We start from the raw sequence: 288,358 nt of genomic DNA, 5'->3' as shown, positions 1-288,358 counted from the left end.
AGGAAACTAGTTATGTTTTTGAAGATTCTTTTGCTGGTCTCTTGTTGACTGCAAAAGAAGACTTTTGTTATCCCATGACCAATATGTTGCAGGAGTTATGGGAGCTTGTACTCTTTATCGATGTTGGTTCTCAGGATCAGTTGAGTTTTGGGTTCCCCCTCTTTCTCTCCTTCTGCCTACTCATGGGAATTGTGAGCGAAATTCAGTCAAGTAGCCATTTGCTTGAATGATTACATTGGAGAGAAGAGATCACATAATGTATATACTTTCAGCAACAACATACAACTATCATCATGGTTTGAAACCTGATGAGAAGGCCCTAAGAGTTTGGTGATGTGTTGTTAAATTTATTATTTCTTTTAAAGTTTTCAGTTAAATAAGTTATTTAGTTGTTAGTCGATTTTTTATGTTGACTCCATTGCCTAATGGTTAGGCTACTAGTATGCTTTTTGTTCTTGGCACCTCACTGGGAGGCTGTCATTCCCATTGGAGCTAATGTTAGAATCCTATAATAGGAATCAATATTGTTGGCCTCTCACTATTCATTTTGGTCAGTTTAGCCTATGAATCACTAGGTGTCATAGTCTAAAAGGCTTTCATGTTCAAAGGGTCATTTATCAAACCAGTCTAATGTTGGGAAGGATTTTTGCCTATCAAGCTTATGTATAATGATATTGCACGTGTTTTCATGATAAAGTGCTATGAAGTAGCTTTCCAATGGTATATTTAGTCCTGCAAACTGACTTCTGGGTCAAAATTTAGAGCAAATTCATGTTTTCTCTTCAAAACCCACAAAACAAAGGAAAATGCCTAAGTACAAGCCCCAGATCCCACATATCGTAGGTTTGGAGAGGAAAATAGCGCAGGTCAGAGAAAATCGTCGATTAGCGATCATCGATATCACAAATTGGTGATAGACAGTTCCAAATCCCGCATCCCGCAGTTCAGAGGTCCAGAGCTCATCGTATATCACATATCGAAGCATAAAGCGATGTCGGCAATCGACATATCGATGTCACAAGTCGCACGGGTGACAACCTTTAAAATTTGCGATATGCAATAAAATTTCAGGAATGTGCCTATAGTGTTAAAGTGTTGGGAGGGTTGAAAACAACTTAACAAAGGAATTGCTTGTAAAACCAAAGAATGTTTGGGCCTTTTCTCTCTCCTCCCGAAGGGATGCATGTCAGCAAGAGATTAGATCTGATAAAGGACATGTGGAAGACAAAGACTCGATCTGATTAGCTACATGTGGAAATCAGTGATTGGTTCCCATAAGTTCCACGTGGAGGATGATGTCAGTAATGACGTGGCCATACCATGGACACGTGGCAAGTAGATTCAACACTTTCAGGACTAAAATAGGCCAAAATGGGTGACATGTGTCACCACTCACAGACTGACATGTGGTGGTGTTGTGGCATTGATGACGTCACATATTGGAGTTCCATAGATGTGTGTTGCTTACCAAATGAAACCACCGATTAGAGATCGTCGGGACAGGGGCTCCGATAAGGGGGCTGGAACGTGGTCGCGTGAAGAGACACAGGACCAAGGGCTTAGCACAGAAGGTGATCGACGATTGGAAATCGATGAAGTTGAAATGTTATGTGCCAAAGTTACACCTCCGATTGAGAATCGCCGATTAGAAAAGCTCCGATATAATAAGTCTTGGTCTCGCCTCTGGTCACAAAATTAAGAAACACATAAAGGAGCTAAGGGAAAGGTCTTTACTGTCGGGTGGATAAATCGTTCTTGCAGACAAGACCGATCTCCCTAGTATCTACGGATATCTAGCGACAAGCAAGACAAACAAATTCTATCTTTCTCTAAATATTGCGATTTATAAATAAAAGCCAATAGATGTTTTAGACCCTACCTCAAGTCCAATGCTAGTTTGTGGAAGCCACGCTCCGTTCATCCAAATGAGCTCCCTTTTAAAGAACCTACAAACACAAACATACACACATCAATTAACACCTGCATAGCCAATATAATAAACCATATTTATCATGATGATCAAGGAATTCATGAAATAAACCATAGAAGACAATTTATTGAGAAAAATGAATCTGATTGTATTAACTTTAAACAAAGAAGAACTTTACAACCTTGGTGCCTTGATGCTGTACCGGCTCCTCCCAGGGTCCAACAAGAATCTCCTTTATTTTGACAAGTTTCACTCTCTTCCCAAAGAGATCAAAAGGTATGTAATCTCTCCTCTCAAGCTCAAATAGGAAGTCTAAATTCCAACAGCATTTACCCTAAAAAATATTCAGCTTTAAACCTCCCTAGCAACCAGCCCAATGCCTCATTTTATAGTACAGAGGAAGGAAGTTACCAGGTCCACCTTCAAAGGGATAGAGTCCTCCTTCAAAGGGATAAGCTCCTCTCATCAAGGGGTTAGCTCCTTTAGTTATGGGATGCATGAACCACCTAGGAGCGAACTTGCCACCTCAAGATTCCTTCTAGAAGCGTCCAGAATTAATCCAAAGTGAGTTTTTAATAATAAACTTGCGCCTTTTTTACTTTTACAGGGGTCCGCACCCTTTCCTTTAGAGACAAAGCAGGCAGGTCCGCAGGGGACATGACCAAGGGGTGCGGGACCGCAGGTAATGCTAAGAGAAAGTGTGGAACCAGAGTTTTAGAGATTTTCAAGGACTTTCTCTCATTTTTAAGGCTTGACATGAAGAGTTGAGGTTTAAGACTTGCATAGGAGGACAGTATGAGTGGTGATAGACTCACACTGATTACAGAAAGTCATGGTGACAATATTTTGTGTAACAGATTGCCCCCTAAAGTGCAAAGTCTGTAATAGATAGTATTTGTCATCTAAGAAGAGTGAAGTACTTTATCATTTCGAGGATCATCTTGTGGAGAGCCTGGTTGGAACCTATAAAAACATTCAATACAAAATATATATATGAGATCATATCATCGCTGAGGTAGGCATTCCCATACTCAGATCAAAACTGACTAGAAAACTAACTAAACTGCTCTGATATAGGAATGATCTTGTAATACATCACAAGTATAGACACATGTAGACACAGTATGGGCACAGCCATCTGTTTATGAATAGTCCATTGTATAATGAATAACAAAATTCCTCGCAGCCTGGATGGTGGAAACTAGATCCAGGGTCTTGATTTCTACTTCCCGAAATAGTACGATTCTATCCATGTGAATGAATGTGTCGAAGTCGAACATGGTAGAAACCACTTGATTACCAGTCATTGATGTAAATTGTTAACAAGTGTGAGAGAAACCACCAGTAATGTCAATGGCTCTCAAAGTACCCAGTACAATCCATGAAATGTGAATAGATGTGTTGATGTCGAACATATCACAGAATCCTTTGATCGAAGGTCAATGACGCAACCTATCATCGAAGGTGAGAAACCTGCCATTGAGGCATGCAGATTCCAAGGTACTGACAATTTCTAGATCATCTTTCTAGATAATGAGCTGAAGTCGATAGAAAGCGATCCGTTGTAGGCAAGCCCACAACACGAAATCATAGATCAAGTTTGAAGAAATATAGTTGCAAGGACTGACTCAGGGATGGTCAAGATGGATGACAGATATTTTGCAGATGAATGGTTTATTTGCACTGACCTCTTGAATACATAAGAACACAGCAGATGGTTTGGTGACAATTGACCCAAAGCTAATACCCAGAAACCAGCTGAAGACTTTCAATATGGTTCAATTAATTGTTAGGCAAAGGATTTCCCAACCCAGGTGAACAAAAAGTGTCGTGTTCAAGAGTGGTTAAATGCTTTTCTGAGACATAAAGTATGACAAACAGGCTCATTTTTCTCTCTTTTCCCCCACCATTTCTGGCAAGTACCTCTTTATTTTTGACAAGCTTGAGGAGGATAACATTTGCTTGATTATAAGCTCATCCTTCGGATGAGTCCAACTTAGTTTTAAATTCGAACCCTAAGAAGGAGTGGTCCATTCCTGTTTGTAATTGAACAGGTCCCTTACTGTTAAATTTTAACGAGTCCAGTATAGGAGAAACTCGACGTTTTTCAATTTTAGGGAGTCTGAAGAAAAACTTAAGAAAACTCCATGGTTGTCCTTTTTCGTAAATTTGTGTCTCCCAAGCTCGAAAAAAGTATAAAATAATACTTGAGAGAACCGCTTGACCATTACGATCAAGGAGTACTTTTCATAATTAGTGTCTCTGATCCGAAAAAAGTAAAAAAGTTATCAATGACACGTCGTTTTATAACCAATATCGAATTTGAAACGACAAAAATCCAGCAATCTTTTCATGTTTATACGGTCAGAAAAGAGCTGTAAGTGGACCGTATTTTTAATTCCATTTTAACAAGCTTAAAAAGAAAAACTCAGCAATCTTTTCATATTTTAGGAGTCAGAAAAGAGCTTAAAGATGACTCTAATGTTTTTGTCGAAAATGATCAATTTTGCCTGAAAAATCCGATATTCTGCACAAAAACTCAAACATTACTCATACCTGTTTAAAATAAATAAAAATGCTTCAAAAGTTACCTCTTTAAAGTGAAAAATAAACAAATTAAAAATTCATTTATTCAAAAAAGCTTATAAAAAGGGATTTTGTAAATTCATTTTTACCGTTTGACTTCAGAGTGAGAAAAGAGAGCTTTTGGGTAAGAAACTTCTCGTGAAGATTGCGGAAAATCCGTCCGTTGGAATTGAACACCGTCACCTCCAGGTAATCCACATCACTTTACTCTTGCATTTCAACCGTTCGAATTATGTTTTTAGGTTCCTATTTTGATTTTTAGGGAGAATTTTCGTTTAAAAGTCCGCTCACGGGGGTCCGCAGGCGCAGCATTTGGAACCTGCGGACCCCGACTTTTTTCCACACAGGAAAAAGTCAGGGGCTCGTACTCGCTATTTAGGTAGAGTGCGGACCTACGCACTGTCTCTAACTGGAGAGTGCGGTCCGCGCAGCATAGGTTTTATAATTCCAAATTCTTCAATTTCCACCCAAAAACTTTGATTTAAAATGTTTTAGTCCACCTTTTCTTTGAATGTAGGATATACACCATGCTTAGTTGGTGAGAATGGGAGCACGAAGATGTGGACCTTGCCACAATCAATCATCAACCTTCGATAGATGCATTGAAGGCATGCGAGTTATTTAAATTCTGGGTCATACCTGGCATGAGGGCCCAAGTAGACTTTCTGCAGTGGCTGGTGGACAGGTAGAATGTACAGGACCAGTGTTTTATTATTGGTGGCCACTAGCTCGAAATGGAGCCAGAGGATATTTACTTTTTGACTGGTTTTCCCAAGAGAGGTGAACAATTGACTCTATTCGGGACTAGGCCAGGTGGCCAGTCTGTCGATAGTCTCCGGCTAGAGTTTTGTAACGACCAAACCAAGGACAAAGGGATTGATATCAAAACCATCTCCCGTCTTGAACTCAAAGTGATTGCATTTACTGTCACCAGACTCTGTGGAAGCGCAGCACTACATATGGCCACCGGATCCCAAATGCGGATGGCAGTAGACTGTTTTCGAGGCACCATCTTCAACTGGTGCGAAGCTGTGTTGGCTAATGTAAAAGGCCAACTGACTAGAGAAAAGAACGGACAACTGAAAAACTTTGGATATGGTTTCTTAGTTGTGAGCTTTGGTCTAGAGAGGGTTCCAATGTTGGTCCCACAGCATCTTTCCGTTGAAGCTGGACTTCCCCGAGAGCCCAAGTTGATGCGTTGGGTTGCAGTTATGGCCCGTCATTTTGAGGAGGGTTCAGAGGTTGTTTGATTTCCGCCTGAGTATTTTCATTGGTTGGAGAACCAAGTTTTCGCGATTCAGGATTTTCCTTATGCTGGGATGGATTATCGTGGCAACCTAGACATGGCTCTTCCACCAGGAGAGCAATGGGATGACTCAAGTAAGATCATTTTCAATATTTTCTAATTTAATTTTTTTTTTTTTTTTTAAATCGTCCCAAAATTGATAGTAAAAAGTTTCAAATGTAGATGTAGGTCCACGGCAACCAGCCACTCTCTGGCCCTATGAGAGGAAACAACCAGCTGCAGCAGCATCGGCCCCACGAGACGAATCTACAGAGACCTTGGTCGAATTCAAAAACCATCTAGAGCGTTTGACAGCAAACATTCCAGAGACTAGCATAGATGACATTCCTCTTAGGCTACAACACTATGTGATTGGGGTCCCAGGACCTTTCAGGAGGTTCCTTTATAGGGTGGCCCATACAGTGGTTTCTTATCGTGATCATCACCAGTGATAGGATGATTGCCTTTTGTAGACTCGTATGACATTTTTGCTTTTTGTACTATCATTTTGCCGATCATAAGGTGTTTTTCAACCTATGATCAAAGACGATGTATATTTGACACACTTCTACGCTATGCTATATCACTATTACTGGCTTGCTTGTAAAACATGTTATGGAATGTTTTTAAATTTACTGTTTGATTATTGCAAATGTCTACTTAACATTCGAGAAGCAATTGCATCTGCTAATGTATTTAAATATCTTGGAATATGTTGATATTCAATATAGTCAAATTCACGTTCCAAGAGACGAACTCTCAAAAATAATCTTAATAACACTGGATTTCTAATGGCATAAACTCTATTAAGTTGCAATACAACGAGTTCAGAATCTAACCTCACAATCAAACTCCGAATATTGAATGAAATGGATTCAGATAATAACTCAATCACTACACTATATTCTGCAATGTTGTTCGTTGTTTGACCGAGGCTTACCCCATGCATAGATACCAACTCATCAGAGGGTGAATAGATAACCCAAGTTGTGGAAGAAATGTTCCGTGTATTATGACAAGCACCATCAGCGAAACCAATGTATGTTTGGAGAGACATCGACATCTGCAATATCAAGAGTAAAATCAAGATAAGCAGGAATAATGACAAAAACACTCTCTAAACTAAGCACACTTTTCTATTCTAAAACACACCAGCTAGAAAGAAAACTAACCTAACTAAAATCTCCACACCCAGATTTAAGCATAATATCTCTTCAAGTAAAGACCATTTCTGGGTTTACCTAAAGAGACACCGTCAAAATCTACCAATTCATAGGCCCCTTTTGCAAGCTTTCACTTAACAACATAAGGACCATGCCACATGGGTACGAATTTTCCAGCACCTAACTTATCGTTTGCTTGATCGTATAGTAAGACTAGATCTCCTTCCAAAAAATTGCGAGGTGTAACATTTCGATCATACTGAGCTTTAATACGTTTGGCATGAGTTTCGATTGCTAGTGCAGCATCATGTCGATTCTCATCTAGCTGAGCCAAGTACAACAAATGTTTCTCCTCTTCGGAAGTGGCTGGAAGTAATTCTATGGCTATTTGCAATGACGAGATTTTGCATTCAATGGGTAGCACAGCTTCCAAACCGTAAACTAGTTGGAAAGGAGTGAAACCAGTTGATGTTTTTACTGAGGTTCGATATGCCCAAAGCGCTGAAAATAACATGTTATGCCAATTCGACCTATGAATCCCAATGATTCGTCGGATCATAATGACTAGAACTTTGTTGATGGCTTCAACCAAACCATTAGCCTGTGGGTAATATGGAGTAGAACTATCGTGACACAGGCCAAGTTGATCTATTAGTTCAGTCATCATGATGTTTCAAAAATGACGCCCATGATCAGTGATAATCGCTTGTGGAACATCGAACCTAGCAATTATATGATTGAAAATGAAAATCGCAGTAGTTTTGCCGTCTGCCGAAAATGTAGGCATCGCCTCGGCCCACTTGGTAAAATAATCTACCGCAAGGATGATATATGCATGCCCCCCGGCCGAGTGAGGGTTACATGTAATAAAATCGATACCCCATTTCGCAAAAGGACCGACGGCAATTATAGGGTGGAGAGGAGCAGGTGGAGCGCGCATCTTTCGATCAAAAATTTGGCAGTTGTGGCATTTTCGGACCGCGTCAATACAATCTTTAAACAAAGACGGCCAGAAATAGCCAGCGCGCAATATCTTTTGGGCTGTGGAAAACCCAGACATATGACCGCCACATGCTCCAGAGTGACAGTCATTTAGAACCCTTTCAGCTTCCTCATGAGTTAAACAACGTCGGAAAACAGAGTCCGCCCCACGACGATAAAGTGTATCTCCAATAATTTTGTATTGTTGGGATTGGAATCGTATTTTCCGACGCTGAGATCTTGAAATTTCAGGCCGAAAGGATTGGGTTTGGAGATAAACTATGATATCTCCATACCATGGATCAAGAGTGCTGATAAGAAACAAGGATTCGTCCGCAATGGGCTCTTCTGCCACAGTTTCAGTATCAGCACGCGGGAAGTCACACATCAACTCCGCAAAAACTAAAGATTTCTTTGACTTAGATTTTTCAAACTCCAAGTCAAATTCCTACAGGATAACAATCCATTTGGAATACTTGCCCCCTAGCAATTGTTTGGTCAAAATATAGATCATAGGGTTACAGTCGGAAATTACAGTAGTTTTGCGTAGTAGAATGTAATGACGAAATCGTTGGACAGCTTAAACAGTTGCCAAGGCCAATTTCTCCACATGTGAATATTTTAGCTCAGTCGGATTCAAGGTTCGACTAAGGTAGTAAATCACATGTTCACTACCGAATTCATCTTCTTGAACTAACACCATTCCGATGGTGGAATGAGAAGCGGCGAGATACAAGAAGTAATCCTGGTTGTAGTTGGGAGGATGCAATAATGGTGCATGGGTCAACGCATGTTTAAGTGCATCAAAAGATTTGTCAGCTATCTCATCCCAAAAGAATGGAGTATTCTATTTCAACAACCTGGTAAAACCGTTTGTTATCTCGATGTAGTTAGGAATGAATCGACGTAAAAATTTTGCTTTCCCTTGCAAACTTTGGAGTTGGCGAAGAGTCGAAGGAGGAGGCAATTTGACAATAGCTTCAACCTTCGAGGGATCGACACGAATGCCAGCTTTTGAAACAACAAATCCCAGTAAACAACCCGTTTCTATACAGAAAACACATTTGTGTGGATTCAACCTAATTCGATAATGCCTACATCTCATAAAGATTGCTCGTAAATGAATGAGATGATCAGCTCTACATAATGAATGAGCAGGTAAATCATCGAGATAAGGTTGCACAATGTGCTTGATGTCATGAAACGCGTAAGACATAGCTCTTTGAAAATTTGCTCCGGCGTTCTTGAGCCCAAAAGGTAATTTTCAATAAGCAAATGTCCCCCATGGACAAATGAAAGCCGTTTTTGGTTGATCAGCAGGTAGAATGTTGATTTGATTGTAACCGGAAAAACCATCCATAAAGGAGAATATTTCACTGCCGGCACAATCATCAATGATTTGATCGATATATGGAGTTGGGTAATTGTCTTTGGGACAGGCTCAATTAATATCCCTATAATCGATACATATTCTTATCGTCCCTTGCTTTTTATTAACAGGAACAATATTCAATACCCAATCCGTTAAGGGAATTGGATAAATGAAACCTACTTTAAGTAATTTTTCAACTTCTGCTTTAATAGCAGCAGCTTTTCACGGGTGAATCTGACGCAAACGTTGCCGGACGGGTTTAGCATCCGGATAAGTTTTGATTTCATGAACAACAATTGCTGGATCAATTCCTGGAATTTCTTCATATGACCAGGCAAACACGTCGCGGAGTTCTTGAAATAGGGCCTTATATGTTTGAAATTCATCTTCCGTACAGGAGGCACCTATATGAATGTTTTCAACAATTTCAGGTTTAACTGAAATGTCAATAGGAACTGTTCGAGAAATATTTCCCAAATTTAACTCAGAAACAGGATTTTGCAATGGATTCTGTGGTTCCTTGACATAATCAGTCGTAAAAATAGATGAAAAATCATTTTCAAAAAGATCAATCTCAGGTAAGAAAGAAGATCTATGATGAAGATCTTCCCATGGTAAATCATCAACAGACAAAATTTCTCGAATCTGCTCATCAGTGTGAACAAGTTCGGAAAAATTTGTTGAATCTGAGTTTGATATCGAAAGTGATTCTTCATGGACCACATTCATTAGGTCAATTTCGGTTGAAGAAGGGTCGGAAAACGACTGTAGAGCCTGATACGCAATTTCATAGGGACTCAAAGGCATAGAATCACCAAATGAATCCATCTCAGATTCAGAAGGTACGATCCAAGGATCATCATAAACAATAGTGTCTGATGAAAGCATATGAATGGTTGCGGTAGAAGGCGATACGTTAGGAGGAGGAAAGGAAAAAGTTCCTAGTAAACCAGAATCTTTAACTAATCCTACTCCAACATCCTTATAAGGGATAGTTGTTTTGCCGACATGCTGGATACTTTCAGAAGAGGCTGGGTCGGATGAAAAGTAAGTTAGCTGGTCTATAGTTACAATCTTTCCATTATGAGGAAACTTTATAAGCCGAAAGACCGATGAAATAACAGAAGCCATAGCGTAAGACCAACTACGACCCAAGAGAAGGTTGTAATCTAGAGGGGCATCAACCACTTCCACATCTAGATTAACAGTTTTGCCTTCAACCCCTATAGGTAAATTCTATTGAATGCCAAAAGGATGGAACCCACGGCCATCGAAAGCCTTTAAAATCGTCAGGGATTGATTGAGTGTAGGAGAACCAAGTGATCTCCAACACTGGATCGACATAATACACGTTGAAGCTCCCTCATCAATTACAGTCCTATAGCAAGTTCTGTTTTTTACTAACACTGGAATCTAGAAATACATTTGATGAGGTAAGCGAGGTGTACTATTTTCTAAATCGAAGATTATAAGGTTCGAGTCCTGAATATCAACAGCTCCTATAGCCGACAATAGCAATTTACGTTGTGCTGGACATGATTGCAGCACCTCCAAAGCCGACATTGCTGAAGGTGAAATAGCTAAATCTTCAACAATGTTATAGTTCTGAGCAGCTCTCGCATGTGGATTGAAAGCTGACTTTCGAAGTATACCCTTATGTTATAGACATTTTTGGGCACTGCAACCCCAAGCATAAATGTCCATAAACCAAGGGCTCCTAAGTCCCTAAAGGTGTTGTTCCAACCCCTAAAAGAACAAGGTCAACTGATTACAGCTTCTCCCAGAAGTTCTCCATGAAAAACTACTCAAAACTAGTCAAAACTGGACCATTTCACCTGCTCCATAGGCAAAGTGCGTTGCATCTCACCTAAATACACACAGTAGGTGCGTTGCATTTCAAAAAGCCCTTCTATGGGGTGGGATGGGCGAGAAGGGACAAATGGTAGTGTCAATCCGCGAGGTGGAGAAGCATGGAATCTTCCAGAAACTTCTCCTGTGACACTTGCCTATCTGAATTCGACCAGGGATGAGTAAGAGATCATCAATCTCCAAGTGGAATCAAGAACTATCAAAGGGGAGACACTAATCAAATCTCAAAAGCTGACTCACCTCCCTTGCAGACATCTATATATGGATCCCTCATCCCAGAGATCCAGAGGCAGGAATTTTGCATCTTGTAAGGAATTGTTGTTGGTTTCTTGAGGCAACATCATAGTGTTGGGTGATCTAAACTTTTCATGAGGTGAAGAAGGGCTTCTTGCTGAGAGGATGATGCAGGGTTAGAACAACTGGTTGTAACTCTCTTGGCTCTTTCTTGATTATCAATAAAGCTATTCAAGTTTTCCTCCATACTCGTGTGATTTATGTTTTATGCATTTGTATGGTCAATTTACATCTGATCCTAGATTGTTTATGATAATAGATCCTTGTTCTCGTATAGTGTTATGCTGCTTTGATTCTACAGGTACTCTGTGAAGCTGGGTATATAAGAAAGCAAGTAGCAAAGGACTATCAGAAGAGAGAGGAATCAAGCAAGGAACCAAGCGCAAGACAGAGGTTGGTCTCCTTTATTCTTCTCTCATCTATCTCTCATAAAGGAAAACGAAAGTAGTTTTACTTTGTTTGTTTCTAAGGTAGCTACCAGCCTTAGTGGGATTAGCAGCTCTGCATAGACACTTTTCCCTGTAACACCTTAGCAGGCGGTTTGATTACTAAGTCTGGGTTAGGTTTCTCGATCTGTAGCGGATCGGAACCGGGAGTTGAAGTTGATGGGTTCGAATTAGAAGATTCTGCTTCCTTACCACCAACAGGACTTTTACTTCCATAATCTTGCGATCGTGTCGCAATCCTAACATGGGACATCATCATTATGGGTTCTTCTGAGGCATTTGAGGAAGAACCTATCATCTTACTGTCTTGACTAGGAAAAGGATCCTTCAAGACAGCAGGCATTTGAGAACCTTTGACGATTTTCGCAACCTCAGCGCGATGAGGGCAGTCTCTTGTAAAATGCTCTTCGTCACAAATGAGACAAGGATAACGAGGTTTACGTTTCTCATCAGTAGATTCTGTTTTATCTGGTTTCTCTTTCGAATTTTTATCTGATTTATTTTTCTTCTTCCCCTTCTTCTTACCGCCAGATTTTGATTTGGCCGTAGATGACTCTACGACATGAATATCGACAGAAATTTCAGCGAAAGAGTCTCCTATCGGGGAATTTGGTAAAGTTATAATAGGAGAAGAATTCTTGGAAGATTTCTTCTTACTTTTAGTGTTAACTGAACCAATCATAACATCAGTGGCATGAGACCCTGAAGGAGCTGCAGTTATCTGATTTTGTTTAGGAAGGTCGGGGATTTTCTCGTGTAACATACCCGACTGCGTATAAACGAGGTCAAGGTACTGAGCTTGAGCAATTACTTGCTCTTCAGTAACAACTCCTACCTTAGCTACATCCTCAGTGATTTTAGGTAATAATGATTTAACAAACCATTCTGCTAAGATCTGATCCGGAATAAAAACTTTCACTAAACACCGTCGACGTCTCCATTCATGAATGTGATCTGAAATATAAGTGGACATTGATTATTTTAATGAGGTTAATAATTCTGTGCCATTGTCATATCTGACAGGCAACTGAAAATGAGTTAAAAACGAAGTAGCTAACTGACTAAAATTATAAAAAGTGGCTCGCAGTAACTCAATGTACCACTTGGCCGCAAGACCAATCAGAGTGCGTTGAAAAAGACGTAAACGAATTGAATCATTTGAAATGGAGTTAGATGCACACTAGAGGTGATAAGTCATCACATGGTTTGACAGATCCTCTCCTGATTTACCTTCAAACTTTGGGATATCACCGGGAAACTTATTCGGCATTGGCGGCCAAAACGGAAGATAATTAATCAGATTGTTCGTAAGGCGCGACAAATCAGGCAAGTCCAAAGTTGGAATGAACGGTAACTGACGATTAGGGTCTCGAAAACCCTGGGTCATGAGACCAGCCCCAGGAGGAGGATATCCATGATAACTTGGAATTGGAATTGCATTTGGGATATTATATCCTCCCGGAAAACAAGGATTAATTGGACCGTACTGAGGTTGCTGATAAGTATATCCGGGGTACGGTTGATACTGATAGACTGGGTTCTGCACAGCAGGACCGAATTGGTACTGTCCCTGGTACAGTTGATAAGTAAATTGAGGTTGACTTGTGACAACCGTACTTGGACTAGGTTGTCCTACAGGCATCTGAACTGAAGTCTGAATTGTGGGTCCAGACTGAGGTAAAGATGCTTGAGGAGTTGATACAGGAACAGTAGAAACTAGAGCTGCCGATACTCCAGAAGTAGGTGGGGTAGATTGAACAGATGTTGCAGCAGTTGCAGCAGTCGTTTGAGGCGGAGTTCGAGGCGAACTAGGCCCAGGCTGAGAAACTACACCAGGTGCAGAAGTTTGAATAGTAGGCTGGATAGGTTGCTGGGTTGAACCAGAAACCAAGGGTTGTCCAGATTGAGATGACAACTGCACATTCGGTTGCAAGATCTGTTGAGATTGAGATGGATCCCACACTATGTTCATTCCAGGGTATGGACCCATAGAAGGTTGAGCATATTGAGGACCATAACTGGGTTGAGGGTAGGGTTGATAATTCAAAGGTACATTTCCAGCTCCTTGGACAAATGATTGACCTGAAGGTGGTTGGAAACCTTGGGTTGGGTACTGACCTTGAGGTTGATAACCTTGAGGCACGTACTGAAACTGGGGTTGACCTTGAGGCATATATTGATACTGGGGTTGACCTTGAGGTACGTACTGAGTCTGGGGTTGACCTTGAGGAATGTACTGTCCCGAAGGTATGTACTTTCCTTGAGGTTGCCCCAGTAACTGGGTACCTTGAGGTTGCCCCCCAGGTGATAATTGAGGACCTTGAGGTTGCCCCCCAGGCGGTAACTGACTACCTTGAGGCTGCAGATTTGGAATGGTACCTGACATCATAAGAATATCTTCTACACTCAATGGTTTAGTTCCGTTATTACCAGTTAATAACCCTTGTTCAACAGGTTGAGGAGATGCTCCTGAAAAAGTACCAGTAAGTGACTGATACCCAGAAGGAACAGAAGGACTGCCATATAAAAATGTTTCTGGAGATTGAGAAAACATGGATGACTGTCTCGACATATTCAAAGGAGGATAATAACCTCTAGGTGTTGTATGAAAAGAATGCTAGGTGGTGAAAAACTTAGTCCCGGGTTTTCTAGAAAATTGGTCAATGAAAGATACCAAGCGTCCCTCCTAGGTGGACTGTAAAAGATCGATTCACGCTCCCTAAGTTCTATAGTTGGTTGATTTTCAGGGATAGATATACCTTCTTCCGGAGTGACAAGTTCTTCAATAGCAATAAGTCCAGAAGGAAGATTCTGGGTTATGACTCTTCCTACCCTGGGTGAACCAGGACCACTGGAAGTTGGAGAAGCAAATCCTGATGATGGAGTAGCAGCAGATTCAGTTTCAGGTTCAGAAATTTCAAGTTCCTCAGCTAACTCACTAGCAGATGAAAAACTACCAGTAACTTCGGAAAATGAAATTGGTTCAATAATATACTCTAGTGCTTGAACTTGATAATCAGGATGCACAACTAAAGAAGATTCTCCTTCTTCTGGTGACCCAACTCTACTCTCACTAGGAGTTACAAGAGCTCGTAGCCCTTCAAGCTGGCTTGGTGAAAACTCAAGAGGTTGGCCCCGAAGTCTACGGGACTGTCTCGGTAATTCAGCCACGATTAAATATTTTAATTACTTCACACGCAAACAAAGAAAAATCTCAATGAAAACCACCTAAAGTCTCTAAAGAACCAAACAATTTGAATCACATGCCTAAAGAATCTAGGAGTTCAAACCACACACAAACAGTAACTTTCTGTACCGAAAACACTAGTTGGTGATGAAATCCAACGTCGCAGAATTCAATACAGAAATGGCGGTTGGAACAGTTACCCCGACAACCTGCTTAATGAAACAGATTGGCACAAGTTTCTCCACTAAACCGTCTCGAGTGAAGAGAACCCCCAGAGAGTCCAAGTGAGTCTAGTCGACGTCTGCTCCAAGTACAGTGGGATCTTCCCTCCACCGTCACCTTAGGAAAGAATTCTATAGATTATGGTCACTATGGTTACCAACATAAACAAATATACCTAGGGGAACAGTCTGTGATCTGATACACACGCAAGGGCAGAGTAGCAAAGCTCAATCCCCTTGAAGGCTCCTTGACATAATCCAAGGTTTACCAACAAGTGACCCCAGGCTCCTCGACAATGGTTAATCTGAGGTTTACCGTTTTTAATACGTGTATATCTGTTATCGTTCCCAATGAGGAAGGATTGATTACCCCACTGGTTCGGATATGACCTCGTGCTTGACTCCTTTAAGAGGAGCTTCCCAGAGCATAGATGTAACAATTAGAATTTATCTCCTACCGCAAGATACAGCTACTTGTTTGTTTTTACTATCTTGGAGAGTTAATTACTCCCTACTCCAAGATACTAGCGTAAGCTATGTTGGTGATAAAGAGCCCTAGAAATAAAAAGATTGCTAGATAGATTTTACTTTAAGCGTTATTTTTATGGTTGTTTCTTAAGTCAAAAGGTGTGGAGATGAAACTTTATGGTGTGAAGACTCGACTCCAAAACACTAAAAATGCACCTAAGATGATAAACAATCCTTTTTCCTCAATGAATTTCTAGCTAAAGAAAGAGTTGAGAATTCAATTGCTTGAAAAACAAACCTTTCCTTAACAAACAAATGAAAAGAAAAACTTTTTTGTCTTTTTCAATAAACTCAAAAACGAGACTACTACTTATGCTCATGAAAAAATATCCCTTTCTTTTCAACACTCAAATACTACAAAAACAACTTTTCAAAAGAGATTTTTTTTTTAATTTCTAGAACACACTCAAAACTATTAAAAATCTAATCTTGAGATCTATAAATTCTAAAAGACTAATTGAAGTAAAAGCTTACAAAATTTATTTTCGAGGATGTTTTACTTAGTTATGAGCAAACTAAGGACTAATTTGTTCAGAATAACAAATTAATCAAAAAACAACCAGCTTTTGTTTTCTTTTTAAAAAATGAAATCCAAAACTTTCAAAACAAGTTCTTTCGAAGCTTCGCAAAGAGAAAAACGAGATGTATTCCTCACCAAAGGCAGATTTTACAAATCGGTCAGACTCATAAAGAAGACCAACAAAAACCAGGGTGATCTGAGGTTTCTAAGGCTTCTAAGCTCTGAGTTACTACAAAGACCAAACGAAAATCAAGCCAGGCACACAAAACTTCTAGAAATTCACCTAAAACCTAAATGCCAATGGAATTCACCTACAAAAATTTTCTGACAAGACACGTGCAGATCTGGGCAGAGGCTAAAACACATAAACAAATCCTAAGCTTAACTGAATGAAAAGATTTTAAGTTTTTCAAAATTTTGACAGGGTCCGCAGGCTCCCAGTATAACCAGGTGCGGTACCGCTCTGTGTAGTAAAGAAACAGTGCGGGGATGTCCGCACTGTGTTACAACCAGAACGTGCGGTCCTCTTTCAAAAGCGTGAAAAACAAAAACAATTCAAAATCTAAAGAACCTACCCAATCCCACACACATCAAGCAAAAACTAGAAACAAAGAAAAATATTCTCAAGTCAAAGTAAAAGCAAAGGCAAAAAGCCAAAATTCAAGTCCCCAGTGGAGTCGCCATTTTGTCGGGCGGATAAATCGTTCTTGCGGACAAGATCGATCTCCCTAGTATCTACGGATATCTAGCAACAAGCAAGACAAAAAAATTCTATCTTTCTCTAAATATTGCGATTTATAAATAAAAGCCAATAGATGTTTTAGACCCTACCTCAAGTCCAGTGCTAGTTTGTGGAAGCCACGCTCCGTTCATCCAAATGAGCTCCCTTTTAAAGAACCTGCAAACACAAACAGGCACACATCAAATAACACCTGCATAGCCAATATAATAAACCATATTTATCATGATGATCAAGGAATTCATGAAATAAACCATAGAAGACAATTTATTGAGAAAAATGAATCTAATTGTATTAACTTTAAACAAAGAAGAACTTTACAACCTTGGTGCCTTGATGTTGTACAAGCTCCTCCCAGGGTCCAGCAAGAATCTCCTCTACTTTGACAAGTTTCACTCTCTTCCCAAAGAGATCAAAAGGTATGTAATCTCTCCTCTCAAGCTCAAATAGGAAGTCTAAATTCCAACAGCATTTACCCTCAAAAATATTCAGCTTTCAACCTCCCTAGCAACCAGCCCAATGCCTCATTTTATAGTGCAGAGGAAGGAAGTTACCAGGTCCACCTTCAAAGGGATAGAGTCCTCCTTCAAAGGGATAAGCTCCTCTCATCAAGGGGTTAGCTCCTTTAGTTATGGGATGCATGAACCACCTAGGAGCGAACTTTCCACCTCAAGATTCCTTCTAGAAGCATCCAGAATTAATCCAAAGTGAGTTTTTAATAATAAACTTGCACCTTTTTGACTTTTACAGGGGTCCGCACCCTTTCCTTTAGAGACAGAGTGGGCAGGTCCGCAGGGGACATGACCAAAGGGTGCGGGACCGCAGGTAATGCTAAGAGAAAGTGCGGAACCAGAGCTTTAGAGATTTTCAAGGACTTTCTCTAATTTTTAAGGCTTGACATGAAGAGCTGAGGTTTAAGACTTGCATAGGAGGACAATATGAGTGGTGATAGACTCACACTGATTACAGAAAGTCATGGTGACAATATTTTGTGTAACATTTACATCCCTTCCATAGTCATGATTTTGTACAATGCCTTGTTTTATGGTTTCGATTGTTCAGAAGTGACCTGATAAGCTTGAAGGAGATCGATAAGGCATCAAGAGGATTTTTAGCAGGATTTTTGGCACCATGGTAGGCAGTTCGGGATTTTCCAGAGAACTATAGGCATATGAGGATGAAGATGATTTTATGAGTTAATGTTGTTCCTTTAATTAACCTGAATCTTTTTGTTTCCATTGATAAAACGCACCTTTGATGCACTTAGTTGGATTAAATGCAATGTATATGGCCTTTGGCTAAAATAGTACTTAAAGGCTAAATATTCAATGTAACACAGATGGAGAATTGTTGAGAGGAGGAGGAGACACTGTATACATTTTAATAAAAGCTCAGACCATACTTTGTTATCAGTTTCAGAGATTCTTGTGGTGTGGTCTTAAGTCTGTGTTTTCCTTATGTTAATTAATACTCATTTTTGAAGTTGTTGTCTTGAATTCATTCCTATATGCTCAAGATAACAATGGATATTATTCATGATAGAATTACTTGTTGCTTTGTTATGTTTCTTCTGAATATTTAGTTATAAGTTGTGTAGCAGAATTCATAACCTTATGCTCTGTTACATGTGACTGAATATTTATGTATCCCCTCATTCTTCGCTATAGTACAGCTGACTATTGACTTAAGATATGTGCCTACCTTGCCTTTGTTGCCTTGATGGCTCATGCATGCCCTCATGTGCTATAGTCCTATACTTCATTGGCCTTCACTTCCAACATTTTCACCAAATTTTATATTATCTACCCTTGAGCTTAATCACTAGTCTAAAATCCATATCCTATTAGTCTTTTTGATTGATGGTTGATCCAGCGAGAGAGCCCTCTCCAAGTTTAGGGGTACTGGACCTTAACATACAAGTGGTTTGTGGTTACCTCTGGGATCCCTTTCCTCAACCATAAGGGATTTACAGAGTTTTAACATTCTGACGCCATTGTCGGGGAACGAACGAAATTTTTAATCTTCCCCGGGAAAGATTATCAAGTTACAGATCTGATTGTTGACGGTGGACAATAGTGAGACACAGAAAAGGATGAATCATTCCCCTGACGACTCTAAAATTCAAAGGATCCATAAGATCAAACGTTCACAATGTATACATTGGTTAAAGGTTAGTAATTCTCAAAATTACTGGAGATTGTTTTCAAAACGGGTTCTGCAAGAACGAATGCGAGGTATGCTCCTATGGATAGATCTCGTATTCCTAGTTTTCTGAATCCGATGCCTCCTGTTAGTTGGTAAACCTATCTCCCAATATTCAGAGATGGGGAGATAAGATGCTTCTCTGCATTTATTTAAATTCCACATGCATGTATGTAGACTTGAAATTCATTTTCATGAGGATTCATTGATGAAATTTTTTTGGAAACCTTAGAGGGTATGAAGGTTTGCCAGCTACAAGTATATGTTCTCTAATGGATTTCTATTCAGCATTTTGTACAAGTTTTAAACAAACTTATCCTTATCTAGTACAGGTAGAAAGATTTTTTGGAAAATTAGATGATCTGTTTCAGCTCATGGGAATTAACATCTATGATAAGGATGTAATGCCTGATGAAATTGAAGAATCCTTGCTGGAGTTTTCTTTTCCTCAGGAAGAAAATAAGAAGTTTGTTGACTAGTTATTCATGAAGGCTCTTAACAGGTAACAACTTTCGTAGCTACTGAAACTGATCAGATGGAGGTCAATCAAGAAATTCAGCAGACTGAGTTGGATCAAGAAGAAGAGAGCAATGAAAAATAAGAGGTTGTTTTAGAGCCTCTTGCACATGAAGACCTGCCTCTAGTTACAGAATATGAAGAGTTTGTTAAAGAAGAGCAGGTTGTCCTGGATCTTATGGATGTGCACATTACTGATGTGGATTAGGTGGTTGCCTCAATTGAAGAGAACCAAACTGTTGAACATAGTGCTCAAGTGAAGGTACCCTATTATTTTTTTGAAGATTCTCTTGATGGTCTCTTGGATCCTGCAAAAGAATATTTTTGTTATCCCATGGGCAGTATGTTGCAGGAGTTATGGGACTTGTACTCTTTATCGATGTTGGTTCTCAGGATCAATTTTGTTTTGGGTTGCCCCACTTTTTCTCCTTCTGCCTGCTCATGGGAACTGTGATCAGAATTTAGTCAAGTAGCCATTTGCTTGACTAGTTACATTGGAGAGAAGAGACCACATAGTGTATATACTTTCAACAGCAGCAAACAACTATCATCGTGGTTTGAAGCCCGAGGAGAAGGTCCTAAGACTTTGGTGATGTGTTGTTAAATTTCTTATTTATTTTAAATTTTTCAGTTATGTAAGTTATTCAGTTGTTAGTCGGTTTTTATGTTGACTCCATTTCCCAATGGTTAGGCTACTAGTCTGCTTTTTCTTCTTGGAATCTCACTGAGAAGTTACCATCCCCATTGGAGCCAATGTTAGAGTCCTATAATAGAAATCAGTAGTATTGGCCACTCACTATTCATTTTGGTCAGTTTAGCCTATGAATCATTGGGTGTCATAGTCTAAAAGGCTTTCATGTTCAAAGGGTCATTTATCAAACTAGTCTAAGGTTGGGAAGGCTTTTTTCCTGTCAATCTTTTGTAAAATGATATTGCAGGTGTTTTCATGATAAAGTGCTCAGAAGCAGCTTTCCATTGGTATATTCAGTCTTGCAAACTAACTTTTGGGTCAAAAGTTAGAGCTAATTCATGTTTTCTCTTCAAAACCCACAAAAAAAGGAAAATGCCTAAGGACAGGTCTCGGATCCAACATATCGGAGGTTTGGAGAGGAAAACAATGCAAGTCAAAGAAAATCGCCGATTAGCGATCGCCGATATCACAATTCAACAATTGGCAGTTCCAAATCCCACATCCCGCAGTTTGGAGGTCCATAGCTCATCGCATATCACATATCGCATATCAGAGCATAAAGCGATGTCAGCAATCGGCATATCGGAGGGATCAGCAATTGACGTTTGCAGGTCGTAGGGGTGACAACCTTTAAAACTTATGATATGCGATAAAAGTGTTGGGAATGGGCCTATAGTGTTAAAGTGTCGGGAGGGATGAAAACAAATTAACAAAGGAATCACTTGCAAAACTAAAGAAAGTTCAGGCCTTTTCTCTCTCCTCCCAACGAGACACGTGTTAGCAAGAGATTGGATTTGATAAAGGACATGCGAGAAATAGAGACTGGATTCGATTAGCTACACGTGGCAGTCAGCGATTGGTTCCGATAAGTGCCACGTGGAGGATGACATCAACAATGATGTGGTCGTACCGTGGACATGTGGCAGGCGGATTCAACATTTTCAGGGGTCATAATAGGCCAAAATGGGTGACACATGTCACCACTCATAGGCTGACACATGGCAGTGACATCGCGGTGACGTGGCATTAATGACGTCACATATCATCGTTTGGTGGATGTTTGTTGCTTACCAAATGAAACTGTCGATTAGAGATCATCAGGAGAGGGGCTTTGATAAGGGTGTTGGAATGTGGTTACATGAAGAGACACAAGACTAGGGGCTTAGCACAAGGTGATCGGTGATCGGGAATCGACAAAGTTGAAGTTTTTTGCACCAAAGTTACAACTCCGATTAGGGATCACCAATTAGAAAAGCTCTGATATAATAAACCTTGGCCTCGCCTCTGGTCACAAAATTAAGAAACACATAAAGGAGCTGAGGCAAAGGTATTTACATCCCTTCCATAGTCATGATTTTGTACTCCGCCTTATTTTATGGTTTTGAGTGTTCGGAAGTGACCTGATAAGCTTGAAGGAGATCGATAAGGAATCAGTAGGATTTTTAACATGAATTTTGGCACCACGGTAGGATGTTCGATATTTTCCATAGAACTACAGGCAAATGAGGATGAAGATGATTTTCTAAGTTAATGTTGTTCCTGTAATTAACCTGAATCTTGTTGTTTCCATTGATAAAACGCACCTTTGATCCACTTAGCTGGATTAAATGCAATGTATCTAGCCTTTGGAAAAATAATACTTAAAGGCTAAATATTCAATGTAACAAGGATAGAGAATTGTTGAGAGGAGGAGGAGACACTGTATACATTTTAATAAAAGCTCAAAGCATACTTTGTTATCAATTTCAGATATTCATGTGGTGTGGTCTTAAGTCTGTGTTTTCCTTATGTTAATTAATACTCATTTTTGAAGTTGTTGTCTTGAATTCATTCCTACATGCTCAAGATAACGGTGGATCTTATTCATGATAGAATTATTTGTTGCTCTGTCATGTTTCTTCTGAATATTTAGTTATAAATTGTGTAACAGAATTCATAACCTTATGCTCTGTTACGTGTGACTAAATATTTATGTGTCCCCTCATTCTTCACTATACTACAAGTGACTATTGACTTAAAATATGTGCCTACCTTGCCTTTGTTGCATTGATGGATCATGCATGCCCTGTTGTGCTATAATCCTATACTTCAGTGGCCCTCACTTCCAATATTTTCACCAAAGTTTATATTATCTACCTTTGAGCTCAATAACTAGTCTAAAATCCATATCCTATTAGTATTTTTGATTGATGGTTGATCCAGCAAGAGAGCCCGCTCCAAGGTTAGGGGTAATGGACCTTAACTTACAAGTGGTTTATGGTTACCTCTAGGATCCTTTTCCTCAGCCATAAGGGATTTATAGAGTTCTAACATTCTGGCGCCGTTGTCGGGGAACAAACGAAATTGTTAATCTTCCCCAGGAAAGATTATCAAGTTGTAGATATGATTGTTGATGGTGGACAACAGTGAGACACAGAAAAGGATGAATCATTCCCCTGGCGACTCTGAAATTCAAAGGATCCAGAAGATCAAATGTTCACAATGTCTACATTGGTTAAAGGTCAGTAATTTTCAGAATTACTGGTGATTGTTTTCAAAATGGGTTCTGCAAGCACAAATGTCAGGTATGCTCCTATGGATAGATCTCGTATTCCTATTTCTATGAATCCTATGCCTCTTGTTAGTTGGTAAACCTATCTCCCAATATTCAGAGATGGGTAGGGAGAAGATGTTGCTGTACATTTAATTAGATTCCACATGCATGTACATAGACTTGAAGTTCATTTTCATGAGGATTCATTGATGGAAATGTTTTTGGAAACCTTAGAGGGTATGAAGGTTTTCCAACTACAAGTATATGTTCTCTTATGAATTTCTATTCAACATTTTGTACAAATTTTAAACAAACTTATCCTTATCTAGTATGGGTAGAAAGATTTTCTAGAAAATTAGATGATCTGTTTTAGCTTATGGGAATTGAAATCAATGATAAGGATGTAATGCCTGATGAAATTGAAGAAGCCTTGCTTGAGTTTTCATTTCCTCGGGAAGAAACAGAAGAAGTTTGTTTCATGGTTATTCATGAAGGTTCCCAACAGGTAACAACTTTCGTAGTTGTTGATGAAACTGATCAGATGGAGGTCAAAGAAGAAATTCAGCAGACCGAGTTGGATCAATAAGAAGAGTAGTGAAAAAGAAGAGGTTGTTTTAGAGCCTCTTACACATGAAGACCTGCCTCTAGTTACAAAATATGAAGAGTCTGTTGAAGAAGAGCTGGTTGTCTCGGATATTATGGATGTGCACATTACTGCTATGGATTAGGTGCTTGCCTCAGTTGAAGAGAGCCAAATTGTTTAACATAGTGCTCAAGTGAAGGTACCCAATTATGTTTTTGAAGATTCTTTTGCTGGTCTCTTGGAGCCTGCAAAAGAGGAGTTTTTTTATCCCATGGCCAGTATGTTGCAGGAGTTATGGGATCTTGTAATCTTTATCGATGTCGGGTCTCAGGATCAATTTTGTTTTGGGTTGACCCTCTTTTTCTCCTTCTGCCTGCTCATGGGAACTGTGATCAGAATTCAATCAAGTAGCCATTTGCTTGACTAGTTACATTGGAGAGAAGAGATCACATCGTGTATATACTTTCAACAATAGCAGACAACTATCATCATGGTTTGAAGCCCGAGGAGAAGGTCCTAAGACTTTGGTGATGTGTTGTTAAATTTCTTATTTCTTTTAAAGTTTTTAGTTATGTAAGTTATTCAATTATTAGGCAGTTTTTTATGTTGACTCCATTGCCAAATGGTTAGGTTACTAATCTACTTTTTATTCTTAGCACCTCACTGGGAAGTTTCCATCCCCATTGGAGCTAATGTTAGAGTCCTATAATAGAAATTAGTAGTATTGGCCTCTCACTATTCATTTTGGTCAGTTTAGCCTATGAATCATTGGGTGTCATAGTCTAAAACGATTTCATGTTCAAAGGGTCATTTATCAAACTAGTCTAAGGTTGGGAAGGCTTTTTGCTTGTCAATATTCTATAAAATGATCTTGCAGGTGTTTTCATGCTAAAGTGCTCAGAAGTATCTTTCTAGTGGTATATTCAATCTTGCAAACTGACTTCTGGGTCAAAAGTTAGAGCAAATTCATGTTTACTCTTCAAAACCCACAAAACAAAGGAAAATGCCTAAGTAGGGGTCTCGGATCCTGCATATCGGAGGTTTGGAGAGGAAAAACACAAGTCAGAGAAAATTGTTGATTAGTGATCGCCGATATAGCAAATCAACAATTGGTGGTTCCAAATCCCACATCCCGCAGTTCAGAGGTCCAAAGCTCATCACATAGAGCGATGTCAGCAATCAACATAACAGAGGGGTCGACAATCAATGTTTGCAGGTCGTAGGAGTGACAACCTTTAAAACTTGCGATATGCGATAAAAGTGTTGGGAATGGGCCTATAGTGTTAAAGTGTCGGAAGGGCTGAAAACAAATTAACAAAGGAGTCGCTTTCAAAACCAAAGAAAGTTCGGGCCTTTTATCTCTCCTCCCAACGAGACATGTGTCAACAAGAGATTGGATTTGATAAAGGACATGTGGGAAATAGAGACTGGATCCGATTAGCTACATGTGGTAGTCAACAATTGGTTCCGACAAGGGCCATGTGGAGGATGACATCAACAATGATGTGGTCGTACCGTGGACACGTGGCAAGCATATTCGGCATTTTTAGGGGTCATAATAGGCCAAAATGGGTGACACATGTCACCACTCATAAGCTGACACATGACAATGACATGGCAGTGATGTGGAATTAATGACGTCACGTATCAGCGTTCGGTGGATGTTTGTTGCTTTCCAAATGAAATTGTCGATTAGAGATCATCAGGAGAGGGGCTCAGATAAGTGTGTTGGAACATGGTTACGTGAAGAGGCACAAGACCAGGGGCTTAGCACAGAAGGTGATCGGTGATCGGGAATCGAAAAATTTGAAGTGTTTTGCACCAAAGTTATAGCTCCGATTGGGAATCACCAATTATGAAAGCTCTGATATAATAAGCCTTGGCCTCGCCTCTGGTCACAAAATTAAGAAACACATAAAGGAGCTGAGGCAAAGGTATTTACATCCATTCCACAATCATGATTTTGTACTCCGCCTTGTTTTATGGTTTAAGAAACACATAAAGGAGCCGAGGCAAAGGTATTTACATCCATTCCACAATCATGATTTTGCACTCCACCTTGTTTTATGGTTTCGACTGTTTGGAAGTGACCTGATAAGCTTGAAGGAGATCGATAAGGAATCAAGAGGATTTTTAACATGAGTTTTGGCACCATGGCAGGATGTTTGAGATTTTCCATAGAACTACAAGCAAATGAGGATGAAGATGATTTTCTAAGTTAATGTTCTTCCTGTAATTAACCCAAATCTTGTTGTTTCCATTGATAAAACACACCTTTGATCCACTTAGCTGGATGAAATTCAATGTATCTAGCCTTTAGCCGAAATAGTATTTAATGTTAATCTAGTTGTCATTGATGTCAGTATATTGAAGAAGGTAGGGACTTGGTGGCAATCAATGAAGGAACCAAAGGATGAAGAAGCTCAACACTCAAAGGCACTCTGCCCTACCTCCATTTCTGCACTAATGATATACCAATCACATTAAATAATATTTTTCTCCATCTTAGAGGAAGAATATCATCATGAGACCTCAACCATATTTTAGAGCATATTTTTAGCTTTCTAATGAGCTATCACATGCACCAAAACTCCAAATATTTTAGGAGATATGAATTTTTAAAGATAAGGGTATAATTTTGGTCAATAAGCCGAACTGAACTTGTCAAACTCTTGTCGTCTTAGCTAGGAGACACGTCCCATCGTTTTTTCATGCACAAACAAGTATATATATAGAAGGAACTCCCCACTTTTGGAGGACAAAATAATTTAGTGTGAAAAAGATAAGAATATACAATTCACATCTCGTGAACTAAGGACAGAGCTAGCCACCTAGAGAACTGATTGGTGGACTAAGATAGATTGCGGATTGATTAGATTATTGATATGACTACGGCTTAAGGATCTGTGATGTGCTAGCCACCCTATGAACTGATTTGCGGATTGTTCTGATTATGGCTTAAAAACTGAAGTGCGTATAAGGGTCTAAGTTTTAACTTCTGCTACGGTGCATCTACACTTGATAAGGGTCTGTGTTAACTCTTTGCTGCGATGAATTTATACTTAGGGTTTGCACTTATACTTGATAAGGATCTACTTGACTGTGGGTTTGTTCAACTGCGAATTAAATCAATGAACTGTGCATTGTAAAATTCCGCAAAGAAGTATTTAAGGACTGGAGACAAAGTCATCATCTTAAAACATAACTATATATAGTTTAACAGTGGACCGTCTTATTCAGGCTCGGACTGTGGTACAGAAAATATGATCTTGACTGAGTCTTAATCACAGTGGATCGAATATCATAATTGTGCCTTCATTAACACGGTGACTCCGATTTTTTTGCTCTAGTATTGCTCGGACTGTGGAAAAGTGTTTCAAATTGAGACCTGGACACTCTTCTCGGACAACAGTAATAGTGGAGGATACTCTACGATGTAGTGAAGTGCAATGACCAAATTGTATAGTGGGTTGGACCTTGTAATGTCACTGAGCTATGGTATTATGAACTGAGATTTCAACAACAGTGAAGTCTAGTGGTGGTACAGTGAAAAGTAAGTGAAGTTAATCTCAAGTATTTATGGAATAAGAACATTCAAGTAAGTACATTTTATATTCTCTATACAAAAAAAACAACAGGATTGGTGTCCTTGGAGTTGGTGCTCCTAAACTCAAGGTAGGTGCCTTGGATCAGATAGGGTCGAAGCCCTAGAGGTTGGAGCCTCATCAAAAACCAAGTTGGTGCTTGGGAACAATTATCACACATTGTATTTATTCTTTTATACTAAATAAATTTTTCTTATACGTTTCTCTGATTAAATTGTGAAGAATCTAACTGGTAATAATAACAATTGAAAGAAAATATTGATTCACCCCCCTCTCAGTATTTCCAATAGTTGGTATCAAAGCCAGCTTCTTCATAATCAGCCTAACAGTGGAAGAAGGATTCTTAGTCACAATGAAAAATCAGGAAATGTCATGAAGGCTTCCCTTATTCGATGGGACAAATTTTGGTTTTTGGAAGAAAAGAATGTCCTACTACTTGATGTCCCTTGGACCAAAAGTTTGGCATTCAATTTTGAATGGGTACACTACTCCTTCCACTCTTCCAACTGAGCAAGACGAAAGGAAAGCTTACATTGCAAATGCCAAAGCCTTAAATTCCATCACTAGTGGAATCACTGATTCTGAATTCACAAAAGTCATGAATTGTGACTCGGCCAAAGAAGTATGGGATAAGTTGGTTAGCTTATACGATGGGGACTCCAAAGTTAAAAAGGCAAAGCTTCAAACTCATAGAAGGAAATTCGAAAGTCTAAAAATGGATGATGAAGAAGATATTGCATCATACTTCCTCCAAGTAGCTGAAGTAGTCAACTCTCTTAAAGGATTGGAAGAAAAGATTGAAGAAAGCACTGTTGTTCAAAAGGTCTTAAGATCTCTCCCAGACAGATTTGACTCCAAAGTAAGTGCTATAGAAGAAATGAAGGACCTAGATACTCTCAAGATGGATGAACTTCATGGAATCCTCATTGCCTATGAGATGATAAAAGGAATCCCAAGTTCCAAAGATGCAACATTCAAGGCCTCAAAATCAAAAAAGGGGAAAGGATGGAATACCAGCAGTGATGACTCTGATGTTGAATCCGAATTGGTACAATTTGTACGAAGAATAGGTCATTATGTTGCAAAATGTCCTCATAAGTATGATAGTGATGACGAGGAGGATTCTAAAAGGATAGTATACAAAAATAAAGAGTTTAATAAGAAGAATTTCTTCTCTGAGCAAGATGAGTCTAATGAAGATGAATTTGTAGTCATAAAAAAGAAATCAATTAATCAATTCCATTATCGCAAAGGAGGAAATGATGAATCAGATGAAGAAAATGACTATGTTGGAAGCCAAGAAGTACTATTCATGGCATTCAAAAATGATGATGATCCAAGACTAGAAGAAAATTTAGATGAATTGTTAATAAGTGCCATTGAATAAAATGAGAAATTACGAAATAAAATCATTTATTCTCAAGGTAGAAAAGGAGGAAACAAAAAGAAGGGAAGACCTCTTGAAAAATATGCTAAAAGAAAAGGAAAAAATCTGTGAAAATCGCAAAGCTAAAATAATTTCTCTAAGAAAGGAATTGAAGCAAGTCAAAAAGAGTTGGGAAAGCTCTCAAACACTAGACAATATCCTTAATGCTCAAAAACCTCAAAATGACAAATCCAGGATTCGTTTTAAAGGAGAATCATCAAGTACTAAGGTTAATGCAAGAAGTTATGCCAACATACTTTCCATCAATCCAAAAGAGGAAAAATCATCTCATCAAAGGCCCATCTCAAATCCAAAGAATGAAGAAAGAGTAACTCCAAGGAAGAATGTTGATTCAAATCATGGTTAGTACAACAGGTACCAAACTATCTTTTTTGGGCATTGTTATTATTGTAAAAAATTTGGTCATCAAGCTAAACATTGCATGGATCGTAAGAATGAAGCACGAAGATTGAAGGATCAAACAAACAAACCATGTGGTCTTCAAGGGCAAGGACAAATCAAGACCTACAACTCTTTTTGATCCTTTGACCAAATTTGATCCAATTTCTCATTATATAATGATAATGGACATAGTGAACAAAATTGTCCCCTCAAAAGAAGAGAAGCAAAAGATGAAAATCTCAATACAGATAAATGTGGCTTAGCTCTATGTGCTCATAGTAATGAAAATCATTGGTTTGTGGATAGTGGGTGCTCCAGACATATGACATGTGACAAAAATAAGTTTGTATCATTGAAAAAAAGGAAGGAAATGTATCCTTTGGAAGTGAATCTGTCGAAATTGCTGGAAAAGGAAATGTTACCCTTATTAATGGAAAAGGAAAGGCTCAAAATGCTTTGTTGGTAGACGGGTTCAAACACAATCTCTTGAGTGTTAGCCAAATATGTGATCAAGCACATAACATTGTATTTAGCACTAACGATTGTGAAATAAGGAACTCTTCCTCAGGAGAACTTGTGGTGAAAGGAGTTAGAACATCAGATAACATCTACATTCTTAACAAAATTCAAGAAGATAAATGTTATCTAAGTCAAATAGATGAAAGTTGGTTGTGGCACAAGCGATTGGGGAATACAAGTTTTGATAACTTGATCAATTTTAGCAAAACTAATGCGGTAAGGGACATTCCAAAGATGTTCAAACCAAATCAAGTTGTATGTGGCCCATGTCAACATGGAAACAAAACTAGAACCAGCCACAAGACTAAGGAGTTCTCAACATCAAAACCTCTAGAGATCATTCATGGAGATTTATGTGGGACAACTAAAACTCCAACACTCCAAGGAGAAAGGTACGTTGCTTTATTTGTTGATGACTATACTAGAATGATGTGGGTTTATTTCATAAAATATAAATCTGAAGCATTTGAATGTTTTAAGAATCTCAAAGCTCTTGTAGAAAATGAAAAATATTATAAGATTAAATGTCTTAAAACAGATAGAGGGGGAGAATTCACATCAAAATAATTTGATGAATTCTGTAAAGTACATGGAATTGAAAGAGAACTCTCCATTGCTAGAACACCCAAGCAAAATGGGGTAATTGAAAGAAGAAACCGAACTGTTTAATAAATGGCAAGAACAATGTTACTAGCAGCTGCCTTGCAACCAAAATTTTGGAGGGAAGTAGAAGGGACAACAACTTATACCTTGAATCGAACTCAACTAAGACCAAATAATGAGAAAACTCCTTATGAATTATGGAAAGGAAGACATGGTTCGGTAAAATACTTCAGGATTTTTGGAAGCAAATGCTTCATGAAGATCAATGATGACTCACCAGGAAAATTTGATTCTCGAGTTGATCAAGGAATATTTCTTGGATATTCTACTAGAAGCAACACTTACAAGTGCTACAATAATCGACTATGGAAAATAATGGAAAGCATTGATGTGAAGATTAATGAAGCCCTTCCAGAAAAGGAAATTGAAGATCATGAAGTTGACCTCCTCATTGAAGAAAGCGAAGAATAACCTGAAAAATAGGAAAAATATCAAGAGAAACAAAAGGAAAAAGAACCATCTCAAACTCCTTCAAAAGTGAAATTCCTCCAAAAACATCACCCGAAAGAGAAAATTATTGGTAATGTAGATGAGCGGATACAAAGCCGAAGAAGGATGACAAGTACACCAAGGAAAAATGATGTTGCTCTCTTATCTGTGATAAAACCAGAAACTGTTACTCAAGCAAGTAAGGATCCTCATTGGGTAGAAGCCATGGAAGAAGAAATGTCTCAAATCAAGAAGAATGAGACATGGAAGTTGGTACCTCGTCCAAAGGATAAAAATATAATTGGAACCAAGTGGGTGTTCAAAAACAAAATGAATGAAGATGGACAAATCATCATAAATAAGGCAAGGCTTGTCTGTAAAGGTTATTCACAAATTGAAGGAATTGACTTCAAAGAAACATTTGCACCGGTAGCTCGTATGGAAGCTATAAGGATGTTCTTGGCATTTGCTTGCTCAAAAGGATTCAAAGTCCATGAAATGGATGTAAAATCAACATTTTTGAATGGGGAACTCAAGGAAGAAGTCTACATGGAGGAACCAGAAGGATTTGGTCTAACAGAAGGAAAAGACTTTGTATGTCAGTTGAAAAAGGCATTATATGGGTTGAAGCAAGCTCCTAGAGCATGGTACGCAAGATTGGATCAATATCTACAACAACAAAGCTTCAAAAAGGGGGTGGCAGGAAGTAATCTCTACATGAAGATGGATGAGGATAAGTTACTAATCACTCTTGTCTATGTTGACGATGTTGAAAATGGCAACAAGAAATGCTAAAAATAGAAGTGCTAAAAATAGCACTGCTATAAATAGTAGTTTGGGTACCAGTGCTGGATTGAGCAACAGGGAATGAAAAATGGAAGTGCTAAAAATAGCATTCTATTTTTAGCAGTTCGGGATGGATTCCAATTTTAGTCAGTCCCTAGACTAAAATAGGAAGTAAAATTTGAATTTGAACTTAATAGTTGTTTGAAAATAAATAAATTAATTCACCATGAGTTAATTAGTTGTGAAAAATCAAACATGAAGTGTATGCGAGGACATGCAACAGTTTCTCCATTAATTGAGGAATTTATCCATCAGTTAAAGAGATAAGGATGAGTTCTAATTTGAGTTGTAATTAGTTGGCTCAGTTAACTGAGTCAAGTCCAGTTAGATTGATTTAAACAGTTTGTTTAAATTAATGTGAGTTCAATTGCTTGCATATAACTGCTGCACTTCAGATAACTGAATATTCTCTCATGAATAACTCATGTATGTCAGTTTAGACAAAGACCCAATTGAGATCAGAGGAGGGACAATGTACTATCAGTTGGATGGATTTTTCCTATAAAGGAAACTCATCCATGGAGAAGGATTTATCTCCTTCAGGATTGCGTAGTTGGATCAGAGGTTAGTGAGTGTGTGAAGAGGCCAATTCACACAAGTGGATGCACTGGACCCTAAGGAAAATTGCGCAAATAAATAGGAGCCTTCGAGGGCAGAGGAGAAGGTTTGAGAGAGGCCTTTAATTGTCTATGAGCAGCAGAGGGATTGCAGAGAGAGAAGAATAGCTTGTTAGCTGATTCTTTTTGTAATCCAGACTATATTTCCACTTGTATGATAATACAGAGTTGGGGTTTTAGGCTGAGGCTTTCCCCGGATTATATCTTCTGTGTTATGTGTGATTGCTTCTAATTCTCAGTTATATGTGTTCTCATTGATCGTGCTCAAATTGATTAAGCTTCCGCAAAGTGTTGTAGAAGTAGATCTTGTATTGTGTTTTAGTATAGTGCATAATATGTTGATCTACAGTGGGAATTTCTACATGGTATCAGAGCAAAGGTGATCAAGGCGAAGAACAGTATACAAGAAGGAGAAGTTCAAAGTTTGGTTCCTGAATATAGAAATCGAGTTCTTATCACATCTCTATTTCAGCTATGGCGTTCAGTGTTTTAAGACTCGAGTATGCCCTTGATGGCAACTCGAATTATATAGCCTGGAAGGACCGCATGGAGGTAGTATTAGAGGATAACGATCTAAAGGACTTCAATGATCAAGAAGTCCCCAAGCCGACTGATGCTACTCAATTGGCAGAATGGAAGAAATGTGTGGCTAGAGCAAGGAGAATCCTCCTAGAGGGAGTTCGAGACCACATTGTCTCGAGCCTCCATGGGAAGGAGACATCGTTTTCAATGTGGAAAACATTGAAAGATCTATATCAAAATAGCAGTAATCAGAGGAAGTTGGCGTTGAAGGACAAGCTTCGGAAGATCAAGTGTGAAAAGGACGACATGATCTCTACGTATCTGAACAAGCTCACCACATGCAGGATGAGCTTGGAAGTGTAGGGATCACGACAGCTGATGATGACATGGTGAGTCTTGCACTCCTCGGACTTCCTAAGAGCTGGCATAGCTACCAAGACTCGGTTAATGGAAGAGAGAAACTACCAGATTAGGAACGACTTTGGTCGGATCTGATGCAGGAGGAGATAAGAAGAAGCACCAAAGATGGTTCTTCATCCATGGAGGATGAAGAAAAATGCGCCTTAGCGAGTAAGGCGAAGAAGGGGAAGGAGAAGGATTCTCTTTCCCAATCCACTTCTTCCCAAGGTGGGAAGAAGTTTGACAAATCAAAAGTGTGATGCTTTCGTTGTCATGAGGTGGGCCATTTTGCTACAAATTGTCCAATGAGGAAATCCAAGAAGGGATTCGTAGAAGGATCAGAAGGTGAGGCACTGGCCTCACAGTTCGAGTTGGATTTCACACTATTCACATGCATGGTTTCATCCATGGTGGGAAGTGGTTGGTTTCTTGACAGTGGAGATTCTTTCCACATGATCGGCGACAAGAGTTTGTTCAGTACTTTGGAGGAGAAATATCTCTAGATACTCATAGTGATGGGTAATGATGAAAAGTATAGTGTCTCAGGTGTAGGCACGGTTGTTTTTCAAAGGGAGCATGGAGTTCACATTACCTTGACCAATGTCAAGTATGTACCGGGACTAAAGAGAAATTTGGTGTCGATCGCGATGCTGGAAGATAGAGGCTATGAAGTAGTCTTCAGTAAGGGAAAGGTTTTCCTTAGACACATCATCACTAGACAGGTGAAGCAGATCGGTTCACGAGTCAAGAACCTGTATGCTCTTGAGATTCAAGATGCATGCAAAGCCTTGAGGAGCAAGGCAACTAATGGAGACTTGGTGGTTGAGAGGGAGAGTACATTACCTCTCAACATGCAGTGCCATAAGAAGTCTTAGACGATTGTGGAGGAGCCACGATTGGTGAAGCAGCTTCAGGAGGTTGTGGAGCAGCCACAACTAGAGAAGTTGAGTAGATATCAAGTATAGACATCTACTCATGCAGAGACCTCCAGTAGGGGGGAATTTTGATCCAGGTGGGCAGAGGGATCACATGCATCCATACCTCTAGGTCGGAGGTGGGGCGATGTGGAGTGACAGTCCCAAGAAGGCTGGAATAGGGGCAGGATACTTGAGGTACCCAACCTCTTTGATTTGACTTTGCTACAGGAGCCCCGATGAGGAGTAGCAGGACTGGCTGAGTGGGTAGAGACAGATGTGGATGGAGCAACAGAGAGAGCTACAATGCAGGAGTCCCAGGACTGTGTAGAGCTAGCAGGCTGCAACAATGCGAGAGGCATAGGAGTGTTGCACCAGTGCAGGATGGCACAGAGAGGTGTGCAACGGTGCGAGATGCATGGAGTGTTGCAGCAGCTCAGAGGTTAGAGAGGGAGCACTTGTCAGCAGCAAGTAGAGCTTCAGCATCAGAGTATGTTTCTAGCCCAAAAGAGAGGTCAGTGGGGAGTTTTTTTTTTTGTTTCTAGAGTTGTTGGAGCAACCACACTTGGTAGAAGCGTTGCATGCAGAACATTCCAAAGGTACAGGATCAGGTTCAAGTTGAAGCCTTTCTTGTTGAGAGGGAGTGTTGAAAATGGCAACAAGAAATGCTAAAAATAGCACTACTATAAATAGCAGTTTGGGTACTAGTGCTGAATTGAGCAACAAGGAATGAAAAATGGAAGTGCTAAAAATAACATTCTATTTTTAGCAGTTTGGGATGGATTCCAATTTTAGTCAGTCCCTGGACTAAAATAGGAAGTAAAATTCGAATTTGAACTTAACAGCTGTTTGAAAATAAATTAATTAATTCACCATGAGTTAATTAGTTGTGAAAAATCAAACATGAAGTCTATGTGAGGACATGCAACAGTTTCTCCATTAATTGAGGAATTTATCTATCAGTTAAAGAGATAAGGATGAGTTCTAATTTGAGTTGTAATTAGTTGGCTCAGTTAACTAAGTCAAGTCCAGTTAGATTGATTTAAACAGTTTGTTTAAATTAATGTGAGTTCAGTTAGTTAATGCATGCTTGCATATAACTGTTGCACTTCAGATAACTGAATATTCTCTCATGAATAACTCATGCATGTTAGTTTAGATAAAGACCCAGTTGAGATCAGAGGAGGGATAGTGTACTATCAGTTGGATGGATTTTTCCTATAAAGGAAACTCATCCATGGAGAAGGATTTATCTCCTTCAGGATTACGTAGTTGGATCAGAGGTTAGTGAGTGTGTGAAGAGGCCAATTCACACAAGTGGCTGCACTGGACCCCAAAGAAATTTGCGCAAAGAAATAGAAGGCTTGGAGGGCAGAGGAGAAGGTTTGAGAGAGGCCTTTGACTGTCTATGAGTAGTAGAGGGATTGCAGAGAGAGCAGGATAGCTTGTGAGCTGATTCTTTTTGTAATCCAAACTATATTTCCACTTGTATGATAATACAGAATTGGAGTTTTTGGCTGAGGCTTTCCCCGGATTATATCTTCTGTGTTATGTGTGATTGCTTCTGATTCTCAGTTATATGTGTTCTCATTGATCGTGCTCAAATTGATTAAGCTTCTGCAAAGTGTTGTAGAAGTAGATCTTGTATTGTGTTTTAGTATATTGCATAATCTGTTGATCTACATTGGGAATTTCTACAGACGATCTGATTTTTGCTAGCAATAATGATGAGATGAGCCATGAGTTTGCTAAAAATATGTCAAAAGAGTTTGAAATGTCAATGATTGGCGAGTTATCTTACTTCCTTGGACTACAAGTATCTCAAACCACAACAGGGATGTTCATATCTCAAGCAAAATATCTTAAATACATGCTTAAAAGATATGGGATGGAAGACTGTGCACCCATGAGCACACCTATGACCACAGATTGCAAATTAAGCAAAGATGATGACTCTCCTCCAGTGGATGCTACTCATTACAGGTCAATAATTGGTGCCCTTCTATACTTAACCGCTACTAGGCCAGATATTATGCATGCAGTAGGAATGGTGGCAAGATTTCAGTCAGCTCCTAAACAATCCCATCTTGCAGCTGTGAAGAGAATTCTAAGATACTTACAAGGAACCCCTGATTTTGGTCTTTGGTACCCTAAGAGCTCAACTCTTACTATGACTGCATACACCGATGCTGATTGGGCCAGAAGTATCGATGATCGAAAAAGTACTAGTGGAAATGCATTCTTCATGGGAGATTGTCTAGTATCTTGGCTCAACAAAAAACAATCATCCATATCACTCTCTACAACTGAAGCCGAGTATATAGTTGTTGTAGATTGTTGTACTCAAATATTATGGATGAAGGAAGCTCTGAAGGATGTCAACATAGATACTGACCAACCAATCACCATCTATTGTGATAACACAAGTGCTATCAGTCTCAGTAAAAATCCAGTGATGCACTCAAAGACCAAACATATACCAATCAAATATCATTTTCTCTGTGAACAAGTGGCTGAACAAAACATCAGGTTGGAATATATCAATACAAAGGAGAAAATTGCAGACATTTTCACCAAACCCCTTCCTCAAGAAGCATTTGAACATCTTCACCAAAAGATGGGGGTTATTGCTCTAGCATCACACTGAGATGATTCCTAAGATGCTGCATGACAGTGGGAGTCCTTGTGCACTCCTTTGTCATTTATGTCAAAGGGGGAGAGAAGAAAAATATTGCCATCCAATGACAAAGGGGGAGATTGTTAATCTAGTTGTCATTGATGTCAATATATTGAAGAAGGCAGGTTCTTGGCAATCAATGAAGGAACCAAATGATGAAGAAGCCCAACACTCAAAGACACTCTGCCTTACCTCCATTTCTGCACTAATGATGATCAATCACATTAAATAATATTTTTCTCCATATTAGAGGAAGAATATCATCATGAGACCTAGACCATATTTTAGAGCATATTTTTAGCTTTCTAATGAGCTATCACATGCCCCGAAACTCCAAATATTTTAGGAGATATGAATTTTTAAAGATAAGGGTATAATTCTGGTCAGTAAGCCGACCTGAACTTGTCAAACTCATGTCAACTTAGCTAGGAGACATGTCCCTTTGTTTTTCATGCACAAACAAGTATATATAGAAGGAACTCCACACTTTTGGAGGACATAATAATTCAGTGTGAAAAAGATAAGAATATATAGTTCACGTCTCGTGAACTAAGGACAGAGCTAGCCACCTTAAGAACTGATTGGTGGATTGAGATAGATTGCAGATTGATTGGATTATGGATATGACTACAGCTTAAGGATCTGTGCTGTGCTAGCCACCCTATGAACAGATTTGTGGATTGCTGTGATTATGGCTTAAAAACTGAAGTGCGGACAAGGGTCTAAGTTTAAACCTCTACTACAGTGCATCTACACTTGATAAGGGTTTGCATTAACTCTCTGTTGCGGCGACTTTCAGGGTTTGCACTTATACTTGATAAGGGTCTACTTGAATGTGGGTCTGTCCAACTGTGGATTAAATCAATGGATTGTGCACTGTAAAAGGCTGCGGAGAAGTATTTAATGACTACAAACAGAGTAATCATCTTAAAGCAAAACTATATACAATTTAACAGTGGACCATCTTATTCAGGCTTGAACTGTTGTGCAGAAACTCTGATCTTCACTGAGTCTCAATCATAGTGGATCGAATATCATAATTGTGCCTTCATTAACACAGTGACTCCGAGTTTTTGGCTCTAGTATCGCTCGGACTGTGGAAAAGTGTTTCAAATTGAGACCTAGACACTCTTCTTGGACAACAGTAATAATGGAGGATTCTCTATGTTGCAGTGAAGTGCAATGACCAATTTATACAGTGGCTTGGAGCTTGTAATGTAGTTGAGCTATGGTATTATGAACTGAGATTGCAACAACAGTGAAGTCTAGTGGTGGACAAGATACAATGAAAAGTAATTGAAGTTAATCTCAAGTATTTATGGAATAAGAACATTCAAGTAAGTACATTTTATATTTTCTATACAAAAAAAACAACAGGATTGGTGCCCTTGGAGTTGGTGCTCCTAAACTCAAGGTAGGTGCCATGGATCAGATAAGGTCAAAGCCCTAGAGGTCGGAGCCTCGTCAAAAACCAAGTTGGTGCTTGGGAACAATTATGATACATTGTATTTATTCTTTTATACTAAATAATTTTTTCTTATACATTTCACTAATTAAATTGTGAAGAATCTAACTAGTCATAATAACAACTGAAAGAAAACATTGATTCACCCCCCTCTCAGTATTTCCAACATTCAAAGGCTAAATATTCAAAGTGACAGGGATGCAGAATTTTTGAGAGGAGTAGGAGACACTGTATACATTTTAATAGAAGCTCAAAGCATACTTTTTTATCAGTTTCAGAGATTCCTTTGGTGTGTTGTCTTAAGTCTGTGTTTTCTTTATGTTAATTAATACTCATTTCTGAAGTTGTTATCTTGAATTCATTCCTATATGCTCAAGATAACGGTGGATCTTATTCATGATAGAATCCTTTGTTGCTCTGTCATGTTTCTTCTAAATATTTAGTTATAAGTTGTGTAGCATAATTCATAACCTTATGCTCTATTACATGTGGATGAATATTTATGCGTTCCCTCATTCTTCGCTATTCTACAACTGACTATTGACTTAAGATATGTGCCTACCTTACCTCTGTTGTCTTGATGGCTCATGCATGCCCTAATGTGCTATAATCCTATACTTTCGTGGCATTCACTTCCAACATTTTCATCAAATTTTATATTATCTACCTTTGAGCTTAATAACCAGTATAAAATCCATATCCTATCAGTGTTTTCAATTGATAGTTGATCCAGCGAAAGAGCCCTCTAAAAGGTTAAGCGACTGGACCTTAACCTACAAGTGGTTTGTGGTTACCTCTAGGATCCCTTTCTTCAACCTTAAGGGATTTACAAAGTGCTAACAATATGCCCTGCATTAGAAACCCAATCTACTACTTCTGCCAATACTTCAGTGTCCATGAGGGTGCGCCTCTCATTAGCCAATTCTCTCTCCACTTGAGCAGTTTCCTCTTGGACGAGCTAAAGAGTAAGCGCTCTAATCTGAATTGCAAAAATTTCAGTTCTCAATTGTGCTTGAGTGTGCCCCATTTCTTGATAATATGCTTCCTTGCGATGCACTTGGGCTCTATAACATTTCATGTTGGCTCTCCTAAAAGTTTTTTAAGCTCAATGGTAGACAAAGTTTCCCCCTAAATCAAAGTTGAATCTTTGAGAAAATGATGAACCTTTGAGTAGTGCAGAAATCGAGGAGAGCCTCTTCTACTAGAGGAAGCAAGGGACGCTTGGCTTGAAACAATACGTTGATGACCTTGTGATTGTGGGGAGACCCACTCTCAATAGAGAACTGATTTCCTTCACCCTTATTTGGAATAATAGATAACACCAAACCTATAGTATTGAGAAATTTAAAATTTTCTGAGAAGGGGTGGAATCGAACCTGAGCGGGCTACCTCTGAAACCATCTATAGGTGTATTTTTGCTGGGATGTAAATTTCCTAGAGGCACTGTGTCCCGCTAAGTGATTTTTTACCTGAGCCTTACCAAGCCACCAAAAGGACTTGCAGAGGTATGTGGAGGATATTAGTGGTTAGTCGAGCGAGGGAAACATCTTCTTGCTAATTTTCCTTCTTTACCCCATAAGTAAATGCCTAAAAAAACCATAGCCCATAATAGAAGCTTGTCGTAATGCCTAAGAGCCATTGTTACTTTTGACATTAGAAGAATAAATAAATAAAACTATTACCACAAGTGATTTGCGGAAGCCCCTTCCTCATGCTAATGTCGCGTGGCTCGATTCTAGGCAGAGAACCACTATGAAAATGATGTGAGTTAAATCCTTTGACCTAAGAGTTGAGACATCTCCTTGACACTTGACAACCATTGAATGCAAACTTAATGAGCCAATGTTGTGTGACAAGGTCGCTAGGTGAGAAAATATCCTCATGGGATTTAATATCTTCCCTAACTATATGAAATCCCCTCGATCAATATTTACAGTGCTTGAATGGATATGTTGTGCAAATTATTGGGAAGTGGCTTGAGAGGCTCTCCTGTACCCTTACATGCATTAACCTAAACCATTATGAGGGTGTGCTGCCACGTCCCACTAGTATGCCTTCTATTTTATTGTTAACATTTTTATTAAACTATTTTTCAATAAAATTAAAAGCTCTATTTTTATTAACAACTTTTTATAAAACTTCAACTACAATTTATAATAAGACCTATTTTTGTTTATCGTTTAAATTACTTCCATATTAATTTATATTATTTTCCACCATAATTAATTTGTAAAGTTATGTATAATTTTATAATAAGGAGCATAAACAATAATTATATTTATTTCATTGTTATATTATATTAGTCCATGATGAGGGTGCAAATTTGGATTTAACAGGTGCATGGGAGGTCACGTCCGCCACCCCACATTACACACTAAGCATTTAAGGAGGGAGCATGTGACCTACCCTTGCATGCATGCACATGTAGTCCTCCAGTTCGCAGCGGCTCTATTAATTAGCTTGGATGAGGGTTGAGAAACGTTGTGGTGAGTGGAAAGGAGTTTAGGGAAGGTCCTTAGACTCCTAGTTAAGCTTCCTTGTTAAAATTTATTGTGAGAGCTCCATTGTGTTGTGGCCGGTGGAGAAATTTGAAGGTCAGAGAGGCGATCACACAAGTTTGTATAAGAAAAGTCTAATTGGCAAGGGATCCCATGTCAATTGGTCTTGTGCTTCGCTGTCTAGTGGTTATTTCTCAGAAAGGATGGCGTGGGCATCTAGTCTCTTATGCGACACAAATGCTTATTTTTATTCTTTGGTAGACTTAATCTCCTTTCTTTGGTGGCTTGTCGTGGTTGGGTCTGTGTTTATAGGGGTGAAATGTCTATGTGTTGTGGAGGTAAATCCCCTCTGCGGACAGAGGCGATCCCTACTAGTCCAAATAGGGTCTAGCAACAATCAAACAACGCTAACACGCAGGTTCCTAATTGCAAATGAAAGACCAATGATGAAGGCCTACCTGGATTCCAACGCTAGTACTTGTAGAAGAGTTGATGCTCCCGTTCCTTTGCCCCGGCTGGTCACAATCCTCACGATCCTCGTGCATGGACACCTGCACATGCAAAGAACGATACAAACACAAGCATAAAATCCAGTAGATGCAACTATATATCAGTCAGAAAGGATATAACTCAAACACCATCATAAAGACAATAAGAGTGGAACCATAATGATAGTCGTCTATTATTGATAAACAAAGAAGAATACAACCATAGTTCTGACGTCAAATCCTTCTCAAGAGGGTCTAGCCAGCAAGTCCCTCAAGCATTCACCCTTGAAGGTAGATCTCCCAAGACAAAACTCTCTCTCACACAAGTTTACACAAGATCAAAACACTTCACAACCTTCTTTAAGCTCTCTAACAATCCCACACTTGTCACACCAGCTACCTATCAAGCTCACACACTATCAGCAACACTCCAAACACTATGAATTCCAAACTAGCAGCTCATGGCAATGGTGGAGGCTTAAATAGGAGAAGGAGTCTCCATGAATGGTGGGAGGATGAGCTTATCTCCAAGGAAGGTGGCTCAAATGACGAAACAGACATGCCAAAGAAGGGAGGGCGACATTTACAAGGCCAACAACCAGGTTTGGAGTCATCTGGAAGGCTGGTTGTTAGAACAAACTCGCCCAGACTGGATCATCGCGGGTGCATAATTGCATTAGAGCGCTGACACCGCTACTGAATAACCAAGAAAGTCATGTTAGCGCGAGAAAACATAAGCAACAGACACGATGTCTCATGAAATTAGACCAGCGCGGGAAACACGTGTACTCCCGCGCTGGCAGCGCATTCGGTCTGTTTTGGAGCACTCATCAGCGCGTTTATTTTTACAACGGTCGCGATGATAGAAAAACTTTGGCAAAGTGGGTCATTTGGCAACATTAGAGAGCATGAGCATGATTAATTTGGTCTCATGACACAGTAGGAAGATTGACAGGAAGATAGTGAAAAATTACTGTGTAACACTATGTACCAAATTTCAAGGCTGATATGTGGCATTAACTGAAACTATTTTTTTAAATTATAGTTGGTTATTAGTGTGGATTTTTATTTCAAGGTTTAAACTAGGGAAGGGGTGTCTTGTTTAAAGTGTAATAGGGTGGCCTTATAGGGCTAGCTTTGTTCTGTGGTTGGTTAAGCTTTTGGTTGTCGAGCCTAGTGTGTGGTCACATATTTATGGGTTAAGAGGTATTTTGGGCTTTACTCTGTTGCTTGAGGGTTGAATGGTTTATGGTAAAAGGGTCTTGGGAGAGGAAGTTGTATCTTCTGTCTCAATTGTTGGGTCACCTGTTGAGTCTAGGGCAAGTGTTTGGTATTATGGTGATGATATAGTCTGTTGGTTCCCTGGTCTTGTAGAAGGTGGGTCTCGTCTATTCTCTTGCTTTTGTGTAGGCAGAGATATTCACAATAGCTATTGGAAGTGCATACCTTGGGTCTCAACTATGTCGTCGAGACAGAGGATGAGATGTAGGCAAGGAGGTGGTGGAAAAGGCCAACAAGGGCAGCAGGGCACTAGACTCTTTGCGCACAACTTTTTTGCCACCTTTTTCAATAATGTGATACCATACACTAGAAGGGAAATATGTAAGCTTGAGACCCAAGCTGGAGCTGAATGACAATATCTCTCAGAATCTAAGCTCATGGAGAATGTGTGAGCTTGGGTTCTTGACTCTAGGTACACTAGGGGTAGGAAGAAATAATAATTGAACACAGTGGCTTATCATTGGCAAATGAATAGTTTGTTACGCCTGGTCCTAAAGGAAAAGAAAATCGACAAGTACACTATTTTCTCATCTTTGGAGGACATTAAGAGAATTCTCAGGAATTGGAGGTTTTTCCTAGATATAATTCACTCCTACTCGGCACATGTAGAGAGCCACATTGCATGTAAATCAGATGGGGGGTACCTAATGGATCCTCCTGGATCTAGTGTGGGGGCTCCAATAAATATTTCTTCTTCGGAAAATGACTAGTAAGCTTGGTCAGAAGGTGATGTAACATGAAGGTTGCAATGAAGTTTCTTGGCTCATGATGCAGTGTGCTTGGAATCTCTTTTGTTCTCCTCGTTGTATGTTGGTCAACATGGTGATTCCTGGCCCACTCGGTCGGGCACTTAGCATATCATTTGGTATCTTTGTCATTGGGCCATCGACTAGTTGCGGAAATATGGTATTGGTTTGGTTATCGACTATAAGGGTCTTAAAATTTTGTATGGTTTTAAGTCTATTTTTTGGGTAGACCCTTTGTGGTGTGAATGTCACTGAAGTTGTTTGTATTTTGGGACATGCATGGTATCTCTGTGCGGGTCAGTAAGGAAATTATTAAGGCCAACTCTGGCCTAGGCTCTTCTGTAATGTAGGGTATGCAAGTATTTAGTTAGTTGATGTGAATGGCGCCTTTGTTGGTCTAATAGACTCGTGTAGCATGTTGAGGGAAGTTTGAATCCTATATGGTCTCTTTGGAAACTCATGAAAATTCGGGTAAATCTGTTTTCTGAATAAAGCCTTAATTCACAAAAAAGAAATATGTTACCTTATATTATAATTATTAAAAACATATTTTCATGTATTATTCAAATTATATATATTTTTAATATTAAATGTGCTTTTTTAATATTTATTATATACAATATAATTATATTACCTATATATTAAAAAAGTAATAATAAGTATTAGATAATACATTTATATAATTATTAACATTTTATATTATATAATGTATCTCATTCTTATCTTGCTTGCATGCTTCTTTAAATATATACCATCTTAGATCCATCATAATTTCAGATCTACCAAGCACCAAAGGGATCAAATCTCTTTTTACTTTAAAAGAGGTTTGCATCTCAAGAGATTTGATCCTTCTCGACACTTAGTAAATCCAGAGTTAAGATGAATCTAAGCTGGTTTAATTGCCCCCTTTAAATAGGCTATATTCAACATGAATACCACAGGGCTTTATTATTGCACCGAGAGGGGCTCTCTACCCAGTATGGTAGAGATGTTGTAACGTAATGTAATGTAAACATTTTAACTCGGTCAAAATAAAATAAAAATAAAAATAACCCTATAAAAATAAAATAATAAACATAAAAAATACTCATGGTATTGACGCATGGTTTTCATGTGGAATATAACCTTTTTAAAGGGGGGAAATTAAACGAGCCTAGATCCATCTTAACTCCGGATCTACCAAGTGTCAGGAGGGAGCGAATTCCTTGAGATGCAAACCTCTTTTAGAGTGAAAACAGATTTGATCCCTCTCCGCTTGGTAGATCCAGAGTTAAGATGGATCTAGATTGGTTTTATTTTTATAGAGTTATTTATATTTTTAATTTAACCAAGTTAAAATGTTTACATTACATCTCTAACATACAAGGCTAGAGAACGTCTCTAGACATAATAATTTTTTGGGGAACATACATACTTAAAACCTAATAACCCCTCTCTCTATATATATGACATCCCTTTTTTATTATTAATACTTTTAAGTTTACATTATTTAGAAAAACAATTCTAATTTTATTAATACTATTTAAAAAAAATCAATTACAACTTCTAACCAAACTCATTTTCCTTATCATTCATTTATTTTCATATTATTGATATTGAACATATTACTTTTAAATTATTTCCATATGGAGTTGTCTTTAGTGTGACTTTTTGGATTTTTCGGTGTCGGAATCCGATAGAAAAATTTGAGGTGAAATCTTGATTTGTGTTATTTAAACTGGTTTTTTCACTGTATATATGGATTCAACACCTGAAAAACCCCTAGGGCACTTCGATTGTGCAGGGGTTACACATCAAACTTGTGATTTCAATAAATTCATGCCGAATTTAAAGAAATTAGACCGGAAAAACCCACCAAAAAAGCTTCCAAAAGGTCTCACTAAAGACAACCCGCTTCCATATTATCAATATTGAACAGATTACTTTTAAACATAATTAGTTTGCAAGAGTATATATAATTTTATGATAGAAAACATAAATAACAATTAAGTAATTTTATTTGACAAAAAATATTTCGGCAAAAATCATATAGGAGAAAATCTAGTTGACACATTTCAAACCCACTAGCGTGGTTCATCTTCAGGACAAGATGAGGAATCCAATCTAGGCATCGAAATAAATAGATGTAGAGAAAAATCAACTAGCCTTTAAATTATAACGACTAAGATTATAACAGCTAGTTTGACTAAAGAGTTGTTACTAATATTAATAAAATTATTATATAGAAAGAAATAATTTATTTAAAATGAATTAATTATAAATAATATTATTAAAAGAATGAATAATAATAATAATATTACCAAACAAAACATACATTAACATTATAATGTAATTTGACTAAAAAAATTGTTATTGATAAAATAAAATTATTCCATAATAAGAAATAATTTATTATAAATAATATTATTAAAAATAATTAGTAATAAAATTTATTATTATAAATAATATTGATTATAATAATAATATATAAAGAGAAGAAATCAGTAAAAATATATAATATTTTTATTAACAAAGAAATAAAAAATAAAAAATAAAAATAAAAACTTCTAATCAAAATTAATAAAAAGGTCTTAAAAAAAAAAACTAGGAAGATAGTGCAGGGACCCAACCCCTGTTGATACTCCAACCATCATCTTTATTTAGATTTATAGGCTTTTTATCATTTTCCAAGGCCTCCCTTAATTTACGATGATGAAAATGGTCAATTCTTGCAATGACCCTAGCCTCTTTGATGCAGATGTGATGATTTGTCTTTTCTGCATGTTCTGTTATAGCTCTGATACCACTTGTTATAGCTCTGATACCAATTGTTATAGATCTAACCCAGAAATATTATAGATCTGATATGAAAATATAAAACAATGCAAATAACCTAGAAATAATATGAAATGATTCTTTATTGATCAAACCCTTAAGGTAGGGAAACACCATACATTCACTCCTTAAGGAAGGAGAGCACTCCACAAGCCATATGCCTGTTCATATAATAATCCTTGACTATATCTTGACATGGAGTCTCTAGCCTCTATATAGGCCTCATACATACAATACCATGGGTCATTACCATGGTTCCCTCATACCATCAACTAATACCATGGGTCCATTACATTATTATTAACTACTTGTGGTCCCTTACATGATATGGGTTAACCACCTTATTTATTACTATGGCCCATCCCATTATTACATTATTACTTTGGGTACCTCCCTTGGTACCCCATATTATCCCCCCTAGGTATATAACACTCCACCCCTCTTAGCATGTTTCGTCCCCGAAACATGGGAAGAACACAAATAATAAGATCTACTCAAAAGAGTAGTCCACTGGTACCATGCACGTGCATCTAGCCATCCAAGAGAAAGGTGAACCCTCGATCTCGCTGGTGCCTCGCTTGCTTGAGATGGAAGTTGACCATGGCAGCTCTTCTATGTTGATGTGTAGTAGGTGGATCTTCGCTCCTCGCTATTCGTCATACAGGGGTTGTTGTCCTTGTGGCTAATTGGTTGCCATCTTGTTGGTTGTTTTCTTGCGGGGTGATGTGGGTGATGATATGTTGAAGTTTTAACCCACGGTGTCTTTTTCTTTAATTCACCCTGCTGTGGTGCCTGTTGTGGTGTCTTCTTTTCCAATATGACTTCAACCACTGAGCCCTCCTCTGATGTATCAACACCTGTAACCTTTTCTGCTTCAACCTCTGTTTGTGTTTGATTGTCTATCATCACTGGCTCATCATCTAATATGTCAGACCCTGGAACATCTTCTCCTTCAGCCTCCTTGGACTCTACCTATTTATTAATGGAAATATCCTGTAATGTAATTTTCTTCTTTTTATACCAGAGCTTCAGGAATTTCTTCTGCACATTAATATTGATAGTACCCGCAGATTCCATCCAAGGATATCCCAAAACAACATCCATATTATCCATCTCTGAAGTATAAAAATCACCATGCAACACATACTTATCCATAGAAAGCTTCAAATCCTTATAAATTTGAACATCCTCATCATCAACCTGTGTATTTTCAATTTGTTTTGCTGGAACATGCAATTTGTTTGCCAAATTAACATTGATGAAATTATGCTTGCAACTAGGATTTATAGAAACAATGATTTTCTCCTTCTGAATCAATCCATGAACCTGTAATAAGGAGATACCAACAGAAAATAACCCTTTAGGTTCCTTGGTTTCCTTCTTTCCTGTAAAAATAAAATCTTTGCTAGGTTGTGTGTCTGTCTGTGTGAGCTTATCCACAAGATTAGCTTTAAGGTAAAAGTGGTCCATGAGAGCTTTTGTGAATTTGTCCCAAGTCAAGGGCCTTCGATAGCAACATTGATGCTCTTGCCACCATTGCAATTTTTCATTGTCCAAGTACATTGTTCCCACACTCAGCTGAGTCTCATCATCCATGATGTAATTCAATCTAAAACATTTCTCCATTTGTGCTAGCCATTTGGCTGGATGAGAGCCATCAAATGGATACAAGTCCCTCAAATTCAGATCTAGGCCCGCCATCACAAAAAAATTGGCGAAAATTTGAAATGGTCACAATTCCGTCAATATTGCTCAGGATCCTTATTATAACCTATTTTCAGAAATAGAACAATCATTCTGCATCTTCCCATGTGATAGAAATCTTGATCCAGACACTAGAATTTCAGATTTGTGCTGCAACTCTCCCGCTGTCACCAAAATTTCTGCAAAAAAGAGCTGATTTTAAATCAGTGATATCTCCCTCATCTGGACTCCGATTCGACTGATTTTTTTTTTGAATTTGGGTATTTTTTCACAAAGAATCCAGATCTACAATTAGATTTTTCAGATCGTGCACCAAGACATCCAGATCTGCGCCGCAAACTCGCTGCCCTGAAAAATTGTCTGCAACCCCACTGATTTTTAGATCAGCGATATCTCCTTCATCCGGACTCCGATTCAACCGATTTTTTTTTGAAATCGGCTATTTTTTCACAAAGAATACAGATCTGCAATTAGATTTTGCAGATATTGCACCAAAACATACAGATCTGATCTGCAAACTCGCCGCCCCCGAAATCCTGCAAAAAATTAAAAAAAATTCTCCACTTTTGTGCCCAAGAAAGTGCTCTGATACCACTTGTTATAGCTCTGATACCACTTGTTATAGCTCTGATACCAATTGTTATAGATCTAACCCAGAAATATTATAGATCCGATATGAAAATATAAAACAATGCAAATAACCCAGAAATAATATGAAATGATTCTTTATTGATCAAACCCTTAAGGTAGGGCAACACCATACATTCACTCCTTAAGGAAGGAGAGCACTCCACAAGCCATATGCCTGTTCATACAATAATCCTTGACTATATCTTGACTTGGAGTCTCTAGCCTCTATATAGGCCTCATACATACAATACCATGGGTCATTACCATGGTTCCCTCATACCATCAACTAATACCATGGGTCCATTACATTATTATTAACTACTTGTGGTCCCTTACATGATATGGGTTAACCACCTTATTTATTACTATGGCCCATCCCATTATTACATTATTACCTTGGGTACCTCCCTTCGTACCCCATATTATCCCCCCTAGGTATATAACATGTTCTGCCAAAGCGGAGGAGCGAGACCTACCATGCTTGATGTCAACAGCGTGCTCATAAATCCTTTGATTTATTGATCAACCAATTTCACCAATATATGGAGTCCCACATGAGCAAGGAATGATGTAAACACCTTTCCCATCTTTGGGGTTCACAGGGTCCTTAACCAATCTTAGGGAGCTCCGAATAGTGCTAAGGGGCCTAAATGTCAAAGGAATATTATGCTTTTTTAGGACCCTTGCAATCTTATTCGTGGTCCCTTGAATAAACGGAAGGTGCACTCCAAAAAATCAATCCTTGGGATCATTCCTCTTCCTAGGACCTCTTTCCGCCTTAAGGAAGGCTCTAAGACGCTGGGACCTCCTTAAGGTTTTTAAGAAGAAAGAGGTTGTTGAGTTGGTTGCTAAGTGCTTGGATTGCCAAAAGGTGAAAGTTGAATGCAAGCATGCAACTTGTTTGTTGCAACCTATTCCAATTCCCAAATGGAAATGGGAGGTTATTTCCAAGGATTTCATTACAGGATTGCCAAGGACATCAAGGCAACATGAATCCATAATGGTTGTGGTCGACAGGTTGAGAAATGTAGCTCAATTCATTGCAGTGAAGTCAACTAATTTAGATAGTGAAGTGACTCAAATCATCAATAAAGAGATAGTGAGGTTGCATGGAGTTCCCAAGATGATTATATCAGATAGAGATGCCAAGTTCACTTCAAGTTCGGAAGGATTTGTTTGTAGGCTTGGGGACATAGCTAGCTTTTAGAGTAACTTATCATTCACATACAAATGGGAAGACAAAGAGGATTAATAGGATCCTTGAGGACATGTTGAGGATGTATATCATGCATCAACAAAGGAAGTGGGAGGAATATCTTCCACTGATGGAGTTTGCTTATAATAATGGGTATTAGGAATCGTTGAAGATGAGTCCATTTGAGGCTCCTATGGGAGGAGTTGTAATAGTCCTATCGGCTGGATGATCCAATGAGCAGGGTGTTGATTGGACTAAATATGTTGTAATAGATGGAGCAATAGATGCAGGTTATCAAAATGAATTTGAAGGCAACTTAGGATAGGCAAAAGAGCTATGCAATTCAACACAGAGCATTCAATGAGTTTTAGGTTGGAGAGCATGTGTACTTGCGTATCAAACCCAAGAAGAGTTCCTTGAATATTGGTCATGTGCCAAGTTGGCACCTCGCTATTGTGGACCCTTTGAAATCCTTGAAAGGATCGAACCAGTGGCATGTAAGTTTTCTTTGCCTCCATCAGTGAAAATTCATGGTGTTTTTCATGTTTCTCTACTTAAAAAATATAAACAAGATACTAAACATGTGATTGATTGGTTTATATTATATGTGGAACCAAAGGGAGAATTCCAACTAGAACCACAATGCATTTTGCAGCGAAAGAAGCTCATGCTTTAGAATCGAGCAATAAAGCAAGTTAAAGTGCAATGGAAGCACTTTGGGCCCAAAGAAGCTACGTGGGAGATGTCTGATCAGATGCATACATTATATTATTCTTTATTTGTTTGTTGAAGCAAATGTACTTAGTATATATATATGTGTGTGTGTGTGAATATTGCATCAAGATGTGTTTATAAAGCTCCAATAAGCAGTATGTTTGTCATGTTTTCAACAATTTTGTCTTCTCATAAGAGTCATAGAACACCGAGGACTGCGTTCCCTGTTGTAACAACCTTGAGTTGAATTTCCATGTAAATAAATGATGTATGGATCATGCATTGTCGTTTTGTTGTCATTGGCATGGATTGACAGTCATGTACAATTTTGCCTATGCCGTTTCCTAGATAGCCATGTTGTAGTGGGTTCCCTGTTTGGTTGAGCTTTGAATGTTGATAGGTTTTGGATCTTGGTTGAGGTGGTCTCAGAAAAATCTCGAAGGTTGAGGGTGGTGATGGTTTTCTCCGGGAAGCCCTTGATAGGTGGGTGGAGACATGAAAATTCCTTTGGGTATGGTGAAGAAATTCTGATGCATCCAAGCTTGTATTGATTTTGGTGATTTTTGGACTGGTTTAGGTGAAATCACTATGGCTTGAGGGTAGAGGTGGTTTTCCTCTATATTTCCTGTTTGGTTATGTGTTGGTTTATCCCATGTAATCCAAAATCTAGGCTTGGAATATGGAAGAGGGGTGGTTGGATGAAAGAAAGATTTAGTTTAGCCCAATCTATTGTTGGGTGGTACGTAGAAGTCCTTGACTTGGTTGGTACTATGCATGTGTTAATATATGAAGATCAATGAACATAAGTTCTCGTTAATGTGTTGATTGCGTGACCAGTTTGTCATGGCCTATTTGTTGGCTAAGTGTATGTTACATGCATGGTGTATTTCTTATTATATGAAGTGCTCCTGTTGTTGATCTTGCTCATGGTTTTGAGAGTCTCATGGATATTTTATATGAATGCATGTGTTAATCTGTGTTTGTTGCAACTAGTATGAGAGGACAACAAGCCTTATTTATGAACATATAATGAAACTAATGAAAACAATGAAAAACTTATGCATTCATGACCTACACGTACCATAGTCACAAAGTGTTTGAAAATATGACTAACATGTATTAAGCAAGCTTGAGCAAGAACATAGCTTGGAACAAAGCATGAAGACTTATACTGATTTTTGGTAGAGTTATGTAAAAGTCTAGGTAGTTGGTTAGATTGCTAGCCCTAAATTTTTGGAGTAAAGTTTGTGGTCACACTGTTTGAACTGGGAAATTTCGGCCACAATCGCATTGAGGATGGGTTCTGCGTGCGACTCGAAGCCTCTAGCCACACTTACATGCTTGTATGCATGTGGACGAGAATTAAATCTGGGTCAAGAGGTGGTCTAAGCTCAGGGAAGATGATCACCAGGGAAAGTTACTTCGATGGTTGTGTGATCATGCTTCTCTGGGTGTTTGTAGTAAGTTTTGGACATGTGGACCCCATTTCCATAATCGCATCTTGGAAGTTGGGTCATGCATAGTAACTCTCAGCTCATGTTTACCCTAGTAAGTAAGTAAAAGTGGGTAAATGTTGGGTGGGATGTTGCAGGAAGCATGGCCTGTGGCAGTGTAAATTATTGATTTTGAGAATCCATCCTAATTTGTGGACTGAACCTGGTCTAGAGAGATCTTAGGTGCAAGTGGGAGCAATTCCTGTATAGATGCTCATATTCATGGCATCTTTTGCATCAGAACAAGATATGTTCATAATTTAAGATTTACTTCCAGAGCTTGTCTTGATAGTAAATATCAATTGACTTGATTAGGGGTTTTGAGATATTCATGTAAACACATATGCGAGCATATGATATATACCTTGCTTTGTGGCCTTCCAAACTTTGGCGCACCATCTCAGAGTGTTTCCAATGCCAACTTGTATCTCTTCATCCAATAAATATTTGGGCAAGGAGTACATTTAGATCCAAATTGGAGTTGCCGTGAAATTCTATTTATCCTAGACAAATCTCTCCATTTAGAACCTCAGGTGAAGTCCTGCAGAGTTAAAGAAGTATGGCTCATTTTCAAATATTCTCATTCAATCTTCTATATTGGCAAAGATAATGGTGAAGAAGCCCTTTGCTCTTAATTCCAACTTGATATTACAATTTCCTTCTATTTTTGTTGAATCTAGTGGAAGAGGGCCTTTTTTGATGGCCACACGCCAAGTAATTTGCTAATTAGGGTGTGATCTCTCATGTATTGATTATACTCTGCAATAAGATTTGAATGTACTTCAAACTTTAGATATATGGCTGCTGTTGGAAGACAACTTTCTGGAGATCTTCAATTGGCTGAAGCCTGTGTTGAAGCACCTTTTTGTTGGCTTAGATTCATATCTTTTGCATAGAACCAAAGGATGGAGTTCGAGTGCTGGTTGGGGCATTTATCCCTTGTAACAACTTTGTATAAACATAGTGCTCCCTCCTATAAAGTTGACCATGGATGGTAGAAGGTTCAATAACAGTGAAGTCGATGATGGCTAGCTAGGGTTAGGTAGCAACATTTGTAGAATTGGTAAATTTCTTATTATTGTCTTGTAGCTATGACATTCATAACTTGTTAACTTAGTAAGACTATGAAAATTTAGAAAAATATATCTCCAATTTTTTAAGAACAAAAATAAAGTTTTATGACAAGCCAAATAATTTTTGGCCAATATTGATACATCATAATCAATTATATATCATTAAAAAGTTGATACACATATCATAAAAGATTCCAACCATATAGCAAATAGGATTTTTACAAAATGTAAAGTCGATGAAGAATTATAGAGAAGTGTGTGTTGTGATCATATCTTTACTTAGTGATACTCTTCACCCATCTGCGGGGACGTGAAGCTTAACTCATGATGTGAAATGTGCTAAACCCAGATAAATAGAAGATGGTGTTAAAATATATCCATTAGAAGAACACCATTTACAATTTTAATACCATCCTTTATTTATGTAAGTTTAAGACTCTTTATATCATCAATTAATCTTAAGACCCTAAAGAGAGGTGAAAAGTTCCCCTGAAACATTAGGATCACAACACACTTCTCTAAAAATCTCCTTCAATTATAATTTATTGATTGCGAAAATATGCCTGCGAATATTTAGAGTTATTAATTTAAATCAGTAAAATTATTCCATTGAGAAAGGAAACTTTAAAATTCATCTACAATGTTAGAACTTAAAAAATTATAAACACTCACTAACAAAATCGCTATTTCGTGGCTGATTTTCATAAATTCCAAAGTGGGATATGCTTGTTACAGAATTACAGGGCTCCGACATGACAACCATGAACAGACCATTCCACTAACGTTATATAGATAACGCACGCCATGATGACCTCCCTATCCCACTAATGTTGTGACTCCGTATATATTTCCAACATCACTTTGACGGTGAAAGTAACGAAAAGCCCATCTGCAGTTTTATATCATTAGTGAAATGGCAGGAAGAATAGTAGTACAGAATGGTATGCTCAAAAATATTGATGCGCCACCCGCCCCTCTGTTCCTCGCATCGACTAATCCAGGTATTTGTCATGTCAATCAATACTTAGGGGTTTCGGCATTGCAAACAGTTCAGCGTGCAATCTGAAAATCAAATGATTGGGCGTGCTGATGATTTTCAGGAGCATACACAACATGTCGTACTGGTGGGGAAGGCTCTTGTATTCTGCTGTGGGAGAGGCATCTGCTCCGTCTTGCCCAATCCCTGAGCATTCTCGCAGAAGCTAAACCCCACCTGTATCCTGTAAAACCTCGTCCTGGATCCACTTGGGATGATGCCATTAGGCAACTTGTCCAGTCCTCATTGGAGGCCGGGCTTCCGAAGGCCTTGGAGGACCGAAAAGTTGGGGAAGAATTATCCATCACAGCTCTTGTGTGTGGTGGTTCAACATTTTCTAAGCCACAGAAGCCCTACGATATATATGTCCATATTTCAAGCTACATTCCTTCCTCGAGTTCGGGTGGAGTCCAATTGGCCATCGTCGGACCTGGAAGGGAGATTGCCTCGTCAAAATTCTCTGAGTGGGTCAGGTACAATATTCTACTCAACGCATGTTCGATATGTACACGTTTTATGCTAGAATTAGGATGCCAATTCTCATGGTCACTTTGGGGCATTCGTAAATACTAGCAATGACCCATTCAAACCCAGTTCTGATATGCATCTGGAGGTTGTGAAGCCTCAAGATGTATATCGAGAGTTCACACAAACAGCTAAAACCCGAATCTGGATGGGTTTGTGCTCGCGTTCATAATCAATGCATCCAATGCACAGTTATACACACATGCACCCACACATGAAGAATCGATTGATCATATGCAGCGTTGAGCTTCATAACCTCGAGGTGCATATCGATCCCAGATTTAGATGGGTTTGTGCTAGTGTCCAAATTCAATACACCATCTACATCCACTGCACTGCTATACACAAGCATACACACATGGAGAGTTGATGGATTGCTTCTACCTTGTCTCCGGCTGTAGAATGCACCTAGTGTTTCTTGGTGCAATTATTGTCTTAGTAAGTCGTAGGAATGTGATAGTAGGTTACAAATACTGAAAGGTTACAGTGTTGAAAGGTCAAGATTCAAATTGTACAGTAAATTGAATGCCAAGAATGTTCCCTGTGATTTCTTCCATCCTTTTCTCACACAATAAATTCTTTGCTCCATCTTTCCTTAGGGTGTACTCTATTTTATGACAACATTTTCTTCATCTACTCACAGGCATTAGATTTTATCTCACCCACCTGCACCCTAGCTGCAGCAAAGGTTTCTTATTTCTGTGACTAGCCATGTGAGAGATATACCCATCCGTTCAATGTATATGGATATCTTTCAAGGTTTGTAATTTTCTATATATCAATTCTGCACTGAAATCAAATATGTTTAGGCTCCTATTCTGCAACTGAACATATGCAGGACCAGGCAGTCTTTGGAGAAACTTCGCCCTCCATTAGTCACAGAGCTCTTGCTGTCTAATGATGGGGACAGGATTTTGGAAGGTTCGATAACAAATTTCTTTGTTGTATGCTATCAGGTGAGACTGCATATCACTATAATGGTTAGAAGAGTTAGTTGCAGTTTTTCAATTATATGTAATAGTTTGCTTTCATTAATCTTGTTTGTGAAAACTTGATTAATTAAGTATGACACTTACACAGAACAATGGAACGAGTATCATATGGCACCCTTAATATCTTTGATACCTAATTGCCAAACCATATGCTCATACTGACGATAATCAAAATCTTACAATCCAACAATTACATTGGCTGGCACATAGCCTAAATATTTACAACTGTTCAATAAAGTATGAAACAAAATGGCTTTAAACTTTAACACAAGATGGAGAAATGGTCTCAGATTTTCTATGGGATCAGTTTAGTCGCTCCATTCCTGGCATTTAGAAATAGGGTTGTTCCAAAAATAATCCACATTGCCTACAAGGATATGCCCTCAGCCAGGACAACAGCTTGCTCCCCTAGATGTGCATGCATCTAGCTGTTGTCTTTTCTTTCTGCAGTTTGCTTATTCAAGTGTCTCATAAAAGTGTCTTGTATCCCTATTCTTACGGATTACAGGTTGGGCGGAGCCAAGAATATCATGCGAAATAAAATGTAGTGGAAAGGAATGTAAACCACTTCATAATATGTATGTATGTATGTATGTATGTATATATGTATGTCCCTCTCTTTTTACCCCTTGTTGCTTTATTGATACTCACCACTCGTTACAATAGGAGGAAAGCATAAATATATATGTGTATGTTATTTATGCCTTCCTCCTATCATAACAAGCAGTATTGATAAAGTGATAAGTCTTCGGAGGCATAGTCCAATGCAGGGATCATCAAGATTATTCCCGAGGGCTCTAAGAGATATTATAGGGGGCAACATATTACTTCTTTGTTGAATGTGGCATATAAGTTATTGCTAAAGTGATAGCTAGAGGCTTCGAATGAGTGCTTGCTAGGATGATTATATTGCAGTAGAGCAGCTTTGTTAATGGTCAATACATACCTTTTTCCCCAAAAGAAAGCCTTGCGGGGAAACCCAAGGTATACTTCCTCAATTTTGTGGTTGGCATTCCTAGTAAACCTATAAACATAGACTAATGTAACTCACCTAGGGGGATCTGAACTAGGTACCATCAAGATTATTCCCAAGGGCTCTAAGAGATATTATAGGGGGCAACATATTATTACTTTGTTGAATGTGGCATATAAGTTATTGCTAAAGTGATAGCTAGAGGCTTGGAAGGAGTGCTTGCTAGGATGATTATAATGCAGTAGAGCAGCTTTGTTAATGGTCAATACATATTGGACAACCTTTTTCCCAAAAGAAAGCCTTGTGGGGAAACCCAAGGTATACTTCCTCAATTTTGTGATTGGCATTCCTAGTAAACCCATCAACATAGACTAATGCAACTCACCTAGGGGGATTTGAACTAGGTACCTAGTGGCATAGAACTAGACAAATGCCTAGCAACATGGGAAATAACCAATTGAGCTAACCCCTTGCGGTTCATATTGTATAACTTATCTTGCTTGGGAGTCTATTTAATGTGCCAAGGAGATAGGGAAAAACACATTTCTTGGGGATAGATTTTGACAAGGCTTATGATAGATTTGAGTGGGGTTTTATAGTAGATATATTACTTTGTTGGCTTTGCTTTGGTTGTATGCTTAGATTTGTGTTGAAAACTTGTTTTCTTAGGCTTATTTCAAACTATAAGTGAATGTTTGATTGTCATCCTCAAAACACCTATAAGGATCAATTTGACAAAGATTCCCTATAGCATGTTTACTTGATTTTATAGTTATAAATGTTTTAGGCCATTTACTTTAGGTTGCTAAAGAGAAAAATTAGATGCATGTCATTTCTCTACCTAATAGTTGTAGGAATTTACAGGGTAAGTTACTCAGATTGAACACCAAAGGACACCGCTCACAAACAGATCACAGATCAGTACACCAGTATTCTTGACGTGGTTAAAACCCTCAAAGAGGGAAACAGTCCACGACCTGAGCCAACGCGGCCACTTCAGGCAATATTATTAATAAAAAGAAAGAAAATTTACATAAGCTTCTCTCATAAACGGTCACAGACAAATGACCCTCCATGCTCTTTAAATAGAGATCATGGACCAATCGGGTGTTAAGCCACGGATCAAGTATCGGTAATACCAAGGAGAGAATGAACCGTTAGATCACTTCATGTCTAGAACATATCGTCACTGTCGGACTGTAAGTTACAAAAAATACATACTAAAGAAACACACTTTACCTAACTATACACTAGACCAAGTTATACTTAATTATTTCCTATGTGTTGGAATATCCTAACATCCCCCCTTAAGAACAACTTGGGATAGGATTGAAGGATGTACAAAGATGACACAATAGGAGAATGAAGGAGGCATTAGAGCCTATCCCCCCATACTGACAACTTCTTGAACTCCAACCATAAATCGAAGTTCAGCAAACTTGCCTTTGTGAGAGCCTTTGTAAAGATGTCTGCAACTTGATCATCAGTTGAACAATATTGCACTTCAAGAACATGGTCATGAATGAGCTTTCTGATGAAGTGCATGTGTAGTTCAATGTGTTTGCTGTGCTGATGTTGGACTGGATCTTTGCATAGTTGAATGGAACTTTAATTATCATACCAAAGTGTAGTCAGATGCTGCTATTGAAAACCAAACTTTGACAGAATCTGACGAAGCCACAGGGCTTCCTTACTAGCTTCAACAATGCCACGATACTCTGCTTCTGCTGAAGAAAGAGAAATGGCACTTTGTTTCTTGCAAGCCCATGTAGTAGGTCTAGAACCAAGAGTGAAGACATAACCTGCAGTAGACTTCCGATCATCAGGGTCACCAGCCCAATCAGAATTAGTGAAACCAACCAACAGAGGAGATGCTCCTGCACTGTAATGAATCCCAAATTGAATTGTATTTCGAACATAACGAAGTATTCTTTTAGCTTCTTTCCAATGACTTTCATGTGCTTTGTGCATAAACCGAGCAACAAGGCCAACAACAAAGGAAAGGTCAGGACGGGTATGGGTCAGATACAAAAGTTTTCCAACATGCTGACGGTATAAGGTAGCATGAACTTTAGGGGAAATACAAGTGACTGAAAGTTTGACTCCAGACTGAAAAGGAGAAGGGGCTGGCTTACAGTCTTCCATGTGAAAGTGGCATAGAAGATCACAGGCATACTTGGACTGAGAAAGGGAAATACCTTCTTTGGATTGCAAGACTTGAAGACCAAGAAAATAATGCAAGTGTCCTAAGTCTGTCATTTCAAACTTCTTTTTAAGGCTAGACTTCACATGGTTTATAAGGTTGGGATTACTACCAGTAAGGATAAGATCATCAACATAAAGAACAAGAATGATACGGGACTTACCCACTTTCTTGGTGTAGACAGTATTGTAAGAATGACACCTAGAAAAGCCAATATCTAAAAGAAAGCTATCCATTTTGGCATACCAAGCCCAGGGGGCTTGTTTGAGACCATAAAGGGTTTTCTTAAGCCGACATACAAGGCTAGAGTCTTTTTGTATAAAGCCAGGGGGTTGTTCCATATAGATTTCTTCATGCTGCAAGAAGGCGAATTTAACATCCATTTGATGGACTTCCCATTTGAAAGAGGCAGCAAGGGAAAGAACAAGGCAGATAGAGTTTATTTTGGCATTAGGGGAGAAGGTTTCAGTATAGTCAATGCCTTCAACTTGTGAAAAACCCTTAGCAACAGTGTTACTTTGGGCGGGAGCGAAAAATGGGTGCGGGAGCAACATTTTCAAAAGCTCTCCGGTTTGGGAGCGAATCCCGGGAGCGTTTTTTATATATATATATATATATATATTTTTATATTTTGATACATTGTCAACAAAAACATGTAGAATGATGAATTAAATATAAAAAACATAAAAAAACATAGATTGAACCATTATAACAACAATCATCTAGAAGTTATAATCTTCATCAACCATGTCCACAAGTTAGTAAATAGTAACATACAACATATTGAGTCTCATGATTCATCAATCTTAAAGTTTCAAGCTTTCAAAATTCAATATATAACATTTATCATCATTGATCGCCAAAGTTGTACTTGTAAGCTAAGTGTAACCATTACAACAAATAATATCTAACATGAAATGAAATGTTATAAAATGAAATGAAACAACTTTCAACTTTCATGAAGCATCATATTCATAATTCATTACTAATGAGTATTATTGGTAACTTCAAACTTAAATTGTCATATATTGTTAAAAAAGTATCATAATAAATATGAAAGAGTCAACAGTTATAAAAACTGCTAGAAACTAGAAAAGACAAGTAAATCTATTATCTATTGCTTATGCTTGGGCCTCTTGCCACCACAAGAAATGTCTAATTTTTTAGTCTTGTTGGAAAATCAAGATCTTTGTCATTAATATCACCCTCTAAGCATTAATATCCAGATGTATCTTTGTCATTACCTCTGTATCTGTATAGGGATCTTTGTCAGTATATCACCCTCTAAGCATTAACATAAGATAGAAAAAGCATAGCATGTCAAGTCAAGATTTTGTTTGAGTGGTGCGTACATTTTTAGGAGGGTCATGATAGAGGAGTTCAACAACCAATGTCACTAACATCAAGGTACATAGAGGGATTGGTGCTCTTGATTAAATACGAGTTCCATATCCTAATACATGACAAAATTCAATGGAAACATTGCAATCCGCCAATCCTGAAACCCTGAAAAACTGATAAGTTTGCTGGATTTGAATGAAATCTAAAATTCTACTTTCTCCAAATGAAATCCAATGAGGTCGGAATCACTCTCAAACATCCTGAGCCATTTCATGGTAATGTTAAAAATTTAAGTAAAAGGATGAAAATGAAGATTAAGGAGAATGTCACTTTTACTTTAAGAATTTAACATTACCATGAATCGCATATCAATACTAGGGCCATAGGCTTGATCATTAAGCTGCCCCACTCAAAACTTATTTGTTTCTTTGAAAAAAAATTGCATTTGGAACATTACTGCAATTTTTTTTGCAAAAAAGGCTAAATGCTCCCGAAAAAGGTAGGGAGCGTTTTTTTTTAGGGAGCATGCTCCCGAAAACGCTCCCTCCTCGGGAACGTTTTCGAGAGTGCGCTCCCGCTCGGAACGCGAATTGGGAATGGGAGCGAGGGGGGGGGGGGCGCTCCCCCGCAACCCTGCTTAGCAACAAGACGAGCTTGATGTTTATCAACTTTTCCATCTGGTCCAAACCTGGTTCTGTAAACCCATTTGCATCTAACAAGTTTTCGTCCCTTGGGAAAATGAACAAGGTCCCATGTATCATTTGCCAATAATGACGACATTCTTCATTCATAACTGTGTCCTAATCTGGATGGCCTAAAGCTTATACAAAGGTGTCAGGATCATAATTCGCTGCATCCCGAATAGCGTAGATCCATTTTGGAAGCTAAGGAGCTGAAGGAAGATCTCGAGAAGGTGGGGGAGGATTGTCATCCTCACTGTCATCATCTGAAGAATGAATATTTTCAGAATTAGAAGAGATAGAGAGAGGTGGCACATCCGCCGAACTAGGCTTGTAGGCCGATATATTTTCATCAAACTTTACATTTATTCTAATGATAATATTTTTGGAGTTAGGTTGAAGAAGTCTATATCCTTTGACATCTTCAGAATATCCAACAAAAGTACATTTTTCACTCTTAGGTTCCAAGGCTTTATGTTTCTCATCTGGAATATGGGCCCATGCTTCACTTCCAAAAACACGAAAGTGACTTACATCTGGTTTAATTGAGCTCCATGCTTCTTCTGGAGTGATATTCTTTAAAACCTTAGTAGGAGTGCGATTTACTATGTAATTTGCACAGTTAATTGCTTCTGTCGAAAAATTAAGACTAAGTCCTTTAGGTTGAAGCATACAATTAGCCATTCCTTTAAGGTGCGATTCTTTTTTTCAGCTACACCATTTTGCTGTGGAGTATATGGAACAATATGTTGCAATTGAATTCCATGCTCAGTGCAAAAGTTGATGAATTTGTTGTTAACATATTCTCCGCCATTATCAGATCTTAGCTTAAGAATTTGATGTCCAGATTGTTTCTCAACAAAGGCCTTAAAGCCGAAGAACATGTGAAAGACTTCACTCTTGAGTTTTAAGAAGTATACTCAAGTGCGTCCGGAGAAATCATCAACGAAAGTTAAGAAATACTTGTAGCCAGAGAATGAAACAACTGGAAGTGGACCACATAAATCACTATGCACAAGCTGTAAAGGGGTTGAGGCGTGCCAAGAGGCATGTTTTTCAAAACTATCTCGATTATGTTTTCTGAGTACACATCTAGAACAAACACCATCTCTACAAGATACCATAGGAAGACCTATCACCATATTTTCTTTACATAGATTTTGAAGGGAGCGATAGTTTAAGTGACCAAATCACTCATGCCAAAGTTTGCTCACGTCATCATTATGAGCAACAAATATCGAGGGACGATTTGATGACCCAAAGTTGTCAAACTTATACAGCATTGTAAAATCATCAACAATGCCAATAGCTAAAATCTGTCTAGGATCTCTTAGGTCCTTAATTACAACATCATGAGGTGAAAATTTGACAGTTTTACCTTCACCTGAATGAGTTATCTGATATACAGGTAGAAGGTTGCAGGATAAGGTAGGTCGATCACCAGGCCGCCATCATCGGCAGGGTGAGGACTGACAGGGGTGCGTAAGCACACTCGACTGTCAAGGCTGCCATCGGCTCGATTGCTAAGGCCGCCATTGTGAGCCTGTCGAACTCTCGACCTATGGGAGAGGTAACGCGACCCCTCTCAAATAAGTAACTAAGACGAGCAACTCTCTTTTGGGGGAGGGGAACACATAATACATCATTAAATTAACCATTTTCTAGATGAATAGTTCCAGACCATACAACACTAAGAGATCTATGATCACCAACATATATATTTTTGGTGTTATAATCTTTTAAAGAAGAAAACATGGCTTTGTTTTTGGCCATGTGATAAGAAGCTCCAGAATCAGTGAGCCACTCATGAGAATGAGAAGAAGAAGAAGATACATTAGTGCATAACTAGACTGAGATGCTTGACAATCACATGCAGAAAGTGCTATTCTTGACAATGAAGTTGACGCTGAAGAGTGCTCCAAATGGATGTTATGCTTCTTCATTGCTGCTCTCAAAACTTCCTTCTTATTAAAGCATTTAGATTCTAAGTGGCCATCATGATTACAAAAATTGCAATGTCTATTAGTCTTTTTCCCTTTTCTTTTATTTGCCTTATCATTTTGTTGAGTTGATTTTTCATTTTGAGACTGAAATTGCTTAGGACCCTTGTTTGGTTTAGGACCATTCTTTTTAGGATGTTGCTTCTTAGGATTCATTGAACGTGGTTGCTGCTGGGCTACTAAGGCTTTCTTAGAAGAGTTTCCAGTATTAAGAAGACCAAGATGTAAGAGTTTTTCTTGTTCTCTTATTAAAGAATCGCAAAAGACATTAAAAGAGGGGGACTTGTAGTCTTTTCCTTGAGAAATAAAGGTTTCTTTAGTGGAATGGAAGGTGGAAACAAACACAGAGTAGGCTGGTCCTAACTTAGTAAGAATGGAATAGATAAGGCTACCATCTTCCTTCTTAACCTCAACACCTTCCAAGAGAAGTCTAAGGGTCTTGAACTTGGACAAAAAATCTTCAATGGAAGAAAAATTATTGGGGTCCAAAGTAAGCAACTCATTTTCGAGTTGATGAGCTCTAATTTCATTTTTAATTCCAAAAACAATACTGAGCTTTTTCATTGCTTCATCAGGGGTATCAATTTCTGCGATATGGAATTTAAGGTTTGGAGAAATAGACATCCCTATCAACCCACGTGCTTGATCTTGCTTATTTTCCATTTGGCTAGCTTATCTTCATCTTTAGGTTTAGACTCTTGGCCTGAGGCTATTCTATAAAGACCTTTACTTCCAAGTAAATCCACCATGCAGGATAGCCATTGGAAATTTGGAACTAGTTGGTGGTGTTAAGAATAACTAGGCATGGACTTTCCATTTTAAAAGAAACTGAAGTTATAGATGCTGAAACTAAGTGTTCCAATGGAAATGTCTCGAAAAATTAGGCCGATTAAAAAAAATGGCTCTGAAAACGATTTTCGGATGAAGAAGTTATGCCTTTTTGAAGAACAGTTGTTGAAGATGCCAAGGCACCACGTGAATGTTTGGAAGTTGATTATAATGTTATATTTAAAAAATTTCTCCGTCTTTCCAAACTTAATCTAATTAGTTCACCTTTAAAAAAAAAGATTACTTTATGTGACCCACTTTTATAAATAAGTGAGTCACTTTTACAATGGTACTTTATGAACTATCCACTAAATTGTAACTTAAATAAAAGATAAAGTGACTTTAGAATTATAAGTGACTCACTTTTTATAATGGGTGAGAACACTTTTACATAAAGTAACTTTAAAACATAAGTTACATGTGCTTTTTGAAAAAGTAACTCAACAAAAAAAAAGACTTGAACCCAAGACTTCTATTCTCATAAAGTAACTTTAGACCAAGTGAGCTAGTTAAAAGATTTAGTAATTGTTGGAAAGGAGGAAGGTTTTTTTTAGCTCACCGAAGCTTTGGGATGCGTGCTTGCTTGAAAAACCCCTTTTTGTCTACAAAACAAAAACACACAAACCAAACAAATAAGCAAAAGTATCCAAGCCTTATGGCTTAAAGTTAGATTTGGGGTTAGTCCCTCGGAAACTAGATATTTTCCTCAATGTTTCTGATTTTCTGAGATCACACTAAGGCGCGGTGGAAAAGAGCATACGCATGAGAAAAATCTTTTCTTTCTGTTTCTAGTTTCCTGGATCGCATAGAGTTGCGGGGCAAAGAGCATACACATAAATGAAAGGTATAGATCCGGTAATAAAAAAATTATAGAGGACTATAAACTGAAATAAATAGAGAGATAAATAACTATAACTGCAAATAAAGCCTATATACCTCCATATCTTAAAAATGACGTAGCTAGGGCTAGCAGAAACCTTTTCGCATGAAACGAAAAGGGTTCCTCACTGGAATAGATGCTCCTAACACAATAGAGCAGTCCTCTCAGTCCGAAAGCGGTCATAAATAGTAGATCTAGGAAACGATAGTCGGATGTAGTTGTACCAACTTCGGATTTGGATCACCAACGGATGCGGCCCTCGAATGGCTCTGATACCATGTAGGAATTTATAGGGTAAGTTCCTTAGATTGAACACCAAAGGAAACTACTCACAAATAGATCACAAATTAGTACACCAGTATTCTTGACGTGGTTAAAACCCTCAAAGAGGGAAACAATCCATGGCCTGAGCCAACATGGCCACTTCAAGCAATATTATTAATAAAAAGAAAGAAAATTTACATAAGCTTCTCTCATAAACGGTCACAAACAAATGAACCTCCATGCTCTTTAAATAGAGATCATGGACCAATCGAGTGTCAAGCCACAAATCAAGTATCGATAATACCAAGGAGATAATGAACCGTCAGATCGCTTCATGTCTAGAACATGTTGTGACCGTCAGATTGTAAGTTACAAAAAATACATACTAAAGAAACACACTTTACCTAACTATACACTAGACCAAGTTATACTTAACTATTTCCTATGTGTCGGAATATCCTGACAATAGTCAAGATGCTTAGTAAGTATTTTGTTGGTAACTTGGCTTTGTCTCTCTACGAGTGCAATGTGGCTTGTCCTAGCAAGTGTCCATATGTAGAGACAAATATTCCAGGTAACATTGAGTCTCATCCACATTTTTCACCAATTTCTTTGTAAGTATTTGCATCTAGGTTTCATTCCAATGATCCATACTTTTCCTTATTAGGGACTTTTTGCACTTTGGACACCTCCTTGCTAAGGAGGTAACTAATTAAAACTCCTTTTTAGTCCTTGAGCAATGGCTTGACATGAGTTACTCCTTAAGTTAAATCTCTTGGTCTAGAATGTTAGGGGAGTTTGGAGAGATGGTAGATGTGACATTGTCAAATATATCATGGCCGACTAACTTCATATATATTCCTTCTTTAGGAAATTAAAGTTATTGGCTTCAATTTGTGCTCATTAGTTAATAAGTTGACTAGGGAATATGTTACTACTGAATATGAGAAGGGTAAATGGGGGCTATTTGTGCTATTTCTTCATGGATAGTATTGTTTATTCACACCATAAGGGTGGACCCATCTCATCCTGTTGTTGGATGACAACGATGCTACCATGAAGGGTGTGGAGCTTCTTCTCAATTAATGCTACTACCAAAACCCAATTGGTAGAGTACAATTATGGCGTTGGTTGTCTTAATCACTCTGCCTTCTTGAGTGGGTTCTTGGAGGAGACTTTGATATGGTTTAGTGAGATGGAGAACATGAAATAGGATATTAGTTGATGAAAGACAATCTTGGAATGATGGTAAAACGTTATTGGATGTGTCAAATATTGTGTGGGGTCAAGATAATCTTACTTTCTTGACATGGTGTATGTGGTCTAATAAGAAAAGTGTTGTTAGATTTATTGAACTTAGGTCAAATTTTATGCGCAATAAAATTATACTCAAAACATAAATAAGAATTAACTTTTAGATCTGAATTTTATGATGCCAAGTACACTAGCTTTCTAACTCAACATGCACAACATAAATAAAATAACCAAAAAACCAAGCACATAAAAATAATTTGACATAGTTTTATCCTGGAGACCTCGATGTGGGGAAAACCAACAAAGATTGGGCTTGTATTCAACTTGAAAATTTCGATTATAGCAAGTGTACACTTCAAAAAATTATAGCAACAAAAATACTCAACAATTTCTTTGTCACGACCTGCCCTGCGTGGCCTACTTGTTAAAATTGGCAACTAGGGCCAAATTCCACTATTAGACAACTCATTTGATGGAGATGATTATTCCATTGAATTCCTCTTTTTGAGTGGACCAAAATCAACTTAAAGATCATCAAATTTGGACAAGTAGAAATGTGTTTTTGAAATTATTGGGCATCTCTTTTCCTCACACGTGTGGCAGCGGAAGGACGAATTACAAGGCCGAAATTTCAGAGATTGTTGCTAGTTTGACCAACGTTGACCAACGGTGGTTTGACCTCCTTCGATTGCAGTTTTTGTACCAGAATTTCGTTTTTGGTAGGCCGCATCTATTGGTTAAGGAATCGAGGCATTTTGTTGACTTTGACCGCAGACCAATTGCAAGGTTGACCTTAGACTTGACCATAGAGTTGACCAAGTTTGATCGTTGTTTTCATGACTGTTTTGGGTTGACTTTTATAACTTCAAAAGGCCGAGTTTGACTGCCTTCGACCGAGCTCCATAGAGGACTGTTTGCTATTGCGTTGACCATCGTTGACTTTCTGGTTAGGGTAGAATTTGACTGCAGATTTGACAGGGTTGTTTTGACTCTAATTTGGCAAGTCAATTTTGACTTTTGTACTCTCTCTCTCTCTGCTAAACATTTGATATAATAATAAGAAGAATTGATCAAAGGGTTTTCCCCATCTTGGGGTTTTTCCCTGGCATTTGCCAAATCTGGTGTCCTCTTGTCTTGGCTTGTCTTCTGCATTTATGTTTGATGTTCTTTCATCAATTACTGTCATATGATAATGGTTAATGTGATTGCTAATGGATTAATGGAATTAATAATGGGCTAATGGATTAATGAAGTAACTGACCTAAGCAAAGAACATGTTAACTCAAAAATTAACATGGAATCAGAGCTAGGTGAGGTCAAGCCCAAGCAAGAGGAGGAATGCAATCACAAGAGATGTTGTCAAGTTTCCCTAAAGTCAAGATAAAGTAGTGGACTGAAAATGCATTTGAAGTATGAGAGGTCTCGAAAAATAATGCAAGTCTGGGTATATGCAAGAGTTGGGCTAAATAGCTCATGAAGGCCATTAATCAAATTTGAAGATGCTAAAGTCCTTCAACCGTATTGCGTCCCTGTGGAGCAGCGAATCTACTGTGGAAGATTGACATTTTTCTCTTGTTTTTTGTTTAGGTCACTCACTAAACGAGTAACTGTCTAAGGGTACTCAACCTCAACCAAGGTCATCTATGGCACAATTTTGCCATTTTTTGTTGTGCTTAGGGCTGTTCCGGCTGTGGGATCTGAACATTGATTGGCCACCAGTGGAGGATTTTCGGCCCAATGGCAGGGCAGTAATCTAGGCAGAGTACTCTCATTATTATATGGTTTATGGCATGCATCAAGGTTGTAAATGCTTGAGACTAGTGCAACTCCTTTTGACAAGACTTCGGCCTTTTAGGAGGCCCGTGGTAATTCAAGGCATGTAAAGAACCATGGACTAAACCTATAGTGTTAAGTTCTGTGACCTGATTGGAGAGGGTTTCACTGTGTTATTCTTCAAAGTGAAAGCATTTGTAATTGAGCCACAATAACCTTTAGACCGAGTCATTGAGTTCCCCGTCTACACTGAGGAATTTAATGTGGATCAATTCATGGCATCTTTGTACATTACTTTGAAGGCTTGATTCTAAGTATAAACAAGGTATTTCTGCCCTTTGTCTGAAGAGGACTTCTTTGCACAAGTAGAATTGAAGGGTATTTTGCTTTTGCTGCTCTTGACAATGCATCCTTGTTATCAATTTGTTATTCTCATTGTTCTGAAGAAAGTTAAATGCCCTAATCTGAAGAAAAAAATCGGTAGTTGTGTGGACTTTGATACATTGTGGTCACTGGACTATGAGGCCCTAAAAGGTGACTTCATTTATAACTAGAAGGGTGGTATCCTATCAGTCATCTTGAGGAGGACTTGTCTTGGAATTAGTGGCACAACATTATAAAGGATAGTTCTAAGGCCCTCCATAATTTAAGGAAGCCAAGATCTTGTATGCATATATTTGCAAGGTATGAATTGTAGCCTTGAAAAGACAATCAGTGGGCATCCTATGTCATCCATATCAGTAAAATCAAGGAACCCTATTATGTGTATTGAAGAAGAGGTCGAGTCCTTATCACTGTTACAAGCACATACACACACACACACACACACAAGTGTTATAAGCCAGTTCCATTGAAGCCGACTTGCAAATCAATAAGGAATATCTATATATATATATTCATGTCTTTGAAGCCTTCATAAAAGGTGCCTTGAAGCCAATGAAAATAGAGGATGCAATTATGAGAAAGGATGGTCTTTTTAGACATGAATTTGAAAATGATTTTTGAAGAATAGTAAAAGCCCTCCATAATGTCATATTGTTGACTAAACTGCTCATTATGTAGTAGCTAGTGTGATTTTGTCGAAAAGGTTTAGTGGCAGCCCTCCATGTGATCCTATTTTTGTCTAGCAACTGAAGCAAAGGAAAAGTATGCAGCTCCTTTATGTTGGCACCTTTGGATAAGGATGAAAGTACCCTTGAAAGTCTGGCAGATAGAAGAAGTGCAAGGCACTTTGGTGTAGACCCCTGTAGCAACCTGTATGAACGTAAAATTAGAGGTATGGTATCTTTGAAGGTACATGCAATGCATTTATTTTTATTTGTTTTAAGGCTCTTGTGATGGAGGGATTGATTTGAATAAAAACCTTGGATGGTTCATGGGAAACCCTAGCTCACATATGAAACCCTAACCCTATTATGTTCCCTCATAAGAAACCCTTTCTTTTGTTTTTTAAGGGTTTGTGAATTCTAGGGTGTGATTGATGAGGATGATGTTTTGAATTCCATCCTCCATTAGTGTATGAAAACCCTATATCATATCTCATGCTTTTATGATCACATATTGTGCTTGGTAGTGCTTGTCTATGGCTATTGCAGGTGCCTCATGAAGAAAGCATTGGAAGAAGGATGTGCATGGCAGATCCTATGTCTTGGCAAGCACGATGAGAGGGAACTGTGAGGACCTTGATTTTGGCATCTTGATTGGGTCATTGGGCACTTTGATGCATTGTGCCAGGATCTTATGAAGGATGGTCTTATGAATATGGATGCCTGGATGCGAAGGACCCCTCCTCATCATGGATTGGGTGATTTAATGCGTTGGTTGCAGTCATCTAGCAATGAAGGATAATGCAGCTATTTTGGGACAATCTCATGGGAGGATTTCTTCACTCTGGTTGAAGAAGGTTCATGAAGATTCTTTAGAGTTTACTTTCTGATCTGAAGCAAGCTTCCTAGAAATTTGTTGTTGCAGTTTCCTTGTGGAAAGTGTCATCCCTTGCATGAGAAGCTCATGATTGAAAGCTAGATGATCACGTGAAGCAAGGCTTTAGAGGGAGCTATAGAATCCTCGGTAGTATGACCCGATGACTCTTCTTGCCCGATGTCTATTGATGAAGGCAAGTCATGGCAGTTGATTATGATTATGATGACTCTGATGATGCCTTGATATATCCTTGTTACTTGAGAGGTTGCATGGAAGCTACATGATTATGATTGATGACTTTGGCACATGGACCTAAGGAAAAGGGATAGGTTACAGGTGGCTCGATGATTATGTTTTGGCAAGGTCACTTTCCCTATATTCAGAGGGAGTTATGGACAAGCCATGTTGATTGGATTGTAAAGATGCAACTATTGATGATGTTTGATTGATGACCCTCTCGTTTATCAATGTAAGAGGGAGTTGACTTTTAAAGTCAAGATGGAAGACCTAGCCTTGATGCACTATTCTTTGCACTTAAAGGTTTGATGAGATGGAGAAGCTATTGGTCTGCATATGTATATCTTGTGGGATCCCTGGTGTTCTTGATGAACACCCTATTAGTCATATGCCTCGCTATGAAGACTCTGAGTCGATCTATGGATGAGCCTCATATATTGGATAGCTGCTTATTGAGATATCTCTATGATTCTATTATCTATAATCTGAGGTACACTGCTGGAATCTAAGATTCCATGAATATTCTGATGCTGGCTCGATTGGCAGTGTGATGAATGGAAAGAGCACATCTAGTGCTATATCTCTTGATTCGATTGCTTTGGAAGCACTTTTGAGGCTGAATGTAGCAACAAGTATGGCTTATTATGAAACCTTTTGGTTGAGGAAGCTCTTCAGTGAGCCATTTGAGCACGTGCTGGTAACCACCATTGTATATTGCGATATTCTTGAGTGGGATTCATTTTTCAAAGAATCCATGTTCCACTACAACTCCAAGTATTGGGTACTGCTTTATCTTGATATGGTACATTAGAGAGCTACGACCTCCATCATTGTTGGTTGGATGAGCAAATTACTGTCATCCTTACATAATCTTTTGGTAAGGTCAAGATTATATTTCTTTAGAGAGAGGCTGGGAGTCATGGATAGACCCTACTAGGAGGGTCTTGGTTGAACATTGAGCTTTGGGAGCTCCTGGGGGCTTGGGGTACTTCTTGGAGTTATGTGCAACCATAGGGTGAGTGGTTCACCTTCCATTATAGGTACACTATGTATAGGTTGAGTGGTTTACCTTCCACTATAGGTACACTGTGTATAGGGTGAGTGGTTCACCTTCACATGTGATACTGCATGATGATAGGGTGAGTGGTTCGCCTTACCCTATAGCTGATGATATATGCATAGTATGAGTGGTTCACCTTCTCCTATGACATATGAGCAGGATGAGTGGTTCACCTTCTCATGCGGATACCCTAGTGAGAGATGCATATAGGAATTTGTCGGTTGTCACATGTGGACATGTCGGTGGGACATGGTTCATCCTTTCCCCACATGTAGGATGCTCATTTCCTACGATTGATGGTTGACATGTCGATGGGATGTGGTTCTTCCTTTCCCCACATGTAGGATCCTTCCTATGATTATTGGTTGGCATGAATGTAGGACGTGGTTCATCCTTTCCCTACTCTTGGTGGTTTGCATGCGCGTAGGATGTGGTTTATCCTTTCCCTACGTGTGGTTGTGAGTAGAATTGTAATTTATTCTTTCCCTGTTGTTGCCCCAACATCATCCTACCCATGTAGTCTAGGACACATGGGAAGTACCTCTCATTTGGCTAATGAGTTGGGAAAAGTGGTGAGGGACCATAGCACTACCGATGGACACATCGTACACTGCTGTACTCCCTATGACTAGGATGCACGATGTTCAACAACTTGATTTTGGATCAAATCTGATTAGGGTTCTACCCCTGGACTGACTTTTGTCAGTGGAGAGTGGCAAGGTCTTGTGACTCACTCTCGATTAATTCTTCTTCATTGTTACATCAGTGTTCAACAAAGTAGAGATGAGATGCAGAGATGGTATATGATGACTGGATGGCATGATGATGGATGGATTGACAGGTGGAATTCTCCCTAGTTGAGAGGGAGTGTTAAAATTGGCAACTAGGGCCAAATTCCACTATTGGACAACTCATTTGATGGAGATGATTATTGCATTGAATTCCTCTTTTCGAGAGGACCAAAATCGACCTAAAGATCATCAAATTTGGACAAGTAGAAATGTGTTTTTGAATTTATGCCCACACATGTGCAAATTGTCAAGGTCGGCCACATCTTCATGTAGGCTCATGAAGCCCAAGAGACATGTCACTTCACCCTCAATGATTTGTATAAATAAGAGAGACCTCCAACCTCATTTGGCACCTCACTCACTCACACATCCTTCTCTCTCCTCATCTGATTGGTTCGTACAACTTATTGGGCATCTCTTTTCCTCACACGTGTGTAGCAGAAGGACGAATTACAGGGCCAAAATTTCATATACTGTTGCAGGTTTTACCAGTGTTGACCGTGGGTGGTTTGACCTCCTTTGACTTTGGTTTTTGTACCATAATTTCGTTTTTGGCAGGCTGCACCTATTGGCTCAAGAACCAAGGCATTTTGTTGACTTTGACCGCAGACCAATCGCAGGGTTGACTGCAAAGTTGATCACAAAGTTTTACCAAGTTTGATAGTTGTTTTCATCACTGTTTTGGGTTGACTTTGACCAAGTTTGATAACTGTTTTCATGATTGTTTTGGGCTGACTTTGACCACTTCAAAAGGCCGAGTTTGACTGCCTTTGACTGAACTCCATAGATGACTGTTTGCTGCTATGTTGACCATCGTTGACTTTTTGGTCAGGGCATAATTTGACTATTGTTGACTGTAGATTTGACAACGCTGTTTTGACTCTAATTTGGCAAGTCAAATTTGAATTTTGTACTCTCTCTCTCTCTCTATGTTGAACATTTTATATAATAATAAGAAGAATTGATAAAAGGGTTTTCCCCATCTTGGGGTTTTTCCCTGGCATCTGCCAAATCTAGTGTCCTCTTCTCTGGGCTTGTCTTTTGTATTTATGTTTGATGTTCTTTCATCAGTTACTGTCATATGATAATGGTTAATGTGATTGCTAATGGATTAATGGAATTAATAATGGGCGAATGGATTAATGAAGTAAATGACCTAAGCAAAGAACATGTTAACTCAAAAATTAAAAGTACTTGACCCATAAAATACTGTTGGATGACTGAAGGAAATATAGCTTGTACGACCCAACTATTTCAACCTATATGTCCCTGGTAATTTCAGCTTCTATGGCCTTTGGTAATTTCAGCTTCTATAGCCTTGGTAATTTCAGCTTGTACGACCTTGAGAATTTCGTCCAGTACGACCCTAAGAATTTTAGCTTGTACGACCCTGAGAATTTTCGCCTATATGACCTAGATAAACTCAGTGTGCTTGCTATCCCAACTTGGCTTGTTTGCTTCCCTTGAAACTTGACCTGTTCGTTATCTTTTCTTGTTGTTAGTTCGACCTCCTGTTTCTTAGCTGAAAGCCCAGTCACTTGTGCTAAATCGATCTTCCTCTCCATTAGCCTATTTCCTTATATATAATTTCTGACGTAATATCCAAAGTGATGGAGGGCTGAGATTGGATCTCTACACTTGAGATCTATGCTCACGATATAATCTTTTGTTGACCTTTTTTACTTTAGAAGAGTTGGCCAATAAAGTCAAGAATTTAATTAGTGAATTTATGCCTAATGTCCAAACTTAGGAAATAATTAAATAATTTTTTTGTGAGAGAATTTTGGTGATTCATTGCATGTCATGGCACTTGACCAATGCAGAATCACCTACTTGGCTATAATTTCAACAATCCCTCTTAGCGAGGAAGGTGTTTTGCACCACCCCCAACTTGTCTTTGAAGAACACAAATTTTCCCTTCATCAAAGCCTAGGTTAGGATGTCTACTTTTTGTTGTTTAACAGAAACGTTTAGAGGGATATGTTCCGAAAAGGCTTTTAGGCGAACCCAAACGCTGAAAAGTACAAAATACCAGGAAAGTTGATGACCTCTAACAATACTTTCAACTCCCTATCTAAATTCATGGGAGACAAATCCTAGTATTTTCCATAGGTACTATAACTGAGTCCTACTTGTTTACAATAATAAATTCTTATGTATTGCGAGCATAAGAGTATGCAAAAACAATACATTGTGCTATTTGGGAGGCTTTTGGAACAGAGAATCCACGCGGAGTTGGGTTCCTAAAGCCAAGTTAGCATCTGTTTCGTGTTCCCGCTTTTCTTTATTGGATTTCCTGCCTCTTGTGAGAGGAGGTTCCACTGCATTCAAGTAGAGGGATATTTCAACGCTGCCTCCCATGGATGATTTTGTATAAGCTGCTCTAACTGCCATAACTTTCTAGTAAATCTTTGGGGTAGATCTCTTCATCTCCACTAGATCTTGAAGTTGGAACTGGAGAGACAACTTGTGAAGGAGTTTGCTGTTCATTCTCCCTGACACTTTTGTATTTCCTTGATCCTCATTTGGGGTTTCATCGGAGGGGTATCTTCATCTTGTTCTAGATCTCAAAGAGCCTCAAATGAATCTTTGTTGGAGGAAGGTTCTGGCACTGGATTAGCTTCAATAGATTTCTTTGGGTCTACAACCTTGTTTTGTTGATTCCTTCTTCGCTTTTGTGCTAGTTGGAAACCAACCTCTTTAGAAACAGGGGCTTGGGCTTCCTCATCTTCTTTTCGTCGGGGCGGGTTTTTGGCAAAGTGCCCATGAGTTTAATAATCGTTGCACTTGAAAGGAATCTGCTCATAATCTAATTCTTGGATATGGCTCCATTCTCCTAGATTTATCTTTAGGGCCTTTGGTAAACCTTCATTGAGGTTTACCTCAACACAGATGCGAGCACAAGAAAATTGACCTCCTTTTGGTTTTGCTTTATCCAGATAACGACCAAGCTTGTTTCCAATGTCTTTTAGTGCATTAGCCCCCCAAAGATGAAGCGAGAGGTGTGGCAGCTGGACCCACACCGACAGGGCAATAATCTCAATATTTGAACTGAAATCTAGAGTCCATGGAGTGATAAAGAGGCCTCTAGACCCCATGAAATATGATCTTGATCTAAAAATCAAATCTCTTTCCATTTTATTAAGAAACAAAAAGACAAAAGCCCCTTTATATTGCAAAGAAAGTTACTTGACTTAAAGCTTGGGGGTCCATTGTTCCATGATCTACATTTCAACAACTTTTGGATTCGGCCACAAGCCCATAAACTTGCCGACCAATGCTTTTTCTGAGAGAGCTAAAGCTCTCTTGCATGGATTTGAAGGAGAGTTCCACCGCATGGATCTCAACTAATTTCTTCACAAATTTTTTTGGGGGGAGAAGAAATCCCAATCCTCCGAGGTTTCTGAGCTTGCACTAGGGCTCTGAATGCAACCTCGTCCTCAATGGCATGGTGAATAGAGGCGCTACCCTAGAATTCCAACTGAAACTGTGCAAAGAGGGCACCGACTAAATTCCAAGCAAACAATAATGGCCCTAAGGGCATCTGGTGTCGGTAAGAATGACAAGCAATGAGGGGCTGATGGCTTGAAGGCGCAGGCGACCCTTGGGATCTTCTTTGTGTGGTGCGGCTACAGGAGAAACCCTAACCACAGTGAGGGCTTTGAGCGGGAGTGATCCTCCATTTCCTCAATGTGTTATTCTTGGTTAGGATGTCTACTACCTGCTTATCCGTAGGTACATACTGAAGCTTTACTGTCCCTTTTGCACACAATCTCGAATGAAGTGGTACCTGATATGAATGTGTTTTGACTTGTCATGAAACAACATATTCTTCGAAAACTTGATACAACTCTGATTATCATAGTGAATGATAGTCGGTTCCATCTCCTGATCAAATAGTCCCATGAGAAGCTCTCGAAGCCAAATTGCCTCACAAGCTACCAAGTTAGTAGCCATGTACTTGCACTTAGCAGAACTTAGAGCAATTGACTTCTGCTTCCTACTGAACCAAGAAACTGCTACTGATCCCAAGTTGAAAAAACACCCATAGGTGCTTTTTTTGTCAGTTGCACTGCACGCCGAATCGATGTCGGTGTACCCATCCAACTTCACTCCATCCATATGAGTATATCTCAGCTCATACTCAATTATGCCTCGAAGGCATCTCAACACATGCTTTGTAGCCACCCAGTGAACTCGTTCTGGCTCTATCATGAACTGACTGAGTGTGTTAATTGTAAGACAAATATCTAGTTTGGTGTTGACCAGATACATGAGAGAGCCAATCAAATTTCTATATAATGTAGGGTTTATTGCTTCTGATCTAGAAGCATCAACCTTCTTCCATTTGGTCACTAGTGGTGTAGACATGGCTTTGCAGTCCTGAATCCTAAATTGCTTCAGGATCTCAACTGTGTACTTCCATTGTCCTAGGAAGATCTCGCCATCTCTTTGCCACACCTCCAAACCCAGAAAATAGAGGATCAACACCAAATCTTTCATCTCGAACTCTGTTGCTAGGTCCCTCTTGCATTTTGCATCAACTTCTCACAACCTGTGAGAAATAGGTCCTCCACATAAAGTACCAAAATGAGAGGCTCTCCCTTGACTCGACTGTTGTACAAGTTTGGGTCTGCTTCATTCTTGGTGAAGTCCATGCCTTGCAAGTAACTATCAATCCTGACATACCATGTCTTGTGAGCCTACTTGAGTCCATACAATGTTCTCTTCAATCTGCACACATGGGAATTCCTCCCATGCATCGCAAAGCCCTTCGACTGCTCAATGTAAATCTCTTCCTCAACCACACCATTGAGGAACATTGTCTTCATGTCCATCTTGTGAATCCTCCAACCCATCTACGCTGTAATAGAAATCATTGCCCTGATGGATGTGTATTTGGCTACCGGGGCGAAGGTCTCATTGTAGTAAGTTCCCTCCTTTCGATAAAACCCTAAGCTTTGAACTTATCCACACTACCATCAACAATGTGCTTAATCTTCTAATTCCATCTAGAGCCAACCACAAATTTCCCCTTTGGCCATGGTACAACCTCCCAGACATTGTTCTTCATGATGGAAGAGTACTCTTCCATCATAGCATCCATCCACACCTGATGGTTAGATGCCTCCTAAAAGCTAGAAGGTTTGGCTTCAATCAACTCACTCATTAACACCATATAGTCGGAATATCACTGTGGTGCTGTGCTTTGTCTGACTGAATATCTAGGAGTACCCATGTACTCTAAAGCATCTGTTAGTCAATGTTATCAGAACCGAAGTGGAAAACCTTGTGGATCGAGAACTGGTTGGAACGAGACTGAAACCGGTAAAAACATTGGACCAAAAAACCAGTTTACCAAAAACACACAAAATATTCAAATTGTAAAGAAAAACATATATATTCATGTGCATCCATATGAATCCAAACCATTTATACACAAATATGCAAAAGTTCTCATTTATATAGCAAGTAATAGTGCATATAACCAAAATAGCACTTAGTGCAAAACATCGTTGAACCAAAATACGCCAAGAAGTAGGCTCTAAAAGGCCTCTATAGTCCAAAATAACATATGATACTACAATACTAAAGCTACAAGTGCTAATTGTCATCATCGGAATCATCATCCTGATCCTCCTCATCCTCATCTGCAGAATGGGTAGCCTCCAAGTTTGCAATGGGATTATGGCTTGATTCCCTTGGCCCTGAAGGTGGTACTAGTACTTCTGATATATCTGTCTCTGCAACCTGTGGAGATGGGTCCAAGTCCAACTAAGAAAGGTTTTCATTGTTAAATGTTGGTGCCTGACTCTCCACAATCCATTCTGATGTTTGATCAAAGTCACCCAAGACAATGTTGTTTGATTCAGGGGTTTTGTTCAGCAATTGGTTGCGCCTTAACTTGAGGTTGTACTATACATAAACCATGTCATTCAACTGCCTTTGCTCCAAACGATTCCTCTTCTTAGTGTGTATATGCTCAAACACACTCCAATTCCGCTCACACCCTAGAGCACTACATGTTTAGCTTAGTATTCAAATTGCAAATTTTTACATTTGATGGCATTCACCACCAAATTGTTGCCACCAATAGGTTGCAAAAAGGGTGGAAGGCAAAGAAGTACTAGCAAATGAATTTAAAACTTGGACTCAACAATTGCAAATTGAAACGAGTAATATAATAATTTGCAAATTTTGACAATTCTTGCCTGGGGGATCCCTTGCTCTATTTCTTATAGCCATAGAAATGCCAAAGGTACCAATACTCTCATTGAAATTTAAGAGCTTGTTGTGAATCTGATTGAGTCTTGGGATCTGGGACCATGCGTCCAATGCATTCATACAATCCACCTAGTACCTCCCCATTTGCCTCAAAATTTGTAGTGCAATGGTATCTTAAAAGCTTAGAAAACAAAAACGTATTTGTCAACCAATTTCGAATATTTGGTAAAGCTTTTCTAATTAGCAATGAATGGCAAAAGTTAAAACTTATAAGCATTGAAATCCAAAATTACATACCTTGGATTTAAGTAGATGGATTTGTCTGTTCCATCTTTCATCAATGATTCTCCATAGAGGAATGTACTTCTGCCTTCTATCCCCATATGTTGCCTTTATTTGTTCCTTGGCTTGATCGATGGCCTCATAAACAAAACCCATGGCAGGTTCATCACTATCCACCATCTGCAAAGCTTTGACAAGACGCTCACTAAATAGCACAATCTCCTCTACTTTTGACCCATTGTTTTTGTCAAATACTTGGTCAACCATCTGTTTTACTTCAGCTGTTTTTCTCCACTAAGATTCATTACATTCATCACAGGAAAACATCTTCCTTAAGTTGGATATTTGTTGAACAATGGATTGCAACAAAAGAAAGTTTGTTGCAAATTGGGTAATGGCTGATTGAACAAGGTATTTACCCCCAATGTGCTTTCCCATAAGGTTAAAAAAAAATGAGTGGTTGTAGATGTACCTAGTTATGGATTTTGCTTCATCCACACACTTCTTCACCCACTCAATTTTGCCAATATCCTCAAGCATGAGGTCCAAACAGTGGGCTGCACATGGAGACCACTAATTGGTGGGGTATTTTGTTAAATTTGGCAACTAGGACCAAACATCACTTTGGACAACTCTTGTGAGACAATTGATATTTTTCTTGGATTCCTCTTTCTGAGAGGTTATGAATTTATTTTGATTATGGACAAATTGTCAACGTCGGCCAGCCATCAAATTAGCCTCCCCCAACCTTCAACGTTGCATATAAATACAAGGTGCCTCCTCCTCATTTTGGCATCTCATCTCATTCATCTTTCTCTCTCTCATCTTGATTGGGTACGGATTTCTGGGCCTCTCTCTCTCCACACGTGTGAAATGAAGATTGCCTTTTTTAGCTGCTGCGTTGACCAGATTTGTCCGAAATTTCAGGAGGCCGAAATTTCAAGAGATCGAAATTTCAGGAGGCTGACTTTGACCATCATTGACCCTGTTTGACTTCGGTTTTGTGAGGGAGACTTCTGTTTGGCCAAGCCGCTGTTATGGGCACAAAAACCAAGGTAGTTTGACCCCTGCATTGAGCAGCGTTGACTGCCCTAATTCAGGTTGCTGTGTTGACTTTTTGACCAAATTGGACTAGTTATTTTCGGACTGTTTTGGGCTGCATTATCTTGCTATTGGAGGCCAAGTTGACCAAGGTTGACCGAGCTGTTTTGGAGGTCAATTTCAGCCCTATTGACTAGCATTGACTTTCTGGCTAGGGCTTTCTGTTTCTGTTGTTTTGATTGATCAGTTTGGGCAAGTGAATATTGTAAATTGTACTCTCTCTGTGCTGAACTTTTGAAGAATCATAAGAAGAATTGATCAAGGGTTTCCCCACATTGGGGTTTGTCCTGGCTGGTGCCATATCTTGTCCTCTTGTGTTGGCTTGTCTTCTACTGTTATTGTTTATGTTCTATTTGCATTTTACTATCATGTTGATGTGATTGCTATACTGGATATGATATTGGGCTAATAAAGAAAATTGAAGTAAAATTGCTCTTAAGCATAAAACATACCATTGTTATCCTAAAATTAACATTTTTTCCTCAACATCTTTCCAGCTGCAACATAGTTGGAGGCATTATCTGTGATTACTTGTACAACATATTCAACCCCTAATTCCATAACTACATTCAAAAGACGAAATAGTAATTGTGCATCCTTCACCTGATGAGATGCATCAATAGATTTGAGAAACATAGTACCTTTTGGACAAGCAATTAAGAAATTTAATATGGTGCGAGATCTATCATCAGTCCATCCACCAAACATAATTGTGCACCTTGTTTTGGTCCATGATTGCCTGAACTCTGTAAGGTACTCTTGTATTCTTTGGACCTCACTTTGTAAAAGTGGCGCCTTGATATCTTGAAAGCTAGGGCCTTTGAAGCTTGCTCCTCATGAAGCTATAACATCAATCATAGGTATACTTCAACAATCTTCAAAAATCTGAAGTTGACTTCTTTGAATAAGGCTTTAACCAATCATTGATTGTATACTACTTGAATAGGCTTGTTATATCTCAGAATGACTCAAAAAGGAACTGTTCTGTAAGTTATATACCATCATTGAAGAGATGTTTGAATATCCACCAAGAAGTCGGCTTCTACATCACTGTTCAGGTTCGGTCTTCTTTTATATATAATCAATAGGACAGTGACCTTTATTTCGGATATCTCGACTTCTTATATAAAGACTGTAGCTTCAGTAATGGATTTTTCAAATAAGATTCCAATGCTAATTAGGTTTTGGTCCCTTTAGTTCATAAAAGATGTCTTAAATTTGTAATTTAGTCACTCAAGGAACCTTATAATTACAGATCTCTGAGACGGCTTGAAATTCGGCTTTCTGAGGTTAATTCAGACTATATTTTTATGTACAGACCTTTGCTTTTTCTCCCATAGATTTCTAGCTGTTCGAATCTCAAAGATGTTGCTCGACTCTTCTTACTGTTTTGGAGTTCCAGTTTAGGTTTGTGGCCCTAATCTCCCCCAGCTCTGCGGCCTAATTGCAGAGGTAAGGTTTTATGACTATGCCTAGAAATGTGTCATATTAGTTCGGTTCCTCTTCTCGATGATTCGGCCTCCAAAAATAGATTTGAAACCCTTTACTCTTATCAGAGGATTGATCTTGTAGTTGCCTTTGATCCATTGACCTTAGCTTTGATACCATGTTGAGAAATCTAGGTCAGCTTAGTTAGGGGTTATTTAATTTGATTTTTCTTTCACTTGACAATTTCTTTTGATTAGTTATTACTTCTTCTTCTTAGTTATTATATCTTTGATCATCAGGTCAATTCCCAAAACTTCAAAGACAATAGGAGAACACAAGATGTAGGCACTCAGCTAGGGCAAAACCCCTATGGAGGGGAAAACCCAGTCAAACTCTTCCATTAGTAGATTCAACTCAAATTGAGACAACCAATACCTTACAGACTTTCCTTCATCCATCAAGTCAGCCTCCCAAGTCAAACTTTTAGTCAAATCTTCCTTTAGTGAACATCAGTTCTTCAACAAAAATTTTGGCCCTCTCTGCAATCCTGAAGCTCGATCCTACAATTATCTTGGTCTTATCGCATGTGTGATAGAATGTGACAAAATTTCAGATTTTCTCTTCTTTCGCTATACTTCTTGTCTTCTTTGCTAGTTCTTTTGGTGATTGGATAAATGCTTCCTTAGTATTTCACACTTTATTCATTTCACTAAAATTGCAGATCGAATCACTTCTTGCTTGCACTTAAACAAGGTCGAGTTCATGGCTATATATAGTGGTTTGAGGCTCCATTATTAGGCTGATTTGAACTGTGGGTAGGCCGACTTGATGGTGGAGGAAATTATGACTTAATTACAACAAAATAATTCCATTTCTTGACATACAAAGCCCAAGAAGGGTCTATGACTTTGACTTTTGACACAAACCTAAAAGCCTACAATGGAGGCTTGACCTGGAAGCATGAAGCCTATGCTCATAAAATAAATTTTCTTTTATACTAATTTTCTTTTTCTTCACAAATATATTACAACTTGACTTAAGTACAATTATGAAGACCGACACTAGTTAATTATGGAGTGTTTTTTATAGAAAAGAGACTATTAGGGTTTCTAGAGAATTCTAATTTTAATTTAAAAAAATGAAACTAGCTTAAGGAGTGAATTAAAGTTAATTATAATGATAAATATAGTGTTTTTGGGCTATATAAAGGCCCCATCCACCTTCATGGCTGCTTAAGTGGGCTCGTGCAAGTCATCAAGTGCCCCAAAACACTGCAGAAATGGCCTGAAACAGCCTTGAGATGCTGCTAGATGTACCGTACATTGTTTCTCAATCGTGAAATGCCACCTTGAGAAGCTACAAATGCTGCAAAAACAGTAAATAAATCCTCTCACCAAAAAAACTACTGCCCACACCATTTTTGCTGCCCACAATTGTTCTCTGGCTGGAAATGCACCAAAACTTGCTCCCAATCCTCCAAAACACAACTAAAATGCTTTCTGTGTTAAAATTTGGATACCAGAGGACAAGTGGTTCCCTAAGGCTTGATCTTTGGCCTAGGGAAAAGTGTCCAAATTTATTTGTACTTTTCTCCTAAAGTGACTTTATAAGTGGTAAAGTCAATTTAATTTAAAAGTGACTTTATAAGTGGTAAAGGTACATTCTAATTTAAAAGTGACTTTATAAGTGGTAAAGTTACATTCTAATTTAAATGTGACTTTATTAAACTCAATGAAGAATTAGAAAGTGAAAAAGTGACTATGGAAATAAAAGGTTAAGTGGGTCTTTATTTAAGTGGGTGAGTTAAAAAATAGAAAGTGAGAATTAAATGCACATTTATTCTCATCCTTAAATCTAAATGAATCTCAGCCATTAGATTTTAGGGTAATCCAAAAGGTTATTTAGAGAATAAAAGGAGAAGAGAAGAGGAAAAGATCATTCATTCTTTCATGAACATTTGAGAAAAAGAGAAGAGAGAGCAAGGAGAAAATTTCTGAGCAATGAGGAAGTGAAGGAGAGCATCAAGAAGACATTTCAGCAAATCTGGGCAGCAACATTTATTGGCACGCATACCAAGGAAAACTAGTACAGTAGGAGAAATGCACAGAAATCGAGGAAGAGGGACAACAAGTTTTGGGCACGTGTTTCGAGGCTCGCCGTACAACATTTAATGCTGTTTTATTGCTGTAAAAATTTCTGTTTTGGCTATTTGTTGATTGGCACAATTTTTGAGGTGGAGTTCAAGCACGAAAATTGAGGAAAGTTGTAATTTGTGGTTGCTCTAATTTTTACTGTGTATTTCAGTTTCTTTATGAAAGCATTTTTAGAAATAAAGAGGAGCTCTCAAACTGGTTTTCCCCAAGAGTTGTAGGGGGGTTTTTCAGGGTCACATTGACCAAAAATCACTGTGTTATTTTCTGTGCATGGCTGTCATAATTTTGTTGTGTTTTATTTATATAATTTCAGCAGTTGTGAAATCTCTAAATTTGTGTTTTCAGAAAAATATTATCATTTCCAGATTTTAGAATTTTTATCATGCTTGGATTTAAAACTAAATGCATGGAGTGATAAGGAAAACTGATAACTGGAGTGGGGGTTGAAATTTCTTCATGTTATCAAAGCTTGGTTGGTTGAAAAGTGCAGTTTGGGACAACAAAGTGAAAATTACAGCAAGTTGATTTTTACACAAAAAACATAAACCTTTACCACAGATTTGAAAATTTCAGTTTGATAGGACAGTGAAACATGTCTTTGGGTTTGAGAGTTGAAGACAGGATGGATGGACATAACAACTACAGTGCATGGAAGGAGAGAATCCAAAGCATCTTTGAGGAAGCAGAAGTCTGAGGCATTATGGTAAATACCACACAGAACCCAGTAGCAGTACTTGCTGACCCTGTACAGTTGGCAGAGTTTAACAAAAAGAATGCTAAGGCAAAAGATTGATTCCGGAAGGAATCAAAGATCATGTCATTCCTCATGTGAGAGGAAAGACTTATGCACATGAGATGTGGACAGCCTTGACCAGTCTTTACCATAGCTCAAATGAAAATAGAAAAACGGTCCTAAAGGAGAAACTGAAGGCCATTAAAATGGCTAAGACTGACAGTGCTACAACATACCTCACAAAGATCACTTCAGTAAGAGATGAGTTGGCAGCCGTAGGTGAGATCATTGCACCCACTGAATTGGTGAGAATTGCTTTGAATGGTCTTCCCAAGACTTGGGAGAATTTTGTGGATGGCATTGTTGCACGGGAAAACCTTCCCGATTGGGAGAGGTTGTGGGATGATTGCATTCAGAATGAGATTAGAAAGAACCATCTTGGGGCAGCCAAATAGGTGGAGGAGGATGACAATGTGGCATTGTTAGCAAGAGGCAAGAAGGGCAGAGCAAAGAAGCAAGCTTCCAACAGTGGAGGCAAAAGCAAAGGTAAATGAAAGCAACAGAACAAGGAGAAGGACTATTCCAAAGTCAAATGTTGGAATTGTCAAAAGTTGGGACACTATGCTGTTGTGTGTCCGGAGAAGAAGAACAAGAAAGGGAAAGACAAACCCATGGCAACTTCTGCAGAGATAGAGAGCTTCTCAAAGAGATTTGATCGGGAGTTTGGGTTCATAGCTTGTGAGGCCACTAGTGCCGGATCACCTGCCATACAGGTTCATAGGGAGTGTGCATTCCCCACTACTAGCAGAGCATCTTCTAGCATTTGGTATGTTGACAGTGGCGCTTCTTGCTATATGACAGGAGTCAGAGAGTACTTCTCAGAGCTTTCAGAGGGTGATACTGATATGGAGGTAGTACTTGGTGATGACAACATTGTTAGAGCAGTCAGTGTGGGGACATTGACATTTGATAGGTGACCCAAACCTCCCTTGAAAGTGTCAAATGTTCTATATGTGCCTGGAATGAAGAAGAACCTGATATCCGTCTCAACGCTTGAGGATAAAGGGTATGATGTGTTGTTTAGGAAAGGGCAGGTGCTTATTAATTCTAGGGGAACTCCAGCTTCTTCGGCTAGAGAGATTGGTGTGTGCCATGCCAAGGTGTACAAGTTCTCATTCCAGCGCCTGATGGCATTGAGTAGCAGCACCCGAGACAAGACCGACAACAAATCTAGTAGTTCAAAGTTGTGTGAGATTTGGCACCGCGAGATGGGGCACATGCATCATGGGGCCTTGAGTACATTGCGGAAGATCACCACCGGTGTGCCAGATTTCAGTTCTGATCACCTTGATATATGTAGAGGATGTGCTATGGGGAAGTTTGCCAGATCCCCTTTTCCTAGCAATGACAACAGAGCGACCGGGATCCTTGACTTGATACATATCGATGTGAGTGGTCGGATGTCTCATGTATCATTGAGTGGCTATGAGTACTATGTTTTATTCATTGATGATCACTCCAGGAAGACCTGGATTTATTTCTTGAAGACCAAGAGTGAGGTCTTCAAGCGGTTTCAAGAGTTCAAAGCTCTCGTGGAGACCCAGACAGGTAGGAAGATCAAGGTCCTCAGGTCGGACAATGGAGGGAAGTATACCCTTGGTGAGTTTGTTGATTTTTGTGCTGAGGTAGGCATTAGAAGGGAGTTCACAGTTCCTTACAACCCCTAATAGAATGGGGTTGCAAAGAGGAAGAACAGATCCATTGTAGGGGCTGCCAAAGCCATGCTTCATGATCAGGGGTTACCTTTATTTTTGTGGGCATAGGCCTGCAACACTGCTGTGTACTTGCAGAAAAGGAGTCCACGTCGTGCCTTGGCGAATGTGACTCCGAAGAAGGCTTTTTCTGGGAAGAAGCCTTATGTTGGGCACTTTCATATCTTTGGGTGCCTTACATATTCCTATGTCCCCAAGGAGAACAGGACCAAGCTAGAGCCCACTGCAGACAAGGGCATCTTTGTGGGTTATAGCGAGACCTCAAAAGCTTATCAGATTTATATTCCTGTGCAGAGGAAAGTGGTTGTCAGGCGGGATGTGAAGTTCGAGGAGAAGAGAGCTTTCAGGAGGTCACGGGAGTTAGAGTATCCAGAGTCACCAGACCCTCAGGAGTAGTTGAGTCAGTCACAGGGATCCAGTGGTCAGGGATCAGGAGGTACATCGATTACAGTGTCAAGTCCATCAGTGAGCAGTGGCTCTCAAAGTCAGGTGCGTGGTTCCTCGGGCAGCATGTAGGGAAGTCCGCAGAGCAATTCACAGGGTAGTCCACTAATGGACAGTTCGCATGGTACTTCAGCTTCTACAGGCACAGATTTAGGCATGAGGTCAGTTGACAGGCCTTCATGAGTTTAGGCTTCTGATGATGATGAGGATTCTTTCACTCCGGTGGGAGAAGTATGCTCAGGGAAGAGGAAGTCCAAGTGGCTTCAAGATACCTTGTGCGAGGCCACATCAGTTGCTGGGCGGACAGGTTAGAGAGAGTAAACCACTTGAGCGGTTCTGTAGTTACATGGCATTGGTAACAAGCATTGTTGACTCTGAGCCTTCTAGTTATGAGGAGGCAGCCAACTAGCAGGTCTGGAGAGAGGCCATGATGGAGGAGTATTCTTCTATTATGAAGAACGATGTTTGGGAGGTAGTGCCGAGGCCTGAAGGTAAATCAGTTGTTACTTCCAGATGGCTCTACAAGATAAAGCATGCTGCAGATGGTGGCATCGAGAAGTTAAAGGCTCGATTTGTGGTGAGAGGGTTCTCACAGGTAGAGGGAGTTGACTATGAGGAGACCTTCGCTCCCGTAGCTCGGTATACATCTATTCGCTCCATTATACCGATTGCAGCAGAGATGGGCTGGAAGATCCACCAGATGGATGTGAAGACCGCATTTCTCAATGGCTTCGTTCAGGATGAGGTTTATATTGAGCAGCCGCAGGGCTTTGGGGTGCATGGGAAGGAGTCCCATGTATGCAGATTGAGAAAGGCACTCTATGGCCTGAAGCAAGCTCCCAGAGCTTGGTGCTCGAGGATTGATACATACTTGCAGCAGTTGGGTTTCACAAAGAGTGAGGCTGATCCGAACCTATACTTCGTTGTGGTGGGTGAGGAGCCTCTCATTCTGGTGTTGTATGTTGATGAATTGATCATCACTGGCGCAAAGAGACTCATTGAGCACTGTAAGAGAGATCTTGCTTCAGAGTTTGAGATGAAAGATATCGGCTTGATGCATTATTTTCTGGGATTGGAGGTGTGGCAGGAGGAGGGGCATTTCTTCCTAGGACAAGGGAAGTACATTGTGGATATTCTTAGCAGATTTCACATGGAGGACTGCAAACCCATGTCTACACCTTTGATCACTAACTGGAAGAAGCTTCACGCTTCTGATTCCGAGTTGGTGGATCTTACTTTGTACAGGTAGTTGATTGGTTGTTTGATGTATTTGGTCAACACTTGATTAGATATATGTTTTGCAGTTAACACTATGAGTCCGTTCATGTGTGAGCCCAGGAGAGTGCACTGGGTGGCTGCAAAACACATTCTTTATTACTTGCAGGGGACTGTGGATTTTGGTCTGGATAATAGACAGGGTGATGGAGTGAGACTGGCAGGGTACACGGATTCAAATTGGTTAGGTTGTGCTTCAGATAGGAAGAGTACTTTCGGGTGTTGTTTTGGGTTGGGTTCGACAGTTGTGTCATGGATCAGCCAGAAACAATAGTCAGTTGCATTGAGTTCAGCTGAGGTAGAGTATATGGCTACTAGTTTGGATAGTTGTGAGGCCATATGGATTCGCAAGATGTTGTTTGGTCTATTTGGTCAGGCATTGAGACCTTCAGTAATTTACTATGATAATTGGAGTTGCATAAAACTCACGGAGAATTCAGTTTTTCATGACAGGTCAAAGCATATTGAGATCAAGTATCACTTCATTAGAGACTATGTCCAAAAGGGAGCTGTGAAGCTTGAGTACATTTCCACAAATGAGCAGGTAGCGAACATTTTCACCAAAGCCTTACCATGGGGCAAGCATGTCTACTTCAGAGACAAGATGGGAGTGGTGAGGAACACTTTCTTTGGTAAGAGGGAGTGTTAAAATTTGGGTACCAGAGGACAAGTGGTTCCTTAAGGCTTTGATCTTTGGCCTAGGGAAAAGTGTCCAAATTTATTTGTACTTTTCTCCTAAAGTGACTTTATAAGTGGTAAAGTCAATTTAATTTAAAAGTGACTTTATAAGTGGTAAAGTTACATTCTAATTTAAAAGTGACTTTATAAGTGGTAAAGTTACATTCTAATTTAAAGGCGACTTTATTAAACTCAATGAAGAATTAGAAAGTGAAAAAATGACTATGGAAATAAAAGGCTAAGTGGGTGAGTTAAAAAATAGAAAGTGAGAATTAAATGCACATTTATTCTCATTTGTAGATCTAAATGAATCTCAACCATTAGATCTTAGGGTAACCCAAAAGGTTATTTAGAGAATAAAAGGAGAAGAGAAGAGGAAAAGACAATGTTGCACGGGTTCCCGAACTCGGGGGTGGGGTTCTTGAACCCGTCCCTAAGTATCGGATTCGGGTACGTGTTCTTCTCAGAAGAACCCATAAGAACTGGGTTCTCCAAAAAAAAATTGGGGTCTTTTCCTTTAACGGGTTCTTTGGGTTCTTTAGAAAAAAATTATACTAAATTTTTTTATTTTTTATTTTTTAATTTTTTTTTTAATTTTTATTATTTATTTATTTATTTTTATTATTTATTTATTATTATATTATTATTATTTTATTTTATTTTTTTTAAAATTTAAAAATTAATAATATGATATTATTATCTATGTTGCCAGGAAACGTGCGTTCGGGGACGGGGACGGGGACGACATTTTTTGAAACAGGGTGCGTGGGTTTGTTGGGTAATATAATATTAAATTTTATAAATTATAAATTTATAAATTATAATTAATAATATATACGAAATTTGAATTTGTATATTTTTAAACTTTAAACAAGAAAACTTTAATCATTTAAACATGCACATCATTGAACATTGAACATTCACATTGAAATTTCAAAATTTATCACCAAAAAATTGTTCAGTGTTTACGTATTAATAAGAATCATGAATCATGATATATGTCCATTGTCATACTACATTCAAAATTTGCCTTAAGGCATCTTCAAACATGAACTAGGAAATTTTAAAATACTAAAATAAAAATAGCTAAAGCCTAATGAACAATGGCTTCCTCAAGCCATGTCATCAACATCCATGTCACCAACATCACTTAGATCTTCAGCTAGCATGCTCTCCAGGTAGGAATCACTCTCATCTTGGGGCTCTTGCTCATCCATAGCAATTGGAGGTAGCTCAATAAGGCCATATGGTTGTATCTCCTTGTCCACACACATCATTAGTTCACATCCCATCATCAAATGTTAATTTGAGTGGGTTCATTCAAAGTTGACAAGATACAGGCCTGGACAACAAGGCAAAATGTGCAAAGGAGCAATAATCCTGCACTCACTAACCAAGTTAAGCTAATCATAGTTGATGTTTCATATTTGATATTACGCTTAAGTGCATTGAGATACACGAATGGACAAAACCCTGCACAACCAAATTAAGAAATACAACACTATGGCAATTTCCAACATTTCTCACACTGATCTATTGATAAATGTCAAATTACAGAATAAAAAAAACACCAACCACACGGAGCCACAATACAAAGAAAGTCACCGCACAGGGAAACAGAATATACATAGATGATAGAACACTTCACAGAATAAACATATGCAGCCTCCGAGAACACACTTAACAACAATGTCTCTGCTTGACGTCTCCCCTGCGCAAACACCAGCTCAAACTGGCCGACGTCTCCCCTGCACAAACAACGTCCTCTGCCAACCGCTGGTGATGGAACGCCTAACGCCTAACGCCACGGTGCTTTGTCCGTTTGAAGGTGCCGTTGAATCTGTCCACCGCCGCCAGAAATGGGTAAATCGGAACAACTCAACCAAAAACAAAAATAAAATTCGATGGCTGTGGGTTAGTTAAAATTTTAGGTTTTAACTTTTAAGCTTTTGACATTGTTTTTGACATTTGTTAATAATAAACTATGTTGCACGGGTTACCGAACCTGGGGGTGGGGTTCTCGAACCCATCCCGAGTTCCTGTCCCTAAGTACTAGATTCGGGTACGGGTTCTCCTCAGAAGAACCCATAAGAACTGTGTTCTTCTATGAAGAATCGGGTTCTCCAAAAAGAAAAATTGGGTTCTTTTCCTTTAACGGGTTTTTTGGGTTCTTGAGTTCTTGGGTTTGGGTTCTTCGGGTTCTTCAGAAAATACTTATATTAAAAATTTAATTTTCAAATAATTCTTTTTGTTGAAATTTAAAAATTAATAATATGATATTTATTATTAACAAATGTAAAAAACAATGTCAAAAACTTAAAAATTAAAACATAAACTTTTAACTAACCCACAACCATTGAATTTCATTTTTGTTTTTGGTTGAGCTATTCCGATTTACCCATTTCCAGCGGCAGTGGACAGATTCGACGACACCTTCAGACGGACAGAGCACCAGTGGCGTTAGGCGTTCCATCACCAGCGGTTGGCAGAGGATGCTGTTTGCGCAGGGGAGACGTCAGCCAGTTTGAGCTGGTGTTTGCGCAGGGGAGACGTCGGGCAAAGATGTTGCTGTTCAAGTGTGTTCTCGGAGGCTGCATATGTTTATTCTGTGAAGCGTTCTATCATCTATGTATATTCTGTTTCCCTGTGCGGTGACTTTCTTTGTATTGTGGCTCCGTGTGGTTGGTGTTTTTTTTTTTTATTCTGTAATTTGGCATTTATCAATAGATCAGTGTGAGAAATGTTGGAAATTTCTAGAGTGTTGTATTTCTTAATTTGGTTGTGCAGGGTTTTGTCCATTCGTGTATCTCAATGCACTTAAGCATAATATCAAATATGAAACATCAACTATGATTAGCATAACTTGGTTAGTGAGTGCAGGATTACTGCTCCTTTGCACATTTTGCCTTGTTGTCTAGGGCTGTATCTTGTCAACTTTGAATGAACCCACTCAAATTAACATTTGATGATGGGATGCAAACTGATGATGTGTGTGGACAAGGAGATACAACCATATGGCCTTATTGAGCTACCTCCAATTGCTATGGATGAGCAAGAGCCTCAAGATGAGAGTGATTTCTACCTGGAGAGCATGCTAGCTGAAGATCTAAGTGATGTTGGTGACATGGATGTTGATGACATGGCTTGAGGAAGCCATTGTTCATTAGGCTTTAGCTATTTTTATTTTAGTATTTTAAAATTTCCTAGTTCATGTTTGAAGATGCCTTAAGGCAAATTTTGAATGTAGTATGACAATGGACATATATCATGATTCATGATTCTTATTAATATGTAAACACTGAACAATTTTTTGGTGATAAATTTTGAAATTTCAATGTGAATGTTGAATGTTCAATGATGTGCATGTTTAAATGATTAAAGTTTTTTTGTTTAAAGTTGACAAAAATACAAATTCAAATTTCATATATATTATTAATTATAATTTATAAATTTATAATTTATAAAATTTAATATTATTATATTACCCGACGAACCCACGCACCCTATTTCAAAAAATGCCGTCCCTGTCCCCGTCCTCGAACCCACGTTTCCTGGCAACATAGGGAAAAAATCATTCATTCTTTCATGAGCATTTGAGAGAAAGAGAAGAGAGAGCAAGGAGAAAATTTCTGAGCAGTGAGGAAGTGAATGAGAGCAGTAAGAAGAAATTTCAGCAAATCTGGGCAACAACATTTATTGGCATGCATACCAAGGAAAAACCGTACAGCAGGAGAAAGACACAGAAATTGAGGAAAAGGGACAGCAAGTTCTGGGCACGTTTTTTGAGGCTGTCTGTACAACATTTAATGTAGTTTTATTGCTGTAAAAATTTCTGTTTTGGCTGTTTGTTGATTGGCACAATTTTCGAGGTGGAGTTCAAGCACGAAAATCGAGATAAGTTGTAATTTGTGGTTTCGGGAATTTTTACTGTGTATTTCAGTTTCTCTGTAAAAACGTTTTCAGAAATAAAGAGCTCTCAAACTGGTTTTCCCAAAGAGTTGTAGGGGGTTTTTCCAGGGTCACATTGGCAAAAAATAACTGTGTTATTTTCTGTGTGTGGCTGTCATAATTTTTCTGTGTTTTATTTCTGTAATTTCAGCAGTTGTGAAATCTTTAAATTTGTGTTTTCAGAAAAATATTATTTCCAGATTTTAGAATTTTTATCATGCTTGGATTTAAAACTAAATGCATCGAGTGATAAGGAACACTGATAACCAGAGTGGGGGTTGAAATTTTTTCATTCTGATGCAATAGGAAGTTCTTCTTGCTAAAGAATGTGCGAGAAATGAATGAATGGAATGTTTTTTTAAAAGAAAGAGACTGTTAGGGTTTCTAGATTTTATTTATTTATTTATTTTATAGAGAAGTCTAATTTTATTTATTTTTAATGAAATTAGCTTAAGGAGTGAATTAAGGTTAATTATAATGATAAATTAAGTGTTTTTAGGCCATAGAAGGCCCCCATGTGCCTTGGCCACTTGAGCAGGCTTGCACAAGTCATCAAATGCCCCAAAACACTGTGGAAATGGCTTGAAACAGCCCAAAAGTGCTGCTGGCTGTAATGTACTTTGTTTCCAAATCATGAAACACCGTACAGTATGACCAACAGCATTTCAGAGCCGTTTCTGGTATGGCAGCTAGGTAGGCATTTCCTGCAACATAGGTCTGCTCCTTTTTTGAGATGTAAACACACATCTAGTTGTCTTGCATGTTTGATCTGGTTACCATCTATTTCGAAGTGCTGTAATACTATTAAACTTCTGCTGAAATGTTTGTAGTTAAATTTTCAGTTCATTGTTTTGTATAGTTGCTTATGGTGGTTTTTGTGATGGCCACTTGGGTTATGTTAAATTTCATTCAATTTGAAGATTTTTCTTATTTTTATTATTCAATTTAATGGCAATTATAAATTTTTTTTTAGTGGTATGATGCTAGGAAACAAGGCTACCTCTAGATGACGATGACTTCCATTTGAGCACTAGTAGCAAGTGGTTTGGCTATGAAGTACAGACAGCTCCAATCACTGATGGTGTACTTCCAGGAGTAATTAGACAGTTGGTGATTGAGTAAGTTGACAGAGACTCTACAATAAACCATATGGATAAGTCATATGAGTATATTATCAAGTTGCAAATGGAAAAAAATCTCTGATTTGCAAATTTTCCATATTTTTACAGTTTTATCATATAAATATTGGAACAAATATATAGAATGAAGACCTGAGTTTTAACCTTTGTTGGAAAAAATTATGTCTTTCTAATTGTTTTATTTCTTTGTGGGTTGCCTCTTTAAGCCATTTAATTTTTTTGTAGATCTGATTGAGTTCCATTTCCTAGTATGTATTTCCTTTTTCTCTCTTTTTCTTTTTTTCTTTATTTCTCACCTTCGTTTTCTACAATAAATAACCCCTTTTTTAAAAGGAACATCCGATTGACAAATGATCAAATTATATGCAAGATAGAAAGGTTTATCAAAATTGAATACAAAACTGTCTTGTATAGGAACGGAACAGGTGTAGACAAATACATAATCATGAAAAAATTACTATAGGTTCAAGTCGTCTCTCTCTCTCTCTCTATATATATATATCAAGGATGCTTGGAAGCGGAAGCAGGAGTGGGGAGCGACAATTTTCAGAAGCTTCCGGGTCAGGAGCGAATTGTTAGAAAATTATAAAGGCAGAAATATTTTTTTGTATAGATAATTACTTGTGAGTCTTTTATCTTTATGTTCTTTTATTTTTTAGTTCATCAAGCCATTACCAAAATAATAACACAAAGACACCAGATGTAGGCGGACAACTAGGGAAAAACCCCTATCTAGGGGAAAACCCAGTCAACAATTCTTCCTTCAATAGTTTCACGAGATAATCCAAGACTCTTGACCTAGACAAAGACTTCCTCCACACCAAGTCAGCGCTCACTTCCTCGTTGTAGATGAATACCCTTCAATAGCAACTTTGACCTAGCAGCAACAATTTGTAGTAGCAGCTCCGACCCAACAACTGGCAGCAGCAACAACAACAACTTTGACTAGACAAAGAAAAACTTCGATCTCCCTAGATACTCCACTTGAGTGAGAGATATATGGCCCAAAATTTCGATCTTGATGTCTTCTTTCTTCCCTCCAAACTTCACACCCTTTTCCAACCCTTTTCCAACTCTTTTCCAACTTCGCACTTCCCAACTTCTTGCTTCTGGATATTGAACTTATGAGAGAGAGAGTGAATGCTCCAAATGAATTCAAATTTCCTTGTATATATAGCCTTCCAGTGAGGTCGAATTGTCCTTCTTGAAGCTGACTTGATCTTTTTGAGGCCGACTTGATGTGGAGGGGACAAATAGCATATTTGACTCAATATTAATTCTTTTTACATAATTCAAAAGCCCAAGAAAGGTCGATTTTAATGGAAAATCACTCTAATGACTCAAAATAAATCTAGAAGTCCTCAATGGGGACTTTGACCTAAAACATGATGACCTAAGCATGAACCCATGCTTTAATAAGTCATAATAATAATAATAAAAATATCTTCTTTATTCTTTTCATAAATACATTTCATTGTGACACAAATACATTTATGAAGACTGAACCTAGTGACATATTTCAACACTCCCTCTTAACTAGGGAGGTATTCAAAGTACAAGGAGGATCTCAAAACACATGAACCATGAAGAATTTAAGCCCCACAATGCCATGGACTAGATTCCTGACTAGGGCAATCTATCCAAGGTCCTCCAACAATTTAGGCACTCATGATGCCATGGACTAGATTCCTGACTAGGGCAATCTATCATGGTGGGACCAAGATGGACTAAAGCTTTTAGCTAATCGAGTTACCATCATGATTACTTGCTAATCATCAACCCAGGGATCTAGGTGCGTATCCAAGGTCAGAGCTTTATCACCAACGCCACCTTCCCTGTTGAAATTTGGTATCGGAGGACAGGTGGTTCCCTTAGGCTTTGATCTTTGGCCTAGGGAAAAGTGTCCAAAAGAATTTAATTTTTCTCCTAAACTGACTTTATAATTTTATAAAGTTAAATCTAATTTAAAAGTGACTTTAAGTGATAAAGTTACTAAGTCTAATTTTAAAGTGACTTTTATAAAGTCAATGAAAAATTAGAAAGGAAAAGTGACTTTGGAAATAAATGATTAAGTGGGTCCTTATTAAAGTGGGGTGAATTAAAAAATAAAAAGTGAGATTTAAATGAGCATTTAATCTCAGCCATTGATCTAAATCTATTTCAGCCATTGGATTTAGAGATCACCCAAAAGTCATTTGGATCACCCAAAAGTCACTTGGAGTTATATTAAGGGAGGAAAATGAGGAAAAGATCACATTCGATTCAATTCTTTCATGAGCAGATTGGGAGAAGGAGAGCAAGAGAGATTTCTGAGCAGGGAGGAGAAGGAGACAGCAGCTTAGCACACATCCCAAGGCAGCAGTTGAGCAGATTTGTACAGCTGATTCAGCACACAGTGAAAGACAGATTTTGGCACGATTTTTGAGGAGAGGTTTGCACAAAAATCGAGGAGCAGTTTGCTGGTTTTTCTGCACACAAAACGAGGGCCATACAGCAGCATTTAATGCTGAAAGTGGGCACGAAAATCGAGGAGACCGTACAACATTTATTGCTGTCCTGTTTGCTGTAATTTCCAGTTTGCTGTGAAGCATGGGAAAAGAGATAAGTTGTAAATTTGCTTACTGATTTTTTTGCTGAAAATTTCTCACTGTAAAAGGCAATTTTCAGAAATAAAGAAGAGCTCTCAAACTGGTTTTCCCCAAGAGTTGTAGGGGGTTTTTCCAGGGTCACATTGACCAAAAAGCTTAGTGTTTAAATGTGTTTTAATGGCTGTTTATTACTGCTGATTTTTATTTCTGCAATTTCCAGCATTCTGTAAAATTTCCAGAATTTGTGTTTTCAGCAAATTTTTTTTTTTTTTTTTAGCTTGTTAAATGTATGGTTATGGGAAAGGGCATTTAACTATATGGGAGAAATAAGGAGAAACTGAAAACCGGGGTGGGAAAACAGAAATTTCTACATGGTATCGGAGCTTGAGTGCTGAAGGGCAGTTTGGGACAGCGAAAGGAAAAATTACAGTTGCTGATTTTTCACTCAGAAAATTCCAGCAAGATGATTTTTTCATAAACAACAGGTTTATCTTTACTACAGCAGTGCTATTTTTCAGTTTTAGGACAACAGGATGTCATTGGGATTGAGGGTGGAGGATAGGCTGGATGGGCATATAAATTACAGCGTTTGGAAGGAGAGAATGCAGAGTATCTTTGAGGAGGCAGAAGTCTGGGATATCATGGTGCATACCACACAGAACCCTGTTGTTGTGCCTACTGATGCTACTTAGTTGACAGCTTATAATAAAAGAAACAACAAGGGTAAGAGGCTGATTCTAGACGGAATCAAAGACCATTGCATTCCTCATGTGAGAGGAAAGAGCAATGCCCATGAGATGTGGACAGCATTGTCCAATCTCTACCAGAGTACCAATGAGAACTGGAAGATGGTCCTGAAGGAGAAGCTGAAGAACATTAAGATGGGTAATGATAGTGCAGCTGGATATCTCACAAAGATTACTAATGTGAGAGATGAGTTGGCAGCGATTGGAGAGGCCATTCCACCCACTGAGTTGGTGCGGATTGCAGTGAATGGCCTCTCCCGTTCATGGTTGAACTTTGCTGATGGGGTTTGTGCACGTGAGACCCTTCCCACATGGGAGAGGTTTTGGGATGATTGCATTCAGACAAAGATCAGGAAAGGTCAGCTTGGGGCAGCCAAGCCAGCTGAGCAGGATGAGGATGTAGCAATGGTGGTAGGAGGCAAGAAAGGCAAAGGGAAGAAGCAGGCTTCCACAAGCAGTGGTGGGGGCAAAGGCAAAGGTAAAGGTAAACAGGGTAACACACAGAAGGACTATTCCAAGGTGAAGTGTTGGAATTGTCAAAAGATGGGACACTATGCAGTTGTGTGTCCGGAGAAGAAGAAGAAGAAGGGGAAGAACCAGGACGTGGCAGCTTCAGCAGATATTGAGGACTTTGCAGGTCGTTTTGACCGGGAGTTTGCGTTCACTACGTGTGAGTCCTCTAGTGCAGGATCACCTGCCACACAGGTTCAGAGGGAGCATGCTTTTCCCTCGATTAGCGGAGCATCTTCAGGTATCTGGTATGTGGACAGTGGGGCTTCACGTCATATGACAGGAGTCGGTGAGTACTTCTCAGAGCTTTCAGAGAGTGGCACTGATATAGAGGTAGTACTCGGTGATGACAGAGTTGTTAGAGCAGTCGGGGTGGGAACACTGACATTTCAGAGGGAGTCCAAACCTCCCTTGAAAGTGTCAGATGTTCTTTATGTGCCAGGGATGAGGAAGAACCTCATATCCATCTCAGCTTTGGAGGAGAGAGGATATGAGGTACTGTTTAGGGGAGGACAGGTGTTGATGTATCCCAAGGGCACTCCAGCTGATTCAGCTAGAGTGATAGGTGTACGCCATGCAAAGGTGTACAAGTTTGCATTCCAGCCCCTTTTGGCAATGAGCAGTAGTACCGACAACAGAGCTAGCAGTTCTGAGCTGTGTGAGATTTGGCACCGCATGATGGGACATATGTATCATGGAGCCTTGAGGACATTGCGGGAGATCACTACAGGTGTGCCAAATTTCAGTACTGATCACTTTGATACTTGCAGAGGTTGTGCGATGGGCAAGTTTGCCAAATCCCCTTTTCCCAGCAGTGACAGCAGAGCGACTGGGATACTTGATTTGATTCATTCCGATGTGAGCGGTTGGATGTCTCATGTTTCCTTGAGTGGATATGAGTACTATGTTTTATTCATTGATGATCACTCCAGGAGGACCTGGATTTATTTTTTGAAGACCAAGAGTGAGGTCTTCAAGTGGTTTCAGGAGTTCAGAGCTCTTGTGGAGACACAGACAGGTCGAAAGATCAAGTCCCTGAGGTCGGACAATGGAGGAGAGTACACCCTTGGAGAGTTTGTTGACTATTGTGCAGAGGCAGGCATTAGGAGGGAGTTCACTATTCCTTACAACCCCCAGCAGAACGGGGTTGCAGAGAGGAAGAACAGATCCATCATAGGGGCTGCCAAAGCCATGTTAAATGATCAGGGGTTGCCATTGTTCTTGTGGGCAGAGGCCTGCAACACAGCTGTTTACTTGCAGAACAGGAGTCCGCATCGTGCCTTGGGGCACATGACTCCGGAGAAGGCTTTCTCTGGGAAGAAGCCTGATATTGGTCATCTTCATATCTTTGGATGCATTACATACTCCTATATACCCAAGGAGAAGAGGACCAAACTAGAGCCCACCGCAGAGAAGGGTATCTTTGTGGGCTACAATGAATTTACATTCCTGCACAGAGGAGAGTTGTTGTCAGACGGGATGTGAAGTTCGAGGAGGACAGGGCCTTTAGGAGGTCACGGGAGTTAGAGTATCTGGATCAGCCAGACCCTCAGCAGCAGTTGAGTCAGTCGCAGGGATCCAGTGGGCAGGGATCAGGAGGATCCGGAGGTACATCTATGAGGATGTCAGGTCCGTCAGTGAGCAGTGGCTCGCCGAGCCAGAGGGGTGGTGCTCCGAGCAGCATGCAGAGCAGTTCACTAGGGAGTCCATTGATGGACAGTTCACACGGTACCTCAGCTTCTACAGGTTCAGGTGCAGGCAGGAGGACAACAGACAGACAGTCAGGAGTTCAGGCTACTGATGGTGATGAGGAGGAGGAGTTTCATTCTCCTATGGGAGAAGCATGCTCAGGGAAGAGAAAGCCCAAGTGGCTTCAGGACATCTTGAGAGATGCCACATCTGTTGCTGAGCCGAAGAGGCCGGTCAGAGAGAGTAGACCACTTGAGAGGTTTTGTAGCTATATGGCGATGGTTACCAGCATCCTTGACTCTGAGCCTTCTAGCTATGAGGAGGTAGCTAGCCAGCAGGTCTGGAGAGAGGCCATGCAGGAGGAGTATTCTTCTATCATGAAGAATGATGTTTGGGAGGTGGTGCCGAGGCCTGAGGGCAAATCCGTGGTTACTTCCAGATGGCTTTACAAGGTAAAGCATGCTGCAGATGGCAGCATTGAGAAATTCAAAGCGAGGTTTGTGGCTAGAGGGTTCTCCCAGGTAGAGGGAGTTGATTATGAGGAGACCTTCGCTCTCGTGGCTCGATACACTTCGATCCGCTCCATTATATCGATAGCAGCAGAGATGGGTTGGAAGATCTACCAGATGGATGTGAAGACCGCATTTCTCAATGGCTTCATACAGGAGGAGGTGTACATTGAGCAGCCACAGGGCTTTGAGGTGCATAGGAAGGAGTCCCATGTGTGCAGACTGAAGAAGGCCCTTTATGGCCTGAAGCAAGCTCCCAGAGCTTGGTACTCCAGGATAGATACATATTTGCAGGGGATGGGTTTCACAAAGAGTGAGGCAGATCCGAACCTTTACTTTATTGTGATTGGTGAGGAGCCTCTCATTCTGGTGCTGTATGTGGATGACTTGATCATTACAGCCTACAGGTGCAGAGAGACTCATAGAGCACTGCAAGAGAGATCTTGCGACGGAGTTTGAGATGAAGGACATCGGCTTGATGCATTACTTTTTGGGTTTGGAGGTGTGGCAGGAGGAGGGGCATTTCTTCCTGGGGCAGGGGAAGTATATTGTGGACATCCTTAGCAGATTCCACATGGAGGATTGTAGACCCATGTCGACACCGATGATCACCAGCTGGAAGAAGCTTCATGCTTCGGATTCCGAGTTGGTGGATCCCACATTGTACAGGCAGCTGATTGGTTCCTTGATGTATTTGGTCAACACTAGACCAGATATCTGTTTTGCAGTCAACACGATGAGTCAGTTTATGTGTGAGCCTAGGAAGGTTCACTGGGTGGCTGCAAAACACATTTTGCGGTACTTGCAGGGGACAGTGGATTATGGTCTGGACTACAGACAGGGAGATGGAGTGAGATTGGCAGGATACACTGATTCTGATTGGGCAGGTTGTGCTTCTGATAGGAAGAGCACTTCAAGGTGCTGTTTTGGGTTGGGTTCAGCAGTAGTGTCATGGTTCAGCCGGAAGCAGCAGTCAGTAGCACTGAGTTCAGCAGAAGCAGAGTATATGGCAGCCAGTCTAGCTAGTTGTGAGGCTATCTGGCTTCGCAAGATGTTGTTTGGCTTATTTGGTCAGCCGTTGAGACCTTCAGTGATTTACTGTGATAATCAGAGTTGCATTAAACTCACGGAGAATCCAGTATTTCATGACAGGTCAAAGCATATCGGGATCAGATATCATTTCATCAGAGACTATGTTCAGAAGGGAGCTGTGAAGCTTGAGTATATTTCCACTGATGAGCAGGTTGCAGATATCCTTACCAAAGCCTTACCACGGGGCAAGCATGTCTACTTCAGAGACAAGATGAGTGTGGTGAGGAACACCTTCCTCGGTAAGAGGGAGTGTTGAAATTTGGTACCGGAGGACAGGTGGTTCCCTTAGGCTTTGATCTTTGGCCTAAGGAAAAGTGTCCAAAAGAATTTAATTTTTCTCCTAAAGTGACTTTATAATTTTATAAAGTTAAATCTAATTTAAAAGTGACTTTAAGTGATAAAGTTACTAAGTCTAATTTTAAAGTGACTTTTATAAAGTCAATGAAAAATTAGAAAGGAAAAGTGACTTTGGAAATAAATGACTAAGTGGGTCCTTATTAAAGTGGGGTGAATTAAAAAATAAAAAGTGAGATTTAAATGAGCATTTAATTTCAGCCATTGATCTAAATCTATTTCAGCCATTGGATTTAGAGATCACTCAAAAGTCACTTGGATCACCCAAAAGTCACTTGGAGTTATATTAAGGGAGGAAAAGGAGGAAAAGATCACATTCGATTCAATTCTTTCATGAGCAGATTGGGAGAAGGAGAGCAAGAGATATTTCTGAGCAGGGAGGAGAAGGAGACAGCAACTTGGCACACATCCCAAGGCAGCAGTTGAGCAGATTTGTACAACTGATTCAGCACACAGTGAAAGACAGATTTTGGCACGATTTTTGAGGAGAGGTTTGCACAAAAATCGAGGAGCAGTTTGCTGGTTTTTCTGCACACAAAACGAGGGCCATACAACAGCATTTAATGCTGAAAGTGGGCACGAAAATCGAGAAGACCGTACAACATTTATTGCTGTCCTGTTTGCTGTAATTTCTAGTTTGCTGTGAAGCATGGGAAAAGAGATAAGTTGTAAATTTGCTTGCTGATTTTTTTGCTGAAAATTTCTCACTGTAAAAGGCAATTTTCAGAAATAAAGAAGAGCTCTCAAACTGGTTTTCCCCAAGAGTTGTAGGGGGTTTTTTCAGGGTCACATTGACCAAAAATCTCAGTGTTTAAATGTGTTTTAATGGCTGTTTATTACTGCTGATTTTTATTTCTGCAATTTCCAACATTCTGTAAAATTTCCAGAATTTGTGTTTTCAGCAAATTTATTTTTTTTCAGCTTGTTAAATGTATGGTTATGGGAAAGGGCATTTAACTATATGGGAGAAATAAGGAGAAACTGAAAACTGGGGTGGGAAAACAGAAATTTCTACATTCCCTACTTCGGGATCTAGACATCAACACAAAGTGTCGGCCATATGTCCTCCCAGGCAATGTGTCTTACACAAAAAGCCTCAACACTCCTGATTATTCCAATCGGTAACAAATCCTCCCCGATCAAACAGATCGATAACAAATCTCTCTCGTGTAACCAACATGCTATCAAACCTTTGAGAGATTTACCTGTACAAACACAACCCCAATCAGTAGCAAACTTTCAAATGTACATAAGTAAACACAAACCTCCAGGGTATTCCAGACAACTGATGTTGCTTCTCAATTTATCATAGTAGGACTTCCAAACGAATCTTGACAGAAGATTCCTTAATCATACATCTTCCTTTCCTACTTCACATGTAGCAACATATTCTACAAACAGATCCTGTTTTTCTTATCTCAACAGCTCCTCAAAATGCACTCTCCAATTTCTTCTTTCAAGGTTTCCATCATGATTATGATATGTCCTCCCTCTCAACTAGGGAGATTCCTTTCATCCAAGCTCTCTCTTTAGGGAGATTCCTTTCATCCAAGCTCCCTCTTGTCTTAGGGAGCTCAACTTCTTTTCTACGACATAGGAGAATCTTTCATGGCTTCCATCTTTCTTATCAGAGTTATCATGACCATCATCATTCATATAAATTTCTTCATCATGCTTATCATAACAACTTTACTTACGAACATCTTCATCATCTTGAAGATTATGTACCTACACAACTTAGATAGCAAGTACAACTAGAACTATAGAAGCATGAAGTTAACCATTTCAGAATCATATAACAATGGAAGCATTCAACATTAGACATCAAATACCCAAACTTAGTTAGGTTCACAACAAGAAACACATACTTTTATATTTCAACTATATGCCAGGGTTTTGTCATTAACCCTAGATTTCATCATCAAGACTTCAAGTACCTTAATCAAGATAACAACCTTCATTATATCTAATGCTTCAATATTTCTTCTAGAGGTATGACATACCCCACTACAAAATATTGCAAACCCTAGAAGCAATTCAAATAAATATAGCTCTACAATGCATCTAACAACTTTAGAACTCATATGTTAGACTTCCACTAGGATTTAGTGCAAGATCCTAGATTTTATACATGAGCCATTAAGTTCCAAAAATCAAAACCAATGACAGCTCAGATTCAAATTTTAACAATCTTTCATAAATCTCAGATTATCACACTTGTTATCACATATTAGAGATTTGAACTTCTAATAAGGTTTAGCTTTAAAACCCTAGAATTCACAAATACTATCATCCTAGTGAACCAAACTTTGACTAGGGCCTAGTTCCAAACCCCAAGACTTATGACCATCAACAATTAGGTCAACACATATATCTAGTATTCCATCATGCACAAGCATATCATAAATGTGTCAGTCAAACCCAAAGACACAAATAACAATATATATATTAAAGTCAAACTTGATCAAACTAGGGTTTTGATCAAAGAAACACACATATACCTAGGATTTCATTTCTAGGACATTATCTAAAATAAGGGTCTTGCTTATACACCCTACCAAACCCTAATGATCTAGGGTTTCAATACATAACACAACAAACCCTAATTTATCAATACTTCAAAGGTTTGGGATTTCAGACATCACCATTCAACCCTAACAAGTTAGGGTTTTCATAACCATACCAAAACCCCAAACATGACATTATCAAAGCATCAAACATTTTCTCTAGACTTCAACAATAACCCTAAGTAGATTAGGGTTCCACACATTATCATTGACATACCCTTAAGTTAGGGTTTTTCACAAAGAACCTTTCTAGGGTTCCACAAGAGTAATCAAAGATATGAGGAGGGTAGATTTATCTAATGATGAATCACCCAATCAAGAATCTTTATGATTCAAGAGAGCTAGACACAATATTGTTGGTAATGTAGAATATGAATATCATGAAGAGAGCAAAACTTAAGTCTAAAGCATACCTTTTGTTTTAACAAACCTTGTAATTCTAGTGCTTGGTCTTGTGAGGCCTTCTTCCATATTCCTTGAGTATTCAACAAGCTTTTCCTAAACAAGGAAAATATGAATAGAAATGTGATTAGTATTTAATGCAAGCAAAACTAGATAAGTAAGGAAAGCTAAAAAAATGAAAAGGTTATAAGATACTTATCTTTGGAAGTTGGTGAGGGCTCCCTCCAAGCTTGAGGGATACCTATAACCTTATAAAAACAAATCAAAAATGTTTTTCCAAAATATGTTAAACCTACAAGTACTAGAAATAAAAAATGAAACAACTAAAGCTTAGATCAAAGGACTTAGTAGTGTAAGTCCCTTATATCTAGTTCTTCGGGTTTATTCTTCTTTGGAGATCCTTCTTTAGCAACATTAGCTTGGTACCTGTTCCTTTTTTTGTTCTTCGGTTTGTCAGAACAGTGACTTCTATAGTGACCTATTTTATGACATTAGTAGCATTCTATTTTGGACATATCGACCTTCCTTCTTGGCCCTTTTGACTTCTTGAAGTTTCCTTTCTTGTGAGAAGCAGAGTATGCATTCGAAATCTTTTCTTCTTCATTCTTGGATACTAATGAGATTCTCATTTCTTCTTGGCTACAAGCATTCCATAATTACTCCAAGGTAGGAGCTTCTTTCCAGCTGCTCAGCCCTGAAGCAAAAGAACTGCAAGTAGGTGGCAATCCCAATAATGCAGTAATTACTAGCTCATTTTCGGGTACAATCTCATCTATGGCTTGAAGTTCATCTCTAATTCTAGATATCCTTACAAAGAAGGAAGCCACAATGTCATCCTTTGTCATTTTTGTAGTCCTTAATTCATTCTTCAGACTTGCTATTTGACCGATGTTCTTGATAGTGAGCAATTTTGATAAGGCTTCATACATTTCTTGAGTGTGGTCTATATTGGAAATGTATGGGACAAGGTTGTCTTTTATGCTTTCTACCGTTAGTGTCATAGCCAATATTTCTGACTCTCTAAACTTCAATTTATCTGCGTCACTATGGTCGATTTGCATAGGGAGGCCGAGTTTGTCAGTTCGAGTCGAGTTCCAGGGAGGTCGAGTTGATTTTCCTAGCAGTGCAAGTTTGTCAGAGAGGGGTTGAGTGCCAGGGTCACACATGTGACCGATTTAGTGAGCCAAACAAAGGTCGAATTGGACTAGAGGGGTCGAATTGCTTCCAGGGGCCTAAATCAACTTGTAGAAGTGACTGGAATAATTTTCTGGAGGTTTGCTAATTTACAACAAACAGTTGTAATTTCTCCATCACAGATTTTGCTGAAGAATTAATAAAAGTACTCATCTGCAAAACTAGTTTTCCCTTTGGGGTTTTCCTAGGGACAATTTGTCAAAAAATATTGGTGTTCATTATTTGTGTGTGTGCAATAATTTCTCAGTTCTTGTGGTTTATTTATTTTCTGTGAAGTTGCAATAGTGTTTTATTTAGTATTTGCCGCAAGTATTTTGCAGAAGACAAATAATCAACTAATAGGAGAATAATAACCAGCTAACTGCAACAACTTCAAAAATTTCACAATTTTTAATTTTTTACACAAATGTTACATGGAAAAAAAAGGAATGGGATTAGACCTTACCTCTTTGGCTCTCCAACAATCTCTCTTTAATCTCCCAAGCTTGCAAGCTCCAACAATCTCCCACAAACTCCTCAAGCTCAAACCCTCTCAAATGCTCTCAATCTCTCTTTGTCACAAATGAAATGGTGATAATGAGGGAGGAGAGGAGGCTTTTTATTGTTTTTCCCCTCCCTTTCCCCTCCAAAATGTTGCCCCTCTCTCCCTTGGCCATGCACAGTTTTCATGAAGTGGGAGCATTTTTTTGAAGGGAGCGATCACTCCCCGCATTTAAATTCGCTCTTGGAGGAACAGGGATTGATATGAGAGCAATCACTCCCTATATTGCTCTTGAGTCCCTAGAAACTAGGGCGTAGGGAGCAATTTTTTCTTATCGAGAGTGAAAAGGGAGCATGTTCCCCTAGCGCTTCTGAGCAGAGCGCACTTCAAGAGCGGATTCGGGGGGGGGTTGTGGGAGGGCTCCCCCGCTGCCCTGAGATAGATAGTGTTATCTTAAGAACAGTGCTACAACCTACAATTATTAGTATTCTAGTGTAACAATCTTTCCACCCAACATTATAAATTACATTTAGGCTTCTTGTTGAATAGAAGTGTACAATGTATGCTATTGAGAGTAATAAAGACTGAGACTACAACCTAAGTTCTCATGATCAACATGGCCCATTAAGAAAGCTTTCACACACACACACACACACACACACATATATATACAGTGTTCCACGGGGATGCGTCCCCCCACCTGGGAAACGTGTCCCTGCACTTCCTTGCGCTCTGAGGAAGTGGGGACGTCTAGCGTACGTTTCTCCACGTCCCCAAAAAACAGAAACACGAGCAAACTCGAAGGGGGGACGATTCCTCCCAAAAGAAGCTTTTCCAAAACAATTCAAGGTCAAATTCAAGCTCACATGCTATTTTGTCGCCAAGCAATTTAATGGGTGGGTAAGGGTAAGGTACAATACGTTCTGGTGACATGGTTGATCCTAATTTATTCATGGCAACAACTGGATGCAAAGACTAGCGGGGCATTACCTTGAGCAAGAATGCTCATTTGTCACTTGATATGTTCTTATGTTATATGCTTTTCTATTTCAGACTTCAATTGTAGACTTTAGTTTGTTTTGAATCTTGATATATGATATATTAGACTTGACTCTATAAAAATTTGAATCTTGATGTATCAGACTTGATTTTTATTTCAATATTCAGTATTCACAGTTGGAAATTCAATATGGTTTAAACTTTTATTTTCATTGTACAATGTTAGAACTACATGTATGATTGTATCATGCTTTTTGTTTTAAGTTTGTTTCAGTTATATGATTCATCGATTTATCCTTCATGATGTAAGTGTTATATAATGATAAAGACAATTAAATTATAAAATTTCAATGATATGTTTATAATTTTTTAGTATTTTACTATTTTTGTTGGGGTCCCTTGTGTTAAAGACCCTTGATGTCCCCCCCATGTTTCCTAAAAATTGGTGGGGAGCTTTTGCATAGGCCGCTCCTGCATTTCCCCGCTCCCCCGTCCTCACATCCCAGAAACTTGGTGGAATTATCTATATATATATATATATATATATATATATATTATATGTGGTTCGCTACCCTACAGATTGGTGACTGCGTCCATGGAATATTTGTACCAGGGAGATCTACTCGAAAGGATCATTTCCTGCCTATTCAACCATGGAGCTTGACCCTGAGAGTGTCGAGAGAATTGAATCCGTGACCTCTCAATAGTAGAGGTGCTTTAATGACGAGGACTCGACCAACTAAGCTAACTCTTGGGGCTATATATATAGTTATAGTTATTTCTTAAGTACGGTGATAGGATACAATGCTCAACTACTACAACCTACAATTACTAGTATTCTAGCATAACAATCTTTCCACTCAACAATGAAAATTATATGTAGGCATCTTGCTGAACAAAACTTGAACTATTGTAAAATGTATGCTATTGAGAGCAATAAAGATTGAGACTATAAGATATGTTCTTTATGATCAACAATGCCCGTTAAGAAAAACTAATCGAAACAACACCTTTTAGGAGGTTTGCTTGGACTCACTCTATTCTAATCCTCCCAAAAAAGCTTAGGAAATCCTGGTGAAGGATGTATTACTTGAATTTAACCTCTTTTGATGCCCTTGATACAAAGATGTTCACACTCATACATGTGGTCTCCATTTTCATATTTTAAAACATCCCCACCAATCTCGAAAGATTTGCATTCTAGTAGGTAGTTGCTTCATTTCTCACAGTTTAGCCATGTCATACAAATGAAATTAATTTATATTAATGTCCATTAATGGCCAAAATGTTAACTTTTGGGGTTACTACAAAATTAATTTTACCTTGTTAAGAGAGTGCTATGTCTCTTAGCTCCTTGGTGATGATTCATGGACATATGGATGGCTCAGGGCTCAATTTGGGTGCGTGATTGACCTTGGTTAGAGGGATAGAATGGCACCCATAGCTAGGATATTGTTATCTTAGTCAGCATGGTGACCAACCCATTGACTGCACAAAATGGAAGAGTCAACTCGATTAGAGGAGGTACCTACCTAGGAGTGTTGGATGCTTGGAACAATATGATATATACCTTAGGGGTTGGACACTTAACTTGAGGAAGGTTGGGTTGAGGGGCATACTTCGTGGATGTTGGTGATGGATCGAGACGCACATGTGGAGGAGGATCATTGGAGCTTACTGATAAGATTGGCACAAATAAGAATAGCATTGGGCACATGAAAGGTAGTGTTGATTTTGTAGCCTCAGAAGGTCTTCTACATTGGCTTGGTGTCTTAGCATGTAGAAGATATTTGATTGCCTCTTTAGGTGCTTGCTTGGTGGAGTAAGTGATTTTATGATTTCTTTCCTAAGGTTAACTTAGGAAAAGTACAATAATTAATCTAATCAGTTATTGTTCTCTATTAGGTCAAAGTTTTAAGGATAAATAATAAAATTATTTAAGGGACTTCGATATAATCCCAACCGTTGATCTCAAGTGAGGCTTAGGATTTAATCCTATCCATTGATCACTTATGAGATTAGGGTTAGGGATTTTGGCTTAATAAAATTATAAATTAAGCTTAAGGGAGAGGTGAAGATATACAATTGTGGAGGAAGCGATTTTCTCTAGAGTGAGATGCTTGACTAGACTGAAGGGAAGTCAGGAGGAGTGCAATAGGGAATTTAGAGAGAGATTAAGGGAGGTCAAGTTCAAGAAATAGGGAGGTGGAGTTGCTGAATAGGAGGGCCGAATTATGGAGGAGGCTGAAATATCTAGAGAGGCTGATTTTCTCAAGTGCACGGGGGTTGTACGAGGTGAGAGGAAAGGGTGCTGATTTGCTAGTGAGATAGGTCAAATACTCAAGGGACTAGTTTCTTTGGGAGGGTCAATTTCTAGGGGCTGGTTTTTCTAGTGAGGCCGAGTTTCCAGGTTCCCAACAATTATATTTTTCTGTGTATTCTTTGTGGATCAAGGCCCAAATTTTCCTGAGAAATTTAATATGAATGAAGTTTGTGTTGGGCACAAATTTTCTCTTGTAGTGTGATTGATTTCCCTACTTTACTTTCGCTGCATTTAATTCTTTGAATTAATATACCATTTTATTTATCTTATCAACAATTTCAAATATATTTGAGATAAATATTTTTTGGGTTTTTAATAAATTGTCGATGTAAAGTAGATCAGATCTGGTATAAGAGAATTTAACAGTTAGAGGAGGAGCTCCTTACATTAGGACACTTGGATGGCATACCATTGTGGAAGAGGAAGTGTTGCACTAATAGCCTATTGTAGAACCCACCAACTTGGAAGAGGTGTGTTGAGCCCAAGGAAGACCACGCTTGGAGGGTGTTTCATTTTGGGGGTTGTATAGACCCTAGTTTGACACATGTACATCCTTGTATGTAGAGTGCTCCTTGTCTAGTTGCCTTATTGGTTACTTGTATGGATTTATGTCCTTATTTTATGTTACCCTCACTCACCTATTGTACATGTAAGGAAGGATAGAGCTCTTGTATTTATTATCTTCATTGTACTCTATCTTTGTACTTGTCTTGGAGACATTGAGTTTCATGAGGAAAACCTACAATAAGACATGTAGAGATTATGCTTGTGTGATGCTAGGGTTTGTGCTATGCATGTAGGCCTTAGAGAAGAATATGACATTGAAGATGCTGATGGGTATTATGGCTCTTATTGTAGTGCAAGCCCTCATTAAAATGAATTTGTACAAATAAATAATGATTCACATGAATAAGAAGCAACACCCCTCCTCTACCTCCCCAAAAGAATCTATATCCTATGTAGTGTTAGGTATGTGTAGATGTAGAGGGAGCTAGGTAGAAGTTGATGAAGATAGTTAGGAGTAGGTTGAGGTTCACTCACATGTCTAGACCCCACCCTAATACAACTGGCAACCCTCACCCTAATACCCATAGAGCACTTATTACATCCCCTTTGACACACTCATGTCATTCCTTCCTTTCCTTTGGCGTAAGTCCATATAAAATTAAAGATGGATAGGGGGGGGCTCCCTGCCATGCATGCCTACCTTAACTCACATGCCCGCCTAGTCCACTTCATTGACAGCATACTAGGGAGGGGCATATTGCTCTACGCAAAGGCCAGGGGCATACCCACAAACTACGAGAATAGGCATACTACCTATAGGCATAAGCACTACTTATAGGCCCCTACCTACTTTTCCTTGTGACCATACCATCCTCTATAAGCACTAATGCATACCTACCCTTATCCACTACCCCCTGAATCATAGGCTACCATAGGCACTACTTACATGCATGCCTACCTTGACTCACATAGCTCTAGGGAAGTGAAGTGCTGCCTGTCCCCAATAAATAAGCTAATGGGGTTGTTTATATGGGGAGAGTATGTAGCTTATGCCTAATAAATGTGTCAATATCGATAACTTTATTTTTAAAATATATTGTATCAAGTGTAGAAATCGGTAACTAGGACATACAATCATTGCTGTCACCAAGGATCGCACAGCACTACTACCAAGAAAAATCCCCCCTGGCCTGATAAAGTAACCTGCAAACCATACCAAACAAGGCTAGCCAAGATTCAAATTGAAGTGGCTGACATTATCATCCCAAGTCCCAACCACTTGGGCTAACCCTGATAAACAATTATATTACGTATATTGAAAGAATCGACTTCTTGAAAATATTATCACGCCAAAAATTAATGGATAACAACATTAGTGTTTGATCTGATATTCACAAGGCTACTTAACATATTTTTGCATTTGGAAGTTGACTTTACAAATCCAACCAACGTTATAATTACTTGAAGTAATTATAATAATAGAGAAATTCACAGTGTTGCTAAATTAATAAGGAATCTTCCTTCCAACCTAGCTACACTATATTTTAGTATTAATAAGAATTGGGAAGGACAGACTTGTAGTGTCATCGTATAAAAAAATAAAAATATAGAACATACAGGAAACATCTACAAACATCACAAACAATGAAAAGAACACATACAGAAGTCCAACCAAAGTTATGATTAGTTAAAGTGGAAACGATTATAATAGTAGAGAAATTTACACCGTTGCTAAACTAAAAAGAGATCTTCCTTTCAACCTAGCTACACTATATTTTAATATTAATAGATTTGGGAAAGGCAGGCCTGCATTGTCCTTTTATAAAAAATAAAGATATAAAAACATACAGAAAACATCTGCAAACATCACAAACAAAGAAAATAACACATACAGAAGTTGTGCCTCTGTTTAGGATTGAGATACAATGCCACGTTTCTGACATAGCTATAAACAATAACCACTAGTACATTATTTGTGACTAATCTGTGGACGTTCGCAAGAAATCTAGTGATGACATATGGAGCTTTGGAAAAGTTATAAACTGCAAACCCAAAAATTGTAACATAGTACAGCAATGAAATTAATCTAATTAACATTTATAACTTTTTAAAAAGGTGGGGACTAAGCAGCTTCACAGCTCTCCCCTGTTTTCTATATTTCCCACATTGAGCCTTTAGCATATTGCTATTGAATCTTGTGGCCATTAGGTGGTGCATATCTTGAGGAACTCTATTAATCTTGTAAATATAACTATTTTGGATTGTTCTGATTGATTTATTTCAATAAGAAAAATAAAGGAAAAAAAAAACATTTCCAATTATTGACCGATGATAGAAAAGAATGTCTTCTCAAGCATGAATGTGCCCTAATGAACACTATATTCTTTCATAAATGTACAAATATCGGGCAGTTATTTCATATAAAGCCGTCTTTCACACACATACAATGTTGGACAGTCATCTCATGCAAAGCTTTTGCAAATGCAATTACAATGTTAAAGGCATGTTTAACAAATTAATATCAAAGGATGTCATGGAGCCACCACAAACTCGTCCAAGTAAAATACAGAAAATTTTGGTTTCATAAATGATGAGGCAACTGCCTTCATGATGTCAGGTGATTAAAATGAAAGTTTACGGTGCCTATAGAACAAATTTTCAAACACAAGTCATAGGTATGACTTGAAACATTAGTGAAAATTCCAGACGGAGATACAATTACAGTGAAGACTAAACCATATTAATTACTCATTTAAAATTACACATAACAGTACATATTATAAAACACCATGGATCTAGATAGTTTACAAGTCTACTAGATGTCTGTAAACAAGTCAGAAAAACAACCAAAATGGGTGCATGTTTTGTCTTTTATAAATGGGGGGTTAACTTTGACTCGGAAGATCCATTAGTCAAAGTCATGTTTAGTCAATTTTACTCACATGAGAGCTTGACTCATGCTTGCAAGTCAAACTTGCGAGTGTGACTCCAGGCCAAGTCAGATTTGGAATGGAGCTGACTTGACTCTATTTCCTCTAGGCCAATTCAGACTTGGAATAGAGCTGAATTAACTCAATTTCACACTGAAAAAAGTCAGGCTCTGGAGTCAACTCGAACTTGGAGGAGTTTGGTAACACTGTTAAACCCCAACAAGCTCTAAAATTATTTGCGCATGACCACAAACTGTATAATGTGAAGAAGCTTTGTTTGTCCTCAAACTGTTATAAGCTATTCAGTCAACCACAATCAATTTGCCAACCCTGGATAACTAGACAATATAACACAACAACTTGTTTGACATCGCCACTTTTAGGGGCCCATTGATGGCCCTTGACTATGTCTATGACAGACCTGGATCAAGCCATTCTTGGATTGGGAATAGTAGCACAACTATCTATAAGTGCTTCCAAGGTTTATTGACTGTGTGACCAGGACGCCATATCGAAATTGAGTGCTTCAAATATTAAGGTTCTGCAACACGGTTGAGTTGTCACTTTGATCCATGCTAAAGTTAATCCTAGAAATGTGCACCCTGCACTCATGATCCTGTGCAACTTTGCACCTTGGATACAATGACCAAAAATGTGTTCTTTGACTTTGTTAAGTTTAGGACAATGTTCTTTTAGAAGCTTCAGTATTCCATATTAGCCCAATTATTAATTCAATCACACGAATATTGAGAGTCACTGAAGAAAGAACATATGCAATAGATGACGAAGACAAGCCAAGACCAAACAACACAATAATATGGCACAAGCCAGGGAAAAACCCTTGATCAAATCTTCTTATTAATATCAATTGTTCAACAGAGAGAGAGAGAGAGTACAATAGAACACAGCCAAATTGATTTGTTATTTTGAACCTTGGGCAAGAGAGTGGCTCAATGACTGCAACTCCAGCACAATGTTGTTGATTTGGGGTAGCATTGGATGTGATCTAACCATGAAAATTGGTGGAGAGGCTAAAGCACATGAGATCTCTAAGACCCAGAAATGGTTTGGATAGATTGTACCCGGTTCAGGAGATATTAAAATAATTAATATTTTTGATGGAGTTCCTAAGTCTAAACTTAGAAAAAATAAAATATTAATGGGTATTAATATAAAACTGGGTTAGAAGGTTCCAAAAGTCATGGATCAAGCCAAATCTAATCTTAGCTGTTGATTAGAGATTTAATCTCGGTCGTTGAAGGATCAATAGGAAAAGTATAAGAGGAGGCTTGAGGGTCAGTTGGAGGAAACACCAGAGTGATCAATGATTCATTTTGCTAGAGCGGGGTCGCTGAGCAAAAGTGAATCAGTGATCAACAGCGAGGGGCAGTGAGTACTGGGCAGAGAGGCAGAGACAATGCCAAGAGACCAACATAGAAGTAGAAAGCGAGAGCAGCAGCGAGAGCAGGCCACGCAGAGCCCATTAGAGATAGTGCAGAGCCCAGAGGGACTGCGTCATCCACGCAGAAGGCAAAGGGAGTGATGCAGAGGGTCCCAGAGGCTGCGCAGTGCCTCAGAGGGCTGATGCAGAGGGTCCTGGCGCTAATGCAGTGCAGCAGGAGGCTGGCGCAGAGGCTAGAAGGGCCCGTGCTGAGCTTCAGAGCTGTTGGAGAGGGTTTCATGGGACATGTTTTCTAAATACCTGTTTCCGAATAGTGAGGTATTGCTACCGTGTATTTCTCTCTGTCGGGTGAGCCGGTTAGGCACCCAGTTTTACTCAAGGAAATACTGCATAATAATATACCGTCATAATAGCTGCACTAGTTTTTCCGCATTGGGTTTTTTCGGGGACATTTGTCCAAAAATAACGGTGTCACTTGTGTGTTTGTTTTCTTTCAGCTGATGATCTGTAGATGTTGTGACTGTGTTTTGTTTATTTCAGTATTTAAATGTTTTAAATAACTTGTTCAAAATTTACAAGTAGAAGAAATAAACCAACAGAATACAGATTAATTTTCTAACGGATGGACTTAGAAAATTCAACATGGTATCAGAACATGGTTGTAGATCACAGGAAAGCTGAAGGCATCAACTGAGCAGAGCATTTGCAGCAGATTCAGCTGTCCCGATTGACAGAGTTGATCCTTGCAGAAAGCGACAGAGGAAGGATTGATGCAGAGGGACTGCGTCATTAGTCTGGGCTTGAGAGAGGCCAACATAGAGGCTGAGGAGGGCAGAAACAGGCTCACGCAGAGGCCAGGAGGGTTGACATAGTTGGTTGAGGGAGTTGTTTTGCCGGTGGCGGGATTGCGTAGAGTCAAGAGTTTCAATCCTTCAGTTGTTGGGGCGAAGCTGGTGGGGTACTGTGGTCAGAACAGTACCTAACAGGGCAAAACCAAGGTAGAGGGAGTTGCTGCCAAGGCGGATGTCTAGCCAAGGAATCCGAATCAGTGTTGCAGTTGCACAGAAGATCGGAGAGGAGTAACTTGATGGTTGGCAAAAGGATTTCCAGGAAGGAAATCAGGACTCAAAGGGAGTCCAGAAGAGAACTTCCAGATGGGAAGTATAAAGGCTCAGCAGGAGTCGAACCGAGAACTTCCAGGCAGGAAGTAGAGAGACTTAGAGGAGTCGACAGAGAAGAGCAGAGAGATGGCCGTGAATGGGCTGAGGGATCAAGATAGGCTAGATGGAGCGTCCAACTTTGTGGTCTGGAAGGCTAGGATCCTGTCCATTCTAGATAAACATCGCATCAAGGGCTTCACCTTGAGAGTAATGGCTATCCCAGTTGACTCGGTAGCTAATGAAAGGTACGAGGAGGCAATGGCCAAGGCAAAATGCATCATCCTTGATGGGGTCAAGGATCATGTGGTCCAACATATTGCCGAGAAGGAGACGACAAAGGAGATGTGGGACACCTTGAAGACATTGTACCAACATACTTCCGTGCAGAGGAAGATGTTACTTGAGAATCAGCTAAGGTCATACTAGATGCAGAAGGGGGAGCAGATAGATCACTTCCTCGGTCGGTTGAAGGAGATCCGGGACCAACTGACTTCCATAGGAGCCACGCTGGATGAAGAGTTGATGGTAAGGACCGCACTTAACGTAGTCTTCGAGGAGTGGGAGACATTTGTCCAGGGGATACTGGGTAGGGCGGATATTCCAGATTGGGAAGAATTGTGGTCGGCTCTTCGTCAAGAGGAGACCAGGCGATTGAGCAAGGTGGGAAGTAGCAGCAAAGGGGTCAGGATCAAGAAGGAAGAAGAAGAGGATGCAACTTTGGCATTTGTGGGAAAGCAGGAGAAGAGGAAGAAGAAGGACCTCTCCAAGGTCAAGTGCTTCCACTGTGGGGAACTGGGTCACTATGTGAACCATTGTCCGAGGAAGAATAACAAGGGAGAGGCTTTTGACTCTAAGGCAGTGCTAGCGAAGGCGGGGAAAGAAGTCGAGGAGGATGACGATTGTGCCATGAGTGCTCATGTGCCACTCGAGAAGAAGTGGGGAGACATCGAGCTGTAGTCAAAAGGACTACAGGTGATGAGGGGCAGGATCCTTGAGGTACCCAACCTCTTGGATTATACCTTGCTATGGGAGCCCTGAGGAGAGAGTAGAAGGACTAGCGGATGTGGGTAGAGACGGATGTGGATGAAGCGATGGAGAGTGCTACAGTGCAGGAGTCCCTGGGCAACGCGAGAGGCACAGGAGTGTTGTAACGGTACAGGATGGCACAGAGAGGTTTGCAACGGTGCGAGATGCAGGGAGTTGTTGCAGCAACGTAGAGGTCAGTAGAGGGAGCACTTGTTAGCGGTAGAGGGAGCTTCAACATCGGGAGTGTTTCTAGCCTGACAGGGATGTCAGAAGTTGGGTAGATCAGTTACTTACTTCTCAGTAATTGAGTTGCAGTGCAGTAGCAGTAGTAGCATGTAGTAGCACGATGCAACATGATGAGAGGGGGTTGCAGTGTAGATGCAGTGTTGGGAGGATGGACCAGCAGCAACATAGATCCAGAGGGAGCTGCCATACGGATGCAGCAGTGGCAGTGGGAGGGCCATGGGCGACAACAGTACATGATGCAATAATGCGTAGGATGTTGGGCAGGGAGGCCTAGCATCAACACAGGTACTGGTGCTGTATGATCAGAGTGATGCTCAGTGTGGAGTATTACTAGAGCGCAGTCCTCGCTAAGAGGGAGTGTTGATTTGGGGTAGCATCAGATGTGCTATAGCAATGAAAATTGGTGGAGAGGCTAAAGCACATGAGATCTCCAAGACCCATAATTGGTTGGATAGATTGTACCTGATTTGGGAGATATTAAAATAATTAATATTTTTAATGGAGTTCCTAAGTCTAAACTTAAGAAAAATAAAATATTAATGGTTATTAATATAAAACTGTGTTAGAAAGTTCCAAAAGTCATGGATCAAGACAAATCTAATCTTAGTCGTTGATTAGAGATTTAATCTCGGTCGTTGAAGGACCAACAAGAAAAGTATAAGAGGAGGCTTGAGGGTCAGTTGGAGGAAACACTAGAGTGATCAGTCATTCATTTTACTAGAGCGGGGTTGCTAAGCAAAAGTGAATCAGTGATTCGCAGCAAGGGGCAGTGAGTACTGGGCAGAGAGGCAAAGACAGTGCCAAGAGACCAACGTAGAAGCAAAGAGTGAGAGTAGCAGCCAGAGCAGGCCACACAGAGCCCAACAGAGACAGTGTAGAGCCCAGAGGGACTGTGTCGTCCACGCAGAAGGCAGAGGGAATGATGCAAAGGGTCCCAGAGGTTGCACAGTGCCTCAGAGGGTTGACGCAGAGGGTCCTGAGGCTGACGCAGTGCAACAGGAGGCTGGCGCAGAGCCCAGAAGGGCCAATGCTAAGCTTCAAAGTCGTCGGAGAGCGTTTCGTGGGACAGGTTTTCTAAATACCTGTTTCCGAATAGTGAGGTATTGCTGCCGTGTATTTTTCTCTATCGGGTGAGCCGGTTAGGCACCCAGTTGTGCTCAAGGAAATACTGCATAATAATATACCCTCAGAGTAGCTGCACTGGTTTTCCTGCATTGGGTTTTTCCGGGGACATTTGTCCAAAAATAACGGTGTCACTTATGTGTTTGTTTTCTTTTAGCTGATGATTTGTAGATTTTGTGACTGTATTGTTTTTATTTCGGTTTTAAAATGTTTTAAATAACTTGTTCAAAATTTACAAGTAGAAGAAATAAACCAGCATAATACAGATTAATTTTCTAATGGATAGACTTAGAAAATTCAACAAATGTCAACAGCGGTTACTCTTGGACTGGTTAGGGCTGCATGCTATATACTGCTGTCTCACTCAATCAACCCAACACACCTTCATTCCTACTGCAGTTAACCCTGACATATAAGGAGCTTCCCCTTTGCTGGCCCTTAAGGATGATATAGATCTAAGACAAGCTACCCTTGGCCCTCTGAACTAGAATTTGCTGCCCTTCCGGAGACAACAGATCAAGAGAGCAGTCTCACAAGATAAGAGATTCTCCTGTAAGATGATCATAAGTAGGCCCAAAAATCATTACACAATTTGGCCTCATATTCTGTTCTTTGATTTGATCCTGCAATGACAAGAAGGCCCATACAAAGTGCACACAACTTTCCCTTTAGTCGAGCGACTGTCTCACATGATAATCTCTACCCTGTGGCAAGGAAGAAAAGCCCAAAACAGAAACCCTTTCTACCTTCTGATTTCGGCTACCTTAGACTTGCTTTGAGGCATTTGATGTGACTAATGAGAATGAAGGATATCGATACATATAACAATTTGTCCTTATGGAGGTGAATCCGACCTTAACATTTTGGAGGCAAATTTGAATTTCAAATTTTCAATTTTCTCGCCTTAATAAGGTTATGACTTGTAGAATTTCTTTTAGGTAAATAAATATATTTCCTTGTCCAAATTTGGTGATCTTAAGGTCGATTTTGGACCTCTCGAAAAGAGGAATTCAATGCCACAATAATATTCCTCAAAGGAGCAGACCAAAGTGGAATTTGGCCCTAGTTGCCAATTTTAACACTCCCTCTCAACTAGGGAGAATTCCACCTATCAAACCATCAACCACTGTCACTGATCATAAAGCCATCCTGACACCATGAACCATCTCTGAATCCCATCTCTGCTCTGCTGAACACTGATGTAATAATGAAGAAGAATTGATCGAGAGTGAGTCACAAGACTTTATCACTCTCTATTGACAAAAGTCAGTCTAGAGGTAAAACCTCAATCAGACTTGATCCTAGATCAAGTTGAAGAACACCATGCATCCTAGTCATAGGGAGTACGACATTACCCGATGCGTCCATCGGTAGTGCTATGGTCCCTAACCACTTTTCCGAACTCATTGGCTAGATGAGAGGTACTTCCCATATGTCCCGGACTACATGGGTAGGATGATACTGAATCAACAACAGAGAAAGAATGTATTACATCCTGCTCACAACAACACATAGGGAAAGGACGAACCACATCCTACAATCACACATCACAATTACAAGTAGGGAAAGGACCAACCACATCCTACAAACACAAGTAACAATCACATGTAGGGAAAGGTCGAACCACATCCTACAAACACAAGTCACAACAATCAATCGTAGGAAGGATCCTACACGTGGGAAAGGATGAATCACGCCCCACCGACATGTCAACCACAGAACGTTGAGAATAAGCATCCTACATGTGGGGAAAGGATGAACCACATCCCATCGACATGTCAAAACACAGATGCCTGAATGCATCTCTCACTAGGGTATCCGCAGGAGAAGGTGAACCACTCATCCTGCTCATATGCCATAGGAGAAGGTGAACCACTCATCCTATGCATATGTCATCAACAGTAGGGGAAGGTGAACCACTCACCCTACATACATGTGTCCACAATCGTAGGGGAAGGTAAACCACTCACCCTACACACATGTCAACCACCATGGGGTATCATAGGGGAAGGTGAACCACTCATCCTGTACACAACGCACCAAATAGGGGAAGGTGAACCACTCACCCTATGGTCACTTATAGCTCAATAAGTACCCCAAGTCTTTAGGAGCTCCCAGAGCTCAATCTTCAATCTTTAACCAAGGATCCCTTTATATAGGGAATAGTGCTAAGCTACTTTCAAGACTAGATTGATGGGAGTCTCATAGCTCTATTCAACAACATATAGATGTTTATATAGCAAACATGTTGATTTACAACATAGATCTTGACAGCACTTAACAATTCTCTGCTTCTTGCATTTTTTGATGAAGATAATATTTAACTGCTCCCTCTGAAGTCTTGATTTAGATGGTTATTTATCCTTCAATCAAGAGTTTCTCATATGAGAGAAATCAACTTCTAGAAGGCTTCAGGTCCAAGAAAAATTCTGAAGCCTTTCTTCACCCAGGAAGAAGAGATCTTATTATGAGATTACAATTGCAAGATGACAACCATCAACGTATCAATTTACCCAATATATCTACACTTAAGGCAACCAAGATGCCAGAATCAGGGTCTTTTGTTCATCGTGCTTAAGAAGTCATGCACTTTCTTCAAGGCACCTATGCTGATAGGGATCAATACAAAGAACTGTTTCAAAGTGCCATCCACTTCTTCTCCTAGCTGATCTTTAAGTATGAAAGCTTCAAGTGAGTTGTGCCCCTTTTCATAAAGGTGCTGACAGATTCTGGTAGCTTCTTCATAGTAGATGATCCTTTTTAAAAAAAAGTCTATCCAACGTTTACATTTGTCTTGTTCACAACTTCGTTTGTGAACAAGACTGTAACACTGTCATCAACATATTATCACGGCTACTGGACTTGTAATGATATCATACATGATGCTGGACTGAAAAGGGAACATAGATGATGCTGAGTTGCATTTGCTAAGATATCATGCATAGGGCAGTGCCATACATAGAACGACTGATGCTGCATAGGACTAAAAATCTTTACAGGGATCTATCCTTGATAGCTGAAGGTCTTTATTCTTTCAGGAAGACCATTCCTTCTTGAGAGTTACAGAATTGAAGCATTTCAACAGAAGGAGGATTGATTCTGGAATCAGATGCTTTCACTTCTTGATGCCTGTAGCTGCTATAAGACAAAAAATCTCCATAAGATGGCTCATCTGATATTGGGCAGATTATGTCAATGGATAGAAACATATATCATCACCATTTGTCCCAGTAGAAGGTGCAGATGTAATAAACCTTTTTGAGCTACTGTCTGAGACTGAAGGACAAGGTGATGAGATCTAACTAATGATCCATTGTCCTAATTATGCTAGAAACAACAGGAGAACAACGATAAGGATTTTGAAGAGGAGCTGGAAGTTCAACAGAAGGATAGATAACTTAGATCATAATGACTTGCCAGAATATTATAACAGCCTCTGGACTGCAAGGATGTCATACACATACCAATACACTGATTGTATGTATGTATGATGCTGATATGATGCTAACTCCAAACATGATGCTATCCCTACTTCATGCAAAAGTCAAACCTCATGTGAGTTGAAGTTCTGATGTAACTAGAAATGCCTGAGGATGACCTCCTTTGATGCTGATCTGTCTTGATGAAGATGGTGTGTCTCTTACATTGCTTCAAATCTTTTGATACTTTTCTGCTAATGAGTTTTGTCATGTCATTTATCAGAAGCAGAATTCAAAATAAGTACATTGCAGAGGACATGAATGCATTTCCAAATGACTCAACAAGCCAAGCTTGCATATATTGATCTCTTTTGAAAGTCATAGGACACTGTAGATCGACATAAAAGTTTGGTATGGAATGCCAGTTAGGGTGCTTTCTGTTGGTGGGGACTTGAGTCTATAAAAAAAAAACATGCCTCAAAAGAACGGAATCATCGCTGGGATGTATACTCATCTATCTTGTTATGGTTCATATATATCAATGCTTCCTTCCTGTGGCTCTGGAATATATAATGCCAAAAAGAAAAGGATTGGTCAATGTCAACTGGACTGACTACTAATGGAATTACACAAAATCCATGTCATTGTTTACGAGTTTTCCAATACTCTTCACTCAGAAAAAAAATGTATCGTAAATTGTGCAAAGTTAGCAGCTTCATATTAAAATGTGCTCCCCTTCTTTCTCCTATATTAAGGAATTTGTCCAAGTAGGGATCAGTTGCCTCGGTTTGGCCCTTAACTGTGGTAATTTCATCTTCAGGACTCTACCAATCACCAAGCATTCCAAAACAGGGGAAAAACTCAGAGCCTCACTACTACAATATCTCTTATAACTTGCAACATACAACCATTCGACATATTGGTATTAAGTGATATACATGCTGAGTTTTATATTTGTGATTTTAATGTAATAAGGGTCAAGCTTTTCGTGGGTCCTGAAGGGTAAACCATCAACCACAGCCAGATCCCCGTCATGCAAATTCTATAGGTAATGAGCGGATGCTTTCCTATATGATAGAAACTGTAGCAACCAGAGCTTTTCACTTCGACGCAATGCCACATGAATCATGTCGGGTATTATGAACAGTTTGTGTGTATCAGGATTCAGTAGTCAGTGCAAATTCATTACTTGCTCGCTGTACTTTTTGCAGGCATCCGACTTCACAACAAAGATAGATTTAGAGTGACAAAAACATGTTTTGCAACTCAATCTATGCAAAAGATAATTCCCTCGAACTAAGTCATTCAACACTCAGTGAACATAATTTGCAAGTTGACTCACTTCAACACTTTTCCTTCGATAATCTCAGATAGTGTGAGTTACAAGGAATCTGTGCGATTTCTACAGATGCGAGCTTCCAGATCTGCGGATAGATGTATGATCTCCAAAATTATCAAACCAAGAATCGTAACACAGAAATTCTAAGCCTCATGGTTGTATTCTGTTGCTGATTTCAGAACAAGCGTCTTCCATCTGCAGAAGAAAAGAACAATGACCCTTGTGCCCAAAACCCTCACCAATACAATCCAAAAGAAAATTTCTTGAGCGCAGACAAAAGGAAGAATCCACACATTTTTTTCCTTCGATTTTGCTCAACCTGACTTATCCGCAGAAAGAGCACTTCGCGCTTTTGCTTCTTCAGAAGTTTCGGTCTTCTTGGAAAGCAGTGCACGAAATGTGTTTGGGCTGATACTCTAGGAGGGCACAATCTATCTGCCTGTAAAAAAGACATAAACGAATCCACTATATGTAGTAAACCTAAAAACCCAAATGAAAGCAGTGCACGAAATGTGTTTGGGCTGATACCCTAAGAGGGCCGCAATCTATCTGCCTGTAAAAAAGACATAAACGAATCCACTATATGTAAACCTAAAAACCCAAACGAATCACCAAAAAGAAATTAACCCTCTGTCTGTTTCCTGGCCGCAGGTAATTTAGAGATTTTATATGATCTTCAAACATCTTCACTCTTGATCCACAAAACTGCAGCCTAGTCACTGTTTGCAAAAGTCCCCAGAACTGCAAGCTTCTTCATCTAGGAGCTCGGTCCAGACTTCTTGACTTCCTTTATTTTCTTCCTGTCTTTATGCAAACAAACCTGAGTTTTTGTTTCTCCTGCTTGGGCTTGTCCTCACTGACTCTGATTCCATGTTAAATTTAGGACATGTTCTTTTAGAAGCTTCAGTATTCCATATTAGCCCAATTATTAATTCAATCACATGAATATTGACAGTTACTGAAGAAAGAACATATGCAATAGATGATGAAGACAAGCCAAGACCAGAGAACACAATAATATGGCACAAGCTAGGGAAAAACCCCAATATGGGGAAAACCCTTGATCAAATCTTCTTATTAATATCAATTGTTCAGCAGAGAGAGAGAGAGAGTACAATAGAACACAGTCAAACTGATTTGTTATTTTGAACCTTGGACAAGAAAGTGGCTCAATGACTGCAACTCCAGCACAATGTCAACAACGGTTACTCCTGGACTGGTTAGGGCTGCATGCTGTATACTGCTGTCTCACTCAATCAACCCAACACACCTCCATTCCTACTGCGGCTAACCCTGACATATAAGGAGCTTCCTCTTCGCTGGCCCTTAGGGATGATATAGATCTAAGACAAGCTGCTCTCGGCCCTCTGAACTAGAATCTGCGGCCCTTCCGGAGACAACAGATCAAGAGAGCGGTCTCACAAGATAAGAGATTCTCCCTTAAGATGATCATAAATAGGCCCAGAAATCATTACACAATTCGGCCTCATATTCTGTTCTTTGATTTGATCCTGCAATGACAAGAAGGCCCATACAAAGTGCACAAAATTTTCCCTTTAGTCCAGCGGCTGTCTCACATGATAATCTCGACCCTGTGGCAAGGAAGAAAAGCCCAAAACAGAAACCCCTTCAACCTTCTTCTGAACTCGGCTACCTCAGACTTGCTTTGAGGCATTTGATGTGACTAATGAGAATGGATTACACCTATATATATATATATATATAACAATTTGTCCTTATGGAGGTGAAGCCGACCTTAACATTTTGGAGGCAAATTTGAATTTTTCCTGCCTTAATAAGGTCATGACTTGTAGAATTTCTTTTAGGTAAATAAATATTTTTCCTTATCCAAATTTGGTGATCTTAAGGTCGATTTTGGACCTCTCGAAAAGAGGAATTCAATGCCACAATAATCTTCCTCAAAGGAGCAGACCAAAGTGGAATTTGGCCCTAGTTGCCAATTTTAACAGATTTACACAAATTTCTGGAATTAATTACTCAAATCACATTATTTAATTCCTAACATAAAAGAAATGGTATCATGGTTGAAACCAGATCAGGATTGTTTTTCCCAAAATGATAAATCTCCTTCAATCTCATAGCAAATGTGTAGACAACAAATGCAGATAAATTCCCCACCAAAATAAACCCCAAGCCAACATGACTCGACTCCTAATTTGCTTCTACATCTGTTGAGTGCTACAACTCCAAAATGTTCAAATGCTCAAAATGAGAAATTTGTGAGGCAAAAGGAGGGGGTTTACAGGGTTGGGTTTAGTGATTGTGGGGTCAGGTTCTTTTAGTTATTTTGGCTTCCTTATTAAGAAAGAAAAAAAGGAGAAAAAAATAGGTTGACTAAGTTCATGTGTAGGCAGCTCAGTCAGCAAAGTCATTGCTGACTTGGCTGGCTAATTGGTTTCAGTCTGACATGGTTGAATCAGCAGTTGACTTGTCTTCCACCTGAGTTAGCCATGGGTCATTGTGGTTTTGTCCAAAAACCACCTTTATACCATCAAGGACTTCACAGACTTTTAATGTTTCTTGGTTCTGAAGAATAATATCGTGGACAAGTCTCAGAGGATGGCACAATGGACAATGCCAATAAAAGACCTCAAAAATATAGAAAAGTAAAAAAATTAATATCTTAATTCTTTAAAGCCAAAAACAATAAAATATGATAGATACACAAGTACAAACATCGATGCATTAACAATTACACAGATATCATATTAGAATGATCATTGATTTTCTAATTGATAATAAAAAGAAATATACACCAATAGATAGATTGATATGAAGTTCTTACAACAGGAAGTTATTGAGCCTGCCAAAATTTCTCTGGCTAGATTAATTTTCCTTGAATGATGGATTCTTCGCAAACTTCAGCTGAATATAGCCTTCCCCTTAAATCTCGCTGTTTCCGACATGAGGCTGCAACCCAAAGCTATCCTACTCTCTCAAGTATCAATATTAAAGCTGCTGACCTACTTATGTTCCAATTTTGTGCTTTTGGAACACCATGGCTACATGGGGTAGCCAATATTAAGACAAACATTTTATATTAGTTGAGTTAGCTTATGGCCCATGGGGGTTAGGTCTAGGCTAGTTTTTACTGTAGGTTAGTGTTTGTAGTTTTCAATTTAATTTTGTTGTGCTTTTTTGTCTCCTCTTGGGGTGGCATTTTCAACAGAGTTGCTCAGCAGTTACCAAGTGTTTCAGCAATGTCTGTGTCCCCTAGACATTCAAGGGATGTTGAGCTGCAGATGTCTCCACAATGGGAAATATCTGCTGTTTCTCCATCATCCCATTCACCGGGGATGGGGAAATGCAGGGGAAGTGTCCTTATGCTACATAGCATGCTATGAACTATTATTGTTTCAGCGTACCTTCGATTGCAGCAATTATACTTGTTTCCTGTTTTATTTAGTTGAAATATCTTATGATTATTTGGGACTTATTGTTATTTAACTCAGGATTTGTGCTGATGAGGGGATTCCACTGCGAGAAGTTGCACCATCTTTGTCAACCCACAAGTCATGGAAAGAGGCTTTTATTTCAAGTAAGTTTCATGGCTGCTATTGATACTTTCAAGGTTCAGTACAATGCATTAGACTCCTGTTTTTCACCCAATAATAAGTTGATTCTTCAAAACTGTCATGCATCTGTTTACATAATATTCCAGGGAATTCATCTCTGGTAGTTTGTAATATCCCAAATAAAAATCTTGCAGATAATTGCTTCAGAAAAGTTGCCATTAATTTAAATAAATAATGTGCACTATTATGAACCAGAAAATCAACAACAAACCAACAACAAAACTGGAAATAGATTCGACAACTGAAAAATAAGCGAGACAATATGCAGAGAATCTCAGCCTTAATTTATTAATATGTAATATGTATGTTGATACAAGAAAATGGGAATGGCTGAGGTGATGGCCTAAAGATTTCCAACTGGCCTCCAAAATAAACTGAAAATCAATGAGCTGCAACCTGTGAATTTTGGATGAATTCATCGAGGGGAGAGTAGGGTAATTGCCCACCCTCACTGAATCACCTGAGGGTTTCCGTCTTGGGGCTACTATGGTAGAGAACTGAATTTTCCAATCCACATCAAAGATAAATGCTCCAATCCAAGATATCCCAAATGATCTCCTCCTCCTCCTTTTAAATACTCCATAGATAGATTTCCAAGTCTCTAGAAGCAACTTATTTGATTATTTTAATATTATTCTAGAAACTCCTTTTTTGACTCCATTGTAGAAATTTTTTATTTCCCACCCCGGTTTTCAGTTTCACCTTATTTCTCCCATGTAGTTAAATGCCCTTTCCCATAACCATACATTTAACAAGCTGAAAAAATAAATATTGTTGAAAACACAAATTCTGAAAATTTTACAGAATGCTGGAAATTGCAGAAATAAAAATCAGCAGTAATAAACAGCCATTAAAACACATTTAAACACTGAGATTTTTGGTCAATGTGACCCTGGAAAAACCCCCTACAACTCTTGGGGAAAACCAGTTTGAGAGCTCTTCTTTATTTCTGAAAATTGCATTTTTCACAGTGAGAAATATTCAGCAAAAAAATCAGCAAGCAAATTTACAACTTATCTCTTTTCCCATGCCTCACAGCAAACTGGAAATTACAGCAAACAGGACAGCAATAAATGTTGTACGGCCTCCTCGATTTTCGTGCCCACTTTCAGCATTAAATGCTGTTGTATGGCCAGCATTAAATGCGTTGTACGGACTGCAATAAATGCACTGTACGGCCCTCGTTTTGCGTGCAGAAAAATCAACAAACTGCTCCTCGATTTTTGTGCAAACCACTCCTCGAAAATCGTGCCAAAATCTGCCTTTCACTGTGTGCTGAATCAACTGTACAAATCTGCTCAACTGTTGCCTTGGAATGTGTGCCAAGCTGCTGTCTCCTTCTCCTCCCTGCTCAGAAATCTCTCTTGCTCTCTTGCTCTCCTTCTCCCAATCTGCTCATGAAAGAATGAATGACCTTTTCCTCCTTTAATCTAACCCCAAGTGACTTTTGGGTGATCCAAGTGACTTTTGGGTGATCCCTAAATCCAATGGCTGAAATAGATTGAGATCTAAGGCTGAGATTAAATGCTCATTTAAATCTCACTTTTTATTTTTTAATTCACCCCACTTTAATAAAGACCCACTTAGTCAGTTATTTCCAAAGTCACTTTTCCTTTCTAATTTTTCATTGACTTTATAAAAGTCACTTTAAAATTAGACTTAGTAACTTTATCACTTAAAGTCACTTTTAAATTAGATTTAACTCTATAAAAAAATTACAAAGTCACTTTAGGAGAAAAATTAAATTCTTTTGGACACTTTTCCCTAGGCCAAAGATCAAAGCCTTAAGGAACCACTTGTCCTCCGGTACCAAATTTCAACACTCCCTCTTTCCGAGGAAGGTGTTCCTCACCACACCCATCTTGTCTCTGAAGTAGACATGCTTGCCCCGTGGTAAGGCTTTGGTAAGAATATCTGCAACCTGCTCATCAGTGGAAATATACTCAAGCTTCACAGCTCCCTTCTGAACATATTCTCTGATGAAATGATATCTGATCCCGATATGCTTTGACCTCTCATGAAATACTAGATTCTCCGTGAGTTTAATGCAACTCTGATTATCACAGTAAATCACTGAAGGTCTCAAAGGCTGACCAAATAAGCCAAACAACATCTTGCGAAGCCAAATGGCCTCACAACTAGCTAGACTGGCTGCCATATACTCTGCTTCCGCTGAACTCAGTGCTACTGACTGCTGCTTCTGGCTGAACCATGACACTACTGCTGGACCCAACCCAAAACAGCACCCTGAAGTGCTCTTCCTATCAGAAGCACAACCTGCCCAATCAAAATCAGTGTATCCTGCCAATCTCACTCCATCTCCCTGCCTGTAGTCCAGACCATAATCCACTGTCCCCTGCAAGTACCGCAAAATGTGTTTTGCAGCCACCCAGTGAACCTTCCTAGGCTCACACATAAACTGACTCATCGTGTTGACTGCAAAACAGATATCTGGTCTAGTGTTGACCAAATACATCAAGGAACCAATCAGCTGCCTGTATAATGTGGGATCCACCAACTCGAAATCCAAAGCATGAAGCTTCTTCCAGTTGGTGATCATCGGTGTCGACATGGGTCTACAATCCTCCATGTGGAATCTGCTAAGGATGTCCACAATATACTTCCCCTGCCCCAGGAAGAAATGCCCCTCCTCCTGCCACACCTCCAAGACCAAAAAGTAATGCATCAAGCCGATGTCCTTCATCTCAAACTCCGTCGCAAGATCTCTCTTGCAGTGCTCTATGAGTTTCTCTGCACCTGTAATGACCAAGTCATCCACATACAGCACCAGAATGAGAGGCTCCTCACCAATCACAATAAAGTAAAGGTTCGGATCTGCCTCACTCTTTGTGAAACCCATCCCCTGCAAATATGTATCTATCCTGGAGTACCAAGCTCTGGGAGCTTGCTTCAGGCCATAAAGGGCCTTCTTCAGTCTGCACACATGGGGACTCCTTCCCATGCACCTCAAAGCCCTGTGGCTGCTCAATGTACACCTCCTCCTGTATGAAGCCATTGAGAAATGCAGTCTTCACATCCATCTGGTGGATCTTCCAACCCATCTCTGCTGCTATCGATATAATGGAGCGGATCGAAGTATATCGAGCCACGGGAGCGAAGGTCTCCTCATAATCAGCGGATCGAAGTATATCGAGCCACGGGAGCGAAGGTCTCCTCATAATCAGCGGATCGAAGTATATCGAGCCACGGGAGCGAAGGTCTCCTCATAATCAACTCCCTCTACCAGGGAGAACCCTCTAGCCACAAACCTTGCTTTGAATTTCTCAATGCTGCCATCTGCAGCATGCTTTACCTTGTAAAGCCATCTGGAAGTAACCACGGATTTGCCCTCAGGCCTCAGCACCACCTCCCAAACATCATTCTTCATGATAGAAGAATACTCCTCCTGCATGGCCTCTCTCCAGACCTGCTGGCTAGCTGCCTCCTCATAGCTAGAAGGCTCAGAGTCAAGGATGCTGGTAACCATCGCCATATAGCTACAAAACCTCTCAGGTGGTCTACTCTCTCTGACCGGTCTCTTCGGCTCAGCAACAGATGAGGCATCTCTCAAGGTGTCCTGAAGCCACTTGGGCTTCCTCTTCCCTGAGCGCACTTCTCCCACCGGAGAATGAAACTCCTCCTCATCATCATCAGGAGCCTGAACTCCTGACTGTCTGTCTGCTGTCCTCCTGCCTGCACCTGAACCTGTAGAAGCTGAGGTACCGTGTGAACTGTCCATCAGTGGACTCCCTAGTGAACTGCTCTGTGAACTGCTTTGCATGCTGCCCGGAGCACCACCCCTCTGGCTTGGTGAGCCACTGCTCACTGACGGACTTGACATCCCATAGATGTACCTCCTGATCCTCCTGATCCCTGCCCACTGGATCCCTGCGACTGACTCAACTGCTGCTGAGGGTCTGGCTGATCCAGATACTCTAACTCCCGTGACCTCCTAAAGGCCCTGTCCTCCTCGAACTTCACATCCCGTTTGACAACAACTCTCCTCTGTGCAGGAATGTAAATCCGAAAGGCCTTTGAGGTCTCATTGTAGCCCACAAAGATACCCTTCTCTGCGGTGGGCTCTAGTTTGGTCCTCTTCTCCTTGGGTATATAGGAGTATGTAATGCATCCAAAGATATGAAGATGACCAATATCATGCTTCTTCCCAGAGAAAGCCTTCTCCGGGGTCATGTGCCCCAAGGCACGATGTGGACTCTTGTTCTGCAAGTAAACAGCTGTGTTGCAGGCCTCTGCCCACAAGAACAATGGCAACCCTTGATCATGTAACATGGCTTTGGCAACCCCTATGATGGATCTGTTCTTCCTCTCTGCAACCTCGTTCTGCTGGGGGTTGTAAGGAACAATGAACTCCCTCCTAATGCCTGCCTCCGCACAATAGTCAACAAACTCTCCAAGGGTGTACTCTCCTCCATTGTCCGACCTCAGGGACTTGATCTTTCGACCTGTCTGTGTCTCCACAAGAGCTCTGAACTCCTGAAACCGCTTGAAGACCTCACTCTTGGTCTTCAAAAAATAAATCCAGGTCCTCCTGGAGTGATCATCAATGAATAAAACATAGTACTCATATCCACTCAAGGAAACATGAGACATTTAACCACTCACATCAGAATGAATCAAATCAAGTATCCCAGTCACTCTGCTGTCACTGCTGGGAAAAGGGGATTTGGCAAACTTGCCCATTGCACAACCTCTGCAAGTATCAAAGTGATCAGTACTGAAATCTGGCACACCTGTAGTGATCTCCCACAATGTCCTCAAGGCTCCATGATACATATGTCCCATCATGCGGTGCCAAATCTCACACAGCTTAGAACTGCTAGCTCTGCTGTCGGTACTACTGCTCATTGCCAAAAGGGGCTGGAATGCAAACTTGTACACCTTTGCATGGCGTACACCTATCACTGTAGCTGAATCAGCTGGAGTGCCCCTGGGATACATCAACACCTGTCCTCCCCTGAACAGTACCTCATATCCTCTGTCCTCCAAAGCTGAGACGGATATGAGGTTCTTCCTCATCCCTGGCACATAAAGAACATCTGACACTTTCAAGGGAGGTTTGGACTCCCTCTGAAATGTCAGTGTCCCCACCCCGACTGCTCTAACAACTCTGTCATCACCGAGTACTACCTCTATATCAGTGCCACTCTCTGAAAGCTCTGAGAAGTACTCACAGACTCCTGTCATATGACGTGAAGCCCCACTGTCCACATACCAGATACCTGAAGATGCTCCGCTAATCGAGGGAAAAGCATGCTCCCTTTGAACCTGTGTGGCAGGTGATCCTGCACTAGAGGACTCACACGTAGTGAACGCAAACTCCCGGTCAAAACGACCTGCAAAGTCCTCAATCTCTGCTGAAGCTGCCACGTCTTGGTTCTTCCCCTTCTTCTTCTTCTTCTCCGGACACACAACTGCATAGTGTCCCATCTTTTGACAATTCCAACACTTCACCTTGGAATAGTCCTTCTGTGTGTTACCCTGTTCACCTTTACCTTTGCCTTTGCCCCCACCACTGCTTGTGGAAGCCTGCTTCTTCCCTTTGCCTTTCTTGCCTCCTGCCACCAGTGCTACATCCTCATCCTGCTCAACTGGCTTGGCTGCCCCAAGCTGACCTTTCCTGATCTCTGTCTGAATGCAATCATCCCAAAACCTCTCCCATGTGGGAAGGGTCTCACGCGCACAAACCCCATCAGCAAAGTTCAACCATGAACGGGGGAGGCCATTCACTGCAATCCGCACCAACTCAGTGGGTGGAATGGCCTCTCCAATTGCTGCCAACTCATCTCTCACATTAGTAATCTTTGTGAGATATCCAGCTGCACTATCATTACCCATCTTAATGTTCTTCAGCTTCTCCTTCAGGACCATCTTCCGGTTCTCATTGGTACTCTGGTAGAGATTGGACAATGCTGTCCACGTCTCATGGGCATTGCTTTTTCCTCTCACATGAGGAATGCAATGGTCTTTGATTCTGTCTAGAATCAGCCTCTTACCCTTGTTGTTCTTTTTATTATACGCTGTCAACTGAGTAGCATCAGTAGGCACAACAATAGGGTTCTGTGTGGTATGCACCATGATATCCCAGACTTCTGCCTCCTCAAAGATACTCTGCATTCTCTCCTTCCAAACGCTGTAATTTGTATGCCCATCCAGCCTATCCTCCACCCTCAATCCCAATGACATTCTGCTGTCCTAAAACTGAAAAATAGCACTGCTGTAGTAAAGGTAAAACTGCTGTTTATGAAAAAATCAGCTTGCTGGAATTTTCTGAGTGAAAAATCAGCAGCTGTATTTTTTCCTTTTGCTGTCCCAAACTGCCCTTCAGCACTCGGCTCTGATACCATGTAGAAATTTCTCATTTCCCACCCCGGTTTTCAGTTTCACCTTATTTCTCCCATGTAGTTAAATGCCCTTTGCCATAACCATACATTTAACAAGCTGAAAAAATAAATATTGCTGAAAACACAAATTCTGGAAATTTTACAGAATGTTGGAAATTGCAGAAATAAAAATCAGCAGTAATAAACAGCCATTAAAACACATTTAAACACTGAGATTTTTGGTCAATGTGACCCTAGAAAAACCCCCTACAACTCTTGGGGAAAATCAGTTTGAGAGCTCTTCTTTATTTCTGAAAATTGCCTTTTTCACAGTGAGAAATATTCAGCAAAAAAATCAGCAAGCAAATTTACAACTTATCTCTTTTCCCATGCCTCACAGCAAACTGGAAATTACAGCAAACAGGACAGCAATAAATGCTGTACGGCCTCCTCGATTTTCGTGCCCACTTTCAGCATTAAATGCTACTGTACGACCAACATTAAATGCATTGTACGGACTGCAATAAATGCACTGTATGGCCCTCGTTTTGCGTGCAGAAAAATCAGCAAACTGCTCCTCGATTTTTGTGCAAACCACTCCTCGAAAATCGTGCCAAAATCTGCCTTTCACTGTGTGCTGAATCAGCTGTACAAATCTGCTCAACTGCTGCCTTGGAATGTGTGCCAAGCTGCTGTCTCCTTCTCCTCCCTGCTCAGAAATCTCTCTTGCTCTCTTGCTCTCCTTCTCCCAATCTGCTCATGAAAGAAATGAATGACCTTTTACTCATTTTCCTCTTTTAATCTAACCCCAAGTGACTTTTGGGTGATCCCTAAATCCAATGGCTGAAATAGATTGAGATCTAAGGTTGAGATTAAATGCTCATTTAAATCTCACTTTTTATTTTTTAATTCACCCCACTTTAATAAAGACCCACTTAGTCATTTATTTCCAAAGTCACTTTCCCTTTCTAATTTTTCATTGACTTTATAAAAGTCACTTTAAAATTAGATTTAGTAACTTTATCACTTAAAGTCACTTTTAAATTAGATTTAACTTTATAAAAAAATTACAAAGTCACTTTAGGAGAAAAATTAAATTCTTTTGGACACTTTTCCCTAGGCCAAAGATCAAAGCCTTAAGGAACCACTTGTCCTCCGGTACCAAATTTCAACATCCATCTAAGTGACTTTTAATTTTAATTTATTTCACTAAGTCACTTTTGGCCATTTTTCCTTCAATTAATTATTTTCCTCTCTTTTAATTTAATTAACTAACTAATTAAAGTCACTTTTAACTTGGGAAAATGGTCAACCGCCCACCATACTCTATCCGGCCACTGGAAGTCACTTCTAAGCATCCCATCTTATATATCTTCTTGTTCTGGTTCCAATGAGCTATTACACTGAGGTATTCCATCAAATATTCCTAGAATGCCACCTCAAGCGTAATTAATTAAGTCACGGCTATTAATGACTCTGTTTTTTGAAAGTTGTCGGAATGCACGAAATGAAAGACAAACTGTGCGGATGGTGGTATATGCCAAGCGAATACCATCGGATCCCATAAAATCCCTCAAAACTCCTCTGAGACTCTTGATGACATAATCCTGCTCCTGTGGACTGGCCATCACATACCTTGGAAACCCATCTTGGCTATACTTTAGAGGAAAATAAAAATGGGGCCCTGATATAGTTGCATTAATATGATCTCATTCCTCTATCATAGTTATCGTTTAAATGAATCAGTTTGAACATTATATGTTGATACTCCCCACAACAATTGTTGGCTTTAACAACCGTTCATGAAATAAGGGACACAAGGAATTTACACAAGAAACCCCCCAAAGGGAAATATATTATAAAACCAAATTCCTGTGTATAGTTTGTATTGTACAAATGGTCACAATATATAATGATGGGTGGCTATAACAACTATGACAAAATTCGATTTTTGGTTCAAACCAATTCCTCAACTTCCTCCACAATATCTCCATGATTCTCTCATTAAATCTCCATCCCTATTTTCACTCATTCCTCTCAATTTCTCACCCATATGTAGACTTTTATGCTTGGTCTACTTCATTACATTTCTCATTACATAATTTAGATATTAAATATTATTCACAAGTAGGATTTATTCCTTCATACTCCCCCTTAATAAGTACATGTGAATTCTCTATTTCAGTTGTCCTCTGAACTGGTCTCGTCTTCATCCTCAATCTTATGAACTCTTTATCATCAACTTTCATCTTGTACCAACAAAAGCGTAACTAAATTGTTTGTTGAAGTCCATATAAAAAAGTTACCATCCACCGGAGTACCCTCATCGAATAACTTTAGGGACCAATTAAGCTTTCTGGGGATGATTTCATGGATCTACTGCATCTCCATCTGAAGTGAATTCTGAACACACGATACTATTATTTACCTTGCTTCATGTCCTTCCACGTGTATCTTTATCTTCCTTTTCCTTCTTTTGCTCCTCTCTCCTTTTTCGAATGCTTCTCTTCGATTGCTCCATTCTTTCGCTTCTTCTCCTTTGACTACTTCTACTGCTTCATTCTTTCGTTTCTATCATCTTTACTTCCCTTTTACTGCTTCATTCTTTTGCTTTCACTTGCCAAACTTTCTTCCTTGTCTTTAGCCTTTCGCTGCTGCATTTTGCTTCATACATTTTCCTTCTTTTACTCAAGTCCAGGAGTCCATCATCTTCTTTCTGCATATTGCACTTTTCTCTCTCGTCTTTTTTTGTCATGGAGTCTGCTTCTCTCTTCATCTGTCTCCCTCATTAATGGAGTCTTCTTCTTTTTTCCTTTTATCATCTTCATGCATAATTCTTCATTATACCTACATAAATAGTTTCTTGTAGGAGGGGCGCCTTTGTCCAACAAGACATTTGCAATCTTCTTTATGCAGTTACTGTTGAAATTCGTTTGAAAACTTGAATTTGTGAACATGATAATTACTTGTGACTATTTATATATGTTTTTTCTTTATTCATTAGGTCATCAAGCAATTATACAAACATAATGCACAAAAAAGATGAGACAAAAAATAGTCCAGAGGCCAGGGCAAAAGCCTAAAGGGGAAAAGCCATCCATCATAACAAGAGAAATCCAAGTCAAACTAATCAGTGATCCAAATGCCAAATCAACCCTCCAAACTCTGCCATGTTTTGTCCACAAGATAGTCAACCAATCTACCAAATGTCTGTCCTTTAGATGTTTCATCCCACACAAATAGTAGTCTTCCGCTAGTTTGCATTACACAAAAATTACAATCCTTCTATAGCTCACACTTCATGTTGATTTTGGGTAGCATCAGATATGCTCTAGCTCCGAAATTTTGTGGAGGGGCTAGAACACATGAGATCTCCAAGACGCAAAAATCGTTTGGAGAAATTCCACTCGGATGAGGAGTTATTAAAATAATTAATATTTTTAATGGGTTCCTAAGTCTAAACTTAAGAAAATAAAAATATCAATGGGTATTAATAAAGATATGGATGGGAAGCTTTTAAGAGACGAGGATCAAGTCTGTTTTAATCTTAGCCGTTGATTAGAGATTTAATCTCGATCGTTGATTCATAAACAGGAAAAGTATAAGAGAAGACTTGAGAGTCATTTGGAGACACACTGGGCAAATACTCAGTACCCCAAGGGAAATCGATTCTCAAAGAGAAGGAGTTCGATTTCAGAGGGAGAGTTGCAGGGTGGAGGAAGAGGAGGGCATCAACAACAGTCAGTGACTGAGGAGGAGGTGACGCAGGGCATTCGAGAGACAACGCAAAGGGAAGAGCAGGTAGACAACACCATTGGAGATGCAGTCCTCACGCAGGCTGACGCAGAGTGACGCAGAAGTGACACAGAGGTGGGTGAAGGGTCTCCAGGGTGTCAGAACTTCTCCAGGGAGGAGAAACTTTGTCTCAGGTGTTTTCTCTCAGAAGTGTCTCAGTTTCTCTGTGAAATCATTCCTTGTAAAGCGATTAATAAAAACCCTCATCTGCTGTAGTCAGTGATCGAGGAGGAGGTGACGCAGGGCATTTGAGAGACAACGCAAAGGGAAGAGTAGGTAGACAACACCATTGGAGATGGAGTCCTCATGCAGGTTGACGCAGAGTGACGCAAAAGTGACATAGAGGTGGGTGAAGGGTATCCGGGGTGTCAGAACTTCTCTAGGGAGGAGAAAATTTGTCTCAGGTGTTTTCTCTCAGAAGTGTCTCAGTTTCTCTGTGAAATCATTCCTTTCAAAGCGATTAATAAAAACCCTCATCTGCTGCACCGGTTTTCCCACATTGGTTTTTCCCGGGGACAATTGTCCAAAAACAACTGTGTTGATGTGATTGATTCTTGTGCTTGTATATCACTGTTATTTTCTCTATGTAATTATGTGATAACTACAGTAGAATTTATTTTAATGTTTACTGAAGGGTTTTCGTAAATAACTTATTGTGAGAAATAAGTAGGTGAAATAAATCAGTTACTGCAGTAGAATTTCGTATTAGAAATTTTCACATGGTATCGGAGCAGAGATCGGGCAACATGATAGAAGAATTTGCTATGAGTCAGGAGCATGATGCTGAGGAATCAACCCAGAGGGACTCACCTAGATCTCCAATGAAAGAAGAGAGCACGAAGAACATGGATCACGATTATTCTATGTTAGCTTCTAGACTGGAAGAAGAAGTCGCTTGCCTAGCAAGTTCTGCCTCCTCTGAGGTTTGGTATATAGATAGTGGAGCTTCCTGGCATATGACAGGAATACGAGAATGTTTTTTGAATTATCAGGAAGAAAGGATGAATTTTCAGATCACCATGGGAAATAAGGCAAAGTGTACCCCTGTAGGAAGAGGTACTGTAGTCTTTCAAACAGAAGCAGGGGATCGACTTCGAGCAACCAATGTGCTGCATGTGCTAGGATTGGGGATGAACTTACTCTCTGTATCTCAGCTTCAAAACAAGGGCTATGATGTTTTCTTCATTAAGGAGAAAGTATATGTCAAACACCCAAGTAGAAAAAGAAGGCCCAGATTGGAATCAAAAGTAACAGGCTGTATAGATTACAACTAGAATCTCCAATGACACTGATAGGCAGCAGTGGGGATAAAGATTTGAATGAACTATGGCACAGGAGGATGGGACACTTACACCATGAGGCTCTGAGAATTCTCGGGAAGACAATATTAGGAGTTCCAGAATTAAGTACCGAACGAGATGATGTATGCGAGGATGCGCACTATACAAGTATGCCAAGGCAACATTTTCCATAAGCAACAATAGGGCTAAGAGTGTTCTGGGATCGGTACACTTAGATATCTGCGGACCCATGTCTACAAAATCTCTCAGTGGTGCCGAATATTTCGTCACCTTCATTGATGACCATTCCAGAAAGACTTGGATCTACTTTTTGAAAACCAAGGATGAGGTTTTTGGTCGATTCAAAGAGTTCAAGGCTCTAGTTGAAAATCTGACAGGAAAGAAGATAAAGATATTGCACTCAGACAATGGTGGAGAATACATCGACAAGGACTTCACTGATTTTTGCACAAGGGAAGGCATTAGAAGAGAGTGGACAACCTCCTATAATCTGGAGTAGAATGGAGTAGCAGAAAGGAAGAACCAGACTATTGTTGAAGCAGCTAGGGCATTGTTGTATGATTAGGATATGCCCAAGTTTCTATGGGCAGATGCATGCAACACGACAATGTATATCTAGAATAGGACTCCTCATAGAGATTAGGTAAGATTACTCCGGAGAGTGTCTTCACCGGTAAGAAGCCTGAGGTGAGTCGTTTCAGGCTATTTGGGAGTTTGGCATACTGCCATGTACCTGAAGAGAAGAGGAAGAAATTGGATCAGACAACGGAGAAAGGATATCTTGTAGGATATAGTGAGAATGCTAAGGCATATAGAATCTATCTTCCGTGGAATAGGGAGATCGTAATTTGACGGGATACGAAGTTCATGGAGGACAGAGCCTTCAAAAAATCCCGAGAAATGCCTTCCGAAGAGCAATCAAAGGATGATCCGCTGGTTCAGCCACGTTGACTAGCAGAAACTAGTGCTAGTATTTCTCCTAAAGACAAAACTCCAGAAGTGGAGCCTCAGGAAGAGGAGGAGTAGATAGATATACCCACTACCAGTGGTAGAGCGAGCCGGGAACTTCGACAGATACTATCTGGGCGCCCGGTCAAAGCACATCCAGTCTTTCATGATCGGTCAAAGCACATTGATATTAGAGACTGTGTCCAATGAGGGGCAGTACAGTTGAGGTACACTCCAACAGGAGAACAGGTGGCAGACATTCTCACCAAGGCCCTAGGAAGAACAAAGTTTGTTTACTTTAGGGAGAAGATGGGGATGGTGAAGAATCTGTTTCAGTAGCAGAAGCGGATAGTATAAGGAGTTGCAGTGCAACAGTTAGCAGTGACAGTGCTATGGGCAACATGATGCATCATATTCAGAGGGAGCTGTGGTACAGATGTAGCAGTGATAGTTACAGTGTCATGGGCAGCAGTACAGGTTGTAGCAACGCAGTGGATGAGGGGCAGTTGGCTGAGCATCAACAACGCAGAGGACTGATGCTGTGGATTAGTGTGATGCTTCTGTTGGGAAGTATTGCTAGGGCACATTCCTCGCTAAGAGGGAGTGTTGATTTTGGGTAGCATCGGATGTGATTGATTCTTGTGCTTGTATATCACTGTTATTTTCTCTATGTAATTGTGTGATGACTGCAGTAGAATTTATTTTAATGTTTACTGAAGGGTTTTCGTAAATAACTTATTGTGAGAAATAAGTAGGTGAAATAAATCAGTTACTGTAGTAGAATTTCATTTTAGAAATTTTCACACTTCACAGAGATTACAGTGCTCTTGTAGGTCGCACTTCACAGAGATAATGGTGCCTTAGTAAGTTCGTATACCATAGAAAGATATGCCTCAAACATCCAAACCCCTCTTCCACAGACGAGCACTGAATTACTTGCCAAATGGTGGAGGATAGGTGCCAATATATAGTTGTTCCTGCATCCAAAAGGACACATCTTTTGGGCGAGCCAACTTGTCTTCAGGAGGGCCGACTTGGCAAATTGGGTGACAAATGACGCCTTTCAAAAATACAAATTTCCTTCTTTTACAAGGGTCATGAAGAACATGCCCTTTTACATTTATCTTTTGACCAAAATAAAGCATGAAGAACATGCTAGTAAACAATAAATTTTTCTTCTTTTGTTTTTACATAAAATACATAATGATATAATGACAATTATGAAGACCAACCCTAGTTACAATTTCAACACTACCTCTTAACTAGGGAGGTATTCATAATGACTCATCGGGATATTCTCAAGTTGAAGACTTCTATAAGAAAGGATCCAGATTGAGAAGCATCAATGACGATAACATCAGCATAACCAACATTGTCAAACTACCAAGGCCTTGACAGGTATGCTTTATCCCTCCACTAGATTAGAGCACAATGTTGGGAGGCATTCAATTGGACACCACATCACCTCTTCGAGGAACATACTCCACCTAGGTTCACCAAAGAATGTCCTCACATGGCCATTTCCTAATACATTGTCACAATTCTTGACACAAGGAAATGTTGGTCCTCTAGACCATTCTTATATTAGATTAATGTTCTTGACTTACGTCTATTAGTCTTGGTCACAATACAAATCCCAAGAATGTTGGCCCTTGATAGTTATCTAATCCACCATTCTCCCTATCTGTGTTCATGTACTTGACTTACAGTTGTTAGTCCTGGCCATAGTACATGACACATGGAGAACATAAGTGACCATCCTCACTCCCACAAGCCCAAGCTTGCCCTTGTAACACCCTCCTCACACATCTACCCAAGTAACCAACCAACTGGGGTAAACATGTGACGGGAGGCTACTATGATTGGATTTGACCTCCTATGTGACCTTAAGGAAGTGGAATTGATGGAACACATCAACCAACTTATCCACATCAACAACAAAAACCTTAGGAGACATGTTAGCTACTCAGACATCCTGTCCCTGGGTCTCACTAATGTTCTAGACATCTTAAGCCTTATTTGCTCTCATGCTATAGGCATGACAGTGTCTAGAAACCTAAAGTTGCTCTCACAGGCTTCCCTGCCAGCGTCTAGAGACCCAATTAGCCAGTAATATGCCAGTGACCTTGGGATTTGAGCCACTTTTTCAGGCCCAGAGCCCAGGTCACTACCCAAAATGGAATGATAACTTAGGAAGAGTAAAAGAACATGGAAACAATAATGCAAAAGAAATAAGTTTAACAAGACCTTAATCAGACCCCTACCAGCCATGCCAGGCATTTTGTCAAACATATCATCATGTAACCTACAGCTGTAAACAACAGAATTAAGTGTAGGGATCTCATACTTATCTGAGAATCGCTATGAACCATTGTTCCCTCATGTCATTTGCTGCATTATAAATCTATTAGGCCATAGATACATTATCCATTCATTTACGAGTAAAAACATGCTGAGAGCGATACATAGTTGCTGTCATAAAACACACACAATACCAACATAATACCAACATAAATACTCATGAAAGTACAACCATATAAACCACATATAATCCATCAAAATGCTCATAGAAATGCAAGGAGAAATAACCTTTCATTAATGATGCAAAAACCAAACCCGAGATGGGACTTCCATGTTCCACTTGACCATAGAATGGCTGAGCCAAATCTATCTTCAGCCATTCACCCCCGTGCCATATTCCAAGCATGAATGTGGGACTCAAACCAAAAGAACTCAACCAGGGCATACCGAGGCTAAACCACCTCACCCTCATCAATAGAAACCAGGTTTTATCGTAATCCATCCTGGATCACTATGCCAACATAATGAACACAACATAACATACATTACCATGATCTCCACCGATCAGTAGGCCAAACAAGCATAGATGCCACCGAATTTCTCCACCTATACCGTGAGGAATTTTCTTCTCTCCTAGTCTCTTAGGCTTACCACAATCCAAACCCGATCACTAGGCCCTAAACCGAGACCCACTCTCCAGGCTTTACCACATATCCCAAACCTGGGATTACTAGGCCCAACGATGATCCAGGTGGATTATTGTGGGCACTCGCCTATTCCACCTAGACCCCCCAGTCAGTTCCATCTGTTTCCTTGTTCATTTCAGCATTTACTATTGTTAGCAGTTTTTCGGGTCTTGAACTTCCGGAGTAGTTTTTACCCCCTAAACAACGTTTTTTTGTTCGCGACAGGCCTGTAGCTATAGGCAGGAGCCTGTGGTGAAACCTGTAGTACTTAGAGAGACCTTTCCAACAAGGTATCGTACGTGCCAAACGGAGATAATATGACCAAGTTACGACCTCGGGAAGTTGTTTTCCAAACTAACCCCAACGGGGCCCACAAACTCTTGGTGTTACATCTCCTGGGGTTAGGGTTTTGGTTGTTTAGGGTTTTCTCATGTTTTCCAATAATAAATAGGTCCTTGAGCCTCATCGTAACACAGTTAAGAGGCATGTAGCTGCCACATCTCTTCTCAGAGATATGCTACCATTGCCCGAGCTATCTTATTCCATTCTGTTTGTAAGCATAGTTCAATATTTATCTATTAATGAAATGAAGTGTTTTTCTGCTGCATCTCTGTGTTTATGATTATATCTGTAGGTTGTTGCGTTCCTGCTTAAGTTTGGATCAAATGACGAGCAAACCACCTCTTGGATTTACTGTATATCCTGCCATTCACCGACAAGGATTCTTAGGCCTACCGAGGAAACAAAATCTTGACTTTACCGCAACCCAGAGTCTGGATCAGGGGTCACTAGGCTAGTGGCTTTACTGTGATCCATAGTCTGGTTTAGGGACCACTAGGCCATGTGCTCTATCATTTGGAGATCCACCCCACTCAGCGTCGAATCCATTCGACAATCCAGCTCAACCAAAACACGAGAACCCCATCACACCATGGCTATCTGAAAATGACAAGGCTAGGTTGAAAATACTGTTACACCTGGAAAAACCCATGCCATAACAACAAAAGAACCACATGAAATACTATACATGCCAAATCTAGCAAGGAAATCCCACATGCAAAGCGATACCTGCAGAGAACCATGATGTAGTTGCTTGATCCTGCTCTTCCTTGCTTGCTCCTTCCTTCTTCTTGCCTTCTTTTCCTTTCTTGATCCCATGCATAACCATAGCAAAAACTTAACACTGACTAAGAAGCTTAACACTGAAAAGAAGAAGCTTGTCAACTGATCCTCAAAAGCCTTTTTATTAATGAGGCCTCTATTTTCTTCATTTTCCATTATTTTCCTTCAGTTTCCTCCTAACATGCAACCTGTGACCTTTCACCTTCATTTTCTCCTAATTTCCTTTATTTTCATAAATGAATGTGCTAAAAATGCCATTTTGTCTTTCCAAAGCCTTTGCCAATTTCCTTAGCCATAAATAGTTAAATGAACGCTCCCTATGATGTCTTGCCCAACATTCAACTTGGAATACGTGTCCCATCAACTGTGGTCTTATAGATTTTTACATGGAATTTTGACTAGCGCTGTTACAGAACCCTCCCCTTTGGGGGAACATCGTCCTCGATGTTCAATGACACCTATAGCCGACAAGACTGTTGAAGACAAAACGTACTACCCATGGAGCTTTATAACACAACTCGTTGCAGTATTTACAATGAATGACCTGCTAAAAAACAAAACATCATGACAACATACCGCATATTGGAGCTTTATAACACAACTCATTGCGGTTTTTACAATAACCACATATACACATATGCACATTTGCTAAACCAACAAATAAAGGATATGATGCCTACATCCGCAACAAGGGAATCCAGAGGTTCACACCTCCACCTTCAAAGTAATACAAGGATTCACCTCCTTCCCAAGAAGTCCAAAATTCACTGCCGCAGTCAACGCTGCATCCAATGTCCAGCACTACAATCCTGCCCCACTTGTCATCTCAGTGAACAGCTACTGGCTCATTGTCCCAGGGCCCACTCCCAATGTGCATCTGATTCCGTCTAGAAATGCTAATGACCAAAACAAACATATCCGCGGCTTTCCCTTCTCTGCTACACAGTCCCTCGGGAAATCCTGTCACCCCCTTCCGTGCAGTCACTCACCTTCCAAGTTCCCTGACATCCCCTTTCTTGGGCAATCCATCCCTTGGCAAGGCTTTCTTGCATCGGAAGATCAAACATCCAAGTCATATACCTACCTCAAAACCTTCATACCGGTCATAGCATGCTCATGGCAATCAATGGACATTATCGGGTACTAGTGTCCCACAATGGCCCTGCACCTGAAGTACTTTATCAACAGACTATTGCATGTCCTAATTTCTTTTGTTGTTGCTGCCAATTCTTGCAGTCGATTTCAACCACCCAACCGGGCATGTTCATGCATTCCTGTTCTAAGCACATAACTTCCATTAGATTCAAATAAATTGAAATAACCTCAAATCATACCTCATTTGTAGTTCGTCAATAAGATACACTTGCAATCCTGTTCGCTTCCTGTCACAACAAGTCAAACTCACTGTTTGATCAAAACATCATGTATAAACATATCACCTCTGGTTAGCTCAAAACACAACCATCATAGATCAATATCATAAATTATATGTAACCATCATAATCAGAATCATAGATCACATATAATCATCATATACCATAGTCATAAATCACATGCATAATGAATTGAAGTAAAATGCTGATACTTATCCTTTAATCAATCTTTAGCTTCTACCTTTGTTCTTATTCCGTACGCACTTTGGATCGGTTGCCACATCTGACAAACACCCAGTGTCTTCTCCTCAACCATGTGCACATACACATAGTACCACATGCCTGCAACACATCATGTACGATATGCTCATAATACCTTATGTACACTTGTGCCATATGTACAACATGTATACAATACCACTTGTACACCACACCCCTTGCACAATGTGTGCACAACATCACATGTACATGGCACCAGTGTTTTAAGATTCAGCCGAGTTGGTCCGAGTCAAGGCCTCATCGGGTCAACTCGGCCAGTGAACCGGTTCGGCCGGCGCGACCGAGTTCGAGCCTACTCAATTGAGTTGGATGACAGTGGCACGTGAATTAAAAACAACGATTTTTTTTTTTAATTTTTTTGGTTTTGGGGGACTCCAAGGTTTTCACGATGATACTTTAATGGTTTTTTGTCCCTAAATACGTTTATCTCGCTTGATCTTGAGAGGTTTGTTTAGGTGGTATCACATATGTAGTAGAGATTCCTTAAGGGATAGTTTCATTCTTCTTCAAAACCTTCCAATAGGTTCTTGCCCATTTCTTAAAGCAAACCTAACTTTGTGGCCCCAGCCTTTGCCCTCCAAAGATGAACATCGAGCCTTGAGTTGATTCCACGTGATGCTACACCCCTTGATGAGCCTCCAAATGCTAAAACACTAAACTTAAAAGCTTGGATGTTGGACTATTTGATGATATGCCCAAATGGACAGAAGATGCCCCCTGGCTGGCCTTGACCCTATTTTGGTGGATGGTGCCTTCTTCCAAAGCACAAATGAGGATGGTTATCATTGAGATGACTTAGGAGGGCTAGCACATCCCTTTTTGATGCCAATGCTTACCCTTAGGGGTGCCATGTCACTCACATGCTTGAAAAGGGTGACATAGGGTCTCTCCTAGATGACATCATGGTGGAGGATGCATCTTTTGAAGATGTACACATGCACTTTGGGACTTTCTTGGAGTGAGGAACATTCTTGGACCCTTGTATTAGTTCTTTGATGACTTACAATCTATTTTGGAGGATAACGCCATTTCTAGCCTCCTTGGTTATGTGTTTTTGTTTTGATCTCTATATCATCATCATGTATGTATTGGACAGTGCACTGGGTGCCAATTTGATATAATGGATATATTCATGAGCCTACTTTGATCATATGTTGTCTTCTATCTATATTCTAATGATGTATGTTTGGAAACATGAATGAAAATCTTTAAAATTATGTTTTTTAATAAAAAAAAATATTTAATGTATTTTTTACAACCACCGTGTCATTGAAATCGAGCCGACCGAGTCGATACCGAGTTGGAGTCGGAGTTGGAGTCGACCCTCGGCTGAGTCGGAGTCGGAGTTTTAAAACATTGCATGGCACCACCTACACAACATGTACACAACACCACACGTACACTGCAACACCTGTACAACGTGTACACAATACCACATGTACACAGTACCACATGCATGACATGTACACGACACCACATGTACGTAGCATCACATGCACGACGTGTACACAACATCACTTGCATATAAACACCACATGTACAACATGTACACGACACCACATGCTCACAACACCACCTGTACAATCATGCACACAACATCATATGTACAACATGCATAGAGCACCATATGTACATAGCACTGCATATCCAACATGTACAACATATACAACATATGCACAACAATAGTACCTCACATCCAAAAACAAACTGTCTCTACCAAGAAACTTTGCTCCCAGTGTCTTATCTATGTTTGTCCCAGTATGTCGTAGACCACATTGTTTTCATTTCACTGATGTATCCTTCCACATTACCTTTCATAACATAAACATAGGCATAAAACAAGTATACAATATCAATTCATATCCACATGATACTGACCTCATATATTTGTTGTGACTACTCTTCCCACATGATTCCCATGAGACCAGGAAACTTGTCATGTCATTCACCTGTGTAAGCAATCATTCCTCCACAAGAATGATTCCTAACGACCCTGTCAGATAGAGACATACATACATATATATACATATAAACATCAACATAAAATAATAATGATCTAGTCAGTCAACGACATACATATATACATGTATACGCATATAGATATCAACATAATCATGATCCCAACATAATTACATAAGGTCAAAGTTAAGAGAACTTCCTTATTTGTGCACAGCGTGCACAACATTGAGAACAATCGTTCCCAACATAGCCAAGGCATCCGACACCTCAGATCCATTTACCTTACCTTTTCTAGTTACTTTTCACATGTTTGTATTGCCATCGTTTGTTTACCACTATGGACCAACCAGTCCAACTGACTGTCATAGTCTTATCTTCCTCTGCGCTTACTCATGCACAGAGCTTCATCTGAGTCTTACATTACCTATTGGGTACCACACAGCTCTCCCCGAGCTCCATTAACTTTCCTCTTTCCCAACCAATTCCCAAGACTTAAAACAATAAAAGGCAAGAACCAAAACAACAACAAGAAGATCATGAAAACCAAAAGCAATACGACACCATAACAAAGTGGCATAGCTATGCACCAGACACTTAAAATCACAAATCAAGCGCAACAATCGCAAAAGGCCAAAAGCATAAGACTAACAACAAACAGCATGACTCAATCCCCATGGTTCCCAAGGAAAGCTTGACCTGAGCCTTCTTCGAGATTTCATGGCAACCTCTCTTGCCATGCAACTCTCTGCATCATGCTGTCATTAAAACATAACTGTTAGTGCATAAATAAACATAACAATACACCAAATACCTTATCTTGTTGTGCTAAGCACGTTGCCTTGTAGCTGAACACGTCCATGCCATCTCTCAAGGAACTCTAATCCCCTTGACAAATCCACCTGTAACTAGAGACTTGCTAATATACCTGTCAAATACATGTCCATGAATAGAGCACATATCCACATTATTTCAGACAAGATTAAGGTTAAGAAGACTTCTTGTATGCAAAGTACTCATTCATTTGGAATTAGGGTTTCCAAACATAGCCAAAGGAATTCTTGCTCAATTCCTTCCTTTTACCTTTTTATCTGGTCGCAATCGAGGCTTACTATGTAATGTCACATCACCCAACTATTAGTTTTAAAACACCTCAAGTGTTACCTTGTCACACTAGTACCTAGCATGTTTCCTGCCACTGCTCACACATGTCAACCACATGTTCCAAATATCAAGACATGTTAATTTTTCATAGGGCGATATTGTTCTTTGCTATGATAGTTGCATTTCATCATTAATACATTAAGTTCACCCCATATCATCATTACATTATTCAGATCTACACCATTATACATCAACATGTGCAATAACATAGAAAGAAACAACATCACCATCATCATCAATGCAACGGAACATAAAAGGAACAGTAGAAGAAAGCATGCACACATATAGAGACACCAGGATTGGTCCGAGACCAGGGCAAAACCCACTATGGGGAAAACCCTTGCAAATATTCTTCTTCTTAGATCGTCATCAAATAATGCAGCAAAAAGAGAATACAATGATCCATAACTTCATCAATGTAACAAAACAATAATGATATCTATGAAACAAATCTAATCATGCTAGGAATCAGAACCCTCATACTGATGGTTGTAATGTACTGTCACAAACTGATGTCAACTGCTGTACACTGCTGTTATTGTGCCAAACTCTGCTGAGCAGTCCTGTCATTGTCAACGAACCCAATACATATGTTTGCAGCGAATACTAACAAATCAAATCTACAGATCTACAGATATGTATAACTGTAGAGAGAAGTCAACTGAAGTCAAGATGTCAAACCCTAGATCTGAACTCGAGTCGCTCTCATCAAAACTGTCTGTGTGCCACTGAAACGCCCTGGTCGCTCTCTCAGTCATTGAATGCAGGCGATTGTGACTGCAAGGTCGCTCTCAGGAAGTCTTTATGCGTGCGACTATGGCGCAATACACCTAACTCCTAGAGTTTCTCCCTTACAGTAGTTGTGCGAGTGACTAAGATGTCCTGGTCGCTCTCAGGACAACCCTATGCGAGCGATCGGGGACTTGAACCTTCTTATTTGCCTCTGAAGCCATAGTCACTCCCATAAGCCTCTGTGCCAGCGTCCAAGGGTCTATATTCGCTCTCATAGGCTTATGTGCCAGCATCCAGGGACCAGAATGCCCTGTTCTGTGCTAGCGATCGAGATCTAGAAGACCCTAACCCAGAGCGAACCTTTCGCCTATGATTTCGGACCCTTGAGCGAACTCCTTCTGTCGAACCTGTGCGAACCAAGACAAAAGAGAAGAGAAGATGTGTCCAAATGATCTTGAGGTCTCTTCTATTTATAGGCTTTCCTGAGGGTTCACTTGGGGTTAAGACTGACCCAAGCAATTACTCATGTGGTTAGAGCCGACCCATTCCATAATACATGTATGAATAAAATAATTCATAACTCAACTTCCGCTTAACCAAATTGGGTGATCTTTAGGTCGATTTTGGTCCTCTCAAAAAGAGGAATCCAATGCAATCATTATCTCGGTCATTTGAGCTGTCCAAGTTAGAATTTAACCATAGTTGCAAAGATTAACAAGACAATCATATCTATCAATTTGAAATCAACTTTTACAAACAATCATGTCATATTCCATAGTCAACTCATAGTCATTAGACATAATGCTACAATTGTCAACTACATTCGAGTACATATCAATTGTCTCAACACATACGTTAGTACAATCATCTTAAAACAAAATCATTTGAACACATACTCATATTATGAAATTCATCAAACATTCAACCAACTTGCAAACATACCATGTTAAATAAATCAAATAGACACCAAACACTCAAACACCAAAATAGATGTCATAATCAACAGTCAAGCACAAGGTTGATGACATAAACAAGTTCATACCTTAATGCATCTCAGGGGAGGCAATCTTCTCTGCACAATCAATCTGGTTAGCATGATATAACTTCACGAGATATTAACTCAAACATAAATAAGATCATGATATCCAAATAGTCACTAGCTACCATGTTTACATCATAACTCATACACAATTATCATTTATGCATAGCAATCACATATGTACGATCGGTCTAGATTAGTACATCACAATATCACAAATATATCGGCTCGTATCTGAATGTCGTAACCCTAACCATTTGCATAGGCCAATCCAATTTAGCACGATACATATAACATCAAGGTATAAACGCTATAACCCTAATCATCAAACTAACTATCATTTAACAACAACAGGTTAACTTATAAGATATTTCATCAATAACATATAGCATAATCATCAAGTTCCCTAATATAAAACAACAATAGCAATGCATATAACTACATGTTACTATCATTCTTGACTATCTGACACGTGCATATAACTACACTAATAAACTAACATCCATCATGAACGTAATCATAACATCAAAAGACATGTACATAAACCTAATGTATATAAATCTAATGCATATAACAATCCATTAACTAACATGCATGCTAAACATACAATACCTGTATGACGATCTGCTCTTACCCCAAAGTCCAATGCTGCAACTTCATTATGATGATTTGCATCTCTTGCTCTATCTCAGCCAACACATTAGCATCATAACATACCAATATCACCCCGATGACCTAAATTGCATACCATGACTTCACAAGGCATGTTTGACCTACTATTCATACATAACTATAACCAAGACCATACATGCATAATGACTGCATATAGACATATAACACATGAGTACAAAACCATATACACATCCTTCTAGCTAGAGTCTAGTCATCAATGCATGACCATATCAACTTCACAAACCATGACCTCATGCATGAAAACAATAACCACATCACGCCACTGTACACATTGCCCCATGCAACCATCAACATGAATAAACAATGCATAATCAACTACACATACGCATGAACGCATGTAGTTGAGCATAAGTGATCAATTCTTGTAGCCAACCCACAAGACTGATACATGTAATCAAACATACAAGAATGCAACCTACCATACAAGGATGTGATCAAACGACATATAACATGTAAGCGACGTATAACAATATGTAACCAGTCATATACTCATGATGATGCATTCTACAAAATCAAATCAAGTTCCTCATGACAACCTTACTACAATCATGATCAATCATTATGCAATGCAACAAGCGCATGGAATGCAAGTGTAAGAGACACACATGCAACTGACATGCATGCATGACCAACACATAGCCCGTCCAGTATGAGGGATGAACCATGCTCTAATACCACTCTGTAACACCCTCCTCACACATCTACTCGAGTAACCAACCAACCTGGGGCAAACATGCAACGAGAGGCTACTATGATTGGATTCGACCTCCTATGTGACCTTAAGGAAGTGGAATCGACGGAACACATCAACCAACCTACATAAACAACAAAAACCTCAGGAGACATATCAGCCACTCAGACATCCTGTCCCTGGATTCCACTAATGTTTTGGACATCTTAAGCCTCAGTCGCTCTCATGTTATAGGCATGACAACGTCCAGAAACCCAAAATCGCTCTCACAGGCTTGCCTGCCAGCATCCAGAGACCCAATTTGCCAGTATTATGCTAGCGACTCTAGGATTTGAGCCACTTTTTCAGACCTAGATCCCAGGTCACTGCCCATAATGCAATGATAACCTCGGAACACTAAAAGAACAGGGAAACAATGACGCAAAAACGATAAGTTGAACAAGACCTTAATTAGACACCTACTAGCCATGCAAGGCATTTTGTCAAACATATCATCAACAGGTAACCTACAGGTGTAAACCACAGAATTAAGTGTAGGAATTTCATACATATTTGAGAATCGCTATGAACCATTGTTCCCTCATGTCATTTGCTGCATTATAAATCTATTAGGCCATAGATACATTATGCATTCATTTACAAGTAAAAACATGCCGAGAGAGATACATAGTAGCTATCATAAAACACACATATAACCAGCATAATACCAACAAAAATACTCATGAAAGTACAACCATATAAACCACATATAATCCATCAAAATGCTCATAGAAATACAAGGAGAAATAACCTTTCATTAATGATGCAAAAACCAAACCCGGGATGGGACTTCCACGTTCCACCCGACCATAGAATGGCTGAGCCAAATCTCTCTTCAGCCATTCACCCCCGTGCCATATTCCAAGCATGAATGTGGGACTCAAACCAAAAGAACTCAACCAGGGCATACCGAGGCTAAACCACCTCACCCTCATCAATAGAAACCAGGCTTTACCGTAATCCATCCTAGATCACTAGGCCAACACAATGAACACATCATAACAAGCTTTACTATGATCTCCACTCAATCACTAGGCCAAATAAGCATGGATGCCACTGGATTTCTCCACCTACATTGTGAGGAATTTTCCTATCTCCTAGTCTCTCAGGCTTTACTGCAATCCAAACCCGGATCACTAGGCCCTAAACCGAGACCCACTCTCCAGGCTTTACCGCATATCCCAAACCCGAGATTACTAGGCCCAACGGAGAGCAAACCACCTCTTGGCTTTACCGTATATCCTGCCATTCACCGACAAGGATTCTTAGGCTCACCGAGGCAACACAATCCTGGATTTACCACAACCCACAGTCTGGCTCAGGGGTCACTAGGCTAGTGGCTTTACCGTGATCCACAGTCCAGTTCAGGGACCACTAAGCCATGTGCTCTATCATTCGGAGATCCACCCCACTCAGCTTCGAATCCATCCGACAGACCAACTCAACCAAAACATGAGAACCCCATCACACCATGGCTACCTGGAAATGGCAAGGCTAGGTTGAAAATACTGTTGCACCTGGCAAAACCCATGCCATAACAACAAAAGTACCACATGTAATACTATGCATGCCAAATTTAGCAAGGAAATCACACATGCAAAGCGATACCTGCAGAGAACCATGTTGTAGCTGCTTGATCCCGCTCTTCCTTCCTTCTTCTTGCCTTCTTTGCCTTTCTTGATCCCATGCATAACCATAGCAAAAGCTTAACACTGAAAAGAAGAAGCTTACCAATTGATCCTTAGAAACCTTTTTATTAATGAGGCCTTTATTTTCTTCATTTTCCATTATTTTCCTTCATTTTCCTCTTCACATGCAACCTGTGACCTTTCACTTCTTTTTCTCCTAATTTCCTTTATTTTCATAATTAAATGTACCAAAAATTCCATTTTGCCTCTCCAAAGCCTTTGCCATTGCATTTGCCAATTTCCTTAGCCATTAACAACCAAATGAACATCCCCTAGGATGTCTTGCCCAACATTCATCGTGGAATACGTGTCCCATCAACTGTGGTCTTATATATTTTTACATGGAATTTTTACCAGGGCTGTTATAGTCCTAGAAATACTCATCCTTTTCCTTAGGAAGGGAATTCATCAATGCAAAGACTAACTATTCGTCAATGGAGATATATTATAGCCTCAGGACTCCATTTTACATCATGTCACAAATGATAATGTGCTTCGACCTTCCATGAAAAACTGGGTTCTTTGACAATATTTATAGAGTATCACGATCGAATTTAGCATGTCGTCAAATAGTCCATCAAACGTTTTACGGAGCCAAAACTGCTTCACAACTCACTGCCATATCTTCTCCCTCCGCAGTGCAACGAAATCCTGCTTCATGCTTTTCCAAGAAACCATACCAGATCTCAATCATCAATAATATCTCTACTCATCATCAACAATGCCAACCCAAACGATGTATCCTCAGGTCCCAAGTTGTAGTGTAAGATCCTTTATGTCAACTTTTGCTTCCACCTCCTTCTGAAGTCAATATTTCTTCATGAGTCCTTTTCGAAAGTACTAGGTCTTCTTTAATAATGACATTTCTTGAAAATCTGGGGTAACTCTTCTAACTGAGGTAATCATATTAACATGAACCTCTCCCTCTTACTGGGAGAACCTTCTTGCATCCTTGCTGCTATTTGGTGCATGCTAGATTCACGTTCTTCCATAATTTTCTTCTTGCTGCCGAGGCCTAGGCAACCCTTTTCATTGACTTGCAATCCTCACTAGGAGGCCATGAAACAAGTACAGTTAATAAACTATATATAGACAAGAGACTATTCAAAGGTAAAGACAACAACAACAATAGTAAACAAAGAGGAGGATTTATAAAATACTTATCTTTTGAGAAAAGTCAACTCCCTTTTAATCTATGAACTTCTTGCATACATCTGCAACTTTATCAGCTTCCTCTGGCATCCAACATGTAAGACACCTTCATCCACATCATCACGCAGAGGCCAAGGTTTGTACTTCTTTCAGTGGAAGGAATCAAGCATAGGGTACAAACCTTAGACCTTTCTCGTTCAAACCTTCGCTAGGGTTTATAGATCAACATACTTGAATGATCAAGATTTTTTCCTTTCAACTTCTTATCAACTTGTTATGGTTTTGTAAACCCTAGAATCTTAATCTACAAGTGCCCAAATGCCAAGACCCTAGATTTCTTATGTCATTGATTTAAACAATAGTTAATCTTGACTTGATCAAGCTAGATTCATCAAGCCAAGCAATCACTGTATTTCATTATGGTAAATCTCAATATTCAAGAGATTTTGGCATCAACTATTACTCCAATATCTTTAGCTTGTAACATTGTAGTTTTGATACTTGACATTGAAGAGGAGCTTAGCCTCTTTTCATTGGAAGTTGCACTTCTTGTTGTTGGAAATAATACTGAGAGGGGGGGTGAATCAGTATTATCAAGTCAAATATTTTCTTTTTCACACCCAGATCATATACGCTACTTCAGTGAGTGAAAACCGCGTATATACGCAACTACAGATAAGGAAACCAGCGTATACCATGCAGACTTATAATTTAATGTATCTTACAGTTGTTGATCATTAATCTGTGTATCAAAATCAAATAAACAGTAACCAAAAATAGTGAAATAGAGCAGAAGACAATCACACACAAGAACACAAGATATAAGGTGGAAACCCAATGTGGGTGAAAACCACCTGCTGCAATTCGTCTCTATCTTCCTTTAATTAGAAACTTCTTTTTACAATGATTCTGTACTGGTGCAGTCCTTTACCAGTACGCATGCTGCAACCTGCAGAGAGCTACAACTCTCTCTCGTTCTCCAGCTTCTCCTGGAAGGGAGCTACAACCCCCTTAGCTCTTGTACTAGCTGAGATACTAGTACGCAGGCTACTACCTGCAGAAGGCTACAACCTTCGCTTTGCTTCCAGGGACCACGTTTCATAAATTTTCAGACTGGATCCATGAACATCAATCAATCATCAAGAATTTCTGCATCAAACAATCTCCTTTTCACGAATTAGAACTGAATCAAGTAGACACTTCTCTGACAGCTGTACTCAGAACACAGTAACAGTAACCACACACCAAATTCTGAACCCAGAACACTGCAGCAATAAACAGAAGCAGCTAAAACACAACTCAAGAGACGTACGCTACTTCATTAACCAGAAACCTGCGTGCATACGCTTCTGTGTCTGGACCAACCTGCGTATACGCTGTTTTTCCTCACAAGACTAGTGTGTATACGCGCCTTCGCTTCACTGAACCTGCGTATAGATCTATAAAGGATAATTCACTTTTTCAAACATTTAGACATCAGTTAACCCAGATTATCAGATTTATAGATCAAACATGCGCCACATATAACAGATCAAAATCATATAAAGATACTATTATTCAAGCCTTAAGATTTTGACCCATCAATAGAACTTATCCTTCTCCTTGCGCTCAGGTTCCTCTTTCATTCAGATCCAGATCTGCACCATAACCCAATAACCAGTATTCCAGATCTAGTACTTTATTAGATATTCAATAATTCAGATGATCCTTTGCCAAATGATCTCCTTCCTCTTTTATAGTCTTAGGCCTTTCACAATACTAAGGTTCAAAATCATAACAAATCAATACCATGGACCCAATACTTGGGATCAACACTTCTGACGAGATACCATGGCCCAAAACCATAGGTTCAAATACCAAGGACTAAATACCACGGACCAAAAATAAGTTCTCCCACATGTACGCGCTTTTCCTTGCATGAAAGTGCGTGTATACGTATATGCAACTTTTGAACGACAAACCCGCGTGTATACGCGTCTTCGTCACAGTGAACCTGCGTATATATATTTTTCTTCCATTCTGAGAGCCTGAACTGTGATCTGTCACCAGAGTGAGTTGCCATCAAGGACAACACCTGTGCTGTAGCGCCAAACCTGTGCCATAATGCCAACAATCTCCCCCTTTGGACTTGATGGGCACGACCCTCAAAGTCATTCTCCCCCTTTGTCATCAAGGGCAAAGGGTTGTGCTCCCCCTGAGTACATGCTGAAATCTCTGCTCTGCTGTGCTGAACATGCTCCCCCTGACAGTAGGCGAGATCTGCAAAAAGATGTTCTTCAAGAAGAACCATGACTTATACATAATAAATGACCTTCCTATCACCAAAAGACTCTATACATACATCCATCACCCAACCAAGTGGGGATACATAAAAAAAAATTTACATATGACAACCAAGAATATTACATCAATCATCGCAGGCATAGGCCGTTACATGACCTTGATAATAATTGAAGATATACATGACATAGAGACGAAATATCTAGAGCAAGACTTATGAAAGTCACCAATAACTGATATCAGCAGCATCTGTCAATCACTATTCAGATCAGCAACCATGTTCTCCTTCTGTTCTCCGTCTGCATTTGTTCCACCTGAAACCAACAACAGCTGTGTACTTGAATCAAAAGCTTCTAAGATAATGCCAACAATGCATTATTAGAAGATTATCTGCTCCCCCTGAACCTATGCCAGATGGTCTCTGTCAGACCCATATCAGAGTTTGTCCCCACTGATTTCTTTCAAACTACCATATACGTGGCTGTCTCTGCATAAACCGGCGTATGTACGCGGATCCTCCTCAGGCAACGCGCGTACACCCATTTTTCTCTGAAACAGACAAGTTTCAACAGCAAGATGATGCATCAGCTACTCCCAGCTTCTGTCTGAGGTATTCAAAAGTTTCCCTGGGCAGTGGTTTGGTGAGAATATCAGCAACTTGTTCTTTAGAGGGAACATACTCCAATTTGACCTTTTGTTCCAACACTTGTTCCCGGAGAAAATGATACTTGATCGGTATGTGCTTAGTCTTTGAATGCATGACATGATTCTTTGAGATACTGATAGCACTTGTATTATCACATAAGATGGGGATAGGTGGAGTACAAGTGATTTGAAAATCCTGCAAAGTTTGCATCATCCAAAGGAGTTGAGTGCAACAAGATGCAACAACCACATTCTGCTTCAGCTGTAGATAATGCAATTGAGCTTTGTTTCTTGCTGAACCAAGATACTAATCTGGAACCCATAAAGAATGCACCACCACTAGTGCTTTTCCTGTCATCCACGCTTCCAGCCCAATTTGCATCTGTATAAGCATGAAGAGTGAGATCTGTATCTCTAGGATACCATAGGCCATAGTTTTGAGTTCCTTGAAGATACTTGAAAATTCTCTTTACTACCTGAAGATGAGTTTACTTAGGATTTGCCTGAAATCTTCCAACCATTCCCACTGCATGCATGATGTCTGGTCAGGACCCAGGTACCTGTTAAATAGAGCAGACTTCCAATCATGGATCTATAAGTTGGTTGATGCACTGCTGCTGATTCATCATTTGCACTGAGGCTGCATCCTGTAACCTTAGGGGTACATACTGGTTTTGAATCTTCCATGCCATACTTCTTCAAAATCTGCTTGAGATACTTGGTTTGAGATAAAAAGATACCACCTTCATTTTGTTGGATTTGTAATCCAAGAAAATATGTCAATTCTTCAAGCAAGGACATTTCGAATTCTTTCTGCATCACCAAGGCAAAGTTTTGACTTATAGCTTCTTCATTGCTACCAAAGATGATATCATCAACATACACAACAAGTATTAGCAATTTGTTATTTTCAATTTTTATATAAAGATTGCTATCTGCTGATCCTTTTGAGAAACCTTGTTGATGAAGATATTTGTCCAGACGATAGTACCAAGCCCTTGGAGCCTGTTTAAGACCATAGAGAGCCTTCTTAAGTCTGCATACAAGTTTTGGATCATTTCCAAGGATGAATCCATCTGGTTGCTCAATGTACACTTCTTCTTCTAAGTCTCCATTTAGAAAGGCAGATTTCACGTCCATTTGAAATACTTTGAATTGCTGAAAGCTAAAGAGAGCAAGGAACATTCGGATGGCCTCTAGTCTAGCAACGGGAGCAAAAGTTTCTTCAAAGTCTATTCCTTCTTGTTGAGCATACCCTTTACAAACAAGTCTGGCCTTGTTTCTAATAACTTCCCCATTTTCATTCAACTTGTTTTTGAATATCCATTTTGTCCCTATGACATTCTTATTTTTTGGTCTAGGAACCAACTCCCAAGTGTTGTTCTTTTCAATCTGCTCAAGTTTTTCATCCATTGCTTTGACCCAGCATTCATCTTTGCATGCTTATCTTACATTTTGTGGTTCAGTGGAGGAGAGCAATGCCAAATAGCTTGAAGCTTCTGCAATTGTTCTTCTTGTTTGTATACCTACCTCTTTCTGCCCCAAAATTTGAGATTCTGGATGATTCTTTTGAACGTACTTGGATGGAGTCTTTTCTTCTGTCCTTATCTGTTCTTCTGGTGCCCCATGGGTTTCTTCTTCATCATGAATCTGATTTGATGTTGATGGATAGTCCTCATCATCTTCGAAATCTTCAGATCTTACCTGCCTAGTAGTGTTTTCTTCTTCATCAACCACTACATCAATGCTTTCAACAATTTTTCCAAGCCTTTTATTGTAACACTTGTAAGCTTTGCTGTGGGGAGAGTAACCAAGGAGAATGCCTTCATCTGCTCTAGGTTCAAACTTGCCAAGATTTTCATCAGTATATTTGATATAGCATTTGCTTCCAAAAATTTTGAAATATTTTACCGAAGGAGTCTGACCATACCAGAGCTCATGAGGAGTTTGAGTGCTGTTCACCCAGATGTTTGTTTTGTTGAGAATAACAACTGCAGCAAATGCAGCTTCACCCCAAAAAGTTGCGGGAGTTCCAGACTCATCCATCATAGCATGAGCCATTTGTTGAACTGTTCTGTTCATCCTTTCCACTACATTTTGCTGAGGAGTCCTTGCAGTAGAGAATTCCCTTCTTATTCCATGTTCTTTACAAAAATCAAAGAATTCGTTTGAGGTAAACTCCCCTCCTCTATCAGACCTGAGGCATTTGATTTTGTGATATGATTCGTTTTCAACCAAGGCTTTGAAAGATTTGAATTTTTCGAAGGCTTCGTCTTTGTGCTTCATAAGTCCTATCCAACACATCCTGGAAAAGTCGTTAATGAATAATATAAAGTATTCTTCTGCTCGAGGTGACCTTTTCCTAGATGGACCACATACATCAGTATGGACAAGTTCAAGTGGCCTGCTAGCTGATCCTTCCTTCTCAGGGAAGTTAGTTCTGGTTTGCTTACCAAACTGACATGATTTGCATATTATATTGTCTGGAATTCTGATGTCTGGAAGACCACGAACTGCCTGGTATTTGCATGCTTTCCTTATCTGTGAGAAGATTAGATGCACCAATCTTTTGTGCCATAGCCAGTGTTCATCATTCTTGCTTAGGTAGCATTGATGTTGTCCTTCTTTGAATATGTATAAATTATTTGGAGTTCTTATGCCTTTGATCACTGTTTTTCTGTATCAAGATCACGAACACTACATCCATTTGATCGAAATATTACCTCAGTTCCTCGATCGCACATCTCACTGACACTCAATAGATTATGTTTTAAGCCATCAACATACATGACATTTCCAGCTTTGACCCTTTCTTTCAACTGAACAGAACCTTTACCTTTATGAGTGCAGGGGTGTCATTTCCAAAATGGACCTTCTTCTCCTTCTCTAAGGCACTATATGACTGAAGTTTTTCTTTATCACCCGTCATATGTTTCGAACATCCACTGTCGATGTACCATTGATTTTCTTGCCCTTCCGCATATAAAGTTATACCACATCTCTCTGGTTGTGATTCCTTCATTCTCCATGTTTTTCCACTTGAGGCTTGCTCCTTCTGAATTGTCTGCCGAAACTTGCTCCTGCATTCAGAATCTTCATGACCGAAATTGTTACAAATAGAACATTCTATTTCATTTTCAAGAGCAGAAAAGTTATTGTAGGTTCTTTTCATGATCCCAGTCATACTCCTCTGTTTTTGAGCTTCTCTAGTCATGATTGTCTTATAAGCAACACATTGAGCTGTTTTGTGACCAAAGTTATGACAAGAGAAACATTGGCCATTGAAGAAACTCCAGTGATTATCAAATCTACCAGCGAAATGATTGTAGTTTCTATTGACATCCATTCTTGAGGCAAATTGAGAAGATTTTACCTGTGGCTGGTTGTAGCTTCTGTTTGTCCTTAAAGTAGATTGCCCCCGATTTACCTGGTAGTCTTTGTTCATTCTTGAGGTAAATTGTCCCTGATTTACCTGGTGATTTCCATTGGGCCTTTGTTCACTTCTCCTTGCTGCATCAAGATAACTTTTGGAAGTGGATGGCTTCTGCGCTTGAGATGATTCTTCATTATATCCCAGACCTGTCTTGATTAGTGGAGAACGCTGCACTTTGATAATCTCATCTAGAGTTTCAGATCCTTTAGTAAATCTAAGATTAAGAGCTTTTGTTTTCTCAATCTCTTTTCTGAGTCCCACAATTTCACATTCTAACTTTTCATGATGTTTTTCCTTTTCAGCAAGTTGAAATTGTAGAGTATCTATGATCACATTCTTTTCTTCTAAGCAAATTTTGAGTTTAGAAATCTCTTCATAAAGACCTTCTTCATCTATAGCATCCAAGAAATCATCATCTTCAAAAGCCATTAAAAGTCTATAATTGTTACCTTGTTCATCTTCATCGCTATTTGAAAGTCCAGCACTGTCTTCATGAGTGTAATAGCTTTTTTTATTTACATTCTGTTTCTTGTTCCATCTAACAGGTTCCTTACCTTTGTCAAGCTTATCTTTATGAGGACACTTGGCAGCATAGTGACCGACTCTCGCACAAGCAAAGCATTTGAAAGGTAACTTACCTCTGAATCTTCCAGCACCCTGTTGAAGGTTCTTGACAAAATTTGATTCTTCCTCTTCTTCTGACATATGTCCTGACTCATAGTAATCTCCTTTGCCTGAAGCCTTGAATGCAGCTTCTCTCCTGTCTAATGGTCCTCCTTTCCTCATTTCGTAAGCAGTTAGAATTCCGTGCAGTTGTGACATGGCAAGGTTCTGTAGATTCTGGTTTTCTTCTATTGCAGAAACTTTTGATTCAAACTTAGAGGACAAAGATCTTAGAACCTTTTCAACCACAACAACCTCTTTTATTTCTTCACCCAAGTTTTTCATACAGTTAACAATCTCATCTATATGTAGGAAATAGTTAGCCACACTTTCATCATTGTGCATTCTGAGATTTTCATACTGAATTCTGAGGGTTCGAAGTTTTGCTCGTTTTACCTGTTCATCTCCTTCATAGCTCAGAACGATCTTGCCCCATATTTCTTTTGCAGTTTTATACTGCATAACCTTGACGAATTCTGATTGAGATAGACATTCTAATAGAGTATTGACAACCTTTACATTTGTTTCATATTGCTTCTTACCAACCGGATCTGTAGGAGTTGCTGATGGAAAAGTGTACCCTGTATCTATGATATCCCAGACTTCTGTACCAAGAGCTTGAAGATAGGCTGTGACTCTTACCTTCCAATAGAAGAAGTTGGTCCCATCAAAAATTGGTGGCCTGATTGATGCTTCTCTCTCGTAGTTGCTCATGATGATAGATCTTCCTTCAAGCGATCAAGCTTCTTTTGAAGGACATGCTCTGATACCAATTTTTGGAAATAATACTGAGAGGGGGGGTGAATCAGTGTTATCAAGTCAAATATTTTCTTTTTCACACCCAGATCATATACGCTACTTCAGTTAGTGAAAACCGCGTATATACGCAACTACAGATAAGGAAACCAACGTATACCATGCAGACTTATAATTTAATGTATCTTACAGTTGTTGATCATTAATCTGTGAATCAAAATCAAATAAACAGTAACCAAAAATACTGAAACAGAGCAGAAGACAATCACACACAAGAACACAAGATATAAGGTGGAAACCCAATGTGGGTGAAAACCACCTGCTGCAATTCGTCTCTATCTTCCTCTAATTAGAAACTTCTTTTTACAATGATTCTGTACTGGTGCAGTCCTTTACCAGTACGCAGGCTGCAACCTGCAGAGAGCTACAACCCTCTCTCGTTCTCCAGCTTCTCCTGGAAGGGAGCTACAACCCCCTTAGCTCTTGTACTAGCTGAGATACTAGTACGCAGGCTACTACCTGCAGAAGGCTACAACCTTCTCTTTGCTTCCAGGGACCACGTTTCATAAATTTTCAGACTGGATCCATGAACATCAATCAATCATCAAGAATTTCTGCATCAAACAATCTCCTTTTCACGAATTAGAACTGAATCAAGTAGACACTTCTCTGACAGCTGTACTCAAAACACAGTAACAGTAGCCACACACCAAATTCTAAACCCAGAACATTGCAGCAATAAACAGAAGCAGCTAGAACACAACTCAAGAGACGTACGCTACTTCATTAACCAGAAACCTGTGTGCATACGCTTCTGTGTCTGGACCAACCTGCGTATACGCTGTTTTTCCTCACAGGACCAGCGTGTACATGTGCCTTCGCTTCACTGAACCTGCATACAGATCTATAAATGATAATTCACTCTTTCAATCATTCAGACATCAGTTAACCTAGATTACCAGATTTATAGATCAAGCATGCGCCACATATAACAGATCAAAATCATATAAAGATACTATTATTCAAGCCTTAAGATTTTGACCCATCAATAGAACTTATCCTTCTCCTTGCGCTCAGGTTCCTCCTTCATTCAGATCCAGATCTGCACCATAACCCAATCACCAGTATTCCAGATCTAGTACTTTATCAGATATTCAATAATTCAGATGATCCTTTGCCAAATGATCTCCTTCCTCTTTTATAGTCTTAGGCCTTTCACAATACCAAGGTTCAAAACCATAACAAATCAATACCATGGACCCAATACTTGGGATCAACACTTCTGACGAGATACCATGGCCCAAAACCATAGGTTCAAATACCAAGGACTAAATACCACGGACCAAAAATAAGTTCTCCCACATGTACGCGCTTTTCCTTGCATGAAAGTGCGTGTATACGTATACGCGACTTTTGAACGACTAACCTGCGTGTATACGCGTCTTCGTCATGGTGAACCTGCGTATATATATTTTTCTTCCATTCTGAGAGCCTGAACTGAGATCTGTCACCAGAGTGAGTTGCCATCAAGGACAACACATGTGCCGTAGCGCCAAACCTGTGCCATAATGCCAACACTTGTATCACGGTAAATATTTCTATTCATTAGCATATACAATGCATCAGGGTGTTGATATCTTGTTTTTCATAGAGCCTCAGACTTATATGTCACTTCTGGTTTGCAAGGGTCATGATATGTTTGATCAGATTCAATGAATACTTCAGGTGATTTTACTTATCAGTGTTGAGGTTTGTAGATTCGATACAAGATTTCTTCATCATTTGAGAATGCTATTTGCCCTCATAAAATGTTTTACAACATGTCTCTTATGTGACGAATTTTAGATTCAACTTAGATCACTGACCTTTTATTCAAACAAATATGATGCAACTTTTCACTGTGTATCTTGACCTTCTCAAAAGAGTTAAGATGAATATCATAGAGGAGAGAGCTTCATATGTCCATAGATATAATTTTACCATTGTGTAGAGCCTTAGACATGGTGATAAAGTACTCCAGGTCTTTGGCTTTGTATTACAGGAGTCATAATCTTCAGGTGCCATAAACCTTGCATTACAAGAGCCATAAACTTCGCACTGTTTCAGAGATACCATAAAATTTGCTTATAATACTGAGATGAATGACCTTCATATTTCACATAGGGACAACGAGCCTTTAGATCCTTCATTTTTGTATGCTCAGAAGCTGTGTACTTGGAGAAGGATGAATACCTGTTTGGATTTGTTTCTAATTCAGATTTCTTGTTTAATGAACTTTGCATAGGTTATATGACATGGATCATGAACTTGCACTTGTCCTATTTCCACATGAATAAGGAAGCTCCAACTTTGTCTTACACAAGAGTATAAACTAGAGATGGCACAAAGAATTGAGTTCTCTTTTTGCATAGGAATGTTGCCTAATAGCACAAAGATAAATCTAGTGTTCTGCGGGGATGCATACCCCAGGGTCGGGTGCACGCACCCCTTGCACCCCTCGCACTCGGGACGAGGAGTCTATTGGGGGTGTGTTTCCCCATGGACTCCTTTTGGGGAGTCTCAGGGAGACATAAGGGGGTGCGTTTCCCTAGTGTGTGAGACTAGACTCCCCAAAGAGGGTGCATCTGGGCATCCCCCCTCAAAAGGGGTGCTTCTGGGGGTCCCTTTTGAAGGGGGATGCGTCCCCCCTTAAATTTGTCTAATAAGACCCAAATTAAAAATAAAAATAAAAATAAAATTTTAAAAATCAAAACAATTAAAAAATTTAAAATTTAAAATAAATAAAACAAAAAATTAATGAAAAGCTAGGTTTAATAAAATTAAAAGTTAAAATTTCATTGATCATTCATTCCTCATGTCATTTGGTGGACTTGCTGAAAGACGCTGAAGTCGCCGACAAGCCATCCTCCTGCCGCCGCCAATACTTGTCGAAACATGCTCCTTTGTCATCTACCGAGACTCCAAAGCATCTCACCTCTTTTGCTGCAACTCCAGAGTCGTCGATGCCACTTGCTCCAGCCTCGACCCCTGCGTCACTTGCTCCAGCAGCCGCAACCGTCGATCTCGCTCCAACCTGTGCCATCGTCGTCGCCCTGTGCTGTCGACCTCCTCAATCTTGCTCTTGCTCTCCTGTAGGCTGCTGTCGACCTCCAACTTCAAACTTCAAGCCCCTGCTCGTGCTCTCTTACATGGTCGAGTACTGCAAAGTTCAAACACCTACTCACCTACTGCCAGGCTTTCTCCAGAATCAGGAATCCTCCAGGTAAATTCAAATTGTTTTTTAAAAATTAAATTTTTTGCTGAACACAGTGAACAATTGTCTACAATTCTGAGTTTACACTGTAATTTTTTTGTTTTTGTTTTTTATTCTATAAAATTTTGAAAATTTTAATAATTTAATGAACATAGTGAACTGTTCACTGTAATTTAATTTTTAATTTTATTCTATAGCTTCTGTAATGTTTTTAAAGTTTTTACATTTTAATAATTTAATTCTAGTAGATTTGTATTGTAATTTTTTTTTCTCTGTAAAAGCTAATTCTATTAAAAGGAAGGCAAAAAATATTTACAATGAGGCTGTAGCCTCAGCATAGAACAACTAAGTCCCTTCTGGAAAACATAACTGCCCCAGATTTGGGGAAACCAGTTTGGAATTTCAAAAAACCATGCTAAAGACCGGGAGAACAACAACAAAACCAAAATGAAGACTTGAGAATTTACCATTCTGAAACAGTTGAAAGACCAGATAGAACTGCCTAACCAGAGAACTAGATACAAAACCACAGAAAACAGGACCTGACCATTCAGCATGAAAACTCTGAGGTGGCTTTTGGGAGGCCACGTGTCGTCACATTGGGAAATCCTGGTCTGGAGCCTCCTCGACAACTGGACATTCGTTTCCATACCAAACCACGCCTTCTGTCGCCGCATCACCGTCTGCCCTGCCAGCTGGAGGACCAGTCGCCAGAGGTATGCCGCTTGAGCAGCCAGCAATGGCATCAGGAGCGTTGCCACCTGGGATCTCCGTAACCGGAGGAGTGCCGCTCGAGCTACCCACGAAAGCTGACGAAGTAGTGGCTCCCCAAGCGTTGCCACCTAGGTGCCGGGTGTAGCCTCCAGAATTACCATCAACATTCAGGTCGACACGGCAGGCAACTCCGCCTTCATCCATCGGAGGCTGCTCAGGGCCCAAACTGAATTCCATTCTGCGAGTGTTCTGAGTTTGGTTCGCAGAGAAACGCGCAGGAGCACTAAGCTGGCTTTCTTCTTCAGAAAAGATAATGGTGACATTAGCTGAAATAATGGGCCGATTCAGGTTGCTCTGGAACCTGAAATGGTTCGAGTGGAAAGCTGAGTGAGGGTAGTGACGTCTAGGCGGACTGGGAGGGAGAGAGCTGGTTTGAAAAGGAGGCAGAGAAGCAGGAGGCGGAGGCGGAGCCTCATTGCGCGCAGCCTGAGAGTGGGAGCTGCCCCCACGGTCCCCTCCTTTGCGACTCCGCATGCGATGTCAAACCATCTCGCTGCGCCAGATGAGAAGCTCTGGAGAATTAAGGGCTTGGGAAGAAATCTGAGAATGAGCAGAGGGTGCCTGGGAATGGTTCAAAGGGCAAAATTGGGAATGTGAATAATGGAATCCATTGCCAAAGGCAAGACAACAGAGCAGGCAACAACGTTTTCCTACAACAGTTCTATTGCAGGGGATTTCTGCTTGGAGCGGGCAAACACTGAAGGACGGAGGGCAAGCAAAGGGGTTAATAGGCGCCATAATGAATTGATCTGTCTGCATTTCTCGGCCAGAGCGAGCATTTATGAATTTCTGCATGCTGGCCTGCTCTCGCTTGAGGTGAATATGCAGGTGCCAAGGCCAAGCCTGGGATGGTGCGTTGGCCACCAGCTGGCTGGGCCGAGCGCCGTCATTCCATCGCCCTTGCATTAATGCACAGTAAATTCACCCGCATTCGGGTGCGCTTCTCCTTCCTGTTTCATTTCATTCTTTACAAGATTCTGGTATTCCATTGATTGGTCTTCCGAGGCCACCATTGAGAGTGTGCCTATATGAAGATCCATCCCACTTTCCACACCAATGTTAGCCAATAAGTCAGCCACTTTATTTCCTTCCCGACGTATGTGCTTGAGAGTGATCGCTCTGTGAGTAGAGAGCCAGATTTCAATGAGTTCAAGCCTATTCGCCATTCTCCAGCTGTTGCTCACTTTACTTGAAGGTGTTCCTTGCAAAATTTTGTTGACCATGTTTATGAGGATCTGAGAATCGCCTTCTATAATAAGCGGGAAATAGCCATTGTTTTGAGCCAGAATGAGTCCCTGCCATAGTCCTTCAAGTTCGGCCGAATTATTAGTATCCCATCCTTTTGAGCCTAAGAAAGTTAACAGAGGAGCTCCCTTGTGATCTCTGAAAATTCCTCCAAAACCTGCTTTGCCTGGATTTCCTTTCGAGGCTCCATCAAAATTTAATTGGAACATATGAATGGGGGGAGGGATCCACTTTCTAGTAGTCCTGCTCATTATTGGTTTTCCTTTGATTATCAAATCTTGATTCCACTAGAGGTTCCAGTTTGCCCAGATATTTTGTTCCTGAGGGAGAGAAGGAAAGTCCTCCTCATGCCAGGAGTGGAGAAGTAAGGTTTCCTTGATATTTTGACAGAACATGTTCCATAGAGTTTCCAGGGGCAATGAGTGATCCTTGAAGATTCTCCGGTTTCTCTCCTTCCATAGCGTCCACATTAGAAAGCTCGGAATGAGCTTCCATAAGAAATTTAAAATCTTGCTTTTGAATGGAATCCTCTCCCAATTGCGAACAATGGCTATGATGTCTCCTTGGATCCGTCCCTCCCTCTGGCATCGAAAGCTGACTTTTTCCCAGAGCTTGTGTGCTAGCTGACAATAATGCATAAGATGTTGAGTGGTTTAATTGGAACATATGAATGGGGGGAGGGATCCACTTTCTAGTAGTCCTGCTCATTATTGGTTTTCCTTTGATTATCAAATCTTGATTCCACTAGAGGTTCCAGTTTGCCCAGATATTTTGTTCCTGAGGGAGAGAAGGAAAGTCCTCCTCATGCCAGGAGTGGAGAAGTAAGGTTTCCTTGATATTTTGACAGAACATGTTCCATAGAGTTTCCAGGGGCAAGGAGTGATCCTTGAAGATTCTCCGGTTTCTCTCCTTCCATAGCGTCCACATTAGAAAGCCCGGAATGAGCTTCCATAAGAAATTTAAAATCTTGCTTTTGAATGGAATCCTATCCCAATTGCGAACAATGGCTATGATGTCTCCTTGGATCCGTCCCTCCCTCTGGCATCGAAAGCTGACTTTTTCCCAGAGCTTGCGTGCTAGCTGACAATAATGCATAAGATGTTGAGTGGTTTCCTCTTCTTGCTTACAGTTGGGACATAGGGAGGGCCCGTGATAATTCCTTTTCCTTAGATTGTCCCAAGTCAAGATTTTGTTTTGACATAAAAGCCATAAAAAGGTTGAGACTTTCGGCCATATTGCTGGGTCCCAGACTTTGTTCCAGAGAGGATCTTTGACAATATGATCTTTTATAATGATGTTATAAGCCTCCCGGGTAGTAAAAGAGCCTTTTTCTTCATAGCCCCATCTAAGAATATCCCTTTCATCTGAGTGTTGTATTTTCCTCTTCATTAATTCTGTATCTAGGATTTGTTGAGCTTGTTCCGTTCCATGTCTTAAGATGTGATCCGCATTAAGCCATTGTCTGTTTCCCTGCGATGTAGAGGGGTTCCAACAGAGCTTGACTTTGTCAAAGGTCTGCAAATCCTGCTCCGGTAATTGTAGGGGTAATAATAGGTCCTTCAACTTGGGTTGCTGCTGCCATGAATCCTCCCAGAACTGAGCTGTATTGCCATCCTTAATCTCCCAAAAGCTGTGCTGTTGAATTAGCTGTCTGTGTTGCTTGGCCGCGTTCCAGATTAGAGAGCCTGGCCTAACTTCTGAAAGTCGTATTAGTTCTTCTGTAGGGCGATTGCTAGCATATTTTGCTGTCCAGAGGGTTGCCCATGGGGTAAATGGCACTGTGAGCCATTTCCACCAGATGCGCGCTCCCATGACCTCATTGCTATGATATGGATCTTGCAATCCCGTTCCGCCAACAGATTTTGGCCAGCACACGGTGTCCCATTTGACCAGAGCCCATTTGCGCAGTTGTCCTGAATTGCCCCACAGGAAGGATCGCTGGATGTGTTTGATTTCTTTGAGAACCCATTTAGGAGCAGCCAGGATCGAGAAGAGGTACAGCGGCAATGATTGGAGGACAACTTTAATTAGGATAAGACGACTTGCCATATTGAGGGTCCTATGAGTCCAAGAGGAAAGGCGAGCCTCCATCTTTTCTATAAGAACCCTCCAAGAGGAGTGCTTCAAGGCCGTATCAGTCATAGGTGCACCAAGATATTTGGAAGGGAGGATAGCAATGGAGAATCCAAGAATGCGGCCTATGGATGCTTGGGTAATAACAGGGGTATGAAAGAAAAAAATTTGGGATTTGGCGTTATTGATTTTTGCACCTGAGGCTTCTGAGAAATCCGACAGTAATGACTTGAATTGACGAGCTTCCTGGACTGAAGGGTGACCATAAAGCATGTTGTCATCCACAAATTGCTGGTGGGTAAAAGCAGGGGTGTTTTGAAAGGATAAGCCTCTTAGCTTCTGGGATTGTTGGGCTTTTTTAATGCTGCGCCCAAGACCTTCTGCCATAATAACAAAGAGGAAGGGGGAGAGAGGGTCTCCTTGTCTGATGCCTCGAGAGGGATGGAAAGGGGGGGATGGAATGCCATTGACCAGAACAGAGAAGAAGGAGGAAGAAATGAGACTCATGACCCATCTTACCCAAGGATGAGCAAATCCAAAAGCAATTAGAATTTTTTGTATGTACAACCAACTTAGGCTATCAAATGCTTTTGAAAGATCTATTTTAAGGAGCATACCTGACTTTTTGGTAGTCTTCAGGGAGTGGATTATTTCATGAGTGAGGATAATGCCATCCGTAATCTGTCTGCCTTCCACATAACTAGATTGCTCGGGTGATATGAGAAGAGGGAGCAACAATTTGAGTCTGGAGGCTATAATTTTGGAGACAATCTTGTAGATTACATTGCATAGGGCAATGGGCCGATATTTGTCAGGGGTGTTGGGCCGATCTTCCTTGGGAACAAGAGCGATGAAGGTGGCGTTCATGGCTGGAAGCATCCATCTTAATGTTCTTGATTCCTCAACTACCTGCCAAACTTCCAATTTTATCAGCTCCCAGAAATTGTGGAAAAAATTTGAAGTAAAACCGTCAGGACCTAGCGCCTTCCCCTCTTTTAGTTGACGAACTGCAGTTTCCACCTCCTGTAAGTCCACCGGCCTGAGAAGGAGTTGGTTATGTTCCTCTGTAATAACTTTTGGAATATTTCTAGTAATTTTTTCTATGGCTTGCGTTCTGTCAATCTGTGGCTCTTGATGTGCCTGCTTGAAGTAGTTTAGAAGTTCGCACTCAATGTCTTCATGTGTTTCCATCTTTACCCCCTGCTCATTTTGAATATGAGTGATGTTGTTATTCATTCTTCGTTGGATCGTAGTCCTGTGAAATTTTTTTGTGTTTTTTTCTCCTTCTTTAAGCCATCTTATCCTCGACTTTTGCCTCCAGAGCGTTTCCTCCTGACTTGCCCTTTTTGAAATCTGAGACTCAAGATACTTTTCCTGCTCTAACAGGTCATCTGTTCTTCCTTCTGAAATGATCCGTTGCTGCAGTTGTTTCATTTCTTGATCAAGGGCATTTTGCGCCTGGAAGATGTTGCCAAAAGAAGCGTGGTTCCATTGTTTGATCTTGCTTTTGAGGTACTTAAGCTTCTGCTGAAATTGGAACATTTTTGTGCCATTTGGAGGAGAAAAATTGTTCCATTCTGAGTTTATTAGGTTGCTGAAATCTGGGTGTGACATCCAAAAAGCCTCGAAGCGAAATGGTCTTCGGGTGGTATTGCCAGGACGAGACCATTGGAGCGAGATTGGCCAGTGATCTGATCCTGAGATCGGCAAAATAGAAGCTGAGAGATCTCCTCCAAGATGGATTGCGTTGTCTGAAAGTAAGAATCTATCCAGGCGAGAAGCGATTTGATGCAAACCTGCTCTTTTATTGTTCCAGGTATAGAGACCATTGTTGAATGGCATGTCGATGAGCCAGTTGTTTTGAATGAATTCTTTTAGATGTGAACTTTCCTTGTCCAACCTGTTCCGACCTCCCCTTTTTTCTTCTAGATTGGTTATCATGTTGAAGTCGCCCCCTGTGATCCATAGGGGATGCTCTCGTTCAGTATTGATTGCCGTAAGCGTGTTCAAAATTTCTATTTTGTGCAAAGCTTCCTGGGGAAAATATACATTGGTTAAATGACCGTGTATATTAGTTCCTAAAATGTGAAAAGTGGCTTGGATAAAGTGCTTATTAGCATGGATGTTATTGAGCATAATGGTTTGAGCGTCCCAAATGATGGCAAGGCCTCTTGAGGCACCAGAGGCATCTACTGCTACTGTGAGATATCCTGGCCACGCTTTAGCTGCAGTTCGTTCCAGAGAGGTTGAATTGCATTTGGTTTCTTGCAAGAATAAGATTTGTGGCTTCTCTTGCTGTATCATATTTTTAATTAGTCTACCTTTCCCAGGGCTATTGAGCCCTCTAATATTCCATGATATTAACTTCATTGAGAAATGTTGGGGAGGGAGTTGTAGAACTTTGTAAGCTTGGAGTACCTCCCTGATTCCACCAGCATCTCCCCAATGCGGATTGTTCGTTGGAGATCTGTTTTCCTTCCACGCTTTTTGTTATCTTTGATGATATGTTTCCCATCCCAGAGGCCTCCTGTCTGAATGCCCAGGGATTTCTGCCTTTGTGCTCGTGAGAGAATCACTTCCAGATTCTCCAGTTGTTGCTCTGGGATTTTGTCATAATTTTTTGTTTTACATGCCTGCTCAAGGCCAGGAATGTCCAGATCTCCAATATCTATGCTTTCTGGTTCCTCTTCCATGTGCTGAGATTCATTTAATCCTTCTGTTATTTCTGTTGCTGTTATGGAGTTAGGCTGCATGTTATCTACCTCCATTCCTTGAGTGTTCCAGGCTGAAACCTTGTGCAATGCAGAGAGGGATGGATCTGTAGGCAGGGGATCTTTTTGGGTTTTCTTGGAATCTTCATGGCCAACTTGTTTGTCCTTCTTGGTCTCCCTCTCTGAGGGATCAGGGTTATCAGAGTTTTGGTCATCTTGTTGGGCTAACACTTCAAAGCTATTGCTCGTAGAGGGCTTGGAGGAGCTGGCTTGAGGCATCTTAGGATTTGAAGCTGGTTTCTTATGGTTTTTCCTACGATTGGCGACTTTAGTGAAGCCATCTGAATTAGGCTTATCAGGTGCTGAAGGATTTGAGGGTTTTTGATTTAAAGGACAGTCCCTAAATAAGTGACCTAAAGCATGGCATCTTCTGCATCTAAATGGAACATGTTCATAGTCTATTAGCTGAACCCATTCATCATCATCGTGATAGAGACTTACCGCATCCGGTAGTGCCTTGCTGAGGTGCATGTAGACACAGATTCAGGCATAGGAGGTGTATCTTCGAAGCTTTGTTTCCTCTGCAACTTTGATAAATTCTCCAATACCATTCCCAATGTCTTGTAGGGAAGCTTCGTCCCAGTATTCCACAGGGAGAGAGTAAAGACGAATCCAGACTGGGCCTAGCTGAGGTCTTCTTTATCCGGGTTGAAGCGCGCTGTCCATTCCCTCAGATACAAGCCGACTGCGTTGAAGAAATATGGCCCTCCGTCTAGAACCCTGTTTCGGTCCTCTAAGCAGTTGAAGATGGCCGTGAAGAACCCTTTGGGTCCTAGCTGAAGTGTGATGTGTCCTTTCGGCTTCCATTTAGCTGCTATCCAGCCATGCAGAGCTTTCTCGGTTGGCCATAAGCCTATAAACTTGCCGATCAGAGCGTGGTCTTTCATGTACTGTATCTGAGCATTGATTCGGTGACTTGGGAGTACTATCTTCGGACGTTCAGCAGCCACTGGTTTGCAGGTGGTTGAAGTGACTTTGGGATGATCATTGTCAGCTGTCTTGGCTTGTTGTGGATTCGTATCCGCTCTGTCTCCATTTTGTTCCTCTGGTCTGGCTTCTTCCTCATTCTCTTGCCTAGTTCCGTTTTCAATGGGGGGAGGCTCTGCGTCCTCCCCCTGGGGGGGTTTCATGATACTCGTGACTTTGCTGACGAGTAAAGAAGGTCGTATTGCTGGCGTTGATGGCAGGATTGCAGAGCACTGTGAAAAGCTGCTGTTGTAGGCGCAGCAGAAACCCTAGGATGTTCCTCTGCGCGCTCTCAACATTCCCATCTGCATCATGTGTTCTTGTATTGTAAATTTTAACTTACATTATGAGATATTGTTTTTTTTAAAACCCTTCTTGCAGGGTAGAAAAACTAAAAAAAATTGCAAAATAAATTAAAACACAACAAGCTGCAAGCCTGCAAGTGTAAAATGGTTGATTACAATACAATGAGCAGCCACAGTGCCACTGACAATGATAGTGAATATGATCTTCAAACAGAAAGTCCACTTGGATCTGAAATCCCATCAACAATGAATGAAACCCATCACAGTAGTGTAGCTAGTGTTTCTCCCAATGCAACTGCAACCCCATCAAAGTCATTGGCAAAATATGCAAATGGGGCATTTAATCCAAGCAAACCTCTATTGTTATATGTTACCAAAATGGTTGACTCTTCAAGTCAACTAAAACTAGGAAAACAAAGAGGTGGGACACGCCATTGGAAATGCAATGTTTGTGGTCATTATTGGGTTGGGAGTTATAGTCGGATCACGATACATCTTTTGTGTGTAAGTGGCAAAGGGGTTCATATATGTACAAAATTAACCTTATTGCAAAAATCAGAGCTCTTGAGGATGCAAATGGCAGCAGATGCAAAGGGCACCTTCTCATGTAAAAATGTCATGGCCCTAGCTCACCAAAATATTGATGAAGCCACAAGCTCCAAAAGAAAATTGAAACAAATGAAAAATATGTCTCCACCATCCCCTGTTGGGACTAAGGGTTCCCGTTCTTGTGCAGTGGGACCAAATTTTGCAGGGATGTATGGTAAGTTGAATTGTGATGATACAAATGATGCCATTGTAAAATTTCTTTTTGCCAATGGCATTCCTTTCCATGTTAGTCGTTCTCCTTACTACAAGGAGATGGTCAAGGCAATTGCAGCAACATGACCCTCATATATGCCCCCAGGTGAACATAAGTTGAGGACAGTGATATTAGAAAGGCAAGTGGCCAATATTAATGTGCAACAAGAAGATCTGAGGCAGACATGGGTGAGGGAAGGTTGTTATATCGTTATGGATGGGTGGATATACATTGCCAAACGTCCACTTATCAACGTCATAGTTACTTGCCAAGAGGGGCCTTTCTTTCTTAAAGCTATTGATTGTTCTGGAAAGCGCAAAGATGCAAATTTCCAATTTGAGCTTCTTCCTGATGCTATAGAGGAGGTTGGATCTACAAATGTTGTACGGGTTGTGACAGATGCAACAACAATGTGTAGATAAGCAAGATTAATGATTCAAAGTAAATACATACATTTTTTTGGACCGCTTGTTGTGCGCATGCACTCAATAATGCATTAAAAGACATTGGCAAAATTGAGTGGGTATCTAACTTGGTGACAGTTGCAAGAAATGTGCAGATTTTTATTTGCAATCATCATACCTCTTTAGCCATGTACAAGTCTCATGTGAGGAAGGAATTCCTCAAGCCACTAATACAGATATGCTAGTTATTTTATTTTATTAGAGAGGATGTTGGAGGTGTAGTCAGCATTGCAGGCCATGGTTGTGACTCCAGATTGGAATAGATGGGTAGAATCCAAGACAAAAAGGAAATAAAATCAGGATTCAAATATTGGATAATGATTGGTGGACAAATTGTGGTTATTTGGTGTCACTTTTACGTCCTGTAATTGAGGTCATTCGCTACATTGACATAGATTCTCCTACTCTTGGAGAAATATATGAGACTTTTGATAATATGTTGGATCAAGTAAGGGTGGCCATTCGTGAGAAAGATCCTTCCTCAGAGTTTTATATGACCCAGAGTCGACCCATTATACAGTGTAGGTGGGATCAAATGAATACACCTTTTCACATGGCAGCATATGCTCTCAACCCAAAATGGTATGTGGCAAGGATTGATAGAATTCTTCCCATTGAAGATCTAGAGGTCAAAAAGGGATTTCGAGCTGCCGTTACAAAGATGTATAGTTCAGAAGAAGGGAGAACAATTAGGAGACAGTGGATGCAATTTGCAAGTCTCAATGGTCCTTTCAACAAGCATGATGCAAGGGAAGATCACAATGATTTAGGTTAGATTGACCCCATTGGTTGGTGGACCATGCATGGGGATGGTGCTCCAGAGATCCAACAACTTGTTATTCTCTTATTGTCTCAGATTGCTAGTTCCTCTGCAGCAGAGAGGAATTGGTCCACATATAGCTTCATACACTCTATCAAGAGGAATAGACTTTTCTCTAGGACAACAGAGAAGCTAGTTGTAGTGCACAGTTCTCTACGTCTTGCACATAGGAAGACACCAGAGTATTGGAAGGGACCGACAACACGATGGGATGTGGATCCAAAGGATAGTGCACAGATAGATGATGAGGATGGACCAAATGAGTTGCAACATGGTTTGGTTGGAGTTCCATTGGTTATTCAAGAGAGTGACTCTGACTCAGATACTGACATTCCCATTGATGGTCCCGATGACTTCATGTAGCAGATGGATGTAGAGGACCAATAATTGAGATTGAGTCCTTGATGTTGATTTTTTTTTTTTTTTCTTCTTCAGTGCTCATTATCCATTTTTACTTTTCAATTTTAACTTTTGAGTTGTGACACTAGATATTGATGACCTCAAACTGATTCTTGACTCTTCACTCTTAACTATTTTTGAGTTTGAAACTTTGAGTTATATAAATTTAGTGTTCAAACTTCAATATCTAGTATATAGTATATAGTAAATAGTAAACTGTAATATACTAGTATGTTTTGCTTTCAATTTAGATTCTAGAATGATGAATGATGAATTTAATTTTTAGATCAATGTAGATTGTAGAATGATGAATGATATGGATCAATGTATTTGAATATTTCATTATTGATTTTTTTTTATCGAATCTCATAGTATGGATGAATAATTCAATAATGAGTATGTCATATGAATGATGTATGTATCAAAATGAATGATGAGGATGGATCAATGTATGTCATTATTTAATTCAATTATGATTTTTTTTTTTTTGTTTATGTGTGGATCAAATTTCAATTGTCTATTTAATATTTATGCTTTCATTATTGAACAATGAATATGAACTTGAATTATATATATATATATATATACCCCGACGTACCCCTATACCCCCGAAATTTCCCTAAAATTTGTGGGTGCTCCCAACGCCCCCTTGTGCGTCTCTCTCTCTCTCTCTATATATATACCCCGACGTCCCCCCGCACCCTCGAAATTTCCCTAAAATTTGAGGGTAATCCCAATGTCCCCCTTATGTGTCTCCCTGCACCTGCGTCTCCTCGCACCGGAGTCTTGGTGGAACATTGGATAAATCGCATATGATTTGCTCCTATTCCATAGAGAAGTACTGTTAATTTTAGTTAACAATGGTATGTTCTATGCTTAGCACAATTACTTCAATGTCTTTTAAGCAACTCAATTTTGATTTCCAATAGAAATCACATTAACAATACCTGTAGATAGAACATGAATAATAAAATGCAAAAGACAAGAGGACACCAGATTTGGTGAATGCCAGGGAAAAACCCCAAGATGGGGAAAACCCTTTGATCAATTCTTCTTATTATTATATCAAATGTTCAACAGAGAGAGAGTACAAAAGTCAAAATTGACTTGCCAAATCACAGTCAAAACAACCCTGTCAAATCTGCAGTCAAAACAATCAAATTCTGCCCTAACCAGAAAGTCAACGTAGGTCAATGCAACAACAAATCATCCTCTATGTAGCTCGGTCATACCCAGTCAAACTCGACCTTCTAAGGTGGTCAAAGTCAGCCCAAAAAAATCTTGAAAACAATGGTCAAACTTGGTCAACTTTTGTGGTCAACTTTGTGGTTAGGCCTACAGTGAACCTTGCGATTGGTCTATGGTCAAAGTCAACAAAATGCCTCGGTTCCTGTGCCAATAAATGCGGCCTTCCAAAAACGAAATTCTGACCCAAAAATCGCAGTCAAATGTGGTCAAAACACCCCTGGTCAACACTGGTCAAACCTACAACAAACTCTGAAATTTTGGCCTTGTAATTCGTCCTTCTGCTGCCACATGTGTGAGGAAAAGAGATGCCCAATAAGCTATACGAACCAACCAGATGAGGAGAGAGAAGAATGTGTGTGATGAGATGATGCCAAACAAGGTTTGAGGTCTCTCATATTTATGCAAGTCATTGAGGGTGAAGTGACATGTCTCTTGGGTTTCATGAGCCTACATGATGATGTGGACGACTTTGACAATTTGCACGTGTGGGCATAAATTCAAAAACATATTTCTGCTTATCCAAATTTAATGATTTTTAGGTCGACTTTGGTTCTCTCGAAAAGAGGAAATCTTATGCAATAATCATCTCCATCAAATGAGCTGTCCAAAGTGGAATTTGGCCCTAGTTTCCAATTTTAACACTCCCTCTCAACTAGGGAGAATTCCACCTGCCAATCCATCCATCATCATGCCATCTTGTCATCATGTACCGTCTTTGCATCTCATCTCAACTTTGTTGAACACTAATGTAATAATGAAGAAGAATCAATCGAGAGTGAGTCACAAGACCTTGCCACTCTCCACTGACCGAAGTTAGTCCAGGGGTAGAACTCCAATCAGACTTGATCCCAGATCAAGTTGTTGAACACCATGCATCCTAGACATAGGGAGTACGACAGTACATGATGCGTCCATCTATAGTGCTATGGTCCCTATCCAATTTCCCAACTCATTGGCCAAATAAGAGGTACTTCCCATGAGTCCCGGACTACATGGGTAGATTGTATACTGGGGCATCCGCAGGAGAAGGTGAACTACTCATCCTGCTCATATGCCATAGTAGGTGAACCACTCATTCTATGCATATATCATCAATCATAGGGGAAGGTGAACCACTCACCCTACACACGTGTCATCAATTGTAGGGGAAGGTGAACCACTCACCCTACACACGTGTCATCCTTCATAGGGGAAGGTGAACCACTCACCCTGTACATAATGCACCTATAGGGGAAGGTGAACCACTCACCCTATGTTCGCTTGTAGCTCCAAGAAGTACCCCAAGCCCCCAGGAGCTCTCAGAGCTCAGTGTCCAACTCAAGTGGGACCCTCATGAGAGGGTCCTTCCACAACTCCAAGTCTCTCTCAAAAGGCTAAGAATTTGACCTTCCCTAAGGGCTTCGTGAGAATGTCAACAATCTGCTCATTAGTCTTGATGTGTTGGAGCCTTATTGCTCCTTATTGTACTATATCCTGGATAATGTGGTACCTGATATCAATGTGCTTGGAGCGGTCGTGGAACATGGGATTTTCTGAAAGGCGAATCCCACTCTGGTTATCGCAATAGATCACGGTGGTATCCAGCACATGTTCAAATAGCTCACTGAAGAGCTTCCTCAACCATATAGCTTCACAATAGGTCATACTAGTTGCAATGTGTTTGACCTTAGTGGTGCTTAGAGCAACCGGTTTCTGCTTCCTGTTCATCCAAGAAATCGAAGAAAACCCCAGTGAGAAGTGACATCTAGATGTGCTCTTTTGATCCACCACATCGCTTGCCCAGTCAACATCAGAATATCCATGAAGCATCAAATTCCCGACAGTGTATCTCAACCCATAGCTGATTGTGCCGCGGAGATATCTCAAGAGATTTTTAGCAACAATCCAATGTATGTGATGAGGCTCAACCATAAATTGACTCAAAGTATTCGCAATGATGCATATGTTTGGTCGGGAGTTTACTAAGAACATCAGGGCCCCCACAAGTTGTCGATACTCGAAAGGGTTTGCCAATTCGGGCCCAACAACACTTCCATATAGCTTCTTGAAGTTGAGTTCCATCAGAGTAGGCATAGACTTGCAGTCCACCATCCCACATCTCTCTAGCGACTTCACAATGTATTTTCCTTGAGAAAGGAAAATCTCGCCTGGCGTTTTCCAGACCTCTAGGCCTAGGAAATAATGCATTAGTCCTAGGCCCTTCATTGCGAACTCGGAAGTCAACTCCCTCTTGCATTGATAAATAAGAGGGTCCACACCAGTCAGAAAGAGATCATCAACATAAAGGACCAAAGTGAGAGGCATGTCCTTTTCAACCTTGAGGTATAGGTTTGGATCAACATAGCTCTTCATAAATCCCAGCTTCATAAGATAACTGTTAATCCTCTCATACTAAGCCCTAGGGGCTTGCTTCAACCCATATAGTGCTTTCTTCAACCTGCATACGTGTGTCCTTCGATCTTGTACTTTGAACCTAAGTTACCGGATCCGACAACAGGAGGGCCAAGATCCGCGGATCCGGATCCATAGGAATACGTGTAAAATACGGTAGGTGGCAGATCTTGCAACTTGGGAAATAGATCCTCCTCGCCAGAAACAAATCCCGATTCATTTGTTGGAACCTGCAAAAGTTTAAAGCAAAAGCCGAAACCCGCAAAAGTTAAAACTTAAAGCGTATGCCGAAGGAGCTTAGGGTTTTCATTTTTGACTTTAGTTAAAGGTAGTGTGGTCCCTCTTTGTTGGCAGTGCACCGAACATTCAACAGGTGGATTATTCAGCTAGCTGCTAGATTGTTGGCGTTATTCAAGCATTCAACATTTGTCGTTATTCACTGTACTGGCATTCGGGTTATTCCACTGGACCAAGTCACACCAAGGTATTATACTTATAACAACCGCAAGGTATATTATATTAAACATGCGTTTGTCTATTCCGCTGATTTCTTTCCGTTGCAATGTTTTTCTCACGACTTGAGTCACCACTTTGTCTCACAGTTCACATGTTAACTAATAACTCGTATTCGAGCTAGCGCCAATTCACTGATAACGGGCACATCCACACCTTTAGCCACCCTGTCAAACTTATCTATAGCCACCTCGTCAAACTTGTTCCACGTAGTTTTAAACTTGTTAAAGTTTTAACTTTTAAACTTTGGCACATATGAGTCGTATTTGTCACCTCCCCTTCATATAAGTGCCAAAAGGTCAGTGCTTTGGCTAAAAGTTAGGAAATCACCATGGACATGAGCCCCATATTTGGTGTTGTCACTCTCGATGCCTTTTGTGCTGGTATATGGATTTGGATTACCAGATGCTTGGTTCACATATTAAAACACACACACAGTGACACACTTAGAAACCACCAAATTGAATGCAATACCAAAACAGAGGACTCAAAACCTTTTGAAAACTCTGTTTGTCTTAACCCCACTTAGTATAAGATTTTTCCAAATGATAGAGGAAGTACCTTAGCACTATAATAGTCGGGCCAATGCTTTCTACAAGCAATGGTCATTGACAACTTCTTCAGGTAGAACTCAAGGTAGTCGGGCCAACTTGTCTCACCTCCACAAGTTCTACAAAAATACTCAAAACTACTATCTTGTTCGTTTGCCATGAGTAAACTGTAATTTATGTCCAAGGTCTTGACAATAGAGTGTATACAATCTAGAGGTTTCACTATCTTCTACAAAGTTGGCTTGCTTCTAGGTTGCCAATTCATCCCTTTCTTTAACTAAAGAGATATGTAGTATTTACTTCAAGTTAAATAAAGAGCTATGCACCTCAATTTAACTTGCCAGTTAAATAATTGGGCCAACACTATTAAATATGATTTATTTTTGTTTATCATATATGGGAAAGAATATATATGACTGCAGAACATGGTTGGATCTCTATGTCCTCTTATCTTATTATTAGAAATATTAGTAGCTGGGAAGTGTTTTACCATTCAGGAAGATATTCATATTGTAGTGGTGTGTTAGATGAAGTGTATTTTTATTTTTATTATTTAATTGTGTATTGATAATTATTAATATATTATAAGCTGAATTTTATATGCAGTAAGGTAACCTATAGACCATTATCATTGTGGAACCATCACAGCATGCATAGAGTGAAGGGGAAATCATCAAAACAAACCCAAAATCTCCTTTATGGCAGTATGTGGAGATTATTGGAAAAAATCCCGGAGGTGGTTCATTTAAATGGAAGTGCAATGAATGCCAAGATATAAAAAATGGCTCATATACTAGAGTGAAGGCCTATCTCATTGGTCAAACTAACATAGGGGTGCAAGTATGCACCGGGCCAATATATGCAAATGGAAAACCTGGCAAAGGTTTGAGTCTTGGAAAAATGAAATTCTATGCATCTTTGCAAGAAGCTGCTGATAGGAAGCTTGCTAAGGAAAAACACCCTGTGCAAAGCTCTACAACTAGGCCTCCATTGCCATCTAGGCCTGCTGCCACAACTAATAAAAGGCCCACTCTAGGCCCTCTTGAAGCAGCTTTCAATAATCAAGGTAGAGACATAGCCAATGAACATGTAGCTTGTTGCATCTATGCAAATGGGCTAGCATTCAATTTGGTGTGTTCCCCTTATTGGCAACAAATGATTAAGGCAATTAATGAAGCGCCAAAAGGGTACAAAAGCCCTGGATATGAAAAGGTCTACACTACTTTGTTGGCATTAGAGAGACAATATGTGGATAGACAACTACAGGCAATCCAGGATACATGGGCAGAAACAGGGGTGTTCATCATTTCTGATGGATGGAGAGACCAAAGAAACCGTCCATTAATTAATGTTGTTGTAGTATGCCCCCAAGGGGCAATGTTTTTGAAGGCTATTGATTGTAGTGGAATAGAGAAAGATGTATCTTTCATATCCACAATTCTTATTGATGCAATAGAAAGTGTTGGGCCACATAATGTTGTCCAAGTCATTACAGACAACACACAAGTTTGTAAAGCTGCAGGTTTGATTGTGGAGGGTCGATATGATCACATCTTTTAGACTCTATGTGCAGTACATTCATTGAACCTTATGCTTGCCAAGATTGGTGAGATTGAATGGATTAATGAAATATATGTAACAGCAAAAAGAAATCCAAATGTTCATAACCAATCATTCAATGTCCTAGGCCATATATCGAGGTTTTGCAAAGTTGGAGCTACTAAAGTTACTTTTTTCTAATCAATATTCTTTCAAATTTGTATTGGAAATTCTTAATTTTAATTACAAACTTGTATATGATTTCTCATTTGAGATTTGACTTTTTGAAAATTGTAGGTTGCTGAAACTTGTTTTTCCTCCCACACTCTTGTCATAAAGAGACTTGTGGAGGTGAGACAAGCATTACAAGCAATGGTCATTGACACTCTTTGGGAATCATGGAGGACTTACACTTTTGATAGAGGGCAAAAAATCAAGTCCATCATTCTTGATGATGCATGGTGGGACAAGGTTCAATACCTTCTACGGTTTACTGAACCAATCTTGACCTTGATTAGGGCATTTGACATAGATACACCTTGCTTAGGGGAAGTTTATGAAAATATTGATAGTATGTTGGATAGGATAACGAAAATTATCAGGGCAAGTGAAAATGACCCTTTTGAAATATTCTATTATGAAGTGAAGGACATAGTTACAAAAAGGTGGAACAAAATGACCACAACATTACACTTTTTTCCCTATGCATTGCACCCTAAATATTATCATTCTAAAATTTTGTTTTTACCTGGTAGAAAAACATCAAAGAAGGATTCTGAAGTGGTACAAGGATACAAGACAACTTTGAGGAAAATTTATAGAGATATGGGAGTTGTAATGGAAGTACGCCAAGAATTTGGAGAATTTGTACAATCTACTGGTAGCTTTTCAGGTCCAGTAGCTATGGATGATCGAGGGCATCTTGATCCTATTACTTGGTGGGGCTTCCATGATGGGGATAGCATTCTCCTCTCCACTCTAGCCACCAGGTTGTTATCACAAGTTGCTAGTTCCTCATCAGTTGAGAGGAACAGAGTACATATGGTTTCATCCATTCAGTGAAGCGAAACAGACTAGTAGCGGCAAAGGCTGAGGATCTTGTGTATGTTCATTCCAACCTCTATCTTCTATCACATGTTGAACCGGAGTATAAAAAATGTCCGAGCAGAATGTGGGATGTGGAGCCTGAGATCTCTGACTTGAACCTGACACTGAATGCCATGACTCACCTCAACCTACTTGAGGATATTGTTCCACCACTAGTCCAACCTACTGATGCAACTTCCTACATTCCAAGACCCCCGTCATCTATTCATGATGTAGAGTTGCGATATGCAGAAGATAATGTAGATCCATTTGAGGATATGTAAATATATTTACTATTATCATTTATGATATTATGATCCTTTTTGTTACTTTGTATGAGGGAGGATGCATCATTTCAATGTTTCAGTTTTCATATTTATAATATATCTAATGGTTTCAGTTCTAAAAGTGTTTGATGGTTTCAGGGAGTATTTGATTTATGAACTAAATGTTTTTTAAAATTAAAAAAATATTATTATGTTTTATTTTTTTTGTATCGGACATATCCGGATCTTGGATTTTCAAAAAACTAGCGGATCCGGATCCGTATCTGTTTCGAATCCTGGTAACTTAGCTTCGAATCCCTGAGGTTGTTCGAAGTAGACTTCCTCCTTAAGTGAGTCATGCAAGAAAGAAGTTTTGATGTCCATTTGATGTAGGTTCCATCCGTAGTTGGTAGTGAGAGCAATAATAGATCGGATAGTGGTATATTGGGCAACCGATGCAAATATCTCATCATAGTCCACTCCTTCCTTTTGAGAGAAGCCTCGAGCAACAAACTTGGCCTTATATTTTTCAGCACTCCCATCAACTCCATGTTTAATTTTGTAAAGCCATTTTGAGGTGACCACAGACTTGTCCTTAGGTCTAGGCACCACGTCCCAGACATCATTCTTCATGATCGATTCATATTCCTCATTCATCGCATCCTTCCAAACTTGGTGTTTTACAACTTCTTCGAACGTGCATGGTTCAGCTTGAACAATAGTACTCATAGCAGCCAAATAACCTTGATACTTGTTTGACTTCTTACTTTCATGAAAGGTTCCTCTTGGAGCAATATGTCTTTCAGCGTCTTCGAGAGTCTTTTTGAGCCATAGTGGACATTTCCTTGAGGTAGAGGTATCACCAGGAGGTGGATCGATAAGATCCATCTGGCCTTCAACATCGTTGATAGCTCATCTGTCGAATGTTCATCCTGTTTTTCAACAACATCATCATCGTCCTTCCTTGGGATAGGGATATCTCTAGCTTTCCCAAGGGTAGTGTCTTCAGCAAAGGTGACATCACGACTTACTTCCACATCTCTGTGACCAGGCACATAGATTCTATATGCCTTTGAATTTTCATTGTAGCTGACAAATATTCTTTTCTTTCTAGATGCTTCCAACTTATTCCTTCTCTTTAGGCACGTGAAAATACACGAGACACCCAAATATTCTAAAATGAGAAACATCATGTTTCTTACCAGTGAAGACTTCCTCATGTGTCTTGAAATCTAAGGCTTGATGCGGGCTCTTATTTTGAACATATATGAAAGTGTTGGCAACTTCTCTCCACAAGAACTTTGGTAGGCCTTGATAATGGAGCATGGCACGGGTGGCTTCCATGATTGTTCGATTCTTCCCTTCAGCAACGCCATTTTGCACAGGACTGTATGGGACAATTGTCTCCCTCTTAATGCCAGCCTCTCCGCAAAAGTCATTGAGTTCATTTGATTCATATTTGGTTCCATTGCCGGTCCTCAATATCTTGATCTTCTTCCTTGTTTGATTTTCCACCAATACTTTGAAAGAATGAAACCATTTGAACACTTCATCTTTCCTTTTCAACAAATAGATCCATGTTCTACAAGAGTAGTCATCCATAAAGATTGCATAATATGAGTATCCTCCTAATGATGTTACGGGCAACATACCAGACAGGTCAGAATGGACCAATTGAAGAATATCGGTTGTCTTGCTTTCACTAGAAGGGAATGGTCCCTTAGTGTGTTTCCCAACTGCACAACCTTGACAAACACCTTCATGATTCATGTTGAACTCGGGCATACCTGTGACCATCTTCCTTACCCTAGGTAAGGCTTTGTAATGTAAGTGGGCAAATCTTCAGTGCCATAGCTCAAATTGAAGAGAAGTATCACTTGCCAAAGCTCCCAAAGGACTTCCTCCAACTTGATAGAGACCATCAACCCTAAATCCAAGAGTAAATGCATCTTTAGGGTTTCTTTGCCAAATACGTACCTTTCCATCAACGAATGCTACCTTGAAGCCTTTATCTTCCATCACAGAAATAAACACCAGGTTCTTCTTCAAATCGGGCACATACAATACTTCTTGAAGATGAATTGTTTGACCTTGATTCAAGTGAAGAGTGACAGTACCTATCCCTTTCACGGGGTAGGTGGCATTATCTCCAAGTATGATCTTCAAATTAGTCTTCTTTTCAACCAAATTTGAGAGGGCCTCCTTGTACCCAGTGAAGTGCCTTGAGGCTCCACTATCAATCAACCAATGATCCAACGTATCCGAAGGAGAGGCAGTAGATAGAGCGGAAATAAGATAAAACTCATCTTGTTTTTCTACAACATTACTTTCATCATACCTAGCATGAGCGAAGAATGCAGTACGATCATTCCTATTTGAAGGCATATCTAGTTCCATCATCCTTGTTTCTTCTTGAGAACATCTAGTCAGCAATTCTTCAAAACCTGGAATCCCATCGTTGTTAAGAATAGTGGTGTTGAAGACGTGCCATTCACAAGGGAGTCCTCCAAGGGCAATGAGAGTAAGCTCCCTATCAGCAATAGCTTCTCTAATCAAAAGAAGATCATTTTTGATCTAAGTAATCCTCATTAAGTAGGATTGAATGTCTTCATTTCTTCCCTCTATATCCTTCAACTTGTTTTTGAGAAAGAGAACTTGGTTTGCATTGCTAGATTTGAACATGCCAACCAACCTGTCATATATCTCCTTTGATGTGTTCAAATCGGAGATGTAAGCAACTAAATGCGTATGAATAGAATCCTTGATGATCTTCTTTGCTTTGACTTCACCCATCTTGAACTTTGTCATAGCAGTAGCCGGTGCATTTAAAGGAGGTTCTGAAATCTTTCCCTGCATATAGTCCATAACATCTTGGTCTTCTAAAGTCAAGTCAAGGGACATCTTCCATGCATGATAATCAGACTTATCATGAAGCTTATCATCAGACTTGAAGTAGGATGTGGAGGCCATTGAATCTTGTCCTTGATCAGTGATTGCTCCTCTTAGTGATTGCTCTTCTCACTCTTGCTTGGGCTTTGTCTTCACCTCAGCTCCGATACCATGTTAATTTTAGATAACAATGGTATGTTCTATATGCTTAAGAGCAGTTTTACTTCAGTTTTCTTATTAGCCCAATGTCAATATCCAGTTTAGCCATCACATCAACATGATAGTAAAATGCAGATAGAACATAAACAATAACCGTAGAAGACAAGCCAATACAAGAGGACACAAGATATGGCACCAGCCAGGGACAAACCCCAATGTGGGGAAACCCTTAACCAATTCTTATTATTCTTCAAAAGTTCAACAGAGAGAGAGAGTACAATATACAATATTCACTTTTGCCCAATCAAAGTGAAATTTGACCAGTTAAGCATCAGTACAGAAAGCCCTAACCAGAAAGTCAATGTTGGTTAACAAGGCAAATTTTGACCTCCAAAACAGCTCGGTCAAACTCGGTCAAATCGGCCTCCAACAGCTAGTCAAATCAGCCGAAAAATAGTATGAAAATATCCAATCAAATCTGGTCAGCGAAAGTCAACACTACAGCAAACCCTTCTGCAGTCAACGCTGGTCAAACAACCTCGATTTTTGTGCCCAAAAATGCGGCCTACCCAAACAGAGATATCCCTCACAAAACGCAGTCAAAACGGGTCAATGCTGGTCAAAACACTTCCTGCAATTTCGGTCAACGCTAGTCAACGTGTAATATTCCTAGTTAGCCATGGCTAATTGGAATATTCGATTTTGCCTATTTTTGCCTTCTATTGTTATTTATGAATAAAAAGGTGAGGGAAAGGGGACATGACTCACTTTGAGAATAAAAGTCACTTCCTAGTAGCACAATGTTGTGACTTAAAGGGGAGCCAAGGGGGCCAAAGGGGGACGCAGAGATGGAGCCCACACAAACACTTGGAGGGACTGCGCAAAAGGGAAGAAACACGTGGCAAGAGAGGAATTATGCTGGAGAAGGTGGGCCTTGGGATTGAGAGAGGCAAAGGCTATAAAGGAGAGAGGAGCTTCTTCATTTTGGCATTCAGTTATGTGCATTTGAGCTAGTCACTTAGACTTAGAGCACGCTGGTTGTTTAGCTAGTCTGCAGCACTGTTTAGTGCATTGAGTGTCTCCATTCGGAAATCTCACCCTTAGCCCCGGGGGACTTCGAGTGCCTGCTCGGGCAAGATATTTCCATCAGCGTTTTTGCAGTAGCTTCATCAGCGTTTTTGGCAGGAGGATTGAGCATCTTGGAGGACTGCGCAACACTGAGAGGGATGACGTAGTTCTTTCTGACAGGAGTTTTGGATTGAGGGTTTGCAGTAGGATTTGTGCTGGGAGGTTGAGCAGGGGATCAACCCTTGCATATTGGAGGGTTTTGGCAGAGGTTTCAGGCAGATCACTGGAGAGTTTCATTTAGTGGCAGCGCAGAGCATTGAGGGATTGCGCAGAACCACAAGGGGGTGATTTTCGGGGGTCGGTCATTTTAGAAAAGCTTTCTGGGTTTTTCTGGGTTTCTTGAGTAGAGTCCGATTCCAGAGTTTCAGCCTTTCTGAGGAGGGGAACAACCCCAAATCCTCATTTGGTTTCCAACAGCAGCAGCAACACGACAGTCCTCTAGCAGCTGGGACACAAAGCAGAGAGAGGCCATTCCTTTGCTATTCTGAGTGTATTTTTTCACTTGCCTTGTGCAAGTCGAGGTGCCATCTTTTTGATCACCTCCTGTACTCATTCTATTGCTCAGTATAATAAAATGGCTTAGCATTTCTTTCTGCATTTCTTGAGTATCTGCTTATATTTCACGTTTATATTATTATATATTGCATCATTGTTATTTTTATCATTTTGAGCTTCCCGATTATTATATCATTTGTATGTATTTGGTTGGAGTTACTGGGGTTTTGGAGAATATCTCTGAAACGGGATATTACAGTGGTATCAGAACATATATCTGGCTCAGCCTGTGGAGTTAGCAATCTATGACACCGGGGGAAAAACCCTACATCTGTTACAGAGGTAGGAGATACAGAGACACTGGGCGTAGGTTGGAGAACACCTACGGAGAGGGAGACTGTGTTCCGGTGGTGGACGCAGAACAGGAGGAGCCTGTGGTGGACGCAGAACAGAAGGATCAGATGGCAGACGAGGACGGGAAGAGATTTGCGGATATGCTCCTCAAATCAGTGCAGGATCTGTCGAGGCAGATTGAGGTGATGGGGCAGAGATTCACGGCAGTAGAGGCTAGACAGCGTGAGAGCCCACGGGTTTTCCAGGTTGGTGAGGGATCGGGTGCATCCCACCATTTGCTAGAGCAACGTGATACTATGCAGCAGGTGGCCTTGCATGCCCCTACATGCTCTACCATGCCCACTTTCTTAGGAGCAGACATGGGGGCCGGAGCCCAGCAAGAGGTAGAGCCTGGTCATATGGGCGATTATTTTGCAGAGTACCAGGCCTATGGGTAGGAGTTCAGGGAAGCCCTCTCATTCAGAGACTTTGTCCAGCTCCAGTGGGATAGTAGACCCCGCGACCATCATAGAGGATACCGACATTATCATGATGGTGACATCCACCATGCAGCTAGTAGATTCCACTTGCCTACGTTTGATAGTTCATCAAACAGTTCGGCAAAGTCTTGGGTGGAGAAGCTGGACATTTATTTCCAGCTTAACCAGATGTCGGAGACAAAGGCCATCAAGGTGGCAACATTGCATTTGGATGGTGAGGCTTAGGATTGGTGGTTTCATGGGATGGTTACGCTCGGGCACTCCACAGTGACGACATATGCCGAGTTCACCAGGAGATTGATGGAGCAATTTGATCGGAGGGATCTAGAGCAGCATTTTGTTGAGTTGACGAGGCTCAAACAGACAGGGAGCCCAGAGACCTACATTGCAGATTTCTTGAGGGTCTCAGTGATGGTGCCAGATCTATCCATGGCACGGAGGATCTATATGTATGTTGAGGGGTTAGCAGAGCCACTTCGGGGTTTAGTCCGATCCACTAGACCAGCCACACTCCAGGACGCTATTAGTAAGACCCGGGACTTACAGGATGTCTTACCCAAGACCCGGACACCTTACCCCCAGAGACAGACTTTCCAGTCTAAGGGGAAGGATGTGAGGATTCCACCTCCAAAGGGGAATCTAGGACGAGCACAGATTGACGATGATGCTAGGAGGGAGCTGAAGAAGAAGCAGTTGTGCTTCACCTGTCAGGAGCCGTGGGCACCAGGACATAGATGTGCTGCTAGCAAAGCACATTTTATTGAGGTCTTCTCCGAGAGCAGTGGGGAAGAGGATGATGAGGATGATGTGGAGGCAGGAGATAGTCATGCCGTGCAGGGACCTTTGCCACCTCCACCACCAGCAGCAGGTGGTGCATCTTTTGCACCTACCGGAGGGGCCCTTGCAGCATTGCGAGGAGTTCCCAAGTATTTGACGCTATGCGTACGAGGGATAGTATGTGGCCAGCGAGTATCAGTTTTGGTTGACAGTGGGGCAACCCACAACTTCATCGATGCACAGATGGTTGAGAGGAGAGGTATACAGACAAAGAGCTTCGATGGGTTTTCAGTTTTGGTCCTAGGAGATCAGACCATGATGTGTGCTCATTATGTTCCAGAGCTATCAGTGACGATGGGCACCTACACATTGACTGACCACTTTTTCGTGGTCGATATTCTGGACACCAATGTGATACTGGGTGTTCAGTGGCTTATCAATCTAGGGAAGGTCACGACAGATTGGAAGACCCTAGGGATGGAGTGGGATGATGAGAAGACAGGGAGGCATGAGAAGATACGGGGACAGCACACATATCCGCCTCACACTGTTTCGGCTCATCGGATGGAGGCAGTCTTCCGGAAGAGGGACATAGGGTGGGCAGTAGAGCTGCGTGCATCAGAGGCAGGGACTACAGGGCAGAGGGTACATCTGGAGATACAGTCCATCCTTGACCGGTATGCCATAGTATTTGGGGAGATTCCGCCGGGACAGCCACCGGATCGGGGGTTTGAGCATACCATCGAGCTTGAGCAGGGCATATAGGCAGTGATTACCACCCCCTATAGGCAACCCAAGGGCTATCAGGATGAGATTGAGCGGGCTATCCAGGAGTTGCTGGCTCTTGGGTACATTCGGCCGAGCACAAGTCCTTTCGCTTCTTCCGTGGTGTTGGTGAAGAAGAAGGATGACACATTAAGAATGTGCATTGACTACAGGGCCCTGAACAAGAAGACACTGAAGAACAGGTACCCCATACCCAGGATCGACGAGTTGATGGATGAGTTGAGAGGAGCACGATTCTTCTCAAAGATTGATTTGAGATCTGGGTACCATCAGATTCGCGTGAGGGAGCAGGACATTCCCAAGACCGCCTTCAAGTGTCACTATGGGCACTTTGAGTTCTTGGTGATGCCCTTTGGGCTAACCAATGCCCTTGCCACATTTCAGTCCTGCATGAATCACATCTTCCGCAGTCACTTGAGGAAGTTTGTGTTGGTATTCTTTGATGACATTCTCATTTACAACAGGACTTGGGAGGAGCATATCCAGCACATTGAGACATTGTTGCATATCTTGCAGGAGCAACGGTTCTATGCCAAACTCTCCAAGTGTGAGTTTGGGTTGACGGAGATGTTGTATTTGGGGCACATCATAGGGGTGGATGGAGTGAGAGTCCACGAGGAGAAGATCAGGGCCATTAGAGAGTGGCCGAAGCCGAGAAACGTGACAGAACTTCGGGGATTCATTGGCATTTGTACTTACTACCGGAAGTTCGTCAAGAGTTTCTCACAGCTTGCTGCACCCCTGACAGATTTGACGAGGAAGGGGGCTTTCAGTTGGTCGGATACAGCGCAGCGAGCCTTTGACAGGCTCAAGGAGGTTATGAGCAGCTGCCCAGTGCTTGCATTTCCAGATTTCATGCAGCCATTTGTTTTGGAGTGTGACGCGTCGGGAGAGGGGATCGGCGCAGTATTGATGCAGGGAGGTCACCCTATAGCCTATGAGAGCCGGAAGCTCCTTCCGCACGAGAGGTTGTATTCTATATACGACAAGGAGATGCTGGCCATCATGCATGCATTGGCCAAGTTCCGGCAGTATTTAGTGGGTAACAGGTTCAGGGTGAGGACTGATCACAACAGCCTCAGATTCTTTTTGGAGCAGAAGCAGCTACAGGAGAGGTAGCAGAAGTGGATCAGCAAGATCCAAGCATATGACTTTGACATTGAGTATGTCAAGGGTAAGAACAACGTGGTAGCAGATGCTCTTTCACGTAGACCAGCCACGTTGTCTCTTATGAGCTTGGACACAGACTGGAGGGCTCGACTCTTAGTAGAGTACTCCAAGGATAGGTTTGCATGTGAGGTTTTGGATGGGCAGGTGGCGGATGACAGGTACAGGGTGGTCGATGAGATCATCTACTACAGGGATCGGATCTTCTTGACTGAGGGATCTCAGCTCAAGAAGAAGATACTCCAAGCATCACATGATTCACCATTGGCCAGCCATCAGGGGTTTACCAAAACCTACAGGGCCATCAGAGAGAGGTTCTCATGGAAGGGCCTCAAGGAGGACGTACTCCAACATATTCGGGAGTGCGACGTTTGTCAGAGGAACAAGGGGGAGATGAGCCATCCCGCGGGTTTATTGCAGCCTCTTCCCATTCCGGAGGGGAAATGGGAGAGTATCTCGATGGACTTCATCACAAGGTTGCCCATGGTACAGGGCAAGGATTGTATCTTTGTTGTCGTTGACCAACTGACGAAGTACGCACATTTCTTTGCCATATCCGCACACTACACAGCAGCACAGGTGGCCGAGCTGTTCTTCAGAGAGGTCTTCAGGCTACATGGTCTTCCTAAGACCATCGTCAGTGACAGGGACAGCCGTTTCATGGGCGGGTTTTGGCAGGAGCTTTTTCGGCTAGTGGGGATGGAGTTGACACCGAGCACCAGTTATCACCCACAGACAGACGGACAGACAGAGATAGTTAACAAGTGGCTGGAGGGCTACTTGCGTAACTATGTCAGTGGGCAGCAGAGGGCATGGCTGAAGTGGCTGCATCTAGGGGAGTACTGCTACAACACTACACATCACATGTCCATTGGTATGTCACCATTCTATGCTTTGTATGGGTATCATCCTTTATCTTTTGTTGACATGATGTTTGGTGATAGCAAGGCTCCGAGAGCCAAGATTTGGATCCAAGAGAGTCAGGATATCCTTCGAGCTCTCAAGGATAACATGGCTACAGTGTAGAACCAGCAGAAGTTGTATGCTGACAGGGGTTGGGTGGAGAGACAGTTTGAGGTAGGGGACATGGTCTACCTACGATTACAGCCATATCGACAGTCGTCACTGAAGCAAAAGGGGGCTGAGAAGCTCAAGCCCCGCTTTTATGGGCCATATAGGGTGATACGCAGGATTGGACAGGTTGCATATGAGTTGGAGCTGCCCCAAGGCAGCAAGATTCATAACGTTTTTCATGTATCATGCCTGAAGAAGGCATTGGGGCAGCAGGTGATAGTGACATATGAGCTACCACCCATGGATGATGAGGGGCATTTGGTGTTGCAGCCAGAGGCTATTATTGATACCAGGGAGAGGCAGCTGCGGAGCAGGACGGTCCGGGAATTCTTGGTGAGGTGGAAGAATTTGCCGGATGAGGATGCCACTTGGGAGAGTGAGAAAATCTTGCAGCATCCATCACTTCAGTTGCTTGAAGAGAAGCAACATTTTGTCGGGGGAGACTGTAATATTCCTAATTAGCCATGGCTAATTGGAATATTCGATTTTGCTTATTTTTGCCTTCTATAGTTATTTATGAATAAAAAGGTGAGGGAAAGGGGACATGACTCACTTTTAGAATAAAAGTCACTTCCTAGTAGCACAACGTTGTGACTTAAAGGGGAGCCAAGGGGGCCAAAGGGGGACGCAGAGATGGAGCCCACGTAGACACTTGGAGGGACTGCGTAGAAGGGAAGAAACACGTGGCAAGAGAGGAATTACGCTGGAGAAGGTGGACCTTGGGATTGAGAGAGGCAAAGGCTATAAAGGAGAGAGGAGCTTCCTCATTTTGGCATTTGGTTATGTGCATTTGAGCTAGTGACTTCGACTTAGAGCACGCTGGCTATTTAGCTAGTCTGCAGCACTATTTAGTGCATTGAGTGTCTCCGTTCGGAGATCTCACCCTTAGCCCCGGGGGACTTCGAGTGCCTGCTCGGGCAAGGTATTTCCATCAGCATTTTTGCAGTAGCTTCATCAGCATTTTGGGCAGGAGGATTGAGCATCTTGGAGGACTGCGTAGTACTGAGAGGGATGATGCAGTTCTTTCTGACAGGAGTTTTGGATTGAGGGTTTGCAGTAGGATTTGTGCTGGGAGGTTGAGCAGGGGATCAGCCCTTGCATATTGGAGGGTTTTGGCAGAGGTTTCAGGCAGATCACTGGAGAGTTTCATTCAGTGGCAGCGCAGAGCATTGAGGGACTGCAGAGAACCCCAAGGGGGTGATTTTCGGGGGTCGGTCATTTTAGAAAAGCTTTTTGGGTTTCCTGAGTAGAGTCCGATTCCAGAGTTTCAGCCTTTCTGAGGAGGGGAATAATGCCAAATCCTCATTTGATTTCCAGCAGCAACAACAACACGACAGTTCTCCAGCAGCTGGGACGTAGATCAGAGAGAGGTAATTCCTTCGCTATTTTGAGTGTATTTCTTCACTTGCCTTGTGCAAGTCGAGGTGCCATCTTTCTGATCACCTCCTGTACTCATTCTATTGCTCAGTATAATAAAATGGCTTAGCATTTCTCTCTGCATTTCTTGAGTATCTGCTTATATTTCACGTTTATATTATTATATATTGCACCACTGTTATTTTTATCATTTTGAGCTTCCCGGTTATTATATCATTTGTACGTATTTGGTTGGAGTTACTGGGGTTTTGGAGAATATCTCTGAAACGGGATATTACACAACCGCTGGAACATAAAAGTACAACCTTCTTTACGCGTGTGGAGAGAGAGATGCCTCAGAAATTCATACCCAATCAACGAAGGAGAGAGAAGAATGTGAGTGAGTGAGGTGACAAAATGAGTAGGCTCCTTGTATTTATATGCAACGTTGTGGGTTTGAGGGTGCAAATTAGATGGCTGGCTGACCTTGACAATTTGTCCATAATCAAAATAAATTCATAATTCCATTTGTACATGTCAGAATGGGATGATCTTTAGATCAATTCTACACCTCTCGGAGAGAGGAATCACTGCAAAATCACTGCAAAATTCCTCCCGAAAATAACTTACTTCTCCAAGCCCAACTCTAACAAATCTCTATAGCCACAAACCCCTATGCAACCTTTGCTTAATAACCCTTGCGCAAACCCATAAATAGAAGAATTCAGGCCAGTAAGATCTCTCAGCTTCTACCCTGCGAAATGGTGCCAATCTCTGCCTTCCACCCAAGGAAAAACACCTGCAAAAGCCCGAAATCTCGAACCAAAGGAAGTTGCTCCAATCGACCACTAGAAAATATCTTCTGTGCCTAAGGGAACACGCTAAACTGGATGAAATCACTACAATATGCTCAAGTGAAGCTCTGGATCAAACTCCAATTTCCTTTACTAGGGAGGCACTCAAAGTCCTCTAAAATAGGGGTGGAATTTCTGTTTGGAATTCTTGTGCTAAGTAGCACTTCTCTTCTTGTGCTCAAGAACTCCAAGAGAGTTCAATTTTTGTAAAGTGATAGACAAGAGATACCAAAATGAGGCTTCCTTTTGATATTTATAGATGCTGGTCCCTTCTCCCTTGGTGGGCCCCCAATTCCACTAATTCAAACCACCTTCTCTCTTCCCTCTCTCCTCTAGTGCGAATTCCTCAAGGGGGTCGAATTCCCTTTTTGTGGCCCCCACATTCCACTAATTCAAACCACCTTTTCTCTTCCCTCTCTCCTCTAGTGTGAATTCATCGAGGGGGTTGAATTCCCCTTTTTGTGGCCCCCACATTCCACTAACAAGATAATTATTCCTTTTTCTCTAATGTGTGTAGCCTCCTTTTTCTCCAAAAATCAATTGGGGTTCTACTTAACCCGCTTTTTTTAAGTCTACAACATCAAAATGTCAAAAATGAAAAAATTGAGAATTGCTTAGTAAAATTTTATTAAATGGGGATATCACCGCCCTCCCCGACCAAAGTTTGCTTGTCCTTAAGCAGCTGTAATGTTGGATGTTGTACCACTTGCTCTCCTTCCCATGTGGCATCCTCCTCTGGCAAATCCTTCCATTTGACTAGGAACTCTCTGATGACTCTATTCTTGAGCTTCCTCTCTCTCACCTCCAAGATAGCCTCTGGTACCAAAACTAAATGCCCCTCATCATCCAAGGGTGGTAACTCTGTGGCAACTGTAACTTGTTGTCCCAAGGCCTTTTTCAGGCAAGACACATGGAACACATTGTGTACCTTGCTTCTTGGTGGAAGCTCCAACTCATATGCTACCTCCCCAACACGCCTGATCACCTTGTATGACCCATAGAAGCGAGGCTTAAGCTTCTCAACCCCCTTTTGCTTGAGCGTAGATTGCCTGTATGGTTGGAGGCGTAGGAAGACCAAGTCCCCAACGTCAAAGAGCCTCTCTACTCTATTCTTGTCTGCATACATTTTCTGTTGGTTTTGAGCTGTTTGCAGATTGTGGGCTCTAAGGATCTCTTGTATCCAATATTTGGCCCCTGGGGCCTGATTGTTTCCAAAAACCATGTCAACAAAAGATAAAGCATCATATCCATAAGGTGCACGGAAAGGTGACATACCAATGGACATATAGTAGGTTGTGTTGTAATAGTACTCCCTGAGATGAAACCACTTCACCCATGCATGTTGCTGTCTTGTGACATAGTTCTTCAAGTAGCCTTCCAACTACTTGTTCACTATCTCTGTCTTGCTATTGTTTTGAGGATGGTAGCTAGTGCTAGGCATGAGCTCGGTCCCCATCAATCGAAAAAGCTTCTGCCAAAAACCTCCCATAAATCTACTATTCTTGTCATTGATGATGGCCTTGGGGAGACCATGTAATCTGAACTTCTCCTGGGAAAATGACTCCGCCACTTGTGAAGCTGAATATTTGGTTGGAACAACGAAGAAATGGGCAAATTTAGTCAACCTATTCAGTACTACATAAATGCATTCATGCCCTTGGACTGCTGGAAGTCCTGTAATGAAGTCCATAGAAATACTCTCCCACTTCCTCTCAGGAATAGGTAGTGGCTGAAGCAACTTGGCTGGATGTGTCTTCTCACCCTTGTTCCTCTAACAGGTGCTGCACTCCTGAACATGCCTCAAGACGTCCTCCTTAAGCCCTCTCCAAGAAAAACGCTCCCTGATGGTCCTATATGTCTTGAGGAACCCCTAATGGCTTGCCATAGGTGAATCATGGGCTGCATGATTTTCTCCCTCAACTATGAATTCGCCACCAAGTATATCCTGTTCTTATAATAGATGACCTCATCCATCACCTTGTATCTATCATCCCCAAAAGTACCATCCAAGATCTCGCATGCCTGTTGATTCTTGGAGTACTCCACTAACTGCACCCTCCAATCTTGAGTGATGTCCATGAGTGAGAGTGTTGTGGGTCTCCTAGATAGTGCATCTGCCACTACATTATGCTTCCCCTTGACATACTTGATCTCAAAATCGTAGGCCTAGATCTTACTGACCCACTTTTGTTGTCTCTCATTGAGCTCCTTTTGCTCAAGGAAAAATCGAAGACTGTTGTGATCAGTCTTCACTCGGAACCTGTTTCCCACCAAGTACTGCCAAAACTTGGCCAAGGCATGCATGATGGCCAACATCTCCTTGTCATATATAGAATACAACCACTCATAATCCTGAAGCTTCTGACTCTCATAGGCTATAGGGTGCCATCCCTGCATCAACATTTCCCAATGCCCTCTCTAGATGCATCACACTCCAAAACAAAAGGCTACCTCAAATCAAGCAAAGCTAACATTTGGCAACTGCTCTTCACCCTCTTGAGGCGCTCAAAAGCCTCTTGTGCTACATCTGTCAACTCGAAAGCCCCCTTCTTTGTCATATCCATGAGGGGTGTTGCTAGCTAAGAAAACCCCTTCACAGACCTCTTGTAGTATGTGCATATGCCCAAGAACCCCCACAACTCTGTCACATTCTTGGGTGTAGGCCAATCCAGGATGTTGAAATATGTAACTAGGTTTGGTCTTCATAATGACATTTGTGATCATGATTTTATGTATTTAATGTAATGAGAAAAATAAATTTATTATTGTTGTTCTTGAGGCATGGGGTTCATGCTCAAGGAAAATTTATTTTCAGGTCAAGCACCCATTGAGTGTCTCTAGGTTTGTCATAAAGTCAATTAAGTTATTGTCATGTATTGAAGACCCATTTGGGCATGTTACATATTGTAAAGAAAAAATTATTGAGTCAAAGTTGAGTCAAAAGACCCTCCAAGACCTAGTCATAATGCAAAGATCAAGTCGGCCTACACACATGGACAAGTCGACCTAAAAGAAGCAATTCGACCCTATGAGAAGCCTATATAAAGAAGACTTCGACCTCACTTGGAGAGACACACTTCACTCACTCAAGTTTGATCACAAGGACTAGAAGAAGTGCGAAGAAGAGGAAGATGAAGGAAGGAAGAAAATTCGAGTTGTTTTTGGGTTACTTCTCTCCACACGTGTGAAGGAGTTAGGGCACATATTGCTGCAGTAAAATGAGTTGCAGAAGTGAAGATAGGTCATCAAGAAAAGCTATTTGGGAATCGAATTCTCTAGGAGAAAGAATCTATCCAAGCGAAGAAGAGAGGAGCAGAAATACACCATTATTTCTCACATGTGCAAGGGCGAGGGTCTCTGTAGAAGAAGTTGCTGGATAGGTCGAAGTTGTAGAAGAATTTGCTGGGCAAGTTGAAGTTGCAAAAGAAGTTGTTGGACAAGTTGAAGTTACAGAAGAAGTTTGCTGGATAGGTCGAAGTTGCAGAAGAAGCTGTTGGAAGTCAAATTTGCAAAAGTGCTAGATGCAAGGTGTGACTTGGTCTTGGAGGCTCTAGGTCAAGGGTTAAAGGTCTTGGAATTTGTCAATTGAAGGTTTATAAGAAGAGAGAATTCTGGTGGGTTTTCCTCTCAAGTTGGAGAGGTTTTGGCCCTGGTTGATCACCTACATCTTGTGTCCTATTGTCTCATTGATTTCACTATTTGTTAGTTGTTTGATGATAGAAGAACACTAATAATAATCAAGAAAAAAAAAGCTTATCAAATTAAGTAAAAATACATCACAAGCAGTTATCAAAGAAAGAGAAATTACCTACACTTGTTGCCCCTAGATTTCTCAACATGGTATTAGAGCTAAGGTGACAAGTCAAGGAAGGGTAGCTTAAAAGGACACTCAAGGGACGAAGCACTAGAAGATCATCAAAAGCCTCATTCAGCAAGAAGGATCTCTCATCTCAAAGGCATCACAAGGACAAGGATTACATCACCATCTTGAAGGAGACCTCAAAGACCCTACCTCTACTCATATAAAGAATAACTACATATTAGAACATCTTGAAGAAAAAGCAAGGAGAAGGCATTGTCATCGTCATTAAGGAATCAAGGTGATCTCCCTCTCTTTGAAGGAAGACACCTTCATCAAGAAGACATCTTCTATCAACATTGGTATAAAAATCAAGGCAACAGATTAAAGATATTGTCATCAAGGAGTATCTTCTCAAGTAAGTACCTTTATGTCCACATCTAAATCTATCAAAATTTCTTTTTGCAAGGAAAGCAACATGTTAGTTGGGGCATCAAACTTTCTTGCATGGAAGAAGAGGATTGATTTGATCCTCGTAGAAAATGAAGTCGTAGATCATGTTAAGGGCTCTATCACTAAACCTCCAAAGGAAGAAGATCAAGCTCTAGCAAAGTACATGAAAGGGGAAGTAAGGGCTCAAAGGATTCTCATAGAATCCATCAAAGATCCCCTCATTCCCTATGTATCAAAGTTGGAAACATCAAAAGAAATATATGACAAACTTGTAGAATTGTTCTCCGTAAGCACTGCAGGAGAAGTGATCTCATTAAGACAAGAACTCTACAAGATGAAAATATCAAAAGAATCTGTAAGCACTGCAGGAGAAGTGATCTCATTAAGACAAGAACTTTACATGATGAAAATATCAAAAGAAAAAGGAATAGCCTCATACTTTATGAGGGTGTCAAAAATTAGAGACCAACTACAAGAGTTGGGAGAAATAATGTCTGATAAGGAAATGACAACTATAGTGCTCAATGCACTACCAGAGGAATGGGGCAATTTTACATCAAGCATCTATGGAAATAAAGAAGCTACCCCATTCAATGAACTTTGGTCACTATGCAAAATTGAAGAAACCAGGCTGAAGGCAAAAAGTGATGTAGGATCAAATGAACAAACACAAGCATTTGCTGCCATGGCAAAGAGAAAAGGAAAGTTTGGAAAATTTGGTCCTCAAAAAAGGAAGAAGAATATGGTGAAGGTTCAATGCTACGAATGTCAAGAATATGGGCACTACAAGAGAGATTGTCCCAAACTCAAGAAGAACAACAACAAAAGAGGAAGGAAGAAGCCCATTTCATTGAAGAAGTGGAAGAAGCTGAAAAGAAGAAATCAAAGAATGAAGAAGTAAAAGATCTCTACTATGATTGAGATAATCTTCTCCACCTGGTTCTTTTCAAATTTTGTAAAGTATAGCTATCGTGATAGGAAGCATTAGAAGTGTAGTAGGATGCATCATTTTAGGAGATGGCATCATAGCATACGATGGAAGCAAGAGCTCATGGCATCAAAAGAAGCTTGAAAGATAGTTGAAGCAAAATTCTATGGCAATCATCATTAGAAGGAAGTAGCTCTTGGAAACCTCATTGAAAGCATAAGTAGTACTTATGGGCAGAAGAAAGTCATCTAGTGTAGAACTCATCATACATCATTGGAAAAGAGCGTTTGCAGGATGAGGATAATTACTCTGTTGGAATCTTCATTAGAAGATTCATCTCTTGGATAGGCCGAAGTTACAGAAGAATCTGCTGGGCAAGTTGAAGTTGCAAAAGAAGCTGTTGGACAAGTCAAAGTTGCAAAAGAAGCTCTTGGATAGGTCGAAGTTGCAGAATAAGCTACTGGACAAGTCGAAGTTGTAGAAGAAGCCGCTAGAAGTCAAATTTGCAAAATTTGCTAGAAGCAAGGTGTGGCTTGGTCTTGGAGGGTCTAGGTCAAATGTCAAAGGTCTTGGAATTTGTCAATTGAAGGTCTATAAGAAGAGAAAGAAATCTGGTGGGTTTTCCTCTCAAGTTGGAGAGGTTTTGGCCCTGGCTAATCGCCTACATCTTGTGTCCTATTGTCTCATTGATTTTACTGTTTGGTAGTTTTTTGATGATAGAAGAACATTAATAATAATCAAGAAAAAGAAGAAGCTTATCAAATGAAGTAAAAATATATCACAAGCAGTTATCAAAGAAAGAGAAATCACCTACACTTGCTGCCCCTAGATTTCTCAACACAGGATGGCCATGATCTTCTCCTGGTGAACACACACTCCGCCGTCACTGATCACATGGCCAAGATATAACATCTCTGTCAGTCCAAACTCACACTTGGACATCATGGCATATAGTTGTTGCTCCTCAAGAATGCGCAATACCTCCTCCAGACGCTGAAGATGCTCCTCCCACGTCCTGCTGTATATCAAAATTTCATCAAAGAATACCAAAACACATCTGCGCCGCTGCTTGTGGAACACGTGGTTCATGCAAGACTGGAATGTAAATGGAGCGTTGGTTAGCCCAAAGGGCATAACTAGGAACTCAAAGTGTCCGTAGTGCCATTTGAATGTAGTCTTCGGGATGTCCTTACTCTCTTACCTGAATCTGATGATACCTAGAGTGTAGATCTATCTTAGAGAAGTATTTAGCTCCTCTAAGCTCGTACATCAACTCATCAATGCGTGGGATTGGGTATCTATTCTTCAATGTCCTCTTGTTCAGGGCCCTGTAATCAATGCACATGTGAAGGGTCCCATCCTTCTTCTTCACTAGCACCATTTAAGAAGCAAAGGGACTGGAACTTGGCCTGATGTGGCCCAAGGCCAACAACTCTTGTATAGCCTACTCAATCTCATCTCGATATGCCTTGGGATGTCTATAGGGAGTGGTAATAAATGCAGACACACCCTCCTTCAACTTTATGGTATGCTCAAAGCCCTTATCTGGTGGACGGCCTAAAGCAACGTCCCCAAACGTTGCCTGGTGCTTCTCTGATAACGCTAAGATATCTAGGTGTGGTTGTCGTGTCTACGTCCCTGCCTCTAAAATCTGCAACTCTACTTCCCACGCTATATCTCCTTGTCTCCAATCAGCCTCCATCCTATGAGATGATACTGTCATTGGTTGGTATGAATGCATGCCTCTCAATACCACCGGCTTCCCATTTGGCCCCACGAACTCCATCTTCGGTTTCTTCCAATCAGTGGTAACGTGCCCCAAGGAGTATAACCACTGGACACCCATCACTACGTCGGTGTCCGACACACTAACCACGAAGAAGTGGTGTGTCACAAAATAGTTCCCCATGGTCAATGTCATCCTAGGGACATACATAGTACACTGCATGGTCTGATCTCTTAGCACCAACACTAAAAACCGCTCAAAGGCCTCTCTATATATACCTCTCCACTCCACCATCTGTGCATCAATAAAATTGTGGGTAGCTCCACTGTCCAACACTGACACACACTGACCCTGCATTGTTCCCCTGATCCGCAATGTCAAATATTTCAAAACTCCTCGAAGCGAGGCTATGACACCTCCTGTGGGAAAAGGTGGGTCTCTTTCTGCACCCTGTGGCTCATCTGCTCCCTTGTCTGCCTCCAACTGAACCTCGTCCCCTAGCTCGCTATCAGAGAATACCTCTATGTAGTGGGCTTTGCTCGTGGTGCACCAGTGCCTTGGTGCCCACGACTCCTGGCATGTAAAACACAACTTCCTCCTACGAAGGTCTCTCATAGTCTCGTCATCCAACTGTTCTTGTTCGGTCCACTCTTTTTGAGGAGGTCTAGTGTCCTTACCTTTATGAGGAAAGGTGGGCCTATAAGGTACTGGTGCCCTGGTCTTTAGAACCGCATCAAGCATGTCCCTGGTCCGGTTGATGGCATCTTGTAATGATACAGGCCTACACGCTCTTACCCAACCACGCAAAGGCTCTGCTAATGCCTTAATGAATAGCATGATCAACCTCGCCTCTGAAATGTCAGAGACCATCATAGCTAGTCTCTGGAACTCGGTCATATATATCTCAGCGCTGTCTGTCTGCTTTAGGCTAGCCAACTCTCGAAAGTGTAGCTCAGGGTCCTTCTGGTCAAATCTCTCAATTAATCTCCTCGTGAACTCAGTATAGGATGTGATAGAAGCAGGCCCCAACATAACCAATCTGTGGTACCACCACTCCTGCACATCTCTGTCCAACTGCAGAGTGGCAAATCTGATCACATCTGTCTCCTACATGGTATATAGAGGAAAAAATGTGTCTAGCTTCTGAATCCATGCCCTAGCCAAACTCTTGGTTGACCCATTGGAGTTGGGCAGTGTTACCTCCCATGCCAACTTCTGTGTATCATGTTTTTGATGTTGCTGACCTCCTCTGAAGTCATCCCTGCTCCTGGTCTGTACTTCTCCTTTAGGTGACAAAAATCCCCAAAGGATAAGACCCTCTTGACCCTAGGATCCAACGCTTCGTACTCATCAACCCCATAAGTGAAGGATCTCATCAAATCAACAAATGCATCTGACTTCCTCTGTTAGGGTCCGACCCTAACCCTGTTATTAATGTAATAAGCCGAAGGGGCCCCATAAGAGTCATGATTAGTTAGTGTAATAAATAAATCCTATAAGCATTGTAAGTGGTTGACCCGTATTATAAAAAAGGGACCACAATTAGTTATAACGGGCCATAGCTAATAAATAAAGTGGTTAACCTGCATTAGGCAAGGGACCAAAAGTAGTTAGGGTTTTTGGTCTCATGAAACTATATATTGTCAAAGATAGTAAGGGAAGTCTTGTCTTGTGTTGTGTAATTGAGCTCTGCTCTATTGGAGGTAGCCCCTCGAGAGGTAAGTGAACATTATTGTTGTAGATGTTAATAAAAATATTCCCATTTTCTATCATCTCGTGTTATTTTTTTGTGGTATCTCTGGCATATTTCACACTTCTAATATTTTATGCAGGTCAAGGATACAAGTGGTATCAGAGCACTTTCATAGGCCAATCACACAACCAATTTTAGCAATTTTTTTTAGGCTAGAGACATTTTCTAATGTCTTTAAACTACAAAGATCTGTCATTATGCACATCAACTTGTGGTTGGGGAAGCATACATGCAGAAACTACAAGAGGTGGTCATGTCTGTTGGACTCCCTTTCTAACCCCTGTTGGTACCCTTGCGAGTAGCAGCACATTAGAAAACACCTCTACAGGGACTGCACTTCCACGTACCTTTGGTATATCGGAAAGCCCCCAAGGTTACCCTGAAACTAAACCTAAATAAGCTGTCGGTTGTCTCGCTGCTATAATACACTAAGAAGAAAACTAAGGGAGATTACTTGCATGTACCTAGGGTAGTTGGGTAGTACGGCTAAGGGCATGGTCAATCTTCCTTAGTGCTCTGAAAGATTGGGCCGAGTACTATTGTTGGACCCTTGGCATATATCGTGATTTGTAGCACCTGACACTCCTTTATTGCTGTAGTTCCCTCACTTCCTGTTGATTGGCTGTCAGATTTTGCAGTTGGGGTTTCTGCCACAGATCCAACCTTGAGGACAAGTCTGTTTCTGAAGGGGGAGGGCATGTTAGGGTCTGACCCTAACCCCTTTATTAATGTAATAAGCCCAAGGGGCCCCGTAAGAGTCATGATTAGTTAGTTTAATAAATAAAGCCCATAAGCATTGTAAGTGGTTGACCCGCATTATAAAAAAGGGACCACAATTAGTTATAACAAGCCATAGCTAATAAATAAAGTGGTTAACTCGCATTAGGCAAGGGACCACGAGTATTTAGGGTTTTGGGTCTCATGAAACTATATATTGTTGAAGATAGTAAGGGAAGTCTTGTATTGTGTTGTGTAATTGAGCTCTGCTCTACTGGAGGTTGCCCCCTCAAAGAGGCAAGTGAACATTATTGCTGCAAATTTTAATAAAATATTTCCATTTTCTATCATCTCTTGTGTTATTTTTTGTGGTATCTCTGGCATATTTCACACTTCTGATTTTTTTTGCAGGTTAAAGATACTACTCCCTCTCCCGCTCAGGCTCCTCCAGGAAACGGGGCATCGTGGGTCTACTAGTCTAACCATAGGTGTGGGTGTTCATCTGCTGGCTTGTGCGTGCATGCACGTGGCTCCCCTTTCCTATCCGGGACCCACCTTCTCCATCGTTCGCTGATCCCTGTTGGTTTTGTAATTGCATGCCCAACATCTGCCGCATCATATCTAGAACCTGTTGATTATGCCTCATCATCTGTTGGTTCGTCCTCACTAACTCCTCCAACAACTGATTTTGTCCATTCTGTCTAGGTTGCTTGTCGCCCTCTTGTTTCTCCATGCGCTCTCTAGCATGATCAAGCTTTGTGTCTGAAAAGGGGTCGAGCTCTTCTTCTCTACCACATCCTCTGCCTCTACCTATGCCTCTACCTCTGTGGAACACTACTCCTTGGTATCTGAGTGGCATCACCTGCTATTTTTGCCCACAACTAGCTAAGAACATGCTCTAATACCATTGTAATATTCCTAATGGAAATATTTAGTAAACAACAAAGACATGTGCTAAGCTACAACAAATAAATTTTAAAATGTGCAAGTGCAATCAATAAACCATAAAATCTGAGTAGGAAATCTGAGCCATTTTATTAATAATGTTGGAAATTGGGTACAAATGGAGTAGAACGATAGAACTTGGGCTTGCCACTGTAAACATGCAAAACCCAGGTGAAATGATAGACCCAAGTGCTGGAAAATGGCCCTAATAGGTAATTCGCACTGCCCAAAAATTCTATTGCTGTTGCTGAGGAAGAAATGGTGTTCCTACCCTCAAAATTGCTCCAAAAATTCTGCAAAATTAATTTGGAGCTCCTCACACCAATCCCACAAAGACCCAGAAAAATCTCGGGCTAATTCTAGCTGACCCGGAGAGCCCCAAAAAGTGTGAATTTTCCAGTCTGCCCAGCTTTTTTTTTTCAGACAGAAAAAAATCATCATAGATTTATATTAAGGTAATATAAAGATCAACGTTTCATTACATTTTTTGGGTACTATGAGGACTGCCCAAAAACAAAACACTATCAAATGGAACAGATTTGTCCATTTCATGGAAATCAGAGACAAAAACCTACCCATATCTCCTTAACAGATTAGTGACTGCACATTCAGAAACAGAAATAAAAAATACAAAGGGACATAATAAGTCACATTCACATGGAACTGAAGATCAGTAAACTAGCTTCCCAAGCTGTCGAAAGGAGTCACATTCCCTTGATACTGAAATCCTGAATAAGAAAGGAGGATCCATCATGGAGGACTGACAATGAGCATAGACCTGGCGTCATACCAAGACCTTCCTTGGAGAGAATGTCAGCCTGGGCATTCCTGGAACAGGGGATATGCTGGAAAGATATCTGGTTCATTGAGCTCCGAAAAAACATGATTCTGCTTAGCCAACCAAGGAGGTGAGGACTGCTAATGAGGCCATTCCCATTAACATGATCAATCAACGATTTCGAGTCACCATAGATTGAAATAAACTGGATGCCTAAAAAGTCACAAAATGCGAGCAGCCCGGAGAGAGCCCGAGCCTCGGCCATAGTGTTTGTACCACATCCTCCATGCCAAGATAGAGAATATTGAAGGCTGTCTTCTATTACGATGTAGACTCCACAGCCACAACTGTTGTTTTGTTCAGCTCCATCAAAGAAAGCAGCGAGAGCCTGGAAAGAATAGGCATCCGGTACTTTTTTACAAACTTTTTTTGACTGTACATCGACCTGATGAAACGAGTCATGGCATGCCAAAATGCACTGCAGGATTGATTTGAGAGGTTCCTTTGAGTCTTGAAAGATTTGAGCATTTCTCCATTTCCAAAGAAACCAACAGGTTATGATAAACAAGGATCTCCAGGATAGACTTTGCTCGCTCCACCATTTAAAAACAGCCTGTACAGAAGGAAAAATAAGGTGAGGAAAACAGAAAGACAAGGATAGATCATACTAGATCTGGAGAGACGAGGCACATTGGAAAAACATATGCAAGTTTGTTTCCTCAGCATCATGGCACATGGCACATCTGCTCGGACCCTGCCAGCTTTTCCTTCGGAGGACTTCCCATGATAGATTCCTGTTGTTGAAGACCAACCATGAAAAAATAATCATTTTAAGAGGACATCCTGCCTTCCAAAAGCAAGGAGGGAAAAGCGGTCTGGAGCATGGAGGAGGGACTGTGATCATGTTCGCATAAATATCCTTTACACGGACAGGCAACTTGGCTTTTGGAACAGTCCAAATCAAATGATCCCTGGTCCCCGAACGGAAAATCCCCAAACTGTTAAGACCCTCTTTGACAGAGTTCCAGAGCGGGAGCAGCGCTGGCGGTAGGTTCAGGTCATCACCATCCTTCCATACTGGGATAGAACCTGTCCATGATTTGATCAGTTTGTCCCAAGAAAAATAGCCCATTCTATGAAGGAAGCATAGCAGGGAAGGAGGAAAAGAGATATCCTGTCCATTTAAAATAGGGTCAAAACCAATTAGCATTCTGGAACCCGAGAAGAGGTTCCATCTTAGATTTTCCAGAAAGAAGAGATGGATTTTCCTGAGACTTTGCCATATTGTCGAGCCTTTTCTTACGCCAATGGATCTTCTTCTGTACCAGAATTCTAGGTTCCTGCCTTTCAAGTATTTTATCCTTATAACCTTGCTCCATGGCCCATCTCCAAAGATGCCCCTGTGGAGGGACTTACAAAGGAGCGCATTTCCGAAGGAGCGCATGTCTAAAAGGCCCCAACCTCCAACCTTCCTGGGCTTTGAAATTGAAGCCATCTTTACTAAATGAATCTTGCTCTGTATTGATTCGCCTCCCCAAAGGAAATTAGCCGCAAGGCTGTTCATTTTGTTAATGATACTAACAAGGAGATAGAAAATATGAGCCTAGTAGACCGCCAGTTGAGATAGGACTGCCTGAACTAGAATAAACCTGCCTGCTAAAGAAAGAAACTTAAACTCCCAGCCTGATATCTTTTTATAGAATCTGTCCAATAACCATTGCCAGTCAGCTTTCGAGTAGCCCTTTGCCTTTAGGTTGAAGCCCAAATATTTCATCCCATCCCTGATCGAAAACGGAGCAATGCCCATCAACTCAGTAATCCATAAAACCATTTCCAGGTTTGTGTCATTATGAAACAAAGAGGATTTTGCCTTATTTATAACCAATCCTGTTGCTTTCTGAAATTTATCAAGAATTTCATTTAGGCAAGTCCAGGAGGCCCTACAGAGCATAGCAAAAATGAGGACATCATCAACGAAGAGGTTGTGAGATAAAGAAATGTCCTTGCATATCTTGACTGGGAAGCATCTCTTTTCAGCAACAGCCTTGTTAATCTGTACACTGAGAGAGTTCATTGCTAGGATAAATAGCAGAGGGGAGAGGGGACAACCTTGTCGAAGTCCTCTCTCAGCTAAGAAGAAAGACGAGGGGATTCCATTTATGATGACTGAATATCTGACATTCTCAACACAAGACATTATCCAGTTGATGCCCTGAGTTTTCAGCCCAATTTTTGCCAGCAAAATTCTTAGGAAGCCCCAGTCTAAACAATCGAAGGCTTTTTGCGCACTGCAAGAGAGATATTGCTGAAGCTGGCATAAATCTTCTGCTAAAGTGCCTATGAAATCACTGCAAAATTCCTCCCGGAAATAACTCACTTCTCCAGGCCCAACTCCAGCAAATCTCTACAGCCACATCCTTGCGCAAGCCCAAAAATAGAAGAATTCGACCCAGTAAGATCTCTTTGCTTCTGCCTTGTGAAATGGTGCCAATCTCTACCTTCCACTCAAGGAAAAACACCTACAAAACCCAGAATCTCCAACCAAAGGAAGCTGCTCCAATTGACCACTGGAAACTGTCTTCTGCGCCCAAGGGAACACATAGAACTGGATGAAATCACTGCAATATGCTCAAGTGAAACCCTGAATTAGACTCCAATTTCCCTTACGAGGGAGACACTCGAAGTCCTCCGAAATAGGGGTGGAATTTCCACTTGAAATTCTTGTGCTAAGTAGCACTTCTCTTCTTGTGCTCAACAACTCCAAGAGAGTTTGAGTCTGTAAAGTGATAGACAAAATATACCAAAATGAGGCTTCCTTGTGAAATTTATAGATGTCGGTCCCTTCTCCTCTGGTGGGCCCCCAATTCCACTAATTTGAACCACCTTCTCTCTCTTATCTCTCTCCTTTAGTGCGAATTCCTCAAGGGGGTCAAATTTCCCTTTTGTGGACCCCACATTCCATTAACAAAATAATTATTCCTTTTTCTCTTATGTGCATAGCCTCATTTTTCCCCAAAAATCAAGTGGGGGTCTACTCAACCTGTTGAAATATATAACTAGGTTTGGTCTTCATAATGACATATGTAATCATGATTTTATTTATTTAATGAAAAGAGAAATAAATCTATTATTGTTATTCTTGAGGCATGGGTTTCATGCTCAAGGGAGATTTATTTTTAGGTCAAGCACCCATTGAATGCTTCTAGGGCTTGTCAAGTCAATTGAGTCATTGTCATGTATGAAAGACCCTTTTGGGCATGTTAGTAGTTACATATTCTAAAGAAAATTTATTTGAGTCAAAAGAAAGTCAAAAGACCCTCCAAGACCTCATCATGGTGCAAAGATCAAGTCAGCCTACATAAGGGGACAAGTCGGCCTAAAGATAGCAATTCGTACCCCTCAAAAGCCTATATATAAGAAGGAATCGACCTCATTTGGATACACTCAAGCAAGTTTGATCTCCTAAGATAGAAGATGGAAAAGGGACGAAAAAGAAGAAGAGCAAGATCGAATTTTTGGGCCCCTCTCTCTCTCTCTCTTGTGTTAGGGTTTCTACAGTTTCTAGGCAAGACAAAGTTTTGAAGCTGCTTCTAGGTCGAAGCTGTGAAGCTGCATCAAGGTTGAAGCTGTGAATCTACTAGGTCGAAGTTGCAGAAATTGTTGCTAGGGGTCGAAGTTGCTGAAGAAGTTGCTGGAAGGTCAAAGTTTGTTGTTGGAAGTTGTGCAAATCAAGAAGGAAGGTTGACTTGGTCTTGGAGGAGTCTTGGTCAAGGGTCATAGGTCTTGGAATTCGTCAATTGAAGTTCTATAAGAAGAGGAGTTCTTGTTGGTTTTTCTCTCAAAAGGAGAGGTTTTGGCCGTGGCAGAGAACCTATATCTTGTGTCCTCTTGTCTCATTGTTTGGTAGTTGTTTGTTTTATTCTAGAATCTAAATAACTTTTGTGACATGATATTGTTAGCAATGTTTAAAAGTACTTGACTGTGAATAATAGGCTGGTACTATTGTCATCTCTTTTGTTTAATTGTCTCCTGCATTGCTTTTATTCCAAATAAATTTTGTAACATGGTATTGTTAGCAATGTTTAAAAGTACTTAACTGTGAATAATAGGCTGGTACTACGCTCATCTCTTTTGTTTAATTGTCTCCTGCATTGCTTTTATTCCAAATAACTTTTATAACATGATATTGTTACCAATGTTTAGAAGTACTTAACTGGGAACAATAGGCTGGTACCATGCTCATCTCTTTTGTTTAGTTGTCTCCTGCATTGCTTTTATTCCAAATAACTTTCTCCAACTTCTCACCAAATAGAGCATTGTTTATCTATTTTTCTTCATATATACTCTTGGGCATCTCTGGCATATTTTCCTGTGATTTTCCTTCATATCCACAGTGATGCCTTTGTTTCAACTCTCAGGTCAGAGAAAGTGGCATTGATTACTTAAATTCATACGTATTGCCAAAGATTTAATTACTCCTTTTTCATATATTCCTCTGATTTACTGGCTTGATTTTTCTAGTTTCTTGTGAATTCCGTTGATTAATTCTTGGTTGGCAGATAGTTTAAGATTGATACAGCATGTTGATTCAATTCAAGTACCATCTTCCTGGGACCAAACATTTTATACTGAAGGTTGGGAAGAAATATCGTGGAAGAGTTTGCGCTTAGAGGTATGAAGAAATCTGTTTTCTGATGTATAGATGTTTATGTCAGTGGCTTGTAGGCTGCACATTTTACATGTAGATCCAATTTTTCTGTGTACTGCCAATAAAATTACATTCTAAAGCCTTGTATTGTGATTGTAATTTAGGTAAAAGCACATATCTATACTTTTCTCAGTTTATTTCCTGGGGTTTTGAAACAGGGGCTGGGAGTTGTTACTAAAAAAATACAGGTATGCAATTGATGTTTAATTTTATCACGAGGGATTAATACTTTGGTATCTTGTATGTGAAGTTCAGTTTGCACTTAAAATATTAATTTTTATATCTTGCCTACAGAAGCTTGTCTTGGAACGAGCAATGTCCGAAGGATATCGGTTTATGGACATTCTAAGGTAGACTTGTATGATCAGTTGAACTGAAAAACAAATGCATATTCATCTGCATCTTGGAAGTTACGAGGTATTATTGCCCTTGGTAGTGAAGACAAAGAGCCTTGCATACTAAGGCTGGTTCTAAAATTGTTTACTTGTGAATCGCAATAAAAGAATGTCTACAATGTGTAATTGTTAGAAGAAATATTATGACGGTGCAAAGCAATACATGCGAGGAGCAAGAGAACGATTTGTATGGATCGTGTTACAAATTGTCGCATACATTCTGAACTTGGAAATGTGCACATCTGAAAATTTGAAGTTCCAGTGCAATCTCGTCTACACCACTTAGGATAACATATCCTGTTGAGACTATGGGACAGTCATTCAATGTTATTTGGCTTTACAATATCAAAGCAGCAACACAATCTAGCTAATATGGTTTCCCCAATTCGTGGGTCACGGATTAATGTTCATTTGTCATGGTCACAATTCTCCTTGTGTTGCACTGAGGATGTCAAACTAGTTGTTGTGTTATATTGTCAAGATAGCCAGAGTTGGCAAATTGATTGTGGCTGACTGAATACTCTTATAACATTTGAGGCCAAACAAAGGTGCTTCACATTATACGGTCGTCTTGTACTAATAATTTTAGAGCTTGTTAGGGTTTAACAGTGTTACCAGACTTCTCCGTTGACTCCAGAGCCTGACTCTTTTCTGTGAGAAATTAAGTCAGCTAATTCCGAGTCTGAATTGGCATAGAGGAAATAGAGTCGACTCAGTTCCATTCCGAATCTGACTTGGCCTGGAGTCACACTCGGAAGTTTGACTTTCAAGCATGAGTCAAATTCTCAGGTGAATCAAATTGACTAAACATGACTTTGACTCATGGATCTTCCGAGTCAGAGTTGACCCCTCTTCTATAAAAGACAAAATGTGCACCCATTTTGGTTGTTTTTGTGACTTGTTTACAGACAGCTATTAGACTTGTAAACTATCTAGATCCATGGTGTTTTGTGATATGCACTATTATCCGTGTAATTTGAAATTAGTAATTAATATGGTTTAGTCTTCACTGTAATTGTATCTGGGTCTGGTATTTTCACTAACGTTTCAAGTCTTACCTATGACTCACTGTAAGCTTTCATTTTAATCACTTGACATCATGAGGGCAGTTGCCTCATAATTTATGAAACCAAAATTTCCTGTATTTTACTTTGGCGAGTTTGTGGTGGCTCGATGACATCCTTTGACATTAATTTGTTATACACGCGTTTAGCATTGTATTTGGATTTGCAAAAGCTTTGCATGGAATGACTTTCCAACACTGTATGTTTGTGAAAGATGGGTTGATATGAAATAGTTGCCCGATATTTGTATGTTTGTGAAATAATATAGTGTTTATTAGGGCACATTCATGTTTGAGAAAACATTCTTTTCTATCATGGGTCGATAATTGGAAATGTTTTTTCTGTTATTTTTCTTGGTTGAAACAAATCAAACAGAACAAAACAAAAGAGTTACTTATATTTACAAGATTGATAGGGCTCCTCAAGATATGCACCAATTAATGGCCACAAGATTCAATAACAATATGCAGAAGGCTTAATGTGGGAAATTTTCGTTACTTATATTTACAAGATTGATAGGGCTCCTCAAGATATGCTCCTCAAGATATGCACCAATTAATGGCCAGAAGATTCAATAACAATATGCAGAAGGCTTAATGTGAGAAATATATAAATCAGGGGAGAGCTGTGAAGCTGATTAGTCCCCACCTTTTTAAAAAACTACAAAGTTTGATTAGATTAATTTCATTGCTGTACTAAGTTACAATTTTTGGGTTTGCAGTTTAAATTTTTTCCAAAGCTCCATGTTTGATCGCTATATTTCTTGTGAACGTCCACAGACTAGTCACAAATAATGTAGTAGTGCTTATTGCTATGTCAGAAACAAGGCATTGCATTTCAAATCTAAACAGAGGCACAACTTCTGTATGTGTTCTTTTCTTTTTTAGTGATATTCGTAGATGTTTCTGTATGTTTTTATATCTTTAGTTTTTATAAAAGGACACTGCAAGACTGCTCTTCCCAAATCTATTAATGTTAAAATATAGTCTACCTAGGTTGAATGGAAGATTTATTAGTTTAGCAATGTTGAAATTTTTCTACTATTATAATTGTTTCCACTTTAACTAGTCATAACTTTGGTTGGACTTCTTTATGTGTTCTTTTCATTGTTTGTGATGTTTGTAGATGTTTCCTGTAAGTTTGTGTATTTCTATTTTTTTTCACGAGAGAACAAGCCTTCCCTTCCTAATCTTTTTAATATTAAAATATAGTGTAGCTAGGTTGAAAGGAAGATTCATTATTAATTTAGCGACATTGTGAATTTCTCTATTATTATAATTGCTTCCACGTTAAGTAATCATATTATTATAATTGCTTCCACGTTAAGTAATCATAATTTTGGTTGGATTAGTAAAGCCAACCTCAAATGAAAAACTAAAACTATATTTAGTACTCTTGTGAATATCAGATCCAACACTAATCTTGTTATTTATTAATTTTTGGCATGACCATGTTTTCAAGTATAATTGCTTCCACTTTAGGTAATCATAAGTTTGGTTGGATTAGTAAAGTCAACCTCAACTGCAAAACTATGTTTAGTGCTCTTTTGAATATCAGATCCAACACTAATCTCGTTATCTATTAAGTTTTGGCATGACAATGTTTTCAAGAAATGAATTCTTTCACTATATGTAATATAATTGCTTATCAGGGGTAGCCTGAGTAGTTAGGATTTGGGATGATAATGTCAGCCACTTTGATTCAAATCTTGGCTGGCCTTGCTTGGTATGGTTTGTGGGCTACTATATCAGGCTAGTGAGATTTTGCTTGTTAGTAGTGCCATGTGATCCTTAGTGACAACAATGATTGTATGTTCTAGTTACTGATTTCCCCCTCTAATACAATATATTTTAAAAATCAAGTTATTGATATTGACACATTTACTAGGCATGAGCTATATACTCTCCCCATATAAACAACCCAACTAACATATTTATTAGGGACACTCCCTCTTAACTAGGGAGGTATTCATCACTGACAGTGGGTACAAAGACAATACTTCCATTGGAACATTCTCATAAGAAGAGTCGGATTGGTAAGCCATCTTTAGCATCAACATTATGATCAATGTACCAACATTGTCAACATAGCAAGGCCTTGACTAACAAGCTCTATCTCTCAATAGATCAAAGCACAATGCTGGGAGGCTTTATGTGGGGCACACACGACCTCTCAAAGCACATACCCCACCCGAATGTTCACCAGGTATGTCCCTATAGGACTATTCTTATCTTGGATTCCCAATCCTCAAAGAATATTGGTCCTCTTCGACCACTCTTGTCTTGGATACCCTGTCAAATCCTCAAAGAGTGTCGGTCACCAGACTACTTCCTATTTTGGATTCCAAATCCTCAAGGAGTATATATCTCAGATGCTTACCCAATCCTCCGGACGCCATTCTCTCCTGATGGCCTTCACTAAGACTTACGGTTATTAGTCCTAGTCCAGTGCATGACACATGAAGCAGAGAAACATATCCGTCACTCCCTCTCAACCAGGCAGGAGCTCCTGGGAGAGATGTCCATCATCAGCTACTATGATAGTAGCTCTAAGGGATCTATAATCATCATCACACGTGCAAGCTTTATCTGAACATCACAGGGCCCTCTGTATGTGGTATCATCATCAAAACATGGTACATCATCAGTCTGCATCTATTGTGTTTCAAACCAATCATCATCGATCTGGAACATAACTCCCTTTGAACCTCAGGAAAGTGATTGACAGGGACATGATCATCGAACCATCTGCTACCTGTTATCACATCAGTCATCGTGGTATACAACACGTTCCAAGGCAACAACCCAATGGAATCATATCATGACTGTTACACATTCTTCACATAGCAGGATAATGTAGAGAGTATTATGTCATCATCAACATCATGGTCTTCCGTCACTTATCATAGGAGTCTTCGACATAATATCATGCTTCATCCAATCATTTAATCTTGCATTTCATCTACGCTGCAATTGAACCAACAAGCTCCTAAGAGACATGCTCCAAAAAGATATAGACAATAGCAATGCTATCATCATGGTCATTCTTCTAGAATAAATCAGTCCATGACATCACAAGGGAGGATTCATACATGATCATTTCACAACATTGCAACATAATCTTTCAATACCAGCTAGGTGATTGCTAAACATACATTCGAAAATATTCAAATGCTACATGCTACAAACGATGATGTCATGTGTTCTACCAATGCAACTACATGCCCTACTTTAATTTAACAAGATGGAGTGTCATCAATCGAATTCTTCTCTTCCAGGCATCCATAGTTGCATGATTATACTATGAATCTATCATTAGAGTGCCCACGGGTCCTTACAGTTCCCTCCTTCCATCATGCTTGTCAAAATTGAGGATCTACACATCCTTCTTCCTTTATTTCTTGTACTTGCAGAATTCATTGACAAGTACACCCAAGCAAAGTATACAATAGCAAAAAGCATGATGTTGATTTGTCAATCTAATGGAGGGACTTCTAGGGCTTTCAAGTACTAACCCTAGACCAAAGGATCCATATTTGACTCATCAACTTCAACCTTTCATACTTGCCATGAGCCCTAGATTGCACATACACCTTATAAGACCAAGGATTAGGGTTTCTTCGAGGGAACAAGGTAGGGTTTCCATATGACTAGGGTTTTATCAACAAGCCCTAGAGTCACACTTGACTTACCCTACAACAATTAATGTTGGACCCTTAACAAAATATGCCATATATACCTCAGGGTTACATACCTATTATTCTGGATGCCATGGTCTCTTCATGCAACAACTCAAAATATTCTTCCTAGTGATCCTGCCTTTGGATTGTTATCTTTTTGAAATTAACAAGTTATCGTTCCTCTGTATTCACCTTGCAGTGCACATGTCTTACACAAGATTGATAGCTACCAATGCTTCTTATACCAACAATATCCTCACAAACACTGTCAACAAGCATTTGTGATATTATTGTAACAAACATATGACCTCACCCTCTGCTTGTAGTTTACTTTCCTTGCCACAGTGTGACCAAACCAATATACAACTTGTCCACTTTGGAATGCACAGGTCCCACAAAAACAATATTCAAAAATTTCTTGGCCTTGCCAAATGTAGAGACTGTCAAGAATTAACTTGCACCAAAATGTTGTCACTGTGGCTTTCCCTTTTCTAAATGTGACCAAATAAATCACTGGACCCTAGAATTAGGGCTTTTAATACAGTGCCTTTGGAGAAGGCCCTTAAAATTAATAGAGCTAAACTTCAAGAATGACTCCAATTACACTACTGTAGTTTCAACAATAGACGTACCTCTTCAGTGTTACCATAGGTCGACTTACTGTCTTTAGGTAGAATCAAACTGTGTATATATATGTTATCCTTACCGCTATAGAATGCACAAGTCTTCTGTCCTTCGTGGATCTTAGAGACTTATACAAGTCAACAAATAGCCTTATTGTCAATGGTAAATGATGCTAGACAATTATACCATATCTTATGACTGAGATTGTTATCAATTCTACAGGAGATCTTGGCTCCTATCTATGCAATGACGATGTCTAGAATGTAATTCGACCTTCATACACAAGTATGGATACTAATGTTTAATCTTATAATGATACTCTTCTTCAAAATTTCGAACCAAATATATGCACGACTTTCTTCATTTCGGATTTGCTTCTATAATCATATGCTTTAGAATTATGACATGTGCTTGGAATGATTCTTCAACAAACTTGATCTCGAATCCTCTTTAAGAGTGTGGACCTTCACACAATACTATTTCAGATCCCTTTTGATATACCCAAGAAAATATGACTCATGCTCAAATTTAATTCTTGTAATGACACCTTCCTTTACAACTTTGGCAACCATACAATGACTTTGCTATGGGTCTCTGTCTAGGGTTTTATTTATCACTTATACAAAGAGAACACAAAGGATACAAAATTCAACACCTATCAAATGCCAATGTCTTGAAAATCTAGGGTACTCCTACAAGAATTTGAATGAAATTGCTATAGTGATTGTAATACACATACCAGAGATGCAAATTCGCTCAGAAGGAGATAGTAAACCTTGTAGTTGACCTTTGCTCCTATAACAGAGAATGTGGATTCCTTAGGACTGCTTTTCAAGGCTTTCGTCCTTCACAGTTGACCTTCATATGACCTCGCTCTGGTAAAGATGAATTTGTGGCCTATATGCAGAGATTAGGGCTAGAATGCAAGCCCAGAAAAACTTCAATTTGCTTGCAAAAGGATGCAACCTCAACAATTTTTCTTGACTTGCTGCTTCACTTCACAAAAGAAACCTTTGGATGCCCTCGCTCTTGGAGAATAAGCTGAAAATATGAGTTGAAAAAGCAGTTTTATTATTTTATTATTTTTTAATCTTTTTACCTTTTTACTCAAAAAATGGTGAATCATCCCCCATTGTTGACATCATCATCTTGAATCCTATTAGTTATAAAGTTTATTTTGGTTGTAATTTTTTCTTAGGAGGCCCATTTTAGACCTCAAAATTCCCCTAATGGAAATTCACCCTACTTGAACATTGGGTTAGTACATTTTTAGACATTCATAAAATCAACAAAATCTCAACTATACTTGAGATACATCACACACTCAATCATCTAAATCATCTCATCAATAGCCAATTGGATAAAATCTAATATATTTATATTAATCATGGTCAAAATAGGCCTTGAGAAATACAATGGAGGTCACAAGATCTCAAAAATAGGCCTTAAGATACATCAATTGAGAGGCACATCATCACTCCTCGACTTAAGATTTTGCACATACTTGTGTGATCCAAAAATGTTGATGTAGTTACCAATGCCTCTCTTTTTGCTTCATTGTTATTTTCCTCTACCTACTTACCTAAGGTCATAGGTCAAAAATTGGGTAATGGACCCCTTTGCCATGATACTTGATATCCCTTTCTACCTTCTTCCATTCTTCTCTCTCCTTGTATTCATCTAATTCTATTGGTGGTGTAGGATATGGTAATAGTGGGGGGTTGAACCTAAGGTCAATCTAATTGAGATTGACCCTCCTTAATGAGTCTTTGCACCATTGATCCTTAAACATGATAACTCACAATCTGTTGGGGGAATGAGGTCCAATCCTTTGAAGGTCATGTGGTAAGCCATTCCACCTCCTTTGACATGCTAGAGGTGCTTCTTCCCTTGAGAACATTGATTGTTTCTTCAAAATTAGAAATCTTCCCTCTTTACATTTCCTTTGAGATAGGGATGAGCTCTAGGTCAGAAGTGGGGCCACATCACTGTTAATTGGTTCTTCAAAACCGATGGCTTGTACTCTAATCCATAAGTGGTTGTTCACTTCTTCCTCCTTAAACTTATACACTTCAATTTATCTAAGAGCATAAGGCTCTTAGCTAGAATGTCCCCACATATGGATTGGGGGATCGTTTGTAGGATGAGGTAAGGCAAAGCTATGGAGTTAAAATTCATTATGATGGGCCCTTTCCTCCTCATTACTTTCTTGGATGTCTATAAATTCCCTAAGTGTTACCACCCTATATAAAGTTGCTTTTATAACCTACCAGTTTGGAACATGTGCCATTGCTAGTACATATCCTAGTTAGTTGCGTGCAATCACACATCTCTTCTACCAACTTTACCATATTGGCAATAGAGGTTTTAAAACTTCAACTCTTTCAATTTGGCTGGCCATATCTTTCTTTGTTTTAGCTAGCTTTTCCTTCAAGGCTTTGCTTTCAGCTCTAGTTGACTTTTTTCTATCCATATTCTACTTCTTCATGATATGAAATTTCTTCTACGAATTGGTCAGATATTGTTCCAAGTGAAATACACTATTTTTCTTTCCAATTTCCTCTATTTTGTTTCTTCGTCTCTACTAATATTTTCCACTTAAGGGGCTTATCTCTTGCTACTTCTAATTCACTTAAGGTGACTTACATGGCTTATTCTATTTTTTAAGTCTATGTGTTCTTCTCTTCCTATGCCTCTGATGGGTCTTTATTAGTGCTAGGGACTTCCTCCAAAGTTAACTATTGTGGTAGAGAGGGGTGTGATAATCTTAGGGGTCTTTTGATACCTTGTCCTAACCCTTCTTGAGGTATTTCCACCTCATGTAGTTTGAGTCATTTTGTTGATGTTTGTAGCTCGAGTAGGTACTTTTGCATAAGCCTAAGTATTTAGGCGTGTAGAAGTTTCCCACAATCTTTTTAGATACTTGTTGTAGTGTGAGCAAGATTTTTTTGTAGCTTAGCCTAAATGAGACTTAGGAAAAGAAAATATTTATTATGATGCCTTATTGAGCTAAAGTAAACTTAGGAAAATTAAATTATTTACTTTAGTGATAATGCTTTGATCTCGGCCCTTGATCTCAAGTGAGGAGAGATCTAATCTTAGCCATCAATCACTTTGGAGATTAGGATTAAGGATTTAGCTCAATGTAAATTTATAATGATAAGGCTAAGGAGAGGAGAAGACACCATACAAGAACACAAGATTGAGAGAGGTTTCCTAGTGAGTGTGTTGGGTCCAAGGAAAGGGCAACACAGAGATCCAGATCAACCAAGGTGGGTTTGATCAGTTGGCTCCTTAGTTGGGCCATTTTCTGAAGAAATGAGCCCAAGTAAGTTCAAAACTTAATGAAGAACTATGATTGGGAAAAAATTGTGTCATTTTTGTGATTGAGATTGGTAAATTTGTTTTTCGTTGAATTTATTTTGTTAATACCCTAGTTGGTGCTTTTATTCAGTAGATGTAAATATGCTCGAATTTAATTGTTGGTTTGATAGGGTAAGAAAAATTAGCATGGTATTAGAGTGTAAATTCTAAGGTACTGATCTTTGAATCAAATGTTCCACGCTTGACCGTGATCATATGAGCATAGTTTTTATTTTTTATTTTTAAAGGAGGTTGATGAAATTAGCTATATGACCCAATTTCCTTCAAAGATTTTTTTTTTTTTGTAAGCAGTGGGGGCCGAACTTTTTTTAAGGGATGATTTAAAAAAATAAATAAAAAAGGGGTTTCCGACAAGACTATCGGCCACCTAACCACCAGTTGAGTAAGCATCGTAGGTAGAGAAGTGTTGTGGTTGGGGATCATGAGACAAGGGTGTTGTACAGCCACCAGTTGCTCGCATGCAAGGAAATAAAGGATTGGTAGAAAAGGTAGTTGCTAGACCAGTCATTAAGACATTCATGATTAGGCCAACCAGTTGACAAGTCATAGAGGTCATGGCAGTCGAGAGGCAGTCATAAGAATCGATTGTGGGCTTTAGGATCAGGCTAGCGATAGAAATTCCAACACCACATAGAAGTAACATGGGTAGAAGATCGAACAACGTCCAAGCAAGCAGAGAGAAGTCTCAATAGGGTGTCAGGGTTGAGGAAAAGAACTAGCACGTGCAGACATGAGAGGATGCGGGTCAAGTAGTAGATTTTTGGCTAAGGGTGACATAGTGTTGAGATGTGGTTAGGAGTTGCACGCATTGTTGCAACAAGTTGCAGAGATCGTCACAATAGGTTGTAAGGGGAGTTGACCAACCACCAGGAAGTCGGAAACAATACCAACAGATTCGGGCAATAGGCCTAAGGCATGGTCGAGGTTCATGAGAGTTTGAAAACAGTACTAGTGATTGGCAAAGGTCAGCCCTCGGAGGGAGAGAAGGAGGTCATACCAATGAGGGCATGATAAAAGTTTTAAGTGATTGTTCAATTTCGGGATGGCATCAACCAATCTAAGGTTTGAGGACATGTTGGATGGGTCCTACAACTTCATTCCATGGAAGGAGAGGATAGTGTTGGTTGTCAAGGGGAACAACCTATGGGAGTTTGCGATCACCCAGAGTACAACTCCCTTAGACGCTACAACTTTGACATCCCATGAATTGAAAGACGTGAAGGCCAGATGTATCATCATGGATGGGGTGAAGGATCATGTGATCCCTCACATCTTAGGGAAGGAAAATGCTTATGAGATGTGGATAGATCTGGTGAGCCTATATTAGAGTGACAATCAAAATAGGAAAATGGTGTTGAGGGAGAAGCTCAGGAACACCAGGATAACTGAGATACCGTGACATTATACCTCACAAGGATTCATAAAGTTCGAGATGAGCTTGGAGTTTTTGGGGTAGCATTTACAAGTGATGGGATTGTAAGGATAGCCCTGAGTGGGTTCTCAAAACCTCGGGATACCTTTGTGATAAGTGTTCTAGCAAGAGGAAATCTACTAGATTGGAACAGACTATGGAATGAATTCACCTAGAAGGATATTTGGGAGAAATCTTTGTTTGGAGGACAACAGAAAAGTGGAAATGATGCGAGGCTTGTACTTTCCAATCGAGCAACAAGGAGCAAAGGTTCGAGTAGAAGGGTGAGGAGTCAACCTCACAATTGTCGAAGAAGAAGGACTTGACTAAGATCAAGTGTTTTTCCTATCATAAGACAAGACACTATGGTTCACATTGTTCAAAGAGAATGTAAGGGGGAAGGGGCATGCAACCAGTTGTAGTTGCATCGACAAAATTTTAGGAGGAGTTTGTCAGGAAGTTCAAAATAGAATTTGTAAGTGTTTCCAACCTTACCTTAGGTAATTGTTTTCGTTGAATTTATTTTGTTAATACCCTAGTTGTTGCTTTTATTGAATAGCAGTAAATCTTCTCAAAATTGATTGTTGATTTTCTAGAGTATGAAAATTAACACCTTTCCCTAATCTTCAACGTGTTGTTCTTTGGTGTCCCCATGCTTATCATTCTGGTAGTTATTTCTTTGTCTTCATCTTTTATTTTTATTCTCTTCATTTTGAGGTTGGGCTCCTTGACAATTTGTTGTGAGGCCATAAGATCTGTTTTTTACATATTAACAAAGTCTTCCCAAGATACCATGATGGTTTTCCTTTCCAAGACATCATAAGCTACAAGTTTGATGAGGCCATGGTGGGCTAATGCCCCTTCTTTCCCTTTCTTCACTTAGGAGCTCATTTCTCTTGGGGATTGTGACAAATAAATAAGGGGTACTAAGGTTATCTTTAATAATTTGGTGAAAGATGTTTGTTAGTTGGTGCAAAAACTTGAAATGGTAAGTATAAAGCACACTTAGTATTCCCTCAAAGTTATGTATTTTAATTAAGTGGTATCCTACCTCATCACAAGGCTTTGGTACACTTTCCCTTATTACTTCATTCTAATTTCCTTTGGTTCTTCATAACCCAAGAAAAATAACTTCTCTGGATTTGGGGCAAGTCTTCTATCTTCCTTGTCCCAAGGCAAATCCATTGAGGGTTGTGAGACCCTAGTGATGACTACCTCATTCAATTGCATTTCCATGCCTCTTACAATAGTGATGAAATCGATGATTTTAATGTTTTGAAAGTTATGTGCAAATTATAAATCCACTCTCTCATCCTACCCTTATATTCTATCAAACTACACCAACCAATTTTATTGTTAAAACATTTCCACTACCTCAGAGTTTTCATACGCTCTACATGTCTCTATGAGCTCCCTCCTACTAAACCGACCCCCCATCTTGCAATTTGATATATCTGAGTTGGAAATATGTCGGTTTGAAACACAACGAATGTTGGAAGTATTTTTTTCATTGATTTCAAGGGCAAGAAAAGACTACAAATGTCCAAGATAAAGATTGTTGGAAATGTTGTTTGGATACCTAGTTTTTTTATGCCCAATTTGGATACCCTATATTTGAAGGATTTTTTATTCTAAATACCTAACTCAAATGGGAGCATAGGATATATGGTTGAAAATAGTATTATAATACCCTTCTAATGATATATGGAAATCCCTCTAACTCGATAGGAATGAGGAGATATGAAATATTTTGTGAGGTCATTCCAACTAGAAAGTACAGGTCGGCCCAACCAGTTTTACAAGTCGACCCCATAAGTGAATACCTAAATACTATAAATAAAGGATATATGAGTGCATTTAATGACCATACAAATGAGAAGAGATCGGAGGTGCGTAAGAGAAGCTGGGGAATACTCTTGGGAGTCTAAAGGTGGACCAAAAATGTGATTTGTAGAGTGAATGAGTCATCTTGGCATTTTTGCTATAAATTTTCTTCTGGGATGTTTTATACTGTGAAATTTTTAGGAGATGGAGGGAATAAATTCCTGTACATGTGGTAAAATTTTATGCATTGGTTCGCTATAATCTTTGATATATGCCTATGGAAGTTGGGGTTTCTGAGTAGTCCTGAAATCAATTTCAAACTGATCAGTTTGGCATTTTTACTATAGTTTTTTGGGATGTTTTAGACTATGAAATTTTCAAATACCTATGGAGACAGATAACAATACTTCAGGTAAATATTTCAGACTTTAGTTCACTATAATTCCAGAGATATGCCCTGAGGAAGTTAAGGTTTTTGAATAGTCTTAAAATCAATTTCAAATAGGTATCAGTTGTGTTTTTCTATAACTTATTCTCTAGGATGTTTTAGATTGTGAAAATTTCAAAGAATGTGGATATATTTAGTAGTACCTCAGGTAAAAAATTCATTCTTTGGTTTGCTATAATTTTGGAGATATGCCTTGTGGAAGATAGGGTTTTCGATTGATCATGAAATCAATTTCAAATAGGTTAGCTTGAATTTTCGATGTAACTTCTTTTCTGAGATTTTTCAGACTGTGAAATTTTCAAAGAATCAAGGAGACATACAAAGTTCCTTAGGTAACAATTTCATAATTAATTTTGAAAAATTATATGGTGGCATGATGTATAAGTTAATTTTTGGGAAGATGCCAAAAAACAAAAAGTTTTGGGAGAAGTGGACCTGGTGAAGGCAGAAGTAGCGAACATATCTTGTGAAGATAGAAGTAGCTAATAGAACTAGAAGTAGTAAGTAGACTTAGTGAAGTAGGTTTATGCCTATAGGTATTTGATATGGTGAGAATTTTTCTCTCCATTAGGTTTGTGCTTATAAATATCTGTCACAGTGGGGATTGGTGTCTCCAGTAGGTTGGTGCCTACGAAATATTTGTAGTAGTGGGGATTGGTGTCTCTAGTAGGTTGGTGCCTATGAATATTTACAGTAGTGGGCATTGGTTTTCTAGTAGGTTGTTTCCTAAAAATATTTATAAAAGTAGGTTGGTTCCTACAAAGAATTATAAAATTTTTTTTTTGGTTTCTCTCGAAAGAGTTTCCATGTAAATATTTTGTTTCATGTTTTGTAGCTGATAGATTTCATATGTGATTGTTTTCTTATGGTTCATGAATGTTTAAATAAGTATAAATTGTCGTGTACTAATTCACACCCCTCTCATTATAGTTTGTTGTTGGCTTGAGGGGACCTGACCCAGGTTCAGAGTTAGCTGCGCCAACTAACAAAACCCTAAACTGCTGGTCCTTTTAGCAACAACCTGCGTAGCATAGGATGTCGTCTCACCCAATGCAATATTGGGGTATGGCTGAACCAGGTTTCTGCATCTAGAGGTTTTTGTGATGGGTTTCTGTTACTTCTAGGGTTTTATCTTGACCTTCGCGAACCCTAACACTTTAAATTAAGAAATCATAGTGACTTACAGAAAATAGAATTCAACACTTGACGAAACAATTTTGATGCCAACTGACTGACATCCCTTAAAATCCCATGTGGACCTATGAGCTAAGGCCACATTTGCATTGGAAGCGCTTTTAAAAACCAACTTTCCATAACAATACCCCATCAAACTATCGAAATCCAAAACATTAGAAAATCCGTCTATACACCCGATCAATGATTAATAAAGACATGACCTTACAAAAACTCAGAATACAAAGGAATAGATGGGAAACCTGCTCTAAACACATAAGCCGGACTTCAAATGCATTAAAACCACATATACAAATCTCTCGGGGCCGCTAATATCAAACCTTTCCTCTCTATTCTCCACTGTCCTTCATTATATCCAATCTCCGATCGGCTAGTGCTTCATTGCACTATCGCAATATCGCTATTCCATCTCCGCCGTCCCTTGAACTTTGTCTAATGTGATTTGCGATTAAATCTTGACCGTTGATCTGGTGCTCGATCCGACGATTGTCGCTTTGTCTGATTAGACCAAACAGTTCACTCGATCTCAACTGTTCAATCAACCTTGCTTGATCTGATGGTTGATATTGATATCGGGTGGATAACTTGCAAGAGGAATAACCGCCCGATAAAGCGGTTTTCTCTCTCCAGTCTCCTGCCACGCGTCAGTCAATGAATGGTATCGGGTGACCAGCCCTAAATACCACTTACCATTTTTTGGCTGCCGGATAATCTGCTTACTGCTTATTGAAACACCTTCTTCCGATTAACCCCTGCACTCTTATGTCATGTGATGACCATAGATCTCCTACCATTGACGGCTCCTCCGGATCCTCTTCCGCTAAAGCTTAAACTCATCTCCACCGTTCATCTCTCAACTCAGTCCTATGTGTCTTAATGTTCGCCGCTCAATTCCTCTGACCTTGTTCGTTGATCTCCAAGATCCAACGGTCACTGTGCATTGATCCGTCTATGCCTCTTGGACTTGACCTCGCTTGCATTTGGTGAATTTACACTTTAACACCGTTTCTCTGCCATTCTCTGTTTCGCAACCACGACTCCGTATATAAACTCTCTGTGATATCTTTGATCGAAGATTAGGTTTTAAAGTGGTTCAAACACTACTATTAACACTAAGGACCCCAATTATGCTTTGAACGTTGCAATTTATAACTTAAGACATAAAAATAGAGAAGAATGCTCAAATTGTTCCTCAGGCAAATATACAGAGACAAGTGAAGGGTTTCAAGAGAATAACACATTTATGCACACAGAATTATTTATTCAATACAATAAAACTATAGGGTCTCGGCCCTCTGGCCTGATTACAACAATAAAAAAAACCCCTGTGTCTATCTTGAAATCCTCACTCTCTCTTACTCGACTCCAATCTAGCTAACCTCTTTCTCCTAACCTTTAGCTGATCTCTTCAGCTAACCTAGCTAACCTCTGAATTATACAAAAAGACTATATTTATACAAAAGTGGATTCATGAACCAATTTTGGTTTAGATTGAGAAATCTCTCGCTCTCTCCTAAGGAATCTCTTCAACTCCACTCCTTTCTAAAAAAAATGCTAAATTAAGCTTTCAAATCCCTCATATCCTATTCAAAACCAAATAAATCTAACTGCTTGGCCCGAACTCCACACAGGGAGGATCAATAAGCCACTATGCCCTTTTCTCATATTTGACAATAAATAAACATTCCCACACATTTAAATAAATAAGATTAACTAATCTCTGATCTTCCAACCCCTTGTTAGTCACAACATGTGATCATTCCATCACATCGCTGACTAGGTCTAAATGATCCTACATCAGACTCCCAAAGTTGAAAGTTTTCATGACCTCCTGGTCATGTGTTTCTTCTGCTGATCATCCAGTATCCCAAACTTTATTTTGTAACTGGTCATCACTTTCATCATGCTGCTGATTCAATTCTTCTGCCACTGTCACTTCTGTTCCTCCAGATTTCCAAATCTTATTTTGTTGCTGTCCTCTTTCCTTACTGATACAAATTCCTTTTATTAATTTCTCTTCTTTGTTGTCCCTCTTTTTAACTATCTTCATCTTCCACAATTTCTCAACTTCCTCTTTACAATTTGTTCTCAACTGAACTCCACTAACATCTGCCTGCTGCACATTTCTCCTTACCATAGAAATTGTGAAATTGTGAAATTTCTGTCCAATTCTTCTTCACCTCAGCCATTTACAAACTGTTGTTTGTACTCTAAAGCTCCTCTTCCACTATCATTAAAGATAATATTTTCCTCTATGTTATCAGGTTCATCTAATAACTTTTCCAGCAAAATGCCAATTCCTTCATATTCAATAAGCATGTCATTTACATATGACTTCTCCTTCCTGTATAAAACATAATTTCCACCACAATTGTCAGTTTCAAAATAACTATGGTTTTCAATCTTCATAGATAATTCTGCCATCAAATCTTTATACTGTCCTTCTGTAAAAGTTATGAAACTATCATCAATTCTCATTCCAATACTTTCCTCTGCATTACACAGTGTTCCTTGTTCTGACACAAGACTATCATTCAACAATTCAATAGCTAGAATTTCTTGGAGCATATCATTATGAAGTATCCTTTCATCTTCTATACTTATACTATTGCAACAAAATGATGTTGTTTCATCTTCTCCTACATCAGAAACAAAATTTTGGTTTTCTAAGACTTCTTCATGGTTTACAGATTCATAAAAATAATCCACTTTAAAATCACAGAATTCCTGAACTTCTGTATCTGTCAACATCATCTTATATTCCTTCATAATTTCCGTAGTACTTTCATTTTGATTCTTGACTGAAAATACTTCATTCTGGTTATCAGTGCAAACTTTCATTTTCTTATCTTCAGCTTCTTTAATCATGACAATTTCCTTGTCAATACCATCATTCTCAAAATTATTAAATACATGCTCAAAATATCTTTCTGTTTCAGCCATTTCTTCCAGTAATCTCACTTCTTCATCAACATGCATAAGCACATTATCCAATTGTTGTTCATTATCTGTCAAACCTGAAAACATACACAACATGTCAGTTTCAAAAATACAAGGCTCTTCATTTGAAGCCTCAGTGATCAGTTCCTCATGTTTCTCTGAACTATTCTGATAGTTCACTAAGTTATTGAGAAATTCTTCCTCAACATCTCTGATTTCTTCCTCATCAAAGAAAACTTCTGGGACTGCAACTTCTTGACTATGCTTGGCAATTTCATCATAAGTTTGTAGAATACCTTCCTGTTCTACACAATTTCTTCCAACACTCAGTTTATCCAAATAAGATAACAATGTCTCCTCCTCTTCTATGATAAGACTTTGATCTTTCAAAGATTTCCTTGACTTAACTTCTTCAGCTGAGTTCTTTGTGTTAGCTTTTCTTCTCTTCATTTCACAAATCTGCAATGCATTTATTTCCTTTCCTTTTTCCATTTCCCCTTGGTCTTCTATCCCTGCTAAAATTCCTTCTAACATGATCCAATAAGTTTTCACTAAGAGAAGACACAACCATTCAGCCATACCTTTTAATTTCTTCCACCAATTGAAGTCTTGAAAGTCTTTATGCATCTCCTTTTTTGGTTTTCTTGCCTCTGCCTCTTTCACCTTTTCATACATAGGTTCAAATTCATTAGGTTGTATACCTGCAATTTTACTTTCACAGAAATAAATAGTCCCAAAACTATGGGATTCTCTTGTCTGTAAAGATGTTACCAACACATTCCTCTCATTCTGAGATGCATAGATCAGTTCTTCATCACTGTCATCAATCTCCTTCCCCAAGGAGAGATCCTTTCTCTGGTTCATAGATGTATTCTATTCCTTCATCCTCAACTGTTCTGAGTATTAATTTCTCAGCAAACAATTCTTTGACAGGCCATTTAACTCTTTTTCCCACATAAAATCCTTGTTTCCATTTTTCTCTAGTTCCTTTCAATACCAGCTTCTTCAAATGACTGAGTTCTATATTCATCTCAGCCAACTCTATTTTCCTTTCTTCTTTACTCATTCCTTTGAGTCCAATTGCTTCAACACTCTTTTTCCTCTGCTTCTGACTTTCCTCTGTACCCCTATCATAACTACCAATAGTCAGTTCCATTTCTTCCTTTGGTGAACTTTCCTTGTTCACTAGTGAGTTGCAACTAGCCTTTTTCATCGGTAACAAGTCTCCTTTATGCCTCACCAAACTTTTCTGAGTTCAACCTTTTGGCACCTATTGGTTCTTTCCTCGAACCTTTCACTGACTAACAATTCTACCCAGCACTCCTCTTGCTGGAATTGTTATCTTTAAGACAACTCTACCCACAATCACAATTGTGGAGCTGCCTCAACAACTTCTACCCAACCATAGTTGGAAGTTGTTCTCATCTCCTCTTGAACACTCCTTACTCTAGGCTCTGCATCTTCAATTGCTCACTTCCTTCTTTCATTCAATAATTTCATTTACTATTGAGTGCTATCCCCTTTACTCATTTGAGAGTTCTTCTTGCTCTATTTTCTTTAACATAGCTCATATGCTGTGATGCTGGTACAACTCATTCTATCTTTTAGCAATTCCACTGCTTCTATTGACTTGTACAATCTTATCTCAAGATACATCAAAGTAACATTTTAAACCTGCAACTTTTCCTTCAAATATGTCTTAAAACTAATTCCCATTCCATTAGTTAAATCTTTGCCAAAAGATTCATCTGTTCACTATTTCATTTAGACTTTCCATTCAAAAGACTCCATACAACCAACAACTATTTCCCATTTTACTTTTCATAATGGACTCTTCAGCTTTCAAGATCAATTAAGATTAGATCTGAATTTCAATTATTTTTTACCAATTCATGACAGACACTATCAATTCCTTCTGATAACCTGTTTATAAGCAAATCCTGTTTTGCTTCTACAAATTTCAAAATTCATTCCTTGTAATGACTCTCTTTCCAGATCTATTGAATCCAACCTTCAATCTAACTGTTCCTTTATCTATCGATATCATTGTCTTCAACAATTCTTTAAGCAATCCTCAATCATTCTCAGTTTTCATAAAATTCTTCAAATCATTTAAATGACTTCAATGCCATAGCAAACCACTCTTCTATTTAACTTTAACTTCTAAACCTTCTACTTCAATTTTCCTTTTAATCAAACCAATCATTCAATCAACTTACATGGAAATTTCATTTTCCTGAAAGGAAAACATCTTCTCCTTTGAAATTTCAATCCCTTGTTGTTCTTTAGACATTCAAAACACATCTTTGCAAAATTATCAAAATAAACATTCTTACCAGACCTTCATCAAAAAATTCATTGTTTCCCCATTCTGATCTCAGTGTCCTTTGTAGTCTGATCCCCATCTGTATCAAATTCACTTCAGTGCAATTATACATATGCTGGAATTAAAATTCAGTCTCTCAACCAATCTCTACAGAGCATTGATCTAGCTCTGATACCAGAAAATGACGTAGGAAACCCCTTCATGGTGGAATCCGATCACAAAGGTAGTTTCCCCTTCATATATTCAACTATCGGGTCTGGACTTAGTGGTTATACCCACATAAACACATCGGAAGCGTTTTCTTTCTTTAAACCTTTAAAAACTCGGGTTAAACAACTTTATTGAATTACAAAGGAAATACGGGAAAACCCGCCCCAATTCCATAAGCCGGACATCAAATGCATTAAAACCGCATATACAAATCTCTTGGGTCCGCTAATACCAAACCTTTTTGCTTTATTCTCCACCGTCCTTCATTATCTCTGATCTCCGATTGGCCAGTGCTTCATCGCACTATTGCAATATCGGCATTCCATCTCCGCCATCCCTTGACCTTTGTCTAATGCGATTTGTGATTAAATGCTGACTGTTGATCTAGCGTTCGATTCAACGGTTGTCGCTTAGCCTGATTTGACCAAATAGTTCACTTGATCTCAACCATTCAATCAACCTCACTTGATCTGATGGTTGATATTGATATCGGGTGGATAACTTACAAGAGGAATAACTGCCCGATAAAGCTGTTTTCTCTCTCTAGTCTCCTACCACGCATTGGTCAATGAATGGTATCGGGTGACCAACCCTAAATACCACTTACCATTTTTTGGGTGCCCAATAATCCGCTTACTGCTTATGGAAACCCCTTCCGGTGATTAACGCCTGCACTCCTATGTCATGCGATGACCGTAGATCTCCTACCATCGATGGCTCCTCCAGATTCCTCTTCCGCTAAAGCTTAAACTCATCTCCACCATTCATCTCTCAACTCAGTCCTATGCGACTTAATCTTAGCCGCTCAATTCCTTCGACCTCGTCCGTTGATCTCCAAGATCCAATGGTCACTGTGCATTGATACGTCTATGCCTCTTGGACTTGACCTCGCTTGTATTTGTTGAATTTACACTTTAACACAATTTCTTTGTCATTCTCTGTTTCACAATCACGACTCCATATATAAATTCTCTGTGATATCTTTGATCGATGACTGGGTTTTAAAGCGATTCAAACATTGCTATTAACACTAAGGACCCAAATTATGCTTTGAACGTTGCGATTTATAACTTAAGACATAAAAATAGAGAAGAATGCTCAAATTGTTCCTCAGGTAAATATACAGAGACAAGTGAAGGGTTTCAAGAGAATAACAAATTTATGCACATAGAATTATTTATTCAATACAATAAAGCTACAGGGTCTCGACCCTCTGACTCAATTACAACAATAAAAAAAACCCTTGTGTCTATCTTGAAATCCTCGCTCTCTCTTACTCGACTCCAATCTAGCTAACCTCTTTCAGAGATCAGCTAACTTAGCTAACCTCTGAATTATACAAAAAGATTATATTTATACAAAAGTGGATTCATGAACCAATTTTGGTTTAGATCGAGAAATCTCTCGCTCTCTCCTAAGGAATCTCTTCAACTCCACTCTTTTCTAAAACAAATGCTAAATTAAGCTTTCAAATCCCTCATATCCTATTCAAAACCAAATAAATCTAACTGTTGGCCTGATATCCACACAGGGAGGATCAATCAACCACTATGCCCTTTTCTCATATTTTACAATAAATAAACACTCTCACACATTTAAATAAATAAAATTAACTAATCTCTTATCTTCCAACCCCTTGTTAGTCACAACATGTGATCATTCCATCACATTGCTGACTAGGTCTAAATGCTCCTGCATCAACTTTAAACATTCATAATAACAAGTAAACATGTAGATCTACCACTTTTGCGCATCAATTAAGTGTTTCTTCAGATAAATGCAGAAAACAGAGTGAATACACATAAATTGCATAAGTAAATATAAAGGTACAAATATACAATTTTTTCTCCAAAATAGTCTTTGTTATATATGATCCTTTTGTTACAGACTCTTCTTCCCTGCGCACACAGCTGCAGGGGCCCACACACTCATCTTGCGGACTTACCAAGGTTCCCATGCACATAGCAATAGGAGCCTTCCTCTTCACCTAAGTACAGAAAACAGACTTTTATGCCTCAGAATATTTGCCCATACAATGATCTTCAATTATTTGACTGACTTCCTATGAATCACTATGACTCCTTTATATAGCTTCTTCTTTTACAATACCATGGTTCGCGAACCATGGGAGGGTCAAAAAACATCATATATTCTAACAAACTAAGGGACTAAAGTTCCTTTTGATTCCTATTACCTTCACGCTCCGCTCCCTCAAAATACAGAGACTTTACATACATAACAAAAATGATTACAAAATTTACCCCAGGGGACCTTGTCCCAATAGCCCCCCAACACAATTTCATGACTTGTCCTCGAGTCACTTTGCTTGTGGCGCCTCGATCTTTGCTTGCAACTCACTGAACTCAATTTTCAAAACTTGCAGGTCTGTTGTACCTGCATAGCAGCTTGACTCGACCAAATTTCCAGTAGTTGGGCTGTCAACTGCAAGGCCCATGGTACTTTGAGTCTGTTGCATCCATTTTAGCTTGCTTTGCACTGACATAATCAATTGGCTAGCCTCATCTTCCCACGACTGCATCCTTGAAGAGATGATCACTTCCTTGTGACGCAACTCATCAATTTAATTCTGGATGAGCTTTCCTTCCTGTAATCTAGTGAACCTTTGCACTGGTGCTAAGGTTCGCACTGTTGATCAGATTTCATCAAACTGTCTCTGCTTTTCTTTGATGTCCACTCCAATATTTTGCAAAGTTGGATCCTCCTGCAGCGAGGTCCATAATTCCATGGCCTATTCAAAGATCTCAATGCAACCCTTGACTGCATCTTCCAAGGTGGTCATTCCTTCTTTAATAGCATCTTCGTGCTACTCTCTGACTTTTGGAGGAGTAGTGGGTTGCAACTTTAGTTGTAACTTTGTGATTTGCAACTGCAACTCAAACCTAAGTCGACCGATTTTGTCCTTAGACTCTTTGACTGCAGTGGCCAGCGTTTGAATCTTCTTCACAGAGGCCGCTTCTGCTGGTATTTTGAGCTCTGGAAGCTCACTGCAGGCCTATGAAATCACTACTTCTAGCTGCTAGCTTCGTGCTGTAACCTCCTCCTTTTCCTTGAGGGCCTGCACCTTTTCCTCAAAGATCTGTTGGTTATTGGTTTTGACTTCATTTATTACCAGCAGCGTGCATTGCTCCTGAATCCTGAGTTCGTCGGACACCCCTTGGTGTAGCTCATGCAGAGTTTGAATGGGAAGCGTGACTAGATTCAGATTCAGGTTCTTCATTTGTAGTAGGTGTGCCTACTCTTCGGCTGAGTCGCCGCACAGGGACCCTTCTGGCAGTTTAATGGTGCAAAGATCCATGATTATTTTGTTAGGATATTCCGACACATAGGATATAGTTAAGTTCAACTTGGTCTAGTATAGAGTTAGGTTAGAGTTAGGTAAAGTGTGTTTCTTTACCGTTGTACATTTTGTAACTTACAATCTGACGGTCACGATATGTAGTGATCCGACGGTTCACTCTCACCTCGGTATTACCGACACTTGATCCGTGGCTTGACACCCGATTGGTCCATGAGTTCTATTTAAAGCGCATGGAGGGTCATTGTTCGAAAAATCTGTGCATGAGAGAAGCTTATGTAAATTTTCATTCTTTGATTAATAAATTGCCTGTAGTACCCACGTTGGGACAGGCCGTGGACTGTTTCCCTCCTTGCACTTTGAGGGTTTTAACCACGTCAAAAATACTGGTGTATTGATTTGAGATCTGGTTGTGAGCGGTGTCCTTTTGGTATTCTTTCTGAGGAACTTACCCTGTAAATTCCTACATGGTATCAGAGCTATTTGAGGGCCGCATCTGTTGGTGATCCAAATCTGAAGCCGGTAGAACTGCATGCGGCTGTCGTTTCCTAGATCTGTTGTTTCTGACTGCTTTCGGGCCGAGAGGACTGCTCTGTTGCGTTCAGAGCATCTGTTCCAGTGAGGAACCCCTTTCGTTTCACGCGAAAAGGTTTCTGGTAGCCCTAGCTGCGTCATTTTTCAGATCGGGAGGTATACAGTGTTTTTTTTTGCAGTTTACTGTTATTTTCTCTCTGCTTATTTCGGTTTCGGTTTATTTAGCCTTTTTTTTTAACCGGATCTATACCTTTCATTTCTGCGTATGCTCTTTGCCCTGCGACTCTGTGCGATCTGGGCAAATCAGAAACAGAAAGGAAGTATTTTTCTCATGCGTATGCTCTTTTCCCTGCACCTTAGTGTGATCTCGGAAAATCAGAAACATTGAGAAAAATATTTAGTTTTTTGGCTAAAGCTAACTTCGAGCCGCAAGGTTTGTTTTTCTTTGCATATTCGTGTTGGGTTTTGTGTTTTGTGTTTTGTAGGGAAAAAGAGGTTTCTCAAGGCAAGCACGCAAACCAAGGCCCCCCCCCCCCCCTCTCTCTCTCTCTCTCAAATTTTTTGTATAGATCAATTGGTTCAAAGCTATTTTAAGAGAGTAGAGGTCTTGGGTTCAAGTCTCCATTTTGTGGGGGCGGATTTTTTTTTCATTCCCGCACATTCGCGCACTTTGCCGGCAACTTCAACAATTATTTTTCAAAAAGCCATAACTTCTTCATCCGGAAGCCTTTTTCAGAGCCGTTTTTTTTAAAACCGCCTATTTTTTCGAGATCTATCCATTGGAACACCTACTTTCAGCATCTTCAGCTTCAGTTTTTAAAAAAAAAAATGGAAAGCCCATGCCAAGTCATTCTTGACAGCACTAACTACTTCCAATGGGTAGCCTACATCGAAGATTTACTTAGAAGTAAAGGTCTCTTCAGAATAGCCACAGACCAAGAGAAGAAACCAAAAGATGAAGACAAGGCGGCAAAATGGGAAAATAGACAAGATCAAGCACGTGGTTTGATAGGGATGTCTATTTCTCCTGATCTTAGATTCCACATTGCAGAACTTGAGACTCCTCATGAAGCATTAGAAAAACTTGCTAAAGTTTTTGGGATTAAAAATGAAATTAGAGCCCATCAACTTGAAAATGAGCTGCTTACTTTGGATCCTAATAATTTTTCTTGCATTGAAGATTTCTTGTCCAAATTCAAGACCTTAGATATCTCCTGGAAGGTGTTAAAGTTAAGAAAGACGATGGTAACCTTATTTATTCCATCCTTACTAAGTTGGGACCAGCCAACTCTGTATTTGTTTCCACTTTCCATTCTACAAGAGAAGCCTTCATTTGTCAAGGACAAGACTACAAGGCCCCTTCCTTTGACTCCTTTTGTGATTCCTTAATAAGAGAATAAGAAAAACTCTTACACCTTGGTCTTCTTAATCTTGGAAACTCTTCCACGAAAGCGTTAGCCGCCCAGCAGCAACCAAATTCAAAGAATCCTAAGAAGTCATATCCTCAAAAGAATGGTCCTAAACCATCTCAGCCTCAAAATGAAAGATCATTTCAGCAAAATGATAAGACCAATAGAAACAAATGGAAGAAGACTGATAGACATTGTAACTTTTGTAATCGAGATGGCCACTTAGAATCTAAATGCTTTAAGAAGATGGAAGCCTTGGAAGCTGCAATGAAGAAACATAACATCCATGTGGAGCCTACTTCAACTTCAACTTCCGGAATGGCACTTTCTGCATGTCATTATCAATCATCTCAGTCTGGTTATGCATTAAATGTATCTTCTTCTTCTTCTCATTCTCATGAGTGGCTCATTGATTCTGGAGCCTCTTGTCACATGGCCAAAAACCAAGCCATGTTTTCTTCTTTAAATGATTGTAACACCAAAAATATATATATTGGTGATGATAGATCTCTTAATGTTGTAGGGACTGGAACTGTTCATCTAGACAATGGTCAGTTTAATGATGTATTATGTGTTCCAACCTTATCCTGCAACCTTCTATCTGTCTATCAGATAACTCATTCAGGTGAAGGTAAAATTGTTGAATTTTCACCTCATGATGTTTTAATCAAGGATCTAAAAGATCCTAAACAGATTCTAGCTACTGGTCTTGCTGATGATTCCAAAAGGTTGTATAAGTTTCACAACTTTGGGTCATCAAATCTTCCCTCAGTATTTGTTGCTCATAATGATGAAGTGAGCAAACTTTGGCATGAGCGATTTGGTCACTTAAACTATCGCTCTCTTCAGCATCTATGTAAAGAAAATATGGTGTCAGTTCTTCCTATGGTATCTTGCAGAGATGGTGTTTGTTCCGGATGTGTACTCGGAAAACATCATCGGGACAGTTTTGACAAACGTGCCTCTTGGCACGCCTCAGCCCCTTTACAGCTTGTGCACAGTGATTTATGTGGTCCTCTTCCTGTTGCTTCATTCTCTGGCTGCAAGTACTTCTTAACTTTCATTGATGATTTCTCCAGACGCACTTGGGTATACTTCTTAAAACTCAAGAGCGAAGTATTTAACACCTTTTTGGCCTTCAAAGCCTTTGTTGAAAAACAATCTGGACATCAAATTCTTAAGCTAAGAACTGATAATGGTGGAGAATATGTTAAAAACACATTCATCAACTTTTGCACCGAAAATGGAATTCAAATGCAACATACTGTTCCATACACTCCACAACAAAATGGTGTAGCTGAAAGGAAAAATCGCACCTTAAAGGAAATGGCTAATTGTATGCTGCAATCTAAAGGACTCAGTCTTAGTTTTTGGGCCGAAGCAATTAATTGTGCAAATTATATAATCAATCGCACTCCTACTAAGGTTCTAGAGAATATCACTCCAGAAGAAGCTTGGAGTTCCATTAAACCAGATGTAAGTCACTTTCGTGTGTTTGGAAGTGAAGCATGGGCCCATATTCCAGATGAAAAGCATAAAGCTTTAGAACCTAAGAGTGAGAAATGTACTTTTGTTGGATATTCTGAAGATGTAAAAGGTTATAGACTTATTCCATTTAAGTCTAAAAATGTTATCATTAGAAGAGATGTAAAGTTTGATGAAAATAAATCGGCCTGCGAGCCTAGTCCGGCGGATGTGCCACCTCTTCCTATCTCTTCTATCTTTGAAAACATTTCTTCTTCAGATGATGAAAGCGAGGATGATAATCCTCCCCCACCTTCTCAGGATCCTCAACTTCCAAGATGGGTCCGTGCCACTCGGGATGCAGCAGGTGATCTTGCCGGTGATCCTACAGATCAGCGACGTACACGTTCTCAGTTTGAAAGAGCCTCTTCTTTACTGGCTCAAGCTCCAGTAAATCATGATCCTGACACTTTTGCAGAAGCTTCAGGCCATCCACATTGGGAAGCAGCTATGAATGAAGAATATCATTCATTGATGACAAATGATACATGGGATCTTGTTCCTCTACCAAAGGGGCGCAAACTTGTTAGATGTAAATGGGTTTACAGAACCAAGTATGGACCAGATGGGAAAGTTGATAAACATAAAGCTCGTCTCGTTGCTAAGGGCTTTTCACAGGTTGAAGGCATTGACTACACTGAAACCTTTTCCCCTGTTGCCAAAATGAACTCCATCCGCCTTGTTCTTTCCCTTGCTGCCTGTTTAAAATGGGAAGTCCATCAGATGGATGTTAAATCTGCCTTCTTGCATGGGGACTTGCAGGAAGAAATCTATATGGAACAACCCATTGGCTTCATACAAACAGACTCCAGCCTTGTTTGTTGACTTAAGAAATCCCTTTATGGCCTCAAGCAAGCTCCTCGGGCTTGGTATGCCAAAATGGATAGCTTTCTTTTAGAATCTGGCTTTTCTAGGTGTCATTCTGACAATACTGTCTACACCAAGAAAGTGGGCAACTCTCTTATCATCCTTGTTCTTTATGTTGATGATCTTATTCTTACTGGTAGTGATCCCAACCTTATAAACCATGTGAAGTCCAGCCTTAAAAAGAAATTTGAAATGACAGACTTAGGACATTTACACTATTTTCTTGGTCTTCAAGTCTTGCAATCCCAAGAGGGTATTTTCCTTTCCCAGTCCAAGTATGCTTGTGATATTCTTCGTCATTTTCACATGGAAGACTATAAGCCAGCCCCTTCTCCCTTTCAGTCTGGAGTCAAACTTTCAGTCTCTTGTACCTCTCCTGAAGTTGATGCTACCTTATACCGTCAACTTGTCGGAAAACTCCTGTATTTAACCCATACTCGTCCTGATCTTTCCTTTGCTGTTGGCCTTGTTGCTCGTTTTATACAAAACCCCCGTGAAAGTCATTGGAAAGCAGCTAAAAGAATACTTCGTTATGTTCGAGGTACAGTACAGTTTGGGATTCATTACAGTGCCAAAGCAGCTCCTCTGTTAGTTGGTTTCACTGATTCTGATTGGGCTGGTGACCCTGATGATCAGAAGTCTACTGCCGGTTATGTCTTCACTCTTGGTTCAGGACCTATTACATGGGCTTGTAAGAAACAGGCTGCCATTTCTCTTTCGTCAGCAGAAGCAGAGTATCGTGGTGCCGTGGAAGCTAGTAAGGAAGCCTTGTGGCTTCGTCAGATCCTATCAGAGTTTGGCTTTGAGCAGCAGCATTCAACCACACTTTGGTGTGATAATCAAAGTGCCATTCAGCTATGAAAAGATCCAGTCCAGCATCAGCGCAGCAAACACATTGAACTACACATGCACTTCATCAGAAAGCTCATTCATGATCATGTTCTTGAAGTGCAATATTGTCCAACAGATGATCAGGTTGCAGACATCTTCACAAAGGCTCTCACAGAGGCGAAGTTCACTAAACTTCGATATATGCTTGGAGTTCAGGAAGTTGTCACTAAGGGGGGATAGGCTCTAGTGCCTCCTTCCTTCTCCTATTGTGTCATATTTGTAAATCCTTCAATCCTATCCCAAGTTGTTCTTAAGGGGGGATGTTAGGATATTCCGACACATAGGATATAGTTAAGTTCAACTTTGTCTAGTATAGAGTTAGGTTAGAGTTAGGTAAAGTGTGTTTCTTTACCGTTGTACATTTTGTAACTTACAATCCGACGGTCACGATATGTAGTGATCCGACGGTTCACTCTCACCTCGGTATTACCGACACTTGATCCGTGGCTTGACACCCGATTGGTCCATGAGTTCTATTTAAAGTGCATGGAGGGTCATTGTTCGAAAAATCTGTGCATGAAAGAAGCTTATGTAAATTTTCATTCTTTGATTAATAAATTGCCTGTAGTACCCACGTTGGGACAGGCCGTGGACTGTTTCCCTCCTTGCACTTTGAGGGTTTTAACCACGTCAAAAATACTGGTGTATTGATTTGAGATCTGGTTGTGAGCGGTGTCCTTTTGGTATTCTTTCTGAGGAACTTACCCTGTAAATTCCTACATATTTCTGTGTCCAAGACTGACTCACTCACTTGATTCAGGCTCGATTTCTTCCTGCTCGCCTGTCCCACGCTCGCTTGAATGAGACCTGTTTGGACCTACAAGTCCCATGGGCCATGTTGTACCTTAATGAGTGATTGTTGGTACTACGCTTCGAAGTGGCTCATCATATCCATTGTTGCATCGCGGACCACATCCCCAATTTCATCCAAGTCCCCCTCTGTGAGGACCAAAGGCATTGCGCTCACTGTTTTTTCGGACTTTGCTTCTTGCGCTTCCTTGTGGAAGCCCTCTTCTTCCTCTTCTTTCGCTTCTTGACCACTAAGGGGGACTCCAACTCTGCGCCCCCTTCTTCTTCTTCCTCTGTTTCTTCCTCCACCTATGTTCGCTCAATGTCTGACTCATCGATGTCGATGGTGGCCTGCGACATAGTCTTTTCCTGTGCTGTTTCCTTTTCCTTTTCCAGTGCTTCTTTCTCCCTCACAACTGCTTCTTTCTTCTGCACAACCTTTTCTCGAGCGGAAGCTTTCTATGCCTCCATTTTTTTGCTGCCGTGGTGTGCGCTACTGAACCTTCAACAGCTGTACTGGTACCTGCACCAACATCAGAATGGGTGAGCTAGCCGCTTGGCCACTTGCTGACAACCCTTACTATATCTTCCTTGGCCACCAAGTAAGGCAACTTGTGCCATATGCCTCTGGCATCCTTCTTTGTGTGAATGTGCAGATTATGGAAATCTGCCTTAAAATCAACGATATTAGCATTCTGCGAGTGCAAAATGGGTGACAACCTTGGCCGTTGGTTGATCACCATCCTTAGTTCTGTCTCAAATAAGACGCATAATATTTTTTCCTCCATTACGCGCATGCGGTCTTTAGTAGCGCATAGCGAAGCAAACTTCATAGCCTGTGGTAGGTCCGAGTCCTGTTGAGGGAATTGGATTTCTTTGGGCATCTTCCATGCCACTAAAGCGATCAACAACAAAAACCAGGGGTAGCAAAATGCCTTGCCTACATCTTGGGCCTCCATGCAGTCCTCCAGAAACTCTTTACATAGATATTGAGCCCAGTTATATTGGACCCCTTTCATGCACTACATAGCCAAAGAGACAACTGGAGCTGGTAGTTCATTTGCACGACACTTTCTCATGATCTTACCAACTAAGATATGTGCAACAAACTGCACTGCGCTATCTGATATAGACTGGATGGAATACCCATGCGAATTTTTCACCATAACAAATTCACCCTTCATTTGGTCTGCCAACTTCTTCTGCTGTGACTTTCCAACAAAAGCCTCCGCAGGGTCCGCTCCTTTGGAACGCAACAACGTTATGCGATGGATCAAAATGTCTGTGATCAGGATGGGTTCCCCCAACCAGAGGCACCCATCGTGCACCAGTTTTAGAAATTAGCGCACAAAAACTATGTTAATAATGGTGCAACTGAAGTGCGGCACCCACAACATGTTTAGGAGCCTCACGCCCCCAACTCCAGCCACCCAGCTCATTGGTTCAAGGCCCACATCTTTCTTCAATAATTTTTCCATAGGCGCAATGATTTACACATACGCTTTGATGAACTTCCTATAATATCCCGTATGGCCCAACATTGGGCGTAATTGTTTAACATTCTTCGGGGTTTCCAATTTGACAATTACTACAATTTTGGCAAGGTCTACCATCAATCCCTGCTTGAAAACAACATGGACCAAGAGTATCCCATAGGGTACACAGAATAAGAATTTCTTCAAACTAAGGGCTATTTGATGCTTTCGACAAGTATCCAACATGAGGCGCAGACTAGCAACATGTCACTTTACTAACCCGAACATTGTCCAGTCATCGAAGTAGACCTCCAAAAATTTATGGATAAATTCCTTGAAGGTCGCAATTACCACCTTAGAGAAAATTGCAAGGGCATTTTTAAGCCCGAAAGGCATCACTGTATACTGAAAACAACCCCATTCAGTCGTGAAGGTGGCCTTACTCTGGTCCTCCGGCGCGATATTGATCTGATGGTACCCTAAGAATCCATCCGTGAATGAATAGGCTTCCTATCCTCCAACATTCTCCAACACCTCATTCGTGAATGGCGTAGGGAATGGATCGTGGACACACACGTCATTCAACTTTATTAAGTCTATGCATATTTGAATTTCACCCAGTGTTTTCTTTTCTTGAACCACCATGGGACTGACCCAGTCTGATTCCTCGATAGGTTCAATGATCTCGAATTCAAGAATTTTATCCAATTCCTTGTGCTCTTTTTCCTTATAACTAGGATTTAATCGGTAGGGACGTGGTTTCACTGGCTTTTCATTTGGCTTAAAAGTGATCTTCATGACTCCCAGATCCCCTACTATCCATTTTAGATCAGAGAACTTAGTGGGAAACAAGTCTTGATACTCTCGTAATAGCTCCAAAACCTTATCTACTGTATCTTCATCCCAATAGTCACCTATGTTTGCGAACTTCAGTTGTGCTTTCGATCCAATATTCACCTGCTTGGTCTTTAAGGGTTATGATACATCAAGGATTTCTACGTTAGGTCCCTCGACTTCATGTTTTCCTTCAGACTTAGGAATGTGGATGTTCCTGGGATCTTCCTCACCATCCTCCGTGGTCACATTGTAGCATTCGAGCGCATGGCACAGATGTGTACCCCAATCTGGTTGTACCCATTCAACTGGTTCTTCAGGAATTCTGAATATTGTAGCTTTAATCTCTTGTAGTGCTTCATCTATACACTCAAACCCATCTTCAAAGCTAAAAGTTAACAAAAAACTTTCTTTCAAAACATCCCATTCTGCGGTCCCATGTTGCAGCTCTGTTTCCAGATACCAGTTCATCGAGATTGTATCCAAAGTGTGGCAGAAGATATGAACCCACTCTGGTTGTGGTTCTTCTCCCCATGCTTTTGTCCAACGAGCTAAGTGATCACAAATATCATCCTTTCATGTGTACTTCTCCATAATGCGGGTATTACCGTACTCAAACCTCAACTTCATCATTCTTCAATACTCCTTCCAATCTAAAAAATTGTTCTTATGTGTGCCCCACCAACGGGCAGGCGTAGCTCACAACACAATGTCTAACGCTTGGAACCGATGTTCCTCTGGTACATCCCTTTCAAATTTATCCAAAAATAAATTGACATCCTCTAAACCATCATAATACAGTAAATTATGCACCTCGGTGGATATACATCGTAGCGATTTGGTAAGCCTGTTGCAGTGCAGCGATGATACTTCATGCAATCGGTTCTGCCAGTGTTCGAGCTGCTCTTCAAAATCTGAATTACAGGAGCTATACTTCTCCCACGTAATACACCCATATGTCGTAGGGTTTATCCAGTCTTCATCCCACGCAATCATCTTATAGATCTGCTCAATGTCATCATCCTCCTCATAATCGTAGACTGGTTCAGTATATCGTGCACCTTCGGCTGGGTCTAATGGTACAATGACCCTCAAAATTTTCTTTTCTAATGTCATACTGCACTTCTTTAGATTGATGACTACGTTCATGTCAAATTCCCAATCGATTCCAAGTAGGGTTGGTTATGGGTTACAATCGTCCACTATTTCGGTTACTTCAAAATCGGCTATGGCGCGTGCCCCCTCAATATCTATAGTCACTCCGTGTAGGCACCCCATAGGAATAATCTTTTGCTAATTGGCCATTTTCAGCTGGATCAGGGACCATTGTAGCGCTGGTCTTCCCATTCTTTCCCAGGTTTGTTTTGGTAGGACATTTGCATTAGACCCCAAATCAAGAATTACCTGGTCCATTTCTTATTCTCCAATTTGCATAGTCAATCTCATTTTTGCGACCAATTCTCTTCTTGTTTTTTCCTACCTTATGTACTGCGTGCTAGTTTGGTATAGGCTTATTATTACCAGTGCAATTATCTATTAATTCTTGCAGTCCTATTGTCATATTATCCCTTAGGAGTTTCATGCAGATTTTTAAAAATGACGCTAATAATGACGGGCCTGTCTCTTGCGCAGTACTGGTTTCTTCAGAGTTTCCCATATTTTGAGTCCTTGATGTAGAAGCTCCTTCATCTGCAAAGCTACTCTTTTGTTCCATAAACGTTTACTTCACCTTGTTTACATCAAATCTTGTCTCCTTATCAGCAGCCTTGTGGACCCATACATCAGCTTCTGGCTATTTTCCCTTATCTTCTCTAGTAGCTATACCGCTTCGTGTAACAATATTGACACTAGGCCCATCTTTGCGAGGCTCCGACCTCATCATTTGGATGTTCTGTGTAGGTTGTTGGGTCTGATTCTTCTTTTCTTGTATCTTTGCGATAAGCACTAGGCAATCTTCTATAACATGGTCAAACTGTTGACAATATTGACAAGAAGGGTGTGTTGGATTCTGACAATCCCGTGCAAAATGACCCGCTTCCCCACAATTATAATAAATGATCTGACCATGACCCCTTCTAGCTCCTCCTCCTCGCCCTCTTCCTCGACCTTGGAATCCTCTGCGCGCCATAATTGCGCCATGATCTTGAGGACGAGTCTCTACCTGCATTTTATATGTAGGGGTTCTATCCATAATCAATTCATAAATTCAACAATAGTGCTCATCATGACCTACAAATTCGCAAAAAATACAAAACAACTGCTAGGGGGTATGTACAAAATTCTGTAGTAGATGGAAATTATCTGTCCCATGTTGTCCTATAACCTGACAAATAGCGCACCATGATGCTACTCTTGTCTTTGGCCCAACGATATTTTCTTGCTTCAGGGGGACAAGGACTCCCCCAATAATATAATTCTAATAAACTGGGAAATGATCCTTATCATGACCATGGCCTTTGCATTTCAAGCACCAAAATTCTGCGTGAACCTCAGTCTAGACTTCCTTTCCCTTTTTTAGGCTTTGCAACTCCATATGTAAGCTAGCCAACTGCGACTGAATCTGTTGCACCCCCAGATTCGTATCCTGAATGGGCGAAGCTTCCAATCTCATAGAAATCTCTAATGATTCAAGCTGTGTGCCAATTTTCTTCTTTGACAGTGACAATCTAAGATGGTGTAACAACGAAGCAACGTACCAATCCCTAAGTTAATCATTCGTGATCTGCATATTAGCCTATTGCAACAAACATTTCAACCTCTGATCAAAGTCCCACACGGACTCATTCACCTTCTGCTGGATCTCTTTGACCTCTGTCACTGACTGGGCCTGTGACTTAGGCTTCTTGAATTCATTATTGAGTGCTTGCTTCGTTTCGTCTAGTGTTACACTTGGATGAGCTGAACAATACTTAATATACCAGCTTAGCGCTTTATCCTACAATGTTGTAACTAGGTGTGCTTTCTTCAAATCATCTATAGCCTGCTGTGACTTCCACACAACATCTGCTACAAACCAAAACTGTTCAGGGTCTTCTGTCCCCAGACCCTTGAATATGGGCATCTTCATAGTGTTGGCCATATTGAATAGTGGAAGTGGAGGTGGAGGTGGAGGTGTAGGTGTAGGTGTGTGAGGCGGAGGTGATGGTGGAGGTGGAGTGGATGGATGTGGTATCCCCATGATACCTTGTCTTACTGTTTGTAGCGCACTTAGAGGTGTTCTCAGAACACTACTTTCTTCGTCATTATCATATGCTCCCAACAGAGAACTATATTCAACATTTGAATCTAGGTCTCTTCTGAATGTTTTTCCACTTCGCGTAGCTCCCGTCAGATTTATTCTAAACATTAATTTAATGGCATAACCCTTTTCTTGCACAATAGCATTTTAATCCAAGTCTTTAGGGATTTCAGATACTTACCTCTTGGTCCTTTGAAGAATCGTCATTCAAATTCGCTATAACTTACAAATGTATCGATCGCGAATTCAGTAATGAATCCACCAAAATGCTATCGATCCAGTAATTGACAACCCTCACGATCTTGTTCTCTAAAACTTCCAGATACCTTACCAACTATGTTTTCCACACAATAGGGTTTTCCAACTTCTACGTGCCTTGGCTATTTGCCAATTTCGACAAACACTGGTGTAAATTCACACGAAAAAGAGGAAAAGAAAATTTCGTGATCATCTATATACATATATCTATTCATCCAATCTTCCTTCGACAGACATAGATTCCTATTTTCCTGAGATGCAAATTCATGCAGCTTCCAATCTATCCACTTCTCGATTTATTTCTTAGTTGGGAACCATTTATTCGACATCACACATTCCTTAGACAGATCTTGATCCTGACAATGAAACCATTTTTTGGCTTGAGGGATCCTGACCCAGGTTCAGAGTTAGTTGTGCCAACCAACAAAACCCTAAACTACTGGCCCTTTCGGCAACAACCCACGTAGCGCAGGTTGCAGTCTCACCCGAAGTAGTATTGGGGGATGGAAGAACTAGGTTTCTGCGTCTAGAGGTCTGTGTGATGGGTTTATGATACTTCTAGGGTTTTATCTCGACCTTCGCGAACCCTGACCCTTTAAATGCAGAAATCACAATAACTTACAGAAAACAGAATCTAACCCTTCACGAAACACTTTAAACATTCATAATAACAAGTAAACATGTAGATCTACCACTTTCGCGCATCAATTAAGTGTTTCTTCAGATAAATGCAGAAAACAGAGCGAATACACATAAATTGCATAAGTAAATATAAAGGTATAGATACACATATTTTTCTCCAAAATAGTCTTTATTAGATATGATCCTTTTGTTATAGAATCTTCTTCCCTGTGCACACAGTTGCAGGGGCCCGCACACTCAGCTTGCAGACTTACCAAGGTCTCCGTGCACACAATAGAAGGAGCCTTCCCCTTTGCCTAAGTACGGAAAACAAACTTTTTGCCTCAGAGTATTTGCCCATACAATGATATTCAATGATCTGACTGACTTCCTATGACTCGCTATGACTCCTTTATATAGCTTCTTATTTTACAATACCATGGATCGTGAACCATGGGCGGGTCACAAAACATCCTATCTTCTAACAAAATAAGGGACTAAAGTCCTTTTTGAATCCTATGACTTTCACATTCTGCTCCCACAAAATGCAGAGACTTTACATAGATAAAAAAAATGATTACAAAATTTACCCCAGGGGACCCTGTCCCAAGATGTATGCTCAACAATTGGTGTTAGAGAAATTTCTTTAAAAAGCAGTCTAATCACTGAAAGGTGGATTTCAGGAGCACACATATCCAATCAAGAAATTTTCTCCACAAATATAACCCAATTTTTTGATAGAACAAACTATGCGTTATAGAGTATAAGGATGAAGACTTGTCTAATGGCTCTTGGGTTTGATATTTGGCAATTTGTCATGACTAGTTATACATCCCACAAATCTCTTCCAACAAATGTGACTAAGAAGAAGGCTAGTGAACATAATGCAAAATCCATGAATGTTATCTTGTGTGGTCTATCAAAATTAGAAAATTTCAAGGTGATGCATTGTGAATCAGGAAAAAGAAATTTGGGACAAAATTCAAAAAAGCTATGAAGGTGATGAAAATGTGAATAAGGAAAAGCTCGAAACTCATAGAAGGCAGTTCCATAGTTTGAAAATGAAAGATGAAGAAAATGTTGCATTTTTTTTCCTCCGCGTGGATGAATTTTTCAACATCATGAGAGGACTTAGTGAGAAGGTTGAAGAACCAATGATTGTGAAAAAGGTACTAAGGTCACTCCCCTTAATATTTGATGCCAAGATATATGCCATTGAAGAAATGAAGAATTTGAAGACACTGGCAATGAATAAGCTTCATGGGATTTTCACTGCATATGAAATGAGGATAGAAAAAGAAAAATCAGCACATAAGGAAGCAACTTTCAAAACATCAAAGAAGGAAAAAGGACACAATTCCCATGACTTTTCCAACCATGAATTAGATACAGAAGAAACACAATTTCAGAGAAAGCTAAAAAGAGGATTTGGAAAATACAATGGTAAGCTATCCTTCTAATATTTTAATTGCGATAGAGTAGGACATTTGAAAAATCAGCACATAAGGAAGCAACTTTCAAAACATCAAAGAATGAAAAAGGACACAATTCCCATGACTTTTCCAACCATGAATTAGATACAGAAGAAACACAATTTCAGAGAAAGCTAAAAAGAGGATTTGGAAAATATAATGGTAAGTTATCCTTCAAATATTTTAATTGCGATAGAGTAGGACATTTTACTGCTAAATGTCCATATGAAAAAAAGGGAAGACAATGATGATGAAGAATAATATAACAATAAAAGCATACCTTATAGGAAAAAAGAGAAAAATATACTAAGAAGAAGAGTTTTTACTTTAGACAGGAAAATAACTCATATGAAGAAAGTGATGGATATATTTTTGATATTGAAAAAGAAGAATTCATTTTCATAGCCATGGATACAAAGTCTACTGATAAAGAAAATGAAGACAATCAAAAGGAAAAATCAGATTAAGAGGAAGACATTGATGGGGAATTGAATCTTGAAGAAAAAATCGGTGGTGCCTTATAAGAAATAGATAAGCTCGGGGAAAAGAATAAAAAGAGAACAAGCAATTACAAAAATGTGAAAATAAGGACCATTATATTTGATGAAATAGAAAAAATAGTTATCATCCTAAAGACTCAACTAGAAGAGGCAAAAAGGATAGAAGAAGTGGTGATAAGTTAGTTGAAAGAAAAGGAAGAAAATTGTGAGAAGCTAAAAGTTGAAATCGTTTCCTTAAGAAAGGAACTAGAGAAAACAACTAATCACTTGAATAGAAGCTTGAAGTTTAGAAAGAGTGTTGAATTCTTATATAATTTTATTAGTTTCCTAAGGTCGCCATTCATCAAGAAAAGTCTTGGGTATTGCGAAAAACAAAAGACCCTGGAGGGATATGCCAACATTAAGGTCACAAAGCCATCAAGAAAGGAAAATGAAGAAAATACTAAAAGTTATGCTCATATTCTCCAAGACTCCATCAATAATGAAAACAACAATAGAAAAGGAAATGAAGAGTAGCAAAAAATTGGATCTTCTCACAAGAACAACAATTATAACGAGTTCATGTTCTACCAAATAGGCTTTCACAACTGAGTACCAAAATCTCTTCCTTGGTTATTGTTTTCTTGCAATAATTTTTGTCATAAAGCAATAGATTATATAGATTATGCAAGAAGCGATTATATGAGAGATAGAAATAGAGAATCTTTAAGACCTCAAATAATGATTATATCAGCAACAAAACTAGAAGTTCTCATGGGTTTGTTGATAGAAACTACAATTCATTTGCTCCCCTACATGCTTAAAACGTTGAATGTATGGCCACATAGTATGTGACTATAGAAGTGTCATAATAAAGTCTCCTAAATGAAACAAGGAAGATGTTCTTAACATGCACAGAGAATAATACAAAAAGGTGTGGAAAAAGAAGCAAGAAGAACAAAATAAGGAAGAATGTGGACTTGCACTGTATGCTCAAAATAAAGGAAGCCAATGGTACATTGATAGTGGATGTTAAAAACACATGACAGGGGATCATAACAAATTTCTCACCTTAAAGGAAGAAAAAGGAGGCAACATTACCTTTGGGGATAATGCTTCTGCAAGGATAGTTGGAAAAGGTATGGTTAGTCTTGATGATGGAAAGAATAAAAAATATAATGTATTGTATGTTGAAGGGTTAAAACACAATCTTCTAAGTGTCAGTCAAATGTGTGATCAAGGTTACAACTTCACATTTCATTCTAAAGGATGTGAGATAAGAAAAGTGGTTTTAGGAAGATTAATGCAAAATTCAAATAGATCTCTGAGCAACGTATACATCCTCGATGAAGTCAAAAGAGAAAAATGTTTTATGGGAAAAGTAATCGAAAGTTTGTCATGGCATAGAAGGATGGGTTATATTAAATTTGATAATCTAGTTAAAATCAACAAGACACAAGAAGTAAGAGATATGCCAAGGATCTCAAAACCTACAGACACTATTTGCAAGCCATGTCAGAGTGGGAATCATACAAGAGTTAGTTTCAAAAAAAAGTACCCAAAATTAAATCCATTAGAACTCGTACACATAGACCTATACGGGCCAACAAGAACACAAACTTTAAAAGGTGAGAATTATGTTATGCTTCTTATTGATGATTACACAAGAATGACATGAGTTACATTTTTATTAAAGAAAATATGAAGCATTTGATAAGTTTAAAGCTTTCAAATCCCTAATTGAAAATGAGACTAATTAAAAATCAAGTGATTAATATCAAATAGAGGATGTGAGTTTACCTCTAATGAATTTGATGAATTGTATGAAAATCATGGAATCAAGAGATTTTTTTAGGTAGCGAGGTGTCTATAGCAAAATGTAGTTGTAGAAAGGAAGAATAGAACTATATAGGAAAGAACAAAAACCTTTTGGCTAGAAGTAGTCAACACAACAATATGCATTTTCAATAGAGCCAAAATTAGAGTGAACAACAAGACACCTTATGAATTATGGAAAGTGTGAAGACTTCTTTTCATTTCCTAGGAAATCAATATCATTTATATTTTTCACTAGTGACCTACCCCATTTCTTGTTAGAGTCTTCATGGTGGAGAATATTTTATTATATACCTAAGGCTACCTCCTTGGAGGTTTTTAGCTAGATTTTATTCCCAAGTGCCTCAGTGAGGTTTTCACTTGGAATTTTTATTCATTTTTTCTTGAGAGTATTGGAAATCATGACAAGTTGAAACCATTGTTACTCTCATTCACATCCAACTATTGATCTTGAGCATGGTTGTGAATTTATCACTTGACATTGGTTTCTTGCAGATTTTGAGCCTATATCCATTGAATAAGCGGGGATGTTTTCCTCATCTATTGTTTTGATTTTCAATAAGCCATTTTCATACATGTGTCTATCATGTAAGGCCCTAAGCCATGCAATATTCTACTTAACTTCAAATTCCTTGGACATTAAGTCATATAGAAGGATTAATTACCTTTGTTGAATCTTATAGGTCTAATTATCTTTCCATGCCATCTTTTTCTTTGTAGTTTCACTACCTCTAGGTGGAACAAGGTTTGTTTCCTATACCTATCTAAGGCATTCTAAAGTTTCAAACTTTCTTTTTGAGCTTTTGAGAGGTCTATGTTAAGACTAGAAATTATTCTTAGTGTGGCTACTTCAAACTTAAGACAAAAAATAGCTTTCTTTCCATATAAAAACTCATAATGGGTGAATCCAATTATGGTCTTCCAAGTTGTATTGTATGCCCAAATAGCATCAATTAACCTCCTTGCATAATATTTCTTATGCATGTTGATTGTCTTGGTGAGAATTTCTTCAATTCTCTATTGATCACCTTTACTTATCCATTTTCTTAATGGCAACATGTAGGATATTTTCTATGGTGTATCTTGTTCAACTGTATGATGTGGTTAATGAGATTTTAGGTGAACTAGGGGCCTTGGTCTATAACTATCTCTTTTGAAACTTTGGATCTATAGAAGATATTTTCTTGTAAATTTTTCCACCTTCTCTTAGTTGTGTTCTTCATTTCCTTCACTTCGACCTATTTTCAATTAATTATTGTATGCTAGAATATGACTTTTTTTGTTTGAAGGAAGGTTAATGTATTCTACAAAGTCCCGACCCAATTTGTCATAAGGTTGGAATGAAACCTAAAGCTACAATGAAATTTCATCTCTTTTGATAGACTTATATATCCTTTTGGAAGTCATCATAGACAGAGACATAGTGTTAAGCATATCTGTTGAAGATAGGTTGATAATATCTAATGCACAAGATTTTGTAATTTGTCCTCTTTGCAACAAAATTACCCCCACAAAATTCATCATGACATGCTTGAAGGACGTCATATATCTCATCTTTCCTAACATAGATTCTCAATATCTAGTTAGGCCTAAGTTTGAACAAACAACCCATGATCCAAGTGTAGGTGTCACTGTTCCTAAGGATTTTGTCACATTCTTTGTAAGAGGAGTGTTAAAGAAACCTCTCTATAGCTAAATAGTTGTATATGCCAATAAACTAGGGAGCTTTCACTAATATTGGCAAGAGATTCTCCTTGATAAAGTTGTCATATACTACTTCATATTGCAATTTTGGTTAATATTGATAAAAAATATGCAACAACATTATGTTTGCTACATTGATCAAGTATTGCTAGATCATACTCTTGCAATAGTTAAATCCATCTAATGATTCTACCATTAATGTCAACCTTATTCATCAAATATGTAATGGAAACATGATCTATATGCACAAAGAATGGATTTTTAATAACATAGTGTTTGAACTTGTTGATTGCATAAACCACTCCAATAAATTATTTCTCTATGGTAGTATAATTCAATGTTGCATCAAACAAAGTTTTGTCAAAATGAAAAATGATTTTTGCATTCTTGCTAGCATAAAATTTACCCTAGTGCCTTATTAGATAGATTAGTATGAATGTGGAAGGGGATGTCCCACTTAGGACCCTGAAATACAATAGTTCTTATGAGTTTTTCTTGTTATTCTCAAAGGTTTTTGGATTTCTTCTATCCAACGAAATTCACTTTCTTTGGATAGCAAGGTGAACAAATGGAAGCTAGCTTGTTGAAACATTTAATAAACCTCATATAACATCCCATGTAACCAAGAAAAATCCTTACACATTTTTTTTTTGCTTTTGATCCCGAGGTAGGTATTTGATGTCTGCTTTGGTTTCAACAACTGTAATCCCCCTAGAGGAGATGTTAAGACATAAACAAATGTAAAGCCATAAACAATTAGTTAGATTTCTATTGGTATATTAGTGTGGTTGGATAGACCATTTAATTGTAATTGTACCCTTTGTCTCCTATACACACAGACACACATATGCACACACACTAAGTAGACTTATTTTTAAAATAATCTCGTCTTGTGCATTGATTCACTATAAAATGAGGTTTCCCCCTCGAAGTGGATTGTTATTCATTGAAATTTAATCATTTTCAAGGTGTTTGCCTGAAAATCTGGTATCAAAGCTACAATCCTATGGTTTTACTCCCTCAATCAAGACATATTGGCATTATTGATATAGACTTCTTATTCTTCTTTTTGAGAAGTTTCAAACATCAATTTTTTTAGGAGATGAGGTGAAATATCAAGGTACAAGTCAAATTTCATGTTATTTTTTATTATACTTTCAGAGACATAGCCTATTGAAGATAGGGTTTTTGAATGATTCTAAAATCATTTTTTAATGAGTTATCTTGGAATTTTTGCTAAAAATTTTTTTATGAGAAATTTTAGATAATGAAGTTCTCTAGAGTCTAAGGAGAAATGTCAGGGTAGAAGTGGTAAAAATTTCATGTTCTGTTCCACTATACTTTTGGATATATATAGTCTATGGAAGATAGGGTTTGATCCAGGTGGATATTTGTGGCCACCTGCCTATTCCATCTAGACCTCCAGTCGGTTTCATCTGTTTCCTTGTTTATTTCAACATTTACTATTTTTAGCAGTTTTTTGGGTCTTGAACTTCCGGAGCAATTTTGACCCCCTAAACAACGTTTTTTTGAGGTTCGCTGCAGGCCTGTAGTCGTAGGCACATGCCTACCACAAATCCTGTAGTACTGAAAGAGACATTTCCAACAAAGTATTGTACGCACCAAATGGAGATGCTATGAGCAAGTTACAGCCACAGAAATTTGGCTGCCCAACTAACCCCAATGGGGCCCACAGACTCTTGGCTTTACATCTCCTAGTGTTAGGGTTTTGGTTGTTTTTGGTTTTCTCTTGTTGTTCAATAATAAATAGGCCCTTGAGCCTCATTGTAACACAGTTCAGAGGCATGTAGCCGCCACATCTCCTCTCAGAGATAAGCTACCATCACCCAAGCTAGTTTATTTCCATTTTGTTTGTAACCATAGTTCAATATTTTTCTATTAATGAAATGAAGTGTTATTTCTGTTGCATCTCTGTTTTTATGGTTATATCTATAATTTGTTGCATTCCTATTTAAGTCTAGATCATTGGTATCAAAGTGGTCTTCTCTTTCTCTGTTTTTCTTTGCATGTCCCCAATGTGGTTAGGGTATAAGGAGTTAGGGCTCGATCTAGTTGAACCTTTGCAGGACTAGCCTCGAAAACCTTGATGGCCTCCCATGGGGGAAGAAAAGAAAGATGAGGGGGCAGGAGATCCTTTTAAAATATTTCTTGAGGAATCCCTCGAGCAACAGAGGAACTCAATGATGGATAACTTTGCCTAGATCCTTCGACGGCTACCCACGGGTGACACATCTTCATCCAAAAACCACTCTAGAGGTGCCACTCCTTTTAAGGTACATGTTAAATATGATATTACCATATTTTAGGGCTAGATAGATGTAGACGTAGATAAATTGTTAAATCTGTTGGAAGGATATTTTTCAATTCATGACTTTTCCAATCGGGAAAAGATTACTTTTGTACTTCTCAAAGGTGCCCCACACGTCAAGGACTGGTGGGAAACCTACTGTGAACAAAAGGATGAGAGAGAACCCTCATTGTTTTCAGCTGCACCCACTTGGGATTATTTCTAAGATGCCATCAAGGGAAGATATTACCCTGTCGGGAGCTATGCAGAGAAATACATAAATTGGACCACGCTATGGCAGGGAAGGGACCAAGATGTGTCAGAGTTCACAAGTTTTTTCCATACCCTTCGTACGAAGCTGGGTATTAAGGATTCTGAGCTACATTTGGTACTCAAGTATTGCCACTGTCTACACAAGTACATCTAGGATGAGATGGAGTTCCTGGACATTTCCTCGCTCGACACGACGTACCAATACACTATCAAGATTGAGTAGAAGTTTAAACAAAAGAAATGAGACTTTGGATCTGAGAATCCGAAGCAAGGAAAAGGCGCCCCAAACCACATAGCAAAGGATAGATCCAAGGCGAGGCTACCCAGGACAACCCACCAAAGCCGTAAGCAAAGAACAACACCTCGAAGACAAAGAAGGAAACGAGAAAATGGGGTGAGTTCCATAAGAGCTCCACTCACAACAAAAGTGAGTGTTGGGCCAAGCAGTCACTGGTGGTCAAACTGAAGGCTTCCGAATCAGACACATGTTCCAGTTTTGAGTCATAACCTAACAAGGGGAATGAAAAAGGGAAGCAGATCATTGACGCGGAGCCCAGTGCCACTGTGGCCACCACTAAGATCCAAAAGAATGATCCTAAAGATCTAGAGGAGTGGGAACACCTATTGCACTCACAGATGTGGGTGAAGGTTTCTTTGCTGTAGTTCATTTTTGACAATGGGAGCCAAAAGAACCTCATTTCAGTAGAGGTCATGAAGTGGCTGGGCCTACCGACGATAACACATCTACAACGGTACACCATCAGGTGGCTTCATCAAGTATGAGATCTCCACGTCAGCCAACAATGTTTCCTTCCCTACAACATCAAGCCCTTCATGGATGAGGTATTGTGTGATGTTTCTCCTCTAGAAGTTTGTGATGTATTATTAGGACAACCATACTTATCGAAGCGGCATGGTCTATATGAGTCTAGACCTTGCTCTGTGATTATTATTTTGGGAAATAGGTTGTACAATATACCAGAGGTAGCCCCGCCTATCGCCGTCTCTTTGATCATTACAAAGTAGTGCAGTAAAATCATTTCCCAGACCAGGAAATTTGTTTTCCTTATGATTTTCCCTCAAGGCAAGAATAAGGTTGTGGCCATGGCTTCTAGACAGGGCTCCTCTGCACAACAACAAAAAATGGACAAGGTCATGGAGGAGTACAGGGACATTTTTTCCTCACCTACAGGGGTACCTCTTCATTGTCAGGTCAAGCATTCCATTGATCTGACCCTGGGCGTGCCGCTACCCAATGGACTGATCTATCGACACTCCATTATGGAGAATGATGAGATCAAGAGGCAGATTCAAGAGTTGTTGCAGAAAGGGCACATTAGGCCAAGTGCATCACCCTGTGGGAGCCTAATTGTATTGGTACAAAAGAAGGACGGGACCTGGAGACTCTGTATTGAGTATCGGGCATTGAACAAGATCACTGTCCAGAATAGGTACCCAATCCCATGGATTGATGACCTTTTGGACTAGCTCAAGGGGGCCAAATATTTTGGCAATATTGACTTGAAGTCAGGTTATCACCAGGTGCATATCAAACCCTTTGATGTGTGGAACACTGCCTTCAAATCCAAGGAGGGCCTTTTCGAATGATTGGTCATGCCTTTCGGGTTGATGAATGCCCCCACAAACTTCATGAGATTGATGGATGACATCTTGTGGCCCTTCACCAATGCATTCATGGTGGTGTATTTAGATGAAATCTTGATCTTCAACTAGAGTTGGAAAGAGAGCCTCCACCATATTCGACAAGTCCTTGAAACCCTACAATAACACAAGTTGTGTGCTAATTTGGAGAAATGCACTTTTGGCATGACCCAAGTTCAATATCTAGGGTACATTATTGATGAGAAGGGTGTGCATGTGGACCCAGCTAGGATACAAGTCATTCGGGATTGGCCAGCCCCAACCACTCTAACAGAGCTTCGCAAATTTTTGGGTCTTGCCAATTTCTACTGCAGGTGCATGTTGGGATTCTCTCATATCACTTGGCCTTTAAGTCAAGTCACCAAGGGCGAAGTGAAAGATTTTTTTTTTTTTGGTCTGAAACCCAATAGAAGGCATTTTCCGTGTTGAAGCATCGCCTATGCTCTACACCAATAATCGCATTGTCAGACCTGCAACAACCATTTGAGATTGAGATAGACACCTTTGAGTATGCTATTGGTGCAGTTCTTACTCAGCAGGGTCATCCGGTGGCTTACCAAAGTGGGAAACTTTCATACTAGTCCAAAAGTGTCCCACTTATGACAAAGAAATGTATTCCATTATGTCGGCCTGTCATCAATGGAAGCATTACATGACGGGGAAGGAAATGGTCATCCACACAGACCACCGACCCCTACAGTTCATATAGACACAAGGGAAGTTGCTGAATGGTTGCCATCGGAAATGGTCCACATACCTGTAACAATTAGATTTGAACATTAAGTACAAGAAGGGAAGCACCAATAATGTTGTAGATTTCCTCATCCGACCACTAGTCATGGTGCTGATCACTGTGCTCAACTCCTATGGGCACGAGACTTTGTGTTGGCTACATCTTTACAAGAGCGATCCAAAATTCAGCAGCACATACCAGACACTCCTGGAAGGTAAGAAAGTTCCAAATTTTCACCTCCAGGATGCATTGTTATGCCACCTGGGACACATACGTGTTCCTTCAAGCGAGCTTTCCAAGATGATTTGGGAGGTGCACTATAGTCTGGTCACTAGACATTTTGGGACAGAGAAAACCGTGGTAGTATTGCAGAAGTATTTTTATTGGCCAAACCTTCATTAGGATGTTGGGAGGTACATTAAATCCTCCATTGCCTGCGCCATTTCCAAACCAACCATCAAGAAGCAAGGCCTATATACTCTTCTTCCTACTCCTAGTTAACCTTGGGAATCCATATCCATGGATTACATGTCAGGCCTTCCTTCTTCTAAGCACGACAATGATTGTGTTTTTGTGGTTGTCGACAGATTCTCTAAGATGGCCATTATAGCGCCCTGGAAGAAGAGTATCACAACAGAGGCCACTGCTAAACTCTTCTTTGAGCGAGTGTGGGTACACTTCGAGATCCCACATTCCATTGTCTTAGATCGGGATAGTAGATTCCTGAGTGAATTTTGGTCAAACCTCTAGTCGACGTTGGATACCAAACTTACTATGTCCACGACTTTCCATCCCCAAACTAATGGCCAAACAGAGGCCGTCAACAGGATGATCATACACATTTTGTGCATGTACAACTTGAAGCATCCACACACATGGGATGAAAGCCTCCCCTATGTCAAGCACATCTACAACAGAGCTCTCCATAGCTAAACGGGCCACAGTCCCTTTAAGGTAGGGTTGGGATTTCAGCCATTATGTCCCATTGATGTGGCCATACCATTTTCATCTAATTAGGAAAATTCGGCTCACGCCTAGTCCGAAGCTGACAAGGCTAACATCTTCATTGAGCGCATTCAACACATACGCCAGCAGGTCCATGATATATTAGATAGAACCATTGCTAAGTACAAGCAGTTCCATGATCAACATCGGGTTTCACAGAAGTTCCAGGTGGGCGACAAAGTTTGGTTACATTTGTAGAAGGAGCGCCTCGCTGGACCCCACTACAAGCTTCACCCACTCCGATATGGGCCATTCACCATTACCAAGGCCGTGGAGGACAATGCCTTCGAGATCAACATTCCACCATTCCTTGGTTTGCACCCTGTGTTCAATGTAGACCGCCTTCGGCCATACTTTCCACCATTGCTGGACACATTCGATATTGCAGAAAAACTCACACCAATAGAGATAAACCCAGACTACATGGAATAGGCCAGAACTAATCAGATCATGGATACAGAAATCAAGAACACTTGTCAACAGAGGATCCAACTATATCGAGTTGTCAAAGTAGGCCAACTCCTTCACCAGGGAAAGTGGTTTACCAGGGACCACGTTCAACAACAATTTCCTCACCTCATGGAGGCTCTGTACGCAATGGGTACCATTGCTTCCTAAAGGGGGAGGAATGATCTAGGTGGATATTGGTGGCCACCCGCCTATTCCACCTAGACCTCCAGTCGGTTTCATCTGTTTCCTTGTTTATTTCAACATTTACTATTTTTAGCAGTTTTTCGGGTCCTAAACTTTCAGAGCAGTTTTGACCCCCTAAACAATGATTTTTTGAGGTATGCTGGAGACCCATAGCCATAGGCAGGGGCCTATCTCAAATCCTATAGTATTTGAAGATACCTTTCCAACAAGATATCGTACGCAGCAAACAAAGATAATATGACCAAGTTACGACCTCGGGAAATTGGATGCCCAACTAACCCCAAAGGGGCCCACAAACTCTTGGTGTTACATCTCCTGGGGTTAGGGTTTTGGTTGTTTAGAGTTTTCTCTTGTTGTTCAATAATAAATCACAGTTTAGAGGCATGTATCCGCCACATCTCTTCTCAGAGATAAGCTACCATCGACCAAGCTAGTTTATTTCCATTCTGTTTGTAAGAATAGTTTAGTATTTTTCTATTAATGAAATGAAGTGTTATTTCTGCTACATCTCTATATTTATAGTTATATCTATAGTTTTTTATGTTCTTGTTTAAGTCCAGATCAGGGTCTGTGACTCTTCTTAAAATTAATCTTAAAAGAGCCATTTTGGAATTTATTTATTATTTTTTTAATCTTATGAAGTTTTAGAGTCTAAAATGTTAAAAACCATGAGATGACATAGTGAGTTACATGTGGGAAAAATTTCAGATTTTTACTCATTACATTTTATGATATACATCTTGTGGAGTTTAGGGTTTTTTAGTAGTCCTGAAATTAGTCATAAACAATTTATTTTGGCATTTTTTCTATAAAAAATTTCAGTTGAAGTTCCAGACTTTGAAATTTTAAAAAATTTAAGAAGTCATATCATAGTACTACAAGCCAAATTTTCAAGCTAAGAAGGGCTCAAATTTCAGATATATATTATGGAAAGGGTCAACCATCCAAATAATCTCCAAATTAGGGTTTGGAAGGTATGTAATTTACAAGTGGCATTATTTTTGTTAGAATATCTATTTATAGCAATTGAAAATTTGTGATAAAGAGGAATATCATTGTGTAGATCATCTTCCGGATTCATCGCATTAGTTTTCTTTTGATCAATGTTTCGAACCAGCAACAGTGGTTCATCTTCAGGATTTGAAAGAATAATGAAAACTGATATGTCAAAGGGCTATAAAAGAAATACTACTGGTATTTCTCATAAAAACTCAAACATGACATCCGAAGAAAATGAAGACTTAGAAAATAAACTATTTGCAATTAAAGAACCAAGTTGATGAAATGAGTGCCTAGTATGTTGTAACAAGTGGATTTATCATGTTCTCATGAATACATTAAAAAGGAAATTGAAGATCAAATAAAAAATAAGATGGATTAAATGGAAAAAAGAAGATGGATGAAACCGAGGAATAATTGCAAAAATTCGTGAATTACATAGAAAACATTACCTTACAAAGGCTCCAAGATCTAAGGAAATCATGAAAATAAGGAGCACAATTGCATTGAGACTTAATTACATATGGGGATTATTTTATCACTTGTGGAGAGAATAAATATTGAAGATCCTTCATCATTCCAAAATCTGGATCATTAGAGCTTCAAGTTAGCACCAAGGAACTACTGTGATTTTGAAGATCGATATGATAAATTTTGATGTTAAAGATCATATAACACGAATATTTCAAATGCAACAATTATTTGATTTACACCAAGTGTCAACCTTTAAAAATGTAACTATTGCATCCTTGTATTTAGAAAATGATCAATTTGCATGGTATAAATGGCTTTGTGAATGAAAAAAGGATTATATTTTCTCTTGGTCCATTTTTATGAATGAATTGATGGCACATTATGGGGATATTAAGAACAATATATTATTTAGTCAACTAATAAATCTTCAACAAAGAGCTTCAATTGCAAAGTACATTCAACAATTTTAAAAACTAAGTCTCAGGGTAAAGGACATTCCAGAGGATAAAATATTAGATCTCTTTATGGAAACTTCAAGAAAAACATCTAAAATTAAGTGTGTCTCTTTGAACATAAATCAGTAGAGCATACTTTTAGCTTGGAAAGTAAAGTTGAAAGTAAAAATATGGCTACTAAAAGAATGGTCACTACCTATAGACAACATCATGCTCCCTCCCTAACCTCACTCAACTAACAATTTTGACACCATAGAGAATGGATTAATGAGAATTAAAGGGACCATGTTTCAATTGTGACAAAAAGTATAGTAAGGGGCATAAATGTGCCGAGGAAAAAATATTTTACATAGACTATGGAAATGAAGAAGATCAAGAATTGGAATTGTCACAAGATCTAGAGATAAAAGATACGACTTCAGAATTATCTTGTCATGCACTAGTCGATATCAGTACTCTGAAAACCCTCAAGGTATAAGGATATATAAAAAGAAAAAATTAACTATGTTGATTGATTCAGGTGGTACCCATAACTTCATCAATTGCCAATTAGAAAAAATTCTCAATTGACCTGTAATTCCTACAATGGATTTTTAAGTAATGATTGTTGATGGAGGCACCATAATTTTTTCTTAAAAGTATCATAGTATTAAGATCAATATGGGGGAGTACATATCATATAGTCTCATGATTACAATCCAAATGGTTGGTTCTAATGTTGTATTAGTGATCTAATTGTTACAACCATTAGGAATAATGGCCTTTAGTTTTTCAAGATCTTTTCATGATATTTTCCTTAGAAGGCAAGGGAATTGAGCTTAGAGGTATCCAATGGAAACCATCTAAAATGAAAAGCTCTAAAAACATGAAAAAATTACTCAAAAAGGGACACCATGGTGTACTTGCACTACATGTTCAAAACCTATATATTCTTTGTTCTAGTGGATCTCCAAAAAGCTATCAACAATAACTCTAAGGTATTTGAAGAGATGCCTAAGGGTATTTCATGGGCTCATAATCATGACCATGCTATTCATTTGCAACAAGGCCTAGTGTACTACCTAATATTAGGTCTTATAGTTATGAATAAGCATAAAAGAGTGAGATTGAGCATATGATTTAAGAAATTTTAGAGGTCAGCATCTTTCAACCTCCAAAGTGATTTCCCTCTTAACAAATGGTGATGGTTACAAAAAAGGATGGTTCATGTCATATGTGTCCATATCATAGACAACTAAAAAAAAATACCATCAAATACAAGCTTCCTATTCCTATCATTGATAAATTATTAGATAAATTGCATGGATAAATTGTATTTACTAAGTTAGATTTCTAATCGGGTTAAGAAGCTACAAAATTGAATAATTAATGAATACCTCATCAATTGGAAGAACCTACTAATGGCAGAGGTGACATGGGACGATGAGTTATTAATGCAAAAAAGCTCACTATTAGTCGAGTGTTGAGAAAAACACTTGTTTAAATGGGAGGGGAATGTTAGTCCCTAAAAAAACCTTCATGTTAAGCGTAAAGCCTTAAATGGTGGGTGATATTTATATTGATATGTTAGTGTGGTCATCTAGACCCTTTGATTGTAATTGCAGCCTTTGTCTCCCACACATACAAGTCTATGGGGACCTATTTTTAGAATCATCTCATGTTGTCTTTATGGATTGATTAATTGTAACAGGAGTTCCCCATCAAAGTGGATTGTTATTCCTTAATTTTTTTTTCATATTCAAGGCATTTGCTTTATAACATTCTAGAAAGGTGAACAAAAAGGAGGCCAGGTTGTTGAATCCTTTGACAAGCCTCATATAGTATCCCACATAACCAATACAAATCCTTAGATATTTTTTTTCTTTTGAGGCTTAGGTAGGTAATTTATATTTCCCTTGGTTTGGTCAACTTCAATCCTCATAGAGAAAAGGTGGTGACCTAAGACAATCCCTTCACTCATGAGTATGTTGCATTTTTTCATGGTTGAGTTATAGGTTCATCTATCCATTTCTTGTTCACACTTTTTCAATATTTTTCAAAGTTTCCTAGAAGGAATTTCCATTAGGTGTAAAGTCATCCATGTGGATTGTCACAATATCATGGATTAGGTTTAAAAACATGTTCAATACAATTAATTGGAAATTTGTAGGAACATTGTAAAGGTAAAAGGGAAGGACCTTGTAAGAAAATCATCCCCAAATACAAGTAAAAGAAGTTTTATCTTAATCCTTTGGTTTGATCTAAATTTGATTATAATCATTAAATCTATTTAGGGATGAGAAGTACGTTTTGCTTACTAGGACATCTAGTAGTTAGTCCGTGAAAGGTAATGGGAAATGGTTTTTCCTAGTGTATTTATTGGGTTTCCTATAATCCATAGACACATTTTCCACTTTCCTTAAGCATAATAGTGAAGAGTTAGACCCATTCACTATGGAAATAAGATAAATGAACCTTACACTTAAAAAAAATTGTAGTTCTCATTTGATAGTGTCTTTTTTAAGGCAACATTCATCCTTCTTTGAGGTTTCCTAATGGGAAAAAATCCATTATTTATGTAAATGTGATGTGTACAAATATATGGATGAATGCCTTTCATGTTCTTGTAATCAAATTTAAATGCTATGGTGTGATTCTTAAGGATGGGTGGCAATTTTTGCTTCTAGACAATAGCCAAGTTAGTGTTGATTTTGAGATTTTTTTTTTTAAAGTATATATTTCCAATGTTTTGATTGTTGTTTGTCAATATCAATAGAGACTAAATATTTCTATGAAACTTAATTCAAATTAGGAAAAACTTTAGATTTTTCTTGCAGTTCATTCTCATCAAAACCATCAATTTTTATTGCAGCGAAGTGCAAATTTTGTATGAAGCTAAAGACGAAAGTGTCTTCATCAAAGTTTTTCATGGCTAGGGTTGTTTCAATGGTTAGGTGAGGGTATGGTACTACCTAAAATATTTCTTCCACTTCTTCTTGTCCTACCCACATAGATATTTATTCTTCATTTTGTGGCTTGGGCAAGGAGTAGAGGTCAAGTTTTTTTTTTTTTTTTTTTTTTCTCTAGATTGAACATTTGTAATAGTCATATTTCATGCCCTACCATTGATATGTGAACCTATTATAGCTAGCCAAAACATTCCTAAGATGAGGTGTTATCCTTTCGTCTTAAATTTTGTCTATAGAACTATGAAATTAGTTGGATATTCCCATGAATCAATAAACACAATTACATCCTCTAGTACTCCCTCAAGATTTGTAGTTCAATTGTTTGCTATCTATATTACAATAAATGTGTGTCTTAGCAATCCTTGAAGGTCTATTCTAGGCATAATGTCGGTTTTCATGACATTAATGGATACCCATAGGTATATCAATATGTTTTGGATGGAATTTTTGTTGATGTAGACATCTACTACAATGCTCCTTGTATCTAAGTGCCTAGGGATAAATAATTTTACTGGCATGAGGTTTTCTAGTTGTCCTATCATATTAACTATGAGAGAAACATTCTTCGTTGTCCCAGTTTTCTTAAAGAATTACTCTTTGATGAATTTATTGTAAATATGAACATTCTTAATGGCTTGGAGGAGAGTAAGTTTGACACATATGTTTTTTATCTCTTCTAGGAGGTTATTTTTCTAAGAACGTGGAGGCCTTATTAGTGTCTAACATTTCAATAAATGGTGGAACTTGTTCAAGGAGAGGTTGTTCTTGTGGTGAGGATATTTATTTCTCATAGATGGTACCCTTTATAGAATTTGTAGTGAATGGAGGGATTTTAAGTACCTTCCTTGAACTGAGATTGGCCTCTTGAAGATCCATAGAGTGGCTTGGCATGCCATTTCATTATTATATACTTTTTGGACCTATGTATTGTTTCGATTAGGTGCTGGTTGGGAAAGAAACTATGGTTTTTTCAGTGGTTGTTTATTAATTCTTATCAAAGCATTGTTTCATTGTGTTGAAGGGGGAAGCAATACTTATTGTTTTTTGTTTGTAGGTATCCATCCTTGTGGAGGGTTATTCTAATGATGCCTTTTTATTGGAGGTTTAAATGTAAATGGTTGATAGGAGGTATTAAAAAGTTGAGGTTGATATGGATATTGCCATTGATTTTGCATGGACAAGCTAGGTTGATTAGGGGGATACAAAGGTTGATTATGCATTTGTGAGTTATATCCATCAAAGTATCGAGGATGAGTGTAAGACATACCTAATTGAAATGGCCTAAGAAATACTTGTCTTCTCTAATGAATGAATAGTAGTGATGCCACATTCTCTTCATCCCCTTAATAAATAACCTTAAGAATTAGCAAGAAAGGACACTTTTTAGTTGCATGTGGTCTTTCTAAAATTGCACAAAATTTTACAATGTTAAGTTGGAATTCACTTTTAGGGTGTTTCTTTGTGCATTTGAAACAAAAAGTAGATAGAGAAATTTCCCCATCCTCTTCCCTCTTCTTTATCTTTGATGTTTCCATTTGAGTAGCTAATGAGTGGAAAATATAAATTTTCATATCTTATAACAAACCCCCTAATTCATTCTTAGTAAGAGTTGCATGGTTAGATGATTATGTTACCATACTTATACCATTTCTACCCTTCTTGTATATTTGGAGTAGTTTTTGAATGATTGTTTGATGTATTCATACTCTAATTGGAATATGTCACTATTTGTAATGAGATTCAGGATCTCCATGAGTTCCTCTATTACCCCTAGAGAAAGATAAATGTGAATGAGGTTTCATACAACGTGAAACTATGATTTCTTTTGTAACTGAGTTGGAACCTCTCCTCATAGTCTTTGAATGGTTCATTTTCTCCTTGGATCATCCCAAATATCTAATTTCTTGTGCCTCTAGCCTTGTAGTAGTTATTGTACTTGTCGATGAATGTTTGCTTCATTTGTTCCTAAATTTTGACATTAGTTACTTCTAGGCTCACAAACCATATCAAGGTTGATTCTTCATTGTCGTGGGAAATATCTTGAGTTTCTGATCATCAAATGCATAGTCATAAGTCTTTCAACCTACTTCAAACTCAACAAGGAAAGCATCAGGGTCTTTTGAGGTAAGGCCATCAAAATGAGGAAGAGAAAAAGGATTGATATTATTTATCTTGGTTTCTTTCCACTCAAGATGAACACCTTAAACAACCACACTCACGACCAAATAAAAAATCAACACATCAATGTTTTTATGTAGTTAAAACCCTCAATGAGGGAAATGGTGCATGGCACTAGCCAATGTGACCACTTTAGGCAATTTATTAATGCAAAAGATAAAAAGTGTACATAAAATTGTCTCACAATCAATATTCAACAAATGAACCTCCATGATTTTTATATAGAGATCATGAACCAATTGAGTGCTAAGTCATGGATCGATATAATCATTATTATTGAGGATATTATGAATCATTAGATTACTTTATGTCTAGAACATATCATGACCATCAAATTAGATAACTACAAATGCATACTAAAGAAACACGCTTTTACCTAAAGACATATTAGATCAAGTTGATCTTAACTAACTCCTAAGTGTATAAATATCCTAACACAAACCATCTAAAGGTTGATTCCTTTAGTGTAAAGGAAAAGAGCTTCCAATTTTGATCATTAAATAATCATAAGTCCTTCAAACAATTTCAAACTCAAAAAGGAAAATTCCAGGGTCTTCTAAGGTAAGGCCACAAAATGAGGAAGAGAAAAACGATTGATATTATTCATCTTGGTTTCTCCAATGGTTTCCCTAATGGGTAACTCAAATAATTCACATTGTTGGTCTCCATTCTCAGTCGTTGTATGGTGAGATAGGGATCATCCTCCTCCTTCAAATAAATCTCTTAAAATTCCTACTCTTTCTTAGGTAAGTCCCCAAAATTTTCAATGATTTGTTAGATGTTTGTCTCACAATCTACTTGTGGTTGTTCATGATTGGTTGTGCTTGTTTCAATAGTGTGATTTATTAATTAAAATATACCAAATAGATTGGACTCTAGGTCAATTCATGTAATCTAATAAGTTTTTGTCTTCTCTTTTCTTGATAATGATGATAAAATGTATGTGGTTTTTAACACCTCCCCAACAATGACACCAAAAAGTAATGGGTCAATAATTGAAACAATAATATTGAACTCCTCATCTGTATGATGCACCATGTCTACCAACTACATAAAGACATCTATTTAATTTAGAAATGAGACATGTTAACTCTATGAAAGCAAAGAATAATTAACAACAAGAGGGCTGAAATGTAAAGAGAAAGAATCAATTTGAAAGTTGGAAGCACCTATTGATAAAGAAACTAATCCAAATCACAAATTTGAAATAAAGTGTTGCAACCCAAAGTAAAACTAACAAAATCACAATGTTGTAAGACTCAAAGTAAATTACCAGAAAAACAAGCTATTTCTACTTCAATTGACCTATTGTATGCTAAATCGAACTACTACAAAATATAGTTATTTATACTTGAGTTGACGTGTTATAGAGCTAAAGAAAAACTAATGCAAAGAAAAGTTAATAATATTTCCTCATCAATTATGTGAAACAAATAATCTTACTTGAAATGATATGATGAAAACTATTACAGGAAATGAAGGGATACTTGTAAGAAATGTTGCATAATAGAAAATGGTAACAAAATGAACTAATGACAGTTGAAAGAAAGGAAACACAATAGCACACGAAGGTTCCTTATTTAACAATGAGTGGGACCTACCCAAGGATTCTATAGGGAACCTATAGAAATTACCAAGAACAAAAGATCTATTAATGAACTTTTTTCATTATGGTATCAATCCATAACATCAACTCATCCTCTGCAAGTTCAAATTCACTTGCTCCTAACAAAGTTCTCAATTCTCAAAATAGAAATATCAAGTTTAGTCTAACCCCTAGCTTCTATTTATTAAAAAAAGCATCAATTGGCCCTTCAATGAGATCTTCATTTAAGGGCTCTTTTCTTCAAGATCCTTATAATTAGGTCCTATGTTTCAAGGCTCAAATCCCCTTCTAGATTGACCATACTCAATCAAATATTTCAACTAAGATGGTGTTGGATTTGGTGCTTTAGGTATTTGAAGGCTTGGCATAGCTTGGAGATTGAAGAGGGGACACAATACCCTTTTCTTTCATGTAAGTATCAACAAAGAATCCCCTTAAAATTTACCTACTTGAGCAATGGGTTATTGCATTTTTAGACATTCATGAAATTGTCAAAATCACAACTAAAATAAGATGCATTATGCAATTAATCATCCAATTCATCTCATTAACAACCAATTGAAAAAAACCTAAAATATTTTCATTATTCATGATCAAAATAGGTCTTGTGGAGACAAAAGATGTCACAAGATCTCAAGAATGGGCCCCAAGATATATCACTATGGGAGGCCCCATCTAGTCATTATTTATCGAGAACTTGAGATAGAAATCTAAAGCTTACCCTTCATTTGGATGAAGAGTAATAGAATATAGGGCATAAGAGGGAGGAGAAATTGTGACACTTTGTCTATCTTAACCCATTAAGTCAAATTGAGATAATGCCTTTGATTCTACCAATGCTTGTAGTGCAGTTAACCCCAAACTTTAGAGCAATCACATAAAATCTACTACAAAACCCAATAATACAAGAGAAAATAGATAAACCATAAGAGACAAGTCTTTAATATAAAAAATAGAGAATTGCGTCCAAATAGAATAACAATTATTGAAACAACATTACAAAACCCTCTCTCTCTCTCTCTCTCTCTCTATATGTATATATATATATAAAATCTTCACTACTAAGGGCATACTAACTAATTAGGGTTTTATTAATAAAGATGGTCCTTTTTACAATGAATGACTATTAGCTAAATATTTAGTGGGTCTTATTCAAGGAAGGTGGCCTCATACATTAATAAAGTATCCTAATTAAGGGGGTTAGGGTAGGAACCTAACACCTCTCTCTCTCTCTCTCTCTCTCTCTCTCTCTCTCTCTATATATATATATATATATATATATATAATCTTAACTACTAAGAGCATACTAACTAATTAGGGTCTTATTAATAAATATGGTCATTTTTACAATGAGTGACTATTAGCTAAATATTTAGTGGGTCTTATTCAAGGAAGGTGGCCTCATACATTAATAAATTATCCTAATTAAGGGGGTTAGGGTAGGAACCTAACACCCCATCTAGTCATTATTTACCAAGATCCTGAGTTAGCAATCTAAATCTTAGAATTCATGTGGATGAAGAGGTCATAGAATAGAGGGCATCGGAGGGAGGGGGTAAATTAGGATACTTAGTCTAACATATACCATTAAGTCAAATTAAGATGATACCTTTAATCTTACCAAAGCATGGGAAAGGCATGTCTTACGCACTATTGATAGTAGGGAAAGAAAAAATATATATTCATGGTCACCCTCTTCTTTGACACTAGACATGGCATTCTCTATTAGTGAGCATATGTCTCCCTTTGTTTCGATGTATTAATGACAAGGGACAGTTGCATCTCCAAAGTAATGAAGTGACACATGAACATGAAGAAGTCATCTATATTATTATCACCTAAATGAGTGAAATAAACAGGGGAATATAATAATGTGTTTTCTTCCTTTGTAGTTTGGTGCCACCTATCCATTTCCATAGTTGTAATCTCCAATATGTCTTCTTATTCATTTATTTCCCAAACCATGAAGATGCATTCCATTAGGGTTGTTCATGTGCTTTATTTCTTGGAATTATTCTTCAACATGAGGAGGCTTGATTATTCTATATTTACACGCTAGATCTCACTTATAGCAAGTAGAAATCATGACAAGTGGAATAGGGTAGGCTAGCACCTTCTTGGGATTCCACTGCACTAGGTACTTGTTATAAAAAGAATATGTGGGATGATTATGTTGAATCTCATAAATCCAAATATTGACATCTTAATATGCAAAACCTATAAATTTGAAATTTTAATATGAAACATTTAGAAAACATAGAGAATTTCGAAGAGAAAATTATAAAAACAAAAAGAAAGAGAAGATGAAGAAAACCAAAATGGGGAGACGAAGAATCATGGAAACTTATTTCACGTCTTCATTTTTTGTGACATAATCGACACAATTTGTCATAACCATTGATCCCACAACCCACTCTTATGTTGTCAATGTTGCTTTGATAAACATATTCCCAATATTCAATACAAAGAGGATGACAATTATAACCAATATAATCACAATAATGAGTATGGAATGCATTTTTATTGTTGTTTCCTCACAACTTTATTATGCATAGGGGCATATCATGTGGAGAGAATGAGTTGGACGTATGCGAGCATTAACTCATAGATTACTTGGAACATTTACAAACAAGTTGAATAAAATGCAACTTATTGAAAATATAACTTCTTTTCACATAATGACATGTAAGGCAATTTCTATTACATAGCCTAACCAAGTCTTTTAGAACATCTTGGATGTAGTTAATCAATACATCTTGGTTTGTGCAAGTAACTAATACTCATCATTACAACGTGTTATGAATGGGAACATGAAAATGGTGCTTACAAAATCTCCAATGATATTATTAATACCTTCAATTACATGTGCATCTAATCAGTGGTGTAACATTTAGAAAACATTTAGAAAAACCTTCTTTGTGTATAAATATATTAATGCTTTCAATTATGTGTTTTTTCATTACATGGTTCATTGTTGTGTGTTCATGGTATATTTTTGGGAAATGTGGTTAATTAATATATATCTTTAACGCATATTCCTTTGTCCTACCTGGTAGGTTTACGTTAATGTTTCCTTGTTGTAGGTCATTATGACATTATAGTCATTAAGTAATATCTACCATGGGTGAGATATTATGCTTGAAGTCACAATCAAGGGTGATTAAGTGTTGGGATTAATTTTAATGTCTTTTTCTACGCTATTTTCACTCCATCAATTTGTGACTCCACATCAGAGAAAATTTTAAGGGCTAATATTCGGAGGTGCGCTAATTTTCCATTCTTTTTCCAAAAATATATTTGTTAATTTCCATGTTTTCCGAAAAATGTTTCACCGAAATTTTGTAGAATAAAATAAATTTACCTTAAAATTTACCAAAAATTTACATAGAAACCATATAAAATTCTTATAAAATTAAATATTTTACAAAAATATCACTAAACCTTTTACATATTATATATCATAGACCGGTGAGATTCACCAAAAAAATTAAACTTTAAGTTTAATTTTCATCCTTAAAAATTTCCCTGCTCCACATAACCTATTAAAATGTCCCCTTCAATCTTTGGCATGTTGGTTGGCAAATCTAACTTCCTAAAACCATAAGAATTAGGTTTAAATGTTAGAAGTGTCCTAGATAGTATAACTCTTTGAACAAGTTAACCCCATTTTTTTTCTTAAGATTACAAACATTGTAACTCATTATAAGCTTTAAATTGATGTATTGTATTTTATTGGTTATGTATGCACCTTTTCTTTGAATTTAAGTAGGCACTATGTTTTGCATTATGTGTTGTTCTGCAAGGTATTTCAAAATATGCATTCACTATCTTATAATACCAATGCATGTAGCAATCATGGAGCTCTAATATTCTAAGGGTGGAAAGAATAACAATTCCAATGTGTAGAATTAGTATGTAGGGAACAAGGAAGGTAGAGGGTGTATGCACAATTTTGTTATGAATAAAGATTTGGGTAATGGAATAATTAAAAGGTTTGTGGACCAAAGTGGACATTGGTTGGGCAATATACAAGCATGGTTTTGGAAGGCTATTAGGTCCCTAAAATACTAGTGTAACCCCTTATTGTTCTTAGTGCAACCCCCTTATTATATTTTTGTGTCCATGTAGTACCCATATTGTAATTATTGTGCCCCATAGAATCCCACTATTGTTATTGTTGTGCCCTTACATTATTATTGTTATGTCGACTCTGATTATATTATGACTCCTTAGACTCCTATATATAGAAAGGAGGTCTTGTCATTTGTATCAGCCAAGAATTGTTCATTTGTGTAATGTAAAGGAGGTTGCCCCCTCGAAGAGGCCGAATTATAAGGCGTTGATCTTTCTTTTCTGTCTTTTTGTGAGCTGGTTTCATAACAAAGGCCATAGTAAAACTGGGGAGTTTTATTTTGGTGCCTTGTTGAATAGTTCACAATAGGAAGATACAAGGACAAAGATGAATCCAAAATATGGGATCCATGCAATTGATATGCAACACTTTATGCCTCTAGAAACCATTCATTACATGTCCCATAGAATTACCAATGCCTCTGACCATTTCCATGCTAGAACAAACCATTAGTTATGGGAGTCCATGCATGGTCTATACTAATTAGAAGAAGTATGTGCATCCACAAACTCTTAATTGAATGCCCATCAACATTTCTCACAAATATATTTGAGCATAAATAGGTGTGTTATTTGTTCATGCCATTTATGTTAGCATTTTGTTGTAAATATACACTAAAAGAAATGGTATATAAGTTCAAGTTTGTACTAGTGGATAATTTCTAGTTTTTACAAGATGGAATATGCCCGTAGGCTCACTTTTTACCTCATTGAAATGTGAGGGGAGGAAGTTGCTAGTGTGGGTTTTTGTTACGATGACTTTTGCAGGAGTGAAAATTCTACCTTAAATGTCCATCAATTGCTCCAGTAGATAAGGTTTGGAATTCTAGATTATTTGATAAACATTTATTTGGCTAATATTTAACTTTTATGAATTGTTTAGGAAGGTTATGTGAATTTTGATAGATATTAATTCATAGTTTTGTATATAGTTGAGAAAAAAATAAAGATGTTTGTCTTGAAAAGATCGAAATACATATATGACAAATATATTACAACTCAACTGGTGATTCAAGTATTAAGAAGTATGAGCATCTACCTACACCAAGAAAATCATTGTCTGCATCAAGAAAAATGACATCAATAATCCTTCATAATTCAATAATTTGAATCTAGTTGTTTTAAGTTTATTGTGTATTCATCTTCGAGTTTTCCAAGAGCTCTAATAAATTCCACCAAACTAATCCTTATGTGTGAGTGGTGTAGATGCCTCTCAATTCCATTGATAGAGTTTAATCATGCTTTAGTGAATATACATCATGTTAAAAACCGTTGGTTCAAATCCCAATATCTCAAGCAACTACATGTTGTGCTTGTATGACTTTTGATGCATGTTGTTGCATGCTTCATGAACTAGGCCATGGAAAGTGCAACCAAGATAGTGCAAGGAAGGTCATGATATATATATCAAACCATGTTAGCCTTACAAATTAATATTTAACATTATAATTATACACGTAATATAAAAAACCTAGCAAAAATTATTACAAGGCTACTCCTTCTGCGTCGCAAAATACAATGTTGAATAATATCATCCTCTATGTTGATATGTTTTTAATTAATGCTTTACTATATTAGTCAAAATTCTCATGTGAATGTTTATGTAAGTCTCAAATAAGCTCTCATTCAACACTTTGGAGTTGCTATTTAATATTTTCGATGTCAATTACTATTGTCCTTCATCCAAAAATTAGGGAAGAAAAGGGAATTCCATGAAGAGCTACCAAGGTAACAGTCATTTGGAATACTACTGTCTTCCATTAGGAAAATTAGGAAAGAGAGGGAACATAGGGAGCTACCAAGATAATCGCATCCTAACTCCTCACTTGGATTTCTTAATACATAGGTGACTGAGGAACGATATTTTCCCCATAAAAAAGAAAAGAGGACAATGACATGAATGAAAAATGGATTACACCATTCTAAATGCATCTTCAGTTTCATATGTTGAGAGGGATCAAATCTCTAGAAGTGCAAACATTTCTTCAAACTTTTGCATTCTAAAAAATGTTTTCACTTCTAAAAATTTGATCTCTTCCATTGCATGAGATATCCAAAGTTAAGATGGACCTATAATGGTTGTAGTCAAGTAACTGCAATCACATTTATACAACATAGGAACTTTGACTTTTACTTTATAGGGGCCTTTGTGAGATTTCAAAAGGAATAGTTTTCAATGGCTTAGCCTCAAGGACATGATTTCCATGAAGAGATTTCATTTCCTTTTCTATCTGTATGACTTATACAAATTCTAACTTAAGTGTTTGAATATCATCTTTATTGATAAGTAGATATACTATACGATTTTAAGTACTAAGAGAAAATTTCAAACTCAATTATGTCAAATATTATTTAGTTATGGGACTTCAATGCAAGGTACTAAACCTCATGTTGAAATCCTTGGTTTTTTCTTTGGGTTTGATTTTTATTTTTTTCAAATGTAAGGTCAAAGTTCTAGGGTCTCAATCATCATTGTGTTTGCAATAAAAGTAGTGACAAGTTCATTCCAATGATGGATGGTATTAAAAATAAATTTATAACAAAATTAAGATCCCTTGCTAATGTTGAACATCGTGTTGTCACTGACGGAAAAAAGTGTCATTTATGTCAAAGGGAATGTCCACGAAAACATCAATATCATTCATAGATCAAAAGGAAATAGTATGATAGTTGGATATATCGCATGTCCTCATAAGGTGAAGTTAAAGGAAGCTTCAAGTTTATTGAGATTTTTACAAGGTTATGATGCCCTAATGATCCTATAAATAGCATGGTTTCATAGGCCTCATCAATACTTTTCCAACGACATATCCCAATATGAAAATGTCCTCATGGATGAGAAGTTATGGCCATTTTAATATCAACATTAAGAAAATGACCTAAACTATAGGCAAAAACCCATTGACACCATATTCGTTAAAGAGTGCATCATTCAGACGAATTCATAGTTCAATGATTCGGTCAATGACAAATAACCGAAAAACATGCACAGCATTTAACATTGTCATAGGTCGAGCATCTTTCACTGATTGGACAAATTCGACAACTGTATGAAGAGATTGAAACATGGATGGTGTTACAACCTGCATTATGTTTAACCACAATCTCTAGAAAAGTGAAGGCATGACACATGGCTTTCTTACATGGTCAGCCAACTCAAAATATGGCGGCAGAGTATAGGTCTTGACGTGGTAGTGTTGTACTAGTGGCATGAAATGTCAGTAGCTAACTTCATAATGATGATGCGGCATCACCAGAGACCACCACATGGAAGGGACATTTGGTAGGCTTTGATTGGTGGAAGTTCCAAATATGGGTGACACATGGAACCCATCAAGGTCTACCACGTGTCATGATGACATCATGTTGATGTCATCATGTGAACACCCAGAGACCCTCCAAGACATGCTCACATGGGATGGTCACGTGGTCACATGGGCTAAGGTTATGAGGAGTGAACCTTAGCAAGGCATGGTCACTTTGGAATTGTTGACGATGGTCATATGGATCAAATAAGATATATTATAAAACCGGTCAAAACTTTGTTGAAGGAACAATTGATGTTGGCTCCATTGAGCCTTGGGACAATGCGAACAAGTATATATATGTCACATGATCAAAGGTAAGATGTAATGCAATCCACAATGAAATATATCAGTTTAGGTTGTGGTTGAGAGATTCTAGTTCGAAGGCGATTTGATGGTATGTTGTTGACAATAATTTAGTTATGGCTCTATTTAGTTGGATTTGATAAAGTTTCATATGGTTAGGTTACAATATTTTTTTTTTTTGAGTTTTCGCTTGGTTTGAGTTTCATATGTCTAGTTACAACATAATTTGATGTGGAGTTTCCATATGGTCTAAGTTTCATATGGTTTGGTTATAACATAATTTGTTGTAGAGTTTTTGGATGGTCTGAGTTTCATATAGTACAGTTACATTATAACATGTCTCGTGAAGGGTATGGCTCTCATCAGAATTGAAATATTTGATTCTTGCTACAATTTGTTATCGTGAACATCAAGGACTAGCCATGTATGCAAATATCGAATGGTTATGGACTCAGCTACGTAACAAAGGCTCGAATAGCTTGAAAGAAAGAAATAAATTATTTTAACGTCCACGAGGCTAAAGATATCTTATGGGAAAAATTGATTCTCCATCTAGCTCTTGTATTTGGCCCTTTTCCCGTGAAGTCTCCCAATAAACGCTTCCATATTCTCGACAAACCCCTCGTTGAATATATTATCCCAAGAGATAGCTTCCAAAATATCTGCATAACTTTCCCTGATGTCTTTGAAGGCCTCACATTCTAAAATGAAATTATTTTTTGTTTCCTCTTTTTCGGAAGAGAAAAAAATACATACTCTTTCCTCCCACACTTCTTTTGGCCTTTTCCAGTGCCCTGTTTCACAATGGAGTTAATGAGAATTAGTCCTAAATTGAGAAATAAGAATTTTGGCTCTCCAAGAAATATTGGCCCCTATGTATGCTTTTTGTTGATGATTATGAGTGCGATTAAACTCTTCAATATGGTACTTTTTCTTTCTCCCTATCTCCTTCTACCAAGTACGTTTGTGGAAATTATCCATAACAAGATCCTTTATCTCTTTAATGTTTGTGGGACACATGCTCAAGTAAATACCCCATTTACTAAATCATTTGTTATTTTGTCGCACCCAAGTCTTCTATTTTTGCATAATATGTCATTAAACACAACCTTAGGCCATCTTCCCTCTTCCATTTGCTCATTTTTATTTAAATACCTTATGACTCCCACCATAGCAATTACTTCAATAGGAGCAATCCCTATTTCACTTAACAAGATAGCATAAGGAATTGCACTTTTAATTTTGAATTATCAAATGCTTATGAAGTTTCTCAATTTGTTTCCACTACATGTTGGATGTATTGCTGGCCCACAGTTCAAAACCGTAGATAATCACCAGAATCACTAAAATCCCAAAAAGAGTTAGAGTGGTTTTCCATTCCCATAACTCTGCCTCTCTACACCTATTTTTAAAGCATAAAATGATTTCCCACCCCACAAAGTTATTTTCTTTCTACAACCATCCCATCTTAGATTTTTGTTGAAGTCAATTCTGAAGTCTTTGTAATCCCCAGCTTCTTCCATAATGTTTCCTTCAAAGTAGAACTTATGTTGGTTATGTTTCTTTTGCTAGAGAAAACCACTACTTTCATTTTTCTAATATTGACTTGCATCCCCAACCTTCTACAAAAATGTTCAAGGGAAAGTAAGTGCCCTTGAAAAATAAGAGTAGATTTAGAAATCAGAATAAGGTCATATGCATACAAAAGAAGCCTTATAACAAACTTTCCCAAATGGATATCGTCACCCCCTTGGGAATTTAGCCACTCTTCAAGCTTGTCGATATATAAACCCAAAAGGGTAGGAGACAATGGGTAACCTTCCTTGATCCTGATATCACTTATAAAATTTTTAGAAATGCTTGCTGAAGTTCTAATTTTGACTTTCACCTCTTCACACAGCCTATTCCCAACTACTCTCAAATGCCTGGGAACCCCAAGTTGCTCCATTATGTGCCAAAGCTTATCCCTAGGAATAGAGTCAAAGGCTTTTCTTAAATCAACAAAGCAACAAAAGGCTTAATCCTTTTTCTCCCAAACTTTTTCAATGATGTGCCTTAAAGTTTTATCATAATCAATTGTGGAATGTTTAGGTCTAAAACCTGTCTTCCCTTTCAACATGTTTATCTCTTTCTTCTTTCGACTTGTTGCTTTTATTTTCTATAATGCTTCCAAATAAATTTGAAAACAAGGGGTTTATCATTATGGTCCTATAATTGGAGGGATTATTGACATCGCCACTCTTGAAAAGAGGTACTTCCATACTAGTTGTCCAATCTGTGGGGAACCCTTATTGTATGATGTTATTGAAAATTTTTGTAATGTGAGGTGCAAGAATTTTTAAGCCCCACTTTAGATACTCTGCTTGGAGCTCAACTAAGTATTTTTATTTTCCAACACCCAACTTCTTGATACCCCTCTCTACCTTTTTCACTCTGAAGAGTTTTGTATCATTGTTGACCAAGGGAGGAGGGTCAACCTTTGGATCTTGCTCATAAAGTTGTCTTGCATAGTCAAACCATTTAGAAGTTGTAATATTGTTTCAGTTTGCATCTTTCTCGGTTGGAGTTCCTTCCAAAATAATTGGGGTTATTTTTCCCAAGGAAGACTAGTTCTTCTCTCCTCGAAACCATGAAATCAACCTTTTTCTTTCTTAATATCTACTTGTAAGCTTTGATATTTATCTTATTCTTGTTTGAATCTTTCCACATTCTCCTTGCATTTTTTCATTCCTTGCCAAACCAAGCATTAACCAGAAAGCAATTTGTTTCAGACTTCTTAATTTTTGCTCTTTGCACTCTGCAAGCGCGCTTTGAATTAAATGTGTTAATTCATGACTATGAAGGTTGTGAAATGGGATTTTTTCCTTCTAGGTTGATATTGTTTACTATTAATATGTGGATCGACCACGTAACTAGATATGTGAAGGAAAAAGATCATTTGGTGATTGGATATATTTAGCGGAAGTTCAAAGTTGAAATCTAGCAAAGGTCTAAAGGCAATGTTGACAGAGGTTATTATTGGTAGAAATTATATATAGAAAGAGCCTGACATACAACTGAACTCTATTTGTATGACATGGAAACAAGATATGAGTTAACATAAGGAAGGATGAGAATTTTCGAGACAATTGACACATGATCAGATTGTTGCTCATATATTGCACAATGGGTTGGCGTGGAAACACAACACTTGTATGCATTGATACACCATGGGCTTATCGCTACTAATATAATATGAGCCGAGACATGGGGTCAGATAACCTAGATCAATTCATAACAAAATCTATTCAATAACATAACATTACAAACACCATCAGACAACATAGTTGGTTCTGTATGTGCATTGTATACTTGAGGTAGTGGGTTTGATCTTTGATAGTTATCAAATCGGATAATATTTTATTTATTTATATAGTTTCCATTTTATTGCATTGTTAATTGATTGGAAAATATCATTATGTTGATTTTGTTTCCAAAATTTGGGCATTCTGTGGAGCATGCCTAGAAAGGGGAATTTGTAGAATGCTTAGTTTAATATATGGTTTTTTTGAGTTCCTGGGCACTTTATTGGTCCAAATTGGATTCCATAAGAAGCATGGTGATCAGGTTTTAGAGGTGGATGCTTCTGGAGGCATAGAAATCCTTGTTGACATATATTTGATGGCTAGAAAATCTATTTCATGTTTTTAAGGGTTTATGCGTAGGTTGCATTGATTTGGATATATGACGAGAACAAGTTATGAGAAGGAATTTACGTGACCAGATGAGTGAGATAGTTGCAGAAGAGTATGGAAAATAGTATGACAACCAATGAAAATGATTAATATGCTAGTTTGTTGCAGTGATTACAATGATAATTTTTTTAGGTTGTGATGGTGGCTACAGTGATAGAGATTACAATTGGGAATCACAAATTACGAGGAAGGGGGTGAATCAATCATTACAAATTTGTACACTTAATTAACCAAATATTAAATTGTTTGAAATCTATACACAACAGAACAACATTCACACCATATTTGTACAAAGTGTTTTAATGTGGAAACCCTTTTGGGAGAAAAAACACTAAAGCTTGTTTTTGTTATGATGTAATTCAAAAGAAACAACTTTGATTACATTGATATTTTATGAGCACCCACTCCAAGAGGCCCCAACCCCCTCATATTAGCAAACACCAACTTACTTAGAGGTATTGAACTCATATCTGTGTAGGCACCAACCTGCTTTCGCCAATCATATCTATACTTTCATTAGATTTTCAAACTTAGACCTATGGAAGTGTTATTTGATTTGATTTCAATTTGATATAATTTATCCCACACAACCACCTCTCCTTATTTATCACACATAAACCTTATCAAGCTCTCAATTCTTCTGTTGGCACACACATACACAAACCACAATGCTACACTTCTACAATTCACCTGCTATCGGGTTTAGCTACCTCAATTTGTGCTCTCAATTCACACTTGATTGTCTAACATTCTGGTTGTGTCTCACAATCACACTTTTTTTCTATTCTTTCTTTACATTCAAATCATACAATGCTTGAGAACGGGTGTTTCATTTAATTCTACTTAAGCTTGATGAGGTACTTCAATTCATTCGAGTCACAGTTCATTTTTGTTCTCCTCTAAAAGTATGTTTCTTAACTTCAGAATGTCCAATAGATCATTTAATCTCCACCACTGCACTTTTTATTTAAAGCTTCTCTATCCTCAGTCACAATTGCACCAACTCACATTTGCAATCTTGTGTTTCATTCTATGTGGGCAGTTATTGTTGAGAAATCACTACGACAACAATTAGGGTTGATTTATCTTTACTTGATAATTGCTTGTGATTATGTGTTGGCTTCTTATTAATTTTACTATGTTATGTTCATCAAAAAATTACCAAAACCATAAACCATGAAGATCAAAAAAAGAAAATGAACACAAGATATAGGCTCCAAGCCAGGGAAAAACCCCTTTAAGGGGAAAACCCAATAAATTTTTCTCTTCTTATAGAATTTGATAAAAGTGAGAATTCCAAGACCCAAAAACCAAGACCAAAACCTCCCACAAGACCCAAGTTAACCCTCCTTCCAAGCTTTTCCAACAAGTCATAGTCAACTTTACTCAACTCCTTCCAAATTTGTTCAAACCTCGGAATTTCAACCCTTGCAATAGAATTTTAGCTCGTGCAACTCCTACAACTGTGCACATGTGACAGAAAATAGGGCAGATTTTCAAAATTGTGGCATATTTTAACTCTCTTTTGAATTTCACTCTCTCTCTTTTGAATTTTATTCTTCTTCTTGACTTTTTCATTGGTTTTCTCTCTTTTCTTCGCATGTAAATCGAGCTTGCTTGTCTTGCTCCAAATGAGGATGAGTTGCATTGTATTTATACACTTCTAGGAGGGCGAATGGGTCACTTCTAGGTGCAACTATCATTGTATTTACACACTTCCAGGAGGTTGAATGGTTCACTTCCAGGGCCGGCTTGGTCTCGTCGGGACAAAATTGACATTTTTGACTCAAATAAAAATCTTTTTCCACTTCTTTTTGCAAAGTCAAAATGGGACTTGACTCTAATACAATAATTTTTCTCTTAATCAGGGATATGATCCTCATTCCCTCTCAAACAAGGAGACTTAACCATAAGCTTAATTTTTCTCTTTCATCAGCTACATCTTCTACTCTAGAGATCGTAGTAGTTACAAGGCTCCTTCTTGTATCATCATATTGTTCCCGAGCTTTGACCTTCGTGGATGTTGTGGATCCAAACTTATTCATAATCTATCTTTATGATGAGGCTCTCATCATCAAGCTTTGTTATCACTTTCCATCAACGGTCATTTGTAGTATCCTCATCATTAGAAGTATCTTGTCAAACCAATTAATGTAGAGTTTAATTGTACCTTCTTTTCTTCAAATAGGAAAATGAAATTATTCAATATCGAATCCAACATGACAAACCAATTCTCTCATATTTGATACATTTTCTACCTTTGTAGTGTACATATTTATGTCATATATTCTTTTAATCCATTACAGGTGTTGTTCATCCAATCCATATGTTCTTTGAATTAAGTTAGATAAAACAATTGTATATTCAATTGTTAACTTTCTAGCCCATACTTCTGCAATATGTTATTCGAAGTATCCTAGTCATATCTTCATCAATATTAGAATTACCAAATCATAATTACCTTTTTGTCAAGATGTAAAATTTTGGTTCTTGCTACCTTTGATGCCAACATCCCTCTGCATGTCTTGTTTTCATATATTATCATGGTTTTTCTTCATGTTGCTTATCATTCAATGCTTCAATATTGTATCCAACGGAATCTTCATAACTCCCTCTGAAACTTCCATTCACGTGCTTCAAGATACCATGTTATGCATATCTATCATACTTCTTGTATATAGAGTATCCATATGGAATAGTTCTTATTCCATCCAATTCTTAAACAAGACATACCATGCTCATGCTTCTGAGTATATTTTTGCATCCAACTCTTCCTACAAAACGTTTCTAGAGATATGAATCTTTCATTAAATGAAGAGCTTCTTTTTTAAAGATATGCATAACTCTTCATTTCATATACCCATCTAGATGAATTCATTTTAAACTAACTACTTTCTTTGAAGATAATGTCTATGATGAGACTTCTTTCTTAATATGAGAGGTGCCTCAATTATACCTTCATGTTGTAACTCGACTATCCTCTAGCTTCTCTGATGCTTGCTTTCTTCTAGTGGAATATAATTTTTCCATGTCACAATGATTCTTCATACTCTAAAAATTATTTTCATGGATCCTGCTGATCCCTTCCTACTAAATGGGTGCTTACATAACATGATGCCAAACAGTAGTTTCGTCAACTATGAAGTGCTATATAATCCAATTCCTTTTAGCCTTGCTTTTCTAGATGGCTACTTCTAATGAGATGAAACTGACTATGTAGACTCTAATCCTTTCAATACTATATGCTTCTTTCCATGATCCCATAACTCTTCTACAAAAGTAACTGCAAAAGCTATTTTAATTGTCATATTCTAATAAAAGGAAAGGAATAGACTGGTAATAAACCTGGTAGAGTGGAGATATTCAATAGTAGAGATATTTATGATCTTTATTCTTCGGCTGAATCTTTTCTTGTTCTTCATTTTCTTCAATAATGTGAGTTTCACTCCTTATTGTTCTTCTTGTTTTTATGATCCTTAGTAAAATCTATTTTAAAGTTCACATACTCATTGCATCCAAAGCATTGTACTTTGGACATATATCTCCTTTCACGTGTCTGATTGTTGTTGTTTCTATTGTGCCTTTGACAAGGTTCAAACCTTCCAAATATTCCATTCTTCTTCTTTCATCTAGTAATAAAATATTGATACATTTCATTAGGTATGGTGTCATCCTTGGCCTTTAATATTTTTTATTCTATAACACATAAATGCCACAACTCATCGAAGCTTGGATTGTTCTTTCTAGAATATATGCTTGACAAAAAACTGCTCCATTCTAAAGGTAAAGCATTGAGTATACAAATAGTCAATTCACAATCTGAAACAAATTCTCCAAGGCCTTGTAGTTGATCCCTCAATTGTGAAACCTTCATAATATATGAAACCAAGTCTTCATATTTTGATAGTCTTGTCTTGTATAGCCAATTTCTTAAAAATATTTTCTGACCTAAGGTACTGATCGAATATAGTTTTGCCAATTTGTCATAGATTTCTTTAGATGTGCCCAAATCTGTAATAAAAATATGATCTTTGATGGATTAAATGAGAATCCTTTGAGCTCTAGCTTCTCCTTTCATGTATGTGGCCCATTCCTGAGTATCCTTTTCTGGCTCTATAAATTTTCCAAGAACGTGGTCCATGACTTCATTATATATAAGCAACAAATCCATTATTTTCTTCCATACTTGAAAGTTAGATGATCCATCGAGCTTGTTGCCTTCTTTACAAAATGAATTCATTTTATTTGAAGATTGAGACATAGAGAGTAATATAGTACTTACTTTTCAAATGTGTTTCCTTTGATGATGTCTTCAAATATCTTTATGCTCCCAAGACTTTCCAAGAGACTTCAAAGATGTCCTAGAATGATGACTTCTAGGATGGTTACTTCAAAGATGAATGATGATGCTTCCAAGAATGTAGATGATGTTCCTAGGATTATTGATGTTCCTTCAGTGATGACTTCTATAGATATATCTTCCAAGAGAGAAAAATGATGATCTTCTTCAAAAGATGATAAGTAAGCAAGAGTCTTTAATGAAAGGGAGAGAGATGAATAGTTGATAAAGTAGTCTTCCTTCAAGTTGAATGATGAGTCTTTCTCCTTCCTTGTGTCATTACTTATGTCCTCCAAAGTAACTGTTATGAATGTCTTCCAATTATGCCAACAACCTTACCTCTGATATTGTGTTGAGAAATCACTAGGGCAACAACTAGGGTTGATTTCTATTTACTTGATAATTGCTTATGATTATGTGTTGGATTATTATTACTTTTATTATGTTATGTTCATCAAATAATTACCAAAACCATAAACCATGAAGATAAAAAAAAGACAATGAACACAAGATATAGGCTCCAAGTCAGGGAAAAAACCCCTCCAAGGGGAAAGCCCAGTAAATTATTCACTTCTTACAAAATTAGATCAAAGTGAGAATTCCAAGACCTAAACACCAATACCAAGACCTCCCATAAGATCCAAGTTAACCCTCCTTTAAATCTTCTCCAACAAGTTAAAGTCAACTTTACTCAACACCTTCCAAATTTGTTCAAACTTCGGAATTTCAGCCCCTGCAACAGAATTTCAGCCCCTACAACTAGGTATACAATATTCGGCCTGTGAAACTCCTACAACTTCGTATATGTGACAGAAACTGGGGAAGATTCTCTCACATGTGGTATATTTTCTCTTTCTTTTGACTCTCGCTCTCTCTCCTTTGAATTTTGTTCTTCTTCTTGACTTTTTCTGGTTTTCTCTATTTTCTTGGCATAGAAGTCGAACTTGCTTGTGATGCTCCAAATGAGGATGAGGTGCATTGTATTTATAAATTTCTAGGAGGTCGAATGGATAATTTCCAAGGTTGAATTTCATTATATTTACACTTTCAGGAGGTCGAATGGGTCATTTCCAGAGTCGACTTGTCCAAGCAGGGCCGACTTGGTCTTGTGGGGACAAAATTGACATTTTTGACTCAAATAAAAATATTTTTCCACTTTCTTTTCAAAGTCCAAATTGGACTTGACTCTAATACAATAATTTGACTCATGAAAAATATTCTTTTAACTCAATAGACCCTAGAAGCATGAGGAACATGCTTGACCTAATTAACAAATTGACTTGAGCATGAAACCCATGCTTAAAAAATAAATAAATTTTTCCTTTTCTTTGCTCTTACATAAAATATATAATTACATAAGTACAGTGAAAATTATGAAGACTAAACCGAGTTACAATTTTCAATAATTATCTGTCACTTCTCATCCATAATTTAATCCCTACGATCACCCAATCTACTATAGTCTAGCTACTTGAACTAATCCTTTATTTTTTTTCATAGTTGGCTTTGATGCCAAGTTATAACTAAATAATATTTGTACCTTCTTCATGTGGCTGCAACCATAACCGAGGTATTTACATTCGATGCACGTATGCTCACTTCCAGTTCTAGCCCCTTTTAATGATGTGCTCGAGAAATCACCTCAATTCTCGAACTATCAAGCCAACTCTTGTTTTAGGCCCATTGTCCTAACTTTAATAGAATTTCAAAATTTCTATAACACAGGAAATCACCCACAAACATAGCCTATTGATGCAACTCCCAATGTTATGCCATATCATCTTCTGAATACACTTCTCACGTCATGGTGATGTCAACATGACACATGGTGAAATTTGAATGATGCCACATGTCACATGGATTTGACACACTTGGCCATTTGAAAACTCCAAATCTACTTGCCATGTGCCACATCATCACATCAATCAAGTCACCACCTGTATGTCACATCATTAGTTTTGTCATCCTGCATTTCATCAACCTGTATAGGAGGGTGTTGAAAGGCCTGAAATGTCAACCTCGACTTTGGGGGGAAACCATCCGGTCGAGACCTTAGAGAATATATTTTTCCCTTTGGGATGGTGGCTCTAGCTAGGCTTATGGGACTAGTTTCCCTTTATATAAAATTATAAAAAATAAATTGAATAAAATTATAAAACTTTGATATAACTAAAACTGAGAATAAAGATTAATAAACTTAATATCTATCACAAGAATTTTTTTTGTGTATGTGATTAAAGAGATTTCATAATTAACATGACAATGTAGATTATCATGTAACTATGAAGTTAAATCAGAGAAAGATAGCTAATTTAATTAAATAGTTAATTAAATTAGCCTATAAATTCGTCACATATATGAGATCTCATTGTTCATACATATAATTTATCATTTCAATCCAAACATATCAATAGTGATAATGAATGATTGTTACAACACATATACAATGAACAAAATCAAACTTTCCATTCAACTCTAAACAAAAGAATAATAAAAGGATAGTAGCACCCGATATATCATTGCTCTACTCATGAGAAAAATGGAGGGGATTTATAACTTCATGATAAAATACAAATATGGAAAATAAAGTAAAAAATTCTGGCCGTTTCAAAAACATATCCAAAATAAACAAGAAGGGACATATTTAGAATTTGTTGTAACAAATTATCTAGGCCTGGGAGGAATATTGTCCTCTGATTCGTTCTTGTAGTTCATAGATATCTACCATGTCCTTTAACTCGGGTGGATACCTTGGTTTAATTCACATGTGGATGATGAAGATTGTGTCCCTTAGCATTGGTAGCATTTGAGTGGTGGTATTGGATAAACATTGGAGCATCAACCCCTGACTATGTGGTGTGACCAAAAAATTCAATGACTTCTCAAATTGATCCTGGTTAGCTAATCAATGAGTTTGACTCTCTTTTTGGAGGATTCCTCCCACATTTTAGTAAGTGGTTTGATATCAGGCATTGTTCCTTTGGGGAAACTTGATATGAGATTTGCTTGAAACAAGTTATCAGTAACTGCTTCAATGAGATTATTGGAAATATCCCTTGCATGAAATATTGTTGCTTCCATTTGCTCGAGGTGAACTTCCCATTCTCTAAAAATAATTTCCTTGTGTGATTCTTCAATTCTAGGAATATTGGACAAACTTCCATCAGTGCTTTCTTGCCAAGTTAGGAAATTGACAATTTTCTCCTCTATGTCCTCAAAGTAAGTCTTGACATTTTATAGCTGGTCTACCAAAGAACTAGGCGTCTTGCACAGATCATGAATAGTTTCCAATTTCTAGAAGAAGATAATTTGTTGTTGAGTAAGAAGAGTGTTCAACTCTTTTTCTTCATTCTTAAACTCACTCAATTCAGGATTGATACTCAATTGTTCAATCCTGCTCTATAGCTCTTGGATTTGAGAATATCGAGCATGTACATGAGTATCATATTGAACTCTGAGGGAGTTAAAACTATTCTAGAGTTCTATGACCTACCATTTCCATTGTTCAACAATATTTTGTTTCTCAACTTCAATACTCTGTTCCAAAAGCATAGTCCTTTCTTCTTTTTATTTTAACAGTTCCTCCACTTATGTAGCTTTGTCCATTGTTGTTGAAGAATAGGCTCTTGTGAATTGGGTAAGCCTACCTAGATCTTTTGTAGGAGTGGCCAAATATCCTTTCCAAAATACTTCAAAAGATGCATTTCCAGGGACCAAAGCCTAGGACTAATCAATTTTCCTTTTCTTCCTCTTCCTTTTGACTACAACCTTGTGTTGGGGGCTATAAAATATGTCAAGCTGTGGAATTTATTCAACTCTGAACACAAATTTAGATGAAGGTAAATCCGTTATAATTTCAATATCTTCGTCCTACAAAGGCTTCTTAGAGGCCTTTCTTGTTATTGGATTATTTTCAAGGATTTTGGAAGTGTCTTGAACTTTCTCTTGTAAAGGAGTTTTAACAACTTTAGGTTCATTGGACTTAAAATTTAGAGCATGATTATATTGTTCCCATATTTCTTCAAGCCTAGAATTAGGCATAAGACCTTCTACTTACGAAGAAGAGGAAGCAATTGTTTCGCTTGAATGAGAAAAATTAGCAGACTGTGTAGAACCAACAACTACAACCTCTACATTCGAGCGCAGCGGGGAGCGGGAAAAATTCGGCGCAGAGAAGACATGGCCTTGGTAACGAGATCCGTATTTTCATGGCCAGACGAGCCTTCCCCCCTCCAAATGAGATTTTCAGCTTGCTCAAGTGGCCTTCTGTGCAGCGGCAAAGGATTCACTAGGTGGTCTCAAGACCAAAATACTGTGTTCGACGGTGTTTACAGCCCGAAGGCACCATCGTGCAAGAATGAGATCCCGGAGAAAGCCATCCTTGAGTTTAGTTGGAAGCCAAAGACGGGTCTATCTGGGCAGGGAACGGCGGTCGGAGGAGCAGGCAGTTCCAAAAAAAAGTCCAACTCGCGCAGCAGAGCATGGATGGGAATGCGTGACTTGGCAGAGGCGGCTGCCAGCGCCCCTGTTGCAGCGGCCAAAAGGGTCCAAAAGGAGATAAAATGGAGAATGTTGGGAAATAGGAGCGTGGAGATCCAAAACCAGCGACGAAAGCTATCACATTTCAGAGCCAAGAAGGTTGAGGGGCAAGTGTTTGACGAAAAGCCTCACCGAGATTTAGTCCAAAAAAGGGGCCTGTTCTCTGTCCATGCTCAGAATGGATGTGCTGAAGAGGTGTTAGGAATCTGGCATAAAACGCAAGGTTCAGAGGACGATTGGCCTTTGCTTGGTCATGTAGAACTAAAAGCCATGAGTTTCAGGGGGACCTCATCCCCATGCAAGCTGAATACAGCGCTGAAAATTACTTGCTCTACTGTGCAGAAATTAACAGAACAAGCACAGTTTGGGACCTCAGCTGGCTGTACACGCACCAGCTTCCTCTTGCTTCAGGAGCACAGCAGCAAGCAAAAAATAGACATTTCCGCACCATTCCAGATTTTGATTGTGCTCCTATCCAACAAATCAATGCTACAGTGGGTGAGATCTTCAGATCTAGTGCAGGACCTCAAGAAAATCATGGAAGATAAGGAGGGAATTCCCACAGCCTCTCAGCGTCTCCTATACGAAGGTAAACAACTGGAGGATTTTTGTCCCCTTTCCTTTTACAACATTCAAAGAAATGCTTCCATCATTTTTTCCCTTCGTTTGAGAGGGGGAGCTGTTGGACAGTCATCCTCAGGTGCAGCCTCTTCTTATAAAGATGCTGTCCATGCTCAGAAGCCCAAGGAGAAAGCTCCACCAGCTCAAGCTCCTAAACCGTTCTTGGTGGACAAGCTGGAGGAAACCCCCTCCATTGAAATAATGCATCCTACAATGGATAGGCAACACCAGTTGTTTGCAGAGCTTGGCACAGATCTGTACCAATGGATTCATTCAAATTGGACCAAAAATTGCAAGGTTCTTCTCTGCTCAAAAGGCTTCTTCATTACAGTGTTTGTTGACAGTGAGGACTACCAAAGAGTCTTATCTGAAGGCCCATGGTTTTGGAACTCTGCGGGTTTATTCCTAACTCCGTGGTTCCAAGACTTCGATCCTTCCACAGCAATTATCACCAAACTCCCAATCTGGGTCAGACTACCTAACCTACCGGTGCATCTATGGCACTTTGCTGTATTTGAAGGAATCGGCAACTCCTTAGGACGTTTCCTTAGCACAGACACATCAAGAGGGGAAAAAGGAATCTACACCTTCGCCAGAATCTGCGCAGAAATAGACATAAGCAAAGGACTACCTGATCAGATCATTCTCAAAATAGGAGATTTCCATTGGACTCAAACTCTGGATTTCGAGAACACAGCCTTTCGCTGCCGAAATTGTCGTCTCACAGGGCACCTTCAAAGCTCGTGTCCTTCAATGCCTTCCCAAAAAAATAAAGCCAATTCTAAACCAAAATCCAAAAGCTGGAAACCTCATGATCCTCCCCCAATGGATGTTTTCTCCAGCTCAGATGAAGAGGACGAGGAGGAGTATGAGGAAGACATGGACGCAATTCCAGCATAGGTTTCACCCTCGAGCTGTCATGAGGAAGCCACAGTCCCTCCTATCTCTCAGAAAAGAACTCATGAGTCTTCTCCTTCGGATTCAGACAAGGAGATCTCGCCCTCAGCCCAACTCAGTTTACAAATCATTCCAGACCAACAGTGTCCTAATGGTTGGGTCAAAGTAGGTAAAAAGAAAGGGAAAAAAGGTTGACCAAATGATTCCACCCACGTTGTGTAGAATCTTTGGCTTTGATCGTGCTTCTTACTTCTTCTGGTCTCTTCTTGTTCAGCTCTACTCTAGTCTTATCTTCTCTTTGGAGTCGAGGTGGATATTCTATCCTTTCCGGCTGCCCGTTCTCTTATCGGGGATCTAAAGTAGATCCTTCTAGTGTCCAAGTGTCTTTTTCATCAGGTCTTCTGGTTCTCTGCCGCCCTGCGTGGTGTGCTGTTTTTAGTCTTCAGCTTCTATGTCTATTCTTTTTAGTCTCCTGAAGCTTGGCCTGCTGTTTAGCAGCCCGTTGTCTGCAGATGCAGAAGTTTTGTACTATATTTTCTTTTTTTTAATACAAAAAGCTGACTTACACAAAAAAAAAAACAACTACAACCTCTACAGGGACTATCCTCTCTTGAGGAATCTATAGTAAATCCATAGGAAAATTTTCTAGCCTTAAGGCTTTGTGCTGGGTGAACTGAATCATTTCGTGTGGAGTTAACTTTTTCTTTGCATGCTTCACAACCATCGAATAAGTAGAATCTCTCTCAAATAGATCATCATGAGAAAAATGCCTTATTCTTGATGCAACTGTAATCTTTTTTTACAGCTTAGTGAGGGCCATACTGTTTGTTAAGAATAGTGGGGAATCTGAGCTATTGAATAACATTTATTTCAACGATTGCATGTTTGAATCTACTCAAGGTATATATACCAAACTGGACAAGAAAAACAGGCCATACCTTTTTATTCAATTCCTTTAAAATTTTTGAAATATTGTTTCTTACGGTCTGATAGGCTATCTCTCAGGCAAGAAGCTTGTCAGGAACGAATAAAGGTAATACAAGAGGGCAAGCTAGACTACCAAAGACTCGAACATAGGTAAATAATTCTTCATTGAACTAGTTTCCTACCCGGAGCAAATCTGTTTCGGATTCTGGAGAGACTCTTGGGATCCTTTTATAAAAAATAATTTGGTAATGGGAAGCATGACTCCATGACAGATTTTGCAGAAATGTGGCAGATATTTCGAATCCCAAAGGATATCATGGTAGATGTGAATACGGGTAGGGTCTTCTAGGGTCCACTTCCAACCTATCAAGGAAAAGTCCATGGTGAATGATCCAGGTGGATATTGGTGGCCACCCGCCAATTCCACTTGGGCCCCCAACATTGCTTCTTTCAGTTTTTCAGTTTCCTTAATTATAGCATAGTTTACTATTTTTAGCAGTTTTTCGGGTCCTAAACTTCCAGATCCATTTTGAGGCCCTAAACAATGTTTTTTTGGAAATCTACCGCCAGTGATTTGCTTTTGAAAATCAACTTTTTTGTCATAGTCCTCGGAGAGATCTTTCCAATAGGCTATCATGCACATCAAACAGAGATAATATGACCAAGTCGCGACCCCAGGGAGTTGGTTGTCCACCTCATCCCAACGGGGCCCATAAACTCTTGGTGTTACATCTCCTCGGGTTAG

At 39.3% G+C, this 288,358-nt stretch overlaps 1 protein-coding gene across 2 annotated transcripts; it reads left to right on the top strand.

The window, feature by feature from the left end:
- Nucleotides 1-53,474: 53,474 nt before the first annotated feature.
- On the top strand, nt 53,475-210,177 carry LOC149184499 (D-aminoacid aminotransferase-like PLP-dependent enzymes superfamily protein). Of its 2 annotated transcripts, none has more exons than XM_089417546.1 (8): nt 53,475-53,767; nt 53,867-54,275; nt 55,166-55,283; nt 92,553-92,683; nt 124,783-124,868; nt 208,625-208,737; nt 208,932-208,961; nt 209,071-210,177. In XM_089417546.1, exons 1-8 carry the CDS (start codon nt 53,680-53,682, stop codon nt 209,125-209,127), a joined length of 1,032 nt encoding a protein of 343 aa, XP_089273672.1. In that variant the 5' UTR covers nt 53,475-53,679; the 3' UTR covers nt 209,128-210,177. The 2 variants fall into 2 exon arrangements, with proteins under 2 accessions (XP_089273672.1, XP_089273670.1); XM_089417544.1 differs by having other exon boundaries at nt 209,068-210,177.
- The last annotated feature ends 78,181 nt before the right edge of the window (nt 210,178-288,358 follow it).

Source organism: Pinus tabuliformis, chromosome 3_2 (genome assembly GCF_031772625.1).
Source record: "Pinus tabuliformis cultivar Carrire ecotype Pingquan chromosome 3_2, CPIR1, whole genome shotgun sequence".
Classification (NCBI taxonomy): domain Eukaryota; kingdom Viridiplantae; phylum Streptophyta; class Pinopsida; order Pinales; family Pinaceae; genus Pinus; species Pinus tabuliformis.
This window is presented reverse-complemented; position numbering and strand designations above follow the sequence as displayed.

Bases quoted from the DNA above. Each gene is read 5' to 3' on its own strand.
- LOC149184499 (XM_089417544.1), top strand. From the start codon at position 53,680: ATGGCAGGAAGAATAGTAGTACAGAATGGTATGCTCAAAAATATTGAT. The intron at 55,284-92,552 runs GTGAGACTGCAT...GTATGATGCTAG, and splicing joins TCTTTGTTGTATGCTATCAG to GAAACAAGGCTACCTCTAGA. The intron at 208,738-208,931 runs GTATGAAGAAAT...GTTTTGAAACAG, and splicing joins GGAAGAGTTTGCGCTTAGAG to GGGCTGGGAGTTGTTACTAA.